We start from the raw sequence: 288,358 nt of genomic DNA, 5'->3' as shown, positions 1-288,358 counted from the left end.
CTAGAACAGCATGTCCCAAGTGATTGACTCCTTACTTAACACACCCATAGTCTGTTCGATCATCCTGGCAATAGGAAAACCCAGAGTCTGGGACAAACTAATTCGGGAAACGTAGAACGCTAGTAGATGGCATCAGGGCCCTGATGGGAAACGAATGATGCCAACCCACCGGTTGTTGGCAGTGAAGTTTGCCGCCAGGGAGACACCAGAATCTCTTTTCTTCAGGCCAGTGGGGGAATCCATACTGCAGGTGCTGCGGGAGCTGGAGGGCAACGGGAACGCTCGTGGCTGGTCGTCCTTAAAACACACACACAGACACACAAAACTACTTTCAATTTGTTCACAAAAGACAGACAGTACAACCACAGTTTTATGGTCTCATCTCAGGTTACCTTGTAGAATTGCTCTGCAAGTTTTTTTTAACAGTCAGTCATTCACACAGCGCTGCCAAAGAAATAGGGCAACTTGCTATCGCCACTAAGGTGGGTTGTTTACATTTTATAGTGTGTTGAGTTCAATTTTATGTACTCTAGATAATGACTTTACTTACACTATCGATCAAAAGTTTGGAGACACTCGACTGAAATGTTTCTCATGAGCTTAAAAACCTTTTGATCTGAAGGTGTAGGATTAAATGTTTGAAATCGGTGTTGTAGACAAAAAATATAATCATGCCAACATATTCATTTCTTTCATTAGAAAACTAACTTCATTTACAAATTAGTAAAAAAAAAAATTTTATTGGATGAGATATTCCAAAAAGCAGCCAATAGGTGTCCAGCGTAGGTGGGAACTCGTTTAATACTTTTTAAAAAGCATCTCAGGGGGATTCCTCATGAAATTGGCTCTTGACAGAAAATGTCAAGAATACATTTCTGGAAATTCTAGGCAAAAAGGGTGTTTACTTTGAAGATGCAAAAATACTACATTTTGATTTATTTTGAATTTTTTTTTAATACAACATAATTCCAACAGTTCCATTTGTGTTACTCCAGAGTTTTGATTATTATTATTATTATTATTATTATTATTAAATGTAAAGAAAGTGTGTCTAAACTTTTGATCGGTAGTGTATATTTCACAGCACATTTGTCAAAGATAACCCTAACTACATTTGTGTTACTGAATACATTACACAATTATGAAATTAATACAGATTAATTTCTAGTCTCTGGTACTATCCCAGTGGCTCACTGATCATTATTACCCATTACCCCAGGCATGATTAGAATGGCAGTATATTTTAATATGTGTTTACAGGAACTATAAAGATGAAGTATTCCAGAATGAAAGTTTATAAATATTTCCTAAAGCACTGAAACTACAACAGCAGGACGGTCAGTGGTAAACGATGACGTGGGTAGAGTAGTACCAGAATGTTCCATGTTGTGTGGTCTGGGGAGGCCTTAGTGAGGCTGGCTAGTTTCCGGCGGCCATCAGTGCTGCTGTCAAACAGAGCCATGAAATCCTCTGTATTGCCCTCACTGAGAGAGAGAGAGAGAGAGAGAGAGAGAGAGAGAGAGAGAGAGAGAGAGAGCGAAAGAAAGAGGTGAGAATTTCATGAAGGTCAGTAAACACAAATCACTGAATCATGATTCACATTGAATCAACTAAAAGTGAATCAGTGAACACATTCTGAAGAGTTCTGGTACAAATCACTTTCAGGAAAGAAAAAAAAAAAAAAAAAAAAAATTGATCAACCTTTATTAAGATACTGTTCCATCTCATACAGTTCCAGGGACATTAAGCCCATTAGACATTTTGGGTTCCCTACCATTTACTCAAAATTTGCATAAAATCTGAAACTCCACTAATGTCTACTTTGTCCAAAAAAAAAAAATAAATAAAATAAAAAATAAAATAAATACATAAAAATAAAAAAAAAAAAAAAAAAAAATAAACACACACACACACACACACACACTATATCTCAATTTCCAGGTTTTTGGTTTAAGCACCACAATGCAACATGCACAAACATCATGGAGACATTAACATCACTAGTATGCCTTAACACATTGAGAAGAAAAAACAGGTGTGACGAGGGATATACCCACAGGAACCATGTTTCAACAAAAACAGCAAGCCATCCTGAGCATGGCTAACCATATCAGATGAACGCGTTTCAAAGAAGAAGAAAAAAAAAAAAGCCTTTTTTGTGGTGACAGCTTTGTGAGGACAGCTGCATTAGGCCTTTGCTTAGGAATGCAATGAGAGGGCAGCCATTAAGAAAGACAGATGCCTTTGCCAAACCCAGAGAACGCACACTAACATATGGCTATCTCCTCTATCCAGATATTTAAATGCCTTGGACTATCCAGAACACGAAATGTGGGCAGATGCTGCTCATCTTGACGCCGAACCATGGCCTAACATGCAGAATGCCAGCTGGCCAAATGAAAAGTAGTCCAACACTGATTTTAAAAACTGCATTCCATCATGACTCTGGGAGGGGAGGTCAGGGAATGACAGCTATTGATGAGCAGAATGAGGAGGGAACCGCATAAGGTTATTCTTTATTCTACTTCTCTATAGGATAAGTAGGCAAGAGTGAGGAGAGGGTGACGGCAGCTGCCGGACAATAAGCTCCCGGTGTGTGCACACTTCTCCTTTCACTGCAGCCTCATTCGACAGAAACCCGAGAGGCTTCCCTCTTACCCCCTACCCAGTTTAGGACAAAGCTGCCCCCGCTGCCCTTCTCCATATTGCTGCAGCAGCCGCCGGCACACAATAGTCATTGTCTGCAGAAGAGAAAAGAAAAAATAAAAAAAAAAACGACAAGTCTTCCAAACCCCAGCTGCTGGTCCTACATGCAATGCAAAGCCTAAAAGTTTAGGAACGATCGCCCAAGCATGACAATGCCTGGAGCAAACACACTACATATAGGCAACAAGCTGGGGCACCTCTCTGATCACTCTCATAAATGAAAGCAATGTGCAGAATGTTGAAAGTAACCTATACACTTCCTAGGAATGTTCAGCACAACTGCTGTAACTGAAACCTGCAGTTCTGGGCTATTAGAAAATTTAAATAGAATAGGTGTCCAATAGAAAATTGGACACCAATGGAATGAAAAGTCTCTTACACACATTCTCTGTGGCAAATCTGCTCCACCTTAAAATCAACACACTAGCAGATGGGATGCTATACTTTTTACAGTCCACTTTGCTTCTGCACCAATAGGATGTTATAGTTTCTTAGGAATTCAGTAACACTTCCCCAGTTCGGCAGCTGAGCTTCTAGGTGTACTAGAACACATTTACACTAAAAGGGAATGGGGGTGATGTTTTGTACCTGGGTCTAGCGTTGGCCTGCAGGTTCACCTGCGTGGTGCTGTTTGATCGCCGCAGATTCTTAATGGCACGGGAACTCCCAATCCCACCATCAACCTGCCAACAACAGGAAGGAACAACCCATCAATTAAAGAGTCATTACAGTGACATAATGTGTTTTAACTGCTGCCGGCATTCAAACATGTGCATTAGGATATTTTGTCTGGCTGAATTCCAAACGCTTATGTTACATTACACATACACACATTTTTGCTTTCAACAACACGGGAAAAGTACATCATTATTTACTGTGCAAAGGTGTTAGGCACGCTAATTGTATTTTTAGTACAATCTTTGTTATAGATTTTTTTATTTTATGACTTCTACATGATCGAGTTAGTACAAAAAAAAACATTTTAGATTCCCAAACATTAGTTTTCCAGCACAAAATTAAATGTTAGAGAAATGTTTGTATGTCAGTAAAGAAAGCAACATATTACGTGGTAAGAGACATTTTTCAGACAAAAAAAAAAAAAAAAAAAAAAAAAATGAAGGTTTCTGGATTTTGCTGCAAAAATAAGAAGCAAGTGTGACAGTCAAAGTCTCCAGAAGAACCGTGGCTGGTTCCGCAAGATGCTCAATAAAACTTACAGCTCATTTCCTTATAAAACTGCACTAATTGTACCCGATACTACTGATGATTTTTTTTTAAAGCAAATAGTCATCATACCAAATATCGACTTTGCTTCATTAATTACTGTTTACTGCTCTTTATAGAATTTTTTTAATATATAAACATTTAATTTCATAATATTTGAAGGCATCTTTGCTCTACAGCATTTCTTTGCGTGTGCCTAAGACTACTGCACAGTACTGGACATTCAGTTCTTATTAATACTTTATATCACAGAGCAGTTGAATAATTTTCTATAATAGCAGCTCTGACAGTACTGCTGGCTGCAAGAGAAATCACAGCTTTTTTCACAGGTGTTCCACAACATTCAATATACATTTTTTTTAAATGATAAAAAATTATAATGTGTTGGTCTTTAATGGAGTTTGCAAACTGCTGCGGTATAAGAGGAATAAAATATTTCAGGATATGCTGTTACTAGAACAGGAAGCTAATCAACTTCAAGGCAGTTGTCGTTGATTATTTTTCTACAACAGCATGCCCAGTGATGTTTTATTCCTTACTTAAAATAAGTAAGAAACCCTTTGGCTATCTACATGTAATATTATATAGATTTCACTTTAACAGCAGCACTTCATTCTATATTCAGGGTAAGTAGAAGACTGCATATAATAGCAGCTTATGTGCCTCTGTTTTATATTTAAATAAAAGCTTATTAGTGTGATGTATCTTGCATGTGTACTGTACACGCACCCAGTATCGGACAGCAGTATATGTGGAATTGTAATAGATCACAGGTATGAACAATTTGATGGAAAGTGAAATGTCTAAGAAGATGCAGACTCACCGGTGTGTTGCGTTTGCCACGTCCGTCACTGGCCACAGACACAGATATAGAGCGGGAGAAGTGTTTTCCAGATGATGCACTGCTGGGCCTGCGGCTCATGGAAAGCTGCAATCCGCTCAAGCTCAGATCCATCGCGTCAGTGGCCATTCCAGACTGGATGGACGTGGGACTGCGAGTAGTGTGCATCCTCTCTCAGCCTGAGATAAATGTGAAAGAGGTCAGTGGACTCGGATTCAGAGCCGGATATAATGAAGAATATAATAGAATAAGAAATTCAGTGGTATTTATCTGAAATGGGAGAGGAATCAACTATGAAGCATTTAAGGGGATTCGAGGAGGAGTTTTTAGCATTAAAACTGTGAGAAGTTGACTGCAAAGGAAAAGGCAATATAGCTATTTCAACTCCTACAACAAAGCCACTTGGGAAATTGTGCAGTTTTTCAAAGGCTGCTGCAGGACTTTTTTTGTATTTATTTTTTTTAAAGGCTAGGCAGAAAATCAAATTATTTGCTAATAAGGTGAGAGGATCACAAAAAGCCCTTAAGAGCTTTTAATGTAGTTTTCTACATTTCATTGCAGAGGGTGTGTAGGAAAACCAAGGAGATTATACTACATAGGATGGTAACCTTTTAACAGGTCTTACGGTTCCCATTTATACAAGATTACATTACTTCAGAGATTATCACAGCTCCCAGTTCCCCTGCTGAAAAAACACCGGAAATATAGTTTCGCTTTCTAATGATTATTGGCCTAGTGGTTTCAAGCATTTTTCCATCAGGATCAAATGGATGTCATGCTTTCCAAAACTCCATTCTATCTTGATTCAGTTACAGCTCCAGGATAATTCTGGTGTACACCTTGGTGTGCATCTTCAACGCTTGATGGAATAATTTGCAAGTCGTTGTAGATATGTGTAACGCTACATCTCAGGGTTTTCTTGTTCAAGTGAAGCATCACTACTCACTCATGTGTCACAGTTTATTTTTTGTCAGTTAAATCAGAGTGAATTCCACATCCACCTTCAAATACCATCAGATTTTTTATCAAGTTTCATAAACCATCCAAAACATCTAGTATCTAAACTCTTTACACTGTGGTATTAACATATATAGAGAACAAAATACTAATGACTCCAAACCATTACACACACACACAAAAAAAACAAAACAGGAACGAACAGAAACCTGAAATCTTTCCCACTGTCTATTTTTAAGGCAGTGTAGTCCGCGCACAACCGGAATCATTTAATCATTTAGGCAGCGTAGTCCGCACACAACCGGAATCATTTAGGCAGTGTAGGCTGCACACAACCGGAATCATTTAGGCAGTGTAGAGTACAACCGGAATAATTTAGGCAGTGCAGACTACAACCGGAATCATTTAGACAGTGTAGACTACAACCAGAATCATTTAGGCAGTGTAGACTACAACCAGAATCATTTAGGCAGTGTAGACTACAACCAGAATCATTTAGGCAGTGTAGACTACAACCAGAATCATTTAGACAGTGTAGACTACAACCGGAATAATTTTCCCAACTTCCTAAAGGTTAATGTTAACCATAAATACTTTACCAGAATGCAATTTAAAGTCAGCTCAGATGATACATGAAGAATTATCTGGAGTACTCGTGTTTATGGGAATGTTTTTATAGCTTGCTGGGGACCAAATGTCCCCACAAGTATAGGAATATCTAAGTTTTGAACTTGTACGTACATCTGGCTGGTCCTCTCGAGGATCCCCCCTCCCCAAATCTCCAGCTTTTTTATGTTTGAAAAAGAATCAAAAGGTTTGTGTTTTATTACTGAGGTTAATGTTAAGGTTAGGTGTAGGCATGGCGGTAATTAGCTGCATTAATGTCCTAATGAAGGTCCTCACTAGGAAGACAAACGCGCGCGCGGAGTAGGACGCTACAGCAGCTGTGTAACCAAGACAACGCCAAGCGTCGCTACAGGTGATGTGACCGTTATTGCCAGCTATTATGCTAAACCGAGAACAAAATATTAGCACCAACTCCTAAATATTTTGATAGAATTTCGATATAGAGACGGTAGGAGCTGTTATTTCACGCTTTCTAGTGAACAGTGAGCCGCCTGGGATTTAACCATTAGTCATGATTGTGGTCGAGACTTCTTTCCTATGCACTGAAAACAATCACTAGCCTACATACTAATTCAAATAAACCTAAACTGGCTGGTGAATGTACAGACATTGGCTCCTTGGCTTTTGTTTTTTTAATCTTGACTCGTTAGCAGAAAAAACAACAATAAAAGCAGCGAGCTAAAATCATTACTCAGCACTCACCTAAGCCACATCCGCTGTGTCCACTGTAAAATAACACTGTAGCCGTGTAAACCCGCTTCTGGGGACCCGATTAACAGATCCCTGTCTGCGATATCACACTTCCACTACAGGAAAAATGTTTTCGTATCCAACAATAAATACAGCGCAACCCCATCTCTTAGCAACGAACCTATCAAATCGCTTAAATGACCTTGGCCGCCCAAACACAGCCAATCGCAGACCGGAGTGGGTGGAGCTTCGGGGGGAAAACTCCACCCATGAGGTTCTCTTATTGGTGGTTGCTCGGAGACTCTGGATCTTTCTTGGTGATCTGATTGGTGGCTTTGATTGGAGAGGAGGAAAAATGTTTGGTTGAAGCTCAGAGGTATTTTAGAGAACGTTGCAGAAAACGATGATAATAAAAGTAACAACAACAACATCGACAGTAATAATAAGTTATTGTTGTTGTTTCTTGTAATAAATATTTGTATGCATCTATGTTTATTTTATTACTATTGTTTTTACAACAACCTTGCCAAAATATGGCCTGCCACTGGACACCAAAATATGAATTTGACACCAACACACATTAAGGTAGCAAATATTTATTTTTCAAATAAACTTACATACAGCTTTAAAGGTGGAAAATAGTATTTAGGGGAAAAAAGAACCTGAACCTTATTTCTGCTATAATTGGGATGGAAGGAAGGAAGGAAAGATTTAGATTTTATTAACAAGGTTCTCATTATTTGCCAGTTCCCAGTAGGCTTCGACATGAACTGATGAAAAAGAATAACTATAGGAACATCCAATTTAACAGGTGGTTGGCTAAGACAAAATATAAAAGATTAAACACAAGAGCCTCAAAACGTTGTCTGTCACTGTGTGTGTGTGTGTGTGGGGGGGGGGGGGGGGGGGGGCTTAATAATCACTTTTGATATCATTAATACGTGTACACCAATGTATTCAGATGCATCGTCGTAAAACGATCAATAGTACGTAGTAATTCAAGAACTGCTTGGGAATTAATTCAGATTCGCAACCTGAGACAATTTACATGACAAAATCAGTGGGTATAGAAAGACGGAACATAAAAACTTTAGCACTTGTCGCTTACAGTAGAGCTATGCATCACAATGAAATAGGTTTGAGGAACACAGTCATCTCCTGAAGTCTACAGCAAGCCTCCAGACCTCTGCACCCATGCTCAGACAGATCTCCTCTGAAAAATTGTCTAGTCCAGGCAAAACAGGGGCTCCTTTTTGATCCAAATGTGTTTCCAGAGTGCCTCTGATGCTGAAAAAAAGGACAGAATTGGGGGAGGAGCAACAGTTAGCATTAAAGTCCATTGTTCATGGCACACGCATTCCGTTGTCCTGTCTGACCAGCTGCCTACTCGGGAGGTGGATCAAGGAGGCTTGGACTGACAGATGGAAGCCTGGAGGGGTCAAAGTGTGGCCCTGTATAGTCAAAAGACCCCTGATCCCCAGGGGAACACAAGGTGGAAGAAGCCTTCTTTGCAGTGATTGAAAGCCCCTATGCAGGAACAAAAGCTTAAAAGCACTTCTTACTCTTTGTGGTGAAGTTACAGACATTGTCAAGAAAAAAATTTAATTCAGTGGCACACTCCAGCAACAAATGTGATTTGTAAATATTATTTGTTAACAAAGTGGTAATGCCACCTCTGTCTACTAGATCAAAGTGCCTTTAACATGTTTTTTCTTCTGTTCACACACATACAGAATATGTGTATTAAAAATTACGTTGTAATCCTTGTTCTAAGCTGATTTATTTAAAATAAACCCCGATTTGGATGAGAAAACAAATGTTATTTAACTATGTAAGTAAAACCCTCACTGCTTCTGTCTGTTCACAAATGTGAATGCCATATAAACAGTGTGCATAACCATATGGGGCCAATAAATACTTCATGGTTCTTCCACCCAAATGGTGTTAGGGTTTTGTGCTAAGAGACAAGTAACCACAGACAAATAAGCTGAATGTCAGATAGACAAAAAATGAATACTCACTCCCAGTGAGAAGGGTATCTGGCTTCTGAGGTGATGTCTGTCTTTAAAAGCAGGATCTCATGAAGCTCCAGAGTGAAAAGTTCAACATCAGTGATGTCCAGGAACTCCTTCATCTCTTTCTGGCCATCAGCAGAAAGTGTCTCTCTATACTCTTTAGAAAGTTTTGGGATAGGATCCTATGGAGTGAGACAATTCAAATAAAAATGTATCAAATAGAATACATATATAAAATGTTAGAGTATTACTTGAATAGATAATTCTATGTCTATGGATTTATATGTTGGGAGAGATTTTCTCCTTAAGCCAAATAACATTCGCTGGATGACACAACAACCAAAATAACACTACAGTCCTCATTCCAACAGGCTTCATTCCAACAGGCCAAAATACAAGGTCAAATGGCTTAAATCTCCAGAGTGCGACACATGTTTTAAACAAAAGCCTGGCACACTCTGGCGAGCACTTTCTCTGGATTTACGACACACAGCTTGGGCCTCTTTTCCTCATTCAGGGTCAGCCCAGGTCAAAGGTTGGCAAGTGTAATTAGGGACAGACTTAAATGGATGAGCAGAAGGTAGCTTAATTCAAATATGTGTTTGCTTTGAATACCAATGCGCACAATTACTCTAAATCACAAGCTGCAATGTATTATACTGATATTGAAATTGTGCCAGCTACTAATGTGATTAATAGATATAGGTACAAGGTTGTACCTTTAGGATATTCTATTCTAGTTGGTAAACAGCAAAAAGAGAAATCCTACTTTGGTGATGCTGAAACAATTCTCAGAGGCACTGAGAAATCCTTTAAAGCTTTTTTTTCTAAAACTGGTGTTTATGCAGTGATATATTACTCGTGCACTTATAGAGAGGAAGCTTTTTTAAAAAACAGACTTTCTAGAAGACTGCAAACCTTAAGCACCTTAATGTACCACGTAATACATCCTCACTTAGCTTCAATTATCTTCCAGTCAATTCTCTACACTATCTCTTTGGGAATTAATTTCTTGAGGAATTGCATTTTATATTTTACAAATACATTTCACTGCTAGGGTGGCACAGTGGCTTAGCAGTTAGCACTTTTGCCTCGCACCTCCGGGATTGGGGGTTCCACTTCCTCCCTGTGCTTCAGGGTTTCCTTTGAGTACTCCGGTTTCCTCCCCAGTCCAAAGACATGTGTTTTAGGCCAATAGAATGGCATTCTCGAATTGTCCAATTGTCGAAGTGTGTGAATGGGTGTGTGAATGGGTGTGCATTTGTGCCCTACAATGGGTTGGCAGCCTTTCCAGGTGTCCCCTGCCTTGTTCCCAGAGTTCCCTGCTAGAGGCTCCAGGCTCCCCATGACTTGTGTAGAATAAGCGGTATGGAAAATGGATGGATGGATTTCAGGGAAATGTTGGTTCAGTGGTTAAGATGTTGGACTACTGGACTACTACACCTCTAAGCTGCCACTGCTGGGCCCTTGAGCAAGGCTCAACTGCTCAGTTGTATAATTGAGATAAATGTAAGTCACTCTGGACAAGGGCACCTGCCAAATGCTATAAATGTAAATGAATTTCACTGCTAGCTATGCAACACACAATATTGTTTTATCGATGATATTGGTGTTAATAAAAATAATGCATGTTATAAACATGAGGTTCCTGAACTACATTGTTATTTCTGTAGAACACTGCAAAATGCACTCCACCCTTAATAATACAGTATATACTGCTCGTATACCTATTGCTATTCAAATTACAGTAATGCAGTTAGATACGTAGCCAGAAGGAGAATCATGTGCATTGAATCTGGGAAACAGCTATGGCATTATGCTCTTCTGCAGCAGTGGACATCCTTCAACCTGAGTTCATTTATCATGCAGTGTGGATGTGGAGTGGTGTGGAGGCATTCACCTGTCCTCTCCTCAGCTTCAACTCACTCCTCCAGCAGGTCAGCAGCTGCCATGTGGCTGTACACTGATCCAGCCTGATATCTGCCAAAGCCTAAGAACACACAAATATATTCACAAGAGAAATAAACATTGACCGCAACAGTTTATTTGTGCTCACTAAAAAATCATTCAAACAAGATTGAAAACTGGTCTAAATCAGCCCAATAGCCTTCATGTCCTGTGGCTTTACACACTCACCAGGCACAATTTTTTTTTTTAGGAAACCCTGTACACCTGCCATTCACACACTTATCCAATCAGCCAATCATGTGGCAGCAGAGCAATGTGTAAAATCATGCATATGCAGTTCAAGAGCTTCAGTTAATGTTCACATAATGTGATCTTAGTGACTTTGACCATGGCATGGCTGTTGCTCCCAGATGGACTGGTTTGAGTATTTCAGAGCCTGCTGATCTACTGGGATTTTCATGTGTAACAGCCTCTAGTGTTTACTCAGAATGGTGCCAAAAACAAAAAACATCCAGTGAGCAGCAGTTTTGCAGGTGGAAATAATGAGAGAGGTCAGAGGAGAATGGCCAGCATGGTTTGAAAGCACAATATGTCAAACCCTTAGGTTGAGGAGCTAAAACAGTAGAAAACCACATCAGGTTTCATTTCTGTCAGCCAAGAACAGGAATCTGAGACCACAGTGGGCACAGACTCATCGAAACTGCACAACTGAACACTGGAAAAATGTCACCTCATGACTTTCTTCTACAATCTAGTTAATCTGGAGCAGATACAGAAAAAGATACAGATACACCCATGTGGCAGATATAAATACCCTTTAAATTCATGTTTTGAACAAAAAAAATGGAAATTTCAGACACTAAAATGTCTTGGCTGATTAACAACATTTAGAGTAAGGGGAAGATTTGTTTTTTAAAAATATCGCTTTAATATGCTTATCAGGAACTGTGTCACAAATATAGAGTTTATCAAAATAAAGTGGTAATAATATGCCAATAATACTAATAATATGGTATAATGTGCATGCTAAAAAACTGTACTTAAAATGACTAGATACAAAAAAATGTCCTTTTTCCTATTTAAATGAATATTAATGAATTTACTGGGATTAAAGACTTCACTGCTACTTAAAGTCTAAATCATGGGGCATTTTTTCAGCATGATTATTGGTTATTATTCACCAGTAATAATGTCTAGTTATAGAAGGATTTTAAATCTCTAAACTGCCTAAATATGCTAATACAAGGTGGACATTTTAATATTATTCATATCATTTGAAATGTAATCATTTAATATCATTAATGAGCTAATTCATGTATTACATGGCAATTATGACTCAAGTGTGATTGAATGTATTATAAGAAGCGTAGTAGATTATGACAATCCAGACAGCTGTAATCCTGACCTCGGCTACACTGCTGGAGATGTGCTGCTCCATCTTGAGAGATTCCTGAAGATAGGACAGTAGTGAGGATTTTGCACGTCCTCCAGTTTTACCCAGGAAACGCAGGCCAATCTCCAGAGTGTACACAGTGTCACACACATCAGTGAAGGAACGCAGCACTGTTCTTATCCAGCTGCATACTGAGGCCTTCAGCGGCTCCTGATTGTCCAAAAAAGGATAAATAATTTTCAGTATATATCTACAAATTGTGCAGTTTCAGAAGGAATTTGGAATGATGTTATGACTAAATGCCAGTGAGCTGTACAGAAATTTGAACATTTCATTCATTGATCTTCAATATCTGAAGTTCCCTCAGATGGCCTTCAGCCAAGAGGTTAAACTAAAAACGTGTTGTAGTCGTAGTAAATGGTAAATTTTACCTGGGGTATCTTGCTTCTGACATCTTTCAAAACCTCTGAAAAATCTTGATGATGCCTCTTCAGATACTTTTCAGTGTCCTGCAAGTGTTAAACAAATAGTATTAACAAAAATGAACAGCAGAATCATTTTACTTCCAATATAGGCTACTCTTAAAATTTATTGAAATGTGTATAATATATTATATGTATATATAATATATAATATATTACAAGGGTTGGCTTTTAATCAACACTATATGGCAAAAACCTATGTCGCAGCTATCATATCATCTTTTAACAGGGTGGCACAATTAGCAATATTTTAATTGTAATCCTGATTTTTGGCTTCCTCAAATAATTAGATATAATTGACTACAATACTGATGTGTTTAGCTAATTGGCCAACTATAAATGTCAGTTTTTAATGAATTAAACCTTGAGTTGCAGTTTAAATGGATTAACTGCAGGCCTATGTGATCATCTATCCATCCATCCAACCATTTTCCATACCGCTTAACCTACACAGGGTCATAGAGAGCCTGGAGCCTATCCCAGGTCACGTGGGGCATGAGGTGGGTGGGGGACACCCTGGATGAGGTGCCGACCCATCACACAGTACAATGGCACACACACACTCACACACCCATTGACACACTACAGACAATTTGGAAATGCCAATCAGCCTACACTGCGTGTCTTTGGACTGGGGGAGGAAACCAGAGTACCTGGACGAAACCCCTGAAGCACGGGTAGAACATGCAAACTCAGCAAACTCAGCACACACAGCGTGGGGGTAGGAATCAAACCCCAAACCCCAGAGGTGCTAGACAAACGTGCTAACCTCTAATCAGTTAATACGGTTAAAATAATTAATTTCAACTGAATGATTTACACATCTAAAAAAATCTATGAAAGTGATGCACAATGTGAAAGAAGTGCTGCTTTATTTTGATTTCAATCAATGTAGTACTATAAAATCATTTTGTTCCTAAACTGTCTGACTATTTTGCTTTCAATATCTTCCTCTGTAATTTAATGTTAATAAAGCATTAAAAGCATGATGTTGACAGATTAGTAAGTAGATTAGTTTACTAACTGTTTGGATGCGTGGCTTGCCAGCGAAAAAGTGTCTGTGAAGTTGTTTCTCAATAGCCTGCAGGTCGTAGTCACTGGCAGTTTGTTGACCCTTCACTAGTGTGTAGTGGCAGTGAGCTAAGACCAGGGGCAGCAACTCCTTTTCTGGGTGGCACAGTGCCAACTGGTTCTCAGACAGCACCCCTACAGGAACACTGTAGTCACTGCAGGACACAAGAGGACATGAGTAAGCGACTTAAAGCGGAAACAGAGTAAAATTTAAGTTGCACGAAAAAAAAAACTTTCATTTTCTCCCAACCAGCACACACAGACACACCTGTCTTCCTGGCGGCTGAGCTTCTGAGCTTCTCGCACCAGGCTGTTGTGAGTTTCTGACAGCAGCTCGACGAGAGCGTGCAGACACGAGCCTGGTCCACGACGGCTCAGGCAGAGGTACTTAACAGGACTGTCCATGGTTATGTCCTTCATACATAGTTCTGGATCCACACCTACAGTAGCTAACACACACCAAACATACATACACTGACACTCTCGCTCACCTTTACTACGTCAATATCAACAAAGCAATTCCATGTTTTCATTCATTCCAGACATGGAGCAAAACACATCCATTGCAGTGCACCATGCACACACAGACTGCACCATTGAGCTGCCCACTCATTGTTTTTAAGTAGTTAGCACTCACCATTATTAGCTAGCTCCATTCTGAGATGGTTCCACACCATGAAGAAGGTCTGTAGCCTTTTTTTGAGTGTATTCCTATGGAGGCCTATTAACACACAATTATAATAGAACACATTTTAATTTTATGTGGTATTTTACAGAACAGGTCTAGTATTGTTACTCTATCTTGAATATGGCTACCTGCAGGAATGTTGTGAAGCAGTGTAGTAATGGGAGAAGAGTGCGTCTCAGCATCTATCGGCACTATTTGTATCAGATCCGACAACAGGGCTGCAAGGTCAGGCAGACAAGCCAGGTGTCTTATATACGGCACCTGTCACACACACACACACGCACACACACACACACACACACAGACAAAAGTGCACATGACATATCAGTCATGCACAGATGAATTACATGAGACATTTCAATGTATCACCATTTTATCTCTGGATTAGCTCAATTAAAACAGCATTAACCCTTAACCCAGAATGTTGAATTTGTAATTGTAAATAAATGGAATTCCATAAGGACTAATTCCCTCCTAAAAGTTGGACAAATCCTTCACAATTTCATCTTAAGAATTCAGATACTACATACTTTTTCCAGAAACAACGAGAGGAGGGGAACTCGTTTCTGTGCCTGCTTTTGGGCAATAAGCTGAGAAAGATGCTCCACTGTCAGGGTGTCTGGGGGCGTCCAGAAAGAAGCATGATGGCTGGGACATTCAGAGGCGAGAGAAAGGAGGGAACGAGGGTCTCCCTTTAACGTCTTCATCAGAGCGCTGTTGGACAGCTTATTGTCAGCTGCAACCTGCTCCTGAGCATCACTTAAGTGTCTGTTCAAATCCTGAAAACAAAAAGAAAACACAGAGTGATGTCTTAGTTATGCAGAGCAGGAGACAGATCATAGGTTTTATAAAGTTTAGACCGCTTCTTGCTGCTCTTGTAATTATTTTACAGTTCAGTATACTGTATAACGTTGATGACAAAGAGTTATTTATATGCAATGCGAAATTACCAAAAATATCTATAGAAAAATCCAGCTAGAACTGAAATAGGTGATTTCTGTGAACAGACCTTTAGAATAGGACTGATGACTGTTTCACAAACATGCTTCTCCCACTGCTCCCGAGCATGTCGAGAAGACCATTCTCTTTCCCCCTGCTGGACACGAACTGGTAAAGAATAAAATCTGGTGTGAAATCTAGGCATAGTTCTTCAAACATCATACGCAGTGCTCAGGTCCTGCTCATTTAAGATCCCAAATAAAGAGTGCTACATGTACATTTGGATTTACAGCATATAGCAGACAGCCTCATTCAGAGTGATTTACAGAAGTGCTTTGTAGTCTCTATCAAAAACTTGCCCTCATGCTATTTCACTAAGACATGGACTAAGAACTGCATCAAGCTAAAACCATATTGGAGTTAGTACAGCGTAAAAAAAGACACATATTACAGGGTTGTTATTTTTTATTAATATGATACATTGCAAGGGTGCACGGTGGCTCGGCATTTAGCACTTTCGCCTCACAACTCCAGGATTGGGGGTTCGATTCCCGCCGCTGTCCTGTGTGTGCGGAGTTTGCTCCGGGTTCTCCGGTTTCCTCCCACAGTCCAAAGACATGCAGGGTAGGCTGATTGATGCAGTGTCCGTAGTGTATGAATGGGTTTGTGAATGTGTAAGTGATTGTGCCCTCTGATGTATTGGCACCCCGTCCAGGGTGTACCCCACCTTGTGCCCGATGCTCCCTTGTAGGGGAGTAGGATAAGCAGTATAGAGAATGGATGGATGGATGGATGGATGGATGCATGATACATTGCGCTATAATGTATGTATGTATAATGTGTGATGGGATTATTCACAAAGAGTAATTGTGATAATGACTTCAGGTGCAAATGAGGTAGAGGAAATAATACTTAAAATGATTTCTGCATGTGCTAATTGTTCTTTATAGCTGTGGCAAGTCATGCAAGAGAACACTAAAACTCAAGTAGCACACTGATTAAATGCAGTGAGATGCATTAAAACTGTTTAATATGTGATATAAAGTGTAAAATTGTAGAGACCAGTGTCCACATCTGCTGCATATGTACCATAAAACTAACTTTGAGAAAATTTAATAAAGTAATGGTTATTCAAAATGGTGAAACTAACCTAATGCAAATTTAATACCTGCCCTTTGATCTTATTCACTTTTCTGAAAGTGAATATGACCAAATCTATTTTCATACAGTAAATACCACCCGGTATTTTGCAGTATTCTGCATCTTTATATAGAAACTGTATTTTCTGTCATGAGCATGCATTGGTTTCCATGGCGACCACATCATGTGCATATATTTTGTTGCAGTTATCCCCCCATCACCACCTTTGATGTGGGATTGGCTAAATACTGACTTTAGGTTAGTGTATATAAGCCATGCTAGGCACAGATATCATGGCACAAAGTCCTGTCATTGTCTAATGCTTTACTGTTTATCATTCCTTACCTGTCTATGTTTTCTGTCCATTTGGATTCCCTACACTGCTCTTCATACTTGAGACTAATTGCACTGTGATTGGGGATTCTTCAGTATGCATATCCAACCGTCTTGCATTTGTGATCATGTACTACTGTCGGTGGCACAGTTAACATTTCTGGAATGTTCTTATCAGATTGCATAAGAAATGACCATGTTATTTAATAATATTTATATACTATGAACATGCTCACAGACCTGTGGGGAGCTGTGCTGAGGTGTTGAGGATCAGATGAACCATGATGGCTGTGTCGTCCCAGTTCAGATTCAGAGTCTTCCCCAGAACATCCATGTCCTTTTCAAGATGGCGCCACAGAAACTCTTGGGCATTGTTCACAGTGGGGTGAATCATTGCATGGATACTCTGCAAAAATTCACACAAGTTGTATATTGTGATCATATTTTAATAAATGCATGGTGAATATTTCTCACCATGTATAGACTACACAAATTAATTATTGTTGTTCTCATATATGTGGACTTTTTTATGTTTGGATTCTTTACAGCTGAAATGAACAATGATCATTAAATATGCTTTTGCACTCACTGAACCATCTGGGATTTGAAGCAAATACAAGAAGCCAATTTCATTAACTGCTTACATTTAAACATCCAATTTAACCCTTCAATTCACTATTTAGCAATGGGCTTGCTGGCTGAATTATAGCAGGTTGTCTCTTTTTATTAATAGCAAAACAATTCTGATAGTCATCCTAAAAATTAACCAATATATGATTATTATTAGCTAATTACATGTGATAAAAAAGAAAAAGGACATAGAATCCCTACCTATGCAAAATTTGTGAGCACAAATAAACTCAAGTGGGTTTGATAGGGATTTTTCTTTTTTAATTACTAACAAGGACCACTCATTTTCAACCTTTTGTTTCACATTGTAATAAATCACCTGGGGTAAATTAGATAAAAATGACCTGATTATAATATCTAGTATAAATATACAGTAAATATAATATTTTTAAATATAAGCATAATAAATGTAGATCTGATCAATTGAGCTAAACGTATTTTATATATGTTATTTTATTCATTATTATCCTTTGACCTGAACAGAGTACCTGGGGACTGAGAGAGGATCCATGCAGCATGGCCAGATGAAGGAAGAGACGCAGCACACAGGACTGGGCCATAGACAGATCTCTGTTTGGAGCATCAGATCTGCGGGCAGCATCATCCAGAATATGGCCTGGTCGGGTCCGATCACCCATATTGCCTTGGACTTCACTGAATCCATCTACTGGGTTGTGGCGTTGACCACCAATACGCACGCCACATGTGTCACAATTTCCCTCAACCACTGGCCTCCCACACTAGTAGAAGAAAAAACAAAGTTTTAAGTACTGTTTAATTCATAACACACTCATAGTTTCCTTAAAGAAACATTTTAATATATATAGTCTTTTTTCATCATTTTAGATAAAGTCACAATTAAATGGATGCAATGAATCCTGTAAGCAATCAGTAATAAACTGCAACTCACCTCTCCAACAAAAGACAGGTGACCATTTTTACAATCTGTAGTTCAAAATAAAAAAGAAAAATGAAGGCAACATGTCACTACAGATCTCCTAATGCCAACTTCAAGTGATATACATTACCACTCAAAGGTTTGGACACACTTGACCGAATATACTTTTTTTTATATAGTCCTAAAGACATTATTATGAAGGCTTCTAGGTAATTCTTCCCTAAGACAACTGCAAATAATGAGTTAGTGCACGCATACAGTATAGGTTTCTGTCTGATTTCAAATGTATTTATAATAAATAATTTCACTTAAAACAAACTTTTTTCCTAAAATTTAAAATGATTTCTAGTAGTTTTCATTTCATTCGAGCTCAAGAGAAGCAGTGAGGAGATTGGCCTATTTGAGAACTTTAAGAAAAGCTTCCTAAATGAAGTATTGACAAGAAGCCTAGAGCATGTTCCAACCAGTATGTTGTTAAGAATTTAAAATATAAACTAGTTTTGGTTTGTGTAACATTTTTCTTGGGCACTGCATAATTCCATATGTGATATTTAATAGTATTAATGTCTTCATTATTATTCTAAAACAATAGAATTTTTTTTAATAAAAAAAAAAAATAATTGTAAAAATGCATAAAACTGCATTTTATGAGCAGGGGTGTCCAAACTTTTTACTGGTGGTTCAAATACAGATTTAAGCTAACTATTTGTTTTCTAACTCTCTCCGTTCCATTAACAACTTACAGTATTTCTTCAGCTTTCGCTCGTTTAACCACTGAGTGATCATACTGGTGTTGTCATCTGGCATGGTGGGAAGAAATGTTTCCTATAATAATAATAATAATAAAACAAAAATAATATCATCTATTTACAGTGAAAAATAAGATATGTACAGGAGGCTATGTTTCAACTTATCGGGTTATGTTGGACCTGTGATCGATACCAACTGTGTGAAAAGACAGCATAAATGTGAGATCAATAAAAAGGGGATAAAATGTTTCATAACCATAATCTTACAAATGTACATATTAATTCCTTACTTACTCTCTTAATAATTAATGCGTCCCATTGATTGATTTACTTTTCATACCTTCATACTCTGTGGCCTAGAGGCAATGAGGTGGAGCGGATAGAGAAGTCGACTCCCACTATGGAACACAGCGATGGCATGAACCAGGATCTCCAGAAGAAGACGTCTCTGTGCTGATTTGTTTGCACAAGCATACAGGTGAGACACATGACCTCCAAATGGATTTGATAAAAGGCTGTTGCAGAGCTCATACAAGTGCCCTGTTGTGCTCTCCCTCACACTGCCCTTAAGCAAATCTAACTCCTGTTGAGGAAAACAGAAAGAAAGAAAACAGACTAAGACATTCTTAGCAGTTAACAAATGATGTCCTGCCTTTGTTATGTTTGTACATTTATATGGTGAACTGTTTAAACCATCTGCAATGTATTAAACGTGTTTCTGTTATATTCTGTACTGCTATACAGTGCAAACAAATACAGTGCAAACAAATCATTACTGGGACTAGTTTATTATGCTTAATAAATTATCATGATGAGGAGGAGGAGGATGGTATTGACGATAATGACTGTTACTGTTATGTCATTGTTAGAATATTATTTTTTTACCTGTTCTCCAGGGCATATGGCTGAGTCAGGTGACCCTAGGCGGCAGGTTACCTGTCTGAACAAAGCCAAAGCCAGGAGAACTCTCCTCGCAGACTCTGAACTGCGTACATTCTAGAGAAACACACACACACACACACACACACACACACACACACACAGACACTTGTTATTATTCAGAAAGCATTATACTGTCCCAACCAAATCCCATTCATATATTATATTTGGAATTACAGGGTTATAAAGCATTTTAGTAAACCTGATCAAACATGAAGACTAAAGGTCAATTAGCAATTTTGGTGGAAGTTAGAGTAAGATACTACTTTGAAACTCAAAATTCCAATCCAGCCCCTTCCTTTAGCATTCCCCCCTGTGCCATGAAGACAGAACACTTGTGTGCCTTAGTCTCAGCCTGAGATATTCTGTTTGTGAGATACAGAGCATCTGATGTTTTTGGTACATTTTTCTGGCCACAGGCTTTATTAGAGTGTTTAGCTTTAGAGTGGGGAAAAAGTCTACTTACTGAAGAAACATGCCAGACACTCTAGAGAAGCTAGAGATCTGACTTGTGAGGCTAGTACTTCCTAAGGTAGATCACCTAAATGCTTGTGCAGGATGGGATGTTTTCTGAATTGACAGGCAACATGACTGACAGTCACCACTTGTTGGTTAATTTGTTAATTTGTTAACTTAATTGGTTAGATGATGGTGGTCCATGCCATTTGCTTTTTCTACCATTTATAAAATCCTCTGTACAAATATTTCACTTCACTAAATATTCAAGCTATTTGAATATTTGTCTTGATTTGACTAAGGGATTAAAGTGTACAGTGCTCCAGGACGATAGAAGAAGTGATAATACAGCATTCTTTTGTGTAGTGACCTGCAGGGCGGCTTTAAGTGCGTTTCTGTTGGACTCCAGCAGCACTTGGCCCACTCCATTTCTGACAGTGCGATACTGCTCACCGCAGCACAGAAATCGATCCACCTCGACAGGAATCAACCTCTTCAAACAGGAAAAACGCCGAATGTAAGGATTACAGATTAATGTGCTATTCATAATAACTGGAAAGCTCCAGATTGGACCACACTTACCTGTAGTCGCAGGAGCTCAGCGGGGAAGACCCAATCGTAGGGGGCGCTGTTCATCACGGCCTGTACACAGTCTATGCCCGCCTGCCTGTTAAGAGATCTGAGCAGGTAGACTCTATACCAGTCATTCTGAGTATACTCACAGACCGCCTTCACCTCCTCTAACAGTCTCTGCTCCCATTCAACACATTCTCCTGAGGGAACAGACAACACTATTCATACTTCAGCAATATCACAATCAACATTAGACAAAAATACTGAACCAATTCATCATATCGAAATAAGTACAAAGTCTAACTAAATGCAAAAACAAAAAGAGAAAATAATATCAGATCATAAGCTACTTTGCAGTCTATCTTAAGGTGTAAATCATTATGGCTGGCTAGACATACTTCCAAACATTATCACATCTACTACGTACATGTTAAGCAATCCGGTTCCGTGTAGTATTCTGTATACTACACTATGCATACTTTGCATAGGTTTCTGAAAATATTCTCAGCCTCACCGCTCTTATGGCTGACAGCCCTGGGCAGTATGCAAGCAGCAGTGTCCAGACACATCCTGAGACGGGCCATGGACAGAAGAAACTCGGCCGGCTGATGCTCCCTTGATGGCGTTTGCTTACGAGCCAATCGGCTGAGAAACCTAATGTCTTCCTGCTGACGTTGCTGAAGTTCTTTGGCCTCCAGAGTTTCACTCAAACGCACACAAAGCAAGGAATCCTAGACAAACCCCACACAGGAATATATTTACATACAAGCATTCAATGAAACATGAGACAAATTAGCTTACTTCAGGAGGTTAGAAATGCACAAAAAAATGTCTAAAATATAAAGAAGTTACAAATAAGATGAACTGTATTATGGTATTAGAAAACAAAGAAAATGATGCATTAAGAAATGCGGAAATAGTTTAATACATTTTATTCCTTTACAGTAATTAAAGGTGTGGTTAGTAAATCTGTACACATTTTTCTATACCTAAAACAACAATATCATTTCACAGATATATTCGAAAATAATTTTTCAAATTTTCAAATGACCCTTTTTTACTATTAGCTTTAGCTACTACAGTGACTTCAACATCTACTATTTACTTAAAAATATCTGTGGCAGTGGGGAAGTGCTCAAGCATCAGCTGCAGACAGAGAGGAGTTAAACTGACACGTAATATGTGATGATTCTCACCTGTGTTTGATCACAGCGAGTTTACTTATGCATGCTTTGTGTGTCTTTTCAGGGAGAATTCCATGAACCTGAGAGTGAGGGTTGGAGCTGACGGTGCTCGCACATAACACATGGGCACGTGCAAGGAGCATGAGCATGGAAAGTGTTGGTGAACTTGATTGAGGCGAAAGCTCTGAGATATAGAGACTGTGTTTAAGTTTTTTATTTTTTTTTTAAATTTTCAGCGAGTTGTAGAGAGAGCACTGAAAACGCCTGTTGGAAAAATAATCCGCCTTTCCAAGTCCTCCTTCCCACCCACCTTCACACACACCGGGTTCTACAATATCCCATTTTGTATGTCTTTATATTTTTTAAAGTAACATTTTAATTAATTGAATACCTTGCAACCCTCAATACACCAGCTGTTTTCCTTTTGAAACTGTATGGTCACAATAAATAGCGATTTGATTTCGTTTACCATTAATAAGAGTAATCCATAACCAGAATGTCCATAACAAGAAAAGGACTCCAGAATTAACAAACTGCTCATTTAAGATCTCATTTTGCAGTTCTGGTTCTAGTTTGGGCTTTACATATATAGTAATAGCACTGAAAAATGCATGGAAGGAATTATATACCTGGAAACAGTTGACAAAAAGTCTGTAAAGTTCCATCCTGTCCTCATCAACCAGGAGTTTGTCCTCCAGGTTTTCCAAATATGTCTGAATATGGCCCTTTACTTGCTGAAAACTGAAGAAATAATCTGTGTTTGTGCAAAGTTTGTTCAGTCATGCTGCATAATACTTATTTGAGAGAGAGTGAGAGTGAGTGTGTGTGTGTGTGTGTGTGTGTGTGTTTGATAACTGTTTGCAAAGCTATTGATACCTGTATTGCAGTAAGAGTTTAGGCAACACAGATCGTACCACAGGACTCTGGTCAACACATTCCAGGAAAGGGGTTAGCTCTCTTGTCTTATACACGTCTCCTACAAGACAAATACATGCAAACATGCACAAGCACAAATCAATATACTTAACCAAAACTTTTACAGTAAAAAATGCACCTCTTAATTAAGGCAGCTAAATTATTTGGCAACTAGCACAGATTTAGGAAATACTCAGCTGCTGTAGCTTCTCTCAGAATATCTACAGTATGAGCTGTCTAGCATTAATAAAAAGGCCCTACCCTGTGCTGAGATAAGCAGAGAGAAGAGCAGCTCCACCATGTCCTCTTTGGGGTTCTGTTCCTTGGAGAAGCAAAAACGAGAGATCACCTCCAAAAAGAAGGAATTACAGCATCTCCTTAACTCTCGATGTTGTTTTAGGGACAAACTGAAAAACACATATTTTTAAATCAGTAATAAAATACAATATGGTCACGAACCTTAGAGACACCATTATTATAAGTTTCTACCACAGTGCTGTTGCATCCTCAAATCTGACTGCTCAGAAGATGTTGATTAATGTTCTATAACAGCAGCACAACACAATGGTGCTGAATGTAAGGGAAAAAAAAGTTATATTTTAGATTGAGTTTATATTAATGCACTGTTAATGTCTATGTTCTAATATATCATAGTTTCAAAAGCAACAACCCATTCAAAGTGACTTGTATGGTGAAAGTTTGACATAGCCTAAATCTAGCTGACTTATCAAATGAGAGAGAGAGAGAGCGAGAGAGAGAGAGAGAGATGGAGAGAGAAAAAAAGTGGCTGGAGAGGGAACAACTGCTTATAGTTCCACAACATTATAAGTATGCTGTCTCATTTGCTAATATATATAGCAGTTGTTCCCTCTCCAGCCATTCTTTTTTTCTTTCCCCCTCTCTCATATCTATGTATGTATGTATGTATGTATATATATACACACACACACACTATCATTGACAAACTGTTTTGGAATATGAACACCATGTCATTTACAGCTCACCCCCAAGTGTTTTATTCCTAACATACAATATATGGCCAAATGTTTGTGGACACCTGACCATCACACCCATATGTGGATCTTCCCCAAATTGTTGGATATCTTTGTATGCTGTAGCAGTTTCCCTTCACTGGAACTAAGGGGCCCAAACTTGTTCCAGCATGACAATCCCCCTGTGCACAAAGCAAGTTCCATGAAGACATGTGCTGCATCCCAATTCACCTATTTATACTCTGCACTAAAATTGTACTCGTTTTGTGATGAAAAAGTATATATTTTTGAGTGTGTAGCAAAACAGTACAAAGTTAATGGGACATACTAACACATCATGTAATGGAAGAGAACGTTGTTGCCTAGTTACACACACTGTCACCGTAAACAAACTCTTTATTGCATTTCAGCTTCATTCATTGTTCCTTATAAAATTTACATTATATAATTTAATTTACCATTCCTTTGAATTATCTTTCCACATTTCATTTACACCTGTCTAAAAGTTGACGAAGCAAACCGTCACAAAACTCCTCCTCCCTCGCCCAAGGCAATATATACCTGAAAAAGTGTTCATGGATCCACACTTTGAAAATCTACCGGAAATAGTAGACCATCTACTGGAAATAGTAGACCGGAAATAGTAGACCATCCAGGTACCTTTGGGATATTCATTTTAACATACTAACAATAGGGACACAATAATTCTAATCTATAATTCTATACTATTTAGGACTGATAGTAGGCAAACTGGGCTGCAGCAGTGGCTTGCCAAAGTTGGATTGGAAGAACTCGAGTGGCCTGCACAGAACACTGACCACAAGATTATGGTTTGATCATAATTATATTAGCTAAAAACAGTAGTGGTTACACTTGTGCTCTTGGGAGACTCACTCTATGCTGGCTGAGACAGCTGGCTGGTAGTTAGGAGGAAGCTGTGTCCTGCATTTAGGGCATTTTTCTTCCCTTCCTTGCATACATTGCTTCATACAGGACAGGCAGAACACATGCTCACACTGTAGGACACAGGGCTCAGCCAAGTCATCCAGACACACGGGACACTTCAGGCCAAAACTAAGGTGAGAAACAGTCCAGGGGGAAAAATGGGAGGCATTAAAATTAAAACTTAGTCCTACACTTAATCAAAGCACAGAAACCATCCATAAACTTGATTAAGATTAAAACACATGTGTACTGTGGAAGGTAAGCAGTACCGTAACTCTCTGCTTATGGATTCCTCATGGTAATCGTTGAGGATACGGATGAGCTGCTGCAGACAGGCTTTGCTCTGAAGGTCAGGACGATCCTCCATCAGCTAATGCATTGGGGGGAAAAAGGTTTAGGCATTTATTTGACCAAGAAATGACATTAGCTCAGTAACAAAATGCAAACTAGCAATGAGGGATAATTTTGGTGTGTTTTCCCACTACACTGACCCGCTGTAACTGGCTGCAGTGTTTAAGTGTCAGTGCCACCAGTGTCTGATCACGTGAATTTACTTGCACCACAACTTGCTCGATAAAAGCAGCAACCACCAGCATCCCCTGCCATACAGACCTGAAAAGCACAAAAAGCTTGTCAGAGCAAGTATTACTGATTATTTGGGAGACTTACATTTTTTAAAAGTCTTTCTCTTTTACTACACAAGGCTTACTTTATAGCATCCAGATGTTTGAGGCAGACAGGACTGCAGAGGGAGCTGTAAGTGGGACTGAATGCACTCTGCAAGCAGGGCTGCAGCAATTCAACTCTGCCCAGAAAGACTAAGCCCTCAGAAACCGATTTAATGGACTGAAGCTTAGTCTCCTCCACACATATCCCAAGAGCTAGAATGTCTTCATGCTGTGACAAATGAAAATGATGTCCTGATGAGAGTTTTTTTTTTTTTTTTTACACCACTGTTAAATTAATGTACTTTTCCTTTTACTACTCATCTCTGAGAGGTAAGCAGGAGATTGAGTTGGAAGGTATCTCTGATGTTCTCACCATGTCTGGTAGGCCTTTCTGTGAGGACTGTTTCAGAATGAGAGGAGCTAACTGAGGCTGGATCTGCAGAATGTGTAAGAGTGTGTCGAGTCGTAGACTGAAGTGTCGGGCTGCTGCCATGATCCAGGCTGGAGAAAGATCAGCAGTCACACCCATGTCCTGCTGCAGAGCTGTAGCACAACTTAACACCGCTGCACGGAACACCTGCAACAAAAGCATACGCATAAATATGTAAGCACAAACACAGAAAAAAGAGTTTTGATATACAGTGGGGTCCAAAAGTCTGAGACATCAATGAAAATCTGGGATTTTTTAATATTTAAAACTGGAAACAAACAGAAAACAAGGACATTTCTAGGTCACTATTTAAATTGAAGCAAATTTCTGAAATTCCGTGAGTCTTATCTCTTCCACTGAAGCATGCGCTCAGACAAAACGCAGATGGATTTGATCCAACATCGATCATCATGCTTTCCACAAACTTGTGGAGTCTGTGTCAGCTTGAGTGCACAGTATCATTAAAGCAAAATGCGCAGACAAAACACCTGACGGAGAACCTCACTTGGTCCCTCAACACCCGTTCCATAGCCAGGAAAGCCCAGCAGAGTTTCTACTTTCTGAGAAAGCTGAAAAAAAAAAACATCTCCCACCCCTCATCCTCACCACATTCTACAGAGGAACCATTGAGAGCATCCTCAGCTGCATCACTGCCTGGTTCGGAAATTGCACCGTATCGGATCGCAAGACCCTGCAGTGGATCTCTTCCCTCCATCATAGACATTTACACCACACGCTTCATCTGCAAAGCCACCAGCATTGTGGATGATCCCACACACCCATCACACAAACTCTTCACCCTCCTGCAGTCTGGAAAAAGGTACCAAAGTGTTTGGGCCCTCACGGCAAGACTGTGTAAAAGTTTCTTCCCCCAAGCCATCAGACTCCTCAATACTCAGAGAGTGGACTGACACACACACTCTGAACTGAACAGTGCCCCACTCCCCTTGCAATATTTGCACATTTCTGTATCAACTCTATCGCATTTTTGCTGTTACTATATTTATAAAAATAGCGTATTTAATTTCTTGTCACTATTATAATTTTTACCTGGCTGCTACCTCAATAACTGCTATGTCCACATATTGTATAAGCTAATCTGATGAATACTATGAAACAGGATGTTATGTTTATATTCACAGCATTTTTTTTATTTTATTGTTATTCTTTGGCATCTATCTTTTTGCACTACTGGTTATATCAGACACTTCCACACTAGAACTGTGTACTGGCACTTACTGTGCCTATTGTCCTGTTTTAGTAGTTACTATACTGTCTTGTGTCATTTGCACATGTTTGCACATGCACTTTATGTCAAAATGTGTAGGTCTTATTTAGTTCTGTGTCGTCTCATGTAGTTAGTGTGATGTTTTATGTAGCACCATGGTCCTGGAGGAACGTTGATTTATTTCACTGTGTACTGTATTAGCTGTATATAGGTGAAATGACAATAAAGCCACATGACTTGACTTGACTTGAAAGCAGAAAGATTCTACTTTTCACTCAAGTTAATGCCTATAATATCATGAAACCTTAGGGTTAAATTGAAAAAGAAGCATTTTCAATAGTGGTCTCAGACCCCACTGTATGTTTGACTGCTTAATTACTATCACAGGACAGAGAGCTATGACTTGGTGTCTCACCTTCGCTTCTTCTTCACTCTTGATTTTGAAGGAGAGTATTACAAAATCAGTGAGATATCTCTGGCCCAGTTCTATGCGCTCTGTCTCTGAAAGTTTTTCCATGTAGCCACCCAACCGACTGCCAGTCACTGCACTTACAAACTGCTGGATTCTCTTGTGGCTGCTCTGTTCAATACCTGAGAGAAAAAATAGCAAAGCAACATTTTAGTGAAGTATTATCCTGATACCCATTGTTTTGATACTCAGCTGTCATTTATAGCCATTTACAGCAACATTTGGAAGATGCCCTTATCCCAGCAGAAGTGCTATGTAGTCTCCATCATAAATCCATCACAAATATCCTCATGCTAGTACAAATATGGTCTAAGAATAGTATCAAACTAAAATCATGTTAGAGATGTGTTAGTACAATGAGTTCATACTGCAACAAAAACGGTACAAGTCAAGTTTTTATTGCTCATTTAAAAGCTTGGTGAAGATTTAGGTCTTCGGTACTTGTTTCAAGACATCCAGTGACTCTTGATGTAGGTCTTTCTTCTATCTTGAGGGATAGTGGGTCGAGTCAAGCCCTGCTAGAGGCTTGAAGGAAACATAGTCCAGAGCCAGGTTTGAGAAATGCCTTCAAGAAGGTGGGGACTGATCCATTTTAACTTTGTATGCAAGCACCAGTGTTTTAAATCTTATCTTAAAGCTCCAGGAAACCAGTGAAGAGAATATAGCAATAGAATGATGTAGGAGAAACAAGTCTGCATTCTGGATGCTGCTTCTAACTGGCCTTCATTAAACTGAATTGCTATTAAAATGGCCATTGAAAATTCTGAGCTAAAAGTGCACCATTATTCATGACTACTATATTATAGTTATTACTTTCCCTCTGTGTAAAAAAAAACCAAACTATCCTGTAGATCAATGCTTAAATAGTGTTGTAAATCTCTTTGTTTTCTCACCCTGCACAAACTGAGACTCCTCCCACAGGCTATGACAGTACAGTCTGATGAGCCAACTAAAAGGTGCAGTGCAGGGGAACGCCTCTCCACTCACCACCAGATTGCACTGCACATCAATCTCTTGTTCTGAGGAACTAAAAGAATGAAAACAATAAGCATTTAGTTTCCATTGTAAAATGGAATGGACCAGTCTAAAAAACTAGATCACAATGATCACAATTTTATTCAAACTTGTACCTTGAGTTCTGTGGCACTGGCAGGTCTAAAATCTGCCCATCATCAAAGATGTCCAGCCAGAACTGGACAAGCCCTTCATTGAGCCCTGCACCGTACACCAAGTCCAGGTTAGAGTCTCTGTCCAACACTTCTAATATCCGGGCCAGAATTGGGGTCAGAACTCCCTGTAGACATCGCCACAGAGTGTGCCTGTGTATCCAAATTATAAGGAGACAGAAAATGTTATGTAAGTAAAACCATTGAGCTTATGTGCTGTTGATAGAGAATAGAGGCGTATTAGTTAGTTGAGAGTGAGTTGATATTCAAGTCGACATTCAAGTCTCTAATAAGTCACTAACAAGTTTAAGTCAAGTCTCGACTCACAGACAAGTCCAACACTCAAGTACATCAGTGATTGACATTTTCTACTGTCACTGAGGACTAATTAAGTCAAATGATCAAACGTTTAAGCCAAGACTTGATTCCACTACACTACCTGAGAGTGCCACCTTCTTGCAAGGCCTCCCGCTTCATTATTTCTCTGTTCACCCAGTCTCCAGAATCAAGTATATCCTCCTCTCTCTGTGTCAGGGCCACCACCAATCGTCTAAGCAATATTTCCTGGTAACGTGCTAATGCACAAAATGATATTAAATGATAGATTTTTTTTATGACGTACTTCTCAGTATTTCAGGTAATAAATAAGCAGGTTGTGCCAATGAATCAACTGACCTCCATTATGCCCCACGTCCTTTTCCAGAAGGCCAAGAAGAGTGTGCATGCGCACCATACTCCTAGAAGCTTTAATAACAGAGTCTCTAAGTAGTGAAACAGCTTTCTGAGTGCATGACCTCACCAAAGACAAACTGTGCAGGTATGCAGATTCATCCTGTTGACCAAATATAAGGGTTTTTATTATACATCTCGTGATGCACTTGGACACATTATCAATGATGTAACCAGGGGTCATTGGTGTTTCTAGACCAAATATACTGTAATTATTAGAAAAATGTTTTTTGAACATTTTGTACTGTTTAGAATAAACGTACCCCTTGGCTTTTGACTGTGACATCTTCTTGATCTTCTACTTCCATGGCAACTACAAATGCAAAATATGGTAGCAGGCATATTTATGATGTGATTTTCAATCCAAATAAAAAGGGTGATATAATCCAGGCTATTCATCTTTAATATTTTAACTAAAATGAAAACTGCATATATATATATATATATATATATATATATATATATATATATATATATATATATATATATATATATATATATATATATATATAACTTATACTTGTTGTGTAATATAACTTATACCAAGTTGTAACGGCTTGGAGAGTAGCTTGCTTATTGGTGTTCCACAAAAAACAGAGAGATCCAAGCTCATGTCATTGGTGTCTCTAAGGTCATCAATATGTGTCGAAAGCCATGCACCTATTATAGAAAAGAAAATTAAGCAAATCCTGGAAACATGGTATAACTGCTCTTACATGAGAATGTAGTTTCACTCACCTCCCTGGAATCCAATATACTTATTGCCACTTGCAATCCTTGAGAGTTTTGTGATAAACACAATATAGCAGTTGTGATCTTCTGACTGAAAAGCAAGAAGTTCATTCAAGCAGCAGTACCTGAAAACACATTAATAGGTTTTAGTCCTAAGATTCTGTATAACAAACATGCGAGTACCTGTCATAATATAACACTGTTCTTTATAAAAGTAAAAAGCTAAACATATTACTGAAAATGAAATTACATACCTCCATCATTTACTAACAAAAGAAAAAGTAAAGCAAAGGGCAAAAGGTATAAAACACTCACATTGCCGAAGCAGTGAGTTCATTTTTGCAGAGTGATTCATCCATATCCATCTGAACCAACAAGATGTTCAGAGACAGGTGTGCTGTCTTCAGGAAGCCTCTGAAAAAGACAAAATTGAGACAAATATATGATTTATATTAATGTAAAAACAGAATTTGCAGTGTATGGTCTGAAATTCTACACAAAACTAAAAAGAATCTTCACAGATCTTTGTCTGTGACAGCACAATCAGGAACAATCAGTATAATCTTGGCTTAAGGCTTACAAGACGATACATATAAATGTGATATGGGTGTAATGTAGAATTCATGTAGTTTGGCAATAGATTATTATGTTCCGTACCGAATTTTGCTACAGAAAGAAGCCTCTGTGTCAAACTGGTGCAGAGAGAGCAAAAGGAGCCCCTCCATGGACAGACCCAAACCCTGGGCCAGATTTCGTAGATCGGCTTTAGTTAGCAGACTAGAGAAGGTGGTTACCTAGCACAAAAAGCAACATTTAAATGTAATTAAATCCCACTCCATTTATTACACAATGATCTGATACACAATGTTACAGTTACCCATATACAGTTATACAGATACCAATTCCAATTTTCTTCGCATGACCAAAAACATTCCTTACCTCTATGAATCTCTTATTTTCCTTGTCAGTCTTCTTCAAATGACTGTCCATAAATCCTCTGAGGGAATGGTGGTCTTGCTGATGAAAATACAGCCTCTGAAGTCTTTCTACTTCATGGTTTCCCAGCCCTGAGTTCTTCAGCCTCAACACAGAATCTGGTGTGGCACAGTTCAACAAGAAGTATTTGGCACATTCATAGACCTCTTCCTCCTCATCTTTGGATTCCTTTAACCTTACTTCCTCAAGGTCATCTGGATTTATATCCATTTCCACAGACTTGGGAATTTCCCCATGGGCATCTTGTTCACCTTCAGCTTCAATACCATCCTCACTGTCATCTACATTCATCAAGGCAAGTCCCTCATTGTTTTCATTTTGGAGAGCCTTTCCTGTGTCACTGTCTGACGAAGAACTGTCCTTGTCATCATTGGGTGTAGTGTGATGAGACTTAACTCCTTCTTCTTGATCATAGACCTGGTCCTTATTTTCGTTTATGTCATCCTCTGTGGACATAGACATATTGCTAAAGTCTGTGGACACTGATATACTGTTGTGCCTTTTGCTGGGCATGTCAGTGTCAACTTGACCATCTCCCACTTTCTGATGATCCTGTTTTCCTCTTCTTTCTAATGCCTGCAGGAGAGCACTGGCACATGCATCTCCATGAAAACCAACAAAGGCATCGGATGAACCAAAATCAGATGCAGATGTCCCAGAGTACTGGGAAAAATCGTTCACCCAGTTCTTGAGTTTATCCAGAACTCTGTGCTGCCATGGTGTCAAATCTGTACTCCTGTCTACTCTATGCTTCTCCAGCCTGTTTTTCAGTGGAACAGGAAACTTTTCATAGACCTTTTCCTGGTCCTCTATCACAACCAGTCTGAAATCTTTGTGAACTCGACACTTTACTCTGTGCGACCCTAATCCCAGGTCGACATACTGCTGCCCACTAAAATACACATAGTACTGGTTCAATGCATCATACAGACTCTCATATAGATTAAGCAGATTCAAGAGGATGACAGTCCGGCCAGTTTCCATGCATGTCTTCACTCGACTCACATTGCGGCAGATTTGAGAATACTCCTGATCTTTGGGAAATCCTGAACCAAACACAATTTCAGGGCAGGTGTATTCATCCTTGGAAAAAATATACTGCTGAATGATGTATAAGGCAGCATTGTTTGTTGTGAGCAGAAGAAGATAGCGACATTCTTCGTCGTTGCTGTGACCAAGGTTTTGTTTAATCATTTCCAGTGTGCTTATCATAGGGACTTCATGACTGTTTGAGAAGAGATCTTGGAAGTGACAGAGAGGATCAAAGTTGTCTTTTTGTCCACTGAAATTTCGCAATATAGCCTTTGCTAAGTCACTGTCACTGGGCTCACAGTCTGTGTTTTTGACTACAGCAAAAATCATTTTCACCAAACTATAATAATCCCTGAGTCCAAAAAATTGATCGTTGTCACTTTCACAAATGTTTAAAAAGCCTTTTGCCAATTTAGGCAGGAGATGACTGATTTTGTGACTAACTGACTCGGATGATGAGCAGATACCTTTGGCTGTCTCCACTAACTCGTTTTCACTTGGAGCCCAACGAGAAACAAAAATACCTCTGTTCATCTTAGCAGGATCAAGAGCCCAGTTTGAGATTCCAACAAAGCCCACTTTCATGTGTGGCTCTGGCCTGTCATTGTCAATGCAGCCATCTTCCAAAAGAGGGTGCAGGGTTTTCAGTGGCATCTGCGGAGAATCTTCTGCCAATCCTATCTCATCCAGCACTACCACTGATACATACTCATCTAAGTTCTTGTCTTTTTGAAACCAAGCACAATTCCTGAAAGTTCCAGTGATCCCTTCTGGACTTGAGTGAGGACTACACTGAAAAGACACCATGTGCACCTCTTTTAGCTTCTGGAACAATTCACTGTGAGAGGCTTGCCTTTGCATGGCATAAGCTACAACAGTTTTAGCAAGAGATTTAGAGCTCCCTGGCTTGCCTACGAGGAAGAGTGGGATCTTCAGCTCAATGCAGACCACCATGAGAAAGACATTTTCTTTCAATGCTAAATTTTTAGCAATCGTCTCTGGTGTTTGAATGTTCTGGAGGAAGAAGTCTTGGCAAGAAGAAATCTCATGCTCCAGTGCCTGTTTGGAGTTGAGTGGTTGTGGAAAGAAACGACTAATATTCTGTAGATAGTTGTCTCTGAACTCAAGTGATGGATAATAGCAAATACCCAAAGCAAGAGCCAAGCATTTAAATGTCACTTGTACGATGTCAGTCTCTTGACATTTTGGAAACAGGTGCTTACTGTGTTTGTAGAACCACACTAGCACCCTCATTGATCTCTCTACATCCCTAAGACTTACAAAACTGCACTCATCCACTTGATGACGCATATGTCTTTGAGAGGCTACCAGAGCTTTGGTGATAACGCTCTGGCATTGAAATGGCAAGCAGTGTTCTACAATTTGTTTCTGTACAATTTGTTGGATATAAGAACATTCTGCTGAATCACTCAACTGCCCAAAGTCCCAAACAAGAGGGATCATACTTGGGGGCAAAGGATGAACTCGGTATACAAGCTGGCGCATGGGAACTTGACCAAGGCGATCCTCTGTTTCCCCAGCCTTTACTCTGTACCCCAATCCAGCTCTCTCTAGGCGTTCAATCATTTTTGGAGTGTGCTTCCTGTAGGGATTGCATGCAGCAATTATTTTCAGACCGGAATTTTCTTCCAAAGGAACTCCCTGCACAGTCTTGTCACATAGTACCTCTTTGATAGCAAAAATAGCCTCTGTGGTGTTTGCCTCATCGAAAAACAAAATGGTGTCCAGTTCATATCGTTGACTGTTTCTCTGTGCAAGTTTTTCAGCCTCCCTAACCTTTTTGTATATAGTGTCAGCAGTAGTTCCTCCATGAACTTTAACCAGTTTCATGTTTTCAACATCTCTACCTTCCCTTTGAAGATCACAAAGAAACTTCACTAGTCTGGTCTTCCCACAACCAGTTTCCCCCATTATGATCACTGGAATTTCACACCTGAATCTCATATGGATGGCCAGCATCTTCATTACATTGTCAGAAGTGAGCTCGTATGTGGGATCAGGGTCAAAATGTTTCCTTATCTTAGCACCAACAACAAAGGAAATCTTTTGTATCTTGGTCTCTCTTGGCAGCTGGTCAAAGTCTTCAGAAAATGAAATTCTTTGATTCTGAAGTCCTGTGAACAGGTCAAGTGACATTACATTTCCCATCAAAACTTTTTTAGTTTGTGGGTCAACAACATTAAGAGTATTTCGGGTAGAACTTTGCTCCACATGAAAACCAAGGAAGGTCATGGTCAAGTGATCTGCATTAAAGAAGATATATGGATGAGATTCATTCTCCCATCGCTTCCGAATGGTTAACCTGGCTAAAAAATCATCTTCAGAGTCACTGTCTCTGAGAAGTGAAGGGCTTTGGTCAGAGATGTTCAGGGAAGGAGATGCAAAGTCCCTAGCCATGTGTATCATGAATTTGACTATGAAGCTCTTGAAGCCACTCAAAATGTTTCCAAAAAAGTTTGGATCACAGAATCCTGAATTCTCACAATCTTTGAGCTGCAGGTTGAGAAACCAAGTAAAGTGCTTCAGTTCAGCCCATGAAGGGTCCTCCAGTCCACAGTTTGTCAAAAGATGATGAAGACAGTCCACTTTGTTGCCCTGTACAGATCCAGCTTTATATTTGAAAAGGTCCAAATTCTCATTTCTGTTGAATCTCTTTAAATATTGGTAAGGTCTCTGAACACCTTCACTCTTAAACTCTTGTATGTCCATCAGTGGGTCTAAGGATGTGTATTTCACCTGAGGATTTTGGTTTTCAATCTCCAGTACTCTAACTTCCTTTGGTGGTTTACAGTGAATGGTTGGCAGTAAGCTGAGAAGACCTTGGTTTGACTAAAAAGAAACCAAAGAGTTATATGAATAATTTATTTAAAGAATGCTCCAAGTAAAACTTTTTATCATTTTATTAACTATTACAATAGTTTTACACACAGAATAAATGCCCAAATATTTCATAAGAACTCAATACTGAATTACATAACAGAATGACTTGGGTAATAAGGGGAAAAGTAGAGAAATCAAAGTAAGCTGTAAGAAGTAAGACAAAGTATGTTCACAAAGATCTCTGCCTGGATGTGATAGATGGCAGGGAAAGACATACCTTTTGATGCAGTTGTCTATGATCAGCAGAATCTGGAAGAAGTGCTTCAACTGCAATAAAGTGGGCTGTGTTTCTCCTCCATAGTTTCCCTTCACTGTCACTCAGACATCCTAGAATTAGTAATCTGAACAGGAACTCCTCTAAACCACAACAAACCTGTTAAGCCAAATTTCTGTTATTAGCATGAAACAAAAAGTAAACTTTACAAAAAGTAAAATTACACCAATGATAAATGAGTAAACTTTGCAAAATAATAAAATATAGTGTAGTAATACATACAGCTGCAGTGTCAATGTGCAGGAGAACAGGATCTTGTTCTTTCAGTGGTGACTGCTTCTCACAAAGTGTTCGAACTAAGCAATCTGTATCAACACTGGGTTCTATCAGTCTAACTGGCAGATAAGTGGCATTTGGAAAAGTTGTCTTGAAATTCTGGAACATCCTTTTAACATAGAGTGACTTTCCTGCAAGGAGACAAAAGTGGCAAATATTTACCAGTTTATATTAACATTTTGATCATTTTATTGCACTAATTTATGTCAAATGTATTTTTATATACTCAAATACACACCAACAGCTGCACGTTTAGATGTAATCAACCAGGAAGAAATACCATCTGGAAAGACCTGACGTTGACGGCCTTGAACACAGGGAGGAGAGAAGTGATGCCGAAGGTATTTCTTGCCACTTTCTAAGGAAACAGTCAATCCTGCTTGCACCTTGTAGTTGCTAAAGAATGATGGGATATATCTGTCTTGGTTCACAGGACAAACTATAACCATGCGAAAATTAGATCTAGCACTCCTCTCCATTTTCTCAAAACGCTCTGCCAGAGCCACGCTTACATTATAGGTCAGTAAACCTGGATTAACCAATGTATAGATTTTCTGATGGTGGCTTGGAGCATCTTGACCTAGGCATCGCCGAAGAAAGATTTCAACCTCTTCTTCACTTGTGTCCTCTTGGCACATTAGCACCTCGTCAACTGAGGGAAAAGCCTGTTCTGGGCTGTTCATGTACAACGCAAGTGTGCTGGTTATTAATTCTGTAGCAGGGCACAGAATGAGATTGGGCTTTCCATCGTGAAGAATTGATGGCAACTTGCGCATGATGTTTAGTTTGTTCATAGCAGAGAAACAGGTAAGAAACTGAGCAAGGGTCTTAACGTCCATGTATTGTGTAAGGTATTTGGGCATGTTATTCCTGAAGTCCTGCCACAAATTCTCCAGAGTTTCCATAACTGTGTTTGTAATTTTGCATTCATGGGCCTGTGTGGAGGAGACAGAACAAGTTTCCATCATATCTTCTTCTGACCCAATTTCATTGCTACTGTCCTCCACCTCATCCTGATCGCCTTCTGCCAAACTTTCTTCTGATCCAACATCCTCCTGAAGACTTTCACAATCTTCTTCAGAATATGCTTCAGAGCTAGATGAAAGTTCTTCTAGAATACCCTCAGTGAAAATGTCAACTCTCTCTTCTTCTGTGTCTTCGTCAATATTAGTGTTTTCTTCTTGCTGTCTGGGTCTGCTAATATCCATAGACTGTTCAGACTCTGATTTAGCACTGGAGTGGCTTTGAAGTTCAGGCTGACGACTCTCTTTTGCCTTTACAAAGGCAAGTCTGATATCACTCAGTGTACTATCTGGCTTAAGCGGAGTGAGCAAGTGCCATATTTGTTGTGGCACAGGCATTCCTTTTTCACAGATTTTGTAGATCCAGTGGCAAAGGTAGACCACTTGTTCTGAGGTATAATAATTGAGCACATAGAATTGAGAGCGCAACTCAGACATAAAGCTACGCCAATCTTCATGGCAGGCTTCCATAGAGCGGCATACTTTTTGAAGCTCCTCTGCAACATGCCCATGATACACAATATGTCTCTCAAGCAAAGGAAATTTTATGTTAATGCATGGGTCCTTTTCATGGTTGCATATTACAAGTGCAATCAAGTCCCGGAACAATAAGTTGCCAGATGAACATAGCTGCATGAGGATGCGCCCCATTCTCTGTACTCCCTCAAATATCTAGAATAAAGAGACATAATTTTAACATCATCTCATAATTATAATTATAATATCTTCCATTCATAAACTAATCACCAATCTTATCTATCCACCAAAATATAATTCAGAATATGTGTTCTGGTAAACTGACCTCCATGAATTTGTTTACTTGCTCCTTGTCATGCGCTCCCTTGGATGACATTAGCATCAGTTTGTTCTGCAACTCTAGTAATTCATCGAGACTGCATGTCTTATCAATTTCGCTGTTTTTTACCTTCATACATAAAACATTGCCCAGGGATTTCTATAAAATAGCAACAAAAAGAAATTCCAACAGTCTTGAACAGTCAAAAATAAACATCCCTATATTTAAACACATTTATATTTATAAAGGCTTATTCCAACAGATATCAGTTGTCATAAAAGCTGCTTTAATTCATTTGGATTTGAAGTTGTCATATAAACCTGCATGTGTCTTTTTTGAGTTCAATGCCACACTGTAAATTCAACTATGTACTTACTTTTCCAGAAAAATGATCTGGCCAGCCAATATGGTACACACCACAGGTATTGATTGCTGAGGCCAAATAAAGAGAGGACTTTTCCACAGAGCCATAAGTCTCACTCAGTCCTTTCAGCCAGTCTAACCAACAAGCGGAGTCATTCTACAGACAGATGCACACCCTGTTAACAACTGACATATGACTAAATCTGCTTAAAAACTCTGATATACTATTGACTATCCTTATAAACAGTACACATTTCAATAGAGTCCAAATATTCAGAGCCAATGGTCTCAGTGTCTTACATAAAGTATGAGGGCTGAAAGAGGTCTATACTGTATACTACATATTTCTGCATAAAAGCTTACTAGTTTTTCTGGAAGTTTTTCATCTTTTTTGAGATTAGCCCAGACTTCCTGAGCACGGGCAATGAACTCTTCAAAACCTGCTTTCTCATCTAAGGAGTATAACAACGGACTGTAACCCGAGACAGCATCTTGAAAACTGGTCAATCTGTCAATCTCAATGTCATTCTCTCCAGCCGAAATGGAAGCTAAATCCGTGAACACCTTCAGCTCACTTCGGTCTGTTCAAAAGCACAAATGATTAGTTATTGTAAGGAACAAACACTTAAGTAGAAATCTGGGTAACACTTTACAATACGGCTCAATAACTCATAGGTAACTATGCAGGGATTAAGCAGGAACTAATGAGAAGTACTATATTAACACCTAAGTCACTACTATTAACTACTTAGGATTACTGGGTAATTACTCACTAAGTAAAAAATAAATAAATAAATAAATAATTGTAATTAATTAGTAACTAAGCAAAGGTTACACAGCCTTATATGTCCCCTGGAGCTCTACTAGCTTACCAATTAATACTAATCACGTCAGAACTTCAAATACTGCCTGACCAACCTATTGAAGAACTACTAGCTGATGCAAAGTAGAATATTTGTAGTAGAATATTCTTAAGTAACTTCAATATAAGCTTTATTATTATAAGCATAAAAATACATGCTCAGAAAAGGCAGTTTACACTAATGTGAAAGATTACCAAAAAGCACAACCAAGTATGAATCTGTTTATCAGCTCTGAATATATTTGAGACATTTAACGAAAACTTACTCTCAATCGTGCTTTTAACCCAGTTGACTAGTTTTTCGCTGTTCAGGAACGCCTCGAGACAAGCTGTGTGCTGATGGTTGACGTGAGAAAGCTTTTGCTTGGCACTAATAAGGTCCTTGCTCAATGAAACTAGGGGCTTCTTTTTGAATGAATCTTCTCTCTGCACAACACAACACAATGTTTTCACTTACACTGTAAAAACTATTACTGTAAAATGTATACAAATTTACAATTTTAGGATGAAACAAATGGTTATAAAAACATATTTACAGTAAAGACCTGAACATATATTTAGGTAATTGCTGTACTTTTTTTACAGTACATCATTGTTACCAGTTAAAATAAAATATAATGGTCATTTGTCTGACCGGTACACTGCTCTAACGGCCCAATCTTTTACAGTACAATCCTGCAAAGTAACAAAACAATATTTTGCTGTAAAATAAATACTGTACATTTACAGCACTTCTTTTCAGTGTATCTAAACACACACTTAAGCAAATGTGAAAAAGTTTGTGATTAAACCAATTTTACCAGCTGAGTAAGACTGTATATATGGCTGAAGTCTCCTTTCAGATTGAGACTGTTTTTTATCTTCAGTATTGCATTGGCAGACTCTGCCGCATGGTGAAGCTGTCTATACTCCTGGATCTGACTGAACCTTGGTTCCAGCCAGTTGTTCTCCAGACCTGGATATTTCTCAAGCTTTGTGGCCATAAGCTTCATCTCCTTCTTGAGCCGCGCGCCATCACCTTTGTCTCCACATCCTTTAACAGCCTTGTCCACTTCCTCAAAAGTCACAAATCCATGACTAATCCTTGTACCTAGCTGGTAAAAGTCCCTAAGAGAAGGCTGCCATATTTCAGAAAGAACGTCTTTCAGCAACAGACAAAGAAAACCAGAGTCCATAGCCAGTGCATTTGCTCTGTCCATCCATGATTTGAGAATAAGATTGCTGTCTTGAAATTCGTGCATCTCATTTGCTGCATTCATCACTGAAAGTAAGTCAGCACTGTAGTATAGAACCTTCCCTGTGGAAATATCTTTTAGATCTTCATTGGAGAAGCATTCCTGTACTCCCACCAGCTCATTTAATCCCATTGGCTGCATATCAATCTTGTGTTCTTTCTCAAGTGGTGAGATCTCAGGTACTGATGGAGCATGAACAAAAATATCAAATTAAATGAAGAAGGCTGGTGAATGTACAGTCTCTCTTATTGTAGAGAAGCAAACTCACCTTGAATTATCTCTGAGATTTTCCCAACCATTTTTATGAGGACATCTATGTGTTTCCTTTGTTCCAGCAGGGCTTGGCGATCTTTCTCTCTTTGATTAAGTAGTCTTTCTACATCAATAGTGATTTTATTCAATTTTATGTGTTTTTTACCTAAAAATGGAGACACAATGGATCACATACTTAAAATATGGTGGTTAATGGTGAAATGCAACACACGTAAAGATATTCACCCTTCTGGAAAAATCACATACACTTCACATGCGATCACATATGAAAAGTAAACATGTGAAACTAGTCATGTAAAAAATAAAAGTGCATGCCCTACATGTACCATGGAAAAAATGTATCACATGAAAAAAATCACATCAAATTAAATGAATTGTGAGAAACAATCACGTGAGAAATGAATCATGTGAAATAATAGTACAAAAATGTTTTTAAAAATGTGTGTAAACAGAAATTACACTTGGAAATGAATGAATCATATGAAACAATGACAAGTGGAAAAATTTTAAAGATACGCACTACGTGTAAAAAGTCTACATGTGGAGTATGTGTGAAACATCAGTACCTAAAAACCACATGTACATTATATGATCATTTGCACGTGTAGTTCATGTGTCTTTTCTGCAAGGGCTGTTCTTATAGGCATAAAATATCAAATAGCACTCACATTTTTTGTATAGCTCTTGGAATTGTTTCCGATGTTTCAGGATAATCTGCAGGTGACCAAAGGGAATATTACCCTGGCAAAGAGAATTGACCAAATGACCATAAGTATCCTGGCACATGTTCATGACTTGACTGGCCTCTTCATTTAACTTGTAATGACTCCAATCTCCTGAAGAAAGAGAAATCGCAGGTAAGGGATGTTAGGGCTGTTGGTGTCACTGTAACTATGACTGCAGAGTAGTGGTTAAAATATACAATTTACCAGTTGATCTTCCTTTAAATATCAAAATTCATTTGCGATTTGTCATTTTCTCTGCGACGTGATCAATACTACCAGTGCTGCTTTTTTCTTTTTTTTTTTTAACCCTACTTCTGTAGGTGTTTATGTGCATATGGGTGGAGCTAGAAGTAATGCAGACCATTAGTGGTAAAGGCAACTGACACAATTTAAAATGAAAAATTTTAGATATGTTTATTTTTAAAAAATATCATAACTAATCCATAGCTTTAGTGTCACTGACATTTACATTTCTTATTTCTGATCCATGTGAATACTGTAACCCATCTATAAATCAGTCCAAATTCCAAATGGTTTCTCATTCAATGTGTTTGTTTATCTAGTGTACGTCATAGAATGTCATTTGAGATTCTTCCAGCGAAAATGTGTGATTGACAAGGTCTTCATGTCATGCTATGTTAGTATTAATATACTGTAAAGTCCATTTGTCCTTTACTTTCATAATCACTTATGCCATTGGGTCATCACAATTTATGACAGATTGAGTGGTATTCCTGAACACACACTGTGAAAAACCAGATAAACTGGCTTGGCAGATATGGCCAGGTGTTATGGTGCCCCTGATAAGCAGGGAATGCTGTGTCTACTACATAGAGAATAATTATGTGCATAACCATTAAGGCTTAAGAGTTGTATTGTACCCTGAGATAAGAGGACATGGACAGCAGATTGGTCATCCAGTAGCTGGGTCACACTGTCTTCTCCAAAACGAGCTGTTGACTCAGTGATGATCGAGGACAAGATGGAGGAAGAAGCATGTTTCAAGTATGGATGTAGAGTCTGCAGAAGATTCCCTTCTTTACCTGCCTGAATGTGACATAAATATTAATTCATTCATTATTCATAGTCACTTTATCCTGGTCAAGTTCCCAGGGCACTGTGAACACGTCATTCACACCTATGGACAATTTTGTGTAGCCAATCCAATTAACGCTATATTTTTTGGAAAGTCGAGGAAACTGGTTAACCTTGAGCAAACCCATGCAAACACATGGAGAACATGCAAAAGTCATTTATTTGCATAGTAAGTAGCAAAAACTGGAGAGACCTAAAACAGGAATAAACACAACCTACTGATTGGCAAAGCCATGGCATTAAGAAAACTGTCACCAACCTTGCATAACTTTTTAATGGCAGAGAAGCACATATCCTGAAAACAAGTCTGAATTGTGGCGTGGCTTTTATCTATAGCTCCTGCTAGTGTTTCCAGACAACAGATCTGTACCTTCTGTATGTCATTAAGCTGTAGAATAAAAGACGACAGAAAATGATATAATTTACATGCATTATTAGTTAACAGCCAACCATGAATGTGCCCTTGTATGGGTCTACCTCAGAGATCCTCTTTTTCAAGTCTCTCTCTACACAGCACATCCATTGCTCTGTAACAGAGGGAACTGAACACTCCAGCCCAAAGAAAGCATTCCAGAGCTACAGGAAGGGGAAAAGGCATTGTTTAAGACAGCCTTCTGATAACACACATACAGTCAACTTAGTTTTTCATTACCGCTGTACCTCCATTTCTTTTGGGTAATTGAGTCTGGAATCTTGAATCAGAGGATTCTGCAGTAGACTGTCTTTCCACTGACTGAACTCCTTCTGAGTGGTTTCAAGCCGTTTCAAAAGCATTTTCTTGTCTGAATCTTTGTCCTCTCCATGCTAAAAAAAAAAAAAATCACTAAGTTGTAAAAGTAGATCGAGAACAGCGTTAAACAGACTGTGTAGCTGTGATATTTGATACCTTTGAAAGAAATTCATACTGAATTTCAGCCATTTTTAAAACCAGCTGAAAGGACAGAACTGTTGCGTTATATGCTGGAACAAGTCGAGTCATTGCACAAGTGCTCTTATGGACGTTTATGCAGCACTGAAATATGGCGTCCAACCATTTAGAGCTCATGAGCCTGAAAGTAAAATCATATCAAATAAAAGCCAATGACACAAAACATCATTATGGATTTGATTCATTATATAAGGAATAAAACACACTGAGACATGCTGTTATAGAAAAATAGTTAACAACAAGGTGGTGTGATGCAGCTGGTTGATAAGCAGAGTTATTGTTATGAAACCAACATTGATTATTTTCCAAAAACATACAACATCTGTCAGAGCTGCTGTTATAGAAAATTAGTCAACTCCTTCTTATGAATCAGATTCAAGAATTCGACAGCACTGTGGTACCATGTGGTACAATATGGTGCAAAAAACACGAGAGTGACCCATAATAGCAACAGCCTAGGATCCTACCTTTCTTTCTCCTTATCAACACATTTCAACAGATCTGCCAGAATCTTTTCTGTGACCTGCAAGATAAAAAGCACTTGTGAAATTATTTCCCTTGATGCAGGTTAATAACTTGTTCTATGCGACAGCCATCATCATACCACCCACCTGCAGATCTTTCTGTGTACGGTTAGGATCAGTGTTTCGAAGGTGTAGTTGAAAATCTCTCAATCTGTACATCAGGCTCTGAATTAGCTGTTCAGATGCAATTTCTGTCAACTTGGCAAACTTGGATATATCATCAAATGCTATCATGGACAGCCAGGCAGTCACAACATGAGGCTTGTCCTTGGCCAGTGACTTGTGCTTTTCAACCAGTTCAAGGGTCATCCTTGAAAATATAACAAAAAAGTTCATGAAAATATTCATTTTCAGTATATTTCTTATTTAATCAATTAACGTCCCAATTATGGATATGTTTGAGAACATATCTATAGGTAAATCTTTTTTTTTTTTTTTTAAATTTCTTTCAAGACCTCTCTGTTCTAAACCTGCCATTAATGTTGACAATTTTTTATACATAATGTATACACAAATATTTTGAGTTACAGAAACGAGTATGAAACGAGTAGGATTATATGTAAAATACCTCTTAAATAAACCTTAATTGTAAAAATAACATAAATTGACAGACCTTCTCTTATCAGAATATATTCTTATTTTCTCTCTGTATGTACGGAACTCCACGTCTTGCAGTCCTGTCCAGTCTTGTTCCTCCACAGTCGGCCCGACTCGGCCTGAGCCTGCACCAGGCGGCCTCACAGAATGGAGGAGAGGAACCAGCAGAAGTGCCTCTGAGATCAGATGGCGGGCACACTGGTTTATCAGACCGATTACTGTGCTGAATTGAAAAATGAAACCAAGCAATAACCATTAATAATAATAATAATAATAATAATAATAATAATAATAATAATAATAAGCAGAAGAAGAAGAAAAAGAAGAATGACTGTGGTTATTAGGTAACACTTTTTTTTATCTTTGAAATGATTTATTTCATCTTTACTAATAGAACATTCATGAACTATTGAAAACTCTTGTGTGGTGTATCAACTTCCTCTAGGAACAAAAGATTTAATGTTGTTAAACTGAAGTGTTGATGGTCCTTTTGCATTAAAAACTACTACGAAACACCATTACAAGTTCACTTGTTTACGAAACCCATAAGACAAGTGAATTAATTGTACCCTCAAACTAAAGTAGTAATCAAATGTGCATTTGTTACTCTCATGTGTATACCTTCTATACCTTAACATCTATAAATGTAATGAATATGCTTTTAGTAAAAGCAAACTAATCATTTGCAAGATAAAGATAAAGTAACAGCATCGATCAATCTAACCATGAACATTAAGGTTAAGCTTTTATCTTCTTTCTTTCTAATGTCCCCTAACTAGACATAAGATTTTCATAAATTCTCCAGTATTGTTTTATAAAATATGCATGCTCAGCAATGGTGGTTTGGTTATTTAGGCATTGGGAAACTGACTGGAAGGCTGTGAGTTCAAATCTCAGCATTGCCAAGCTACCACTGGGCCCTTGAGCAAGGCTTTTAATCCCTATACTGCTCATTGGTATACCATCTCATTTGTAAGCTACTCTGGACATACTGTAAGCGTCAGTCAAATGAGTAAATGTAAGTACCCTTCATATAAAATGTTACCAATTTTTAACACTTTGGCCTTCACTCTAGCCAGATTGTTTTTGATTTAGGTTTTTATTTTAATTTGACACACACCTGTATATCACCTGTAGGTATACCTATCATTAATCAATCTTTTTTTTACATTATTATTATACTATTATACATTTATAATTCAAACCAGGTTCTCTGTGGCTCACTGTTTTATACTTACTGCTGCAGTGATGGAAAGGAATTTTGCATTTCTTGTACTTGTCTGAGAGCAGGAGCAGATGATACCAGCTGACAGAGCACAAACCAGTCTTTAATCCCGAGCTTGACACCAGATGCACAGGTCACCTGGAACACTGAGAGGCCAACTGCAAGAGGGCCCACATTAGCTGAGCTCTCTGATGAGCTTCTTTCAGCATTCAGTATCTTAACCAGCTTTGCTGCTATCAATTCAGACACCTAAAGCAGATAATCAGAAGTTGAAGACATGTAACAATTTATAAAGATTTAATTACCTTTATTAGAATCAAAAGCTTTCACTGGCCTGTATAAAAGGAGCAGACAGCTGATCCGTGTAAAAAACCCGCTGACTGGCACTGTGAAAACACCACTGATACTGGTGTAAGAGTTGTGTGAATGTCTTCATGGCCTCCTGGTTTGATGGTTCCCATTTCTCAAACAATCTGTTCAGTAGTAAACATGCAGAATTGTGCCAGTCCTCAGCTATGACTTTTTCGGCAGATTTGAGCCACCTCCTCAGCCATTCCGTAAATTTTCCTGGACCTGAACAACTCATATGGGCCTCAAAAAGGTGCATTTCTAGACAGTTAAAAAATATCAATAAATAGTTAAAATAATGACCAAATGCAATAAATAAATAAATAAATAAATAAACAAACAAACAAACAGGAGGACAACTTTCCTACCTTTTATTGAGCCATCAGAAGGAATCTGGAGGTATCTTGTGGCAAGTTCCTGTACTGTGTTCCCTCGTTTCTGCACTGCATAGCGGTATGATACCGTGCCGCCACGCGTCACATAATGTTCATCAACAGAGTATTTCGCCTCAATTAAATAGCCATTCTTATTCATGCCACTATTACACAGGGGAAACGTAATATAATTATCAACACACACCAAGACCATTACCATTGAAGAATTCAGGCTATTTGTATACAGCATGTAATAAATATTTGGTATGTTGCCTGCTTGCTGCTTGTCAACTGCTACATCATAAATAAATGCTCCTACAATTAGCCTACAGCACAGCTTCTCAACCTTTTGTAACTAAAGCCCCCACAAGCCTCCCCTATCATGCCCCCCATATTGGAGGAGACTAGGTATAATGATTATCTATATTCTATATAAAATATATCTATATATATCCTAATCTATAATCTGTTATTGATAGATAGATAGATAGATAGATAGATAGATAGATAGATAGATAGATAGATTTTGTGGTTTTGTACTTTTTTAAATTACTTTTATGATTTTATCTAATACCTTATGACATTTATAAAACTATATAATGGACAGGTATGGAATGAATTATCAAAAATGTTTCTGAACACTATAACTACTTTGAACAAGAGAACTAGGTTGTAAGAACGTGAACTATTTTACATGTAAAACATGTTGCATTCCATTCGTCTTGTGCTATAAAAACATTCACATACAAATTATGCAAGTCGGGACATAGGGAGCGTCTTGTTATCTATGACATTGTTAAATCTCCACCTCTCAGCCCCTCACTGAACAGAGCAGACACAGAGAGAGGTGTGAGTGCAGCGGGAAAGCAAGACCTCGCACTTGTAGGACAGTACTGGCAATATTTGGAAAGTTGCTAAAGTTTGTCTAAAAATTCGCTAGATTTGTCGCTAGGTGCTTTTTTGCAAAAAAAGTCACTAAATGGGTCTGAAAAGTCACTAAGTTGGCAACACTAGTCTGCACTGACAGCTAGATAAGAGGCAGGCTAAGCTCTGCCTCTCCCCAGCAAAAAGAAAATGCAGAGGGAGAGGGAACGCGGGGTTTTTCATTTATGCACATTCTATTTGAAAAGCAATAAAAAACACCGAGGACCCAAACAATGCCCTGTCTGTAGTTTTTTTGTTTTTGAAAACAATTTGCGCCCCCCTTCCGATCTCTCTGCGCCCCCCCCCCCGGGTTGAGAACCACTGAACTACAGCATTACTCATTATTTTCATCTGCTATAACCTACATCCTATTTAATAATAGCCCATTGACTATGTTCCTCCAAAGTGTGTCAGAGTAATTAAAAAAAGTGTAAAACAACAAAGCACAATATGAACTGAACTGACTTACTGCAAATTAATATACACTAGCATACAATATCATAAAAGGAAACTCACCTGAACAGGGTTATTTCTAATTCATTAGAACCATTTTCATAACAGATCAGAAACTTGTCTTCCTCACTGTTAAACTTGAAGCTTTTGTCCATAACTATGTACACATAAAATGTGAACATGGGTTTCCCAGTTGGTCCTCTCACTGGGGACGTTGTTCTAATAGAATAAAAAGTGTTAGATATCGGTCGCTTTCTCTTAGTAAGGTTTTAAAAACTTACAATTTAGCCAGAGTGATTAATAAAATTAAGTCTACCGCTGCGCTGCTTTGTCGTGGGTTTTGCCATCCTGTCCTGCTACTGTCTGGTTGTTTTTTTCCTTTGAGTCTTTGCCTGATGCTGCTTGAGCGTATGACATCGGTTTTGTTTCTGTAGACTTGGGGTTAGAGGAATCTTGTGGATCTTTTCCCGTCTGTTCTCCCTTCTTGCTCTTGATGTCCTCCTCCTGCATTACTTCATCACAGTGTGATGGTGTAGTTGTTCCTTCCTTCTTGTCTCCTCCAGGATCAGGAGGTGTTGACACAGAATTGTCAGCACCCTTTTCTTCATTTGTCTCGGGTGAATCATTTTCTGCATTCCCTTGGCCTTGAATGGTGGCTTCGGACCTGGGATCTGACTCGGTTTGTGTGTGACATGATTTGTGACTGATGGACTCAGTCTGGGTCTCTCTGTTATTTATATTTCGTCTTGTTTGGGTTTGAGCGTTCACTTTTCCTGTCTCAGGCACTGGGCTGCTAGCACAGTCCTGATCAGGCTGGAGTTCACTCTGGTTACTTGATGCAGTGTCTTCATTTTGGCTCTGAACCTGGGCTGGGGTTGAGGTTCTGCCACCACTTGCTGATTTTTTGGTCTTCTTCCGTCTTTCTTTCCTAGTTTCTTTGTTTGTCTTTTTCCTCTTCATTTTTAAATTCTTTCAAGCTTGTTTTCAGGCACATATACAATGGAAAAGAATGCAAACAGTGACTATAATTTAATTTTTGACGATGCATAACTAAATAAGGTTCATCAAATAAAAGTGGAGCTGAATTTAACATTTCAAATTCAATCGGCTTTAATATGTTTTACATGTACGGCAGTAGAAATCCCAGACTCCCATCAGTTCTGAGGCATTATGGATTTGTCTATAAAATATAATTTCACTGTTTTTTAAAGCTATCACTTGATGGCCACTTTATTAGGTCTATCTACCACATACAGTAGGTGGCATCGTAGTTATACATGTCACCTACTGTATGTGCCCTTATGTCAGCCTGTGATTCAGTGGAAATGGGCCACCGCTGACCATATATTATCTACATAGTGGACAATTTATCCATGTGGTGCTGGTACAATACCTTTGCTGTTATTTATTTATTTATTTATTTATTTGAATTGCTCAATGTTACTATCAACCAAACAACATCACCATCTCACCAGCACAACTTGTCCACTCCCTTTTACACCAGACCTGTGGGAATCACTGCAATAGTGCCATGTGGTCTGTCACAGTACACCCACAAGGTATACCAGCAAGGCAATGGCTTAGTGACCAGTAAGAATACAGAGAGCAAAAGAGAGACAGAGACAGTGTGAGAGAAAATCAGAGAGAGAGAGGGGGGGGAGAGAGGGGAAGAGAGAGAGTGGGGGAAGGAGAGAGAGGGTGAGAGGGAGAGGGAGAGAGAGAGAGAGAGAGAGAGAGAGGGGGGGGGGGAGAGTGAGAGAGAGGGGGGAAGAGAGGGGGGAGAGAGTGGGAGAAGGAGAGAGTGAGAGGGAGAGAGAGAGAGAGGGGGAGAGAGGGGGGGAGAGAGAGAGTGGGAGAAGGAGAGAGAGAGGGGGGAGAGAGTGAGAGAGAGGGGGGAAGAGAGGGGGGAGAGAGTGGGAGAAGGAGAGAGAGAGAGGGGGGAGAGAGTGGGAGAAGGAGAGAGAGGGGGGGAGTGAGAGAGGGGGGGGGGAGGGGGAGTGAGAGAGTGGGAGAAGGAGAGAGTGAGAGGGAGAGAGAGAGAGAGAGGGGGAGAGAGAGGGGGAGAGAGAGAGTGGGAGAAGGAGAGAGAGAGGGGGGGAGAGAGTGAGAGAGAGGGGGGAAGGATGGGGGAGAGAGTGGGAGAAGGAGAGAGAGAGGGGGGAGAGAGTGGGAGAAGGAGAGAGGGGGGGGGAGTGAGAGAGGGGGGGAGAGGGGGAGTGAGAGAGTGGGAGAAGGAGAGAGAGAGAGGGGGGAGAGAGTGGGAGAAGGAGAGAGGGGGGGGGAGTGAGAGAGGGGGGGGGAGAGGGGGAGTGAGAGAGTGGGAGAAGGATAAAGTGAGAGGGAGAGGGAGAGAGAGGGGGAGAGAGAGAGTGCGAGAAGGAGAGAGAGAGTGAGAGTGAGAGGGAGTGAGAGAGAGACAGATTGAGAGAGAGAGAGAGAGAGAGAGAGAGAGAGAGAGAGAGAGAGAGACTTGTTTTTCTCAGTTCAGTTCAGTATATGGCAGTATAATAAACCTCCTTCCCTTAGGTTTCGTTTCAGTGACGTATCTCACATTTAACAGATTTCCTGGATTAATTTATGCCTTAAAAATGTGTTTATTATCATCGAGGACATCAAAGAATAATGTAAACATACAATTGTGCATCCTGACTTAGACATTTCCCATTGCTTTCGAAAAATACTCAAAGAGTAGCCTAACTGTGAAATATCTCAGTATAAACCTGCCATCATTTCACACCGCCTGCGCTGACATAAGGTCTCTAACCAAGCTGCTCAAAGTAAGACAGTAAACTAAATAAAAGCACACCTCCTACCTTTAACTAGCACTTTTCCTCCAGTCAGTCAGATGAATCCGAAACATGTCATATGCACAGAGATCTGCAGCGGTCTGACAGCGAGCTTTGTGTAGCACAAACTCCACATCAACACTTTCAGTTTCGTTTCCTCCCACTGAGGTCTCTCTAGTTCTCTATTCAGGAAACTCATCCAGCAATAAAGCTCTAAAGCTCCACTGAAAATCTTCATCAGATACTAAAGTGTAGCAGGTAAAACTGCCATGCTGAGCAAACTAAACTGTAAAAACACCTTCAGAATTAGAAAGTGTGATTGAGAAATACAGTGTAAATGGCCGCATAGTAATTATATATATATATATACACACACACACACAACTCACAGAGCAACATGCAAATAAACATGCAAATAAAGTGCAGATTCTACTTCATTTACCTAACACATTCATCATATGCTTAATTAAGTTTTAAATTAATTATCAAGGTAATTTTCAGTATGTATACTATATGGCCAAAAGTATGTGGACATCTGACCAATCACACACATGTCCTTTTTTTTGAAACATCCCATTCCAAAGTTGGTCGTTCCTTTGTTGTTATAATAACCTCCATTCTTCTGGGAAGGCTTTCTATTAGATTTTGGAGCATGGCTAAAGGGATTTGTCCTCATTCACCCACAAGAGCATTAGTGAGGTCACTAATGCTGATGTCATGTGAGAAGATCTGGGACACAGTCTGCATCCCGAAGGTGTTCAGTGGGATTTTGGTCAAGGTTCTGTGAAGACCACTCAAGTATTTCCACTCCAACCTTGGCAAACCATGTCTTCATGGAGCTTGCTTGGTGCACAGGTTCATTGTCATGTTGGAATTCTGGTGGCCTTTATTTCCAGTGAAGCGTAATCTTAATGCTATAGTACAGTGTTTCCCAACCATCTGGCGTCTGATGAGAGTAGGGGTGCCATGTAAATGTTAAAATGTGTATAAAACATTTAATATATATGAGAAATATCTGATGTCAGAAATAATAACACGGACACGGAAACAATGAGACATACAGATACACATGCATAATAATACAAATTATATATATATATATATATATATATATATATATATATATATATATATATATATATATATATATATATATATATATAATCACTCTCTCCCCCTCGACCCCCCTCGCTGACCCGTCAGCAGCACATCAACATCAGTATGCGTAACGTATGCGTGTTTTATCCTATTAATTCGCGTGTCACGATGCGTGTATGGTGCAAAGAATATAGACAGATTTCTTAAACAAAAAACTCCAGATGCTTCTGAACCATCAGCTTCAATCTCATGGAGCTAACGCTTTGTTTATTGTTTATACTTCCGCCTGGCTCCGCAGCGCGAGCCTCCACTGACTGCGCGCGCACCTAAACAGACGCGCGAGGCGTTTATACTTGACGCGCTCGCGGTTGTAATATTCTTTGAAACGAAAGGGGGCGACTCTGAGTAATCGTCCTATAAACCAACAGAAAGTAGCTGAGAGAAGAAGTAGTTTGTCTGAACAACCATAGCAACGCTTACAAACAAGGCGTTTCGCGTGGAGTTGCTGAATGCTGAGGAGGATTTGTTGTGTTTGTTGTTGACGATGTTTTTTTCAATACACTGGAAATACACTAAAACACACAGTATGAAAAAAGAGCAAAGAATCAAATAAAACCCAGTAAACCTTGAGATTATCACTTGTCAGATTACAACAAAAATATAGCTATGAATAGAATGAGAAAATGTATCAAACTAAATTGAACAACCTCATTTTTTTATTCATTTCATTAACTATTTTTTATTAAACATGGACCTTTGCTTTCATTAAATAGACTTATTATTTATTGTAGGTTTATTCTGTAAATGTTAGCAATTACTGTAGACATAAGCAAAAAAGTGGGAGCTTCCTGCAGATGTCACTTCTCACATTTACAAAATCAGATGATTATGTTTACCCATCAGTGTAAATGTCTATTTATGTATAGAGACAACAACAACAAAAAGATATTACAGAATGATCAGTGTAAACGTCTCTTTATGTAAAAAAGTATTAAAATTCAGTAACTGTATCCCAGAGATCATGGCTTCACTACGGAATACATTTTCTATTTTTATTCCAATACGTGCAATCTTCATCTTCATCTATACAATGTAGATTTTATTCAGGCTTCACTGATATAGCTATAGTATCTTGAATATAGTCCTGTTTATTTATTTATTTATTTTTTTGTTAAATCCTTTCTCTGAGTTTGACAGGTGAAGAAGTGAAGAATCACACCTATGGATTTTCTGCTTTCATCACTCTTCGAATCACCACTCTGATTTTGCCTCTTGGCCTGGTGTCAGGTTCAGAGGTCACCATGTTTCCTTCTGCCCTGGGTCTTTCCTCTCGTCCTGACCGAACCTCATCGACAAAAGACTCCACTCCTTCAAATTTGGATGTGAGCTCACCCAGACGCTCCTTTAAAGAGTTGAATTCTTTATATAGATCGCTGAGGGCTTCAGACAGAGATCCAATCCTAGAGAGATGTTGTCACAATTTCATATGTCTCGGAAAAATGTAGCCATAGAATTCATATCGATAAAAAATATACTTTAGATGTATGAATTGTCATATTGCAGACAACAGAACTGACCTCCCATAGTCCGGTAGCACAGTGCTGTGGTCATTGAGAAGCAGATCTTTCACTTGAGTCATAATGGCATATTTCCAGTTGTCCAGGACTAAAGTGAGATTGGCACATCCTCTGGCATTCACCTTCACAGCTACAGTATGGCAGTCAAGTGGTTTAGTTATCCAGGCTGTTTTAATCTCACATACTAATAAGTTTAGTAGTAAGTTGGACTTGTATTAGGACATTTAGTCCTTCATTCAAGAGGCTTAGAGCTGATAAATATTACTATAATGATTAGAAATGTATCTACAGTGGCTGGCATAAATATCCTCCTCATGACCGTTTCCGTATTATGTTGTGTTATAATCTGGAACTGAAATGGACTTAATTGTGATTATATGTCACGAACGGACCCAAAGTAGCCCGCGATATTAAAGTATGGGGGAAAATCTACCTAGTTTGAAAAATTGTTATATATCCATGTTGTGAGAAACGTGGACATATAACAAAGTTTGCACTAAAAAAATAGGGTTCCTAAGACTTTTGCACAGTACTGTAAATCAACCTGTTTCTGAAAAGACCCAAATTTGACCATCATGATAATCAAGGCGCTATCAGAACATTCCAAGAAAAATATCCAAATCTTAGTACATCGTGCAGAGCACCAGTAAATCCATTATTTAAAAAAATGGAAAGAATCCTGCACAACCATGATTCTGCCTAGAGGAGGCTGCCATCCAAAACTCAGTGACCAGGAAGGAGAGAGAGTCCATTTAAGTTCCAGATTGTAACACTACAAATAGTGAAAAGGTGTAAGGGGTGAAAAAAAAAATTATTCAAAGCATCTCTCTTAGACTACAGATAAAAACATTGAACCAGACATGTTTCCTGATTCTTGAAATCATTTTCTTACACACATAGATAATTTTACCTTCAGCTCTGTAGTCCCACTCAGTGTTTTTCTGCGCAGCTCCCAGAGAGAGCATTAAAAACAAGAACTGCAAAATCTGCATTTTCTAGACACACACACACACCTAAATTAAGCACATCAGACTCTCACTAAACCGATAATATAAAATATGATGATGAAAAGAAATTGTGAAATTCAAGAAACTCTGAAATTCAAAAATACTAAATACAACATTACATCAGTTATAAATTCACAACATCATATCCACTTCCAAACACAACAACTTCAAATGCAAACTATTACGCTACGTTTTCATAAATCTCAAACAACACAAACGGTGTACATGGTGTTTAATCATAAAGTATTGCTTACCTCCAAATAAGTTCATCAAAAACCTATTGTTAAATTTCAGACTACTAGGAAGTGTCCAAATATCCCAAATGACTCCCAAGCACAATCCTTCTGCCATTTATATCTGTCTGTCAAGACTGTAATTCCGCCCCATCATTGGGGTCTTCATGAAGAGAGGGGTGGAGTCATGTTTCTGCGAATCCTAAAGGCCAGACACATAAATCCAAATTCTGCACTCAATTCAACATCGTTCTCGCATACCGCAGTCTGTAAACTCAGTAAACTGCTTAAACATCGAGTAGTGCATGGTATACTGATCCACACACTGACTGAGCATAGTTTAGAAATCATTGTGTTGACCACTGCTCAATATCATAGACAATGTAGTCATATGAACAAACAAAATCAGAGCTCAACAGTAAACCTGTTCTCCAAATAAACATGTGCAGTCCAAGATCAAACGACAACAAGACTAGAGATAATGTCTCTGAGCTGAAGGTTGTGTTTCATCTTGACATCTTACCTCCAAAGCAGCATTCCTGGACATCATCTGCAGCACATCTGGGGTCTTGAGGAACTGATGGAAAAACCTGGTCTGCATGTGTGATAGCTTAACCATACAGGCTCATCTCAGCAGGTAAAACAATACATTTGTAAATACAAGTAAATATGTAGCCATGCATGTAAAGCGCACATCATTCTGTTGTGTATGTGTGATGTCTGAGGTTGCTTTAATTACCCATACTGTACGTGTTTAAAGTTAATACTAACACCGTCTTTACTCTCCGACTGCATGCGCCTTTAATAAACCTTGAGGATCTAAGAGCGTGCCAGGTAATAAATCCTTAAATCCAAAGATATAGGCATTTAGTTAGATACTTGTGTATTTTTTTTCATTGAATAGTTGTTCTGTATTGTTTTGTTTGATCTTACAAAAATGAAATAAACCACATAGGAACATTATGACTGGAATAATGCCTATTTTTCATAAGGGATAAGGTTTGTATTCCTCTTTCTAAAATGAAAAAAGAAGCCACTAACTTTTTTTTTTTCAATGTGAAATGAAATAAAACTTGAAATGGCTTAGTGGTTAGCACGTTCGCCTCACACCTCCAGAGGCTGGGGTTCAAGTCCCGGTGGGACCGTGTGTGTGGAATTGGCATGTTCCCCCCGTGCTGTGGGGGTTTCCTCCCCCAGTCCAAAGACATGCATGGTAGGTTGATTGGCGTGTCGAAAGTGTGTGCATGTGATTGTGCCCTGCGATGGATTGGCACCTTGTCCAGGGTGTACCCTGCCCTGTGACCGATGCTCCCTGGGATAGGCTCCAGGTTCCCTGTGACCCTGAAAAGGATAAGCGGTATAGAAGATGGATGGATGTTTCAATGTAATAGTATAATAATGACAAATGATATTTCTGCATGTGTTTGTCCCGTTTTGAAAAGGTGCAACTGTATAGTAGTGAGAAGACCAGAAGGTCAGTCTTCACACTCATTATACGGGGAATTTCTCTACTTAGTACATCAAGAGATTTTTTTTTCTTTTCTTTCTTTAATGAAACATTAGAAAGTTCAAATTGATCTCGACTAGAAATGCGTGCAGGACAACGATTTATATCCTCACTCATGCAGTTATAATTTTTTTTCTACTGCAACATTTTTAAAAAATGAACTTAACTGATTCTATTTTCCACAATATAAACAAACTAGTACCCTAATTTAAACCAGCACTACCTTGACCAGGTAGTTACTTGGACTGACTGAATCAGTGCTGTAAATGCACTGCACAGCAACTCACTTTAATGATTTGGATCTTTATGTGTCTGCAGGAAAGCAAAACAGCTCAGGCTCACTTTTTTTTTTTTTTTTAAATCCATAGTCCCTTGTTGTACACCTTTAATCTCAACCAGATGCACTGTGATACCTTTCTGGCTAAAAGTGTTCAAAAATAAATAAATAAATAAATAAATACATCAATAAAATAGTGTCATTGGAATAACGCATAGTGGAATAATGTTATTGATATCATATCTACTTTTGCATGGCTTTAGAACACATCTCTTCATTTTGAATAACGATTTCATATCTCTCTAAACCCAACACTAGATGTCTCAGAAGAAGATGCAAGGAGGCTTTCTATTTGGTGTTGGGCAAAAATACTACAGCTGCCTTCAACTTCATGTAGGAAGAAACAGCAGGAAAACAAACAAAAAGGTATTTTAATTAACGACTTATTTAACCCTACCCTTAGCTGTTTGTTTGCTACTTCTACCTGTTCATTATCCCTCTTCTTTTCCTTTACTAGGTGTGAGACACAGAGCCAGACGGAGATACGAAAACTTAAGTGTGCAGCATTTCCAGTTGGAAGTCTTCAAAGATTACACTAAAACAAGCTTCCTGAGCACTGAACTGTGTTTTGTACACATTTCCACTGGTGTCAGCAAGTGAGACACAAAGAGATGATAAAAGGAAGACACCTGGCATTTTGAGAATGCCATATTCAAAAACAGGGCAATCCCAGTTGTTCTGCACTTTAACGAAATTAAATTCACTAATAATAATAATAATAATAATAATAATAATAATAATAATTCCTTAGATTTATATAGCACTTATAAATAGGCACTCAAATGGCTTTACATTGTGGTCTCCTCAACCACCACTAGTGTGTAACATCCACCTGGATGATGTGGCGGCAGCCATAGTGCGCCAGAACGCCCACCACACACCAGCTATTGGTTGAGAGGAGTGTGATGTAGCCAATTCAGGGGTGGAGATTATTAATGGGCCATGATAGATAAGGGCCAATGGGGGAATTTCGCCAGGACACCAGGGTTATACCCCTACTCTTTACGAGAAGTGTCCTGGGATTTTTAATGACCACAGAGAGTCAGGACCTTGGTTTAATATCTCATCCGAAAGACAGCAAAGAAAGCAGCAAAGAAAGCAGTTTCATGGTGTGCTGAAAACATCAATCTGTAGCTTAAAGTACACCATAAAGAAGTCAGACACAAGTGACTACAACACTCAAAAGGTAGCTAATAAATCCTCACAGAATCAAAGAAAAAAGCGCAGGTAATGATTGAGAAAAAGGTTTGTGGAACCTTTAATAGGGAGTCTCAATTAAAACTCAAGAACAATCTGTTACGGTGAGTTGAAGGGTCCGATGATCTGGACAGTTGTTTCATGAGTGTTGCAGAGTGCATTTTGTTTCATGAAAATCCACCAAGTGCTTATCCAGCTCAATGGGTTTGTTTTTTGGAAAACAGAATTGTATTAAATTCAATCAATATACACATAACTATGGTTCAAAAAAGAAAAACAAAAAGCCTCACTGAAATTAAATAACAGTATCAGTATCAATCTGCATATTATTTACACAAACATCTCCAGGCTGTGAGAATTAAGGGGGTGGGTTTTGGTGGGGACATACATTTAATTCAAAAAACAAATTCAGCAAGTTTCATCAACATCCAGAACGCAACGATGTCGTCGGCTCATTTTGGACCGTAGAGAGAAAGAAACCTTGGCCAAGTGCTTTACCTAAATCAATCCCAGCATGCCTTGTGGCCACTGCAAAGAGGCTACAGGAGCACAATCATTATTAGCTTTGGACATGTAGCCTAGTACACCACTGGTTTTCGCATAGCAACCCAGGACAGGCAGTGTTGAAGTGGGCGGAGTTCTGATGGGGGGTGGGGGGGTGGGGGGTGGTTGGTAGCGAGTGTGTAAGAGGGAGAGGCTTTGAGAACAAGCCCACTGCTGCTTCTGTCTGTCAGGGTGGCGGTGTTTTATTTTTAACTGCGGGGCAGGCTGCACATCTCACAGTGCTCTGTGCCCGGTTGGTTCATGAAGGTGCAGTGGAGGCAGGACCACATGGCAGAGGACGATGCTGGAATAGATGGGCCACCCATGGCGTAGTCAAGAGAGCCTCCTGGCTGCCCTCCCACTGTGCCTGTGACAGAAAGGAAAGAATGTAAAATAATGAGAATAGCAACACGAAACAAACAAACACTCATGCTTAACAAACTGCATATCAAAAATCATAATTAATGAGTAACATTCAACAACATTAAAGATTTATTTTGTAATGAGCTTTTTAGGTGACTTTCCTAGTTTAACCTTCTTTTATCAACACCCACGATGCCATTTAACTCTGTGCTGACAATTGCACCGGAGGGAATTAGCCTTTGCTTCAGCTCTGCCCAAAGTCCAGCTCTCTCACCTCTTTATCTGTACACTCCGAAGTTCCAAAGTTCAATCAAAGCCACTGTGCTGGAGTTCTCCAAAATCACTAACTAGTCAAGCTGAGTCTCTACTGTAACTCAGCACTGTGTTGTATAGCTGCACTGCATTCTGGACCTTTGAGTCCAACGTTTGTTGTCTCCACTGCGCAACATAGCTGAAATGGTGAATGGTGAGTGAGAAAAGAAGTGCTTGTTCTTCTGTTTTTAGGGGCGAACAGCAAATTCTGACTGTGATAACAGGGCAGGGCGACAGTGGCTCTGGTGGTAGGGCGGGTTATCCGCTAAACGTACGTATGACTGTTCGATTCCCGGCCTTGATTATACATGCCTCCACATGTAGAAGTGTCCTTGGGCAAGACACTGAACCCCAAGCTACTCCTGATGGCAGGCTAGCGGCTTGCACGGCATTGGTGTGTGTGTGAGAATTGCTGAATGACAAACACTAAACGTAACAAAGCGCTTTGTAGAATTGCTAAGGTGAAAAAGCACTATACAAGTATAGACCATTTCCCATCATTTATCAAGCTAGATACAAGAGGATTTATAAGTAAACACTAAGAAGAAATTTGGTAGCAAATGCCAAATGCCTGTCCTATTCATCGAACATGGACCCTATTAAGGATGTAAAATAACAGCGTTTTAGAACCTACGTAGTGCTCGATATAACCAAGTTAGATTCAGCCGCAACAGGAGCGACTTCGATAAATTCCTGTTTGGAAATCAGGTATTTACAAGTGAGATGCAAAAATCTAAGACAAAAACCTTTATTGTAATTTTATCTGTAATCATATAAACTAAACATAATTTCCAGTTAATAGAATATTAGAATATCACCATACGCAAAGTATGTATTAAATGACACAAAATACAGAACCACTCATTAAGGAGAGATCTCTACTCCCTCAGTGCGTGGCTCACATTTAGGAACCTCGGCTCGGCTCACTTTGAACATCGACTGAGGTGGAACTAAAAAAAAAAGTACCAGGTACCAGGTACTATCCACAGCGGAAAACCCCCAAAAAGCAAGCAGAGTCGAATCGAGTCATACTATGTGGAGAAAAGTGCCTTAAGAGCACCATCGTTAACAGTTTGTGAAAACAGTTTGTGAAAACTGGTTGTTTTGTAATACTGGCACAAATGAAAGAACAAACAATAAAGAAGGCAAACCAACACAAACCCATAAACTGAGGCAAATAAAACGTCCCAGTCAGTTATAACAAAAGAAACACCTCAGTATAAATCTAAAGACAGGCCGGTCTGGCTATGCATAAGCTGTAAACAAATGCTGTAAACAAATGAAGGGAGATTTTGCACTTGCTTTTTATTATTAATGTTTCATATTATTAAATAGTTTTATTGGCATAGAAATGAGTAAAAAAAAAAAAATCTACTTCTGTTTTTCAGGTTTACCTGGTGCGATGATTTGGTGCTCAGAGCCGTCTGTGCACTTGAACTTTTATGAAGTTTTGTGGAAATTACTACATGCGAAATCAACTGGCATTCATCAACATACGAATACAAATAAGAAGGAAAAAAAATCTGCATTTCCTGCCACGTTTACAAACGTTTCGATGTCTTTAGTTCCATTTGGTTTACACAATAATAAATAAATAAGTGACCCAAATGATTAAAAACTCCCCAAATGTCCCCAAGGAGTTAGAGATTCACTTACTACAGAGTTGCTCGATTGTAGCCCACTGCTCAGACTTCTTCCAGGTTTGCGCCAGCTCTTCATTTGACGTTTTCACAGCCTCCAGTAACAACCCAATACTGTCCTGTAAACAGGAAAGAAATATAATATAAAGCACAGTTTCCTTACTGATACCCACAGGAACTGTAGTCCTTAAAGGAAGCCACACATCCCAAAAGGTCAGTACAGTTGTTTATTAACGTGTCGGCTTATGTTTAGCAAATTGCACTAACTCAGCCTCTGTACTATGGTGCCACCTGCTGGACAAAGTATTTACCAAGTGGCTAATTCTTGGGGTTAATCCATACAGCATTACTAACAGTATCACAATGCAACAAAACCAAGTTAACATTAATCAGCTAGTGTAATTAACACAAGAGCGAAAACATTTAACAACCTTACATACTGCACATTGGAAGATATAAGTGTGTGTGTGTGAGAGAGAGAGAGAGAGAGAGAGAGAGAGAGAGAGAGAGAGACATAGAGACTTCTGCAATACTTACTCGCAAAGGCATGACATCATTAGTAACGAGGAAGATGAGCAAGTGGAAGTCAGAGACGATGTCCAAAAAGGACGAGGAGGAGCTCTGGGAGAGATATGTAGCTAAACTGTGGAAGTCCTGATCATAACAAACACACAGAACATTAACATGATTAATAAAAAATTAAAATGTACTGTATTTACACTACCGGCCAAGTTTAGACACACTCATTCTTTGTTTTTATTTTTTCCCCCACATTTTAGAATAATAATATGAAGGGTGAAGGGAAATTTGAGACATTCTAGACAACTGTGTGCTTCCAGTTTAGGGGAAGGCCCACATATGGGTGTGATGGGAGTGAAGGCGTCCACATTCTTTAAGTACATAAGTTTAAAAACGTTAAGTTTACACAGTTAAAAATATTTGCTGGTTCTCAGTTATGATGATGTGTCTAAAGTGTGCAAGCAGCTACCTGTGTTTCTCCCAGTGCGTCTCTGTTCTCGATGGGGAAGCGGAGCGTGGAGGAAAAGGTGAACACAGGGTCCTTAGGGAAAGTGGTGGGGATCTGTTCAAAAGACAGAACACTTTTTTAAAAAGAATTTCAAGCAAACTTAGAAAATATATATTCGATACTGAAGATTTTATGCTTAAAAGATAGAACTATTCACTATATTTGCCACACTGTAACACTATAAATGGAATTTAAATGGTTAATAATAAAAACAAGACTGCATCTAGCACTTCATTTCACAATCTCTTCATTTCACAATCATACATTTGGTTGTGACTAGTTCTGAATAGGTTCTCAAACTAAAACCCCTTTAACTGTCAAATAAATTCCACAGTGAAGTTCGGTGGCTTTGACTACGATAGTTCTTCATACAATTCAAGTCATGCCTGTTCATGACAGAGATCGCACAATTAAACAGAAAATGTCAGATCCTTAACTACTTTAAACATTGGAACAGATTCTGAAAAGGAAATTATATACGTTACTTACATCAATAATTAGGTACTCCACTGGTAGAGGCCGGGCCAGGTACGTGATGTCGTTGCCAAATTTGTCTTTATCCTATAGATAAAGAAAATAAATTGAATAAGAGAAAGACAAAAAAATGTGGGCAAAGAAATTGAAGATCAGGAAACTCGAGTCAAATATTTTGAATCTGAGACGTTAAAGGAAATATATTGTTTTAAGACCTTGCAGCTCATCTGCAGACTGAAAATGAAAACTTTGACCGACTCCTTTGTTATCCGGCTTTGACCGTTTCAGGTTCACACAGAGTTCAGAATGATCGGCTTGTCATTCGAACCGAATGTGCAGCGCGGTATTCAAAGGGCTCCATTCAAAACATTACGATAAACTACAGTTGCAAGCAAAATGATTCGACCCCCATTGCAAATCAGGTTTACTGTCAAAATGTTCAGACTTTTAGCTGTTTCCAATGAACAAATCAAACAAAAGTAATTGAAACAGTTCAACACAACGAATGCTTCAAGTGGTTTCCCCAAATTCAACTGAGAATGCAACTTATAATGACTTCAAGTTTCAAATTTATTCAACCCCTGAATAGAATCCCTCACAACAGCACAAATATGCAAAACAGGTGTTGTCTCAAGCACACCTGATGCAACTAATCAAGGGCTTTATTCATTGCACATGTGTGCTTGAGCTGGAACGCATAAAATAGGTTGTGAAAAACCCTCAAGTGGCTGCAAAAGACCTGCAGCGAGACTTGGTGGCAACAGGCACCAAGTCTCGCTGCAGGTCTTTTGCAGCCACTTGAGCTCAGTGAGCACAGTAAGACATGTACTAAACGCAGAATATTTTCACGCCAGAACTCCAAGACATACACCACTACTGACCCCAAAGCACAGGAAAAGTTGTTGGAACTTTTCGGTACGATGGAGCAGCGGTATATCTGGAGGAAGAAGTATGAAGAAAGAACACTCTGTCCACGGTTAAGCATGGTGGTGGTTCGGTGATGCTCTGGGGCTGCTTTGCATCCTCTGGCACTGGAAAACTGCAGCGTGTGGAAGGCAATATGGATTCAGTGAAGTATCAGGAAATCCTAGGAGAAAACGTCATGCCGTCTGTGAGGAAGCTGAAGCTTGGGCATCATTGAACCTTCCAACAGGACAATGATCCCAAGCATACCTCAAATTCTACCAAGGCTGGTTGCAGAAGAAGTCCTGGAAGATTCTACAGGGCTATCACAGTCACCTGACTTTAACCCCATAGAAAATCTCTTGTGGGATTTGAAGAAGGTGGTTGCAGCACACAAACCCAAGAATATTACTGAACTGAAGGCCATTGCTCATGAGAAATGGGATACGATTTCTCAGGAACACTGCCAGAAGCTCTGCATCTCGTTTGCAGCAGGTCATAACAGCAAAAAGGTGCTCTAAGTACTAAAGATGCTTGCTATGAAGGGGTTGAATAATTTTGAAACTGGAGAAGTCATTGTAAGTTGCATTTTCAGTTGAATTTAGGGAAACCACTTGAAGCATTCATTGTGTTGAACTATTTCAAATGCTTGTGTTTGATTTGTTCATTGCAAACAGCTGAAACTCGGTACATTTTAACAATAAACCTGATTTGCAATGGGGGTTGAATAATTTTGATTGTAACTGTATATGCCATCTGTGCCGTGCCCTATTACAATTTAACAATAAAAGCAATCATTTACAAGTCACAGCAGGTCAAGCTCTGACTACTTCCTTATGAATTCAGTTACATCAAGCAGCAGCACTTCCACACTGGAATTTAAACCAGAAGACTTGTATAACACGTTTCCCTTTATTCAATGTTCCGCTGTTGCACAAGTACTGGGAAAGGTGCTGCATGGAGAGAATTTTAATGTCTTAAGCATGACTAAACCTACACTTTGGTGCCACTTTGGGAGCAGAATACACTTTATTCTGAGTATTCTTTATCTACACGTAGCTATGAAATTTTTTTGCAAATGTAAGTGTGAGTGTGAGCGCATGTACCTTATAGAAGACGTCAGGGACGTACTGCTCACTGCTAGACTCTTTAGCATATCCGAGTTCAGGAGTGTCTCTGCAGGGCAACAGGCACTCATCCCTCACCAAGGCCATGCACTGATTAGACACTTGGTAGCCCTCAAAATGTACCTGGTTATCAGGACCACCTGCGCGCACACACAAATTTTAGACCTCGGCATACATGGGGCAATTTAGTTCAGCTATAAGACAGTGTACTGGCTTTAACACACTATATATTAGGTCCATGACTCATCTTAGTCTTTTTCTTTTTACAACAGCCAGAAGAGTGATACAAAAAAAAAACATCAGACGCTCTGCAAGCTGGGTGCATTTAAGGAATACACTAGGCATGTAGAAGAATAATTTGCTACATATCTCGCTGATAGCTCAGCTGTAATAATAATTAAAAAAAAGCATTCAAATACACACCAGAATAGACACGACACGAAATGATTATATAATATATATATATATATATATATATATATATATATATATATATATATATATATATATATATATATATATATACATACACACATACATACATACACACACACACACACACGCACACACTGTTGTGATGCCCCTTTTCACATACACACAAATTTGGATTGTATTACATGTAACTTCAAACCTGCAATCAAAAAATTAGTTATCAGGATTAACAAAAACCTTTGCATGTAGACACTGAAAAATGTAGAATTTTGCATAAAATGAGCACATGAAGATACTATTTGATAATAAATACTCTATCGCTTCCCTCTTTGTGCACAAGAAGACTTTATTACACTACGGATCTTTACTACTATCACTACATGTAATGGGAGAATCCACACACCTGTTGCCAACACTGTGACAAATTTTGAGCCAAAGTGGCCATCAGGAGAGAGCCGGCATGAATTGGCGTTCTGGTTCTGGAAATGTCCGGCCGTGATGCACTCCTCTGAACTCAAAAAGTACGAGTCCTGCACAGGAAACACGTTACGCACTAGAGGTCAGTCGATTGATCGGTTTTGCTGATCAATCGGCACCGATAACCGATAGCTGGAACTGTCAGGTTATCGGGAAAAAATCCACACAAAGAGAGGAACAGGGAAAAACTGTCATTATGCATTACGAGAGCAGCCTCTAGAGGCGAAATGAAAACTATCACTGACAAATTTTATGTTATGTTATTTGGAGTCCGACTTTTTAGTTCAGTTTGGATGTATATCTTATTTACCTTAATACTAATTAATAGTTAATATATATTAATATTTATATATTTACACTACCGGTCAAAAGTTTGGAGACACTCGACTGAAATGTTTCTCATGATCTTAAAAACCTTTTGATCTGAAGGTGTTTGATTAAATGATTGAAATCGGTGTTGTAGACAAAAATATAACCGTGCCAACATATTCATATCTTTCATTAGATAACTGATATTTTATTTACAAAAAAAATCTATTTCTAAACGGATGACTTGGAGCGAAATATTCCGAAAAGCAGCCAATAGGTGTCCAGCGTAGGTGGGAACTCCTTTAATACTGTGAGGGGGATTCCTCAAGAAATCAGTTGAGAAAATGCAAAGAATACACTTCTGCAAATTTTAGGCAAAAAGGGGGTCTACTATGAAGATGCTAAATTATTAAATTATTTTGATTTATTTTAGATTTTTTATCACAACATAACTCCCATAGTTCGATTTGTGTTAGTCCAGAGTTTTGATGACTATTATTCTTTTAATATGTGGGGGAAAAAATAATAAAAATGAAGAATGAGTGTTTCTAAACATCTGACCGGTTGTGTATTTCATTTTAAAAAGTACAGTACATTTTTCATGGTACAGTCTACTGTACAGTACTGTTTTATTTTTGTAATAAAGTTCAGCAATATTTTACTTTGAGTGTTACGTTTTCATTCAATATCAATTTTAAAAACTATAGGTTGATTGATCGGTTATCGGCAGGTACCGCCCACCTTTGGTATCGGTAAAATTCACTATCTGTCAGCCTCTATTGCACACTTAGAAACACTGAAGACTTACCTTGTTTCTAGTGTAGCGCACTGTGCCTATTCTTGTATCCTCCGACAGCAAGTCTGTGAAGATCCATCCCACCTAGAGCATAAGAAAATACTTATCTAATTCACTGTTGTCTTAATATACTATTTCCCCAAATTTAGCAATTCCAGAGAAGCTAATTAATAGGCCTAATCTCAAACATTTGGAAAGGAGCAAATGGACACGAGCTGAACTTCCGACCACACAGATCAGGCAGACAGTAGGCTACAGAAATGTTGTGCCAGTAGTTAAACTGAAAAACAAGGTAACTAGGCAAGCATGCTAACAGAAATGTATTTTAAAGCTTTGCTAAAGACGGGGCACAGGAGTTACCTTGCGGAGACCCAGTTTAGCAGCGACCTCCTCCACTGCTGCAGCTCTGGGGTCATCAATGAGCTCCAGACTGTTCTGAGTACCAATCTGAAACCAAACATATAAGAAACCGTCATCACATGTATCCGATCATCAATAAGATTAAAATCGGTCAAATTTGTTAACGTGAAACATGGCCGATTACAGCTGCAGTTATACACTATGTGGCCAAAAGTATATGAACACCTGACCGTCACGCTCATGTGCTTTCTGATCATACCGTTCCAAATTTAGTTCCCTCTTTGAAATTGTTATAATAACCTCCACTCTTCTGGGAAGGCGTTCCACTACATTCTGGAGTGTGGATGTGGGGATTTGTGCTCATTCAGCCACAAGAACGTTACTGAGGTCAGGTACTGATGTCATGTGAGGAGGCCTGGAGTGCAGTCGGCGTTCCAGTTCGCCCCACAGGTGTTCAGTGGGGTTAAGGTCAGGGCTCTGAGCAGGCCACTTGAATTCTTCTACTACAACCTTGGCGAACCATATCTTCATGAAGCTCGCTTTGTGCACAGATGCGTGGTCATGCTGGAACAGGTTTGGATCTCTTAGTCCCATTGAAGGGAAATTGTAATGCTAAGCATACAAAGACATTCTGTACAACTGTGCGCTTCCAACTTTGTGGGAAATAACCGCATATGGGTGTGATGGTCAGATGTCCACATACATTTGGCCATACGGTGTATAACAAATTTTAATTTGTGCTATCTTACATCTTCTTCTTATTAGTAACAGTACAGTTTCTTTTTATCTATATTTTCACTTGTTCACACCCTTTGTAATGCAAATGTAACGCAGTCATGCCAGCACCTTGAACATGTACTTGAATGCTGCACCCCTCACTACAAGTAGACGAATATTTCTCAAGCCAGATACAACAGCTAGGATAGCACACGACAGACAGAAGCGTTAATTGCTCACCTCAGGATACCTGACTAATAGCTTTAACCCTCTTCTTTAAAAGTTTCCCATTAAAGCCTTCACCTGTGGTGGTTCATAAATGGCGGCGACCTCAGCACGGATTCCCAGTGGAATGTCTTTATGTTCCGTGTAGCGGCCATACAGGTAACCCATCCGCTGACTTCCTGTCTTCCTCCAGAAGTCCAAGAAACGGTCTGCGATGGTGTGGTTCTCAAACATGATGTTATCCACATGTCTGTATTTCTGTAACGCATACCCATTTTTGTTCATGGCTCTCCCATTGCTTCGTACTTATACATTAAACATCATAGGATATCCAAGAGACAGAACCCTTCAATAAGCTCCCTTTCACTCTCTAAGCCATACTTAGATCAAGTAGCTGCTGTAGGAAGGGCAGGTTCATAAAGCCAAATGTTGTACGGACAACAGGAATTAAAACTAACAGCATCCAGCAAATAAACATCGGGACAGAGATGACCCCAAGACTGTACAATGAGTTCAAACATTTCTTTCAAAGGAAATCTTAAAACAGCATTTCACATAAAACACCACCCTAATTATCAAGAAAGTAACCGTCAACATTTTTTCATATATAAAATACTGAATGACACACTCTACCTATAATTAAGTAATTGCAAAACCAGTTATTTAAATACGATCATTATTTACACCTACAAATATTTTATTTTAAGAATACATTTTTTAAAATGGTATTTTCAATATTGCCATACAATGGATGAGGCTAGTTTCTTCATTTTAGTATTCTGTTGACATTTTCTGGCCGAGAAAAAAAAAGCTCCCAAAAATCCAGAGCTGCTCAGACTTTAAGGTCATGATGCTTTAGAGTACCTGTCTGTTGAGGGTGATAGCACTGGGCTGGCACTTGGTGCAGATGCCCTCAGGCCAGGGCAAATGGCCCTCACAACCTGACTTGATCTTACAGCTGATGTTCTCCAATGCTGCAAACTTGCCTCTGTGAAGGAAAGGAGATTAAAAGGTGCATGAGGTAAGATTAGTCTTTTTTTTCCCCCAAGATTATGCCGACATTTAAATTATATCTGCCCGTGTTCACAAATCATCCGCCCCTAGGATCTATGATGGCCTGTAGAGTATCTATAAAATGGCTGGCAGGAGGTGCATCCAAACACGAACAAGCATTCTGAACCAGAAGTCAGTATTCCCAACTGGTTTTCTCAGCAATACACTTTTGCTAAGGTCTCAGCGTAAATTTTTTTTTTTTTAATGATCAATTTCTACATAGCCAACCATCCAGCCATTTTCCATCCTGTTTATCCTACACAGGGTCATGGGGGAGCCTGGAACCTCTCCCATGGAACTCAGGGCACAAGGCGGGGGACACCCTGGACAGGGTGCCAACTCATTGCAGGGCAAAATCACACGTGTGATTTTTGTACACACCATGTACAATTTGGAAATGCTAATAGGCCTACAATGCAGGATTAGGGGAGGAAACCGGAGTACCCGGAGGAAACGCCCAAGGCTTGGGAAGAACATGCAAACGCGCAAAGGTGAGATTCGAACCAGGAGGTGCGAGGCAAATGTGCAAACCGCGCCCCCATGCTCTATATACACTATGGGTCAAACGTTTGGAGACACTCGACTGAAACGTTTCTCATTATCTTAAAAACCTTTTGTTCTGAAGGTGTATGATTAAATGTTTGAAATCGGTGTTGTCTGCAAAAATATAATTGTGTCAACATATTCATATCTTTCATTATAAAAATAACATTTTATTTACAAATAAATCTTTTTTTTTTAAATAGACGACTCAGAGTGAAATATTCCTGAAAGCATCTGATACGTATCCAGCGTAGGTGTGACCTCATTTAATACTGTTTAAAACACATCTCAGGGAGATTCCTCATGAAATCGGTTGAGGAAATTCCAAGAATACATTTCTTTTTGCCTAGAATTTCCAGAAATGTATTCTTGGCATTTTCTCAACCGATTTCTTGAGGAATCTCCCTGAGATGCGTTTTAAACAGTATTAAAGGAGTTCCCACCTACGCTGGAGTAACACGAATGGAACTATGGGAATTATGTTGTGATAAAAAATCCTAAATAAAAAAAAAAATTATTTAATATTTTAGCTTCTTCAAAGTATTAAATTATTTTTTATTTATTTAGGATTTTTTATCACAACATAATTCCCATAGTTCCAGTTGTGTTACTCTAGAGTTTTGATGACTTTATTATTCTTCTAAAATTTGGATAAAAAAATTAAATAATAAAGGAGTATTTCTAAACTTTTGACTGGTAGTGTATCTATTTTTCAGGTTAACTTTCAAGTAAGGGATTAAAAAAAATAAATAAATAAAAAAATAGGAGCACTGTACCTTTAAAGTAGAGCTTCCAGATGCCCTGAATTATTTATATTTTCCCCCATATAGTCAAAACCTTCAAGGAAAACTCACTTGTCTGCTCCACCTGTCAGTTTGCGGATGTAGGCGTGGAACGACATGTGTTTAACAGGTGGGTCGAGATGATTCAGGTAGTCTTCGTCAAAAGGCTGCCAAAGATTAAATAAATAAATAAATAAATAAATAAATGAATAAATATATATACACACACAAGAATAATAAATTCGCATACCATGCACTTTTAACACAAAGGTGTCAGACTCTGTCATTTATACTCTGTAAGCTCTGTCATTTATAGGATAATATCATTAATATCCTACCCTTTGTACATTTTCTTTTACGCAGTGACTCGTCTATGAATTACTTCCCAACGGAAGGGGAAAAAAAAAAAAAAAAAAAAGAACTCTCATATTCACGTTCTTACCTCTAAAGGTACACAGTGAACACATTTCCCCATGGGACCATGCCGGCATCTAAAAATACACATGCATAAAACACTGAGTGAACCACAATACACACACCGAGAACATAAAAGCAACCTAGATTTATTTTTAAAAAAGAGCTCAGAAAGCAAAAGGCAGACTCACAGCTGGGGATCTTGGTTTCTGTATATCTTGCCGTCCTGCTTGGCCAGATACTGATCAATCTCATCCTCTTGGACCTGTGACGCCGAGTGTGAACGAGACATGGAGGATGAGGCGGAAGAAGACAGAGAAGAGTGAGGCTGTGCTGTGTCCATGTTCTCGCTGGAGGAACCAGCTGATGACGGGAAGAGAAAGAGCATGTCTCCATGCCTAGATAGGAAGAGTGTTTGAAAATGTTACAGAATAAATTTATTTTTTTTTAAATGCACAGTTTAAAGTTGTCTTAAGCACAGAAAAGCATACAATGGTGTCGCAGTGGACCTTATTATTATTCTTTTTACTTCTACTTCCCTCAGAGCCAAATGTAATGTTTAGATTATGAATAAATATTAAACCCAATCTTCATAGGGGGAAATATAAAATAACTATGTGTACATTCAAAGCTATATTAACCTGCAGTATGTAAAGGAAAGATACGCCTGTGCATTATAGAGATGATTATACATTATATCAAAAGCGCCATGTCTAATTGTGCTTAGGAGTCGCTTAGAAAGTCTTTACGGTGCAAATCGGCCATTATAGCGCAATTAGCTTAGTACTGGGTGGCTAATTAAACAGTGCTAGTACCTGCATGTGACCCAATACTGATGGTTCATAATGCACGGGTAGACTTACTTGATTTTAAGCAGACTAAGGGTCTTGTTCTGAGAGAGAATCTCGCCTGTCTTGTTGCGATTCAGATAGATAGAAAACCCATTCGAGCTGAAACCAAACTCTTTAGCAACCTTTTGGGGAGAAAAGCAGAGGGAGAAAATGTTGGCTGTCCTGTTTATTCGTTTAAAAATAAAAAAATAAATAAAAATTTAAAAACCAACCACAAGACAATTTTAATAAAAGTAACAAAACCACCCTGTCTGGTTTATCAGACAAAAAAGCAGAATGCCAAATCGTCACTAGTTTAACTGTGGAAAGCAGGATATAAAGGCTGTGCTGGTTCATCGGAGTGATACAGCAAGAATGAAAGAACAAGAAAAAGAACAGAGAAAGGAAAAATAGCTGCAGTAACATGGCATTAATCCCAGCTCAGTCAGCACAACTCGCACAATCACATTCTCACCACAGGAACAACAACAGATATTATGAAACACCCCATAAGCTGCACGTTCACAGCCCTGTCAATTCTTTAAGCCAAAAAAAAAAAAAAAAAAAAAAGTCAGACCACTTAATCTGAAATAAGATCATTCTGAACTTTTTCCCCACATGATCTCACGTTGAATTCGCCAGTGAACAAAATGAGACGCAAGATTATCCATGAAGACAGCGCGTGGCCTGGTAGAACGCTTACGAGGACATTAAAAGATCGATCATAATGCAATTGTGGGTGATATCTAACAGAGAAAAGAGTTCTGAATCGACTACAGAGCTCAGTGCACTTAGCAATAAATGGAGATGTACTTACTCTAAGATTCAGATTTCATTAGGAATGCATCGAGCCCATGACCATCACTTGAGTTATATAATCTGTCCATTTCCCATAACGCTTATCCTACACAGGGTCACGGGGAGTGTGGAGCCTATCTCAGGGGACTCAGGGCCCAAAGCATGGGACACCCTGGACGGGGTACAAACCCATTGGAAATGCCAATCAGCCTACAAGGCATGTCTTTGTACTGGGGAGGAAACCAGAGTACCTTGAGTAAACCACTGAAGCACAGTGAGAACACGCAAGCTCCGGAAGTGAGATGTAAAAGAGGCAAAGCCCAGGTGTGCAAGACCATCTTTAGCCAATACTTCGCTGCAGCCAGGACTGAGTTGCGTTGTTACCCGTTTCCACTTTTACTGAAATAACAGAACATGATCTCTGTATTGATCTGCAGATTCGCCTGCTCACTCGCTCGCTCTCCTCAGCAATGCATGAATCTTTAATTCGACGCTGCAGAGCTGCAAATACAGGGACTCTAATCTAGATAAATACGAGGTACATTACAAATGAGCTCATGTTGTGCTGTGACATACTTAACCTGATAGCTGATCTTCAGCCAGGCTCGCTGCATTTAACTGCAAGCCACCGAGAGAAATCAGCATACAACTGCGTGTGTCTGACAATTCTCGCCGGTCTATCACAGCAACAGCTATTAAGCTATCCCGAAACGACTTCTACAAAATGACGTTCAATAAGATGAAGTGGTCACTGAGAACAGACTGATGAACTGTGTGGGACTATTCTGCTCCAACGCAGTATTTTTTCAGATCTGTGCACTTGTTGTCTACTCTGGAATAACACAGAAGTGGTGAGCGAGACTTGCCATGAATACCCTTGATAACATACAGCATGTTGTGTGTGTTATGTGACTCCGCGACGTGCGGCTCCGAAAGCGGCGCGTGTCAGAGAAGAGTGTGGTCTCCGTTTTTAAACAGAGCCCTCATTAATAAATCAGCAGTGAACACGGCAACAGGAGCGACACTGTCTGAGCTGCTGGAAATGTCAAGACTGCCGCTTTCATAGCTATGTCCAGTAAGACTAAAGGATTTCTGATGAGTGAGAGTGGGATAGCAGAAATAATAATAATAAAATAAAGTATAGTGTGACATGAAGCAAAGTCCTGCAGTGATTCATGAAAAATGCTGCGTTCAGTGTTATCTAGGCCGATTCTGAAAGAATCCAGTAAAACGTCATTCCAGGGGTCATTCTAGAATTGAATGCACATTAACACTCATTTGTCCGGCTAAATAAAGACCTAATGTGCTCTTGCTCAGTCTGTCCTGTCAAAACTAACCATGCAAATGAAATTCAAAAGATTCAGAAATAAAGTAGTACCAAATCAGCTAGCTTTCTGTGCTTTTTTTGTTTGCTTTTGTGTGTGTGTGTGTTCAAAGATCTAGCGTGCACCACACCTTCTTCAGAAAAGCCGCAGCAGTCTCACGCTTGGTTGAAGCGATCTTTTTCATCCCATCTGGAGACTGGACACGAATGATCTACAAGAAAATAAACATGTCAGATAGTTAATGAAGTCAGCCTTTCAGGTTATTTTGCATTTATTTCGGACAGAACACTCGAACCGTTCTTATCGTGACATTCCAGCAAAACTTGATCTACCAGCTGCAGGTGGAAGAGCATATGTTCACAACTATCTGTGAATCAGCACATCGTGGATGAATTCATTGTTCCATCAATGATGGCAAGTCATCCTGGCCCAGATGCAGCAAAACAGGCCTAACCCATGACACTACCACCACCATGTTTCACAGATGGGATAAGGTTCTTATGCTGGAATGCAGTGTTTTCCTTTCTCCAAACATAACCCTTCTTATTTAAACAAAAATATCTATTTTGGTCTCATCCATCTACAAGACATTTCCCCAACAGCCTTCTGGCTTCTCCACGTTGTTAGCCAACTGCACACAGGCAACAAAATTATTTTTGGAGAGCAGCAGTTTTCTCCTTGCAACCCTGCCATTGGTGTTCAGTGTTCTCCTGATGGTGGACTCATGAACATTAACATTAGCCAATGTGAGAGAGGCCTTTAGATGCTCAGATCTTACCCTGGCTCCTTTCTGACTATTGCACATCTTGCTCATGGAGTGATCTTTGTTGTTCAACCACTCCTGGGGAGGGTAACAATGGTCTTGAATTTCCTCCATTTGTACACAATCTGTCTGGCTGTGGATTGGTGGAGTCCAGACTCTTTATAGATGGTATCAAGTGTCGGATGATCCTCAGAGCTCTGATAATGGCAGCAAAGATACTTTGGGGTTTTCAGGTCAAACAGCTTTTTGATAATGACTGATCACAAGATTAACACTGTTTACTGGGGCTTTTTTTTTTTTAGACTGGTAAATCCATCATGGCAGGAGATTGTTTTACAGGTTGTGTTTTTATTCAGAAGTGCTGAATTGCAATTTAAAAGTAAAACTCAGAACTTTTCATCTTTCATTTAAACACTGTGGGTTTAACCCAGTAGCAGTTTATTCTTTCCGCAGGTAAGAACTTTACTGACAGAAATACGAATCGGTGCGTTGTTAACGGTGACACATTCAACGAGCGGTCAGCGGTAGCATCACAAGCTGTCGCATGAGGAGTGAAATTAACATACTGCACAGCATACTGGTGTAATACAACCGATAACGCATACATGTCTGGGGATAAGTCAGGTTCGTTAAATGTGTAACAGGTAAGTTTACTCCTGTTTCTCAAGAATAGGTCTCTAATATTTAAAGTGCACCTATTATGGTTTTCCAAATATTACCTTTCATGTAGTGTGTTATAGAGCTGTTTGTGAGTGTAAAAACGTCTGCAAAGTTTCAAAAATCAAAACGCACGACAAACGGACTTATTGACTCCCAAAAAGAAGGAACCGATTCTGAACCTCAGAAACGAGTCGTCAGAAATGACATGCTTACAGACTTACTTCCTGTACAAACCTACGGAACTTGGTAACAAAAATCCCCACCTCAGGTCTTCATTGGCTGCTCACGAACAGACGGAGCTACAACTCGTTACGGTAGTGGGCGTTTCCTTTTCGACACATGCTGACAGCGGTAGCCCAATCACAACAAACATCTGACCAATCAGAGCGGAGTATGTGCTCTGAATGGAGGAGAGTAGAATGAATTGGACCGTTGATGCAGTTGTTTGTGACACTGGGGGGGTACTAATCCTACAATTTATATTATGAGCATGTTAAAGTGTTTTAAAGGGTTCCTCTCAAGGTTTCTTCCTCATATAATCTGAAGGAGTTTTTCCTCGCCACCGGCTTGCTCATTAGGGATAAATTCAAACACTTAAAATCTGTATCCTGTGTTTATATGTTTCTGTAAAGCTGCTTTGACACGGTGTCCATTGTTAAAAGCGCTATACAAATAAAATTTTATTGAAATTGAATTTTTGGAGCTTGGATGCATGTAAATCATACAATAATATGAGACCTTTAAAACAAAATTAGACACGTTTGTAAATGTATTTGCGCTGTAAGTAAATGTGTTTAATATTTGAATGATTTTTAAAAAATATTTTTTTTTACTTCTTGAGCCCACCCCCACAACTATCCCCGCCCCTGTTTGCGAAGCCCCGCCCCCAGGATCTATCAGGCTGTATACAAAATGACAGACAGGAGGCCCATCCAATCACAAACAAGCAATCAAGCTAGATCAGTATTCAGTTTTCCAAACGGGTTTTGTCAGCCACTTCTAACACTTCTGCTAAGGCCATGGCCTAAACTGATATTTTTCCATCATGCTCTACATATCTTTCAGAGAATTTAAACAAGTGAGAAATATAGTAAAAATAAATAAATAAATAAAAATCGACTATTGCACCTTTAAGTAAATATGTGTTCAATATTTGAATAATTTTTTAAATATATTTTTTTAACTTCTTGAGCCCACCCCCCACCACTATCCCCGCCCATGTTCGCGAAGCCCCGCCCCCAGGATCTACCAGGCTGTACACAATATGACTGACAAGAGACCCATCCAATCCGGACCAGTATTCAGTTTTCCAAACTCATCCACTTCTAACACTTCTGCTAAGGACATGGCCTAAACTGATATTTTCCACCATGCACTACATATCTTTCAGAGTATTTATACAATTAAGAAATAGATTTAAAAAAAAAATCGACTATTGCACCTTTAAGTAAATGGAATCTCAGCAGTGATGAGACCTGGTTAAAGGAGGATACAATTCTCAATAAAAAGCGGGGTTTAGTAGCTCTAAAAACGAATGAAATTTAAAACGTTAAACCTGTTATTGAGCGATCCGAGTAAGTTTTCAGACATTTAGCGTGATAAGAGTCTCATTGTTCAGCATGTGAAGTGTTTAAGAGCAGGAGAGCTGCTACTTTCTCTCTGAACTCAAACACTTCATGAAGCTCAGTGTTTTTCCACACAGCTGAGCGTTTCCACTCACTAATCCCTCTACACTCCGTGTTCTTCTTCCTCCTGCTCCTGTATTCCTGTCCCTTATCTCAGCCGGGCCCTGACTCTTCTGACCGTTAGCTTGCTAATCAGTTAGCATCACGCTAACAATTCTGCTGCCTCATCACCCGGAATATAACTGCACATTTCACTTCCTTACAGTCGTTTTCCCCGACTTATCAGGAGCTACTCAAAACTGCACAAACATATACTTACGATGTTTTCCGACATGTTTACTCGGGTCTGTGATCCCGAAACCTGAACTCAGATAACAATATTAGCGTTTACAGTACCGGCTATGATTGTTACAGTCTGCACGAAACTCAACTCCATAACTCTGCACTGTGTGTGAAAACGACGGCCGTGTAACAGCCACTTCCGTCGCCTAATTTGTTTTCCCAATAGCATTAAGACAAACCCCGCCTTCTACGCTATGATTGGCTATTGTGTCATATTTCAAACGCAAGGCTTATTGATTGGACAGTGGAACTCGAGTATGATCTATCAGCCAATCGTGATGCAAAAGGCGGGGCACTACGACAACGTTCTCGCGTGAAGATGCGGAAAAACGGGTGGGATAAATCAATGTGTATTTGTGACTGTTGCCGGAAGTTTGTCGTTTTCAAAACTAAAGTCTACGTGAGCACTATTATGGAGCTAACAGACGCAAAAATAGTCTTGCCATGTTAAAATATTACTATAATAATATTGGAAGGAAAGTTGCTTTGTTTGAAATAAAGCAAGGGAGCAAGTTCTCTATTTTTTATTTTATTTCTTTAATTTTATTTTAAATAAATAAACAAAGTTCCACTGATGTTCACACATACATAATCTCCAAATATAAGTCTTGAGCCACAATTAGTTCAAAAACTGTGGAAAAAAAATAGAAGTGGACAAATAGTTTTAAAAAGTGTTTTGAGGGATGGACGGTTGAATTGGAACCATTTATTTATTATTCATTTATTTACAAACAAATAAAAAAAAACTCAGAAAAAGTCAATCTTGTTAGCTTAGCTAATTTTTACGTTGCTCTAAAAATATCCACCCATCCATTTTCCATACCGCTTATCCTACACAGGGTCGCAGGGAGCCTGGAGCCTATCACGGGGAACTCAGGGCACTCAAGGCATGGGACACCCGGGAAAGGGTGCCAACCAATCACAGGCCACAATCGCACATACGTTCACACAATTTGGATTTGGCAATCAGCCTACAACATGTCTTTGGACTGGGGGAGGAAACCAGAGTACCCAGAGGAAACCCCTTAAGCATGGGGAGAACATGCAAGCTCTGCACACAGGGTGGAGGTAGGACTCGAACCCCCAACCTCAGAGGTGTTAGGCAAATATGCTAACCTTGCTACAATCCTTTGCTATGTGGAGGGAAAAAATTTAACCAGTTAATTACTTACTTAGTAGTAGCTAGTAATCAATTAATACAATAAGTAATATTATACGCTCAGATTCATAATTTTATTAGCTATTTAATTTTATTAAAACTAATTTGGATAAACACAATAAAATGTACAGATGCATCTAAAAAAAATTGGATATCATGGAAAAGTTCATTTTTCCCATAATTCTATTCAAAAAGTGGAACTTTTATATAGTCTATATTCATTATGCATAAAGTGTAATATTTCAAGCCTTTTTTGTTGTTGTTGTTGTTTGTTTTAATCTTGTTGATTACGGTTTACAGCTCATGGGAATCAAAAATCCAGTATCTCAAAATATACATAAATTTCACTTTATGTGTAATGAATGTAGAACATATGAAAGTTCCACTTTTTGAGTTCAATTACGAAAAGAAAATGAACTTTTCCACGATATAAAATTCTTTTGAGATGCACCTGTATAATATTTTTAGCTACTGTACATGCTTTATCGTACTTTTTTTATGCAATCACCACATATAGACTGATCAAAATAAATAAACCTGATATTTATTGAATGTAATGAAACTATTAAGCAAATTTTTTTTTAAAAAGAAGAGGCAAATAGAAATGTATTAACTTGTGTATTTATGTGTATTAACATCAGGGAGATCTGGACTCTGACAGTTGATATTTTTCCCCTTTTTATAAGCTTTATTTTGATCTCATCCTGTAGAGAAGACACACTGTTACTTCACTCACTGATTACAGTCATGGCGTTGAGTAAACTGTCAAAGATTTGATGCATTTACCATCTCTTGAGCAAACATACCAACAGTCATGTCGTTCAAGTAAAGCGCAGGAAACTGGGTCAGAGTTGATATAAATGTTTGAGATTATGGAAAACGTATCAAGTCGTTTCACTGTAAAGAGTACTGTGAGGGTTTGTGCAGAGAATTAGCAAAGTGCCACTGTACATAAATGAAAAGATTATTCTGAACATTTCAATGAGACTATTCAACACAACAAAACAACAAAAATAACACACACACACACACACACACACACACACACACACACACACACACAGAGCACAGCACAATGCAGCATCCAACAGACAAAGTATAGACTGTATAATGAATAAGGAAACCTATGAAAAGAACATGCTATTCACTTTACAGAATGTACAAATGAAATCAGTTTATGATGGTTTAATATACACAAGAAATATACAAAGATAATCAGTAAGAGTTCAGTGGAAATTAAATTAGACTATAGATTTGAAACAGCACAGTGGAGACAGAAAGACAGCAGGCAGAGACAGCAAGAATGAATGATGCCATTCTGAGTATGAAAGATAATCAATAATGAACTAATCAAGATGCCAAACAGAACAATTGAACACTTTCCCGATCGTAATCGCCTGAACCCTGCACTAAACTTTAATCACACCATTTTAATAATGCAGCGTATTGAAGCGTGCGGTTCTGGCTTCTTTATCGTTTTCTTTAAAACTGCTAGAACAAGCAAGCTGTGGACATATCAGGTGGTACTGCCATTGCAAGACAGCCAAGAAAGTGGCAGTTTGTTTTTCTGAGAAGTCCTAACCTTAAAAATGACCATGTTTTGAACCCGGATTGCGGAAGAATGTGTGATAAGATCTCTCTAATATGTGATAAAGTGGAATAGTTTTTTGTTTTGTTTTGTTTTTTTAATGCAAGGTGTCGAATTTATTCTTTGTCAGTCAACTAGTATCCCATGTCTACAGGAGTTTGACCTTTTTATTTTTTTTTTATTTTTTTTTTAAAGATGGATAAACCTCCAAGATTTTCCCAGAGCGGCTGGGACACGTGAAATGAGAAGCCGAGCATTTCACGGGTACAGTGCTTATACTCACTTGAGGCTGTTTGCTTACTTGTTTAAGTTTGAAGTTCTGTTCCAAAAGAAAGGAGGATATAGAAATGAAAGAAGAGAACAAATGGGAACAGAGAAAGAATGGAAGGACTACCTCTAAAATAACAGATGCTATCTGACAGACAAAAAGTCAAACACAAATAGGTATGCTGGTCCAAGTTAATCTATGAGCAGAAAAGAAAGAAACCATGAGCTGGACAGTTAGGTAAGGGTATTTGTTTGTTTGTTTGTTTGTTTTGCTCAGATTTTTCCAATTGTGTAATGTTCTACGATAAGGTGTGCGTGCAAATGGACCCAATGGAGCCCATAGCCAGTGTGGAGGCAGAATGGAAGGGGGAAGTGAAGAGGAAGATGGTGGACTCAGATGATGCCGTATTGAGCCAGCTCGTGCAGCTCCAAGTGGCTGAAGGCCTCCCAAGGGCAGATGACTGTGATGTCTGTTGGTAAGAACACACAAGAACACTCACTTTAATGTTCTCTAAATGCATATAATACAACATTTCTCACCATAGACACAGAATAACTGATGTTCTGCTCTCTAGTTAGACTTAGATGTCCCATCGTCCCAGAGCATCTCTTTGGATTTTAAGTCAATTTTAATCTCAGTTACAGCAATATAAACCAAACTGATGGAAATACGCATTGAATTGTAAGGGTTAAGCTATGTCTTGGACTAAATCTGCACTATCCTTTTAAGACACCTGCTGAAAAGCTTTTCAGTGTCCTCTTGGTTATCTTAAGCAGCTTGCCAGGAGAGCTACACTCAAGGCTTTATAATCTGCCTTTACAGCATTTATAATGAGTCATGACCAATGTGAACAGCCCGTCTGAGGTAAAATATAATTCACGCTCAAGGACTTCAAACCAGAGCAGCCATGATTAAATGGATGATGACGTTGAGATGATGCTAAAAGACCTGTGAGAAGGTGATAAAGAAAATATTACACTTACCAGTGCCTAAACCTTCCATACCAGGGATATCGTCTCCAAATCTGACGGGGCCAGAACAAAAGTTATTAACTACTATGCTAAGTAAATGATGTTCTGCAGTACATAATGAATACGCTGACATTAATTCAAATGAAATGAGGCAATCTGTAATTATTCCACACTTAGACTATGGAAATGCACTAGAATGAAATAATAATAATAATAATAATAATAATAATAATAATAATAATAATGATGTTGATGATAATCCTTACCCCTGGATGCCCTTCTTTGGTGGCTTGCTTTTAAACTGGCGAGTCTGCCTCTGTTTAAATTTGGGTGGGCCTTTGCGTGGTGTGGCTGGGCCTCCGGTCACCCGGGTGGCCGACTTATATTCAGATTTAGGGGGTTCAAGATTCATAGCTGTTGGTTGTTTTGATGAAACCACTGTTAGTTAGTGGTTGTTTCGTATTCAACCCCCACTTTATTCTCTCTCCCTGAGTAGAGCTTCAGTCTGATATTACTACAAAGAGAGAGAAAGAGAGAGAGAGAGAGAGAGAGAGAGAGAGAGAGAGAGAGAGAGAGAGAGAGAGAGAGATGTTACTTAAGTAACATTAGTTATTTCATATTTATCACATATATCATTATACATATCTCCTAGAGTGGAATGTTAGACCAGTCCTGAAATGTGTATGTCAGTAAGCATAAGCATCACACAATACTTCCATTCTTACTGTACATGGAGTGTACACTGTCCTGGACTTGATCCATAATCCTCTTACTGATGAATGACATGTGTCTATAGACAAATGAATCTAGAGATGAATGCCTCGTGTGGGCCATGATCCCTGAGAGGAGCCTGAGACAGTAGAGCAGCCCAGGGGTGACCCAATTTATCTAATCCTGGGCTCAAATTAATAAGATCCCCAGTGCTACTGATCATAACATGGACTAATCTTATTACACAAAGGGACAATGATGGACATGCTAAGCTCTCAGAAAAGAGCTGAGTCAAATGAAATGTCCTGAGCTGGTCTCCTTCAGTAAAGACTGACTCGAGATATTAATCACTATACTGTACATGCCATGGTGTTAGCTATTTTCATTTCTTATAAGTACTGATATGTTGAAGACAGACTTGCAATGATTATATTTTATTAAAGCTGTTTATTTTTTACTGGAAAAGAGTTTGTGGGGGACAATGATTGAATTTAAAAAACCACCAACTCTAGAACTTGTATTTATTGCATAAACAAAAACAAAAAACTCTATTAAATGTACCGAATTGATCTTTAGACAAAATCATTTTTGAGAGACATTTGCTTGTTAATCCTCCACATTTCATAGACTTCACTTTAAATCATCCATTCATTTTAGTAATTGCTTTATCCTCTTCAGTGGATCCGGAGCTTATTCTGGGAACACTGGGCATGAGGCAGGAATATAAACTAGATATGATGCCAGTCCATGCACATACTCATTCACACTTATGGGCATTAGCATAGCCAATAACCTTAACGGGAGTTTTTGGAAGGTGGGAATAAACTGGAGACCCCAGAGGAAACTCACATGGATATGAGGAGTACATAGGAAACTCCACACAGACACTTATCCCAGTTTAGGATTGAACCGTGAACTTTGGAGCCATGAGGCATCAACGCTACAGTACAGGATGCTCCACCAGTATAATTCCATTACAAGAATGAAATGTTTTTCATCTTCGCCACATAGAATAACAGGGTCACCCGACACAAGGTTCCAAATCTTATTATTTTGCATTTAAATGCGTACCAGATCTTTGCGCAACATTCCATATTCAACTGATTTCTAGAAATCTATTTATAATTTCATAATCTGCAGATTTCTAAAAGTCTATTCGGGATTCCGTGCTCCATGAGTTCTAAAACTCTATTCAGGATTCCGTGTTCCACTGAGTTCTAAAACTCTATTCAAGATTTCGTGTTCCACTAATTTCTAGAAATCTATTTAATGATTTCATAATCTGCAGAATTCTAAAACTCCACTAGAATTTAATGTTCCACAGGGTTCTAAGACTCTGTTCAGGATTTCATGTTCCCAGTGATTTCTAGAAATCTATGTATGAGTTCATAATCTTCAGATTTCTAAACGCCTATTCAGGATTCCATGTCCTACTGATTTCTAGAAATCTATTTATGATTCCATGTTCCACCAAGTTCTAAACTCTATTCAGGATTCCATATCCCACAGGGTTCTAAGACTCTGTTGAGGATTTCATGTTCTAAAGATATCTAAAAATCTATTTATGATTTCATTATCTGCAGAGTTTTAAACTTATGAAGGATTCCATGTTCCTCAGGGTTCTAAAACGCTACTCACCGCTGCAGCTGACTGCCAGCCTGAACCTGCGCAGCACCGCTCGTTGTACGTGTCTCCGTCCCCGCTGGAGGAGTGGGTGTCTACGCTTGGCTTTCTCAGCAAGAGACTACTGATGGGGCGTTTTTATCCTCTGATCCCTCAGCAGATTAGGAAAGTGACGCCTACCTACTTCTGATCTCATATCTGTGCATGTGTGTGTATATGTGTGTGTGGGGGGGTATAACTGACAAAATAATTTTCAAAAATAAAATGTAAATGTTATGATTGCATTAACATTCACCCCTACAGCTGCGAAGTTCTTGTGCTACCTGTTGCCATCAGGAGTCACATAATTAGTTGAAAGTAGTTTGTCTGTGTGCAATTAATGTGTCACATGATCTCAATACCTGTTCCTGGAGAGACCCAGAGTTTGTTAGAGAACATAACTGTATAAACAGCATCATGATGACCAATGAACAGGGACATCCAAATAAGTCTGGGACAAACTTCTGGAAATGTATCAATCAGAGTTTGCTTATAAAAAAATCACAAACTTTGAACACCTCGACTTTTTGTCTCTTATTGAACAATTGAAAAATTCAGCAGAACCACGATTCTGCCTAGAGGAGGCCGTGCACCAAAAATCGGGCCATTAGTCAGAGAAGAAACCATCTATCCATTTTCTATACCGCTTATCCTACACAGGGTCATACGGAACCTGGAGTCTATCCCAGGGGACTTGGGGCACACCTTGGATGAGGTGAAAACCCACTGTAGGGTACAATCACACATACATTCCCACACCCATTCACTCACTATGGACAATTTAGAGATGCCAATCAGCAAGTATTCAGCTATGTGTAGCCAATCACTACACATGTCTTTGGACTGGGGAGGAAACTGGAGTACCCAGAGGAAACCCCCAAAGCATGGGGAGAACACAGGGCAGAGGCAGGAATTGATCCCCCAACCCTGGAGGTGCAAGGCAAACAGACAAAAAAAACAAGCTGTAAAAATTGTGTTGTAGAAATGTATATAATTTTAACCTACAATATGATTAATATCATGAGAAAGCCTTGGCAAAGACTGGACATGACCTTTATTTGTCCAGAGCTACAGCTTACTTCCTGATTGAATAATTTTACACGTAGTAACTGGAAAATCAAGTGCAATAAAACTCTGCTCATTAATGTGCACTCCCATAGCATACTAGCAAAAACATGGAGGATGTGTTCATTCCTATATAAATATTTTCTTTATCAAATGGTGTTAAAGCATCATGTACCATTGGCTGAAACACTGAGCATTTATATACTGTTTACATTATATACACTTTTTTAAAGAGTCACATTATAACATTGCTAAGATCTTGTTATCTAAGCCAAATTCCAATCTTAAACAACTCATTATTCTACGTGTATTTTATGACACAATGGATATAGTGCAAATGAGCCAATGGTCTTTTGGTGTGTAACATTTGCCTGCATTTTACTTTCAGCTTGAGTGTTAACTCAACATACGGATCATCTCACTGACAACAACATACAAAACATACAAGCAAAACAAACAAACATGAGCAAATCGTGACGGTTGATTTCACAACCACAATAACGAATCTGGGTTGAAGAGTCTAGATTAAAGGAGCCACATTAATTAACTGATAAGATTGGGTGAGCTTTTGGTAAGGATTATTTTGCCTCAATTAAATGAAAACCTTGTTAACTGCTTTCAGAGTTATGTGAGCCGTTTCTCCATGTAAATCTGAAACCTAGTGTGGGAATACAAATTTAAAATCATGGTAACTGAGGCCATCACCTTATGTCTGTGATGGCTCTTGGTGCTCCTGTCCCATTCTTTGAATTGGTGGCCATTGTTCATGATCATCAATTCCTGACTTAAATGTAAATGCAATGCCCTAGGTATGGACTTTTCTTTATCTCTATGATAATGAAGTTGTCGGAGTTGTATAGTTATGCTGATTGGATTAGGACTGGTGAAACTCCAGAGCCTGGGACGGGTTCCTATAACTGTTTACTTTCTTTGCATACATTGTTTAAGCTCGTCACCCGAGTACTTTGTCTCCACCACTAAGCACTGCCCCTAAAATGTATATAAAACTACAATGTATAGCTCATTGCTGTTAGATTTGATGACTGCAGTGCAAGACAGTACGTTCTGACCTGTAGATTGATATTCCTGATGTTCTACAATAAAGAATCCTGATGAAGTTTTACCCAAGTCACCTGGTCTTTGCTTCTGAGTGTCCAACACTAGCTATTTCAAACAAGCTAGCATCTTCTATAAAATACCTATATTCACTTTGTACCTGCAATCTGCTCATAATAAGACACTGTTTTTAAAAGCCACTGTTCTCAAAACAGTCAACACAGCACAGGGTGAGCCTGAGCCCATGATAGCCTCCGATTCTTGTTCTTGGTTGACAGGAGTGGAAACTGATGTAGTCTTGTGCTTTTGTAATGCATCCACCTCAAGGTCAATATGTTGTGCATTCTGAGATGCTTTTCTGCTCAGCACAGTTGTAAAAAGTGCTTATTTGAGTTAATATAGACCAGTGGTGTTCAAAGTGGGGGCCGCCAGGGGGCGCCCGGGGGGCCTCAAAAATTTGGTGTGAAAAATAAATAAATGGATGTTTTATCTTTCTCACTCTCAGACACACACACACACACACACACACACACACACACACACACACAATCAATGTAAAAATGTAAGATGTAATTATTAATTTAAAAAAGGGGGGGGGGGGGTATATTCAGAAGTCTGTATTTTTAATGTGTTTTAAGGACATCTTACAAAAGGGGGGCCTCAGTCAAATTTCAATGCCATTTGGGGGGCCTTGCCCTGTAAAAGTTTGGGAACCACTGCAATAGACTTTCTGTCTGCTCAGACCAGTCTGGTCATTCTCCTCTGGTCTCTCTCATCAGCAAGGTGTTTCAGCCTGCAGAGCCTCTGCACACAGGACGTTGTTTGTTTTTTTCATACCATTCTGTGTAAACTCTAGAGACTGTTGTGTGTGAAAACCCCAGAAGCTCAGCGGTTTCTGAAATACCGACACCAGCATATCTGGCATCTACAACCATGCCATGGTTAAAGTCACTGAGATCACATTTTTTCCCCCATTCTGATGTTTGATGCTAACATTAACTGAAGCGCTTGACCTGTATCTGTGGTGTACAGGTGTTCCTAATAAAGTGGACAGTGAGTGTAACATCAGAATTTAGGCAACATTCAAATCTGGCTTTATGCTAAGTTACGTTCGTCCTATAGACATTGTATAATGAGGCAATGCTATTGATGGATTTTGTCTGTGGAGCTTTGTTCAAACGAGTTCTTTTATGATTGCTGCTGTTTTTTCTTCTCTCGTTAAAAAAAACAACAACTAGGTGATGAATGCAAATACAAACGTGCTGTCACAATTCATTCATGAAGGGTTTTGACTTACAATTTGAAGAAATTATAATATCAGTATTTATTCTACACATTTATACACGTATGTCATTGAAACCGGACCGTAGAATCTCTCACCATCTTCAAAAAACAGCTAAAGACCCACCTCTTCCGTGAACACCTAACCAACCCATAATAATAATTTTTGAAAAAATTACTCTGGCACCTACACATCTACTCTGCACACTTTGCTTCTTCTGGACCTCAATTAACAGATCTTGTACGGCAACACTACTTATATAGTTCTCTGCTTGATATATCGCTTTGCTTGTATTTTCTCATTTGTAAGTCATTTTGGATTAAAGCATCTGCTAAATGAATAAATGTAAATGTAATGTAAATGTAATTAAACTTTTGAAAATACCGTATGACAACCCCACGTGAAAAATCCGTACACAATGTTCGGTATATAACATTCAGTCTTATTTTCCTAAAAGCTGTCTCTAATCACATGCTCTTGTAGTATTCTAACAAATCGTTACATATATATTACTGTATGTACATATAGTCATGAATAATAATCGAGTTCCTTTTCGTGTAGAAGTATTCTGATGATTCACTACATTTGGTAAACAAATGATGTGTGAAGCAATTGATACTTCTTGCACTAGAGAATGAAAGGAGAGGCCCTGTAGCAGATAACAGACAAAAGCAGCATTGTTCCCAATGCCAGTGGAGGGATCTGTCACACACAGTCCTGCAAACACCTTTTTTTTTCTTTCTCATTAGCTATCTAACGTTGGTTAGGACTGAACACATACTTTTTGAATTTAACAGTTTTCTTGTTCTTCCAATCAGGTAACAGATCAGAGCCCGATTTAATATGACACGTTTGCTCTCAAATCATCTTAAAAGATCCAAATGAAGACTAAAGTTAGAGGTCAGTCAGCTGTGAACTTCTACACTTGATCACTGAAAAAAAGAAAACCGGTAGTAAAGGAAGTAACACACTTCATTTATCATTCACATATATTTTTTCTTGTCATTTAAATAAAGTACATATACATCATTCACAATAAATATGTACTTAATCTGCACTTAAGTACTTAAAGCTTAATAATAAGTATTTAATCTGCAGTCAACTTGTCCAAAAACTGCACTGCCATTGTTAAAAATACTTGTGCATTACATTAACCTGTGTAAAAGGATGTAAAATTGTTGGAAGTCCCCAGCTTATGCAGAACTCAGTTCAGTTGTTCAGGCTGCACATAGAGCACAGAGTAATGAGCACCCCCAACAGGTAGTCTCAGGTTCGGTACCGCGGTGCGCTTCCCGGTCAGCATGACATGACCAGTTTTTTTATATAAACCGTGCTGTTTCAAAGTAAACTGCCAGTGTGAAAGCCCCCGTAAATACAAAATGGGCATTTGTGTAATACAACTCCAATTCCAAAAAAGTTGGGACAGTATGGAAAACATAAAAAAGGGAAAGAAGTCATTTGAAAATTCACTCTGTAGTATATTGAAAACACATAATTTGATGTTTTACTGTGTGAATTTAATTATTTTTTTTAAATATACACTCGTATGACTGCAACACACTGCAAAAAAGTTGGGACAGTCAACTGTTTACCACTGTGTAACATCAACTTTTCTTTTAATAACACTTATTAAGTGTTCAGGCACTGAAGATACCAGTTGGTTAAGTTTAGCAAGTGGAATTTTCCCCCATTCATCCATTATGCATTTCTTCAACTGCACATCTGTACAGGGCCTTCGTTGACTTATTTTGTGCTTCATAATGCACCATATATTCTCAATCAGAAACAAGTCAGGACTGCAGGCAGGCCATGCTAGCACCCGCACTCCCTGCTTACGCAACCATGCGCCTGTAATCCGGGCAGAATGTGGTTCGGCGTTGTCCTTCTCTGGATGGCGACATATGTTGCTCAAAATTGTGTGCATATCTTTCTGCATTAATGGGGCCCTCACAGACGTGTAAGTTACCCATGCCATGGGTGCTGACACACCCCATACCATGACAGATGCTGGCTTTTGGACCTGACGCTGAGAACAGCTTGGATGGTCCTTTTCCTCTTTGGCCGGGAGAACACAACGGCTGTTTTGTCCTAAAACTATTTGAAACGTTGACTCGTCAGACCACAAAATGCGATTCGACTGTGCTACTGTCCATCTCAGATGAGACCAAGCCCAGAGAAGTCGGTTGTGCTTCTGGACAGTGTTGATGTCAACATTAAATACCGTGTCTTTATAAGTTTTTTTTGCTTAAATACAAATCAAAGTACATTTACAGATCACTCCTCTTTGTTTTTATTAGCGTTTTCCATGCAGTCCCAACTTTTGTTTTGGAATTGGGGTTGTATGTGGCTGACTATGCGGCTGACTATGCATGCCTATCGGTGCTTATTCTTATGGATGCATCAGGTATGGATCTGGACTGGAGATGGAACTGGTATTGCATTCATAGGTTCTTTCAACTTGATCTCCAAAAACCTCCATGCTATTACTAGCAAAACTGGCTTAAGGGGCACCCTTCCTATATCACACCACTTTATCGCTCTATGACAAAAAAAAGAAAGAAAAATCTCAGTCAGACAAAGGACAAACAGTACAAAAATTCACGATCTCTTCAGTAGCCTGATCTCCATTTTGAGGTAAGTCTTGAGGTTCTCATCGTGAACATTGTCTTCCATGGCAGCCAGTGCTTTTTCTCCACCATCTCTGTAGTGCTTCAGCAGCTCATTAGCATACTCAATCCACACGCAGTTATGACAGCCACTCATGCAGCAGCATGTTGGAGGAGACGGAGGACCTGGATCTACAGTGTCTGTACGACCTTGTGTTAAAGCAGCTGTGGATTGGGAAGTGCATGGATCCATGCCGTTGCATTTCAATTGATGAGGAGTACAGTGTAGATGTTTGCTTTGGGGAAATGTGGCTCTGATGTAGAAAGCTTTCTTCATTAAATGTGACAAGTGGAAGATAAACATCTGCGAAATAAAAAAACAAACATTTAAATTACTACCACATGTGTGTCAGAGGGCAATTTAGACAGCTAAATACATCATTGCATTATTTGAAGTGAGAGCTGTTTAACATCACAAATGGCTTCTCTCTCTCTCTCGCCCTTCAGGTATAAAGTATTGTCGGTCTACCCTTTGTATACTGAAAGCATACACAAATATCATGTTTCCCTTATAAAATTCAGTATAGAGTAGGTTTAATTCGTAAAATATATAGCTAGCTCGAATTGGATTAAGGTTACACAATTCGCTAAATGGTGGTAGTTTACACACAATTTCTCAACAACAACAAAAACGTTAGTTTGTTTAGTTCCTGTTGACTAGAACAAGATACTGACCCTCTGTAAACACGGTGAAGCGTTATTTAGAGACATCCTGTAAATAAATAAAAAATAACCCACACAATTAAAGAGCAAGTTAGAGCTGCAACATAATATAATGTCTACCGAGAAAGACCTCGAAGATATTAAAAAACGCCCCTATTTCACTTGCGTTAGAAACGCCATTATTTTGGTACCGGAAATATGACCTCCAGCTGTGATTGATGTAAAGCTGCGACGACCAATCAGAGTGGAGATCATTATGACGCGCGATTGGTGGGCGGGACATGTACCGAACTGTGATACTACAGTTAGTCAGTAGAGGGCATTAAAATACTAGAAAAAGATTAATTATATGTATGTGGTTATGCTCTCTTTCTTCTCTTTTTATATTCCTATTTGCAGTAATTCAGTAATTGCAATTCGTTACTGTACTATCCAGTAATATTGAAAATGAATATTGTATTTTTACTCAAATATATTTATGAAAACCCCCCCGCATTTTACATGATACAAGTATTCATTTTCAGTATTATTGGATAGTAGTGAATTTTCACCTTTCATTTGGACCTTCAAATTACAAGTTAAAATCTCACATGCCATACGTACATACGTGCATGCATACATTCATACATTCATACATTCATACATACATACATACATACATACATACATACATACATGCATACATACATACATTCATACATACATACATGCATTCACACATTCATACATGCATACATACATACATACATGCATACATATATACGTACATACATTCATACATACATACATTCATTCACACATACATACATACATACATACATACATACATACACACATTCATACATACATACATACATACATCTGTACATACAGTCATACATACATACATACATAACTACTGTATTGGCCATGTCAATAAATCTCACTGAATTGAACTATCAGGACACGTAATTAGCATGAAATAAATACAATGCCATTAATTATTTCAGAGGAAATAAAACCGGATTGCAAACACAGATAGATAGATAGATAGATAGATAGATAGATAGATAGATAGATAGATAGAACAGACAGGCACATGTAACATCATGTCTTTAAATTCCTCTGACATTTATTAGTCAATAATACATTTGCCCTTTAAATGTTTATAGCCAATTCTGAATCTATTGTGTTTTTACAGGGATATTGCCTAAACCTGTCTGGTGTGTGGGACAGTAAAACACTATTCATTTCTTCAATAAGGACATGGGCCCTTTGAAGTGGCAACCTTTTAATATATGGACAGCACTTTTCATGTTTAATCCTTCATTGCAGCATTGCAGTGTTTATGTATGTGAGAGTGGCAGTCATCTACTCCCACAGGCCCGCATGCTTGACAAGCATGGCCATAGAAACGACTCACAGCATCTCCGGAGACCTATAGCCCGCTCATACTGCTGCCTGTAACTTGTATTGAGCTGCAGAGCCAAGAAATTTGCTCCAAGCTGATCCATGGGCAGAGCACAGAATGGGATGTTAATTATCTACAAGTGGGCACACATCATTCTTGAACACCAGCCTTGACAATGAGTCATCCTTCTCAGTGGACCAAATGTTAATAGACGATGAAGATGATGATGATGATGATGATGATGATGATGATGATGATGACGATTATTATTATTATTATTATAAAATGAAATGTCTGTCATCCCCAATCTTCAAGAAATGTGTATTTTTCTACTGACTCATAAACCTGTTTCACATAAATTTAAGGAGATAAACATGGCCTATTTTCAGCCATGGCCAGTCAACCTTGAAATATAAGTATTGAGTCAACTGCCTATTAATAATATTGTATTTCAATGACAAACCACTATTTTTTTCTGTTATAATAGAGGATGCCAAAACATACAAGGGAAGCTTATTCAGAATTAACCAGGAAGAATGATCCAGAAACCAGCTGAACCAGAAATAAAGCCTAATAATCTGAGACATATTGAATGATTGAAGAAAAACATTTTGAACACACGTACACACATAAGAAAAGTCCATTTTCCATTCCTATGAAACCTTGCTTGTTTAACCACACAACATTCTTTTATGAGTGTGATTTACATTAAGATGCATTACTTGAACTTGTTTATTTAACATTAACAATCCATTAATTGCAGTAGTAATAGATCATAAGTAATGTTAATAAAGTAACAATATTTTGTAACATAAAGTCAACACATTATTATTATTATTATTATTATTATTATTATTAACTGAGGTTTGTGTAAATAATAAACATTGATAATGGCTATGACAATGACTAAAGTTAATTCAGTCCGTGACTAAAAATAAGTCCACATAAATTATTCATTCATTCAATCATCTCCAGTAGCTGCTTTATCCTGGTCAGAGTAACAGTGGATCAGGAGCCTATTCTAGGAACACTGGGTGCAAGGAGGATTCACTCTGAATGAGACATAAGTCCACATTCACACCGAGGGGAAATTTAGCATAGCCAATCCTAAATGCATGTGTTTGTGAGTTCGGAGGAAATATTGATTACTTACTGAACTCTTGTCTCCAGGTGTGAATACTAAAACTTGATAATTTCCTAATTTTGTCAGTTAAGAACTGCAAATGTTAAGGTATTACTTCATACTGCTCTTTGTGGACTTAATTTAATTTTTTTACTTGCCAGAGCCATATCTCCCTGTAGTTCTCACCTGGTTTCCCACTGAAGCTAAGCAAGGTTGAGCCTGGCCAGTACCTGGATGAGAGACCTCCTGGGGAAAACTAAGATTGCTGCTGGAAGTGGTACTAGTGAGACCAGCACAGGGTGCTCATCCTGTAGTCTGTGTGGGTCCTAATGCCCCAGTACAGTGACATGAACAAAATACTGTAAAAACAGCACCATCTTTCAGATGAGATGTTAAACCGGCTCTGACTCTCTGTGGTCATTAAAAATCCCCCCATTGGCCCTTATCTATCATGGCCCCCTAATAATCCCCATCACTGATTTGGCTACATCACATCAAGTGGTGGGCGTTCTGGTGCACTATGGCTGCCGTCGTATAATCCAGGTGGATACTACACACTAGTGGTGGTTGAGAAGACCCCCCCCCCCCATACTACTTAAAGCGTCCTGAGTGTCTAGAAAAGCGCTATATAAATGTAACTGTAACTAACAAGCTCAATGATGGTATGAATATTGATCAGTGTTGGTGTTGATTGTTATTAATTTATTTTAATGGCCAGAAGTGTCAGTTACTTTGTTAATGTTACTTATGGTATATTAATACTGAAGTTCATGGTTTGTTCATGCTAACTAAAAGGGACCTTAAAGTGAAGTACTACCATTTTGAGTCATGGGTCACTGGATGAACTATTCATCATATGCAATGAAGCAAAACAATTTTAACAAAGTTAAAAATCTTTAAAATAATCACAGAGCCTATATTCATAAACCACACCTGGGGCACTGGTTAAAATGAGGCGTTAACATCATATCATTCAGGTTAATGTCTAGGTCCTATCAGTATGCTGATATCAGTGTTCAGACTCCAGACTCTATCACATGAGAGATGGTTGAGGTGTGGACATTTGTGGCTCCATCTCAGATAAGTACAGTACAAGAGCCTTTTCCAATAAAGCAGAAAAGAGTTCATGAATTCTTGTTATTACGCTAATTAGATTCAATATAAATGAAACTCAGATTTCTGTATTTTGTTACTGAGGATCGGTATCAATATATAGATATACGGTAGTCTACACAGTAAACTATAATATCAGTGCTATTATTTAAGCAAGTTATATTAAAACAAGTTAATGGTCAAAGAAAAAAGTGATAATATTTTGACATAAGTTTGTGCAGCTTTATTTGCAGAGCAGTAGCATCTGCTTGTTAGATACAAAGACGAGAGAAAGAGAAGGGAAAAATGATTTAGGCATATTTAAACAAGGTATTATTATGGTTGTGAATTGTATTTATCTGTAAACGAGTACGCAACATTTGTTGTAAAACCCACTATCTCTAGTAGAACACACGGAGACCCTCTCTGAGCCCTTGAGAAAGAGATTACATATGTGAATCAGTAACTATGCATGGCATGTGTGTGTGTGTGTGTGTGTGTGTGTGTGTGTGTGTGTGTGTGTGTGTGTGTGTGTGTGTGTGTATCAGCTCACTGCATAGAAAGAATGCTCTGAAACAATATTCACACGCACATGCAGCAGCTCCAAAGTCCTTGGTGCCCCCTCTGGGTTGGATTTCTCTCCCCAACTGTTGCCTTGGGAACCATGTTCAGTTTACCTCAGGCAGGTATTTCCCAGAGGGCCAAGGGGCAGCCTGACTAGGTGCGAATCAGACTGATGAGTTTAAATCAAGTCTAAACTAATAACATGGCTTAGAGGCTTTACTGATGGGTCACGTATTCAGAAACAAAAGCATGTCATCAGACTGAGAGGAATGAGGTTCTTTTTCAAACATTAATCCCCGCTGTCAATGGAAATGCTCTTTGGCTGGCACACTTTCTGACAGTCGGCGCATTCCACTGTCTGCATGTTTTCAACCATCTATACCGCTGATCGCACAAAATACATTCACACAGATACAAACATTACAGTAATTACGCTGTGGTGTCCCTTATACACAGTCAGGTCCATAAGTATTTGGACACCGACGCAATTTTCAGAATTTTACCACTGTACAAATGAAGCAATCAAGATGTGATTGAAGTGTAGACTTTCAGCTTTAGTTCAAGGGGGTTAACAAATACATGGTTAAAAAAAATGTTTGGGAATTACACCTCCATTTTCACAGGCTCAAAAGTAATTGGACAATTGTGTTGTTGTGGCCAGTTGTGGCCTGTTTCCTCATGATTTCATTACAAATTATGGAGATAAAAAGTCTGGAGTATATATATATATATATATATATATATATATATATATATATATATATATATATATATATATATAGAGAGAGAGAGAGAGAGAGAGAGAGAGAGAGAGAGTACATAAATTGTGGTAAGAGGTCCCTAAAAAGAAATCTTACCATAGTTGCTTTTGCATACAGTTTGTTTCTGTAAAGCTGTTTTGTGATTATATCTTTTGTTAAATGCACTATCCAAATAACACTAAATAGAAATGAGTTCACTCTGTATGCATGGGAGGACCTAAATAAGGCTTATATCTCTAGGAAAAAGAGCAGCCCTACCCAGTTTCACCTAAAGAGCCAAGTCTTTCCCACTCAAATGAGTCAACAGGTTGGACAGTTACACAATGTACTGCAACATTAGAAATGTGCTATTTATAGTAACACAAAGTTACTACACTAGAGGATACATCAGTAATGCAGCTCACTTTCTTTCTGGGTAATGCCTTTAATCAGTTGATTCTGTTCTTGTTTTGGATAATGAAAAGAATAGGTAATGCAGAGATTATGTTAAGGTCATGTTCAAAGTGTTCATATTCATGTCCAATTCAATTCAGTCATATTTGTATAGTAGCTTTAACAATAGACATTGTCTCAAAGCAGCATTACAGAAATTAGGATGTACTCTTGAATAGAGCCATAATGATCAAGGTAGAAGTGACAATGGCAAGAAAAAAAACTCCCTGAGACAACATGAGGAAGAAACGTTGAGAGGAACCTGACTCAAAGGGAAACCATCCTCTTCTGGTTATGTTTCCACGACTGTATACTATAATCTCAAACAGTACTAAGTGTGTTGAAAGGATGCTCAGTATGAGCATGTTCAGAGTGTTAATATGTATAGTCATGTATTTATTTATTAACCTTCAGTAACGGCTTTATCCTGGTCAAGGTCACTGTGGATCCATAGTGTAGCCCAGGAACACTAAGTGTGGAGTGGGATCACCCAGGATCAGACAACAGTCCATCACAATGCACCATGCACAAACCCATCCACATTAGTCTAGTTTTCATACTGCTTATCCTATACAGGGTCACAGGGAAGCCTGGAACTGAGGGAACTCGGGGCACAAAGCAGAGGACACCCAGGACGGGATGCCAGCCCATCTCAGGGCATAACCCACACAAACACATGGGTTATCAAATATGTTATACAAAAGATTTCATCCCCATCTTTTGCCAAATGAAAGAGGCTAGAAGCAGGAAAAGGAAACTTTTGAACCTTTTTTTTTTTTTTTTTTAAACTAATACTATTTATTTATTTATTTATTGGTACTATACAGTATAAAGGTTTGCATGATAACTCATGCAGTTGTATTACTATAATTCCATATGGCCTGGGTAAATAGTAAACAAAACACAGCTCAGCCGGTACTACATGATGTTGCTATCCCATTGATCATTCAACATAGACTCAGAAACAGTTGAATTGTTTTAATACTACATGGTTTGGGTTGAAACGCTAGGAGATCCATATAGTTTAAAGTGAAAGGGCCCAAGAGGTGAATGAGTAGCTGGGCAGGTGAGCACAGACTGGGGGCGATGGCATTGCTCAGATGCCCTTGGCCTGCCTCCTGGACATTAACTAGCTTCACACAGGTCCGGCTTTGTGCATCTCACACAAAGGCCACACTGTTCATCTCCCCTAGTGAGGCTGGCGTCTCCAGAATAACACCTTTGTGACATGCAGAGCTGTACTCTGGGAATGGGTGAAGGACAGAGGACGTCCTCTACACACCTCTGTGCTTTATTCAGTTCTGCGAAATATCTTTTATTTCTGTCAGATAACATATCTGACTAAGAGTACTTACCATTCTATATCTGTTCATGAAAAGACAGGCCAAGCAGCTGTTCATTTATCACTCTGGTGTTTAGCGAGTAACTATGTTGATGTACACGGTGTGGTAATTGCTCCACAATTTCCTGTGGTGTGAGGTGGCCATGTGTAATGATGAATTGCTAGGTACAACAAAAACTCTCCCTACAGGGACACAATGCATCCTGGTCCCCATGGCAGCCTGGCAAACATGGACACGAAGACATGTGAACACGCCAATTAAGAGAAAACATTGAGAGAAAAGGCGAGTCCTAATGGGAGTCGATGTATTCCCTGGATGCGTTAACCTGGATCTGCATCTTTACAAACAGTCAAGGTTTAGCGTTAAAGCAAAAACAACATCAATAATAATAATAATAATAATAATAATAATAATAATAATAACAACAATAAAGTGTCTGAGGTCATGAATAAATAGCACACCGAATTCAAATCAACTTTGTGTTTATCATATTATGTAGCGAATTTTTATAATAGACAAAAGGGACCAAATTTGGACTTTTTAAACGGTGTCCATATAAACAACCATATGCAGCCCATGCAGGCCTGTTAAAGCTCTACAAAACTGATGTATCTGTCACATAAACTCACACATAGTGCACTTATTCGTGCACCTATTCACATTAACTTGATCCTGTTAACCACAAGGCTAGAGATTTGTAAATTAGGTCCCTTGGTGATGGATTACTGAGTAGTGAGGTTAAGTGGAGTTTACTGAGTAAGCCTCCACAAGGCTTAATGGGCATGAATGTTCTAGGCTGGAAAAGTTCCCAAACATCAACCGGTATTACAGTGAAACTCGCTCAACTCTACCAACACACACATCATGCTTACAAGACATTTCCCTGTTTCTCAAACAAGTTTCTCAATGTTTTCAATCTACGCTTCTTTTATTATAGGCTTAAATACAGTTGAGTACAAAAGTTTGCAAAGCTTTAAGGCAAAACAAAGTCAAGTAACTAACAAGTAAGACACTTAGTATGGTTTCAAAGATGTTAGATGTTCCTTCATTATCACAAGCAATCAAAATCATCAATTTGTTTTTGTTAAGATATTCATCCATCCATCCTCCATTAGCTATGTTATTTATCCTACACAGGGTTGTGGGGAGTTTGGAGCCTATCCCAGGGTACTCGGAACACAAGGCGGGGGACACCCTGGACTGAGTGCCAACCCATCGCAATGGCACAATCGCATACACATTCACATACTACAACAATTTGGAAATGCCAGTCAGACTCCAGCACATATCTTTGGACTGGGGGAGGAAACTGGAGTACCTGGAGGAAACCCCTGAAACACGGGAAGAACATGCAAGCTCCATGCACAAAGGGTGGAGGTGGGTTCAAGGTGTGAGGCAAACATTAATTTTTTAAATCATAATTACAGAGTAAAAATAATAATGCATTAACCCATGAAGACCATAAGCCATTGAAAAGACATGCACATTTTAAATAATTCATTTTCAAGATCCAAAGAAAATAAAGCAGTTTCCTGCCAAAATGCTTACTGTAGTCAACAGCAGCAATGTCTGAGACAGTGGAGACAAGTGAGCATCTCTGGCCCAATTTATCAGATATCTTCAGCATGATATCAGCATAATAATGATTTGTAATTTATGTGAGCCAAGAACCCATGGAGATATCAATATTTCACAGCTTAATATCCAACCTATGGAAACATGTACTGGTAAGCTATAGGCTTGCAGAATGAGCTTGCCAGGTTTTTTGATGTTTTACCTAGTGAACGCTGTGTATTAAACATAAAAGGTTACTTTAGTGTTCAGTAGCAATTGCTGTGTATTAAATATATCTAAGTGCTGATACAGTTTATGTGTAACACTAATTATACATTACTTAGCTAGCTACAAACCTAGCAAGCCACTGAAGCCCAAACAGCACTTGAATAAGTTTACCTTCTTTATATACTGTTTAACATAGCTCACTTGGTCAGTTAACATGTTAACAATATTGTGTAGGTCCCCCTGTGCCTCCAAAAAAACTCTGATACATCGAGGCATGGACTCCACAAGAACTCTGAAGGTGTGCTGTGGTATCTGGCACCAAGACGTTAAGAGCAGATCCTTTAAGTCCTGTAAATTGGGAGGTGGGGCCTAAATGGATCGGACTTGTTTGTCCTGCACATCCCAGAGATGCTTGATCAGATTGAGATCTGGGAAATTCAATACCTTCAACTCTTTGTCATGTTCCTTAAACCGCATTATCCTGCTGAAAGAGGTCATTGCCATTAAGGAATACTGTTGCCATGAAGGGGTGTATTTGGTCTACGACAATGTTTAGGTTTGTGGTACGTGTCAAAGAAACAACCACATGAATGCCAGGACCCAAGGTTTCCCAGCAGAACATTGCCCAGAGCATCACAGACTTGTCTGCAGACTTGTCTTCTTCCCATAGTGCATCCTGGTGACATCTCTTCCCCAGGTAAGTGACGCATGCATACCTGGCCATCCACATAATGTAAAAGAAAATGTCATTCATCAGATGAGGCCACCTTCTTCCATTGCTTCATGGTCCAGTTCTGATGCTCACGGGCCCATTGTAGGTGCTTTTAGTGGTGGACAGGGGTCAGCATGGGCATTCTGACCAGTCTGTGGCTGCACAGCCCCACACACATGAAGCTGCAATGCACTGTGTGTTCTAACACCTTTCTATCATAGCCAGCATTAACTTTTTCAGCAACTTGTACTACAGCAGCTCTTCAGTGAGATCAGACCAGACGGGTTATTCTTCACTCCCCATATGCATCAGTGAGTCTTGGGCACCCGTAACCCTGTCACCGGCTCACTGGTTGTCCTTCCTTGGACCACTTTTGAAAGGTACTAACCACTGCATACTGGGAACACCACAGAAGACCTGCTGATTTGGAGATACTCTAATCCAGTCATCTAGCAATCACAATTTAGCCCTTGTCAAAGTTGCTCAGATCCTTATACTTGCCCATTTTTTTCTGTTTCCAACACAACAATTTCAAGAACTAACTGTTCACTTGCTACCTCATATATCCCACTTATTTACAGGTGTCTTTGTTACAAAGATAATCAATGTTATTCACTTTACCTGTCAGTGGAGTGTGAAATGTTATGGTTGATAGGTGTAGGTTTTTTTTCCATGCAGGAAGATACCCTGGGTTTTTGAAAAATAAAAATAAATTCACGAGCGAAGTAAAATTCAAATTTCCACTGCAACATGTCTGCAATCTTTTTGGTTTTCATTAATCAGGATATCAGAAAGTAAATGTGCTATGATCCTATCAAAGTCATGTTTATGTATATAGTAACAACAAACCCTTGTGTATATACATGATACAAAAAACTGCATGTGTATTAATAGGAAACAAGGCTTTACAGCGATTCTTTTATAAGACATGCTATTAATATTTCTTTTATAAGACATGCTATTAATGCGGTTTATTAGTTCCATGTAGTTCCAAGGTGTAAATACTCAGCAACACTTTGGAAAGAACAACAAATTGATGACGGTGGAATAAAACAGTATACAATGCCGGCCATAAAGTACTAACCACATGCTTCTCCTATCTGAATTACATACGTGTGTGTGTGTGTGTGTGTGTGTGTGTACCAAAAGTGCAGGAAAAAAACAAACAAACAAAAAAAACCCAATGACTATTAAAGTACAAAAACATATTTTACAATTTACAATAAGTCAAATTGCTAACTTGTTTACTGGCGTTTAGTTTTCCCAAATAGTGTTTTCTTGAAATATTCCATTGTTTTTCATGATATACCTATGTATATCATGATATACCTATATATATGAAAATATAATCAATTATTTTATTATTAGAATTTCTAGAATAACATTTCCTTCTTTGTAAAGCACTTTGAGCTGCATTTTTATGTACGCAAGTTGTTATATAAATCAAATTGATTATTGATTATCATTATATTATATGAGACACATTTATTCCATCCATATGTTTGTTCTTTTTATCAATAAGCTCCTAATTCAGTTAATCATGCTTCAAAACAATCACGCAACCAAGTCACAACAGTGTTTTACTAAGGATGCAGTGAATCTCAACATTGCTGCAACATACAAAATGAAATTAAGACTGAATTAAATGTATAGTTTTATTACATACTATGTTAAACTATGCTGTTTCATGTTAATTAACATATTACTTACATATTACTTCTTTATATTACTTGATATATTTGCCTTCTATGGATGGCCACTTAAATGATATAAATGTGTTTGAAAACAGTTGCTCTCACCTCTGTTTGATGAAACAAACATTAAGATAAGGTATATAACCAAACATTAAGATAAGGTGTAGTTCATTTCCACTTCATTCGGTTGATTTGCATAGTGTTGGTAATATAAAGGAAGTACAGTAAGGTTGTAAATATTTTTCCTTAGAATTAATTTTGAGATTAGGCTGACTGAAAGCAGTAGGAAAATAAGAGGCTTTGCATAATAAAATGACCTACATGCTGCCTGGATAGTTAAACAAACAATTCACCTGCATAGATGGTGAAATTGTCTTAAAATTAAGACTGAACTTAGTGTTCAGCAGTTCCAGGTTCAATTCCTGCCTCCACCCTATGTGCGTGGAGTTTGCAGGTTCTCCTCGTGCTAGACGTTGCTGTCTCTGCGGTCAGTAAACTCGTTGCCTGTGATTAGTCCTAACCAATATTCCATTTGAAGCTTAAAATAAGATATTCTATGAAGATAACATCGACTCCATCTCTGCATGTGAAATACAGTCATACTGAACAAGGTGGATTATTTACTCTATCGAGAAGCTAATAGACTAAGCACATAGATATAGCTAATAGACTCGAACCCATGTACAATTTACACAAAATGACAGACAACAGAACTGCAAGTTTAGTTTTTATTTTTTAATGAAATTTGCTACTTTTCTGTTTACCATGATTGGTATTCAGAGGAAACATGACACAGTATAGCCAGGAGAGCATTACAGACTTGAAACACTTTTTATTTTATTTTTTAAAGAATCTAAATGAATGCATGAATATAGCTGTCTTTAAGTGTATACTTGTAATAGTTTGAAATAGCTATTAGCTATTCTCAAATGAACATCACAGATAGGAGGAAATATTGATGAAGAATTACTTACACAGGAAGCATTCTGGAGTTATAAACTTCAAGCAATGGCTCCCCCAATCTTAAATGAGAACTTTGAACAGTATTTTTTATTTATTTATAATTAAATCTTTATATTTAACTTAAATATTTACTTATGGTTACATGTACACTTATGTTCAGTTGTTTTCCTCTACTGACTAATACCAGACACCTGATGTTGTAATGAAGGGAAGTAATTATTTGTATTATCACTATTAAACAAATCATAGCATTTTTGTTATGTTTACAAATAATTATGAATTACCATGCTTCTGGAAGGATTTAACTAATGATGAATTGCATGTCCAATAAAATGAGAGTAAAATGTTTGTTATCTGTAGATGGTAATGTAGTACAGCAGTTCTTATACCAGTATACTGAGTTTGTGCATATGCCAATGCATCCCATTAAAAAAACTCAGCTTCTAAATGGAGTTGGAAAACCTGGCCAGGAGTGGAAAAAGGGTGTGACGGATAATCACTGTTGTGGTCAGGTATGACAGAAGCAGCAAAACTTGAGAATCTTGATTCCGTACACTAATAAGAGATCTCCATTATACGAATGAATCAGATCGTGTTTTGCTAGTTTTGATTGTGTACTATTTTTAGATAAATAATAACTTGATTTAAATTTTGTGTCCTCTGCAGCACGATCTCTTCTGTCGACTTTATTTGATTTATTTTACGAATAGAAAGAATGCCTTTATAGCTTGTTTTTTTTTTTGCTTTGTAGGGCTCTTTGGAAATAACCAAAGTTGTTCTGATACCAACTGCCGGTGGAGCCAATTACAGAGCTGAGCTGTAACAAAGAATCTAGTGTCATTCACTGAGTGAGACAACCTTGTGTGTCACAGTTTTGCTAATGGTGCCTTTGAAACTGGCATCTTTAATTTCTGATCACATGTTCATATATATAAGCTTTTACAATAATGTATCTATGTCTTTTTTTTTTACTTTTTGGTTTGTTGTAGGTTATTTATATTCATTAACTTGCCAACACAACTTACCTTCGTACTACCACATTTCAATCTCGAACCATTATTTATCTAATAAGTTTAATGCCCCCCCCCACAACATAGAACTGAACGTCATGGCCTCAAGCCACCCTTTGATAGATGTCCAGAGATCTGACGCATGTGATAAAGGGTGTGGCCATATTTGGTTTAGAGGAAATACAATGCTGTGTAGATGTTTTGACCTGGTATAATGCTTGTTTTAGAGGAAATAAAACGCTGTGTAGTTGTTTTTGGCTGCAGGGAAGAAAGAATCAATCTCAACATTAAATATTAAATTAAATGACTATGTAAATATCCTGGAATCATGGACTCTTGGAATCATGATGGTTTTCATTCTCATCCATCTACTCAGTTCTGTGGTTTACTGCAGGGCCAAATATGTGGAACCTATTATATTACCTAGAGTTTCAGCTTCCCATTTTACCAGAAGTGCTGAACATTCGATATGTAGAGAGGACAGACAGACAGAAAGAGAAGGGCTGGCTTATGCTGCTCAAGGTTAGAAAATGAAGCAGAGGTCAGTACATATCAGGCTCCGTTTGGATGGAGCCAGAACACAGAAATGACGTCTGTTTAAATGCTCCTATAAGTGAGTATAGAATGACAATCATAGTCTCTGTCGTTGATTCTTATGCTGTTTGTATAAAACATTCAAATTAGAGAAAAATTTTATTTAATAAATCGTATTTAATCGATTGTATAATTTCTACCACCTGCACATCATTTTTACATTCTCTTGTTTATCCTCAACCTTGTGATTAATTTCTTATCCATAGTCTAATACATTTTACTTAAGAAATGGCATATAGTTTTTACAATTATTTTTTAAAACAGAATGTTTTCTGGGTTTAATGTTTAAACACCATAAATAAAGTGTGTGAAAAGAGTTTCATAAAGGTCGCCATATTAATATCTCACTTTAATAATATGCTCTAATAGGATACTAGTAATAACAAAGCCATATTTTGTCTAGAAAATAATTTATAACTTATAGAAAAGCGTTAAATGGAAATACTAAATGTAATTGGTTGCCCTTAAAAAACCTTATGCTGCAATCTGCTCACTCTGACAGACTCATCCAAGCCTGTAGGTAGGAAAGTGAGACTTATCTACTGTGGCTATGTAAATAGTGTGGGTACTGACTATGACAGACGGGAATTTTTCCATTTGATACGTTTCTGTTTTGGATCTTATCTTCATGCTGTCCTAACAATCAGGTTGAAACTTTCACACACAGGCAGCTTTGACTGTCTGCACAAAAAGGAAAAACAAACCACACACACACACACACACACACACACACACACACACACACACAAATAGATCAAACTATTGATGAACCAGGAGACATTTTTGAACATATAATATATATATATATATATATATATATATATATATATATATATATATATATATATATATATATATATTTATATATATATATATATATATATAGAGAGAGAGAGAGAGAGAGAGAGAGAGAGAGAGAGAGAGAAAGAGAGAGAGAGAGAGAGAGAGAGAGAGAGAGAGAGAGAGAGAGAGAGAGATATGGATATATTTATGTGAAAAAAATAAGTACACCCCATGGAAATGGTTGGCTTTTTTAACACATTTGGACAAGCAAACATTTGATCGTCTTTGAAACAGTGCCTATTAATAAAGTTGATACACTCTATGAAATGGCACATAAAATTGACATTTTGTAATAATTTTTACAATAACAAAAACAGATCAGTCACATGGAAAAAGTAAGTACACCCCTACATTTATCACACCTTCAAATCCATAAAATTAGAATCAGGTGTTCAAGATTTTGTGTCAGTGATTAGAACCTGCAGTGCAGGTGGAACCGGTCTTATTTATACCCCTCTCATATCTAGTGTCTGGTGTTCCATTTGTTATTGAGGTGTGTTGTGTCATCATGCCAAGATCTAAAGAGTTCTTTAAGGCCTTCAGGAAAATGGTTATGGATGTCTATGAGTCTGGCAAGGGATTTGTCTGGACAGACGAGTGAGTCTGGACAGATGAATCAAATAGAGTTGTTTGGCCACAGTAACAGCAGAAATGTTTGGCACCGACCAAAAATAGCTTTTGAGGAGAAGCACCTCATACCAACTGTGAAACACAGTGGTGAAAATGTTATTGTTTGGGGTTGTTTTGCTGCCTTCTGGAACTGGACAGCTTGCAATGTGACAGAACCGTGATACGTATCGTGTATCATTGAAATGGCCTCAAGTATCGTGATATGGTGTTTCTATCATATCGCCAGCCCTACTAGCAAATCCACCAAGGAATGGCTCAAAAAGAAGAAATGGAGGGTTATGGGATGGCCTAGACAAATCCCGGATTTGAATCCCATTGAAATGTATCGGGGGGGGCTTATTTGCTTGTCCAAATATGTTACGTGTGGATCATATTCAGTCTAGTTGATCACCTGGAATTATTACAATCACTGGAGAAAATTCTGTGAGTAATGTGTTGCAATACTGAACACATTTAGTACTGAAACTTTACAATACGACATTGATTCAATTAGGCAATATTAAAAATACAGTAATCATAATATACCCACTGTACAGAAATGTTGCTGGAAGCTACACTGCCTGAAAAAAGGTACAAAGTAAATGCGCTCTCAAGATACAACAGTGGTCCTCAAGGTCCAGTTATGTACCTTAAATGAGCTTTACAAGATGAAAGATACATGTTAAAAGTACAGAGGATTTATCAAAAAGAGTTTGTACCAGGAAATGATCAGTTTAGTCCCTTATTTCTTTTAGTTCTACCTTTTACTTAAAGGTAGTGTATTTATACCAGTGCTCTCACTACCTAAAGACTACTGTTTGAAGAAGATGAGTAACAGTTTCAGGCATACACTCTCAGACAAAAACCTGTACACTGTCCTTGCACTGTTTTTTGCATGTAGTGTAGCTTTAATGCTTACTGTCCATTTATGTTCCTTAAATCATTTTTACAGGTCCACTACATCTATGTTTACAAGTGAGAGATAGATATTAAAGGTACCAAAGATGTACTCTTGAGGGTTAACACCCCAGCAACAAGCAAAGGTACAGCCACTATTTTTTTCTGAGAGTGTAGCAATCCAATAACATGCTAATTATTTCACATTATTAAATATCAAAATCAAGTACCATTCGTCATCCGTTCTTTTTCCTTTATGTAAATACATAGCATTGAAGTAGCTAAGACAGCCACTGGGTAATACGTGAACAGTCTTTCACATCCAACTGTGCAGTCTCATCTTCTGGGTTGAAGTTCCTATTCATGGTCACTGTGGACAAAATGCCCATATATTGTCTCTACTGGGCAAATGAACACCTAGCCATTCCAAGGTGAAGCTTGTAAGATTCTTTGGTCTGAGAAAAGATCCATGGCCAGGGTGAAAACATAAAAAAAAACTTTGTTGAGAAAAAGAACATAGTAAGGCATCCAGAGCAGGAGGTCTTGACTAGATTCACCACTGTGATTTCCAGTGCAAGCCATTACCCTACACAGAAGAACAGGAGAGAGTAGTTATTATTTTCATACACTTGAAGGCAGCATCATAATCTCTTACAGTTCTCATCCAATACACTCAACCTAATGTATACTTAATTGGTGAATAAAAATGTCTGTACCCTGGCCTTCCTAGTCTAGAGTTTAACATTTTAGGTCTTTTGCACACTTGAGGTTTTTTTTTTCTTCCAGACCTGGGGTCGTATTCTCTGAAAGTTTGGCAGAATGTGAAAGCTATTTGAGACGATCCCTGGTCCTCTTCTACACTTTGGTAAAGTCTGCTTGGTGCTTGGAAACTACTCACTCTCAGTCCTGCTCTACGAGTAATGTGATTGATTCAATGTGACTGGTCAGTGGAGGAGACCGAACACCTTATTGATATATGGCGCGATGAAGGCATTCAAACGCAAGTTGCCACAACTTATAAATAAAAGCAATTTAGAGTTTTTATATGTGAGCGGCTACCATTTAAAGGCTTCACTCAAACAGTGGCCAAATCCCTTCCTACACAAGATCGGCTCGTTATTTGCAGGTTTTCCAGCTAAATGACGTGTCTGTCTCTTTGCAAATCTGTGTGAATGAGCTCAGACATGGTATTGGGTGTGGAATCAAGCGTGAACACACCTTTAGATCTACCTTTATGACTGTACAACCTATGTTTAACTATAGTCATTTAAATCTAAGCAAACAACAAGATTTCTTTTAAAAAATCTGAAAAATGCCAATTCTGTCTCACATAATGGGTCAAAATAGTTATATTCAGACATAACTAATTCTCTCAGGTAAAGAAAGTACTGATTTAAGTTCTATTTTAATCCTGGCAGGGGAAAAAAAAGGCTTTGAGTCATCGAGGATTAACAAAGAATGCCGGATGACAATGCCTTCAAAGCATGTGCTCTTGCTCAGTGCGTGCCTTTCACATACACACAAACAATGCAAAACCGACTTCTGGATCAGCTGTCAAGGACAGAAAATCCTCCCAGAAAATGTAGAGGAAAAAGAAAACAAGATTTCCAGATGTGAACCTGATACTGCAAGAGTGAACGATGAGGATGCTGAGAGTGAGGGAGAAATAGAGAGCGTCAAGATAGACTGAAGAATGGAGCATGAGAACAGGATTTCCTGACAAATAATAAAGTCAGGGAGAAGTAAAAGCATGTTAGATCAGAGGGGGGAGGCCCCAGAGGTGATGACCAGGAGTAAATCAAGTGACAAAGGAGAACAATGCAAGAAAATTGGAAAGGCAAGGTATGATCACAGAGCTGCGTACATTAGTGACGGGTCCAGTATTGGATTGGGTCGGGGTGACGTTGCCGCTCTGACTGGCTGGAGAGGCGAGAGAGGCTCGTGGGATCGAAGTATCGAACGAATAGTCCGTCTTGTGCTGAAGCCACAAGCATGAAGAAGGAGAAAGCATGTGTGTGAGAAAGTAGTGCTATACATACATCAGATATAAATACATGTTTATGGCAAGGCTTTTTCAAGTCTCCACTGTTATCGTCACTAAGCTGTATAATAAAATTGCCATGCGGGTTTGCATAGGCAAAACAGGGATGGTAAATACTGGTACTCACATTTGTGATAATCGCGAGCTCTGTGGGCTGGTACACAGAACTGCGGATCTGTCCGTTGTAGCCGCTGTACGGAGACACTGGCTTGTTACCTGAAAACACACGATAAAAAGTCAGTCTGAGAAACCTGTGGAAATGCAGAAACATTTTTGTTTCAACAAATGTTTCACCTGTTGAAACATTTCTAACATGCCACGCTTGTTTACATATAGTAGGGGCAAATGTGGGAAAGGAAAATACGTCATTTCTGAGTGATTAATTTTTCTATAACAGCGGCTCTGACAGTAGGTCCAGCTACAGGATGAATTAGTATTAATATCATCATCATCATCAACAAGTTTGTTCTAACGTTACTGTTTCTGTAAGAACAGTTTACAGACTTGGGAGAGTCTAAGGCAGAGGGCTTTATGATTGTTTTGGAATGCGACTAGTGGTAATTTTGGCTTTACTGAGAAAAAAAATAGATACAGTTTAAACCTGTAATAAAGCGACAACAAGAACTAATGAGTTTCACAAATGTTCCACAAACATTAAATATAACTAAAAATGGATTTAAAAAAAAGTATAACAAGTCAGTCTTTAATGCTGGTGCTGGCATTGGAAAAGAATCAACATTTGGGTTGGTAAGAGACACACCACCCCATCGGTGATTATTTTCCTATAGCAGCATACCCCGTCATGTACATCAAGGGTGTATTACTTATTGTAACTGAATAAAGTATAATGGAAACCTATCATTGATTAAATATATAGATTTTAATATCCAATCTGTGTATGATAATGGAGTCAGCAAGTGTTCAAACGATTTTCTTAAAGAAAAAACAAATTGTGTAATTTTTATCACAATGTTCAAGAATATGTTCATATTGTCTGGTCTTAATATCTGCTACACAAAGCAGAAATTGCTTAGAGTAAAACAGAGAAAAATTAGTGAAGCCAAACAAATAGAAGCTACATAATTAGATATAGACTGTTGCGGCCAAAAATGCTTGATTTTGTTGCAGCTTTTAAAAAAATGTAAAATCATTTTTACTACAATTGCACAAAATTGTTTTGCATGGTCTTTCACAGTGATGTCTGTAAGTAAATGAGACCTTTATCTGTACTCATGTTCAACGTACGTGAATCGAAGAGGGCTTTGGCTGAATGCGCGTTGCGATGATGTCACATGACATGTCTTTGCCCCAAATCCACAGAAACGGTAATTTTGAAAAATTGAAAGCTGCTCCAAATATTGCAGAGTTTGATTTATTTTGCGTTAATTTATGTCATCACAAAATCCTGGAGAGACTGATTAATACTTATGTATTAAAACAAAATAACATGGGGGGAAAAAATCAAACATTACATTAAAAAAATTGTTTAGAAAATTGCCCAATGATGTATTTAGCTTTATTAAAGCACTTAAGTGGAAGAGTAAGAAAAGAATAATTAGTAGTATATGTTCATAGGTAAGCAGAAAAATATTGCTGTATCCTTGTTAGGAAGGGTATGACGGGTAGGAGCGCTGGGAGGGAAATGTCATCTCCTGCCATGAAATACCTAACTGGCATGACAGTGTTACCACACCTCAGTCTCTGTGGAGATATGACAGAGTAAACACACCAATCTGAATCATTGTTCTGTGAAACATATTGGCCATATCGGCTCTCGTTACACAGGGTTTGTTGCCCTTCACTGAGTAATCAGGCACACAGCCTGCCTGTGCGGGGGTGGGACGCGACTAAAATGGAAAAAATATGACATTCTGTGTTGTTTTCTTCTTCAATGCAGAACCTTTGTTTTCTAAATCACAATGGCTTAGCACACACAAACACACACAAAAGCATGACAGCATTATAACCCTTATGATGGCTTTTTAATATTTGTCCTGAATAAACCACAAATGTATGCTAAAGGATGACAAATAAAAAGTGCCAGAGAGAGAGCGAGAGCAATCGAGTGAAACAATGAGACAGAAACAGGGTGTGAGAGAAATTGGGACATTTGCAGAACAATGTGCTCTAAAGACTCCAGTCTTCAACCATTACAGATACACGACTTCAAACATCAGCGGATCAAATTCAACAGTGTAAGCAGCAGGCGTTGGCTAAATCCAGCTTTCTGTAACTCTTGTACAGTACCTCATGCTTTATTTAGAGCGTAATCACTGTGTCATCCAGTTTAAACTGCTTAAAACACAATGCATTTCCCAGAAATACAATGCGAATGCATAATAATGAAAAAATTGAATGCAAATTGAACCTATCACCCTTTTAAGTTTTCTGGAAAATGTTTTACTGCAATAAATGTGTCACGAAGTTCAGCAGTTTTAATGCATTACTCAACTAATGAGCCTTGACTGTGTGTTTTTTCCCCCCACGTTAATAATTAGTTTAACTCGACAGATTAAAACAAGTTTAAAAATCTCTAGGAATTAGTGTTTAATAAAAACGTGTTCATATTATATTTATCCTATTATTGACGACTCCTTATTATTGACTGGATCATGGCAAAATACCACGGTGAGTTTGCACCGTTGTACAAATGCTAGGAATGTGGCCGACGGAAATCAGATTATGAAAGCAGCTTAAAAACCACCTACAAAGTACATAGCAAAACAGCAGGGGTGTAAAAGATTGTGTACCTGGTTTGGGTTCGTCCATAGAGAAGGCCTTATTTTCTACAAACATGTTCTGCGAGCTTTGCTCTTTCAGGATGTTCTCGTAACCCACGCCTTGGTTTGCGTAGACATCCATGGGGAGAGTTGATACCCCCTCTGGGTCGTCAGTCACCTGGCACAGCTCGGGCACCACGTAAAGCAGCAGGAACACCCAGGCATTGGCCACCAGTGCTATAGCGAGAGTCGGGTCGTTCCAACTTGGAGTGCCAGCTGTGCGGTTGACGTAAGTGTACATGACGATCCATGCCACCCAAATGCCCAGTGTGAACATTCCAGTAAGCAGGATGTAGACTCCGTCCTTGTGCCAGCGCTGGTGCTTGCCGCACAGGATTAGTATTGATGCCACAGAGAAAGCCACCAGCAGGACCATAACATAAATGAGAGACATTACAAAGTCTTCGTTGGTAATCAAGCATGGCACAGGCAGATTGGAGCTGACGTTAATGGGCTGGCGGACCATGGTGATAATCATCCATTCTGTGTTGATGATCACTTCGACCAACCAAAGCGCCAAGGCTCCAAGGCACAGTGCCCAGGATGGCGGTGCCTTGTTGTTCCTGGACAGGATGTTCAGATTGATGGTTTTCATAAGAAGGCAGGAGAAGCAGGCTGCAAACAACACGCCGAACAGGAAGCGGCGTGAGGCACATGTGGAAAAGTCCTGGCCCACGATGAAGGCAAATGCCAGTCCAAAGAGGCCAAGAGCACCCACAAGTAAGCCAGCGTCCAACGGTACTGACTTGCGCCGTCTGCTATCTGGCATAAATGGCAGGCTGGCAAAGAGAACCATCAGCAGTATTAGGCATACCAACACTCCGGCAGAGGCAAATGCCTCCACCACGATGCCCCAAACTACAGTAACGTCACACAGGTTATAGTAGAGAGAGCTCACGTTGGAGCCGCAGCCCTGTGGTGCCCCCATTGAGCCAGGCACAACTGCAACAACCATGGCAAGTAGAAGGATCCAGAAGGATCGGGGAGCGAAGTAATCCATACCGGGGATCACCTGTGTTCAGATACACATGACAGACCAAACATCAACCAAGACAACAAACAGATAGACAGAACAGACGGAGAATGTGAGCTTTTGAAGAAGAGACAATCATCTTTACAATTACAACGACACAACACACCCAAGCAGGGAGATCTGAAACTGAAGAGAAAATCAACATCCCTATTAAACAATCACATGTCTGTGCAAGCTTTAAAGAGGTGCCCTGTCCAGACATGTGATCGTGTGTGCGTGCGTGTGTGTGTGTGTGAGAACACCCCGCCCTGAGAACAGGAATATCTATAACTGGAGTTGACTCAACACTGGAGTTGAGCTTTGTGAATCATTCATGAGTTTTACACAATATTTACTTTTCCCCCCAAAGATAGGCATGGGGAATTCTTAGAGAGAACAGGACTGGTTTCCATTTTTAAAAAATGATTATTATTAGCTGTGCAATAAGCAATCTGACTGAAGTGTTTTCTGTGTTGTTTGGTTTTTTTTTTAAACAGGTTGATTCACACACAGACAAAACCCTGTTATAGAAAGATGTTAGTTACAACCATGTTATGGCACAGAAACTCTTGTTGTGTTGGCGTTTCCAAGAATAATTTTGGGTATAGCGCTTATAATAATTTAAACGAAAGCTTGTAGCGATGCAGCTTTTTAACAAAATCTGAGAAATTTCAAAGTGTGACAGGAGAACCTGATTCAAACTAAAGTAGAAAAGAGCTGCAGGATTATTTAAAAAGCGAGTGCATACTTTGCTACCCACTAATTAGTTAATGATAAACTAGTGTGTTCTAAATATTCTAAATTGTGAGACTCTACCATTTTCTGTTCATCAGTGTAAATGTTTTTTTTTTTTTTTTTTTTTAAATACTCTTGAGTAACATAAAAACATATGCAATTCAACTAAGCCTGAAGATTTTCACTTGGTGGCATTTCAAACCCAAACCCAAGAAGGCAAGTTCACACAGCTGGAATAAGAACTAAACACACCCTGTCATATGTACAAAAAGCCTGAGGTCTTGTGCCTTGATAGAGAATGTTGCACGTCTTTATTTCTCTTTACTCAGGATCCTTGCAACGCTTTAGTTTTTATAGTTGTTCCACTTTAACACTACCATCTTTATATTTTCAAAACATTTATGTTATTTCCTATCCACAATCTATCCTATCTCTCTGTGTGTGTGTGTGTGTGTGTGTGTGTGTGTGTGTGTGTGTGTGTGTGTGTGAGCAAAACCCACAGTATTGCGTTAACAGTGTTGAATTTAATCTTAAAAGTATTATTAAACAAATGATATCCCTAAATTATGCCTAATTCTACACCTGATTATTTCTGGTCTTTTATTACTATTTATTATTTTATTCATTATTTCTGATTATTTATAGGAGAATAAAATAACAACAAATAAAAGCTACAACCTATAACACTGTTACAGTTAATTACACTTAATACACTGTAAGAGTTAACCCAAAAAATGTTTTACATACAGGTGTAGACCAATACCAGCAACCCAACTGATATCAAAATAATATAAAAGAACTACTAACGCTAGTTAGTAATTGGAATAATAATAATAATAATAATAATAATAATAATAATAATAATAATAATAATAATAAACACTAATGCGTTAACCTTCTAAAATTATAATCGGAGACGCGACTTGTTTGACTCTTTTCTGGACCAATCCGATCAGGACTCTAAGCGCGACACCCAATCAGATCCGAGTACAGGCGGGTCAAAGAAAAGCTCAGCACACACCTGCGTAAATCAACAAACTAGCATATTCCTGGTGTATAATGAAATAGCGGCTGCGTTTTATTTCGACAAGAAAAAACGTCTGAAAGCGTAGACACTGAACTTTTTCTTTTCTTTTTCTTTTTACAAAAATGCTCACTTTTCGTTAAATGGGTGAAAAAGCTCGGGGAAAAAGTTGCTGGTGTGTTGGATGTAAAAGCCTTTTCAGATGTGCAGCTAAAACTAAACTGCTCAGAAAGAAAAAGTAAGAATAAACACTTTCTTGTCACATGTAAAGAATTAAGAAGGTGTGAGTTACTCAATAAGATCCTTATTTTATATAATAATAAATCAGGCCAGGATCTGCACTTACTTGAATGTAGCTGTGGTGAGAGATGAACTGCTCTCCTGCTCTGGAAGTCTGTTTTAATGATCCTGTTCAATCACTTTAGTTCAGTGTGTGAAAAGAATAATGGACATTGCGAAGAGAGAAAAATGGGCTCAAAGGACGACTCTAAAATCTTCTAAATGATCCACTTTTTGTGTTTCACTTCATATCTTCATCAGTGTTGGTCCGAACAGGTTTGTAATCGCTTGTGCTCTTCACTACTGATAGCGTCGTGACGAACCTCCTACTTCACCAACGAGGCGCGGGGACGCGCGTGAGTGTGCCCGTGCGAGCGCGCGCAACGTGAACTCGTGCACGGTGTGGTGCGCCAAGCAGTATGACTTCAGCCATGTAGTGTAGTGTAGTTTACTGTAGTTTAGTGTAGTGTAGTGTAGTTTAGTGTAGTGTGGTGTAGTTTACTGTAGTGTAGTATAGTGTAGTGTAATTTACTGTAGTGCAGTGTAGTGTAGTGTAGTTTACTGTAGTGTAGTGTAGTTTACTGTAGTGCAGTGTAGTGTAGTTTACTGTAGTGTAGTTTACTGTAGTGCAGTGTAATGTAGTTTACTAATGTGTAATGTAGTTTACTATAGTGTAGTGCAGTGTGATCTAGTGTAGTTTACTGTAGTGTAGTTTACTGTAGTGTAGTGTAGTGTAGTATGGTTTATTGTAGTGTAGTTTAGTGTAGTGTAGTTTAGTGTAGTGCAGTGTAATCTAGTGTAGTTTACTGTAGTGTAGAGTAATGTAGTGTAGTTTACTGTAGTGTAGTATGGTTTACTGTAGTTTAGTGTAGTTTACTGTAGTGTAGTGCAGTGTAATCTAGTGTAGTTTACTGTAGTGTAGTATAGTTTACTGTAGTGTAGTGTAGTTTACTGTAGTGTAGTTTAGTGTAATGTAGTGTAGTTTACTGTAGTGTAGTGTGGTGTAGTGCAGTCTGAATGTAAGGGGGGTTTTGTTGAATATTTACACCAAACTTCACACTGTAATCAGTCTGTTGCCCAATCTGTCAGAAAGGGACCACACACACACACACACACACACACACACACACACACACACACACACACACACACACACATTATGATACTAGTTCTTACAATTTTATAATTTATGCCCAAGTCTCACATCACACAGTGGTTTATCACACCTGGATACTGTAGACCTAGAAACTGCTGCTGTAATCATAAAGCATGCCCAGTGCTTACTCCAGGGCTCCCATTCATTTCAGCACACATAATGTTTGACTTTATAGTATACAGTTGTAGAAAAGTAATGAATAATCACACTAATCAGCTGTCACACAAAAGAGGATAGTGCTTTTTTTTTTTTTTTTTTTTAAATAAAAGACAGTGTCACAAGGCAGGTTTACGAAAATCCTACTTATCTGGTTTAGATCTCTAATGAACAAACCAGAGGCAGCAGTGACAAGGAAAAATGCCCTTGAACAACATGAGGAATTCATTGAGAGGAAGCAGACTGAAAAGGGAACCCATTGTCTTCTGACTTCTGAGTAACACCGGCTGTCTTGTTGTTATTACTACTACTCCTGATTCTAATAATACTGACAATACTAACACATCTACTAGTAATAATGCTATAATAAACATTGTTCTTACTGTAAGTCAAATCAGTTTTGCAATATTTACAACAGAAAGGAAGAGTTTAGTGAAGAATTGCAGGATTTGCATACACTGCTTATGCGGATACAAATTCCTGTCAGTTAGATGATGGCATTGCATGGGATTTTTGTGATGTAAAATCATATCTTACTGCTGATGAACATAAACAGATTTACAGAAAAAAAAATCATAGTGTGTCTCTTATAATAGTGTTATATATAAGTAGTCCTTAATACTCAGTGATCATTTCAAACAATCAGACTTTAATCATGTCCAGATTATGTGAAATGAAGAACCATATTTGCATACCTCCACTCCTCACTCAGCTAGTGTGTGTGTGTGTGTGTGTGTGTGTGTGTGTGTGTGTGTGTGTGTGTGTGTGTGTCTGATTACAGGCCCTTGTCCTTCTTTAGGTTACCACTATTTTGCTTTCTCCATTTTGCCTGCATCTACTTTTAAATGGAATCAGTCTTCTGCTGAAATAAACAGCTAAAGGAGATCTTATCTGTCCCTTTTGTGTTTATCATGAAACTTAATGCCACTGAAGGTGTCTATGTATTGAAGCACATGCAACTCTTGTGAAGTTCAGCATGCACAGACAATTCGGACATTACAGCTATGAATCCATTAGTAATAGTTTATTAAATTGTTAGATAATGGCTTTTGTGGTTCATTTGATTATCAATTGAGAGCAGTATTATAATAGTTAATTAACAATAGGTCTGTGTTGAATGATTGGCAGTATATATGGATGTAACGTGCCACCTAGTGGGGAGTTTAAACAGGGAGGGCTTTGCTGTTATATTTAGTTGAATTGTTTTCCTTGCAAAATTGTTTCTGTTATTGTTAAGTAAAGCAGGGGCAGAAGGCTGAAATAAATACAAGCCAATGCTAGTTTAAATCAGTTTTTATTTAGTTGCTACCACTGTCAGTCTGACCAAATGAATTTTGAAAAGTACTATAAAATTCAACAAAGGCTCTCAGCGATAGAAGATCAGAACTGCTGCCTCTGTTATTTCCTTGGATGAGCTGTCTTCAGGAAGCCCAACGAAGTCTCCACACTGATCAGGTTGTCCTATTCCACCAATGCAGTACTGCAATATGTACAAAAAGAACTTAATCGAACATATCACACATGCATAAATTATAATAAAACACAGATGTTTCCCATGAATAAATCCTTTACATGTTCTGTATTGCATCCAGTTGGTTTGATTCCAGAGCACAGAGCCACCACTGCCTTCTTCTTATTAAACACTCTGAAGGTGACGAAGCCAGGCTCAAACTGATCTAACATTGTTTTTTTTTTTAAATGGAAAGGAAGATGAGATTATTAATTTAGTAACTCATTCTGAAGTGTAATTTCAACCTGAGCATATCCTTATTTCTACATAGAAACTTGATTCGAGTTAATATTTTGTCATTTAAAGTCGCTTGTTATTGTGACTTAATATCTAATTATTTAAACAGCCCCAAAACTCTTTACAAGATATTCATTATTTAATTACAAGTCAAATAAGCCATTGGTTCATTAAAGAACCAAGATTATGGATTGAAATAACGAGATACTATGTCAAAAATAAGCAAGTTAATAATTCAACATAATCAGATATGTCTGTGTAGTTTTCACAGCTTGCAGTTCTTTTTAAAGTTTTTTTTTATTTATGTGTTTTATTATGGTACACACCTTTTACAGTTATTCCATAAAGTTTTGTTGTTGAATCCTTGTCACCTGTATCATATACCACTGGGATAGAAGGTCCGCTATCATTTTTACACTCTCCTGCTCCAAACCTCACTGGATATTTCTGAAAAATTATGGTACATGACATATTAAAAGGAGAGTTAAAGGACTAAAGTATTAAAAGTGACAGTTTACCTAAATAAAATATAGACTATTACTATTTGTTTTCATCTTGATTTATTCTTCTAAATTGAACACCAGGCTTGAGTGTATAAGATGTATATATGACTCAAGTTGTGCAAATACAAGACGTTGTATACATGTGTTATTTCAATGAGTATGCTACTTTACCTTAAATAAATGGTACAGGCTTCCACCATTTTGCTTGAGGAACTTGGTTTCAGTGTGGTAGCGCAGGGTTGCAGTGCTTGCCCAGTTTTGGAGCTGAGCATCATTAGGAACGTGCCATACTGACACATCCTCCCCAGTAATGTCGTAGTACCCGGGATTCTATAAAATAATGTTCTGACAGTTATGTATTCCCAGAAAGAAAAAGCCATTAATTTCCTAAACCAGCTTGCTAGAATGACTCAATTGTGAATAATAGGAGTTTTTAGGTGTATGTCCTATCAAGTGCTCCTGGGATATGCTACAGATCCATTACAACCCTGACCAGGATAAAGCATTTACTGAAGATGAATGAATTAATTAATATACTAATTAATTATAGCATTAAATGCGTGGTTGTTTTCTAATAATAACCTTATTTATTGTGCACTGCAGTTCAGTATATAAAAGCATGTATGATTTCTGTAACATGATGTTGAAGGTATTTAAAATATCACAGAAAGGCAAGAGCTTGTGATAACCTTAAAACTGAACACAATTTACTGGAAATCTGCTTACATAGATCTAAACTATAAGAATGTCACAGGTCAGCTTAGAGAAACCTAAAACAATTTCCTTAATTTCCAGTTAGCATGTCAACTGATTCACATTTAGTAGCCACAGCTGAACTTTTTTATGGATAAAATAATTCAGTTAAGTTTGTATAATTATAGTATAACTGCCACACCCCTGGTTATGCTGTTCCACCCATGCCAGTGCAGGGTTCTTCATTTCTGAACAAAAATAGCAACTGGATCCAATATACCACTAATCTAGCTCACGTATGTAGTTTCTGACTGGTTTCAAATGCTCAAACACACAACTTGCTTAACTTTTAAGAAAGAGGTTTATATAGAAACCTAAAAGAAACCGATTGCCCCAGGTCCTTCATGGAGACATACTGTAGTTGTTGGTCTTCATTTGATCTCAATTGATCTGAAGAGCCTCTATCCTCATTTTTTCTATATTAAAGGTCTACATGCATAATTGTAAAAAAAAGAATGATAATATACCTTGTAGTCATCACTGGTAGCCCCCTCTGCAGTGCCAAACGTGGCACTGTTCGCCCAGGTTCCTTCACCATCAGGCCGTTTGGGATCAAAACCCTGCTCGCTTGACCAGCGATCACCTAAAGTGCATTTTCCATTGATATTGTTCTCATGCACACTGGCTACCAGTGTCCAGCCACCTCCAGCTGTGGTCATATCACAGAATGCTTGGTACATCACACCATTTGCTGTTGTTAGGTAATAGATGCCATCTGAAGAATAACAGAGCATCTAATGTTAGATATAGAATTTAAAAATACTAGAAAGTTAGACATAAGCCTGGATGTTTCTCTTCATATGAAGAAATAGTTTGGTATGTTGTTTAGCCACTTGTGTCATGTTGGGAAAGCTCTCACCTGTTGTACCTCCGAATTTCTCCTTGATGTCCCGGCAGCTCCGACTGAGAGATCTCAACCTGGCGTGATACTTACCAAGCTCTGGGTTTAAATATGTTCCATTTGCAAGTATTGGCTTGACAGTGACCACCCCTCCTGCAACATGCAGCGGTCCCAGTGTAAATAACATTAAAGCGAGAAAACAGCGAAGACTGGTAACTGACAGGTAATAATGAAAAAACATGAAAGCATTTCCCCTGCCTCTAAAATCACTTCAGTTGAGTCTCTAAAGAAATATATAACATTTTCATAAATTACATCTTCTTACCAGAAATGAAAAATTGATAGTGGTGTACAAGACACACAACACATATCATGAAGATAATTCTATGCAACATTGTGCAGCAGTAGCAGTGACTCTGTCAGTAAGTCTGCTTTCTGAGGCTTCTCCTGATTTCGCACAGTCTGTGTGTTTGGATTTTATAATCCAATTGGAGTTAACCTTTGATCGGGACCTTCTTTTGTTGCTCAATATTTATGCCTAATCATTAAATACAGAGCAAAGTTTTAGCATTTGTCTGCTGGGAATACCTGAAATTTCTAAACGTTTAAACAAATGGGACCCATGACACATAACGGATGTCTCACTACGACACTGAACATCGTGAACTTGTCTAGGTTTGACATTTCCCAATATCTAAATATAGGGAAACTTCTTAAAAATGTTATTACTGCTATTATTACTATTTTTAAGTTCATGCACTATGATAAACTCTTCAGATGAGACCGACCTCCTTTATTGCTTGGGTTTATAGTACCGTTGTAATATAATTCTTGCTGATTCTAAGAAGTTTTGGTTGCCTTGCTTATCCTTGATCCAATGTGGGAAACAGGAAAAATTCCCCACAACACTTCTCACTAAAAAAGTAACAAATAAATGAAACAGAACTCAGTAATATACAACCAGTCTCACAAAAATATACTCTACATGGCCAAACGTATGTGTTCAAAAGTATGTCTATGTAAGCTGTAGAATTACAATTTCCCTTCACTGGAACTAAGAGGCCCAAACTTGTTCCAACATGTTGATTTCCCTGTGCACAAAGTGAGGTTTATAAAGACATGGTTTGTCAAGGTTGGGGTGGAAAAATTGACTGGCCTGCACAGAGCCTTAACCTCAATCCCATTGATCAATTGGAACGCTGACTTTGTGCCTGGCCTTCTCGCCCAGCATCAATGCCTGACTTCATTAACGCTCTTGTGGCTGAATGAGCACAAATCCCCACAGCCACATTAATCTAAAAATCTAGTGGAAAGCTTTCTCAGAAGAGTGGTGGTTATTATAACAGCAAATCTGCAATAGGATGTTCAACAAGAACATATGGGTGTGATTGGTCAGGTGTCCACATATTTCTGACTATATAGTGTACAACTAAATGACCAACCGGCATATTTGTAATACTTGTATGTGGTCTACTTTTACATAATCTATTAATATAACACAGCAGCATTAAACTAGATAGCTCGCATTAGTAACAATTAGGGCATGTGATATCATAGTATTATATGTATTATATATTGTATATCTGGATGAGGAACAGCTGCGTGGTTGTGCGCTGCAGCAGAATTAGGTCCTACACACACTGGTGGGGAGTGAGTGAAAGCTCAAGTATGAATATAACCATATGTATGCAGTTACAATAATGGTAGGTAATGTATGCCGGTCCATAGCACACACACATTCACACCTAGGGTAAATTTAGAGTAACCAGTCCACATACTGGTATGGTTTTGTGAGGCAGCAATGCTACCTGCTATGCCATCCTACCACCCTTGATATAAAAATTGAGAAAAATTTTCTACAATTTATTTATTTACAATTAAAGCCTTTATGCAAGTGGTACATGCTGAGTCTAGTATAGGAGATGAGTGTTTAAACACTGCTCTGCAGGGTTCACATGACTGAGTAAAGTGCATGAAATGGCATCGGGGTCATTACGCAAATGGAAGGCAAACAAGACTGGGCTAAACTGTTTCATTTTTTTCATTACAGTCATTTCTGAAGATTAAACAGCATATCATGTCACTCCAAAACATTATAAACAGGTCATTCAGAACATTTAATAGGAAGAATACTACATAAAACAATCATTACACTGACAACAGCAATAAGAGCAGACAATTCAAACTTCCTAACCTCTAAAAAATGATCTCTTATTTCACCAACTAATACACTAGGGAATTTGATATATTTTGCTATTGATTCCTTGTTTTAAAGGATGCTATGAAAAGTAATGATCAATTCCTTACATAAGCAGTGTAATAGCATATAGCTGTATTATATGCTGGGGACTTTGCCTTTATAATTCTTTTAAAAGTTCGATTTTGGTCCCATAGACTTTTGAAATTCTTTTATGTAATAACTTAAGTCAAAAGTCTGTCCAAAAATGTCCTAAAAATGTCACTTACACCAAATGGAAATACAACTGAATGAGTCAATTCGATGACACTCACTCATCTCATAATAAATGCTAGATAATGACTGAAGTGTTACTGTGTCCTAGTGGATACTGAAGATCTGTAACCGTATTGTAAAATAAAGCACATGCTAAAGGCTACTTAGCTAAAAGTTGTCCATATTGACATATATACAATAAGAACCAACAAACCATTATTTTATTACTACTTATTGATTAATTACCCAGTATTAGTAGTTTATAGTAGTGACTTAAATGTTAAAGCTGCAGTACTGAACTTTTTTTGGTTAAAAATGCACAAAAAAACAATTATTGAGCAGCACATGAAATCAGTCTTCAAAACTGTCTCCTTACCTTACCCCGATTCACAACGGTAAGCTTATAATAATGATATAAAATTTTGAGCTGTCGGGTCAGATTTCGTGGGAAATGTCAATTTGACGCATTCGTCTTTGAGTGGTTACATCACGTCCGTAAACAGAAAGAAGAAGAGCCGGCTACTATATTACATGTGGGTGCTGAGGATGGTGGAGTGTCTGCAGCTTGTTCTTACAACAGTTGCTTAGATGGCTGCTTTAATATGGATAGCTCTAAATGTTGACATCTGGGGAATCATCTGTTGTCAAAACCAAGAAACCTTGAACTGCAGAGAGCTTGCAGTCAAAAAGGGAACGCAACAAAGCCTGCGCTAAAGCATATATCGGCATGGCATTTGAGAGGTGATGACAATTCCAAGATCTGAAGTTATTGTAGACTGACGCAGAGATGGCTTTTTTCTGATTCAGCTAGGTATTGAGTCTCCTATGGGTTTTTTGTGTTTGTTTTGCTATGCACTTATTTTCTGCTAGCTATGAGAGAGAGAGAGCAATTCACCTCTACTCCAAGAAAAGAGTATTGGCTGCCACCTCCATTGTCAAGTATTGGAGCTATATACAACCCATACGTATATCTCAAACCATAAGATTCATCTGCGCAGAGGAGCAGTATCGAAGCACAACCCACATAAAAATAAAAATAAAAAAAAAACCTCTGCAAGTAACTTGCAATTTTATGTTTCAAACAGGCGATAGAGAGGCAAACATTAATTTCTGCAGCTGTAATATAATACTACTCATTAATTCCTGCTTAGTTCCTGCATAGTTACCTATGAGTTACTGAACATTGTTGTACCGCATTCATTACTGGACCAACCTTGTGTGACAGTGTGACATTAATTAGTTGGGGGGTCAGTGTTATTGGATAATTTGAAAGCATTCTTGGTCCACCTTGACCTGGACACTACATAAACATTATTTCAGGTACACTTCAAGATGTCCTCAAATGACAGTCTGAAACCAAGATGCCCCATTAATATCTGGCAAAGAAGAGTTTTTGACTTTATAAATGTCTTTAGGCTCAGTGGATGAATGCAAATCAAATCTTTCCTGTCATTAATGGTTGGATATCATCTGACAGATTTATTCTTCTATAAAAGCACAATGGACAAAGAGTTGCTTGAACTTGAGCTGTCTGAAATCCGTGATGTTCTTTACAGATATGGGTCCAGTTCATGGATAAAACACTGAAAGGCTTGGCCACAACAGTAATCATTATCACTGGTCTCCTTTCTCATTCTTTTGCTAAGGATGCATGTTCTGCCTCCATTCTGCAGCTGTGTCACCCAAAAAGGGTCCTTTAGTCCACGTCCAAATTCTAGCCTGAGCCTGTACTGTGAGTTTATTGTGTAAAGTGTTTAGACCCATTTGCACACTCTCCTTGCTTTGTTTATCAGGAGCTTAGTGATTGATGTGCTGTGTTACCCGCTACCTGTGTTTGACATCAGGAGGCTACATGATGATGACATCTGGCTACCCAGAGAGAGGAGGGAAAAAGATGAAGTCAAACACACTAATCAGAGAGTATAGAGAGTGTAGAGAGAGGTCATTCATAGGGCACAAGGTGTTTTTAAGTGAAGTTTATACATGACCAAGTGGACGTGTGAACCAACGTGTGTTTTGTAGCGAAGAAATGGTTTAACCTAAAATGTTCAACATTCAAAAATATTTAAAAGCATTTGTTCCTGGCACAAAATATGTTCACATGAATGTTTGGGCCCCTTGATTATTATCATCCTAACTACTAGGGTTAATGTAGAAATGAATTTGGGGTTTAGCTAGGAAGATTCAGGCTAATTTATTAGAAAACAGACAATTGTCACCAATCGGCTCTTGTTAGCATTAACAGTAACAGTAATGTTCATATGGCATCCACTCAAGTGCAGAGTTTACGATATATCAGTTTAGCCAACTGTATAACCGTGTGTTTGTGTGTGTGTGTGTGTGTATGTGTGTATGTGTGTTTGAGTGCACTAAGATTCACTGTGACCTGTGCTTTCAGAATACAAAGTGTTTGCTTAGTGGGGGAGCATTGTTCCTGATGTACCTGAAAGCATTCCAAACTGAAAGCCCTATCGAGTCCTGTCTCACCAAGAATAAACAACATGGCTGGCAGATGCAGTTTGCTTATGAATGGGAAAGTGCTGCATCATCTATCTCTGCTCCACCAAACATGCTCAGAAAAGGCCTGCTGTGTAATCCGGCCTTGAAAAATAGGTCACACTTATCTGTGACACATACCTGGCCAAAAGGTTCTGTCTGTGGTCTACAGTTTCTTGTAGAAAATCAGTCCCTCCAGGATATCGTGATTTTGCGATCGCAGAAATGAAAGCGAAATCAAGCAAACTCCAAAATATTCGAATGAGCTTGTGTTGTTGTTTTTTTTTGTTTTCAAAATCCCTGCAGATTTGGGCCAAGACATGTCATGTGACATCATCACAATATGCATTCAGCCAAAGTCCTCTTTGATTTACGTGCGTCGAATATGAGTACAGCTAAAAGGTCTCATTTACCAACAAACATCACTGTGAAAGACCGTGCAAAGCAATTTTGTGCAATTGCAAAAACAACAACAACCAAGTTGCATCGCAAAATTTCAACCATTTTTGGCCTCAACAATTACAAAATAAATAAATAAATAAATCCTGAATGTACTGGAAAATAAACAGTGAAGTGTTGTGTAGAGTCTTCTAATTTTCAGTCATTTCATTTGGTTATGATTGATTATCACTAATATTACATTATTTGACCATCGTTATAGTGTTAAAGGGTTAAAAAGGTTAAAAGGGTTAAAAAAAAAAAAAAAAACCCAGCAGCATAGGCCCAAACAAAATCAGAATGTCATATATTCCACACTTTATCTCTCTAATTAATTTTTGGCAGACACCCTTACAGAGCAACTTACATTTTATCTCATTTATACAACTGAGCAATTGAGGTTTAAGGGCCTTGCCCAAGGACCCAACAGTGGTAGCTTTGCAGTGCTGGGGCTTGAACTCCTGACCTTCTGATCAGTAACCCAAAGCCTTTAACCACTGAGCCACCACTACCTCTTTTAATTATGTAAAGTTAAAAACAGACACGAAGTAGTAAATTTAAAAAAAAGGTTTTCAATCGCAGCATTTCAGAAGAACATTTTAGATTCATATGATGAGTCTAAAATATCTCTGTTAAAAATACACAATGTGCACAGAGGGTCTGAACATCCCTACAGAAGACAGCATGATAAAAAATATGAAGGGACTGAAGGTGATGCAATTTGCTGTCAGAGGAGATGGAGTGAGCAGCTGTCCATCACCTCAATTCTCTAGGAAATGGAGGCAGCTTGCAGGTGCCCAGGGCCTGTTTTTTTTTTTTTATTAAATAAAATAAAAAATCATAAGAAGACCATTAACTACAAGAAAGACTGTACAATGTGATACTCTCTGTGAGATTGTGGGCATCTATTTTTGTGATTCAGCTATATCTGGAAACCAGATCAGGATTTCTTTTACAGAGATTTATAACTCGTGCTTCAAGGACGAGCACAGTGAGTCGTATCACCATTCCAAGACAAATCCAATACAAAGTCCTAGTCTGATATGAAGTTGACCACCATTATGTTTATTATTTCATCAGTTATCAAAAAATTGAACCTTTTATCAGATGGTATTATTAAAAACCCTCATTTAGTGTCGAGAGGTTGTATTTTTTTATTACTTTGAGAATTCCCTGTATAAAACTTAAATAAATGTCAATTGTGCATCAGAGAATATTTACTCATTGTTGGCATCTTATAACCATTAATACCCAGTAATTGTATTGTACAGTAATATCCAGTAATTTAGTTTATTGCGTTGCATATAGAGTGATATGAGTGTGAATTAAGGACAGTCCCAAGCAATATTGGCATGTCTGTGAGAGCGCATGGCACCACTGGACAGAGATGAGTTCGAGGCATTAGCAGAAGCCTGTCTTTGATGGCAGGGTCTTTGAGGTTGAAGCGGTGCCCCTCGTATAAGCAACACATCCTTCACAACCCCCCTGAAGCGTTTACTTACGAAGCAGTAGAGGAAAAAGTTCACGGCTGTGTTAAGCATGGCTAGCATGTTGGCTAGATCATATGCCAAGTGAACGCGCCAGTCTTTATGCACCGATACCACATAAAGGTGGTAGAGCACCACGGCTGTGCGGGGTGCCCACAGCACTGCAAACACAGACGTGATGGCCAGAAGCATTGCTGTGGTTTTGCCCAGCCTACCTGCTGGTGAAAGCTGCTGCTGCCTGCTTTCATCCTGACACCGGTGTTGGCGCCTTCTGAGACGCAGAACAATGAGTGAGTTGAGCACCAGGAAGATGCTGCATGGCAGGAAGTAGATGATAGTCACATGGGCCCAAATTAGGGCAAAATCAACTGCACCAGGTGGCTGGCTCACCCTCCACATGTCTGACCACCAGAAAAAGGGCATACCAGATGCCAGCGCCAATGCCTGGACTGCACCGACGATGCGCCGAGCCCGCGCCGGGTAGCTGATTTGCCGATGGAGCAGTGGATGGCACAGTGCAACGTAGCGATCCACAGTGAGTGGCACAGTGGCCCAGATAGAAGCATGGTTAGCAGCAAACTCCAGCGCACTGACTGATCGCAGCAGAATGGTGGGTACCTCACGGTGGAACACAGCTGTCTCCAGCAGGAACCCTACAAAAATGATGAAGAGCTGGCTGAGCAGGTCTGAGCTGGTCAGTGCCATCAGGTAGACATACAGGGCCTTCTGGGTGCGTGCGGTCAAACGGGACAGAGCCACCAGTGTTAAGATGTTCACTAGAAAATAGAAGCAGTAATTATAAGGAGGACATACAGAAAGGTGATGGAAACTGGGAAAACAGAGAAAGGAGAGCATGAGTAGAAACAGAAATGAGTGATTCGTATCTACTGAAGGAATTTGTCAAGTTTTTCCACTGTTCATTGAAATGCCAAATGTTCAAATATTATGCTTTACTTTTTGAAGTCGCACAGAGAAATAGTACAGCTCTGTTCTGACTGGAGTCATATCTAGTTCCTAGGCCAGAGAAAAGAAACTACTAAGAGCCACTGCAGGGCCAGATTTTGCTCACATATTTTTCTGAAGTATCTGAGGAAATTACATAATTATTATTGGTCTCGCCATACATCTAAAATTGCAAACTGTACCTTATACCTTTACTGAACAAATAGCATAAACTAATATGGTCACTGACGAAAAAATATTGAGACGGTCTCTTATGTTTAGCAAAGAAGAGAACTTACTTCAAACCCGAATGTTAACTCACACACATTTTGTGGCTGCTGTTCAGCCCTGTGTTGTGATAAGGACATTTTTTAGATAGTTTCTGTGTACAGAGTCCTTTCCGTATACTTTTGGAATATATTCTTGAAATGGCATTATATTAAACCACATTATTTCAATGTCATTAAACTGTAGTTCCAGTTACACTTGAAGTTCAGGTGTTGCATTTGTTGCGCTAAAGCTCTCAAGAAAGGCTTCTTTTATGTAAACCTAACAAAAATCTACTTTGAAACGTGGCCAATCCTAAGAATGAATTTAAGTATACAATTCTGAAACAGTGATCTTTGTGGGATGAGTTTATCTTTGCATTCCTGAATCATAGTATTATCTATAATGTTTATGTTATACAATCATTTTGGCCTTTTACTTGAAGGTTGCCAATACTTCTCGAATTGACTGTATATGTTTTATCCCTTATTGAAGTTGTGGAGCATTTGAAAATGTATGAAGGGCACTTGCCAGTTACTGCTTGTATGTAGAGAAGAAGCTGAAGTTAGCTTGTTAGTCATGTTAGCTTTAATAACAAACTAACTAGAGGCATATGGCAAATAAGGTGGTTGCGTGTTCGGTTTTAGCTGATGAATGTCATGAAAGACTAACTGTCGGAAAGTTCATCATCATGATGAATGTTCAGTAGCTAGATAACCAGTTTCAAGACCAAGTCATCTTGTATGCTAATGCATAATTAGCTACACAGTTAGCTTTAATAGCTAACTAGTTAAACAGCCTAACTACAGAAATGTGGTGAATAAGATGTTAGTATTGACTAGATAATAAACTTCTAAACACGATATATTTTCATCATGAATGTTCAGTAATGGTTTCTGAGTAATAGCTAGATGACCAGTTAAAACACAATCAAAAAACTAAGGCAGCAGAGCAAATAATAATAAGTAAAGTAAAATAACAACAACAACAACAACAACAACAAAAAACACAAAAAGGCAGAAAGTCTGAATATGTCATTTAATATGTATACAGAATTTTGACTCCAGGAGGATGGTATAATGTTTAGTATAATGATCACTGATTATACATTTGGCTTCAAGAAATGACCAAAATGAATGTATTATTTATTATGGGAGTCAAACTAGCCCTTTATAAATCATAAACCAATGCAATGTGAAGTACAAACAGAATAAACCATTAAGAAAGAGTAGGTGAACATGATGTGAACATTCACATCATTCACAGGCACACCCAAGTGCAACAATTTTTGGAGATTGTGGAGTTTTATGATTCCCATTTATCATGATTCCTAGGCAAATAGTAATACTTTTTTCAAAAGACTTAAATTAATAAAAATCTCTTCTAGACAAGTATGATTCAGAAGTGGAAGAGTTATTGATGCTATCATAATGAGGCGGGGGGTCATTTTAATTTTTCACCAATGACACTCCAGATGATGAAGTTTCCTACCTGGAAATCCCACACACAGTAAAATGCTGTAATAGACAACGGGGATGTAGCCAAGAACACAGTCTGATCTTTGGGACTCGTCACTGCTTGCCTCCTGTTCCTGGTGGCTCGGCACCGTCTCATTATGCCAGTCAGTCATGGCCCTTAAGATTCTCCTGTAACATTAATAATGGGTAGGGAACTGTAAAATGGTGCATCATTAACCTTTAAGTTTGAATCAAAAGTTTGATCTATTTTGAAAGTCTTTTAAAAGAATATTTCCATTTTTTTATTCTCACATTACATTTTTATTTACAGTATATTGCTACACTTACATTACATTACATTACACTTTACTTACACTGTGAAGTTGATAATTTTTTTCTTTTGTCTTTTATTATTAGTATGTCTCTCTCTATCTCTCTCTCTCTCTCTCTCTCTCTCTCTCTCTCTATATATATATATATATATATATATAATTTTTTTTTTTTTTTTACAGAATATATATATTGTTATCTTTACTGTTTTGTATTGTTCTGAGCAACAAGGGGGAAAAAACTTCCTTCAGGATCAGTAAAGTTGATCTTATCTTATAATTTTTTTTATGCTGACAATAATTAAAACTCAATTGAGAAGAACTAATAGGATGATCAGACAGATCAGACATAATTGCTTTATAATGAAATCAAACATGATGGCCTAGGTCGATGGGACATGGCTGACATGACTGAATAATGCAGGAACAGATCTACTATCAGCCTGCCATCAATATAATAATACATAATATATAATATCAATAGGAAGTAATTCAGTATCATAGCTGTGTTCTGAAACTCACAACAGGCTCGGGCTAATTAGTGTGAATGCAGTTAATATGTAAGTGCGATTTCACACCCATCTAGTTTAGATGAGGACATTTGCTTTAGAAGCTGAACTCATGTCTGATAATAACATAGCATGTAAAGTATGAGGGATCCATAAATTTGTCATTTTACTCAATATCTACAGAAAGCAGAAAGAGGCGAATCCTTCAAAATAGCATGTAGACCAAAGTGAGTTTGTAAGGCACCATCAGCCACTTAATGAACAAATACTGGCCAGTGGATGAACACCTACACATAAGAGCTCTGTTACTCTATCTCTAAATGAGATTTCACCTGGCTTCTTCTTCCTGTAGTTCTAGAGAACTTTCCCCACTGGACCCAGTTGTAAATAATGGCCTGGTTCATATTTTCTTTTTACTACTGAAAAATCTGGTTCTGCAAAAAAAAAATCCCCATCACCATGGCCTATTGATGAAGTGATAATGCATCTCTTGGAAACAGGTCTACTAGTGCAGCTTAAGGGCTGGCGATTATAGCAGTGAAGAGGAACCGTTAAAACTAAGCACCAAATAGAAAGGTAATTCATTCCCTCCCACTGACAATACAGATAATGTTATCCAGATTTACAGCCCGGGACATTATGCTTTATCGCTTAGATGGACAGAATCACAAAGGCAGGGTGAAATTGAAATAGCAGCATTGATCTTTCAGCTGTCTTCCTACAATTTATTTTGTTATGTGAAACCTCCAGGGCAGGAGGTTAAGGGTGCGAAGATTACTGTGGTTAATGTGCATAATTCCCATTCTGTAACTGTGAACAGTCAATGGCTCAATATTTAAAAAACAAACAAACAAAAACCGACAATTCAATTACAAAAAGATCTGTATTTTCAAGCAAAAAAAATTATTGTTCTTTCTTTCTGATGTACAGTTAAAAGTAAGATATACTGTATGTGATTTATGCAATACATTACCTTTAGTCGTCACTTCAGACTTCATCAATATTTGCGTCAATATATCCTTGAGCACTAATTATCACTAGCCAAAGTGTTTTTCATTTGTTCACACAAGCACACACACATGCTGTACTGCACCAAATTATCATGAGGTAATAGCAATGAAAATGTGTCAGTTACTGAATTATTTATAAAGGGATCAAAATTTAACAACCTTGAATCCTAAACTGTGGATGTCGAGCAGGAATTATGTGTAGCTGTGAAATCTCTAGTCTCCTGGTAGCGACTGGTTTATTCAATGCAATTTTCTCATCTACTGTATCACACATATGAAAGTGTGTTAAGTTAAAAGGGAAAAATATCACAAGTGATATAAGTTGCTTATCTGGGAACTAGGGCAGGTTATTACATGTGAATACTGCTACTATTAAAATATGAACCCTAGAAAATCTCAAGCCAACATGGTGAGCTAATTCGAATCCCCTGAGGATGACGTGCCATTTGAAAATTCTGGATTATAAATTACAATCACATATTCAGGGGTGTATTCTCCGAGTTGGCTTGGAGATCAAAGTCGTAACATTACATTAATTACAGTACATTAGTACATTCATTAATATTTACATGGGGAAAGTTCCTGGTATACAGAGTTGTATATTAGTACATTAATATTTACATGGGAAAAGTTACTGGTATTCAGAGTTGAGTTATGCACCTTTCTGGTCTGCCTTTTGAGACTATGCAAACTACCTGTGTAATTGTGTCTGAAAACCATTAGGAGAAAATGTGGACTGAAGAAGCAGACAGCTGTTTTTTCTATTGCTATCAAATGCAATGTGATGTAACAAAAACGAGACTATTTAAAAATGAATATATATTGCTGCATAAATAGACCTAGTTATAATTATCATATTACATCACATTATCATGTGTCTTGCTTTTATGCAATTGACCACTTAGGAAAAGTTCGATCTGCTTTGTCGGTCCGCATTTTCTGTCCCACGATGGCAAGCTTCTAGGAAAATTCTTGTCTTCAGAGGGATTGGACTAACTGAAAAAGCCAAGTCCTGTGAGGTCTGCTCATTTAAAATGTAAAATGCATGCAGTTGTAATAATCTGAGTGGTTACACATAAATGTGGACTTATGTAAATATTAATTTCTTTTCAACTGTTTGAATTGAAGTTGCTGCCAACTCTTAATACAGCCCTTGGGTGTATTTCATCCTTGCCTTTAATGATATTACAAAATATGTATTACTAAAGTTTTCATCTATTGGATGAAGCACATAGCTATTGGCCATAAAAGGTCATGCGGAATAACTCAGATAAGAATGTCGAGCTCGAGCATGTCACTGGGGCTTACAGTGGACTTCTCAGTCAGTACTGGACAAGCGCAATGTTTTCTTACGCTGTACCAGTTCACATGCTTGGAGGCATCCGTGCCTTCAGCATAATTCTATTTGAACAGGAAAGCGGTCGCTCAAACATGGGAAAAACAGTTCAAACTGAGTTCTGTATTTGCAGCTGTGAACTGATGCACTGGTGCACTTTGATAATTCCTCTGGGAATTACTCCTATACTGGTTTATACTATAGTAGCTCATGTATTTTTAAGCACTATGGTGTGAGACCTGTAAGAAGATGAATGCCTTGTGCAGTCACTATTGATAACACATTAGAGGGGACTAAATGGTATGAATACGGACTTGTCTCAAATTGCTAGCCGTATCATTAACATGTAGAAGGTGTGTGATGCTGGTGGAATTGTTCTGCGATTAACAGAATTGCCTAGGGATTAGCATGTAGCGTATGATGAGGCAACTGGGACGATGCCAGAGGTAGAATGAAATGAACAGTATCTTTAGTCTTTCTGCTCTTCCCAGCTTTCTCAATTATTCATGCCTGAAACAATGACCAGGCTCAAGGGCGATGGGATAACTAACAGTCCCTATTAGTATGCACAGAAGAAAAAGAGTTGAAGTGTACTGGCTTTTTGATGGATGACAGATAATGTGAGTGAGTTTCAACTGACAGTATTAGATCTCTATTAAACAAATGGTTTAAAATTGGAGGACTCCCACATGGCTCCTTCAGATCACACCAGAGTATTTCAAACAGATTTAAACCTGATAATATCATACTGCTGTTCATTTACTCCAAATAGTTTCAATCACTCAGAAATGACACAATATTTTGTTATAGAATTCATTGGTTCCTCAATGGCTACACATCCTGGTTCTGAGTCAACAAAACAGCCATGAAGCAATAATGTCCTCCACCATGTTTAATATTTGGCATGAGGTTTTGGTGTTGGTATGCTGTATTTTTGCTTTCTACAAGCTATATTAATTTATGCCAAACTTATCTTCAACTGTGCATCAGACTGTGGACCATCCAACTGGCCTCTTGATACCACTCTGTGATAACCTTCAAACACTGCAGCTTTCAGTGTTTTCCTTATGGTAGAATACAAACATCATCAAGTGTACGTGATGTCTACAGATCCATCAAGGTTTCCTCTCGGCTTCTTTGTTACTTTGCTTTGAGGGCCACCTGCTTCTCAGAAGAGTAATGATAGCACTGAATTTTTATAAACCCAAGCCTGAATTGGAGCATAGGACTCAAATGTAAGAAATGTTTATGCTAAATATTCACAACATTTACTTAGTTACATGGTAACTTTTAATGCATTCTTAACAAAAAGGGGCTTTCCAAAGGGTTCTTTGGATAGTTAAAAGTTAGACTCTTAGGGGTAAAAACTGGTTCCTTATAGGTTCTGTGAATAGCATTTTAACTTCTACTGATAACCTTAACTGAAAGAGAAGCCCTTTATGATAAGTTTCTACTACAAGAGTACCTGTAAGAGTTTCCCCTTATCAAAATTTTGAGTAAAGGTTTATGAGTATGTTACATGACCATAAGATACAACTTTAAAATCTGCTTGTGTAATCCAGATGTTTGTCCAGATGTTTCTTTTTTAAACCTTTTTTTTTTTTTTTTTTAATAATTGTATCCGGCTAAACAGAAAGACTGCAGGTTATGATTTGTACAATATTCTGAGGAGTGATATTTCACAACTAACAGAACGTGATCTTTGGATTTATGCCATGCTCTGAGTGGACATTAAAATGAGATAACACAGGAGATGACCTCGAGGTGTCATATCACCATCTAATTTTTAGCACAAATCATTTAAGTGAAGTTGGAATGTTGGAACTTTTGGTTGGAGAGTAAAAATAGTCAGCGATAACACTGAAATAAATCAACTTCCCCTCAATAAAACTCTCACTATATTATCACTTACATGGTACTTGTTTCAGTTTAAATTTACACAGAAAGGATATGCAGAAGCATGTATGTCTGTTGAGCTCTATCAATAGATGCATATATTTACATTTTAAATTATATATGGATTTACATACTATATATATATATATATATATATATATATATATATATATATATATATATATATATATATGAACCAAAAAAATGAGACATAGCAAAAACTTTGAATAACCCAGACAGGGTACATTTATATCACTGCACAAAACTTCACATTGATCTTATTTTTTTCTTTTCTATTTTCTTGTTCTATTTTTATGGAATAAAACTTCATCCTGGATAAACTTGGTCTCACTCAACAAACTCCATTAATTGTGTACAGAAAGCTGTCAATATTTTACCTGCACAGTCGTCACAGTCAAACATTTAACAAAACATTGCTGTCAACTTTATCAGAACTAAACAAAAAATATATCGATTTAATTACATAAAACAAATTGTGCTCATAGTGAAGGTAAGTAATGGGACAGAAATTGTGTCTAATAGCCAGCTGAACATTGTAAGGGGTAGAAAGAGAGGCCTGCTTACCTTTAGGGCCTGATGCTGGTCCACACATGTATGGACTTAAGGGTCCTGAGTCCTGCTATTGGCAGATCCCCTACCCAGGAATCTGAGAGAAGGATGAGACTAAAGAGATTAACAGAGAGACAAGGTATCACATTGTGAGCACATCACTGCAGCCTGGCAGCCAGCAAGTGAGGAAAGGACAGGAACTCATGGGAGAGCTGAGGGGAGGAGAGTGTGAAGAGCTGGAGGGAGGGATAGGGAGGGGTGAGTACATGAGGGAGTAATACAGGCTGAAATGTGTAAAGAAATGAGGAGGAAAAAAGAGAGGAAGTTTCTGCAGTGTGAGGTATCAAACGTCATCATTCTGAACCAGTGCCATCAGGACATAAGGATAAAAGCTTTACCGTTTCTCATTAGATTTGTATTTTTAGAAGACATGTACTTATATTTAATGATGCATTCATGATGAAAATGCAGCCTGTAGAAATGTAGCTCTTATGAAGATCTATCCACCAAGCCACACTTCAAGGATTAAGTAAAAAATAAATAATAATAATAATAATAATAATAATAATAGAGTAATTAAATATGCTTCAACAGAAATTAGTTATTAATTCATTATTTATTAATTATCAATTAAGTCAAATGAGTAATGCAGTAGAAAATATGTTTGAGGTTTCTGAATGGAATTTGCAAAAATGGTGTCCAGTCCTCACTGATGAAAATGTTGGTAACCCCTGCATTAATCACAGCTGTTGCATGGTTGAACAACACCTCACTGTGCATTCAGATATGTTTATATTTTTGTGTGTCCATAAGAAATAATATGACACTGACTGGTTTTGCTATTATTTTTGACATTTATAAGTATTATAAACTTCATAAGACATTTCAGTTTCCACATTCTCTGGCCATGACCTATGACCCACTGATGGCAAGCTCACACAAGGACTTCATCCTGTCTGCATTAACCACTCGCTGGGCAGACTGTGATCATTTCACCAATCCATGGGAACATGAAATGTCTCACAAGCTTGCTTGATCCAGCAAAAAGCAACTACAAGACTCTCATTTCTGGGTTCGTGATTTATTGATCTAAAATGGTAGTGACCATGAGAAACATTTTTATGTTTTTTTTTTTTTGTTGTTTTTTTTTTTTTTTACAAAGGCAGTATCAAAGATCACCCCATCCATATTAGTCATGCAAACTGAAAACAATTTGGTTTCCAATCAAAAGAGTTACATTACTATTCTGGATCCTTGGATATCACTTTTTCTCTTGTGACCAATAAAAACATTATTCTTTTCAATTTATGTCTGCATGTGAAATGTCACTATCAGTATTTCCTTATTTCCATAAAGCTTAAATCACTCATCAAGGTTGAATTAGTTTATTTGCAAATCTTATTAATTTTCAAATATACTCAGCTTAAAGATCTAAAAACATAGAAAGACATTTTGTATGTTCTGATACAAAAAAAAATCCCTTGATTTGAATGCTGAATGCAAAACCACTGAGCTTGTCATGTTCTTTTTGTTTTCACCCATCACCTGCTACATGGTGGCACAACACTCCCTGTGATTTTTTATCTTTCTTCTTCAAACTTGATGCACCTAGGCAAAAAAGAAGGACAGGTGGTGTTGTGTCACACACTCTGTAAGTATTTTAATCATTAACACATCAGGACCCAACTGATTAGTCACCTGTCATTCTGTCCTCTGTCAAAACTTCACCTTTTTCTGCTCACCATTATATGACCTCCATCTCAGCATCAAAATTGCTCTTTTCTGGGCTATGATTTACAGTCTTCTGTTCTCTGTACTAAAAAGTTCTCTTCCCCTCTTGTGTCATAAACCTGCACCTCAAAGGAAGGTCAGCTCAAGAAGTTTATCTTGGTGCCTGTAGGGTCCAAAGTCAACAGTGGAGAATTATAGACATCCTCAACCCTGACAGTGTCTCATGTAGCTGGCAGTTTTGTTCGTTCTTTAACCATTTAGACTCCTCGATTATAAGCCATTTACTCATTATAAAGCATAATATTCAGTAAATATTATGAATTATTCAGTAACTACACTGAAACTTATAGTCAAGCGTGTGTAGTTATGAGAGTGAGGAATGTAAGTCTGGGCATGTTAATGGCTCCTGAGAATTTAATTAGGAAATCGATGTTGAAGTTCTGTTTGTGAAAAATAGATAATTCATAATAATAATTGATATACATTTTGATGTAAGACTATGGATATTTTCATTTAACATATGCAATAATGCACCAGGGTATTCACCAACCTACACCACATAACACACTTATGTTGGTTAATCTTCCTCTAGTCCAGAAGTTCCCATCAATTTACCACTCAGTGTTAATACAGTAACCTGGGAAATCAAAGAAAATAAATATGCTACAATTCCATGTTTCAGGATCAGCTTAATCAACTCTTAAAAGAGTTGAAATCTGAAACGTTTAAAAGATTACACATATGTTAATATGACACACTTAATCCAGCTACTAGTTTACGTTCATTTTTCTGATTTAGATAATGATTTGTGCATTTTAGTGAAAGACAAAACAAGATTTTAAAAGTATATATATATGATTGTTTGTTTGTTCGTTTGTTTATTTTATTAATTTGGCTAATAAAATTATATTTAGCAATTAGTTTACAGTTAAACAAGAAACTTTACCTTTAACTTTCATTTTAATCAAGTAATGTTACTGAATTAGAATGTTAATGAGGAAGTCAATAAATAAATTCTATAAAGTATTTAATTTATGTTGTTATACGTTATTGAACAGCACCAGTACGATGGTACAGTAGCAACATTGCCATGTCACATCTCCAGCGTCCCCAGTTTAATCCTCAGCTCGAGATTCTGTCTGTGTGGAGTTTCACATGTACTCCTCATGTCCATGTGAGTTTCCTATGGGTTCTCCTGTTTCCTCCCACTGTACAAAACAGTCAGGTAAGTGGATTGGCTATGCTAAATTGATTGTAGGTGTGAAAGTGTGAAGGAGTGTGTGCATCTGTGATGGCCTAGCATCCCATCTGGGGTGAATTCACATGCTTTTCATTCAGTTTTTATTATTATTATGATTATTATTATTATTATTATTATTATTATTATTAGTAGTAGTAGTAGTAGTAGTAGTAGTAATTTTATTTTTAAAGGGAGTGTCTCTAATTTGTATTCCTCATCAATTTTATCCTTCATATTGTCTCATCCTTCAAAGTTTATAGTATTAGCTCCACGATGGCGATCAGAGGCTCTCCATTTTCCTGTAGAATTTCAAAGCAAATCAAACCTTAAACACTTTTTGTAACTAATCACTGTCTTCAAACATTAGATATTAGACATTAGACATTTTTAAGATGACAGTTCATTCAGTTTTTTTTCATATTCTCTGTCTTGAACCCTGCCTCCTTACTGTTTTATAACCCCCTAAACTCTCAGCAGCTGTTACATTCCTCACTAAAAAAATACACTTGCCTATTAGTTTCAGTGCAGTTGCTGAATAATACTGTAAAAATACTGAACAAAATACTCCAAGGTGAATAACTAAATAAAACATAATTTATATGGTTTCAGTTCCTTCCTTCCGTTCCAGGCACAGCAGTGTGTTTCCTTCGGCTGCTGTAACTCTGCACAGAGTGTGTGTTTTGGCAGATCTCAACTGCATGTAGAGATCATTGTAAGCACAAAGTGTCATGCAAACAACCTTTGGACAAGTTTTTCTTCCATAATGGAGGATGATTTATTGAATTCATTGAATTTACAGAAGTGAAAAGGAAATACTGCAAATGCTACTACTACAAAAAATACCAATACTTTAAAAAGTACATGCACATGTACATGTGCATAAAAAGATGAAACTTCGACAGGAAACTTAAAAATGTTCAGATATCACATGACACCAGATGACATTATACTAGATCACTTTTTTAGGGTTACATGTTACAGTTTTCGCTCTTCACAAGAAACCGGGAAAAGAGAAAGTGTCCAGGTGATGGAAAACAGAATCAAATTGTAAAAGGTATGTAAAATCCTATCACTAGCACCAATATGGTGATTGTTTTTGTTGTTTTAAAAAAAAAATAAATAAATAAATTGATCACATATTAAAACTGTGAGCATGTATGAGAATGAGAAAAAAACTTTATGTACATTATAGAAGCATATATGACAAAGTTAAGCGTTTATATAAGGGTCAGTGTATGATGTAGAATTTGTAAGGTTTTTCTTTTATTATTATTATTATTATTATTATTATTATTATTATTTTCCTTTTTTCATTAGTAACATTAAATTGTTCTCGATGTTCTTATTTGCAAGTTGTTGTATATAGTCAGTTGTTCAGTATAACATTAAAGGTCTAGTGCATTGGTAAACAAGATATTAATCCTAATCCTGTTTCAAAGCAAACCTGCATGTGGAAGCTCATGTGGTGATGATGGTGATTTGATTGTTAAAAGGAAACCACTATACAGTTTACAGCACTGAATAAGAGCTGCTCATAAGTTCAATTAGCCTAAATGTGGACAAGCCTCCTGATAGCAAGGCTGATATGTTGCTCTCTCTCTCTCTCTCTCTCTCTCTCTCTCTCTCTCTCTCTCACTCTCTCAGTCTTTGACTCTGTCTAGAATTAAGAACTGTAATAACTACATAATTACATATGTGGTACGACTGGGATTATGATAGTTCAGTGGTTAGGAACCTGCACCTGTGATTGTTGCGGAGCTTAAGTTTCCGGACATTAAACTAAATGAATTAATCAATAAGCATACCCAGTTCTTGATACATAGGCTACGACAAGAGACTTTCATCACAGTAATAAATATGGTAAATATTTGGCAAATCAAATCAAACAAAATAACAATCCCAGTTGTTACGGACACAACAGGGAAGCCCACCAATTCACCGGAAGAAATAAACCAAATCTATCAAAATTTTTACAGTAAATTATACTCGTCAGAAAAATACCAAATCAGAGAGACATCAATTAATTTCTCAACAGTATCTATCTGCCACAACTCGCACAAACCGCCGATAACACAACATGAACTTTTTAATGCACTAAAACTCATGCAGAACAATAAAGAACCAGGTCCTGATGGATTCCTTGCTGAGTTCTACAAACACTTTTGGTCCATTATATCACCACTTTTCATCCGAATGATAAGTGAATCAAAACAAAAATCAAAACTCCCAGCCACAATTTCACTCCTTCTCGAACCCAATAAAGACCCAAAATTACCGTCAAGCTATCGTCCCATTTCTCTAATTATTGTAGACATTATAATAATCGCCAAAGCATTAGCCCATAGAGTAGAAAAAGTCACGCCATCTATAATCCATCCAGATCAAACCGGTTTCATTAAAGGTAGACTTGCATCCAACAACACACGAAGACTTTTTAACTTAATGTACTGTATTACTCATCAATTCAGAAAGCAAAAACTGTCATAGTCGCTCTCGACGCAGAAAAAGCTTTGGATTGGGTTAACTGGAAATCCCTGTTTTCCACATTAGAGAGGTTTGGTTTTGGGGAGACATTCATTAACTGGATCAAAATTCTGTATACATCACGTTCAAGGATGTATACAAGGATGTCCACTCTCCCCTTCACTATTCACCATTTTCATTGAACCGTTAGCAGCAGCCATTCGTCAAAACAGCAACATTAAAGGAATTCAAGCACTAAACATACATCACAAAATCAGCCTTTACACTGCTGATTTATTACTGTATCTACAAGACCCCCATCATCATTACAAGAAACCGTTAAACTCATTGATTCATTCTCTAATATTTCTGAATACTCAGTCAACTGGAGTACATCTTCTATTCTTTCATTGCATTGCAACAGGTTGGATGTGACGTCCCAGACACCACCTATCCCTCTATGCACCAATCACATCACATACGTAGGCATTAATGTTCCCCCAGGCTGTCAGAGCTGTTTGGACTTAATTTTACTCCATTACTCAAAACAATAGACGATGATCTTCAGTGCTCTTCAATGATTTTCAATGATCTTCAATACTATACTCCCTAAACTAAACTGTTTATTCTCAATGACTCCAATACAACCCACCATCACCTGGATTAAATCTGTAAATTCAATCACTACCAAATTTTACTGGACAAATAAGACCCCAACAATTAAATTGACTACATTACAGAAACCAAAAACACAAGGAGGACTGGAAGCAACACATTTCTACCACTACTTTCTGGCCAGCTTCAAAATATATACAAATGGATTCATCCTAACCTAACATAAAACACATGGTTAGATGTTGAACAAACTATTTGCAAGGACATTCACATTTCAGACTTACCCTTCTACAGCCAGACAATCAAAAAAAACATCTCTGTTTTAAAACACCAACAATAAATTGCATCAGATCACAAAAACACCTCTTGCACCATCTAAATTCACCCCCATTTGGAATAACCCAGATTTTAAACAGCTAACAAGAAGACACTCAACTTACACATGGGCAGAAAAGGGCATCACACAAGTTCAACATATCCTTCATAATAATAAGCTGGCACCATTCTCCCACTTGGTCCAGAAACATGGCATCGGGAGTAAATGTCTTTTGGAATACTTACAAATCAAATCATCTATCCAATCAAAGATTGATACTTGGACCATTAACCTAGACCTTTCCCCTTCAATGTCAGAGCTAATTAATATATCCTCTTAAAAAAAAAAACTACTCTCCAAAATATACAGAATAATATCAAAATCAGACAATACATTAAACTTACCAAATGGTAAATGGGAATCAGACTTATCCATTATTCATTATCCATTATATCCATTATTATTATTATTATTATAATGCCACTTTCCGGACACAAATCTGCAAAAATATCTACTTAATGACAACAAATGCCAACCTTCAACTCATACAGTATAAGATACTTCATAGATTTCATCTAAGCGGACGAAAATTGTTTAAAATGGGATTTACTTCAGAAACCTGCTCACATTGCATACAAAATAAACCAGACACCTATGTTCACGCCATTTGGCACTGCACCCCAATCAAAAGTGCTGGGAAAACGTCACTAAATCACTATCCATCCTTATGGAATGTCACATCCCAATGTCTCCCTCCCTCTGTATACTACATAATTACAGGAGTTATTAGCATAGACTTGTCAAGTTGGCTGTTCCTAGGTAGGTTTGTTTGTCTTGCTTATTTTGCATTTGTCACATGTACATAGTGTCACAGTCTTTTTTTTTTTTTCATAAAAAAAATAAATAAAAATTCCGGACAAGTAGGTTTTGATAGACATGAGTCTGCAGCTGCAGAGGTCACTTACCCTTAACTGCTCTGGTAAGGGTCAAGAAGTTGAAATGGGGCTCTCTGTACTTTCCCTTGTGTGTGAGAAGATGCCCCAGGATATGAAAAAGAAAAATGTCCATGTTTCACTACTTACTAGGATAAATACCTAAAATCTCAGCTAGCTTGACTTGATTTAAGCTTTACATAAACTCAACAAAATTCAACAAAAGAAAGAAAGAAAAGTCTTCAAAGAAAGGAGCAATCTAGATTTTATTGGCTTCTTCTATTTGTGTAGATTAATTAGCTATTATATTAAGTTAATCATAGCACAAAAACATGCAAATTGCTGTAAAACCTTAAAGTAACAACTACAACATTTTTCTATTTCCTATTGTAAAATGATTATATAATTTTGTAAAATTTTATTTCATTTCCCCTGTGACAAGGGGATTATTTCCCTGACATTCATAACTTCATTACTTGTTTGAGTTTTTATTACTATTTATTACATTTGTGCTTGTTTTTCTGTTACTGGCAGTTTCAAGTCAGAGAAAATAAACGGACTGGCCGCCAGAGGGCAGCATTTCTTTATGTCAGGTGATTCCAGTTGAGCCAACGTTGTCCCTATTCTCTGGGTGAGGCAACTCACAGGTTTTTTTCATTAATTTACCAGCCTGCTGATTTTGAGGTTGTTTTTTTTGTTGTTGTCGTTTGTTTGGTTTTTGAGAAATTGTGTGGTCTTGGAATTAAAAGTCACCCAGTATAAGAAGCAAGCCTGAGGTTCTACTTCTTGAAGTCCTGGAGTTATCACAAGGTACTAAACAAAAAGATTATTTTCATATTTATTTACTTTGTGTTAAGTTTTAACTGGTGGCTTAGTGGTTAGCACATTTGCCTCACACCTCCAGGGTTGGGGGTTCAATTCCCGCCTCCACCTTGTTTGCACAGAGTTTGCATGTTCTCTCCGTGCTTCAGGGGTTTCCTCTGTGTACTCTGGTTTCCTCCCATAGTCCAAATACCTGCATTGTAGGCTGACTGGCATGTCCAAATTGTCTGCAGTGTGTGAATGCGTGTGTGATTGCGCCCTGCGATGAATTGGCACCCCATCCAGGATGTCCCCCACCTTGTGTCCTGAGTTCCCTGGTATAGGCTCGAGGCTCCCCCACAACCCAGTGTAGGATAAGCGGTATGGAAAATCGATGGATGGTTGGAAGCCATGGGAGGCATGGGGGTGCAGTGGGTAGCATTGCCACGTCACAACTCCAGGGTCCCTGGAGGTAGGCAGATTGGTTACACTAATTGCCTGTAGGTGTGAATGGTGCCCTATAATGGACTGGTGTTGCATCTGGGGTGAGTTCTCCCACCTTGCATCCAGTTACCGGGATAGACTCCGGATCCACTGTGACCCTGATCAGGATAAAGCAGTTACTGAAGATGAATAAATTATGAAATTGTAGTTCCTCAGCAAATCCACACAGCTGCTGCAGGGATTTCTCAAGAACTATTTACTACTTGATTAGTAGTGGATTCTATGGCAGAGAATCCAAAGAGGTATTTTATCTGGAATAAAAATGTCCTTTATGAGATCCATGTTTGGCTCAGCTAATATGGCAGTTTGCAACCATACTACCCTACCTTGATCATGCAATGTTAACATGTAAAATTGATTAATGAATATAAAGATATAGTAACGGACACTCAAAAAAGTCAGTAAAATTCACACAAGCAGGGAAAAGTGGTGGCTTGGTGGAGGACAGTGGTGGCTTGGTGGAGGACAGTGGTGGCTTGGTGGAGGACAGTGGTGGCTTGGTGGAGGACAGTGGTGGCTTGGTGGAGGACAGTGGTGGCTTGGTGGAGGACAGTGGTGGCTTGGTGGAGGCTTGGTGGTCAAGGCTCTGGGTTATTGATCGGAAGGTTGGGGGTTCAAGCCCCGGCACTGCCAATCTGCCACTGTTGGGCCCCTGAGCAGGACCCTTAACCCTCTCTGCTCCAGGGGCGCTGTATCATGGCTGACCCTGCGCTCTGACTCCAGCTTCCTGACATGTTGGGGTATTTCACTGTGCATATGTATATGTGATCAATAAAGACTCATTACAAAACAGGATAGGGTTTTCAAGACCCCCAAAACAATAAAGGAACATGTTTTCTGCAATTAAAATGTAAAATGGTCAAATCCTGGGAGAAATACACAGGGGTTTATCAGCTACTTTCCCTATTAGCACAATAAGTAGAGGGTACATATATTAAACAAGACCTGTGATCTCATAATAATAATTCTTCTTGGATCTTGTGATGTTCTTATTGCAACTGTACTTTTTGGAGACTCAGTCCAGATAATTCTGTGTATGTGCCACCAACAAGAAGCATACAGTATGAAGTGGCATGTTGTTGCTGCAGTGAACATTATAGCTTTGCCTCTGTAACTCGATTCCCTCCATAAGGTGAACTGTGTGCTGATCCGGTGCTAACTTTAGCGGCACGTTGGTGGCTCTTTGCAGAATGACTGCTCGTTCTGCACAGACATTAACATGTGTTGGTGCCCCTGAAACATCACATTTCTAAATACCATTCATTTTCCCTGTGTGATTAAACGACAGACATGTGTCACGGTTATGAACGTGATGATGTGAGCTGAACCCACTGTCATATCAGCCACAAGACAACTTCAAATTAGCAATGGGAGCAAACGAGTTTCGCATTGTATAGCAGGCAGAGATGAACTTCACTGGCATGCTATAGGCTTTTTCTGTCAAACACCAGCTCTCCTTTGAGTAATGCCTGGGCACGGGTTATTTTTTTCCTTGTACTTGAGCATAATAGATTATCTGGATGTCTGATTGACATTGAAAATGTTCAAGGCTGGTTGGCACTGGCAGAACGCTCTCTGCATACCATATTTGGTTTATCGTACAAGCTGTAAATTGGTGGGATGCAGACAGCAAATAAACAAGACTGTTCTTGAAGAGCTATAAGTCTTCATTCATTGGTCTGTCAAGTGCTCCACTGAATACTGAACACGGCTAATAAAAACGTTTCGCACCACTGTAAATGTTTTGTACAATCAAGAGAACATCACTGTACATCTTTCTTTTCTGACTAAATCAAGTGGATCAGCACAGCAAGAGCCATATCGCTGACTAAAGGGAATGTTTATACACTGTATTGACTATATCTAAAGGGGTACAGAAGTGATTACTGCATTTCTTTTTGCAGACGTCTTCATGATTCTGTAATACAACATATCTGTAATAGGAAAAGGTTGATGATCCAGTTCTCTCTTTTTTTCTCTGCCTATGTCCCTTGTGGTGAGGCCTCTGTCAAGACTTCTAGCTCTTCACCTTTCTATATATATATATATATATATATATATATATGCCTGAGAAGCATCTGCAGGAAGAGTATCTCCTTTACCATCACTCATAAGCTCTTTTGCATCATACAGAGAGGGCCCCCCTCCAAATGTTGCACTCCTTCATTTTCTCTGGCTAGCAGAAGGCAACAGCAGCAACAGTAACGGTTAAGAGAACATAGAAGCTAGCTACTAAACCCAAGGATTTGGATTAAAGTCCTTTGTGGATTAAAAAAAACAACTTTGGTTGAAATTTATTTTCTTCCTACAAGTTTCTTGAGGTAAGATAGATCTTGTGCCAGAGCAATGCTCAGACTGCAGGCAATGAATACCAAACTCATGGCGATAAAATAAAGCTATGTAATGAGCTCATAATCCTGGCTTTGACTGACACCTGATGTGTTCTAGCTGAATGATTTCATTTTCCACAGTTAACCAACTAACAACGATACAACATTTCTTGGTTTAGAACTAATGTTTGTGTTGTGCTTAAGAATAATGGAGATTGGAAATTTCCTAAAGGCCTAATGTATAGATTTGAGTATAAATTGTGTTTTATTTTCAGATTTTCATATTTGTGCATATTTGTACATATTGTACATATAGAGTGCACTCAAATCACTCAAAGTTCAGTGGTTCCTGCAGGAACTTCCAAGGGTCCGTAAAGCAACACCAGGGGGTCCGTGATTTTCTAATTTTGTTACAGAGGTGGAAACCACCAATGAGTATTTTCAAAATTATACTTATTGAGTTTTTGGAGTTATTAGCTGATTTAACTGGTCACTTGAAGCGAATGAATTTAACACAAATATCAGTAACTAAAAACAACTCAATGTTAAGTTGGATCTAAAGTGTTCTTTGAGTGGAAAGTTCAGGAATAAATAATAAAAAAAGCTCTATAGCTAATAAAAAACAACAACAACAAAAAAACAGCCATTATAGCATCATAAACAATTAATTAATGAGCCTAATATTTGAGTAGTTGGATTATGTTCATTAAAACAAATCTGAACTAAAGTTAGTCTGAACGTATTTTAAAGCTTAAGGGATCCCTCAATGTAAAAAGATGTACTTTGGTGTAGTTAACATTTAATAATCAATTAATGATTAGCATTCTACATGCATTCATGAACAACACTTGCTCTGCATGTGAAATACAATGCTTAAATATTCCTGCTCAAAAAACTACACTAATATGTTCCTCTTAATCGCTCAGCAGTAAAATCACAGATGCACTGGTGCAGTGGCTCATGACATTTGAGGAATCTGCTGAGCCGGCCACACTCCTCTGGCTGTACTGGATTGATTTAGGTGGCTGAAACAGAAATACCCTCACCGCAACAAGAGACCTGTTTATACTTTTCCTTAGCCTTCCCCTTTACATACTGGAAGTGTTTATATATCACACTATACCGTATTACCTCTTCCACTAAAAAAATAAAAAGAGACAAGTTATTTGAAAGAAAATAAAAGTCAATAGCTAGTTGAAGATGATGCTTTTTTCTCTATCGGTAATCATACCTGCTCTTTAAACATAGCCAGAAATATCTGGTGATGACTAAGTTACAAGGTGGCCTAAATTCCTTTCAGTCTTTCACACCCTGTGAGTTCTCACAATTACTTTAAAGGTGTTAAGCCTTCAAAGATAGAAATGGAATAGCTGTCTTTAATGCTTATTATGCCATTATTAGGTTTACTTTGTATACAAAATGATGTATTATGTAGAGATCAATAAGTTTAAATAATACATTGCATAACTGCCATCACTGGTGACAGCAGTGTCAATGAAATCAACAATGCTGGCAATATGACTATGATAAAACATGACAGTGTTCTATTCTTCCCATTACAGGCTGTAGAGATGCCCCGCTCAGGAACACCAGCTCCTCCCAACACAAAGAAAAAGCCCTGTAAAATCATTACTGACCTTTCCAACATCACACAAAATGGTCAGTATACAGTATCTGTAGGTTTTTATGTTAAGTATGTCTTATGCACATATACTGTGTAATAATAACAAGTGTGTACATATTTGAATGATCTTTCATATGGCCATATGGTCAGATTTTGTTTGATTCCACACAAATTAAGTCTTAAAAGGTTTTAACACTAACCTCACCCCTTACCTTAACTTTCTTAACTTTTCATACAAAGGTTATGTGAATTGTTAAGCAGTGTGAGAGCTGGGCGTTATTTCCCAAGAGAATTTATTTTGCAGGAAATCAGGCATAATTTTCATTATTTCTTGTTCAGAGCACAGCTAATTGTCTGGGTATAAAGAATCGAATCAAACATATGTTCTGTCATTCTGCAGCATAATAAGTGCCACATACTGTAGTTGTGTGTCACACGTACTGTATAGGGGACTGGAATAATCACTCGGCCCAACTGTGTGTCACATTGTAAATATAATGATCCAAAATAATGCTGAAATTCTTCCTAAAGCAAGTCCAACGCTACTGCATTTTGAAAGATCTATAAATAAATTCCAGTACAGAAACATCATATTCAGATCGTTGGAAACAAGTAATAATGCAAGGGTAGTCTGAATGAAAAAAACAAGGAGTTGCTCTTATGAGCTTTGTCCTCCAGTTATTTTAATAAAGAAAATATACAAAATGATCTCTGAGATGCTGTCACTCTATGTATGTGTTTGTGCTTGTGTGTGTGAATTGGAGAGAGATATGGAGGGAGATGTTCCACCCTTCCCGTCTAATGAGCAATTCTGTGTGTGAGGTTGAGTGTCTGGAGGCTGATTAATGCTATCGAATGTACCCACTTCATCAGCTGGACTCAGCACTCATAATGACTTGTTGTCCTGTTTACAGGACAACACGGGTCCTATAGTGTCAACACACACAGCTCTCTTTTCACACGTATCTAAATTATCTGACAAATTAGCGCCACTGTGATTTGGGAGGAAATGAGCGGGTGTTCTGGGATTTCTAGCACATTTTCACTCACATTGCCTCCACTCTTTAAACCCTAAACCACATCTCTCATCTATCACTCTTCCTCTCTTTACACTTACCCGGGGTGTTCTGTAGATGCTATAAAGTGGTGCTTGAAAGTTTGTGACTTTGTGAAGTTTAGAATTTTCTATATTTCTGCATAAATTTGACCTCAGATTTATCATCAGATTTTAATTTGTCTTAATTTTTCAGATTATTCTTTGTCCTAAATGTAGACAAAGATAATTAAACAAATGAGACAAAAAATATTGCACTTGTTCGTTTATTTATTGAGCAAAAAGATTCCACTAATCCAGTTCAATTTAATTAAACAAGCTACAGGTTACTAAAGTTTCTTACTTACCCTAAATAGCATGCTAACTACTGTGAAACCAAGAAACACTTTTCCTGCACAGCTGATGAGTATCCCATTTCTCTGGAAACTTTACTATATTTCATTTTGACTATATCCACTATTATTACTGAAGTACAATGCAGTTACTTTGTGGAGTCCACATTATTAGCTAGTAACTAGCCAACTTTTAAAATGAAAATGTATTCCCTCACTGCTTCCTACAAACAACTTTCCATGATGTAGCATTAGTAGCAGATATTCAGAAACTGTTTCCATCTACCAGCTTGAATTAGCCTGTGTTTTAGCGACTGGTAGCAGGTGAGAATTAGCTGGATGTTTCAGCAGGGTAGATACAAGAACTTCTACAGCTAAGCCAGGGTATAAAATTTGTTCTACCACACCTTTCTGAGTCAAACTGCTCTTCTGTGTGTAAGCAGTACCAAAATATCAAGCTCAAAAATGCATATAGTAGTTTAACTAGCTATCTAGGAGACTCATATTAAATTAACTGCAGTTAAGTTAACTTCCTCAGTTAGGCTTATACTTTTCCACTTAAATGTAAATACATGTATTTGGCAGTTGCTTATACTCAAAGAGACTTACCAGTCCCACCAGGATTTCTAAGTTTGTGATCTCAGAAGGGAACGCAAAATCCATCAAACTCCACAAAATTTGGAGTAGCTTACAATTTTTCTACATTATCACAGATTTGGGCTAAGCCGTGTCATGTGATGTCATTACAATGACATCACAACCTCTTCGATTCACGTGCGTCGAATGTGAATACAGCTAAATGGTCTCATTTAACAACAAACATCATTGTGAAAGACCGTGCAAAACAAGGATCACAGCTGGAGAATTGTAGAAGTTAGTTGCATCTTGGGGTCAGAAAGTCTCCAAAACTACAGTCCGAAGTCACCTACATCACAACAAGTTGTTTGGAAGGGTTTGAGGAAAAAAGCCTTTAGTCTCATCCATAAAAAAAACTCAAGCATATTCAGTTTGCGGGACACTACGGGAACTTCAAATGGGATCGGGTTCTATGGTCAGATGAAACCAAAATAGAGCTTTTTGGCAATAAACACCAGAGGTGGTTTTGGCGCACACGGAGTGGCAGCCATATGGAAATGTAACTCATGCCCATGGTTAAATATACTGATGGCTCTTTAATGTTTTGTGCAATTCGGATTTCACCCATTCAAGTAGTTTTCCGCAAAAACCCCCCACAAAAATCTCATTGCATTTTTTAAAACCCCGAAGCAAAATCAAGCATTTTTGGCCACAAAAAACCTCTGTACGGCCTGACTTACAGTGGAACTCAGTCTTCTGCTTGCTAGTCCAGAACCAGATCCACAGTCAGCATTGCTGTTAAACTTGCACAGAGTAACTTGGGGACAATAACAATAAAGATACTAATAAAATTGTACCAATAATAAATAAATAAATAAAAAACCCACACAAGAGCCATGCCAGTGGCTTAGGCAGCTGTCTGTGCAACCTAAAGCATAGGCCGTTTCTGACAACAAGCCATTTGTGGGTTTATATAGTGGATTTATATAGCAGTGGTCCCTGTTGCTAAGGTGGCATAGCCTAAAGCCAGATACACCTAGCATGAGCTTGTGAAACACCTTTTAATTTGTTCTGGAAATGTTTCATAATATTAATATTCCACTGTCATTTTTTTTTTTTTGTAAAATTTACAAAACAGTATATGCTATATTCACTTTGTGTGCATGTTTGCTTAGCTAAATCCCATTTAACGTTATATTTTTTTATGCAGCACTCAGCACAACATCCTTGTCTTTGGCATCAGCTATGGCATGACTCCAGGGTTTATAGCTGATTTCACACAGGAGAATGAATAAATAGCGCTGCTTGATGACACAGTAGTGCACCTTTGGAACTGTAAAATGGATCAGATCCTTTTATTGCTAAATAAAAAGAAATATATCTTACACTTTAAGCATTTCTTAGCTTTAAAGGCTTCTGTGAATTACTGTATGTTCTTACACACACTGCTGGACATCATATGCAGTCTGGGCTTTGTTCAGACTCAGTAGTTATTCACCCATCAGGTTGAGAGCCTTCAAGCTAGAACTTCCAAAGGAAGTGATTTATTTTCTGCTTTTTGGCTATTACTGTTTTCATTATTGACCCCCATTTTCCCCCAAATATTCCCAGAGGAAGAAGAAACAGATGTCACTGAGTTTGACCTCGGAACTAAGATTAAGACACCTAAGGAAGTGATGCTGGAGGAGCTGTCTCTGATGAAAGGCAAAGGCTCTAAGATGTTCAGAATGAGGCAGCAGAGAGTGGATAAGTTCATTATCAGTGCTGAGAATCTGGTAAGCCTGCTCAAGAGAACAGAGACTCTGTAGGACAGAATTACAAACAAAGGATTGAATGTACATTCTATCCATCCATCCATCCATTTTCTATACTGCTTATCCTGCTGGGTTGCGGGGACCCTGGAATGGGGTACACCCTGGATGGGGTGCCAATCCATCGCAGGGCACAATTACATTCACACATACCCATTCATACACTACTGACACTTTGGACATACCAATCAGCCTACCATGCATGTCTTTGGACTGGGGGAGGACACTAGAGTGCGGAGAAAACCTCCACAGCAAGAACAGGGAGAACATGAAAACTCTGCACACAGAGGGTAGCAGCGGGAATCAAACCCCCAACCCTGGAGGTGTAAAGGGAACATGCTAGCCACTAAACCACTGTGCACCCTGAATGTACAGTATGTCCTGTAAAATGGAGAAAATTGATTAGACATGCAGAGTATAGTGTACATAATTGTCTTTGAATCACTTAAGCTGAAAGGGTTACCTTGCCTTTCATGTAGACTTTTATGATTATTATAATCCTCATTAAAACTCTGTTCCAGTCTGATATAATACAGTATACTCATTAGCTTTTTTGTTTCTGGCCATTTTCCAGCAAAACCTCCAGAACCTGGCACCTCCTATAGACTGTGAAAAGATCCCACCTGAGACCCTCCCAAAACCAAGTCCACCAAAAGGTAAACTACATACCTTCTAGTGAATTTATGACACAGCTTATGCTTGAGATAATAACTGGTACTGTCCTATATGGTTAATAAATGATTTAATATGTCATGTGATGCTTTCACCTTATTATTATTTTTAACAAATGAAGTAGAACCTGAGACTGAGAATGAGAAGAAGAGCTGTGAGTATGTTAAAACATATGTCTCACCATGGGAACATGCTATGAAAGACAATGATGAGCTCAAAGCCACCATGAAGCCACAAATGCCAGGACCTCATGTGTACAAGGATCTGCCCCAATACAAGAGTTTCAATAGGTACATACTCAGAATTGAGAACAGGAAATTGAAGGATCATACAAAACATGATCCTCAGCAGTGGTTTGATTTCTAATTTGAGTTAAATGTAAGCCAGTTTCTGTACTTTTTCTTATAGAACAGCGCTGCCTTTTGGAGGATTTGACAAGGCTTCTCACTTGCTGACCTTCGAGATCCCTGAGCTCAAGGCTGCTTCTGAAGAGCCAGAGCAATTTCCTGTGTTCCAGTGTCACATCGACTCTCGACCATCTTTTAACCGTACTCCCATTGGCTGGGTGTGCAGCGAAGAGCCCAGCTACATTCCCCTGACCACCCTCGAACCTATCCCCTTCGAACCAGAGACGGAAGACCTCTGAGATCCATGTTCTGCTGATTCATGCAGGCTAATATCTAGCTCATGTTAACTTAAATCATTATTGTAGTGTTGAAGATATTTGCCAAATCTCTTGGGTATTGGCAGCTATGAAGGCACCAGCCAATAAATTTCAACATTGTATGGTAATGTACAAATGAGATGTAAATACAGCTATTTACTATACATAACTGAGCTGCGCCACCTCATAATATAAGTTTGCTTAAAAATGTGAAAATAAAATAAAAAATCAGGACATGCCAGAAACCTTGTAATCATTGCTGTGAATGATCTTTCAATACATAAATAAAAGGAATGCTATAAAATAAATTTTCAGGATTATTTTTTAAATTATTTGTTTGTTTTTGTCATTAGTGGTCCAATGCATCAAGATTCACACCTGCTCTAAATCTCTCCATTCAGTACAGACTAATAGAGCTGTAAACCTGGTCCTAGATTGCCCCCCTTTCCTGTACATCTTAGTGTTTTCCCTGCTCTGACACACCTACTTCAACTCAGGGAGGCTGTTAATTAGCCAATCAATTAGTTGAGTCATGTGTGTTAGAACAGGGAAAACACTAAAATGTGCAGGGCAGGGGGTACTACAGGAACAGCGTTGGGAGCCTGTGGTGAATCATTCATTATAACACACACGCATACACACACACGCACGCACACATGCACGCACGCACACACACACAAACACATTTGTTAAACTATCCCTGAGAGTATTGTCCACTGACACAATTAATTGTTACATCTAAATCTAACTCTAACATTAACCTTATGAATCAAGAAGCAGAAGGAAACATTTTCGGCTCTATTAGTTTTTTTTTTTTTTTTTGCAGGTTTTGGGGATAAAAAACACACTTTTTCTCATGGGAACCAGCCAAATCTCCCCACAAGGTCAAAACTGTCAGATATTACTATCCTCATGGGGAAATTTGGTCCCCAGCAAGATATACAACCCAAATTCCAATGAAAAAAGTTGGGACACTGTGTAAAATGTAAATAAAAACAGAATGCAATGATTTGAAAATCTCATAAACCCATATGTTATTCACAATAGAACATAGAAAACATATCAAACGTTTAAACTGAGGAAATTTACCATTTTACAAAAAAAAGTAACACTTAGTAACACTTACTTTTCCAGCCTTTTGTTGCCCCCGTCTCAACTTTTTTGCTGCGGCCATCAAATTCAAAATGACCTTTATTTTTTAAACTGGGGAAATGACTGGTACATTTCCTCAGTTTAAACATCTGATATGTTTTCTATGTTCTATTGTGAATAACATATGGGTTTATGAGATTTGCAAATCATTGCATTCTGTTTTTATTTACATTTTACACAACTTCCCAACTTTTTTGGAATTGGGGTTGTAAACACACACACACACACACACACACACACACACACAAAAGAGAAAAGCCAGTCAATGACCTCTTGAGTCTCCTCGAGGAAAGGTAATAGTTAATTTATTGTTTTTATAAGATGTAAGGATTGGAGAAGTTATTTGATCAATCAATCAAGAATATGGATGAAGTAGGTTTGCAATATTTTGTTTATGTGTAAAGAAATTCAGCATATAAAATGAAAAAAATGCCATAGTGACAGGTGGCATGGTGGCTTAATGCTTAGCAAGTTTGCCTTGCACCTTCGGGGTTGGGGCCTTGATTCTCGCCTCCACCCTGCTTGTGTGGAATCTGCATCTTCTCCACATGCTTCAGGGGTTTCCCCCAGCTATTTCCAGCATTGTAGGCTGATTACCATTTACAAATTGTCCATAAAGTGTGAATGCGTGCGCAATTGTTCCCTCTGATGGGCTGGCAAGCCATCCAGGGTGTTCCCTGCCTTGTGCCCCAAATTCCCTGGGATAGACTCCAGATTAAGTGTAGATTAAGTGGTACAGAAAATGTATGGGTGGACACATTGACGTTATTATAGGCCTACTAACAGAATATATCTTGTGTCTTTAAGATTCAAGGAATAATTCATTGCCACAGGATTGAAAAAGCAGATCAAGCCAAATTGTATTACTTATCTTGCACTGAAAAGAGAGAGAGAAAAAGAAAAGAATAAAGCTTTCCTGATGAACACGTAAAAAAGGCGTAATAATCCTCACCACAACAGCCAAATCGAGAGAAATGGTGGATGACGTCATGCCCTGACGTGCAGTTCACACTCAGGCCGCTAGATGGCAGAAAGCGGTTTATATGATGGCGTCAGCCACTGAGCTCCATCCCAAACCGCATACTCCAATCCAAACCGATCACCACACCACTACCGCACTCAACACAATGCCTGTATACAGTACTAAGCAACATAATGGTGTACCCGGCTTGCTTACTAGTCTGACACACTAGAAACAGAAAACGGGAAGAATTATCGCGAGAACACGGCGTGTTTTGACGCGGCGCTGGATGGCGCTGCGGGATGTTTCGGAATTTTTTTGCGGGGAGGTTTTTTCCCCCTTCGCCTACAGGTTTCTGCTCGGATAGGACACAAGACCGCGGTCTGGACGAAGGCACACAAGGTGAGTAAGCGCACTTTACAACTTGGTAAACGCTGAAGCAGTATAAACGGGAGTCGCAGTTTGAAGGTGGGAATGTTTTGAAAGTGCAACTTAAATGTAGCCTTCCAGATGTGCTTGCTTGAGGATGTACTTGGAACACATGTGCGTTGAGATGCTTTCCGCTGATGCTTTAAGGATGATGATGTGCTTCATGATATGCATTGTAGCAGAATAATGTGCAGACAAAGCCAGTTTCCCCCTTAACTCCTTCCCTCCCTCCCCTCCTTTTATTATTATTATTATTATTATTATTATTATTATTATTATTATTATTATTTTTGCAGGGAACAACACAATCTAGCCAAACAGCTAACACTGCGCTTCACAAATGCACTGTCACGCTCAGCATCTTTCTGCCAGCAGCATGAACACCGAGCTGCTTCACCTGGAAGGACTGCACACTCTTTCTAACAGCACAGATGTGCTCAACATCACACCGTGTGAACGCAGTGTGACCTCACGCCTAGGTTTGTTTCTCTTCACAGTATGTCATAGGCTGAGGTCAAGTACTTGTTGATACTGATAGATCCCAAACATGTTGTCTTCTTGTTGTTGTTGTTTCTTTTCTGGGTTAGGCATATTCAGCATGACCTTAATGCTGCTTATGTCATCTGATATCATGACGCATCAGGCATCATCCTGCACATGTTCCTGCCGTCAGAGCATTTAGGAGCCTGCGCCTTTTAAGGACGGGCGATATAGACTTAAAACTAGATCACGATATTCCATGGTATTATTTTTTGCGGTAATGATATAAGTGACGGTATGAAAATAGTAACGTTCAACAGTGTCTTTTTGGCCACAGGTCACATCAGCATGCAGTCTCGAGAGCCATGCAAACATTGATCCGAAAAAAGTAGAACATAATCCTGACCCTCATCAGATACTAAACTATAGCAGTTAAGTAGACTTAAAAAATTTGGATATGAATTTTATTCACAAATTAAAATTCCCATGAAAATGCAAACAAGACAATACTTGCAGGATTCATAATCTAACCCTAGGGGAAACATGGAAATGTAAAAAAAAAAAGCAACAACAAAAAACATTTATTCTGTAAAAGTGCACGTAATATTTAAATAGTGCAAACTTAACAAGCCTTAAACTATGCTACTAGGTTGCAAAACATCAAAACCGTATATAAATTCAATAATGATTCAAATAAAGTTCAAGTTTGAAATGTAAACTAGTTATATACTATTTATATTAGTTGGGCGGTACCTTCCGATAACTGATTAATCAGCCGATAGTTTTTAAAATAAATACTGAATGAAAACATAACACTCAAGGTAAAATATTGCTGAACTTTATTACAAAAATAAACAGTATTCCCCATACCAAATAAACTGTTAATAAATATTGAAGTAAATAAAAGCTATACATCTAAACTGAACCAAAAAGTAACACTTCAAATAAGAAATAAAAATAGAGACATCCAAAATGCATTAAAAAACGCTGCAAATAACACAACAAAATTTGTCAGTGATAGTTTTTATTTTGCCTCTAGTGGATGCACTTGTACTGTATGACCCTTCTCAGCCGCTCCCGCAATTGGGAAAAATCATCAATGTGGATTTTTGCAGATAACCGATAGTTCCAGCAATCTGTTATTGGTGTCGTTTACTTGGCAAAATCGATCAATTGGTCGACCTCTCATGTAAACACCAATTCTGATTTTTCTTTAAACATCGTACTAAGGTTGGAACTCTGGCTTCAGCCATGCTTGTTCTCGTTCTACATGTGAGATTCCCATGTTGTGGTGCATAAACGTGTCATATTATATCGTCAGTATCGTGGGATGACAAATTCTTATCATGGGGAGGTTGTACCGGTATAATTGTACCGGTATATCATGGACGATACGATATGGAACAGCCTTAGCGCCCATTAACCATCTAACTAGTGCAGGAAAATTATTTTGTTTTAAAAGGTATAAAGGAAACAGTTTCTGAATGACCATCATAATGGAACATCCTTGAATTAATTTTAAGGAACTAACACAAAACAGGACGGCTCAACCATTTTTTGAGCAATTTAGTAATAAGTGTTAAGGAAGCTGGAAAATAATTCATATTCATTTATATACAACTGAACACTATATACACAAATCTATAAACTGCATGGTGTTTGAAAAGTCAGGAACCAATGAGACATATACTTCTTTTTTTTCACCCTTCAATGGATAATGCTGGTCTGCATAAAATTAGGACTGCAACAAGTATTTAGATAAATGTAATAATAATAATAATAATAATAATAATAATACAAGTGCTGTAGTAGTATGGTTTGATTGAAATACTGGAAAGAAACTTTCGGTACTTTTAAATTTTAAAGTTACCCAATCTAGTCCAATAATAATAATAATAATAATAATAATAATAATAATAATAAAATAATAATAATAATAAAAGGTTAAGTAACTATCAAAATAATCATCAGTTGTAGTCTTCTACTAAACATTAATACAGTTTCTAAAACATATAGTTGGGGTGGATGATATGATTATATGACATTGTTATTGTGATAACTTTGGTATATGTGGCATTAAGACACTATTGTGGCACAGCAGACAGCATAGAACCCTGACAACTATAGAGTCCCTGGTTTGATCCTTAGCTCAGGCTGCAGCTTGTAAAAAAGTGCATTGTGTCTTGCGATGTACTGTTGTCCCATTCAGTGAGCCCACTTGTGTCCAGTGTTCCCAGTATAGGTCCAGATCCACCTTGAACCTGAATAGGATAAAGTTTTTACTAAAGATAAATGAATGAATGAAAGTAGCCTTGGATTTGGTGTTGTCAGTACATAGCAGTAAGTCATATTATATTTGTTCCCGTTAAGTGTTGATTTTCACCACTGGAGCCCATGTTTGGGATTTTGGATAAAATGTTGTCAAATGTATATGTTACTGCCTTTCCTGAATAGAAAAGACAATATGCATGCACACTTTTTGGTGTAACCATAAGACTTAAATTGACTGTTTCATCTGTGAGATTGCTTAATTTGTTCTGCAAGTGTAGAATTAAAGAACCAGAAAGACTTCCAATGAATGATTCATCAGCCTTAATATGGAGTCAAATGTGGGGAAAAAAAAGTTACCATCTGTCTAGTGCAGAAACAAAGTTACTAAAGTTACCAAATCTATTTGTGGTCATTTTGCATTCTTTTCAGAATAGAGTTTCACTCTTGGAGTCATCATCAGTCACATCATCAGGTTTTTCCACAAACAGCTTGCTAGTTAATCTCACACTTTTGTGACACAACACAGCACTACAGGCTGCATTGAGCAAGCTACTGACAATTTACTGTATTTACATTTCAAAAATGTACAAAATGTTGCCTGTTACACTACAAGCTCCATGGCACGAGTAGCATAACACTAATCTGTGGTTCTGTGAACCCTGGATAACTCTCTGCTTAGACAAGGGTGCCACTATTTTTTTCTTCAGTGACAGATGAACAGATGGTCTGAGGACTGGATGGCTGCTGTCTGGTCTAAATAGTACCATAGGGTGCATACCTGGCACGACAAGGAACGCTTTGCCGGTTCACCTTCATGGAACACTGCAAAGTCAGTCAGTTTATTTACAAAATTGGGCTATATGACCTTGGGCAGAAAACCTGGGTTCAGTCACAAGGTTACCCCAGGGTCATCTGGCCACCAGTGCTTGCAAGGTGAGCTTATTGCCAGAGCATGTAGATCTTCCATTATTGCACCACTATTTCGGCTATAAATTGCCCTGGCTTCAGCCTGTTCTCTTCATGGTTTGCAGGTGGGGGGGGGGGGGGGGGGGGGGGGCTGTTATGTCATGTCCCACAGGATAAATATGGGGCATTCAGACACCAGATGTGTGGCAGCCGGAGCATGGAACATGGAAACATGTTGAGGTGACTTAAAAACACACCGTGGATGGGTGCTTGGGCCGTGCTGGTTTTGTGATTCTGGCACCTGTGTTGTCCAAAGTGACCATGACAAACAGGGCAGATTTTGCTGCGTTGATTTTCCCTTTATGGTGCTGGGTACTGCCAGGAGTTAGTTGTGTTGGCTTTCTCCCCACAGAGGGATCAGTTTCAGGTAAGTTATTGCACATACTGAAACAGATAAAGTATTGCACGTGCTTGCCACATGTGCTGCAATAATGTAATTTCTCACTACAAATCAGCCCTGTATCTGCAATGAGTGCTTCTGCAGTGTACACCTGGATGCAGTGCTTCATGTGATGAGACCACCAACAACACGATACAAGTATCAGTTACAGTCATTTAGCTGACCTGCTCGTGATCTGATCGGTTGAGCTGTCTGTTCAAAGGGATGACAGCAAGGGATGACCCAGACCTTATTTTGTATGTTGCTGAGATCATAGTTGAACATGGAAAATTCTCCAAGACGTGGCTGTAGACATGGCATCCTCACATTCCACAAACAAGGAATGTGAAGGAAGAGTAAGCTTTGGGGTGTAAAGCAAGCGCTGTTTTAAGGACATGAGATTCTGAGTTGCACTCACTGCTGATGCTTTTCTTCATCTTCCAGGGGATACAGACATTGGCTACTTAAGAGTGGCTCTTTTATGCTGTGTGGCATTTATTTAGTTTCCTGGCATGGTTTGGGTCCACTTGTCCCTTTAGTAGAAAGCATCAGTGCAAATCAATACAAAGTTATTCTGACTGGTCACCTTTATCTTGTGATGAAGCACTGCTTTCCTGATAGGAGTTGTAACTTCCAGGATGACCCTGCCCACAACCACAGGGCAAAAGGGCTCACTGAATGTTTGATGAACATGATGATAAATGATATCCTAAGACCTTCACAGTCACCTGATCTCAAACTAATTGAAAATCTATGGGAGATTTTGGAACGGCATGATAAGCTGGTTTTACATTTTGCGATTCCAGCGATCCTTTGTGGTTCTTACTTGTCACACTGTACAAGATGATCCCAATAGGAATTCTATATCAGGTTGTGTGATAACATGTCTTCTTCATATCAGATTAGACGAAGATGATAGTTACTTTGTTCTGCCATCCCCTATTTCTTTCCATGTTGTGTCCCTTTTTGTCCTGTCATGATATACAGTAAGTGTGATGAGACATTATAGAGACATTCTGTCTGCTGCTGCAATTCAACAAATTGCTCTTCTTTTAAATTCAATTGTGTATGCTTCGTGTATGTATACGTTGTGTAATCATATGCCGTCCTCCTGTTGGTAGATTTTAGACGAATGTCATAGCAGAGGTCACACACTTGAGATTTTAAGTAAAATTTTCTGACGCTGCCAGAACTGTCATTGGCTGTCTTTGGTCGCAGCAGCACTAAATCGGCCGCAGGGAGCATGCCACATATTAGGGGTGTCCAATCTTATCTGCAAAGGGCCAGTGTGGGTGCAGGTTTTCATTCCAATCAAGCAAGAGCCACACCTGATTCCACCTGTTTAATCAGTTGATCTTGGCTTTCAATAAACTCAGGTGTGGCTTCTGCTTGGTCAGAATGAAAACCTGCACCCACATCGGCCCTTTCCGGATAAGTAAGACTTCTAAGAACACCAATATCAATTCACGAACAAAAATTATCCTATACGATGTGCGATTTTGCTGCGACAGCAAAGTAGGGCCGAATATCATACAGTGTAAACGCGACTTTAGACAGCACTTTCTACCACCATCATCACAACACTAACTGAGGGAATATCTTTTGGAGGAATAGTCTTCATCCCTCCAGTACACTTCCAGAGATTTGTAGTATCTATGCCAAGCAACACTGAAGCTGTTTCGGAGCATTGTGGTGGCGCAACAGCTCATTTAAAAACGAAAATATGTTGACTTGTATTTTTCATTTTTAATTCGCAACCCGTCTATATCTCAAAGAAATTTAACACAAAAAGTGAAACAGAGAAAACTTAGTATTGCTTTGTTTGTAATATTTGCATGGATCTCTTTATTCCATCGCCATTAAAAACCTCAATTTGACCCATGGCTTGGTTAATAGCTTGTGGTCTCATTAATAAGAACATTTTGTTTATTGTGCCTGCATGTCTATTATTGACCCACACTGGACTCAGCTGCTCGTGTCAATGCCTGGCAAATGCTGTTGAGACCCATTAAGTGCTCTGTGTGCTTTTATAAATTCAGTAGTAGGCCATGGGGAGGTCATCTGCAAAACGTTGCTACCCATTCCAATGAGGGTCTATTAGGGGCATGAACAAAATGAAATGAGGAGCTCACTGAGAGCTGTCTGAACCAGTTGTGTGTAAGGTTGGAGCTCAAAATAAATGTTACAGTAGAGCTGTTTTAAGCCAATATCTTGGGCCATCAGTCAAAGTGTTTACTTCTGAGATGGAAGAAATTATTTATATATATTTTTTATCAGCTTGTGCGATTATAGATTTTCTCAGCGGCTGAGTGAAATTGGTTGGTGTTTGTGTGAATGGGCAGAGGAACAGCTTTATGTCTCAGACCTCTAAAGAGTAACAGTCTTAATACTCTGTGTGGTTTCTCCTCAGATAAGATCTTTTGATTCTAAGCAGCTTTGTGTCTTCAACAAATAAACCCTTCAAGTTTTGGAAAATGGAGCACAGTTTATGTATTTCCCACCATTTTTTTCTTTGAAAGCTGTTAAGTTGAACCATTGTAAATGTTTTCGACAAGTGTTTAGGTAGGTTGTTTTTAAACGAGTATTCTTAGGATGAAACAACAGTGGTATCAAATGTATGCCCGTTTGTAATGTTGGCTATTCAGTTGGCCAAGGTATGAAACAGAAGGAGAGGCTGAGAAAACGGCTTATGATAACATGGCATCTTTATCCTTATGTAATATTCTGCTTCGTTTCTGAAGCCCTTTCTGCCCGTGATCATATAGTAACATTTTTATCTCTGCCTTTTAAAGTTTCCACTGAATAATTTTTCTTAGGGGAAGAAATGATGTGACAAATAAACATTATAGAAAGCAGTGTTATTTTGACAAGGAAGTTTTATTCTCTGTTTAAAAGTATGTGTAAGATCAGCTTCATCTAAACAGCAGTCAGTTTGTTGTGACAGTGCTGGCTGGCTTTGTTAAAGGTTGAGGAATAGCCAGGAAAATGAACTTTGGGTCCTCCCTATTGTCGCCTGTGTCTATTTGGAGCTACACATAACCCAGTTGCAGGAAAGCTGTATTGTAGTCTCAAATCTGGACACAAAGGAAAAGCAAAATGGTGTTAGAAAAATAGCCTAGATCAACTTAAATCTTAATTAGTTAAATAAAGGAATAATCAGTCAGGCCAGCTTTGCAAACTTTCGTTTGGTTAGTCTTCCATTAGGGCTGCCCAATGATGTAGAAAATGATCACCACAGTTATTTTCCTCAGTATTGAAATCATGACTATTTCACAATTATTTAGCCATAGTGCTCTGGCGATCCATAGGTTGCGAATACAAACCCCAACAATGCTATTACCATCCATACTGATGGTTTAAAATAGACTTATATATATGTGCATCCTGCATCTTTAATAATGGACCACGAAGTTCTGCTTTGTATATAATCATATAAACTAGCTCACTTTTTCATATCGGCACAAAAATCTCCCTTACTTTCCCAAAGTGCTACAGTGCAATTAAAACAATATCTATGGTAAAACAAAGGCACCCTGAGTAAACACAAAATACAGTTTTTAAATGATAATGTTATTTATTGAAGCAAAAAAGTTCTCCAATACCAACTGGGCCTGTGTGAAAATGTATTTGCTATTTCCCCAAATATATAAAACTGCATTCATAATGGGGTTCAGCTGGACTAGACACAACCAGGCCTGATTACTGCAAACCCTGTTCAATCAAATCAACACTTAAATAGAACTTTTTCAAGGATGAGGAAGAAGGTGATTGAAATGCATCAGTCCGGGAAGGGTTACAAAGCTATTTCAAAAGCTCTGGGACTCCAAAGGACCACATTGAGAGCCATTATCTCCAAATGGAAAAACTCGGCACAGTTGTGAACCTTCCCAGACGTGGCCAAAATTCCTCCAAGAGCACAGCAACTACTCATCCAGGAAGTCACAAAGAACCAAGGGCAACATCAAATGACCTACAGGCCTCACTTGCATCAATAAAGGTCACTGTTCCTGACTCCACTATCAGAAAGACACTGCGCAAAAATGGCATCCATGTAGGAGTGGCTAAGCAAAAACCACCGCTAACCCAGAAGAACATTAAGGCTCGCCTGAATTTTGCCAAAACACACCTTGATGATCCTCAAACATTTTGGGAGAATGTTCTGTGTACTGATGAGTCGAAAGTGAAACTGTTTGGAAGACAGGGCTCCTTTACATTTGCTGTAAACCAAACACAGAATTGCACAAAAAGAACATTACAGTGAGGGAAAAAAGTATTTGATCCCCTGCTGATTTTGTACGTTTGCCCACTGACAAAGAAATGACCAGTCTATAATTTTAATGTTAGATTTATTTGAACAGTGAGAGACAGAATAACAACAAGAAAATCCAGAAAAACGCATGTCAAAAATGTTATAAATTGATTTGCATTTTAATGAGGGAAATAAGTATTTGACCCCCTCTCAATCAGAAAGATTTCTGTCTCCCAGGTGTCTTTTATACAGGTAACGAGCTGAGATTAGGAGCACACTCTTAAAGGGAGTGCTCCTAATCTCAGCTCGTTACCTGTATAAAAGACACCTGTCCACAGAAGCAATCAATCAGTCAGATTCCAAACTCTCCACCATGGCCAAGACCAAAGAGCTCTCCAAGGATGTCAGGGACAAGATTGTAGACCTACACAAGTCTGGAATGTTCTACAAGACCATTGCCAAGCAGCTTGGTGAGAAGGTGACAACAGTTGGTGCGATTATTCGCAAATGGAAGAAACACAAAAGAACTGTCAATCTCCCTCGGCCTGGGGCTCCATGCAAGATCTCACCTCGTGGAGTTGCAATGATCATGAGAACAGTGAGGAATCAGCCCAGAACTACACGGGAGGATCTTGTCAATGATCTCAAGACAGCTGGGACCATAGTCACCAAGAAAACAATTGGTAACACACTATGCCGTGAAGGACTGAAATCCTGCAGCTCCCGCAAGGTCCGCTGCTCAAGAAAGCACATATACATGCCCGTCTGAAGTTTGCCAATGAACATCTGAATGATTCAGAGGACAACTGGGTGAAAGTGTTGTGGTCAGATGAGACCAAAATGGAGCTCTTTGACATCAACTCAACTCGCCGTGTTTGGAGGAGGAGGAATGCTGCCTCTGACCCCAAGAACACCATCCCCACCGTCAAACATGGACGTGGAAACATTATGCTTTGGAGGTGTTTTTCTGCTAAGGGGACAGGACAACTTCACCACATCAAAGGGACGATGGACAGGGCCATGTACCGTCAAATCTTGGGTGAGAACCTCCTTCCCTCAGCCAGGGCATTGAAAATGGGTCGTGGATGGGTATTCCAGCATGACGATGACCCAAAACACACGGCCAAGGCAACAAAGGAGTGGCTCAAGAAGAAGCACATTAAGGTCCTGGAGTGGCCTAGCCAGTCTCCAGACCTTAATCCCATAGAAAATCTGTGGAGGGAGCTGAAGGTTCGAGTTGCCAAACGTCAGCCTCGAAACCTTAATGACTTGGAGAAGATCTGCAAAGAGGAGTGGGACAAAATCCCTCCTGAGATGTGTGCAAACCTGGTGGCGAACTACAAGAAACGTCTGACCTCTGTGATTGCCAACAAGGGTTTTGCCACCAAGTACTAAGTCATGTTTTGCAGAGGGGTCAAATACTTATTTCCCTCATTAAAATGCAAATCAGTTTATAACATTTTTGACCTGCGTTTTTCTGGATTTTCTTGTTGTTATTCTGTCTCTCACTGTTCAAATAAATCTAACATTAAAATTATAGACTGGTCATTTCTTTGTCAGTGGGCAAACGTACAAAATCAGCAGGGGATCAAATACTTTTTTCCCTCACTGTATACCCACGGTCAAGCATGGTGGTGGAGGTGTGATGGTGTGGGGATGCTTTGCTGCTTCAGTGCCTGGGCAACTTGCGATTATTGAGGGAGACATAAATTCTGTCCTCTGCCAGAAAACCCTAAAGAGAATGTCCGGTCTTCAGTTTGTAAGGTAAAATTCAAGCGCAACTGAATTATGCAGCAAGACAATTATCCAAAGCAAAGGAGTATGTTCTAGTCCTAGTCACTAGAGATTTATGAAGGGGGGGCTAAGCCTCTTTTACGGAGGTCTGTGCATACTTCCCCCAAAATTTTTAAAGCCACCAAAACATCTTTCTAATCATGTGTATTTTAGAGAAACAGTGGGTGTAAAATCTATAAAAATACAGTTAGTTTTGGTCAAGGTATACCTGTCTCATAATTTGTGTTAGAGACTGATCTAATATGACTTACTTAAATTATATCACAATAAAGAAATTAAAGTCCACTTGGTTCCCATCCATCCAACACCAACCAAATGCAAAAATGGTTGTACTGTGTAGCCAAAATACTTTTTGGATTTTATTTAGAGAGAATGAGTGAGAGAGTGAGTAAGAGAGTGCGACGGCAATCAACACTACATTACTGCACATTGTCTTTGTTTATCATATTAACTACGTTTACAATCGAGCTACTGTGTAGTCGAGTTAGAGTCTTATTTGTCTGTCCGAGTATACATGACACGATGTGTAATTGAATGATTGATACGGTTTGGTGTGATCCCTTGTGTTGTGCATCACCTCTTGTAATGATCTGGGAGTTTTCCCTTTAAGACCAGGAGGGGCGCGTGACCGCGTCATTCTGCGCTCTGCTGCCTGTGTGTGAGTCTGCAGCAAGTGTGTGAGGGAGCAGCCAAACTGTAACCGTGATAATGCTCAGCATGCTTAATAAAACCACAGTAAAATGTTTAAAGAGTAAACCGTGTCCTGTGTGGATCTCTCCCCCAGGTCCTAGTGCCTGCACAGGAACCTGTTTAAGATGCGATAGAATCGAACCTTTGATTAGAAAAAAAGAAATCAAAAAGAAAATATATTGGTTGATATATTGATTTGCTTGGGGGGGGGCTAATGAATATTTTAGGCCTAGCAACGTCCCTGGTTGTAGTTATTGCTGCTAAAGGTGGCACAACCAGATTTTAAGTTTAAGGGGGCAATTAGTTTTTCACATTGGTGATACGTCTTTCAGTGAAAAAAAACCAACAACTGTATTGTGTGTTTACTCAAGTTGCCTTTGTTTTATGTTGTATTTAATTTGAGGATCTAAAACTATTTAGTATGAGATATACACAAAAACAGAAGAAATCAGGAGTGTCAGAGGACAGGATACATCATCTCATGTGTGCACCCACACCAAAAAAGGCTCAGAACATAAAATTACCACAAAATCTACAGTATACAAATGTATTTAAAAACGAGTAGTACAGACTCTTTAAAAGGGTTAGAACAGTGTGTATGTGCAACAATACAAAATGCTTCAGTAATACTTAAAAAATATATAGTTTATAAAGCATTGTTAGTGCTTAAATTTAGGCTTTTTCTCCCCAAATACATTTTTTCCCATCATGACTATATATTAAAGGGGCAGTATGTTTGCCTCGGGTTGGGGGTTTGAGTCCTGCCTCTGCCCTGTGTGTGTGGAGCTTGCATGTTCTCCAGGTTTCCTCCCCCAGTACAAAGACATGCACTGTAGGCTGATTGGCATTTCCAAATTGTCTGTAATGTGTGAATGTTTGTGCGATTGTGTCCTGCAATGGATTGGCATCCCATCCATGGTGTCTCCTGCCTTGTGCCCCAAGTTCCTTGGGATAGATTCCAGGCTTCCCCGTGACTCCGCGTAGGATAAGGAAAATGGATGGGAGAATGGATTGAGTACATATTAGAATTCCATTGCTTAAAGTAATCATTTAGGAATGTTTCTTTCAGTTATAGTTTTCAGAGCCTGGAATCAGGAAATCGACTGTTTTCGGGTTTGATGGATGACACACACCATATGTTAAATTTTTTGTTTGGTATATTGACTGACATTTCTGAAGGCACTTGTGTTAAAGCCTCTGTCATCATGTTTCGTGTTACTTTGGCAACAGACGCTTTTATAGAGAATTGACTCAGTTATTGTACTTTGTTTATACCCAGACATCTTATATTGATATCGAATTGAAAATGGAAGATAGAGATTGCCGTTAAAGCATGTTCAGAGATCTGTTAACAAGCATGGACATGCTGATTGACCACTCAACTATCACCAGACCATAAGTCAGCCTGTGTGAACAGGGAATTCATGCTGCTCTAAGCTGTTTTTTTCAGTAGGGAGAGGTGAGGAAACAGGCAAAGAATGGGGCAAAGCAATCAAGGTGAAAGGAGAGAGAAAGGAGAGAGAAAAGAGAGAAGGAGGGGGAAGAACAGCACTCAGAGAGTGTGTCATGTTGAATCTGTTCCCTCTTCAGTCAGATCCAGCCTCAAAGCTCTAATCACCTCTCTCTTGTATCTGAGCCTATGGTGTATCAAATTTTTTTTTTCTTTTTCTTTTTTTTACACCAAAAGCAGCATCACAGAACATCCTGGCAGTATGCAGTGTGGTTTTGTGGCTCACCACAGGAAGCAGGGTGTGAGGTGACACTGTGTAGCTCGAGTGCCAAGCGCAGACAAAACTGCTGCAATATTAGTACGGATGCAGCGATACTGTACACTAGTATCTGTATTGGTCTGATACTGTGTTCATTTACTCATACAGTACTAGTTTAAAAAAATGCTCCGATACCTACATTTGTTGCCAGGTGATACTCTAGTAATGTCCAGTATATGCAGTTAAGATGAAATTCCAGCGATCTGGCCGTATTTGACGATTAACGATGGCAGTCAAAGCAAAGCAGACTGCAAACCACTCTGAAAAACTCCCAAGAGTATAAGCCATCTGACAGATAAAATGCCGAACGAGGAGTTCGTTGCTAGCAGCAAAAGCCAGCTAGGTAAGAAAAAGACCACACTAGGGAAGTTTTCGTTGAATGCATTTGTAATTACCACTGGCAGAACAACTATGGACAAAACAGACTTAGCAATGAAGGCTTGAGAGTGGAAAAAGTACCACTTCTTTTGGTTTAGGGTGCATTATGCCTAGTTTGTTATAATAGCCTTCTATCGATGACAGTTTGGCAGGAACTTTTAAGTAGTCTAATTAGTAAACAGGAGAGTTTGCTTGGCTTGGCTTTTTCAGTTAATTATGTAAGGAATAACACACAACAGACCGTGGCATCAAACGACAATAATTGTGTGATTTGGCACGACGCACAAGCGAAGAGCATTATTGTTATTATGGTACGATCTGGAGTGTGTTATTCCGCTTATATCACAGTGATTTGCCACCAGTTACAATGTTTAATTTAGTAATGAACGACATGTCACACTTTTTAATGGTTTATAGTTAGATTTAATGTTGTGGAACTTCTGAGAGACAAGTTGGGTCCTGTTCTCATCTAGGTTACAGCTACGATAAACAGCCAGTCCCTCACCAGCCTCACACTTTTTCTTGCTCTCTCTCACTCGATCGGATTGTTCTCTCTCTCTCTCTCTCTCTCTCTCTCTCTCTCTCAAAAAAAAATCCCAAAACCCTTTACAACGAGCACATTAGTGTTAAACTACTGTTCATGTTACAACTGGAAATACTTTCTGAATTGTGCTGTTATTCGAAAGTAATCCATACCTTCTGACCGATCAGATTTGAGCATTGATTCACGCCGTGGTATGATAAACAATAAGCAGTTCATATCTATCTCAAAACAAACAAACAAAAATCACACCTATTGCTAATTAATCGAATACTGGAGTTGCCAAAAAAAAAAAGTTTCAAATCAAAGTGCTCTGTCATGCTTTCTTCTGCCAGTAGCTTGTTTGTTCTGATGTGTGTTTTGACACAACACTTATTAGAGGGTTATTACGGTATCAATATTTGTATTGGCAAGTACCAAAATCATGTACTTGTACTTGTTCTCAGTATGGAACAATGTTCCCTAGATATTAGTGAGTACACCAGCAGCCTGCTGGAGTTGCAGTGACAGTTTCCTCGGATTGCACCGTAACAAGTAACTATTGTAAGGTTGACATGGTAACCTGTGTGACTTGTGCTATCAGCATTATCTTCATGCTCCAGACGGAGATGACGGCCCTCCAGGTGAAGGCAGGTTAAAATGGCTTCCAGTGCCAGATCTCAGCATTAAATTAGCTCCATGCAGAGCTTCACTTTTTGTTCTGTGGAGCTTTAGGAAACCTGCAGGGCTCCGGATTGATTAACATGTGAAAGGAACAACAACTCTACTCATCTACAAAGATTTCTGACCCCAAGGGCACTGAGATAATTAAGCATCAGGCCTGTCATGATGATTACACAGTCGCCTGAGCGCAGTTATTTGTGCTGATCAGGTTTATTTGAGGTGATTGTGGTTAATCGTAATTCCACAGTTATGCATTTCTTTATATACGGTACTGTGCAAAATTACTTTGCATACAGTTATTTTACTATTAAAACATAGCCACTATCATTAAAACCTCTTGAAGATAAAAAGATATGTTTTGTTACTGCAATTATGTACATTAGTTTCATAGTTTCTGCTATTGTAAACAGTCTATTGACCAGCAAAGTTATATATCAAAGTTAATATTTGTGCTGTGAATGTTCATTACTATATTTTACATTATAAAAATGGCACGAAGTCAACAGAACAGACAATTTAATTGTTAATCGCAGTACACACATTTTTTTATTTCTCAGTTTTTTGATGCAAAATCAGTTTGAATTTGTCCAGAGAGGTGATTAGAGCATAGAAAGGAGCGCCTGTCTGACAGTTTGGTAGCATACTCCATTCTGAAGGATCACATGTATTGCCAGATGTACATGTATTGTGCGTATGTCTCCAGGATGGAGTTGTTCACGCAGTGAGCCATTCAACCATCCGGCTGGCTTCTTGTTGTCAGCCGAAAGAAATGTTCTCTTTTAGCCTTCTGGCCCGCTGGTGGGCCTTGTCTTATGCCTGTCAGTACTGTGGCATGTGCCACAGTTTATACACATAGATGTCATTTCAGTTCACCAACTCTCAGTATTTTGAAAAGGGCCAGATGTGTGATGAAATAATTGACGCTATGCAGGGGAAGCATTCTCACGCCCATTTAATTTCCCATTCTGCAGTGGGGTATTGATATTGTGTATCCAGAAAGTAAACTCACAAAAAAACAGAAAGTATTGAATGGATTGTTTAAAAGTATTGAATTTTACTAATATTATGTCAGAATGGCCTGACTGAGCATACGGAAAGACAAATGAAACCAATAACTTTTAAAACATCACAGGTTGCAGTACATACTTGTCTAATGAGTCATGTTTTTATGGATGTTGGCTTGGATAATGTGTCAAGCACAATATTAATTGACTTTTAGACTTTTTTTAAATCTGATTTTTCTCTTATTTTAATATATTAAGCTTTAACATTTTGACCTATTGCAATTCAATCATCTGAACCTATCAAACGATTACATTTTTTTGCAATATATTATATTCAGAATGAATTGTTTTGTATAATACAGTCCGTACAGGATTTTTCAGTTGTTGTTTTTTTGTGATTGTTGCGGCCAAAAATGCTTGATTTTGCTGTGGCTTTTTAAAACGATTTTTGTGCTTTTTTGCAGAAAACTACTTGAATTGGCGAAATTGCAATTGCACAAATTTTTTTCGCAGTGATTGTTGGTAAATGAGACCTTTTGGCTGCACTTATTTTCAGCGCATGGGAAACAAAGCGTATATAAAAATAAATATGATAAACATAATAGAGATGTATGATCAGGTAATACTAACTTAAAGAGTTAAAAAGAGATTACAAACTGATTACTGCTAATAATAGTACAGTGCGGGTTTGATTCCTGGTATTAATCAGTGCAAGAAACATGACTGTGATGGACAGATGGCTAACACTGCAGCCATGTAAAATCATCTGAACAAACATCTGCCTTCAGATAAGCTGACCATTCCTGTCTGCATGTCAACGTTCCCCTGTTAGTCTCATTTTTTATCAGTAAGTTAAACATTTCATAGAAAATCAAAACAAACACATCCATAACCTAAGTCTTAAACTACCGAAGGCTGTATGTTAATGTTTAAAACAAGTGCTAAAAAGTTGCATGTGTAACACAAATGAAATATCGTAGAATTGAGATATACAGTCTGAAATGATACTTTATTGTTTATTATATTTCCGTGTGAATGATTTTCTTGTTTATCTTGATATAAGATACTCTCTATATTAGCTGTTTTTTTTCCTCCTTAATTTGGAATATGAATATTTGTATAATTAGAATACAGTTTTTGTTGTATAAGTTATCACAAGATAAATATTTTTTGTTATAAATACTTTCATCATATTTAATAGAATAAATATGCTTATTATTAGCCTATTTCATAATTTTTTATAATTGAGTCATAGTAACTGCCAAATGTAGCACAATATGAAATAACTCACTTTGCACTGGTATTCAGGAGAAACGGATTCCCACAGTTTTGCAGGACCTGTGTTATTCAGCACATCTTTAATTATTTAGGCTACCATAACGCTGGGAGAAAAAATACTGCATAATGACATGTCAGCAGTGAGACTTGGCTGCCTCCTTTTCTGCATCCACATAGCATTAATGGGCTACGTTGACAAGGGCAGCCCTATTTATATCTTTATTTGTTACACATTTCTGTAAAACTTCATCTTAATACTCCCGCCCTTCCCTCAAAACATATGGTGAGCAGTAAAAGCTCATTATAAGTACCTTGAGCCCACCCACACGTTGAGCTAAGCGCAAAAAATGTTGTCATCTCTAGGCAGCCTAACTTTAAAAAATTGAGACTGGATGTAAAAGGTTGGAATTTTACTGTTCATTTTGTGAAATGCAAGGATAAAAAAGACGTACAAAGAATCCTAAATGTGAAAGTTTTTGTTTCCTAAAAGTTCTCCTGAAAAATGTATAAAAATTCATATGCATGAAAGAATGTCTCTATATTCTTCCTACTGGTGAACCTTCTTTTAGACATTGCAAATCTTTAGATATTGCAAATCTACTTGTGAAGATGATCGACTTCACCTAGGGAACACCTCAAATATCTTCAATGGACACAAGAAATCTAATTAGCTTAGTCATGGTAATTTTAGTGATGCATCAATACTGATACTGGTATCATGTATGTATCCAGTGACATGTTCATTTTACTCATCCTCATAAAAACTCTCTGATAACAAAATCTGATAACACGCAATACTTTGTGATGTAAACCTAATGTACGTTGTAGCTGTAAGGAACAGATGATGCAAAATGACAGCCAATCAGGACGCATTTCCTGATTAATGATGGCAATCTAATCAAAGTAACAACATCTTCCACCAAAATGAGTAACCTGATTAAACATTTTCCTGATTAAACGTAAGCACTTAAGTTCTGTGAGCACTGAGCAGTGAGATGCATGCTTCCTTTCCCTTCAAGGTGCAATTCATGGCACCATAAACATCTTAAACATTAAACTTGCTAGCAATGCTAGCAGCACACAACAATAACCCACATAAGCACAGCTAAATATGAAATGTTCCATTACAATAAGTCGGTTACTAGTTTCAGCATCAGTATTGGTATCAGTATCTACAAGTACCAAAAGACTTGTAGTGGTACAGAAGCATCGCTAGTAATTATCCGTTAAAATGGCAAGTGAAGTTCAATACTGGAACAAAAAGAATAATCTTTAAGCAAATTACATTCTGGGGCGCACGGTGGCTTAGTGGTTAGCACGTTCGCCTCACGGGTCCGGGTTTCAAGTCCCGCTGGGGCCATGTGTGTGCGGAGTTTGCATGTTCTGCGGGGGTTTCCTCCGGGTACTCCGGTTTCCTCCTCCAGTCCAAAGACATGCATGGTAGGCTGATTGGCGTGTCTAAAGTGTCCGTAGTGTATGAATGGGTGTGTGAGTGTGTATGTGATTGTGCCCTGCGATGGACTGGCACCCTGTACAGGGTGTACCCCGCCTTGTGCCCGATGCTCCCTGGGATTGGCTCCAGGTTCCCCGTGACCCTGAAAAGGAGTAAGCGGTAGAAGATGGATGGATGGATGGATGGAAATTACATTCTTTGGCAAAAAAGTGCAATCGAAAAAAGGGTCAAGGTCACGTTGTAGCTAACCTGATAACAAATTTTGAAATGACAACACATTTGGTGGAAATAAATATTTATGCTTCATTTGTGATTCTATTCATTGATTACATAATGGGAATTTCCTTCATTTGTACAGTCAATCAGGGTGTCCCAAAATTCTCCATACATAGTGGAGATTAACACTTCTTAGCAAAATGTTTAAATGTCTTCCAAAAATTTTAAATACTTAGTTTATATTATATATAGTTTTATGCATACGTTTGGGCACCCCTCTGAGGCTGCATGATAATTTGCGCTGTCTCATTAAGTAAAGATCGTAGTGATATGCCATTCAGTTTCTAGAGAAAGCTGGATAATGTGATGTTTTGCAGACAAAAATTCTTAGTGTAGCAGTATTGACTTCAAATTAAATGTGAAAAATAGGCTGTGCAAAGATTTGACCACCCTTTCAATTGTGTTGATTTGAATACCTGTAATCACTTAATGCTGATTGACTGCAACACAAAATTGATTTGATTGGCTCAATGAACATTAAACTGAGAACACAGGTGCAACCAATCATGAAAAAGGATATTAAAGTTAGCTAATTGCTAGTTGTGCTTCTCTTAGATTCTCTATTGATAAGTAGCAACATGGGAACCTCAAAAGAACTCCCTAATGACTTAAAAACTAGGATAATTCATCAATATGAATTAAGGGAAGGATACAAAAAGTTATCACAAAGGTTTAAGGTCTCTGTCTCTACAGTCAGAAATATAGTTAGAAAATGAAGGACCATAGGATCAGTCCTTGTGAAGGAAAGATGTGGTAGGCTGAGAAAAATATCTAAAAGGCAAAGGCAAAGAATGGTTAGAATGGTCACAGACAAACCACAGGCCACCTCCAAAGACCTCCAAGAACATTTTGCTGCCGATGTTGTCATTGTACATCGTTCCACATTCCAGCGCACTTTGCACAGGGAACAGCTCAATGGAAGGGTGATGCGGAAAAAGCCTTTTGTCTGTTCTGCCATCAAGCAGAGTCGTTTGAGGTTTGCAAAGGCTCATCTGGATAAGCCAGAATTATTTTGGAATATCGTGCTGTGGACAGATTAAACTATTATTATTATTATTATTATTATTATTATTATTATTATTATTTGGTCTCAACCAGAAGCACTTTGTATGAAAAGAACACTTTGTTCCAGGAGAAGAACCTGCTCCCTACTGTAAAATTTGGTGGTGGGTCCATCATGCTATGGGGCTGTGTGGCAAGCACAGGTACTGGAAACCTTGTCAAAGTTGGGGGTCGCATGAATTCCACCCAGTATCAGCAGATTCTTAAGAACAATGTTCAAGAATCAGTCAAGAGGTTGACATTACGCTGGGCTTGGTTGTTGCAGTAGAACAATGATCCAAGCATTGTTCTAAATCTAAGGAATTCATACAGAGACACAGATACAATGTTCTAGAATGGCCATCCCAGTCCCCAGACTTGGACATCATCGAAAATCTACGGAAGGATTTGAAGTGGGCTGTCCACTTTCGGAAACCATCAAACCTGACTGAACTGGAAACATTTTGCAATGAAGAATGATCCAAAATACCTGCAGACGGAATTCAGGGACTTATCAGTGGCTATAAGAAGCTTATTTCAGCAAAAGGAGCCTCTACTAAATATTGATGTGATAATTCCACTGAGTTGCCCAAATTTTTGAACCTGTCTGTTTTTATTATGACTCACATTACGTTATTTCTGTTGATTCATTGAATGTAATATATCTGAAATGTTTCCATAAGATATAAATTATATCTAAATGAAGTTGCTGCTTCGAAAACTCAGCAGATTATAAACTGAAATTATGATAATTATCAGGGGTGCCCAAACTTTTGCATAAAACTGTATAAAATATTTTTCACATAGCCTTTACGAATGCTTTTGACTAAAGAAGAACATATTGAAATCATATTGACTTTTGGGACACCAGCTTCACTAAATGCTTTTGACCAGGGAAAGTGAGCATGCACTAGCCTACTGGTACATGAGCACAAAGCAAGTTCTTACACTGATTTTTCAGATTACATACTGTATGTATGAAAATATTTTTAAGTCATTTTTACGTCAGGATTCTACAATCAATATTTCTATGTCACTTTGAACGTAAGAATAAAGGCATTTTTGTTTTATAAATGAAACCCCTTGATTGTACAGATCATTTTTTCAGTCACTTTACAGAACAATAAACAAACAACTTTCAGTCTATTTCCTGATTTGGACCAATTGAATCTTGTAGCCTTTCAAAATTGTATAATTCAAGGCAAATGTTAGCAATAGTATTATTTGTAGGCCTTTTTTATCTGATCGATGCTGAGAGGACTCTTGAGCTTGATGCTATTCAGTGTGGCACAATTTGTTGTCTGTTTTCTCTCTCTCTCTCTCTCTCTCTCTGTGTGTGTGTATATATATATATATATATATATATATATATATATATATATATATATATATAAAACATTCTAAGCTTTAACTGCGTTATTGAATTTGATTTTCAGCTTGGTCTTCTTTGCTTTTTGCGTATGCCTAAGGAGAAACATGGGCAGAGGGGAAATGTGTTCACAAAATAGTGAAAAGAACTGATAAATTACATACTTTATTACAAAAACAATTGGCCCTAGGATATAAGTATATATTGTGATGGAAATCTATTTTGTAGTAGCACAGAGTGGATTTCCTGTAGCATTTACAATAATACACTCCTGATTATAGACCTGTTTTATAATAGCCTGTGATCGTTTAAAAATAAATCACGCCTGTAGATTAGGTTCTTCTCAGAATTGTGCAATAAAGTAATAGCTGTTCTTGCACAGGCCGTAAGAAAAGAGGCCAGAGAAGTAGGAGTGGTGTGCGGGGGAAGGAAAGCATGGGGTGATGGCAGCGTGCCGGACAGGAAGAGGAGATGAACTTGGCAGGTGCAGTAGGAGTTATTGGAGAGCGGGACTGTGTAGACATGCAGAAGGATGAGAACCGCTAGTGAGGTGGAACAGAGGAACGAGAGGCCGTGTGTGTTTCAGGAACTGCTGAGAAAGGGAATTACTATAGAACTGATAGTCCTGTACTTTCATTTTTTTTAGTGTTCAGTGAAGAAAACTTGTGAATCTGTAATAAGGTCAAGCAGCATCGCACCCTCGGCACCTACAAGTGTCTCTAATGATCATATCATTGACTGAGCATGCTCGGACCTGACCTGCCTGTCCACATGCTGATGTGGAAATAGAGCACATAGCAGGTAGGGGGAAGAAGCATGCATGGTTTTCATTCACAGTGTGAAGTCATTAGTGTATAATGTCGCAAGTGCAAACTTTGGATACAGTTGCCATTTTATGACTCAACAACTGCTATACAAATCCGTTAGAAAGCAAAGTACTGAATATTATGAATATTATGAATTATTATCAAATATGATTATTTATAAATATTATTTGAATAATGCCAGAAATGACCATCCATAGTTGCGAGGTCTAAACTCATTGCGCAAGTTATTGTTCTTTGGCTGCAGTTTTCTGGCTGCATTATGCTGATTATGATGTAGTGCCACACTGGGGTGATGTTAGTTTAATTGAAATTGCAAATTACACAACCCATTGAAAAGAACCACAGATTTTACCATATATGAGCACAAATGTAGCTTAACCTTACTTACTTTCTCTCCCTATCATCCTTTCTCCACTCCTCTTGTCTTTTGTCCTGTTCTTATACATTTTACAATCAGTTGCGTCATTATCTTAGTTGATGTACTGTAGTTTGTTTATTTGCAAAATTCTTTAGTGGATTATGTGTATTTTTTCTTTCATTGCTGGGCATTGCCGGTATTTGACAGGCGATACACTGTTACTGCATGCCTGCTCGAGCGCTGTTGCTGTCTGACTAAATCACATCAACTTGGGCATTGACTTCCACTAGATGTGACATGCTCACCTATGGGGACCGGAATGCGGTGTGTGTGTCTGTGTGTCTGTGTGTGATGGCAACAGGAGGATGGGTGGAGAAATCTCCATACCTCCATCCCCATTTTAACCTTTCCTTCTCTAATCCTGGCTGACATTTTGGTCAAACACATTTGTGTAATCGAGGCAAAAAGCAGAAGAAAGAGAGACATGTGTCAGCTGCGTGTGATTATCTACATACAAGGGAAAATGATACAATACAATCAAATACAATATAAAATCTGTATTGGCTGATACGGATCTGATTTTTTAAACTACGAAACAAGCTTTTCTATTTTTTCAGTTGAAGCATTTCAGTAAAGATAGCATTCTAAAATTACTATAAACAAACTGCTCAAACTGCCGGAAGACATACATTGCTGTCAACATGACTTAAACAAGTCTGCAGATTTTTTTATTCAAATAAAATACTAACTGTGAATAATAAAAAACAAACAAACATATGATTGGACATTTTAAAATAAAAGCAATGTAATTTAATTGTTATACTTAAATGTGATTGTGTGCCCTGCGATGGATTGACACCCTGTCCAGGGTGTACCCCGCCTTGTGACCGATTTTCCCTCCGGGTTCCCAGTGACCCTGAAAAGGATAAGCGGTGTAGAAGATGGATGGATGGATGTTATACTTAATTATGCTAAATATAATTAAATCAAGATATGAGCAAAAGTATTTACAGTTAGAAATAGAAAAAAAAACCTTAGCAGTTGGAAATCAATTGAACATCCTTGTAAAATGCAGTCCCTCCAGGATTTCATGATTTTACAATTCTGTGAAGCAAACAGCTTCATGCAATTGCAATTTCACTATTCATTTTTCTGCAAAAAAGCACAAAATGACGCATTTCAAATTTGCAATCACAAAAAAAACTCTGCAGTATTCCGTATGTCTATATAATTGTAACATGACAATAAATAGCATGTTATAGTAGGAGAATCCGATTGTTTTTCTCTCTCTGCAATACCCAATCCGGCATTTTCTACTAATATTACACTGATACCAATTCCAGTGCTCTCTCTGGTACATTTCCTCCCAATACAGGTTTGAATTATTTTTGTTGTTAACACAGCAGAGTATCACCTAGATATCTGAAAATCCATAAAGACATTAGTGTGTGTCCTTCATTATGAGTGCAGTGGCTTGGCTTGTAGCCACCTAATCATCTCTGCAGGTTAATGGGATAAACGGCTCCTCTTCTCTCAACAGTAGGGCTGATTGGTGGCCAACATTTTGCTTCATAATTGCTGCTGCACACTCACTAGCCTGTTCCTAAATGTTTGATTGGATTCGGTATATGTCAGTAATTAGTTATATGATATGTATACATATTGTCCTTACTTCTGGGACAATATGACTGGGAGCACAGACACACAGGAGGCCACTTAGGTGCAAAACTTGGTGCTTTTTATTTAAAAAGTGTCATGAAAGTAGAGAAAAGGGGAGTGAGGTGTCCTGGTGCTTGTGTCTTCTTCTCCAGGATAGGTGGTATTTTGGTGTGACCCAAGGGTGCTGAAGCCTTTTTGGGAGGTCAGTGAACTCTGGGAAGGCAGCCAGAGTGTGTGGTCTTTATCGAAGGCGGTTTCTTCTGTGTGAAACAGAGAGAAAAGTGTTAAAAGTGTCATGGAGACAGTTTTCACCTTGTTGTAAGAGGAAAGACTTTTTATACTATCCCGTCTGCTGCTTCTCTTTTGTGTGTGGGCCACTGCCCACCGTCACAGTAGGTAAGCAGCATTTTATGGCAACGTTGTATAAGTCCGTTTACCGGACATGTGTATTAGAGACATTTACAAAATCCCTTTCAAAATTTTCTTGTACCTGATACCTTTCCTAGAAGAACAGATTTTCCTGTCTGAGTGTCTCATGCCTTTCTAAGCACAGGTCTTTTATCAGCAGACATCACCTGCCATCCTGTCCCTGGGAATTCCCAGAATGTGTTTTTCCCTCTCCTGAAGCTTGTATATGTTTAATGGATAATTGTTCTCATGGGTATGCCGTCACGAGAGAGATGTTGACGGATCAACTGCTGAAAATGTTTCAGACAACACTTGTCTTAGCTGATAAATCCATTAATTTATCTGTACACGTGAATCGCACTTTAAGTCCCTGACTGCTGGAGTGTGGCCAATATCTGGTCCAGAGAGATACACACAGTCAGAGACAGGAGGCTAATAGAGAAAGAGGAGTGACATAAAGAACATCATGGGGTATTAGAGTAGTACAGTCTAGTGTCCTATAGGGTAATTTTACAACAAAAATGTGCATATTATCTACACCAATCAGCCATAACATTAAAACCACTGACGGGTAAAGTGAATAACGTTGATTATCTCGTTACAATGGCACCTGTCAACGGGTGGGATATATTAGACATCAAGTGACTAGTCAGTTCTTGAGTTTGATGTTAGAAGTAGGAAAAATGGGGAAGCGTAAGGCTCTGAGTGACTTTGCCAAATTGTGATGGCTAGACAACTGGGTCAGAGCATCTCCAAAACAGCAGTGGGGGGTTCTCGGTATGCAGTAGTTAGTGCCTACCAAAAGTGTTCCAAGGAAGGACAACTGGTGAACCGCCGACAGGGTCATGGATGCCCAAGGCTCATTGATGCACGTGGGGAGCGAAGGCTAGCCCATCTGGTCCGATCCCACAGAAGAGCTACTGTAGGTGTCAGAACACACAGTGCATCACACATGACCCACATAAAAAAAAGTTATTTGTGATCAAACATATTTTAAACCAATGAAGCTATATTTGGCATTGCTGTATTTGGCCTGTAGTTGTTTGGAATTCTGGAGAAAGATGGAAGAGGTGTTTGACACAGCAGTTAGGATGGCTTAAGTCCAAATGTGTGTAGAGTTTTCTATACAGTGCATGTCTAATGATAATACAGGAAAAGGGAACAGGTCTCATGTAGAGATGGACTTATTCCCTCTCATGTAAATATTCTCTTTTATAACCTATTACCCAAATAAAACCAAAACCCAAAGAGCACAAATTAATATAAAAAAGCAGAGTAGTGAGGTACCAAGGAGCCCTTATTCTGTTCTTCTTTTTGACTCGTGGAAAAATCATGTGGCTTTCTGATGTGGTCAGGACACGATCACTGTTGTAGTGCTCATAACTGACATCTTTGTTCCTAAACAGTAGCTTTTTGTCTTGGTTGGTGAAACCCCCATTGTGCTGCTCTAACACAATGTGGTTGACCCGTACCCACCTGACAGAACGCCCCAAAGCCAAGAAAGGCCTTTGTTTCTCAGAAAAGACAACAATGGATTAATTGTTTGTAAATAAACAAATGATTTGAGGCAGTTTTTTATTTTTAGAGCTCTCTACTGCCTGCGAACTGACACAGTTGTGGACAAGATGGTTCAACAGCCAGAAAAATAATTGAAAAAATAGAAAATCCTGTTGACTTTAGTAAAACATTTTCATTTGGTATGCGTAAACATAATATTCCTCGTAGTGTTACATCTTTATGCTGTAACTGTAGTTCACAGCTCTTATTCTGAATACCACCTGCTGCACTGCACACATCGACTGAGACACAATTTCAGTCCCTCCAGGATTTGGTGATTTTGCGATTGTGGAAAAATGAATGCAAAATCATACAAATTCAGCAATATTCAGAGGAGCTTACAGTTTTTCAAAATCACTGCAGACTTACCGCAGATTTGGGCCAAGACACGTTATGTAAAGTCATCACAATGCGCATTCAGCCAAAGCCCTCTTGGATTCAAGTGCTTCAATCATGGGTACAGCTGAAATAAATAAAAAAAGCCACAGCAAAATCTAGGATTTGTGGCTGCAACAATCACAAACTGGAATCTGGTTGATTGTGTAAAATAAAGTTCAGTCATCATGTAATTTTCCTGCTTAGTACACTCAGTCCTCCTGAGGTTAAAACTTATCTAGAGAAAATACAGACACTAGCAAATCTGACTATGATTGGAGGAAAGAACTACACAGTTCATAGCTGAAACCTCGGCCAACAACTCGCTGACCTTTTGCTAACAGTGCAAACATCCATCCATCCATCTTTTTGTACTGCTTATCTTACACAGGGACGCGGGATCCTGGAGCCGATCCCAGGGAAGGCTGAGAACAAGGTGGGGGACACCCTGAATGGGGTGCCAACCCATCGCAGGGCATAATCAGACAGTGTATACTACTATACCGATTATGATTTGTCCATCCCTGTAACATTAACCTGTGACATTAACCAACCCCACCCCTCTGGTAAATCTCAAGAGTTGTCTTTTAAGAGAAAAGAGCATAGCTGAGCACTCTTCTGGCCGGAGCCCATTTCTGGAGGAGAAAAATGTAAACAGGTGTCTGATTTCATTGCACAGCAATGTTCCTAATCACAGATTTTTCAAGGTCTGTGAAATGATCATTATATGATCATTATAGATCTATGAACACTTAAATATTACTAAATGCACCTTTAAATCACAGAACCTTGGACGTATTAGAATGTTATAATTCCCCTTTATGGCACTCTTCAGGCCCCACGTTGTAAGAGATTTGGCTGCCCTTTTACTGTTCCAGCTGTATTTGTGTGAGAAAGACTGCTATCTTTTATCTCTACTGACAAGTAGATGGGAAGTGCAACACCCCGTGCAGTTTATTTTGATCAGTATCGAAGGTTTTAGATAAATATTTTGGTCACAGAGACTAATGTCTCAGATCGCTTATAAAAAGAGATCAAACAGCTTGTTGCTTGTCTGAAACTCTCTCCTGATAGCTGCTGTGTTCTTTTGATCACAAAGGCATTTACATTTCTGTAGCTCTTAGCTGTGGAAGATTTGAGACGTGGCTGTTTAGTGGCCCTCTGTTTAGGGGAAGTAATTGGCATGAATCACTTGAGATAATCTGCTTTGTCCCACTGTTACGCCATATCTGATAGGAACAGCTGAAGTGTGCGTTGTGGCTCAGATTGCTTTATTTGATTTTAACACTACATTATTACTATTTAATACAGATCGTGATTGGCTTTAATTTCACTCTAATTTGCAATAGAGTGCTGTAAAAATGAGTCCTAAAGCCCGGAAATGAGCATTTTTGCACTTCCGGTTCCGTCGTCCCAAAGTCAATGGGTTTTTTGAACAGGTTTTTGCCTGAAATAAGGTTTCTGGTTAACACAAGCTCAAGATATTTTCACGCTTTATTCTACGACATAAAATACATCAGTAGTACCCAACTCGTGGTTTTGGTAAGCTTTTATGTGTTTTGAAAAGGGCGTTTGTAAAAAGTGGCTAAATGGGACTTCAGAGGTTGTTGGGGACATTAAACGTCATCACAGGGCAGGAAAACTTGTATACTACAGCCAGGTTGTGTTTATACTTGCGCTCTTGAAAACTATTCCAACTCAAACTTTCTAACTTGTAGATTTATCAATTTATAGTATTTTCCATTTGTAGTTTTTTTCAAATTGTATTGCTATAAATTCTTAATGGTGCTGATGCTGAAGTCGTGCGACCGTGGTGTAGCTTGTTTATAGCCTACCTTTAGCTTTTTATTTCTGGGGGTTGTATTTAGGCTTCAAAGTTCATAAAAGTTGTGGTACTTTGTGAAGATTATTTTGATCAACAACATATGTAAGAATCATAAACTTTTGTTGATCACAAAGCTTATTTTCTGCAATAATCCAAATGCCAATGGAAAAATCCTTATGAAGAAAAATACTCCAAACGGAAACTAAACTATGTTAACTGTAGATTATAAGAAATGGAAAGATCCTTATGGAATGTCAGTCAGTACATTTACATGGACAGCAATAATCCAATATTGACCCGATTAAGACAATACTCGGATTCAGAAACTAGCGTGTAAACAGCAATTTTTGTATTACCTTAATCCTGTTAAGGTCATACTCGAAGTAAACACAAATCGAATTAAGACGTGTGGAGTATTCCTGTTTTAGTCGCATTATCGACATGTATTACAGACACGTAAACACCTTAATTACACTATTAACATCATGTGGGAGTTTTCACCGCTTTTTGCGACAGGACACGTACACACATGGCAGTGCTCAACTTTTTGACAGCAAACAAGAGAGTACGGCTGCGTCCGAAATTGCGAACTTGCCTTCTAAATAGTAGGTGAAATACATGTCTCTCAGCTACTATATAGACGGTAAGTATGCGGTTTGGGACGCAGCCCACTGCTTCAAGCAGCGTCTATTTGCACGTATTGCATGATAAACAATTAACTGCATTTGAAGCGTTTGTAAAAATTACAAATAAAAACACCCTAAACTGTATACGGTACCATAACGGAGACAAACTGTATGTCGATACGTGAAATTCTTGAGGGACGTCGGACGGCGTGGCGTGGGGACGTAATGACGTGTGCTGTTAATCGATCTATGTTCTATAACAGGTAAAACGGGGACATGAAAGGAGTATTCTAAAAGCGCCGCTTTAGAAACACCTTAGTCACAATATTGTCTCACTCAGAATAAGGTCAATAATTAGATTACTGCTGTCCATGTAAACGTAGTCACTGTAGATACCTGAATGTCCAGAAGGCATATTTCATAAAATAATATTTAGAACTCCAAATTTGTTTCTATGAAGGCATCTTTGACTAACAGCAGATTTCCTAATCAGATACATGATTGAATTTCAGACATGTTCTTCTACTAAGTGCCTAAATTGAACACTTAAGATTCTGGGAGCAGTTTCCATGATCAGAGCATTGTTTATGTGTTTGCTGTGCAGGCACCCCTCGCCTGGCCCGCGCCTGTTGGAGGATCTCTCGTTGCATTTCATGAGCCGAGGCTAGCGGTAAATCTCCCTGCAACTCAACAGCCCTGCTCCACTCTCACAATCAATAACAGATCATTTTGCCCCCTATTCCCTCTGTGAGAATGCGCTTCATATTTCAGTTCTACCTTTATATAATTACTAAGTCTAAATGAATAGCAGGAGTGTCTGAGTTATGACAGTGTCTATAGAGCAGGACAAAGCAATAGCTAAATATTAGGGATTTTAGCTGCTTGATTTTCCGGTTCTTGGAAGTTTTAGCATCACTTCAGGATGAGTTGGGTTTGCCATTAGCTGTGACTCGAGGCAAAACGCTCGAGGTGATTCTGGTTTCTCTGCTCCGAGCTCAGAACACTCCTCCAGGCTTGCTCATGTCTAGAGAAAAAGTCTGAGTCAGCCAAATCTCCAGTCACACTCCCTCTCAGCTTGTTAACCCAAGCAGGCCATTTTTAGTGTTGAACATTGAGAAAATCATAATAGATGCATGATAAATTTTTAATAAATGTATTTCAGACCTTTGCTCCGAAGGCAGACCTATGACAACAGAGCCTACACGTTACCGCGAATAACTACAGCTAGAAACGAGTGATCTCCAAGGCACTCATTAGACCAAACCTTCTTATGTGCTGTGTTTTTCGTGCAATCAGTATAAACTAAAACAGGGTTCTTAAACCTTTTGTGGCCAGGGAACATTTCTGATACACTTTTTTTAAAAAATCTCTCTAGGAGCCTGTTGTGATAACAGCACAGATTTCTTTCATATTTATAATCCAGCTACTCAAATATGAAGCACATTAGGCAAATATATTCCATCGTCCTTATTAACCGGAGCCATTAATTTCTGAGCTCTCCGCTCTCAGTGCATTAACATATTTGTAACATTTTATTTTTTTATTATAGTAACAACACATTATTCAAAGTTTTATCAAAATTATGATTTTATTTAATGATAATTTTTATGTTACACAAAAAGCAAAAAACAATGTAATTTGGTTTTGCTGTGAATTGGTCAAAGCTTGAGTGATCTGTTAAAATATTGAGGCAATGCTTCATGGATATTTCAGTTCTGTCTTTTTAGCTAAATAATAAGATCTTTCTGGGAATGGTTAGTTCTTTTATTATTATAGGGATGTTAATATGGATATAGATATATTAAAATAAAAGGATTCAGCTCTTTGTATTTGGGAAAGTACAGGGAGTAATAGTAAAAATTGACAAAAAACACACACTACTTTGCTATTCTTTCTGGACTCTTTCTGGAGAATCATGCTGCCAAAAGGTGCACAAATATGAGAGGTGAAAATATGTTTTCATGAATACAATTTCTAGTGCATTATTGGTGCATATGAGGCATCATTTAAAGGGCTGCTCCCACATCCCCATATGAGTCACACTCTGAGTCATCAATATGCATCAGCACCAAGACCTTAGTGCGCGGTTCACATACTCACGCTGATTCGGCGATTTCAGCCCCAGCACAGATCTGCCAGCGTGCAGGGTGTTTAGAGGAGATGTGTAGGGCAAGCATTCACTGAACACTGCGTACACCATCACGTTCCAGTACATATGACTGTACTAACATGCATCATGTGCAGCTTCTCATTTTACTGCATCTCCCTGCTCGAGGAAAAGCTCAGAGTTAGCATTATTCAACATTAGTCAGCACTGCAAGTCCATGCATTCTTTCATCTTTGTTTGTTTGTTTGTTTGTTTCAAAATGAAAATGGGAAAGCAAGGAAACAGCTTTTCATTTTTTTTGTTTTTTTCTTTGGCACATATTATATTTCATAATTTTTTTTAACAACAACAACAACAACAACAGCAACAACAATAATAATAATAATAATAATAATAATAATAATAATAATAATTGAGTGCTTCTACTTGGCTCCCCACACAAAGACTAGAAATAAAATATTTATAAATCCAAATATGAAAAAAAAATTCCACTGCAGTACATTTAATAATCATAATAATTCCTTACATTTATATAGCACTTTTTTTTCTAGAAACTCAAAGCACTTTACATAGTAGGGGGTAGGGAATCTCATCAACCACCATTGGTGTGTAGCATTCACCTGGGTGATGCGACGGCAGCCGTAGTGCGCCAGAGCGCCCACCACACACCAGCTATTAATGGAGAGGAGAGAGTGATCTAGCCAATTCAGAGATTCCGATTATTAGGAGGCCATGATAGATAAGTGCCAATGGGGGAATTTCGCCAGGACACTGGGGTGATGCCCCTACTCTTTTACGAAAAGTGTCCTGGCAGTTTATATGACCACAGAGAGTCAGGACCTCTGTCTAACATCTCATCCGGTGCTGTTTCTACAGTATAGTGTCCCTGTCACTGTACTGGGGGATTAGGCCCCTCACAGAGCACAGGCTGAGAACCCCCTGCTGGCCTCGCTAATACTACTTCCAGCAGCAACCTTAGTTTTCCCCAGGACTTCTCCCATCCAGGTACTGGCCAGACTCAACCCTACTTAGCTTCACTGCAGAACCAGGCAAGAACTGCAGGGAGATATGGCTCTAGCAGTTCAAGTACATTTATATTATATGGTTAAGCTGTTTACTCTGGAACACATTGGACCAGCCTAGATACTTGAGTGATTAAAATATTCTTAAATTACAGCATCCTGCTGAGTTTTTTCAGCACCATGTCATCCTCCTTTTACCATCACCCATATCAGCAGTACGTCAGGCACTAATGACAACCTTTAATCTACCCTTCTTGCTACTACCCAGTAATTGCTGATATATAGCTAAGTCATTTAAGCTCACAATAATGTTCGCCCCAAAATGAATCTGAAATGATGAAAAACAAGCAAAGATGAAAGGAAAAGAAGAAATTCAAAAACTTTTTGAGATATTTCCATCCATTTTCATTTTCTGTACTGCTTATTCATAGAGCCTAGAGCCTATCCCAGGGAACTCAGGGCATGAGGTTATAGGGACACCCTGGATGGGAGGCCAGCCCATTGCAGGGCACAATCGCACACACATTCACACACTATGGGCAATTTAGAGATGCCAATCAGACCACATGGCAGGTCTTTGCACTTGGTGGAGGAAACTGGAATACCTGGAATACAAGGAGAACGCGCACATAGGACTCGAACCCCCAACGCGTGAGGTGTGAGGCAAATGTGCTAACCACTAAGCCACCGTGTACCATTTTTAAACCAAAAACTTTCTGCTGGAAAAAAATATTTAAAAGTGTGGCTGTTTTTAATGTACAATATATTTGATTGAGTCCATTTTATGCATCATTGCCATATCCTGGGCTTGCAATTAACATTTGGCCCACCACCAGATGTGAATAATTCCATTAATTTATGAGCAACACTCATAAATTAGGGAAAAGTACTTCTCATAAAATAGGCATCTATTATATGTACTGCTTATATTATAAACCCTTTTTCCCTCCCATGAGTGCTTTACTCACACAGCTAGGCATACAGTATGTACATTTTGATTTCTCTATGGCTTTTTATTCTCATCTTTACACCAGCTATATGTTGTCACATTTGCGCAACCTTAGCTGGGCTGACCTGGCAAACTATAGTTTGTGTGAACAGACAATCATATAGGCAGCAAGAGCCATATCAACCTTCAGTTCTTGCATGGTTTCCTACTAAAACTTAGCAGGGTTGAGCCTGGCCAGTACCTGAATGAGAGGCGTCCTGGGGAAAACTATGGTTGATGCTGGAAGTGGTATTAGTGAGGCCAGCAGGGGTGCTCACCCTGTGGTCTGTGTGGGAGACTCTATGCCCCAGTATAGTGAGGGGGACACTATGGCCCAATATAGTGATGGGGACACTATACTGTAAAAACAGCACTGTCTTTCGAATGAGAGGTTAAACTGAGGTCCTGACTCTCTGTGGTCATTAAAAATCCCAGGACACTTATTGTAAAAGAGTAGGGATATAACCCTGGTGTCCTGGCAAATTCCCCCATTGGCCCTTATCTATCGTGGCCCCCTAATAATCCCATCTCTGAACTGGCTACATCACTCTCCTCTCCTCTCCACCAATAGCTGGTGTGTGGTGGGCGTTCTGGTGCACTATGGCTGCAATTGAGGTCTGGTAATTTTGCAGGCCTGTTACAGCGTGTAACAATTCATAAACAGATTTGTGCCTGTGCATACTACAACTCTTATCCCATAATGTGAGCGTCTCACCTGGTTGTGATATTAAACGGGAGGGCTAAAATCTAATATCTATCAGTAGCTTGACAGCAAAACTATTAGGGTTGAGCAATGTGTTATATCATGAGGTCTGATTATTATTCTGATGGAGTAATAAGAATGATGGGACAAAGTCTTATACACCCAAATGCTTAAAGGCTGATAGGCAGCTGAATTTCGGATTTCTGTTAAACATTACAAGTCTGTAATACTCTACTGGTTCATGCCATGTGTCTTCTGAATACCAAGCACGATAAACAGTACGGTATATGGAATTATCATTGTAACCAGCAGATGAACTGATTCGATTTTAGAGTTGATCCAAACAGGATCAAGGTCACAGCAAGGTCACATGTCTGAAATAGTATTTATTCAATAACGTCCTTCTTGTTTGTCATACAGAGATGTTATGTATGTGCTCATGTTCAGGATCTCAAGCCCCATTTTTGGATAGCTATGACTTTTGCCGTCGGTCTGTCCATCTGCCCATCTGTGTCTGTCCAATATTCGAGGATCCCACTGTATATAGTTCTCATGTTTGTATATAGAATTTTCATTATAAACAGCAGATGAATTCAAAACAGCATGACGGTCCCAGCAAGGTCAAATATCTAAATTAGTTCCTTCCTTCATGTTTGCATATTTTAAGAGTAGTCCTGGAATACAAATTAATAACAAGAAGGACTAGACTTGTTGGTGGTGGACACATCCCCGGTGACACCCATGGTATCGAGTTCAACTTGTTATCTTTGAAAGAATGGGAGGATGGGAAAACTTAGCACTGCTAGTCCATTTATACCAGCCACATCTGGACAATCCAGCTCTAAGCAAAGTTATCTTCGTCCAGATGCACACCTTGCAACCTTTTGACATTGTACAATAGGGAGCTGCTATTGCTGGATAAATAAGTTTATAATTGAAGTCAGTGTCACTGAATATTGTGGTAGTGGTGGTGTAAGGATGAATACATCACTATATATTGCTTATGACCTAGTTCTGTAAACACAAACATCTTTAGTTCAATTTGTGACCTGCCAGTAATATTTGTCCCAATTTCTGTTCTGTGACATTTTTTTCTCTCCTTGTGTGTGTGTGTGTGTGTGTGTGTGTGTGTGTGTGTGTGTGTGTGTCATGCCTCAAAGCTTATTAGATTATCAGTCACTGTACTCTTCCAGATTGAGGTCGCTGGTTATCACAGGAACCGTGTTGACCAACAGTAATGGATGCTTGAGAATCAGAGTCTTCCCTTCAGGAGTGAGATGTATTTGGCGCTCTTTATCAAAGAAAGTGATCTTCAGTTCATCAGCATGCTACTGTGTCTCTTCAGCTCCTGCAGTAATTCATCTTCAGCCCCCTCCAGATCTCTTATATTCTGATCTAGTGCCGGCCCAGCTACAACATGCCTCTTTCTCTTTGGTTCTACCTTCATATACCTTCTCCACCTCAGTTGCAGAACATTTATTTGAAACAGGATTCCAAAGACAAATCATGATTTAGGAAAAGTCTATCAATGTCCCTTATGGAATCAGTAAAGTAAGTATCCGTCCATAAAACATTGCCTATTTTTGCTGTTATTACTTTAAAGAGGTTTTTTGACCTTTTGTGCGCCAAGGACCTGGCGGTGGATCCACAATCTAATTACTTCTACGATGCTACTATTTTTTGTAACCCAATTTTCTCCCAATTTACTCGTAGCCAATTTCCTCCCACCAGCTGAGCCTCCCGTTTCTCTTGCTGACTTTCAGCACAGCAGTGCGAAGTTAAACACGTGCTTTTTCCGAGACGGGTTCTTTCTGAAGTGCTACTCATAGGGCAGTTGAATGTGCTGATCGAGAACACTAGTGTTGCTCTTGACATAGTAAAGGAAGGCAATTTTTGCAGGGTCATGGATGGCTGTGTCATCATTGAGATATTTCAGATGAATGCCAAACATTTAGACCGTTATATAAACAAAACTAATGAACTCATGTCATACTATTCAAACTTACTAAATTGAATGTTTCCCTTTTATGTAAATTTACATGTGAAATGAAGCATACAAGCTTTTCTGAACAGCGTCTAAGTCCAATTTGAAGTGTTTCTTCTGAAGCATATTCAAAAAGACGGTTTCTTGCTTTTGCTTTAATAAAATAGAGATATTTGCCATTGGCCTCTGTACGTGTTTGGTGAGATCCTCAGTGCTGAATGTAAGAACATAAGCTCTTAAAAGCAGCGTTAAGCTGTGAAACATTTTCCAGGCAGGAAGGGGAGAATATTCCTGGAAGACACACATCACAGAGCCAAGTATTATGGAGTTTAGTGATTTACAATTCAAGCCTGCTTTTTCCTTTCTTGTCATATGCCCCAGCTTTCTTCTGTTTATTCAGAAATGTGTTTCCATGGCAAATTTCCAACCTGCCAAGGTTTTCATCACACACTCATGCACTCAGAGGTATATACATGCTGGTGTGCCTGTGAGCCCCTCTCATCTTGGGTTCGTGTTCTTGGATATAGGAAATGAGCCAGAGAGGAGCAGAAGCCTCCTCAATATAACCATCAGTGTAATCTAATAAACAACTGAGATGGTAAATATTCAGTGTCTTATTGCCACCTGAAATGGAAAGGATGAAGATCAGCAAGATGATTTACAAGTTTGCATGCTACCATGATTTGTTTCTTAAATTCACAGTTATGCACATTGATTGATTAGCAACACTTAATGAAAAGTCTGACCAATTTTTATTGTTCGTATATTATTAGACTAAAACAATACCACTTAATGCACATCTGTGTCTTTAATCATCTGTGATTTCACACTGCAGTTATACTGACAGACAAGTAGTGGTACATGACCAGTTGTTACAGCTACACCTAATGTTCATAGGTAAAATTAAACCACTGTTAAGTATTTTTAAAGCATAGACTTTGGTTCAGGAGTCTTTCATTTTGCCTGCTAGGTCTGGTTAAAAAGTTACTCCCATGCCCACAAACCAGACTGAAGAAAAATATCAAGCATCTCAGTGGCACCTTATAATGTATGAAAAGGCCTGTGATTTCTATCCATACATTTTCCATACCACTGGAACCTGGAGCCTATTCCATGGAGCTCAGGGCACAAGGAATGTGACATCCTGAACGGGGTGCCAACCCATCGCAGGGCACAATCACACACCCATTCACACATTGTGGACAACTTGGAAGTGCCAATCAGTCTACAACACATGTCTTTGCACTGGGGGAGGAAATCAGAGAACCTGGAGGAAACCCCCAAAGCATGCGGAGAACACGGAAGCCGTGGAGGTGCGAGACAAATGTGCTAACCCCTAAGTCACCATGCCCCAGTGATTTCTTTACAGTTCTCAAATTAAAGCTGAATTTCAAAGGATTTTTTTTTCAAATCTAATGTGCTGAAAGTAATACAGAGATAAAAATAAAACGAGAACAATTCTGCACAGGTGTGTAAATAGAGGTAGACTGGGAGATCATTTTGACAGCTCTACTCTTTATGTGCTCAGTACTTCAGATCTATTTTGTGTGCTTAGTACATCACTGTCTGCCTTCTATGTGCTCAGTTAAACTGACTTGGCTAAAAGCCCTAAATTCTTTTAGTTCATCATGTATTTTCCCATTTGCTTTGAAGTACCAGGCCCTCAGAGCTAATGTACGCTCAGGTTTTTAATGCGTCTGTTTTTCCATGCATCTTCTGAAGAAAAGTAGGAGCGTCCTTAATAATTTTCTCCTTGCTGGAGGACGGGGGAGTCCTATTAGGCAGCAAGACTCAGCTGGTCAGCGGTGGCTATGCGTTGACTTCAGCTCGTCCTCCGCGTTTAGGAAGTGCTGAAATCGGATTTGCAACAGAAGTCACTAATCACGTGAAAAAGCTAATGCCCCTTTAATGTAATTATATGGCTGCAGTTCCATGCATGCCAGCAAATTTTTTTGTGGGTGTGGGTGTGGGTGTGTGTGTGTGTGCATGATTTTTGCCACATGTTAGTTAGATGCCTTAATTGGAAGGAAGACTTAGCCGGGGCCAAAAAAAATGTTAAGAAAAGAAAGTGTTCGATGTATTTGCACATAAATTCCACTTGTGCCATGTCAGGAATCGATTGGAGTAAAGTCATTAAAAGGTTCCTTGAATTAAAATGCACAGCTTCCATCTCGGCTGCTCAGTTGTGGAGCGCCATGCCTCCGCCCACACCTCCCCTGCAGATAAGTGCTGTTTGTCCCTTATGCCTGCACAGAGAGGAGAGTCGTACATCCCTCCCATCTCTCTGGCTGTCTTCCAGAGCTTCATTCACACCCTGGAGACCTCCATGGCCTGCCAACATAGCCCTCAGTGATCAATGACACACTCTGTAGGAGCACGGGAGCAGCAATCACGCAAACCCTTTCAACGACGAGTGTCATGCGAGGCAGCACAGTGTACCACACAACATTTGTGCTAGAGTTCCTAACCATACTCAGCATCTGAAGGATAACAACTTGCATTAAAAGCTCAATAAAAGCTGGTGTTCACTGCCTAATTGCTCAGTTTCAATCCCTGGATGTTTTTTCTCTCTTTCTTTTCTCACTGCTGTGCTGCTTTTGCAGGTTGTGTTTGAACTGAACTGCATTCTGATGCCAGCGTAGGCATCTTGTGTTTTTCTCCCATTGGGTTTAGTCTAGTTCTAACAAGTCTTAGCCATGAGCAGTTTTTTTGGATTTGGTGCAATTTCATTAATGAATTGAAATGACTCGCCCTCAAAGGTTATTGCATCCATGTGCGAATGAAGAAGGCACTAATTTCTGCCTCATCACATCTCTTGCATTTGGTAGTTATTTGATTTTGAGTTTCAACTATGCTTCCCGTTCCTAAACTCTTCCACCCTTACAGCCCTCTTCCTTCCATAATGGCATCACTTTTCTCCTGGTAAGAGTTTTCTTCATTTTTTTTCTTCTTACCCAATTGCATGATAGAGTAGACCCTACACTTTGCAGTAGTTTGCACTGGTTGTCGTTGTCACTATAGTGTTGTCCTGTCTAGTTAATGTGCACAGAGCGATGACATTAAAACCCATTTGACATGACTCAGTACAGACATGAAGACGTACTGTTTGCAGAACAGCAGGATATGGTAATGGAGGAAAGGAATCCATTTAACATTTCCCGTCTTTAGGTAGTTTAGTTAAGACAAATGAGATCACAGGCAAATGTGATCAGTGTAACAGACCATTGAAGGACGTGTGTGTGCTGCGTCTGTTGTTCTTCTCATCCAACTTTTTTCTGACACACAATGTTCAACATCATAATTCCAGTCTAAATGTAGCAGATAACTGTCAGGAGTAATTACAGTGATATGTGTCTATTTCCATACTGCCAATTAAGTGCACTGGATAATAGTTAGAGGCTCATTTATTGCATGGACAATATAGTGACAAAATAGTTCATATTTAGTTATTTATTTTAGTTATAATTCTAATCATCTGGTCACTTAAACACCTTAAATAGGTTCCTGAATGAATTAAAGCCTTACAGGAGGTTGTTAATATTGTGATCTGAAGTTTTAGAACATGAAGACAAGCATGAAGAAAGTCAGTGTCGAATCGAAGTGTAATTTCAGTGAACTGCAATTTTAGTGAAAGAAATGTTATTAAGTCTATATTTTAAAAACTTTATTAAATGCGTTTGGAACTGATTGTAGTTCTAAAGCTTTACTGGGAATGGGGTGGGGTGGAGGCACGGGGGCTTAGTGATTATCAAGTTTGCCTTGCACCTCCAGGGTCAGGGGTTTGTTTTCCGTCTCCGCTCTGTGTGCGTGGAGTATGCATGTTCTCTCCGTGCTTTGGGGGTTTCCTCTGGGTACTCCGGTTTCCTCCCTTACTCCAAAGACATGCGTTGTAGGCTGATTTCCGCCTGCAAATTGTGTGAACGCATGTCCGATTGCATCCTGTGATAGGTTGGCACCCTGTCCAGGGTGTCCCCTGCCTTGTTCTCCAGGTTCCCTGGGATTGGCTCCAGGCTCCCCACGACCCTGTGTAGGATAAGAGGTATGGAAAATGGATGGATGGAAGCTTTACTGGTTTTATTAAATAAAGAAGATAACGTAAAATAAGATAAGCCTAATATGCTTAATATTGAACATTTGGAATATTTTTTTCAAATAAATCTGTGCTGCAGTCTTTAAGGGCTCTGTGAAAATGTTTTCACCCTGAAATGGGTTTATAGGTGCACAGACCACCACTTCAGTACTATACAACAAGTGCTAAAAATTGCCTGAAGGAATTGAAGCAAGAGCTCACCTGTTTTCGAATACCCTTCTCTATATCACAGCAAGATCTCGTTCATATTTACATGATCGTCAACATTTAACGACTCCTTGTGCAGCTTACAGTGTCATTCATTGCCTGTTTTACATTACTTTATTTATTTATTTATTTTTATTTTTTTACATTAATGTGTGAAGGCGGCATCAGGGCTTCTGCCATCTCCTAAGAGTGTAGGGTCCTGGCACTGTGAAATGCCGTGTTAATGATTGTGGCTTTGGCTTTGTGAACGTGCTGTAGTGCTGCCCTCCTACACTCCTCCTGAGAGCGTGAGAACATATTCGCCTCACTTTTCCAGATGGCTATTATTTCGTGGTGTACAATTCTCTGACTACGCAGTGTTAATCTTGTTGATGAAAAAAAAAATATTTTTCACAAACGATAACTACATACTAATTCACTTTTTTAAATGACATCCTCCTTAATAAAATCAAGTTCAGTGTTCAGATTTTGTCGTCCGAACAAAAAACGTGACAACTAATACATCATATGCAGGGGGTGGGAGGGTTCGGGGGGGGGGGGGGGGGGGGGGCGACTGGGCGTTTTCTTTTCATTTCCACTCTTGTCGAATGCAGCATTGATATGTGCTTCCTGGTAACACCTTTACAAACAAGGCAGTTGCTTCAATGTTTTAAGCATGGGACAAGGCTAGAAATTGCCACGTGAACTTGTGAACTAATCTCCTGCTTTGATAATTCTTGTGAAACCTGATGTGTTATCATGGCAATATGATGAACTCTGAGGGAACCCCTTGTCACAGCCCTTTATGTTAGTGGCAGTCCATGATGCAACCCTGCTGCCCTCTCCGAGATTGCCAAGGCCTTTCCTCACCTAGCAGCTTGGCACTGGAGCCGAGCCAGATAATGGAATTAAAGAGGGATTTAGAGTGTCTGTATAAGGGTATATGTGTTTTCCTGAGTTAAAAGGCAGGGATGAGTTGTCCGAAAAGGATGTGTGTGTGTGTGTGTTTGTGTGCGTGTGTGTATGGGCTGTAGGCAATGCAGTTTTTACACAGCGCACTGGGAATGTTATGCAACATGTTAAATAGTGCGCTGACCGAGGCTTGATTAGCTCTCCCTGTTTACAGTGCACAAGGCTCACAATGTAATTAAAAAAAAAAGAGGAGGGGTTGGTGCTGATTGTTGCCCTGTTAAAGAGGCTGCTTGTACCACTCATTCAGACTCCTTTATATAATATGCAGGTAGAGCTGCAGTTCCGAAGGCTCAGGGTTAATCTACTACGAGGAGCTGACAGTCTTTGTGTCTTGTCCCTACTACAGTGCATTATGTAAATGTCAAAGCACAGAGGCACAATAATGATATGCTGCCCTGATTTCTGCTTAATCAGCATGTGACCTTAGTGGCTAATGGACAGGGTGTCTTTATAACTGGCCCAACATGCCACGTGGAGGGAATGCTGGGAAATAAAAGATTTTTATTTGCGTGACCCTGAAGTTAGTGAGTGAGCTAGTGTCCTGGTAGAACCCGTAAGACAGTTTTAAAGGCTTCAGTCCGGTTTGAACACTTGCCCTTAAAGCAGAGGTCTCACAACTGCGTCATCGTGTATTTGATTCTGTTCCAACTACACGCTTAGAAGTGCTGGTGCCCTTGCTGCATCCCTAATTTTTCCATCTGGGGATTAATAAAGTATTATCATATCTTATTTTATTTGGAGCATTGCATACATCTTATACTCTTAAAAAAAGGGTGCTGAAGTTCCATTCCTTTTTGCTAGGGTGGTACCCATAAGCATACACCTTTGTATGTTTATTATGTATCTTTTACATTTTTCGAAGCTTTACTCTAAAAGGTCCAAGTATGTACTTTTTTTAAGGAACATTATAATCAGCATTTACAGGTGAAAGAAAGATACATATTAAATGTACAAAAGATAAGGGGCGTCATCCCAGAAACAAGAAAAGCTACCTTTTTGTTCCGAGAGTGTATTCCTATATATAACTGATGAAGCATTTTTTATTTACTCTGATATATATTTCCTTTTGGCCAAAAACCTAATACAGTACAATCGATATATATATATATATATATATATATATATATATATATATATATATATATATATATATATATATATATATCAAGACTAATGAGAATTCTTTTTTTGGGACAAATTTGCAGTAGAGGTTGCTGCTGAATGCATAATAATTAAGCAAACCTGAGTGGAATCTTCCTTATTCGTTCTTGCCTGTTTTATTTCCTTGTGAATTTTATTTTAAGTCAGGTTTGATCGGTAAGGTGTTCAGCCGGTCAACCTCAGTGGGTGGGGACTGCTATTGTCATTGTTTAATGGTGAGTCAAGGGGAACGTCTTGAGTCTAAGAACCCTTGTTCTAAGTAACAAGACAAGACTGTAATGTTAACTAGATTTAAAGCAAAGTAATAGTTGCAGAACTGGAACTAACTGGGCACATGGTATGTATTGTGATGTGTAAACATAATAATACACTTTCCTGAGTATCCTGGGTATTGTCAGGTGCCTGTGCTGACTTCGTTTCAGGTTTCCAATTTTTCCATGTTGAATACGTATTACGTTGTAAGTGGAAAAATCTGTGACCTTGGTCATAAAATGGCTGCACGGATTTGTTTGCACTTTGTGAGTCAAATGAAATAACCAATTAAATATGATACACAGTATATTGTGGATTGTGAAAAGATCTTCACGTATTGTGCTATATGTTTGCCATAACAGTATTACCAGCATTAGACAGACATTTAAAATGCTAAACGAGGATAACTTGCTATAGTATCATGTTAGCTAATTAATGTGACTACACATAGTCCTTTGCTGTAACCTTGAACAGGGGCTCCTGCTGGGGAAGGCTATTGCATACCTTTCTTAGAAGTCTAAAATTGACTTTTGTGGCACAGCAGGTAGCATTGCCGTCTCACAGCTAAATGAAGCAAGTTGAATGAATGACATTAGATGTATTTTTGCTCAGCACAGTTGCGAAGAGTGGTTATTTGAGTTACCATAGCCTTGATATTAACTCAAACCAGTCTGACCATTCTCCTCTGACTTCTATCAACAGCAAGGCATTTCTACCTGCAGAACTGCTGCTCACTGGATGTTTTTTGTTTGTTGCACCATTCTGTGTAAACTTTAGAGACGATTGTGTGCGAAAATCCATGCAGATCAGAAGTTTCTGAAATACTTCCAGCAAGCCTGTCTGGTGCCATGGTCAAAGTTACTGAGATCAATTTTTTCCAACTTCTGATGTTTGATGTGAACGTTAACGTTGACCTGTATCTGCATGATTTTATGCATTGTGTTACTGGCACATGAATGGTTGGTTGGATAGTTGCATGAAGTGTACAGGTGTTCCTAATAAAATGCCTGGTTATGTCTAATCAGTATTTATAAAAAAATGTTCCTGTGTCATTCCACTTTATTACACATAACATTATTTATGGATTTTAATGTTGTGAATTCTTTATATTTGCATATTTCTTGAGTTAATACTGATGTCTGGTGAAAATCTTGTGAATAACCTCAGTGGAAATATATTTACTGAAAAAAGTGTTGATGCGTCCAATACTTATTCCTTCCACTGTATATATCCATCCATCCATCCATCTTCTATACCACTTATCCTCTTCAGTGTCACGGGAGAACCTGGAGCCTATCCCAGGGAGCAATGGGCACAAGGCGGGGTACACCATGGACAGGGTGCCAATCCATCGCAGGGCACAATCACATACACATTCACACACCCATTCATACACTACAGACACTTTAGACCCCACTGTATATAGATTAATTTAAATCAAAACAATAATAATGTATTACATTGGGTATTACAACTTGGGTACTCCATAAAAGGGGTTTTGTAGAGAGGGAATGTATGTAATGCTCAAGAGTAAAAGCATTCTTTCACCTGCTCTGTCAGTTTAGCATATTTCTTGGTACTGGTAGTCCATCCGATGTTGGGTAATGCCTACAAAACATGAGAACAGTGAGTACACACATGTTAGTAGCGTGTTAGCACTCCCACTTTGTGCCAAACAGTGCCACAAAAAGTGGAAGGAGAGAGGGAAGAGTTCTGTGCATAACCTGGTGCAATACCTGCCTCATATCTGTCAGACTTTGGCTTCACATGCTTTAAAGAGTTGCACTCTGCTTAACACACTACTCGAAATGTAGCCCAAACACATGAGGCAAGCTCAGGCTGCAGGAACACATAGGATATCTACAGATTCGTGGTAATTCTCTCCTACGCTTTCTCTCTCATTCTCACTGTGTTAAGACTGTGCAATTGATACTCCATTGTGTTTTAATTCTTATATGATAAATTGTACAATATGATGAATAATTATCTGGGGTTTAATGAAGATGGGTTGCATCATAAATTCAGCTCAACCAAGAACTTTTAGCCCCAATACTGTTTGCCTCTGCCAGGATGTTAAGGCTTGGCTGTAAATGAGTATAGTTACATTTATATAGCGCTTTTCTAGACAATCAAAGCCCTTTACATAGTGGGGGTGGGGGTGGGGGGAGGTGGGGGTGTGTCTCCTCAACTACCACTAGTGTAAATGGATCATATAATAGCATAATGACCAAAAAAAAAAAACCCACCCAAATCAACACAGTCATGTTTGTAGAGTCGGTGCATGTTATTTATTTTGTAAGATGGGTGCCAATAATTATGCTATAGTTATGCTATAGTTATGATATATATATACATATATATATATATATATATATATATATATATATATATATATGCTATAGTTATGCTATAGCTTAATAATTAAGCTATAGTTTTTGTACACTTTAAATAATCAGAAAACTTTATTTTCTTTCACACTGTATATTATGAGCCGACATTCTTAAAAATGTGTACACTGCATCTAAAAGACTTCTCTTTGGAGAATTAACTGAATGAATGTTTTAAATACTAAAAACAGTCAGCTCCAGAAATATTGGCACCCTTCTTGTACATTTACATTTATGGCATTTGGCAGACGCCGTTATCCAGAGTGACTTATATTTATACAACTGAGCAGTTGAGGGTTAAGGGCCTTGCCCAAGGGCCCAGCGATGGTAGTTTAGCAGTGCTGGGGCTTGAACTCCTGACCTTCTGATCAGTAACCCACTGCCCCTTGTAAAATGAGAGAGGGTAAAAAATCAGTGCATAAATGAATAAAATATACATGCTCAGCGAAACTGGATAGTTGAATATTGGATCTTCGAGTGTGCAGTGTGGATGAGCCTGTGCCCACTGTAGCCTCAGATTCCTGTTCTTGGCTAACAGGAGTGGAAAACGATGTGGTCTTCTCCTGTTGTAACCTGTCTGCCTCAAGGTTTGACATATTGTACTTTCTGAGATGCATTTCTGTTCACCACGGTTGTAAAGAGTTGTCGTTTGAGTTACTGTAGCATTACTGTCAGCTTGAACCAGTCTGGATGTTTTCCTCTGACCTTTTTTATCAACAAAGCATTTCCACCTGCAGAACTTCTGCTCAATACATGTTTATTTTTTTCCTTACCATTCTGTGTAAACTCTCGAGACTGTTGTGTGTGAAAATCCCAGGAGATCAGCAGTTTCTGAAATAATCAAACCAGCCCATCTGGCACCAACATCCATATCATGATCAAAGCCACTGAGACCACATTAATGTTAGATTTTAACATTAACTGAAGCTCATGACCTTCATTTGCATGATTTTATGCATTAAGCTGCAGCTGCGTAATTGGCTGATTGGATAATTGCACGAATGTGCAGGTTGTACGTGTGTCCCTAGTAAAGTGGACAGTGACCGTTCATTAACCCTTGAACACACTTCCTGTCAATTTAAAATTTTGATTTTTTTTTCTCATTTTTATCCTGACTGTTATTGTTTTTTTGAACTGCTTGTGTATTTGCTATATCCATTACCTGACTTACAGGTACAGGTCATCAACAATCTGTGTCTTATGCAGAAAAATCTTAGTTTTTCCCCATGATGAATCATGACGAATCAATTTTATTGTATGCGTGTAACCTCAGGCCAGAACAGACAGAGACATTTTAAGTGATGACAATTTGTTTAAATTTATTTGATTTATCAGATGATTTTTTTCCCCAAGAGAGATTTCTATTAGTTAAATAAGAAGCACTTTGTCTGCAGTGTTGTGTTGTGTTTCAGAGGCAGCAACTGGAAAATTGTCAGAGCACGCTGTTTGGTCAGACACTTAAAACATATTAACAGGGAGCTCATGATTTAATGTACCAGAGTCAATAAAAACCAATTATCTAACTTAAGCTAAGCTCACAGATATTGCAGTCGAATGTATTTAACTAATAAAATTGAGGAAGGCAAAAATTATATTCACCATTAAAATACAATTAATCGTGTAGCCGTAGCTGGGATTCTGCCATGCTGATGATGAAGAAGAGTAGAGGGTGGTGAGAGAGAATTTGTTTAGTTGGGAAAAATGTGTCATGATAAAAATCCATGGTTTTGTTCTTAAATTTAATAGAGCACATTGTTTCCAAACTTATCTGCAGTTTTATTTAGGGAGCATTCTATAGACTTACTGTATTTCCCTTTCTCTTTCTCTCTCTGAACAGGCTGAGCAGAGATAAAAGGGTTTGACCACAAGACTGGATGGTGAGAAGGGGCTAAAGAGTGCGCAGGCTTGGCTAAAGGTAGATTTACTCTCCTGGACCAGAGAGAAACAAAGAGGCACGCAGACAATCCATGAAGGCGCTGCAAAAAGTCTAAGCCATTTGTTGCAGTTTACGGCACTTCGTCATTTTATTCGAGTTGGGGACAGATTTGTGAGAAAAAGAGCCCCTTTAACGTCCTTCTTCCTAAAAGCAGAAAGACAGCATCATTGTACTCTTCACAGCTGTTAACAAGGCCTCTACTCTCAGAGCAATACACAGTGCTGCTCTAGACCCACACACTGCCCTCACATGGGAGTGACATAGGAGCAAGTCCACATCAACATCCCTGCTTTTCCTCACAGTGTCTCAACCTGTGTTTCCGTCACACATCCATTCACTTCTGTCAACTCGCACACTTGCATCACCTACACTCACCCAGGATGCCTTCCTCCTCCTGCGTGATTGGCTGGAGAAGGAAGCAGCCTTTGTGGTGACGGGAGTGGGGCGGCATCCATGTCGTGGAAGCGGAACTACTTTGCGTCTGGCAGCAGCGGGCTGCAGAGCAATTCTAACCCGGGCACCATGAACTCCATCGCCCCCAGCAAAGGCCTGAGCAACGAGCCGGGCCAGAACAGCTGCTTCCTCAACAGCGCGCTGCAGGTAGGACTGAGTAACTCCCCTCAGGCAGTTAAATAATATGATTCACAAATAATACTAGCCCTACAGGAAGTTTTTCCTGGTTTAATTTATGGCTAAGATGATGAATGGGGTTTGAGTTGGTGAGTGGGTGTGGTTTTCCTGCAGTGAACCAGAGTGAAACAACACCGAATCATGACTTTAATACATAATACATAAATACGTCTTGAAATAAGTAGCACAGACCAAGTTGATCCAGCACAGAGGATGTAAGCTCACCAACCACTAGAAGGTACGTTGATGTACAGTAAGGAGGCCGGTTAACATACCACCTTGTGATGATGCCATGTGCTCACTAACGAATTAGGCTAGTTCAAACGAAAACCAAATTTGCAAAGGGCTGCTTTAAATTTTAGAAGGATTGTTAAATCTGAGGAACAAAAAATCCCATTTGGGCAAAAAAAAAAAATCCTGGCAATCTTGCTTACAGTTAACGTTGGGCAATAATATGGCAATACAGTAATTATTATAAATGCAGTCACTGTAAAGTTTTCTAAAAATATTTACCACATCTTTGGTATTTTTAAGACGTTGACTGACGCCACCCTTTCTCACAGTACCTGACTGGATGTTAAAATCTATTTCTAAATGTTTCTTGTTTGCTAATGAATTTATTTTTGTTAGCACAGCAATAATATTTAAAATACATAAAATGGTGGCAGTAATAGTTTGGCTGCCACTTTCTTAGCCAAACTGAATAACACAATAGTCATATTAATACACGCTCACTGAACATTTTATTAGGAACACGTGTACGCCTATTTATTCATGCAATTATCTAATCAGCCAATCATGTGGCAGCAGTGCAATACAATAAATCATGCAGGTACGGGCCAGGAGCTTCGGGTAATGTTCATGTCAACCATCAGAATGGGGGAAAATGTGATCTTGGTGTGTTTGACCATGGCATGATTGTTGGTGGCAGACAGGCTGGTTTGAGTATTTCTTTAACCGCTGATCTACTGGGATTTTCACGCACAACAGCCTGTAGCATTTACTCAGAATGGTGCAATAAAGGAAAAACATCCAATGAGCTGCAGTTCTGCAAATGAAAATGCCTTGTTGATGAAGGCTACAGTAATTCAGATAACCACTTTGTACAATTGTGGTGAGCAATTGTGGAAAAGCATCTCAGAATGCACAACACGTCGAACCTTAAGGAGGATGGGCTGCAACAGCAGAAGACCATGTCAGGTTCCACTCCTATCAGCCAAGAACAGACAGCTGAGACTGCAGTGTGCACAGAGTCAATAAAACTGTACAGCTGAAGACTGGAAAAACATAGCCTCGTCTGATGAAGCTCGATTTCTACTGAGGCACAAAGATGGTAGGGTCAGAATTTGGTGCAAAAAGAATGAATCCATAGACCCATCCTGCCTCGTGTCAACAGTCCAGGCTGGTGGAGGTGCTGTAATGGTGTGGGGAATGTTTTCTGGAACACTTTGGGTCCATTAATACCAATCAATCATCACTTGAATGCTACATCCTATTTAAGTATTGTTGCTGACCGTGTGCATCCCTTCATGACCACAATTTCCCATCTTCTAACAGCTACCTCCAGCATAATAATGCACCATGTCACAAAGCAAAAGTTGTCTCAAACTGGTTTTATGAACATGACAGTGAGTTCAGTGTTTTTCAGTGGCCTTCCCAGTCACCGGATCTAAATCCAATAGAACACCTTTGGGAAGTGGTAGAAGGGAAATTTGCAGTATGAAAATGCACACAAAAATCTGCAGGAATTGCATGATGCAGTTATATCAACATGGACCAGAATCTCAAAGGAAGGTTTCCAACATCTTGTGGAATCCATGCCACAAAGAATTGAAGCTGTTTTGAGAGCAAAGGGAAGCGTTACCCAGTGTTAATATAGTGTTCCTAATAAAGTGTTTAATGAGAGTATATTATGTATAAATTATTATTATTATTATTATTAGTAGTAGTAGTAGTATTATTATAATACAAAGGTGTGCACAGCAAGGTTCCCGCCCATTCCTGCAGTTACTGTTTTTGTATATTGCAATAAACAAGCAACAGAAATCATGAGTACCAGAATGACAGCTGCATATAAGCACACAACAGTACAACAACAGCAGAAGCAATGAGGCATTGAGCAGCTACAAACGTTCATATCTCTCTGTCCAATTAAGGACGACAGCCAAACACGCTGAGTTGTGGCTATGTGTGCATCAGCAAAGCAGTTAACAAGCAGGTAAAAAAGAAAGGCTGTGAATCAGGAGGCACGGCAGAACCCTCCACCGCAAACCAATAGCGTATCAGAAATACGCCACTTTAATTGCCAACGTCATGATGACCAGAACTTAAGTGAGACTGAGGGAATGGGGTGTACGGTAGACAATTAAAGCTGTGGTAAGATCAAAACAGGATGTAAAATTTACTTAGTCAGGATGTAAAGTCTACTCAGGTCATAATTTAAAAACACAATAAGACAACAACAAATGAGCAATTTGTATTCATAATAAAATGGATAAACAGTAAAAAAAAATTGGCACAAGTCTCAAAGTATTGTGTATAAATATGATATTTTTGCCACACTGCACTGATTCCAGAAGCTGTACTGATGCTATGGTGTGTGTATGTATATATATATATATATATATATATATATATATATATATATATATATATATATATATATATATAATATATATATTTATATATATATAGCATTGTATTTCTGACTACAGAACGTAAGCATGTAATTTTCACACACCATCACAGATCATCATTTAACGTACTGGGGAGACTGAGCTCCTGCATAGTTCATACAGAAGATGAGCTGCTTCATTTCCTCTCTCTCTCTCTCTCTCTCTCTCTCTCTCTCTCTCTGCCTCACTGTGGAGAAAGTGTGCTGCCACTGTTTCTCATTCTTAGCATGTTTAGCATAGCATACAATTATCTGGGTCTTTCCTGTAGGCTGTTCCCACTTACACCATTCAGTGTCTTGCCTAGGCGTCTGTCTGACCATGAATTAAACATTTCTCTGTGCTCCATCTCATCAGGGCTGTGATCCACACTCTACAAGCACAGTGAGCACTCAATGCAGCATAGCCACGAAATAAAACAAGTGAAGGACAGAAAGAGGGACGGGGGAAACCTGCATGCACCAGCCGCTTCCCTTAGTAAACAAGTATACGTTTAAAGACAAGCAACATTTTACGTACAGCTCTTTATGTTTGAGCCTCAGTGGTTAAATTACAGCTACTGGAAGATGCATCAGAGTGAAAGTTTAGTTATTAACAAGCTACATAGTTAACTAACAACATATAAACACCACTTTTAGGGGTGACTTAAGGAGATGGAAGTATTAGCTAACCTACTGGGCAAATATAAGCTCCAGTCTCATGTTTGGTTGCCCTGAAAACATAACTGACAAGTATTAAAAGATATGATCTAATTCTGGATGCCATCTTTGTGTTTTTGTGCGAGTTGACTGCATGTTCTAAATGTGACAAAGTGTGCTGTACATTATTTTGCTCGGTTTCATCAATGTTTCCACGTATCTGTGTGTTCCTGAGCCTAAAATCATTGTCTGTCATCCATTCACTTTAATTAATCCACCTAGTAAAAAATTGTTCTGCCAGCAGAAGGCATATGCCTTGGCTGATGTGTGTAGTGCAGCAGGGGGTGGGATTTAGAACGAGTTGCGTATGCTGTACAGTAGTTATAGCATTGAGGTTCATCGCACCATCGTGAAGCGATTTAAGTTTTAAGCCTACATATGTTTGGCAATCTAGGTATATATTTTTAGGAAATTAGACAACTCACAAACATTGCTTTTTATGTCCTCCACTGCCTGACTTGGACCCTTAATCCGTTTGAAAGATGCTGAAACCCCAAATCCTGCTTTCATAACCTCATATCCTTTCATAACCTGTTTCAATATATTCAGGATTCAAATGCTAGGGTGAGCAGCTTATACTTTTACAAATGTTCAGCACACTTTACACCCGTAGTCCAACAGGTACACTGGCTGCCCATGTCACGGAGAATTATATACAATAATTAGGGGAAATGATGTCTCTATGTCTCAACATTGCCCAGCACTGCAAGGCCCTTAACCCTACCTGCTCCAAGGGTGCCATATCATGGCTGACCCTGTGCTCTAACCCCAAATTCCTAACAAGCTGGGATATGCAAAAAAAAAATTAATAATAATAATAATAATTTCACTGTGCTGTGATTTATATGTGACAAATAAAGGATTCTTCTTCTTCTACAAACTCCTTCTTCTCATTTACAAAGCATTAAATGGCTTTGCCCTGCCATATCTCTGAGCTCCTGCTGCCCTACACCTCTGCCCAGACTCTGAGGTCCACCAGTACAGGTGGTCTCTAAGACTAGACTAGAGGTCCCAGGACCTCAGTGACAACACATTCTTCTCCCATTTTAAGAGTTAACTTAAACACACCTTTTCTCCCAACACTTTTCCCTTCCTTTTTCCTACTAGTCTCATTCCTGTTTCTTTTCATGTGCTACATCTGTCTACAACGAGTTTGAGTGTTAGAAAGGCACTATATAAATGAAATGCTATTATTGTTGTTATTGTTTTTATGATGATGATGATGATGATGATGATGATTATTATTATTATACCAAAAGAAATTTGGCATTTACAAATTAAAAACAAATAGCATGCACAGAAGTTCTGTGTCCTGGGCGCCTAGGCTAGTTCATTTTTCCACTGTCGCACAAGTTCTATGTGACTAACATTGTACGATTCTCTAGACTGGACAGTGAGTGCACATCTGTGAAACGGTCATGTTAACTGGCAATACATACTTTCTTCGTTCAGCCTGAAGTAAACATATTCAGACAGAAAGAGATCAGTGGACTGGGAGCTATGAAGCATGAACTCTGATTAGTAGTGATGCTTTTGTTCCCAGATTCTTTAAACAGACCAGATGTAGGCGCGAAAGTTTGCTCCCTCGTCTCACAATAGGGGTGTATTAATAGCTAGAGGGAAATACAAATGAATTTCGATCTGTTTGCTACTCCTTCGGGAGGCTGAGTTGAGACTAAACTAAAATGGGATTTAGGTGGCCTTTTGCTGCACTGTACGTTATTAAGCACCTCTATATGTGTGATATTTTGCTCATTTTGGTCTGTGTTCCCTAGTGTCCTTTACATTCCTGATATCAAACCAGAAGGAGGACAAGGCGTTTCACACAGCTTCTACCAAAGGCCACCTGACTGTACTAACAGGGCCTCCTTTAGCAAAACAGGAAATTGACTTAAAATGTGGTTTGGATGAGGTGAGCTGACTACATGTGCTTTAAATAAGATGTGTGAAGGGAGGAGAAGACCTCGGGCATGGAACCGGTGTATGTAACCATTTGATAGCACTGTGTGGCCTTTGCACCATGTCTCAATTTCATCTCAGTTTCTTCACAGTATCTTAAATAACACAATTAGCTCATAATATACTGTAGCAAGAAAGTTTTCTTCCACAATTTTTAAATCGGGGAGACTTCAGTTCACAGGTTTGCCTTTGCCGTGTCCCTGCTTCACCTCTGTGCTGTGTGTTATTAATTATGCATTTCAGAGAAGAACAGCTTGAGTGGACAGACACTTCAGAAATGGGCTTGGGATATTTACTGGAGTCAATCTGATTACTTTGCAAAAACATGCCGTCAGCTTGTTTGAAATAATTGGTAAATGGGCAATGAGGATGCAACATATGTTTAGTCTGAAACATCCTATACCATTAGCTACGGATTTCTTTTTTATTTGCCAATTAGTGGTGTTTTACAGTGATCTGCCTGTCTTTCCTGTCTGTCTGTGCACCTGTTTGGGGTGATCAGTCTGATTTTAGTCATTATGTGAAGAGCAATAAGGCGTCGTGCACATTAAACCTTATCACAGCTCATTTGAATAAGAAGCTTCTGTCCTTCGCCATAACAAGTAATTGTCCCTCTCAGTTCTCCCCAGGCCTCGGCTCATTCTCCTCCGGACTGGATCACCTCATCCCTCTGCCTTCATTAATCTCCTCCCTATGCTAGTCAGCTTGATCAAATCCAAATTTTATGATGATTGCAGTACTTAAAAGGCCATTTTTCAGATGTCTCCTCATACAGCGGAAGCTTATACTATCATGATGGAATTACCTGGAAATTAGAGAGGCAGAAATACCTGGACCTACCTGGAAATGCATGGAAAGTGGAGGGGCAATTAAAAGCTAACGAGGGCCAACGATAGATATATTTTAATCCTCCAAGTGGATTTAAGTTTACATTTTGGTCTTAAATGACGGTCACAGAAAAGAGCAGCTAATTAGCTTTCTTTTGACTTCATTCTAAGGAACTTTGAAGGAAAAAAAAAAGTGAACATGTGGTCAGTAATTTTTTAAGAGAACATATTAAGTATAGTTTACATAAAAATATTTATTTTCTTTTATTATTTATATTTGTTTATTTATTTATTTATGCTAAGCTTAATTTAAAACAAGTTTCTAATGACTAGATTGAATTATGTAGAGCGAGTGCAATCAATTCATGTCGTATTAACATAAATCAATTACATTATGAAACCTCGCGAGGATGTCGCTACCGACGGGAACTATAACTATAGTATTAAATTACGGCAATTGAAATATGTGTAGTAGAAAAGCACAGCATTAGTATGGTTATTGCAGAATGCCACTGACCTGGGTTCAATCCTCAGTTCGGGTGAGAGCGTGGAGTTTATTCCGGGCTTTGAAATTACACAATCGAATCATGTTAGATCTACGAAAAACAAATTGCGTTAATGCAACTCAATTATTGTGTTAATGCAGTTCAGTCACGTGGGACCAGGGTATGCATTTGAAATAAGTCAATTCATTGAGGGTTTTTTTTTTTCAGAGTAGAAACATGTTTTAAAATAGAGACATGATTCATAGATTTATTTAAGGACACTGGACTGAGGCTCTTGATGTTTAGAGGGCATTAACCGTTTTTTATATAATTACCTATAAATGAAAAAGATAACTTTTGGTCAGTAAGGGTTATTCATCATAACTAATGTATAATGTGCGATAAGTTATAGAAGAATTGATCAAAAAGAGTGGCATTGAGGAATCACGACTTATTAAGGAAGTGGCATTCATTTTGTTTCACTATATGTTTCTCTTTTTCAAAGCTTTCAAGAAATTTGCTGGTTGTTTTATTCTCCAAGTGCTAAACTGAAGTATGTTTAATAATTCTACTGTACACGGTGTCCAAAAAATGTCTCCATACACAGGGGACTAGGTATCCCAGCACCAATTCTGTTGTGTCTTCATGAGTGGATGTTCGAGGACGTTCACTTCTCGGTTGGTCCACAACTCTTCCAGTCCTTTTGAATTTGCTAATAAGTTTGGCAACAGTGTCGTGTATGATGTGCTCACCATGTTTCCTGTTAAAGTCCATCGCAGCCTTGCGACAGCGTCCCGATCCAGCCATGAGATGATTTCAGTACGTTCTTCTTTTGTCAAAGGCGTTCTTAAAGGCTATCTGAAAAAATATATATATAATATAAACTAAGCATGAAAATATTTTGGAAGAAATTTTGCTAAAAAGGTGTTAAAATCCGGTTAACAACTGGACTGTTATTATAAAATCCCTTCCGGTGAATTAATTTGAGTGTGGATACTGGTCAAAATGGAAAGTGAAACTTGTCACTGCAGTGAATTTGCTGCATTCTTTAAACAGGAGTCGCTGAAACTCTCACTGGAAAATCGAGTATTGACCCCGTGACCATGGAAACACCGTTTCAATTAATGAATTATTCAATTTAGAAAGTCTTCAAATGAAGTTTTGTGTGAATGTCACAGTTGTGTACACTCCTGTGGAAGACAAAGTATAATCATATGTAATATTTATAATATTTCCCCTTATTCCAGTGTATTTAATGGAGAGAAGCTTCTTAAGGCAAAATCCTCGTTTTAGTTCATTACCGTGTGAGCGTGTGCCCTGGTGCAGTGTTGTCACTGCTAAAGAGTGTCCAGGAGCACTGCACCACTAGTCTAGTGTGTGTGTGTGTGTGTGTGTGTGTGTGTGTGTGTGTGTGTGTGTGTGTGTGTGTGTGTTGGGGGGGGGGGGGGGGGGGTATGTATGTGTGTAACTTTCACATGAAAGTATTAAACTATGTGTGAGGACAGCTGTGAGAAGACAGGAGCACCATGTGTATCATCATAAAGCAGAAATTAGCCTGGCTCAGTGACACTGCCTTGAGACACGACTGAAACTGAATCATTTACATCGAAGTTATATTTAGTATGTAATTGTTTCTCATGCAGTGTGTTGAGCCGACATGCACCGAGCTGAGGCTGGAGGAAAAGTGCTCAGCTAACAGATTAAGGTTCCATGCTTTATCTTTGTGAGGTAAAAGCACATTTTATTTCACACTTACAGAAGTTACTGAGATGTGGTGCAGGGAAGGAAACATGCAGAGTCAGCCAGTTTGGCATTTTTTTCAGGATTTATGGACGGGTCAATTACTGAACACTGAGTGGTACAGGTCAAGGGGTATTGCTGTTACCCAGGGTACCCTGCTGCTCACCTTCAGATACACTATATGGCTAAAGGTTTGTGGACACCTGACCAAGACACCCTTATGTGCCTTCCCCAAACCGGTGCTACAAAGTTAGAAGTTAAGGTCATAAGTTTACATACGCTTTGCAGAATCAACCTTTGACCAGGATGATCAGTGTAAATTGTTATTATTTTGTTTAATGATCTTTTTTTTTCATTCAGACCTGCCCTTCAGAAGCTACATAAGATATTCACATGTTTCCCACAAGACAAAATAATAACAATTTACATCTTGTTCAAAAGTTTACATCCCCCTGGCTCTTAATGTATCGTGTTGCCCTCTTGAGCATTTTGTAATAGTTTTCGGTGTGAAAAGAGGGATCTCAACATCATATAGTCTCTGCTGGAAAGGGGTCGAATATGCAGAAGATGCTGGAAAGTCAAAGAATGTGCAGGACCTGGAGGATTTTTCTGAAGAACAGTGGGCAGTTTAACTGCTCAGGACAAACAAGGGACTCATGAACAACTATCACAAAACATAAAAACAGTCATTGATCCTCCAGGTAATGACACACAGTATTATGAACCAAGGGTATGTAAAGTTTTGAACTGGTTCATTTGTGTAAATTCAGTTATTATTGTATTTTGTGGACTATACGTAAACATCTGTTATGTGAAATAGCTTAATCAAGGTAGTGTGTGAAAAAAAAAAAAAGAAATATGTCTTTGCATGCTGTAGCATTACAATTTCCCTTCACTGGAAAGAATGGATTTTATACTACAGCACTGCTGAATTCTCGAGTCTGATTGTACTGAAGGTGTTGATTATTTTTTTATTTATTTAAACAGCAGCTCAGATAGTAGTTCTGGTTTTAATTCAAATTATAGATTTACATTAACACACTCTAAAGTAACAGCTTACTCACAGGGACAATGATCTGCTATGACAATCCACAACATTAAATGTAAATATAAATAGGGTAAAAAGCATGACATGTCAATAATTAATAAATAAAACAACTAGTAATAATTGCTGAATTGCTGTGGTATGAGAAGAATAAAACACTTTAAGACATGCTGCAAAAGAATCCACGTCATTATGAATTATTTTCCTATAACAGCACACACCACCATGTTTTATTCCATATGTCCGACATCTAAAGAGTATAGGATTTTACATTCCTGAGAACTGTTAAAGTTTGTTTAAGCATGATTTTCTTTCTACTTTGACCTTGATTGTTATGACATTGTGCACTGCAGATGACTAACTCTGCAGCTCATTTACATTTTACAGGCCGAACCTACAGTAGGTGGCATTTATTATATGGCATTTATTTGAATATTAAATATTGTATCATTTTATTTCGCACAAACAGCGAAAGCATTAGCAATTGTGCTAGACAATAATTGTGTAATAGTAGCATCATTTTATAGACTACTGTACAAACGTCATAAATACCTATTAATTGTTTTATACATTTTGTCTTAGGGGTTTATTTTGTCTTCTGAATTAGTGTTTCAGTGGATAAGAGCAGAATAAAGACATCCAAACATTTCCAAAAAGAAAATGATGTGTATGGTGAATGAGAAAGGAGGATATATAAGTAATAGACCACTTTTCAGATAAAAAACAAACAAACAAACAAACATAATTGAAGCTGTCTGGTATTGCCTGGAGAAACAAAAGGTTCTTGCTTTTATCAGTCAATTTTCTTAATTCAATTCAGTTCAATTTTATATGTATAGTGCTTTTAACAATGGAAAACAGAAATATATAAATACAGAATACAGATTTAAATGTGTGAAGGTAGGTCATCACGATGGATCAGGCAGGTCCGGCGAGGAGAAAGAGAGAGCGAGGTAAAGAGAGGGAGAGATTGTTAGTTATGCTTACTATCCCATAATGGATAAGACTGTGTACTTTGCGTAAAAGAAAGTCTATTCATGGTAAGCTTGAGTAAACAAATACGTTTTCAGCCTAGACGTAAACACTGAGACTGTGTCTGAGTCCAGAACACTAATTGGAAGGCTGTTCCATAACTGTGGGGCTTTGTAAGAGAAAGCTCTTCCCCCTGCTGTAGCCTTCACTATTCAATGTACCAACAAATAGCCTGCACCTTTTGATCGAAGTAGGCATGGCAGATCATAAAAGACCAAAAGTTCACTCAGGTACTGTGGCGTGAGACTATTCAGTGCTTTATAGGTCAGTAGTAGTATTTTATAATCAATGTGATGTTATACTGGGAGCCAATGCAGTGTGGATAAGATAGGGGTGATGTGGTCATACTTTCTGGTTCTAAAAACTACATGACTGTGTAACTAAGCGAATTGATGCCATTTTAAAGGCAAAGGATAGTCATGCCAAATATTGATTTGTTCTAGTTTTGTATGGTCTATTTATGTATTATATAGAAACCTTTCATTTTATTATTTTGAAAGGATCTGTGCATATTTTTGTTTCATATCTTCGGGAAATTTAGAGTAGCGAAAGCACTTGACGATAAATGTTTTTGTGAGGTGGGTGAAAATCAGAGAACCTGGACTGTACCCGCACAAGAATATGCAAAACTTCACACAGACAGTAACTCGAGTTCAGAATTGAGTCAAGGCCCCTGGAACGGTGAGGCAGAAATACTACTCGCTGCACCACCTTGTACCTGTATCCACATTTTATAATATTTTCCATATTTATTTTATTTTATTACAATATTTTTTATTTATTTTATTTTATCATAGTAAGGTATTCTTATCACTGTTACACTGCAAAAGTTTTTCGTTGCCTTTATTTTCTAATTTATCTCCAAATAAAAAGATTTCCAAAAAGTGAGTGTATCTTACAAGGACAATAATCCAAAAAAAAACAACAACCAAGAAACAAGATTTCAAAATGTAATGATAGTTTTTAAGACCCTCTACACCTGATTTAAAGACGGCAGAGTATGACATCTAAGTGACTTTTAACTTGTATCAAGAAAAATGTGCTGAGTTTGAGCAGAAATGTCAGAAAGAACTGGGGAACAAATCCCAAAGCTGCTCAGAAGACATTCAAAGACTTTTTTACATTTCACAGAGTTATACACTCAGAAAAAGAAATGCAAGGACAGTGTGTAAGGTCAAAGAAAATCCATTTGTTCGAATTTTGAGTCACATCATTTCGATAGTTACAAGCGCTCGTTATGCCCAGTCAGAACCATAAAACATCAACTCTGTTCAGCAGTATTGTGTGGGACACATCCATTTTGAAGGTGTGTTATCAAACATTAAAGCCTTTGAGTCCTCAAGCTGGAGCTGCTCCTGTAACATTGCACATTCAGCTACAAAACTCCAGCTGTCATGTTACTGGTGACCTACAATGTGTGGCCAAAAGTATGTGGACACCCCTCCTAATTATTGAGCAGAAGGTGTTACAGCCATTCTGGTGCTAACAGGTGCATAAAATCAAGCACATAGCCGTGCAGTCTCCATAGACACACATTGACAGTAGAATGGGCCGTACTCAGTGACATTAAATGTGGCATTGCCAGAGGATACCATCTTTGTCACAAGTCAACAATTTCAACCCTACTCAATCTGCCCATGTCAGCTGTAGGTGCATTGTAGGTGTAATTTCACAAACTGTAGATGGATTGTGAAATTATTCTGAGGAACAACAGCGAAGCTGTTGACTACGTAAACAAGCAGAGCGGGGTCGCCAAGTGCTGAAACACGTAGCGCGTACAAATCTTCTGTTGTATAACTCAAAACAAAGTTTACATTTACATCATTTGGTAGACTTTCTTATCCAGAGTGACTTACGTTAGCAGTCGAGGGTTAACTTCCTACCTCGAGGGTCCAACAGTGGCAGCTTGGCGGTGTTGGGGTTTGAACTCATGATCGCCCAAGCAGTAGCACAACTTCTTAACTGCTGAGCTACCACTGAACTGCCTCTGGAAGTGACTTCAGCACAAGAACTGTGCGTCATGAGCTTCATGAAATGAGTTTCCATGGTCGAGCAGCTGCACGCAAGCCTAATATCACTATGCGCAATGGCAAGTGTTAGCTGGCGGGGTGTAAACCACACTGCTACTGGACTCTAGAGTCTGGAGCAGTGGAAACATCTTTCTGGAGTGCTGAATGATGCTTCACTCTCTGGCAGTCTGATGGACGAATCTGGATTTGGCAAATGCAAGGAAAACTCTACGTACCTGAATGCATAGGGATAATTGTAAAGTTTGGTTCAGGAGGTATTTTCATTGCCCCTTATTTCCAGTGAAGTATAATGTAAATACTACAGCATACCAGGTGACCAGGTGTCCATACCAAGATATTTATTAACTCCATATTAATGCCCATGGTTTTGGAATGGGATGTCCAATAAGCTCATGTAGGTGTGATGACCCGGTGTCCACATACTTTTGGCCATATGAAGTATTTTCCTCCTTCTATCTGTTCTGCGTCCTTAAATTCCAGACATTCTCAGTCTTAACTCTGTTTAACCACAATGAGATGCCACATCCAATCAGCTCAGTGACCACTCCTGTCACACACCTCTCTGCACTGAACCAGACTTTAAGAGGCTATTGGTCCTGTTCATTTACCCAGCAGCCCGTGCATGCCCTGGTACTGCCCATTGTGGTGGTTCGAATTTTCTGCGAAGTCTGTAGTTCTCCAGAAGCCAGAATAATGATGGGTTGACTGTCACCATGCTGAAATATCATTCTTGTCATACTGAAAGGCTTTATTAAAATTGAAAAGCAGTGTTGTTAGAAGAGATTGATGTGCTCTTGAAAGAGAACGATCAAGTTTTGTGCTTCTATTGAACAAAAAATGAACCAGTACAACAAAGGCATGAAAACTGCCTAAGGGCCCAAAATGGAGCAGCACTAGAAGAAGCAGTCGAGAGATTAGAGAATTAAAGGAAGATGAGATAAAAGAGAGAGAGAGAGAGAGAGATGTCCACGGCCTTTTGGTTTGTCCTTGTGTTCAGGATCAGCACTACTGGGACTCTCATAGTGTTGAGACACCTAACTCAGTGTTTTGATGTTTTCGTGCTTGCGTACTGACTGGATCATTCTCACTCGCTCAGAGATAAGGATGAAGAGAAAGTTATTCTCAGGTAGTCCTTTCTGCTTTGAAAGGAAAAAAGTAAGGGGGAGAGATATAGAGAGAAGAGTGTCTCAAGTGATCTGTCTTTTTCCCACTGAGATAAACTGGGTCACAAACTGTCAGTCACAATGCTTGGGTAAAATATGAGGATGTCTAATGGGGTTATGAATCCTCCACCATCCTCATCAGTTCAAATACATATTTCAGAGATAATATTTATTATTAATGGAAATGTATAAGAGCCAGCTCACATATTAATCATTCTCTATATTTAGTGTCTTACATATTTGGCAAAGCAAATCTTTCGCAACAACCTCTTACAAACAGGACACAAATAAACATGCTCCAGGTTTCCTGTTAACAGAGATATTAGAGGTGTTACTGTGCTAAAGAAAGACCATAGGTGAGATTAAAGGGCGTGAGAGCTTGAGCTTGACATTAGCCAATACATAAAAGGTTTAATTAGAACTTCTCAAAACTCCCACTAAATGAACCACGCACACAAAGACACACAGAGACAGGCTCAATAGAACGTCCATCATGTTAATTACTACCCCAGGTTTGAGGAAGAGCAAATGAAAGCATGGCCAGGAGAGAGCTCTGGAAGCAGATGCTCAGAGACGCTCCTGCACAGATGGGTATAGTGAACTCCCTCTTCATCTCTCCCTCATCCTCTTCCTCTTGAGCGATTTCTTAGCCCTCTATTAGTCTCCTGCTCCTGTGATAAAGCATTACTTACTCCAGTCTGGAAGCAGTCCAGCAAACAGCTATTAACGACGAGTGACTCCTTTCTCCCACCAGATCGAGTTACATGAATGAACAACGCCAGTCTGTTTTATCTTAGGGATTTTTTTTTTTTAGATGTATTCATTAATTGATTTTTCCACCCCTTACTAACTAGTCATTTTCACCCAAATTGCATTTAGACTACTTTAGGAAAAGTGCTGGGTTGCAATTTGATTGTGCTGTAGGAAGAGCATTTTATTAGTTACATATTGTTTGCGTGCGTATGTGTGTGTGTGTGTGTGTGTGTGTGTGGGCGGGTGGAAATAGAGTGGTGTAGGCTTTGCTCTGATGCAGAGCTCTTGCAGTGTGTATAATGTTGCATCCTCGCTTCTCATTAAGGAGCTGTTCATGATGTATCGCCGCTGACGCACAAGGAATGGGTGCGTCCGTCACTCTGAGTCATCCCAACCGGCCCACATGGAACACACACACACACACACACACACACACACACACACACACAGTACACCCTTTATTGCCACTCGGCACTTCTTATTGTAGTCATGTGCATCTCTATTAGGGCTGAATGACAGCATTTGCATTTATATTAACTAAAATGTCTGATTTCAGATGCATTCAAATATTAACGAGCCGATGATGATTATGATCGTGTATTACCACAGACGTAACTGTAAAATGCGGACTCCTTAAGCTTACACATGCATGTGCAAAAGTTTGTGCACATGCGATGTAGAAACAATCATGCAACTCCTGCAGTGTACTCTATCTAAAATGTTGTGATGATTTACCCTCTGGAAAGAATTTGAAATATTAACTGACCACTTGCATAGTAGTCTGGAACATTCTGAATGGTAATCACAGTGACATTAAAAAAAGAAAATGAATGCGCTTCAGTTTGCCCGGGTTTTGTCTGATGCAGTAAAAGTAACTGAACTAAACTGAAGCTGCATCCATGATTGATGTGACATATTCTGCTAATTGCAAATAATGCTATCTCACTATATTTACACAGTAGGTTGCCCGACTAAACACCGCACATTGCACTTGTGGTCATCTTCAACAATTTCAGAATTCAATGTTAAATGTTTTGCACATTTAGGCTATTTAACATATAAATCTTCCATATATAGCTCGTCTTATTCACTACATACGCTCACTACATATAGATATAATGGAACATCATTTTTATATCTTGGTGGGGACCAAATCTTCCCAAAATATATGGATGTCTGACAGCTTTGACCTTCTGAGGACGTTTTTTGTTTCCCTAGAAGATTTGGGTACAGGCATAGTATTAATTAGTTGTATTAATAATTATGACAATGGAAGGTCCTCATAAGGATAGTAAGCCAATCATGCGTGTGCTTTAGTTTCTACGTACACACAGCACACACATTGTACTCATAAGTGCTCATTAATCTCTCTCTAAAAGTGTTAAGGGCGCTTACATCTACTTCGCTCTTTTCTGTTCTCCTCTTTCTCTGTGTCCTTATGCCCTATGTGCCAACTGCCACTCCTCCCTCCACTGCTTCCTCACTTCATTGTTCATTTATGGTGCATTGTAAATAAAATAAAGAAGGTGGGAGAAAAGGGCAAACGGCAGCACCAGGATGGAATCTATAATCCACCTCCCTCCCTCCTCTTCATCCCGAGTCCTGTTTAACCCGTGCCTTCCATCCAGAGCTATAAAGTACATCTTCTTACCCTTAAGGTTTTCTGCTCATGGCAGGACAGTGATGTTTGTGCATTTACACGGTCCAGTGACTCTTATGCAGTAGCAGAATGCGTATAAAATGAACAAGTCTGTGTCTTGTGTTTAATTTGATTTTGGTGCCCTTGGGTCATTTTCTTTATGTTATGTATCTTTTTTTTTTTTTTTTTTTGCGTCTTGCTTTTGGTCTCTGATTTGAGTGTTTTGTTGAAGAGAACACTCTTCTATGAGACTAAACCAGGCCGGTGCAGTAGAACCACTGAGAATTTATAGACATAATGGCAAATCTGCTCGGCAGTCCACTAATGCTGCTGCCAGAGCTTGAGGGAAAAATAGCTGAGAACAGCGCAGCGGAGAGCAGAATGCTCTGGCGGTGCTCTGGGTTTTTGTCTTTGTGCAAGTGTATGTGCATTTCTGAGCAAACGTTCAGTGTGTGGTTATGGTAGAGATGTAATGTTTGCTGCAGTGTTCTAGTATGCAACTAAAATCTGACTCCAGGCGCAGACTTGGAGATCATTTCATCACACTGAGAGATAAAGCGATGTTGAGAATGGAAAAGAGAAAGAAATAGAGTGAGATTCCTTACGTAACCTCTCGTTTTATTTTGCCCAGTCAGGGGGCTTTCAGTGCTACTTATTTATTTGAACCCCGCATAGATGCTTTCGGTATCGACAATGAAAAGTATCATTTTCCAGCTAAATCATAAGAACTCTTTGCTAGCCAGGTCAGTGCAGAGTTTACTTTTAGATCCATTTTTTGTTAAGCAGAGTAACTGAAGGTATCGATTGAAGATACTGATATTACTATGTACAGTAGCTGGATTCACATCAAGTCTAATAATCTGTTAATAATCTGACTGGTAGATCTTTTGAATTGAAACACATTCATGTGGAATAGAGTAAACGTATCTGACCAGTCCAAATGAAATATCTCTGATGAAAAAAGTCAGGGAAGGCAGTCAAGAGCAGTACTGTGTCTCAGCTCCTGTCTGGTCCCACAATACTCATCACAGTGTTAGCACAGGACACTAGTGTGACTCTGCAGTGTTTTATGAACAATGAAAGTCTGCTAGGAGGGACTTAGATTGGATCTAATCGAGGAGCATATGTTTATCAGCATTAATTCAGGTAGGGTTCTTTCCTAGGTTATCCGTGACCATTGGGGCAAAAAAAAGTTATTTTTATATGTTATATGTAAAGAAATAAAATGGAAAGGGGTATTTTTGTCTTATAGAGTTTGCAAAAGATTATCAAAAATCGCTGTCATCCGGTGGTTGGCCCTCGACTCTCATGTGTCAGAAGATGAACCGTTAATATTGGTCACTTTTTTTTTTTTTTTTTTTTTTTTTTTTTTACAGTTTAACATGTGCAATATAAACTGCTATATGATTGACCTCTACATGTTCAGTATCATTACTAACCATACAAAGTGTCTAATTTTGCTGCTTGACAAATCAAATTCAAAATCAAAATTCTTTGCACTAATGGCATAAAAACATGCTGTTTTAGGTCTGTGTATGCTTAGTATAGGCATCTTCCAGCTTCTTGAAACTGACATAAAATGCCATTGTGGAAAACTGTTATGAAAGTGTATGTAAATGTGTCTTTAATTGTGAGGACAAGGCACGACCATTTTGAGCAGAATCCCTTCACTTTTCGTGTATTTCATTGGCTGACAGTGAGAGGCAATGAGTGGCATATGATGGAGTGTATTTTAGGATTTTCTTCTTTTTTCCCCCCTTTTTTGTCTTTTTTTAGAATGTTTGTTCAACAATAATTGGCATGTGTTGAAATATCGACCCTAGATGGTGTGTGTGTGTGTGTGTGTGTGTGTGTGTGTGTGTGTGTGTTTGAATGATTGTAGATGCTTGGATTTTGCTGCTACAGATCCCGATTGCAGGTAAAGGTGCATCTGTAGATAGGCTTTTAGTCTTGCTTCTCTCTGTCACACTTTGTTGAATGGGTGTGAATGAATCTAAAAAAGTGCCAGACTAAAGATACTAATGAAGACTCTCATGCATGGTGAATAGACACACACACACACACACACACACACACACACACACACATAGAGGTACACGGGGACACACGCATATACCTGCTTGGTGAAACAATCACAGAGATGTGATCTATTTTGCTTGCATGCTGTTTTCAGTATCAGCACTTTGTAGTTATATCTCTGCACTCTGCAACAACCATTTCTCCCTCCTCTCTCTGTCTCTCTCGCTTTCTCTCTCTCTCTCTCTCTCTCTCTCTCTCACTCTCACTCTCTGGCTCCTCTGCGATCACAGCTCTCTCTCTCACTAGCACTTCCTTTCTTTAAGTGCTCACTACCCCCTTTCTCGCTCTCTCCCTCTTTCTCTCTCTCTTTCTCTCTCTCTCTTCTCCTCTCTCCCTCTCTCTGCGGATCTGCAGTTCTCTTGCTTAACCTTTTCCCTTTCCCTCCTCTCCTCTGTCCCGAAGCCGGGTTTGCGGGGAAGTTGCTCCTGAAGCGGGGCGGCTGTTAAAAGGTGCTGTATTCCTGCTCTGTTGGGAGGATTAAGTGGAGTGGGCACCTGGCATGCGATCAGTGGATATAGGCTGCCAGGGCTTTCTCACATTGTTTGAGGGAGATTGGAGCACTGCAGTAATCTTGGCCAGCGGGAGTAGGTGCAGGACGGGGCCAGAGAGGCATGCTGTGATGTGCTGATCTGTGGGGGGGTGAGTGTGTGTGGGTGTGTTGTGGAGATGCTGAAGTAAAGTGGTTGTGTGCTAGTGGTGGCGCTTCTGACACACTGTGCTTCCTTGTAAAGAATCATGGGATGGGTCTTTTTGGCTTGTTGCCTCATTTAATCTTTGCTTTGTGAGTCTACAAAGTGACTATCATACACAAAGCTAGATTTGTCACCCTTACTTTTAGTAATCGTCTTCTTTCTTTCAGGTACTTTGGCACCTTGACATCTTCCGCAGAAGCTTCCGGCAATTGACGACACACAAGTGCATGGAGGACTCCTGCATCTTCTGTGCTCTTAAGGTAAGTGCGGTATCCAGCTATTGGGGTGGGTAAGGATAGGATTATATAAGTCTGCGCTCATATGCGCTGTTTGATCTGTTCTCAAATACTGATCAAGAAGATTTGCATTTCTACATGCACATTTGAATGTGGGGCTACAACAGATAATCAACAAAATTGATAACATTTGATAATAAAAATTGTTTGGACTGAATTTCATTCTTGATTAGTTAGTCTATTTTACGAACCACACACTACGTCATGCCACATGTAACAAAGCGATTTGAATCAGTTAGCTTAAGTATTTAAGCTAGTTGATCAATGCTACAGTGTTGAATTTTACTTAATTTTTCTTAATATTGTATTGTACTCTGTATGGTCAAAAGTTTGTGGACACCTGCCCATCACACTCAAATGAGCTTTTTGAACATCCCATTCTAGATTTAGTTCCCTCTTTGCTGTTATAATAACCTCCACTCCTCTGGGAGAGTGACTGTGGGGATTTGCCCTTTCAGCCACAAGAGCATTAGTGAGGTCGGATACTGATGTCAGGTGACGGAGTCTTGGTGTGCAGTTGGTGTTCCAGTTCATCCCAAATTTGATCAGTGGGGTTGGGGTCAGGGCTCTGTACAGGAGTTCTACACTCCAACCTTGTCAAACCATGTCTTTATGAACCTTTGTTTGGGCACAGGGGCACTGTCATGATGGAACAGGGTTGGGCTAAACGCCTTTAGTTCCAGTGAAGGGAAATTGTGATGCAACAGCATGCAAAGCCATCCTGTACAATTGTCTGCTTCTAACCTTGACCCAGGTATGGTGAGATGGTCAACTGTCCACAGACTTTTGGCCGTATAGTGTATTTATTATGCAAGGGTAAGTAGTATTGTAGGAGTTTTACCTGATTCAATGCTTCTCTCTCTCTCTCTCTCTCTTTATATATATATATATATATATATATATATATATATATATATATATATATATATATATATATATATATATATGTATATTTCCCAACTAATATTACATGAAATCTCCAATAGGCATTAAACTGGCGGAACACTATGGCAATTATTGATTATTTTCTGTTTTTGTGTTTTTGAATATTCTGCCAAATAATTAGAAATATTATACATATTTGAATGATGTATATATATATATATATATATATATATATATATATATATATATATATATATATATATATATATATATAGATGGTATATAAGAAAAACGCGAGAGTTAATAGATTTTAGAAAACTAGCAGTAGAATATGAATCATGGGCTCCTTAGTGTTTCCCCTATTGTCGGACACATTCCTCCAAGTTACTCTGCACTGTGACACAGCATGAGCAACAGTTTGAAAAGATGTAGAGTTTGGCCTAACATGTCTTGGAGGTGGCCAGTAGGTGGGAATTGGCAAGTGACCAAACGTGGGGAAGAAAAGAGAATACGAACAATATGACGTTTCTTTTGTGGGACATCACTGTGGGACATTATCCTTTATCAGCTTGTTCAATGTACTCGTTCACAACAGACTGTACAGTGCCATGATTCATCAGTTAAACCAAATTACTTAAAGCTGCTACATCTAAGGATTTGAAATTTTACTAGTTTTCTCTAGTAGAAAAATACTATTGCTGGCTACCTGCAGAAGAACATTGTAACCGTGCTGTGTGTCCTTCACCGCGCTGATTCACGTCACGACTGCGAGTGCCATTTAGAGAGGATTCAGCGTTGTGCTCCAAACCACATAATGTGCACTAAGTAGTATACTTACATACTAATGACACCAGTGATGTACTGACAGACTGTTCAGTATGTTGGTATTAGGTTTGGGATGTGGCGCAAGGATTCTCGACTCTAAGGATATAAATATTGCATTGTTTCCTCAGTATTACAGAATCATTATGAGAAAAAAAAACCCTTTGTGCTCATCATTTTGACTGTCAGAGTTACTAAGAGCCAGGTGAAAAAGCAAAACCTCTTGATTTCTCTACTATAATCACAGCGCACTGCTGTATAGGCTCATAATTATCTGCATTGAAGATATGGCTCAGTGTATCTGTGAGACTGAATGATGCAAACTAGTCCACCAACCATATCTAATTTAATTCAGTGTAGAGAACAAAACTATCACTTCTGGTCGCTTCTGATGTGTTTGTTTTATTAACTAATTTGTATATTTTGTTCTCCAGCTTGTCAGAGACTAGGAACAAGCCAGATAGTGTTAGCTCTAGGGATGCATCAATCCCATTTTTTCAGGCTGAGTGTGAATATATGACTTTTTGGTACTCGTCAGTATTAGTACTGATACTGATACCGAAATGAGTAACTTGTTTAGTATTCAGTAATCAGGGGCATCATGGAACATTTCATTTACAGTGCCATCCACTAATATTGGCACCCTTGGTAATTATGAGCAAAGAATGCTGTGAAAAATTGTCTTTATTTTTTAACCTTTTGATCTTTTGTTTAAAATATTCACAAAAATACTCTGCTCTCATGGATATCATACAACTGAAAACACAGCATAGGTTTATAAAAAATATCTTTGTTAAATATGCAACAGTTATTGACACGCCTATGAATTAATATGAGAAGAATATATTTGAAGCATATTCCCATTGATATTTTACATTGTTTAGTACACCTGGTGACTAGGAACAGGAAATTGTTCAACCATGACTTCCTGTTTCACAGGGGTATAAATATGAGGTAACACATAGGCCAAATTCCCTTAGTCATTCATTACAATGGGTTAGACCAAGTAATATAGTGGTGATGTGCGGCAAAAGGTTGTTGAGCTTCACAAAATGGGAAGCAGCTATAAGAAAATAGCACAAGCACTGAAAATGTCCATTTCCACCATCAGGGCAATAATTAAGAAGTTTCAGTCAACTGGAAATGTTATGAATTAATCTGGAATTGGACGTGTGTCTATATTGTCTCAGCGCGCTGTCAAGAGGATGGTTCGAGTGGCCAAAAAATCTCCAAGGATCACAGCTGGAGAATTGCAGAAGTTAGTTGTGTCTTGGGGTCAGAAAGTCTCCAAAACTACAATCCGAAGTCACCTACATCACCACAAGTTGTTTGGAAGGGTTTCAAGAAAAAAGCCTCTACTCTCATCCAAAAACAAACTCAAGCATCTTCAGTTTGCCAGACACTGCTGGAACTTCAAATGGGATCGTGTTCTATGGTCAGATGAAACCAAAATAGAGCTTTTTGGCAATAAACACCAGAGGTGGTTTTGGCGCACACAGAGAGGTAGCCATATGGAAAAAGTATCAAGAGATATTAAATGAAAACCTGACTGCCTCTGCCATAAAGCTTAAAATGGGCAGTGGTTGGGTCTTCCAGCAGGACAATAATCCAAAGCTTTCATCAAAATCAACACAAAAATGGTTTACTGACCACAAAATCAATGTCCTGCCATGGCCATCCCCATCTCCTGACATGAAACCCACAGAAAATCTGTGGGGTGAACTGAAGAGGAGAGTCCACCAGTGTGGACCTCGAAATGTGAAGGATCTGGAGAGATTCTGTATGGAGGAACGGTCTCAGATCCCTTGCCATGAATTCTCCAACCTCATCAGGCATTATAGGAGAAGACTCAGAGCTGTTATCTTGGCAAAGGGAGGTAGCACAAAGTATTGACTAAAAGGGTGCCAATAATTGCTGCATACCTATATTTAACAAAGATTATTTTTTGGATAAACCTGTGTTTTGTTTGCAATTGTTTGATATCCATGAGAGTATTTTTTGTGAATTTTTTTTAACAGAAGATCAAAGTTTAAACAATCAAGACAATTTTTCACAGCCTTCTTTGCTCATATTTACCAAGGGGTGCCATTATTAGTAGAGGGCACTAGCTCTGTTTATGTTTCCCTTGTTCAAATAGTGTTCATAAAAAGCACACACATGCATGTTCCTGCACATATGCTACAAGCCTTGTTGTTTATAATGTTAGCTAGTTGATTTTAAATGAAGCTTATTAGCTAGCTACATTAGTAGGGTGTCAGTGGAAAAGTGCCTCTGTTTTCATTACAGCAGAATCCTTCATTTTAAAGGACCTTTAGTGAGTGATAGTCAAAAACAATATACTGTGTTAGAGCTGATATTTGATATACTCACCCATGGTTGTCTGTAGAGAATTTTTCTTGCCTAGCTAGCATTTGCTGCATCGATGGTTACTGCCGAGTTCTATGTTTAGGATGTTTGAGCGGATTAGAGAACAAATAAATTCCTTACAGTTTCAGCAGGAAAGAAAATGCTCCACCAAAACTCCACCATGCCTAACTGGAAACTAGTGGGAAAGATACGTAGTTACAATTGTGAGGAATGTACACTCTGTGGTCAATAGCATGTGGACACCTGACCATCACAGCCATATGTGGGCAAAAAAGTTGGACAGTTACACAATTGTGTAGAATATCTTTTTATGTTCTAGCATTACAATGTCCTTCACTGGAACTAAGGGGCCCAAAACCTGTTCCAGTATGACGGTACCCCTGTGCCCACTGCGAGCTCCATGAAGACATGGTTTGCCAAGGTTGGAGTAGAAGGACTCAAGTGGCCTGCACAAAGCCCTGACCTCAACCCGAATAAACACCTTTGGGATGAACTGGAACACTGACTGTACCCCAGGACTCGCCACCTGACATCAGTGCCCTCACTAATGCTCTTGTGGCTAAATGAGCAAATCCCTACAGCCACGCTCTAAAGTCTAGTGGAAAGCCTTCCCAGAAGAGTGGAGGTTAATATAACAGCAAGACGAGTAAATCGGGAATGGGATGTTCAGAAAGTACATAGGAGTGTGATGGTTAGGTGTCCATGAACTTTTGCCCATATAGTGTATGTACTATAGTTGTATGTACAATTGTGTGGAATGTAAATCTGAACCTGCTGATCACGCGTGGAAAAAAAGACTTCTGGTAAATCTAAAAAAAACACTCTGAAATGTTAAGATTTATAAAGATGTTTATAAAGAAGTTATAACATTGCAATGGCTTCATTGTGCGATTCTTTGATAAAGAAAGGAACAGTTTTCACATTCCATGATTTTTATGTTATGAACAGATAGTGTAGTGCTACTGCTAGCATTCACTCTGTGGCTGTCTGGAGAAGGGAAGCTGATTCACTGTCTCGCTCTCCCTAATGGAATTTAGTTCATCTTCATCACCCTCATCATCTCTCTTTCCCTCTCTCTACTTTTTTTTCCTTTCCTCTGCTTACTGTGTCTATTGAGAGACATTGTTTCTGGGAGTGAATGAAGAAGAAGCATTGGAAAAAGTTGGCAAGACAAAGCGCTGTAGGGTAAATCATGTTTCATATCTTGAATAACGTGCACAAATCTTCGTCTCGCACAACGTCTTATGCTAGTGTTTCCTGCACTTTAAATGGGGAAGATATTTATGAGCCTCGTCTGGCTGGAAGAAGCCTAAAAGCTGACAGGTTTTTTTTTTGGGTGACTGTAATTTTAGCTGTGGCTCCACATGAAAAGGGCTTCTTGTCATTATTACTTGGATGTTTATTCCCAAAAATAACAACACATCAGATATTTCATATTATATTCCATTCACCTCACTGGATAAAAGGGTTGGCATGAATGGAGAATACTCGAAAAGGTCCGATGGATAGAACAGCTTTGTCATCCTTTCAGGTTTTTTTAACCTCCTTTTTGGTCTTTTTAGATGTATTTTTGTTGACTGCTGACACTTTTTTTAATCTCTACTGACTTCTTCAGCTGCTTGCCAATTCTCAGTGTTGCCACGACTACCTGTTACCTTGACTATCTCGTACCAAAAATGTTATCTCAATGGCTTTGGCAGTTGAAGCAATGATTTACACTTTGCTTAATCTGACTGCTTTCTTAAAAAAGTGTTTAAATTTTTTTTTTTTAATCCCAATTCACCATGGATTACCGTAGACGAGAATGACGACACATTTCCTGGTACTGAGAAAAGATTGAAAAACCTACTTGAAACTCACTAATAATGGAAATCATGTTGCAGATTCTGAATTTCATCAATGAACATTAATGTATCTCTTGAATTCATAACTGAAACGGTTACACTCTAACAATAAAGACAGAATGAAAAGCAGTTTCAAGTAAAAAGCAGTTTCAGTTACTTGCACTAGAACAGTGTAACATAAGCTAAGTCCCATCTCTGAAAGGATGAATTAAATGTTTATGACTGCTTTAACAACTGCCCTTAGACTTACAATACAAGTGAGTTTTGAGTGAACTCTTATAAAGTCTCTTGGGTAATTTTCACGCTTTTGGCTTTTTTTTTTTTTCCTTTCCCTGACTCGCAGCTGTTTGCCCCAGGTTCGGTACATTTGGTGGAGTTTTCTTTAAAACAGTGGTTAGGGGCTTGCTTCTTCATAAAAATCTTATTAAACCGCCTCTTTTGCGGATATTCCAGCACTAGAGGATATTTGCCACTAGATATTTGCCACTAGAGTGTTGATAAAAATTATTTTAAAAAGGCAAAAAAAAAGTCAAGCAGATCAACTTAGTGTGTACCTTTTTACATATTGGTAAAAAGGTGGAAACACACTTGGTCTTTAAATTTTTACACCCATCTGTCCTTTTCTGTTGTATTAATGTGTCTTCCCTATTTTGTTAAGAATCGAGCTTCTCTTTTACAGTTTTGTAAAGAATATTACTTGTTCAGCAGAAGTGTCAAGTGTGCATGACTGTTTTGCTTGTATGTTTGTTTGTTTGTTTGTTTGTTTGTTTTAGGGCAGCAACTAACTATCATTTTCATAATCGATTAATCGGCCGATTATTATTTTCCGATTAATCGGCGGGGTGTGTGTGTGTGTGTGTGTGTGTGTGTGTGTGTCTTGGGTACCATTTTCCCGTTTATTTAAATCCACAAACTGAATGTTACAAATATAAACACTCATATAAAACTGATAAAATTACAAAACTTTACATTTTATAAAATTGGACAAACAGTTGTGTTAATGTAAAGTGTGTGTATATATACTAAATATAATAAAGTATAATAAACTATATAGTAAACTATATATAATAGTTTATTAATATAATAAATATAATAATATAAAAAGCACTGATAATCAAACTACAGGCCTAAATTAATGATAAAATCTCACTTTCACTGCACCTTGTGGTTCCTGTTACTCACTGCTTTCTGCAATTGTTATTTTTGTTTGCACCTGCCTGTGATTTTTTTCAATGTATTTCCTTTATTGTTTCAATTTATTAGAATTTATTCCTTTATTGTTTCACTGTGACCCTCACCAGAGTGAAGCACTTACTGTATGAATGAATGAATGAATGAATGTGGTAAATGTGTTGCACAGCACTCAGTACTCTCTCCTGAATGAATAAATGTGACCTTTCTTTGTCCCATGAGCTTCATATCTGACCACCTGCTCCCGCTGATTCCAGTTATTAGTTTGAAGCAGCACAAATGAAGAGAGACATGGTTTGCAGAGACTTGTTGATCTGTCTGGGCCTGATTTGGAGGCTCTGTAGGGAAGCCGTTTGGCCTTCAGGGCTTTTAAAGATGACTCAGATGAGAACCCAGTGAAGAATCTGCGGTGGCATATGAGAGCAGGGGAGCCTTCTGGTGCAGCATGAATCTCGTGTTGACAGGCCGGAGGAGGTCACGTCCTGAGAAGCAGACATAAGGTGATGCGTGTGGATGTTTTCTACATGTGGTGAGCAAGTGTGCCTGCCGTGGGTGTCCATGTGTCAGTATATGAGCGTGATGACAACTGAGGTGTGAATATGCGCAAATCCAATACTAAGTACTGTACAGACTGAAGCTCTGGATTGGTATCAGATTTGATGTAGTTTCCAGTTTCAACCACTGAGGTCTTTTTTTTTTTGGAATTAGTGTGAATTTTCAGATCATTATTTTCATTTTAAGCTCATCAGTAGTTAAAAGACAATAACGTTAAATGAGGCATCCGCACACACACTTTAAACAGCTTTTGCAATTATTATATTGGGGAAAAAAAAGACTCAGATCATCATCAGATAATGATCAATCAATCAGAACACCCCTAGTGAAACTGGGTTTTTCTTTCTTTCTTTTTTTTCCCATGTACAACACCAATTCTGAAAAAGTTGGGACAGTATGGAAAATGCTAATAAAAACAAAGAGGAGTTATTTGTAAATGTACTTTGACTTGTATTTAAATAAAAACACATATAAAGACAAGTTATTTGATGTTTTACTTAATCAACTGCATAGTTTTTTTTCGATAAATGTTTATTTTGAAATTGATACATGCAACACGTTCCAAAAAAAGTTGGGACAGGGGCAGTTTAGGACTAATAGTGATGTGAAAGAAGGTGATGTGAAACAGGTGAGGCAATTATCTAATCATAGTATATAAGGAGCCTCCAAAAAAGGTGGTAGGATTTTGGACATTTCACTTTCTACAGTGCACAATATAATTAAAAACTTCAAGGAATCCGGTCAAATCTCGGTGCGTAAAGGGCAAGGCCGAAAACCACTTCTAAATGCGCGTAATCTCCGATCCCTTAGACGTCACGGTCTTAAAAAGTGTAATGAGTCTGTAATGGATATCCTGACATGGGCTCAGGAATACTTTGGTAAACCTTTGTCAGTAAACACCATTCGCCGCTGCATTCACATGCAAGTTAAGGCTTTACTATGCAACGCAGAAGCCGTACATCAAGACTGTCCAGAAGCGCTGCCGAATTCTCTGGGCTCGGTCTCATCTGAGATGGACAGCAGCACAGTGGAATAGTGTTTTGTGGTCTGATGAGTCAACATTTCAAATAGTTTTTGGACAAAACAGCTGTTTTGTTCTCCGGGCCAAAGAGGAAAAGGACCATCCAAGCTGTTATCAGAGTCAGGTCCAAAAGCCAGCATCTGTCATGGTATGGGGGTGTGTCAGTGCTCATGGCATGGGTAACTTGCACGTCTGTGAGGGCCCCATTAATGCAGAAAGATATGTACACATTTTGGAGCAACATATGCTACTATCCAGAGCAGGACAACGCCAAACCACATTCTGCCCGGATTACAAGTGCATGGTTGCGTAAGCAGAGAGTGCGGGTGCTAGCATTGCCTGCCTGCAGTCCTGACCTGTCTCCGATTGAGGGTGTGTGGTGCATTATGAATCACAAAATAAGGTAATGAAGGCCCTGTACAGTTGTGCAGCTGAAGAAATGCATAATGGATGAATGGGGGAAAATTCTGCTTGCTAAACTTAACCAACCGGTGTCTTCACTGCCTGAACACTTAATAAGTGTTATTAAAAGAAAAAGTGATGTTACACAGTGGTAAACAGTTGACTGTCCCAACTTTTTTGGAGTGTGTTGCAGTCATCAGATTTGAAATGAGTGTATACTCAAAAATAATGTAAATTCACAAAGTAAAACATCAAATAATGTGTTTATAATGTGTTTTGAATATACTACAGGGTGAACTGAATTTTCAAATTACTCTTGGTTTTTTTTTTTTGCTTTTTCCATACTGTCCCAACTTTTTTGGTTTTGTATGATTGCATAATCCATATATCCTTCCTACATGATATTTAATATTGTGTCTGTGCAGAGTGCATTGAGGCGGCTCCAGCATGATGAACTTTATTAAAATGAACGGAAATGCCAGACGATGACTTTGCGGCCTCGTCGAGTCATGTTTTGCACTGATCCTCCTCATGTTCATACATCTGGTCTCTCTGTCTCTCTCCCTTCCTTATTTGTGTGGCTGAGATGCTGAGACAGCAGAAAGCATGCACTGGATCTGGCCTGTGTAGAGCGAGCTGATGTATAATAATGGTCATACATCTCACGACCATCCACATACTCGCTATGATTTATGAGCGTCAACTATGATCTGCCATATCTCACTCTGTTTCCTCTCTCATTTTCTCTGATTGTCTCCGTGCTTCTCTTTGTCCTTCATGTTCTGTTTTCTCATTCTCACACGCTGTATTAATCCTCTTTGCATGCATTAATGAAATTTCCATATTCTGTTAAAAAAAAAAAAAACGCTTTTAGTTTCCAGTCTTAAAATCTGGCTAAGCACATAAAAGGGTTAGTAGAAGTGTGGAGTGATGCTTTGACATTCGCCTGGAGCAGCAGAAAAAAAAACAAAGACGTTTGGGAGCTGAGGGATGGATCGCTGGATGCAGTGTGTTTGAGAAACAAGACTGAAAAGTTATTTGTTCTCTTTTACTTGATGACCTTCAGGTTACACTATCGTTGCGATTTTCTTACAAGTCATGGTAGCAATACAGCGATCTATTTTTAAGATATGATGCTGATATTAGAGCTCTGGGTATTGGCTGATAAACTGCTTTCCTGGCATCCTCTAATTAACAGAATGCCTCTGTAAAAGCTTTTGGTGACAAGTTATGGTGGTGTGCTTTAAGCAATTTTCATATCCTGTGTTCATGTGCAAGATCTGTTGTGTCAGACGTTATCCTGGTCAGGGTTTTGCTGGATATGGAGCTTGTCCTGGGAACACTGGGTGTAATGCGGGAATACACTATAAATAGAATGCCAGTCAATCTTAGGGCATCGTACACATCTTCACACTTAGGGGCAGTTTAGTGTAACCAGTTCACTCACTGGCATGTTTTGGGAGGTGAGAGGGAACCATTGAACCCAGATGAACCCCACATAGGGAAAATATATTAAAATTGGACACAAAGAGTAACCCAAGCTCAGGATTTAACCTTGGAGCTTGGAGAGGCTTTTTGTCTGTACTGGAGGGAACGGATATGAGGCAAGACATTACACATTCTGTTTGTGCCATTAACACATGTGACATGTTACTGCACTCTTAGAAAAGGCTTCCTAAAGGACAACCTTTATAAAGCGGTTCTACTTTGAACCTTTTCATATAAAGTGAAACATTATGGTGAAGGATTCTACATTGAACATGAACGGCTCTCCGAGAGGACAAAGCAAAGAACCCTTTAGGAACCTCAGTGTTAATATAAACTATATGGTCAAAAGTATGTGGACACCTGACCATCACACCCATTTGTGTTTCTTCTCCAAACTTCTCCCATTTGTGGTTCTTCTCCACAACGTTGGAAGCACACAATTGCCTAGAATGTCTTTGTATGCTTTAACATTGAGGTCTCTCTTCACTGGACCTAAGGGAACCAAACCTGTTCCAACATGATGGTGCTCCTGTGTACAAAGTGAGGTCCATAAAGACATGGGTTGCTATGGTTGGAGTAGAACAACAGTGGCCTGCACAGAGCCCTGACCACAACCCCACTGAACACCTTTGGGATGAACACTGGATGGAACACTGACCACGTCCCAGGCCTTCTCACCCAACGTAGGTGCCTGACCTTACTAATGCTCTGGTGGCTGAATGAACAGTATTTCCACAGCCATGCTTCAAAAGGATTTAGTAATCAGACCATGACTAAACACAACTTTTTGGGGGGTTTTTTTGTTTGTTTTTTAAATGGAAAGGTTGAGAGGGTTGGTCATATTTCCTTGTGTTTGACTAATCAGCTACATTCACTATAGCAAACCTCACCAACATTTTCTGTTCTATGAACTATGGCCCAGGAATTAAAATCAACATTGGTGGCTCAGTGGTTACGGCTTTGGCCTGCTTATAGGAAGGTTGCGAGTTTAAATCCCAGCACTGCAAAGCCTCCATTCCATTGGACCCTTGAGTAACAGCATCTGCTCAGTTGTATACTGTCAAAATTGTAAATCAAGTTAGCCAAATGTGTGCTTCTCATCCCCGAGCAGGCATTGAGGTCGTAACACCACTAATCATCCAGTCACAGTGTTAACGTAACTTTTTGCCCTAACTGTGTTTGACCAGCTCACACCATGTCATGTCTCCCTAAAACCTTCACACACTATTTTAAATGCTAGGGAATTTTTCAGCATTCAGTAGCGCTGAAACGTCTTTTTGATTATAAGTTGAGTTCAGTTGCTTTGATTTGCTGCTGGTAGAAAGGTCAAAAAGACCTGCATGACTGAAAACAATCAGGGACATAATTACTCATGGCTGAAATTCGTTCTTTGATTGCCTCTGTTTCTTACTCAGCCTAAGCCCCGTGTCCTCCAGCATGTCTGATTCGAGGCTCGGCGATGCTCCATCAGGCTTCCTCTGTGCCCACATGGTGTTGTGTATGCCAGCGTGGAAACTCTCATAGCTCTAATAGAGGCCCATTAGTGTCGGCTCATGAGGCCTGAGTCCCAGTCGTTGCAGGTGTCGCTCTCCAGCCATTCTCGCACCAGAACCCATATTGAAATTTAATGATCTCACACTGCTAATGTGCACTGCAATATGTTCCTCACTGCAAACAGCAAATAAGTGTAGAATCGTGTTGTGTGTGTTTACTTGAACACACTCACATAGAGAATATTGGAATCGCTCACTAAGATTTCATTTCTAGCTGCAGTTCTTGAAGATATTAAGTCAAGCCAGATACACACAGAGTGTTTGAAGAGCTATTCCCAGATCACAGTTTAAGATCTCCTGCTATGGCAACGACTGCTTTCCTGTACACACAGATTTGTAATGGTGTCCTCACATCTGGGTTATCATGTAGCAAAAGGTGGAAATTAGTCTGAATTCAGAAGTGATTCAGTCTAGGATTTCCATCCATCCATCCATTTTCCATTTTCAGAGTCACGGGGAACCTGGAGCCTATCCCATGGAGCATCGGGCACAAGGCCAATAAAAGGGTGTACACCCTGGACAGAGTGCCAATACATCGCACACTACAAACACTTTGGACATGCCAATCAGCCTACCATGCATGTCTTTGGACTGGGGGAGGAAACCGGAGTACCCGGAGGAAACCCCTGCAGCACGGGGAGAACATGCAAACTCTGCACCCGCAGGGTAATGGCTGGAATTGAACCCCTAACCCTGGCAGCATGAGCCAAACCTGCTAACCACTAAGTCACCGTGCGCTCTAGGGTTCCTTGTTCAGTAAAATGTCTCTTCTTTTAAGTAAAGAAAAAAAATACTTGATACTACATGCATGTTCACACTAAATTGAAGACAAAGAGAGTGGGTGTGAACAGATAAGAGAGATAACAGACTCACTTTGAACTACTGATAGGCAGGAAATAGCTTTAAACAAGCTGAAGGCAGTTATACAGATTCAAAGAACAATACCAAAACTACAACAGACCAGAACACAACCAGATCTAACATAGACTAGTAATCATACTTGGCTCTATGACAATGAAATAAGAGTACTGAGCAGCATAAGAGTACTGTACATGAATGTTGCAATGACGTGGGAAGACTGAATGACTGAGCAGGCTGTTTAAAGTGTCATTGACTGTCTGAGGAACAAGCTGCAGGTGTTATATATACTCCAGTGAACACTGCTGAGGATGAAAGGCTGAAATATCAATTAACATACCACTATTTCATATAACATTCTCGTTTGCAGACTTTTTAGAAATCAGATTCCAACTTCTAAAATATTTGGATGGAAACATTATTCTCAGACTGAGATTCTTTTATTATAAAGATAATTTTATCTTAACAGTTTGATTCTTACACATGCAGAATATTCGACAGGACAAAAACACCAAGGATTGAATGTAGGATTAACTACACTATGATGCATTTTAAAGAGAGAGAGAGAGAGAGAGAGAAGGGAAGAATATTTTAAAGAACTGTCCATCCTGGTGGATCTGGAAGACTTTACTCTTCGATTAGTTCACTGAACAGTTGAATGATTCCAAACGTGGCACAGGAAATATGGAGCACTTGTCATGGCAAATAGAAAAATCATCCAATCATAGCCAAATCGATCTGAACATTCTCAGAACGGCTGAGAAGTGCATCACGATCCCTGAGAACCTGCTTGGAATGAACTTCCTGCACCTGGAGATGAAGGTTACATCCACTGCACAGTATCACAGCAAACACTTTTTGTATATTTAAAGCTAAAGTTGCAATCCTGAGAAATAAACTTCCCATACACACACCATTCAACTGATTGAAATCCCTAATTGTACATCAACTAGAGCAGGGGTTCTCTGAGCCGATGTCCACATTAATCCGGATACATTTGAAAAAGCATCTTTTTCTTTGTTTTGTGGAAGTTTTGTGCAAGTTTTGGCCTTCCATCCACACCTGAATCTGCGTTTTTGTCCAGTGAAAACTGAGCATTTTAAACATACCATCCCAAGTGAATAAATTTGAAAACGCTGTTTTGAAGTTGTAGTTTGGGCTGAGAAAACTTAGACTTTAAAACAATAACGTGTTTTAAGTCATGCGGCGCAGTCATTCATCTGACCGATTCAACTCAAAACAAACAATATGGTGGACGATGTTGTATTGCAGTTGTTGTGCCTGCTGTTCAGTTTGATAGCTTTGTTAACAATTAATGTTACTTTGCAACTTTATAGTCTTGAGTTACCCGCAGGAACAGTTCCACCTCTTCGTCTTTCCATTTAAAACACTCTGTGCTTTTTCTTGACATTGCCTTATCAATTCAAAGAGACGGAAAGTAAATAAAGATTTTATGGAAATGATGCAGGCCAAGGCTGCTTACATTTTTACTCATGCACAGGGATATAGGGATGTAAGCATTTTCAGATTGAATCCACAGTTTGAGTGTGGATGAGCAATTTTTGGAAAACGTTTGAAAACGCTAGTGTAGACGGAGAGAAAATGAAAATGCAGCTTTCAGATCTATCCGGATTAATGTGGATGTAGCCTTAGTCTTTTCGACTGGACAGCCTCAACAGCTCAAAAGCAAATAGTAAATATATAATATCAACTTTAACCTAGCATGTTCTATCTGCAAAAACAAAACAAAAAATCAGGATTAAAGAGCTCTCTGGCTGCTATAAAAAAGCCAAAATATTATTGTATACATTTAAATCATGAGGATAATATTTGAATAGCTGGATTGTGATTATTCTGTGCCGAGAAGGTCCGTGACATTTATTTTAGATTTTTTATTTTAGATTATCATGAAATGTCATGAAAAGTCATTAGCATCGACAAAACAAGCAACAGACAAAGTAATACCCATAACCATAACTAACATACACAGGGGTACCAAGTACGATTAAAATCTCAGTTAAAATGCTGTAGAGAACGATCTGACATTTACTATAATTTGAGAAACCCTGAACTAGAAGATCATCTATATCATCATCATCATCAGAAATCATCTATATACTTCTAATCATAGATTACACTCTCCATTTGAATGATTTAGTAAAGGCAGGAAAGAGGTGCACCATCACACACACAAAAATGTGCCCTTGCTTTTAGTATCTCTAGTACAAGCTTTTTTTTCTTTGCTAAAAATGCATTAGCATTTAGCTAACATACCCAGGAGGCCAGGCCCAGGAGGGACTTGCCCAGTTCTACTTTTTTGCCCTTTACCTTCCTCTCCATCTCTCCTGGTGCTATTAAATTTTCTTTTTATTTTCAAAGCCATCCATTACAACAGTCCTGGAGAATCTCTCTGGAATTTGACCCAACACCAGAGAGAGAGAGAGAGAGAGCCATGGAGTCTCAAACCACAGTTTGAGTTATTGTGTATTTCACTTTTAGATTAAACAGTCAAGAGTTAATAAACAGCTGTTTACAGCTCCATAAATCTCAGTTATCTCCCAATTATATTAACCTAATTTAAATAATAAAATATCCAAATATTCTGTTTAGTGAAGGAAAAGCCTTGTTAGGTTTTTTTTTATTTTTTATTAGGTTGTTGTCAAGTCCAATTATAATGAAATAGACATGCACAAATATTATTAAAGCTCAGGGTTTTGGAATGGAAATGGTGAGAAGAGGCTAAGTCCTAGTATTAACCTGTCCTTAAAGACTGTACACTATAGCAGCAATTCTTGTTATTGCTGGACACAATGAACACATTATAACAACAAAAACAACAATAATAATAATCTTTATTTATATGGCACATTTCATACAAAAAGCATTTGAAATTGCTTGGCAAAATGACAATTATATAAAACGGTAAATGAATAAATGGCAAAGGATATAGCATTAATGGATTAGCTTTTAGCAAGTTTGCCTCGCATTTCGGGGGTTGGGGGTTCGATTCCTATCTCCACCTGGCATGCGCGGAGTTAGCATGTTCTCCCGTGCTTCGGGGGGTTCCTCCCCCAGTCCAAAGACATGCATTGTAGGCTGATTGGCATCTCTAAATTGTGTGTGAATGTGTGTGTGATTGTGGCCTTTGATGGGTTGGCACCCTGTCCAGGATATCCCTAAGTTCCCTGGGATAGGCTTCAGGATTCCCACGACACTGTGTAGGATAAATGGTACAGAAAATGGATGATTGTATTAAAAATATGTTAACGAAAGAGGGGTGACTCCTTACAAGCTGAAATTCAAAACACTGTGAGTCTCAGCAGACTCTGAGACCCTTGCACGGAGCCTAACCCCCTTGCTTCCTTAAATGGGCCGCCTCCTAAATGCAAGCACACCCCTGGCACAAAGCTTAAAGGTGAGCATCCTATGTTGTATTGAAACTTTAATTTCAAAATAATTTTCAACTTGGATATTCATATTTTGTTTACCAAACAATGACAATGAAATTTAAGTTTGTCTCTCTTGCATTGTAGCATTCTATATGGTATTTCTATTATGCGTCTGTTTTCTTTCTCCCTATTTTACTCTTGACCAATTCCCACCCGTCAGCCAGCTCTCCCCTATCATGCGACCTACCGACCGGGGTAACACACTAGAAGGGAAGCATTATCTGCCCTCTTCTGTATGCGTGAGCTCACGATTGTTTACGATTGGCTAGTGTCACTGTGATTGATGTGGAGAGATAGTATGTCATCCCTCCCACCCACAGAGGCTTTTCTGTTACATGAGCCTGCATATATCATTCTTACTATATACACAATCTTTCAAAATGTGCACCTCAATAGTGGAGCTAAGTGGCTAGTATATTTTGTCCTCCATCAGCACTCCTGCTGTAAGATAGTGAGCTCAAAATAAAACAAATGTTTTTTTTTTTTCTCTGTTAAGTTTCAAAATAAGACAACAGCAGCTTCCATATTAAATATTTCTCTGTGCTGGAATTGATAGAATCAGTTTGTAGAAGAAGTGCTATAATTTCTAAGTAATTCCACTAAAATGTACTACTTGTCCTCATATTCAATTCAGTTCAGTTTTTTATTTGTATAGCACTTTTTACAATGGACATTGTCTCAAAGCAGCTTTACAGAAACATATAAACACAGGATACAGATTTTAAGCGTGTGGATTAATCCCTATTGAGCAAGCCGATGGCGACGGTGGTGAGGAAAAACTCCCTGAGATGATACAAGGAAGAAACCTTGAGAGGAACCAGACTCAGAATGGAACCCGTCCTCATCCTCATATTGTACAAAGTATGCTTAAATATGAGGACCACATATATTTTCATATGGATTGGTTTTGGTAAGGGTGATGTATGCGGATGTCTTGTGTGTAAGAGAACCCTTGATCGATCTGTGTGCTTGTGTAAGAATTAATCTGGACTTGGTTCATTTAGTTGCTACTGAATCCAAAAGCCAGCTATGAGTCACTGCTGTGTTTTGTACAGCAGACAGATCCATCCATTCATCTTCAGTAACCTCTTTATTCTGAGCAAGGTCACGGTGGGGCATGAATACACCCTGGATGAGACACCAGTACATGGAATGGTACCGTGCGTGCACACATTCACGCTATACAAATAAATTGAATTGAAAATGTTTTCTGGCATTTAAAAAAAATCATCTAGGAATAACAATCTGAATCTAACGATATTCAATCTAAGGATTAGGTTTTTCAAGGTCAAAAATGACTGCAATATTCTTTTATAATGATCATAGAGAAATATGCTAAAAACTTGTGTGAGCAACACTATGGCAGCAATACTTGACAGAAAAAAGCCGCACGTCACTCACTATGTACACGTCGAATCACAAGCAAGTCAAACATCGGCAATCTGACAGCTGTTACATCCCACGAACTTCACCGTAAACATTTTCCTCACCTTTTTAATATGCAAGAGTTGTCAAACTGTCACGACCAAAATAGAAGTGAAAGGAGATCTCAGTGAGACAATGAAAAGAAAAGCAGACAGATAGACAGGCAGGTGGATGGATGGATAGATAGATAGGTAAATAGATAGGTACTTTGTTGGAAATATTGTTTCAGCAGGCAAATAGTGTAGAATACACATAACGAATGGTACATACAGTACATAAATAGCAACAGAATTAGATTCAGTGGTAATTAGATAGAAAGTACAACTTGCACAGCATTCACTTTTTGCTTAGATCTGATCTTATAGCCTTCATGACTCATGACTTCATGACTTTGGATTTTGAATTTCAGTCAGTCACATTTATGTATAAAGCACATTTAAAAACAACAACTGTTGACCAAAGTGCTGTACAGTTCAACCAAATAAATATGGCACATAACAGTACAAGTAAGAATACTACATTTAAACAGATTCAAAAGCTAAAACAAAGAGGTGTGTTTTGAGACATGATTTAAAAACCTTAATGGTAAGTTTGCAAAGTAAACAGATTTTTCCTCCCTGAAATAACCTGCATTTAATAATCACTAATGTTATGTGAATGATCCACATGCATCAACAACACTGAAAATACAATATTTTGAATAAAATCCATTATTGTAGCAAACAAAAATGACCAGATGCATTGTTTGCAGGGTTTTTTTTTTCAGATATTACTGGCACTTAGTGATACTGTATGTGCTGGCTAGGCATGTGGCATCTTGATTTTTCCTGCTTGTGATTTCCATCCATCCATTTTCCATACCGCTTATCCCACACAGGCTCACAGGGGAGCCTGGGGCCTCTCTCAGGGAACTCAGGGCACAAGGCAGGGGACACCCTGGACAACCCAGTCTCACACACATTGACACTACAGGCAATTTGGAAATGCCGATCAGCTTACAACGCATGTCTTTGGACTGAGGGAGGAAACCGGAGTACGTGGAGGAACTCTCTGAAGCACGGGGAGTGCATGCAAACTCTACGCAGAGAGGGTGGAAGCGGGATTCGAAACCCCAACCCCGGAGGTGCGAGGCAAACATGCCAACCACTAAGCCATTGTGCATCCCTGCTTGCGATTTATCATTAAAAAATTGTGATAGATGACTTAGTCATCCAGAAACAACTGCTTAACTAGACCAGAAATCGAGCACTTCCACCATTTCAGGTTTACAGGATAGTACAGGAAGGTGTAATATTAGCTGTGCAGTCGGGAACTGCTGGCCGGCAGCGCCCATCTGCAAAGTCTCAGCTGGATGCTGGATTTTTATGTGATTTTGCAGTTTTACATTTTCAGTAGAACCTTTTACATATCGTTTGCCTAATATCCACACATCTGACATTTTCTCTGTTGATCTGCTGCATCTGAGCAAAAAATCAATGTATTTAATCACTTTATAATTATAATCAGTATAAATTGTTCGATTTGACATCATTGTAGATCTATTTAATCCTTTAAGGTCAAAATTTTCATCCTTGTTTCTCTTTCAGAAAATGTTGGTGGCATGCCTAATAAATATTGGACGTTGTCTAATGTTAGCTAAGACACATTATACTTTGATATCATATGGTGGCTTAGTGTTTAGTACGTTTGCCTCACAACTCCAGGGTTGGGGGTTCAAATCCCAACTCCGCCCTGTGTGTGTGGATTTTGCATGTTCTCCCATTGTTTTGGGGGTTTCCTCCCCAGTCCAAAGACATGCACAGTAGACTGATTGGCATTTCCAAATTGTCTGTAGTTTGTGAACGTGTGTGCGATTAAGTCACACTTCGAGTTCCCTGGGATAGGCTCCAGGTTCCCCCACGACCCTGTGTAGGACAAATGATATAGAAAATGGATGTAATATGACTGGTCAAGTGTTCTATTCATTTAGAAACAAAATTTTACTATATATGCTGTTCCAAAATGTTAGAGCAATGCTTAACATTGGCTAATTAGCTAGTAGGCAGTACCTCATGTTATGAATACTGCATCAAAATCCATAACCCATTCATATGCAATGATTATATAAAAAAAATTAAGATTAAGAGCATAAAACAATTTGAACATGCTGGAATGCGTATGCGCGCTAACTATAAATAAAAGAGAGGTGAGCAAATTTGTGTGAAACCAGAGCAAATTTATGTGTGTGAGTATGTGTATATTTTTTGACCATAATAAAAGAACACCGTTATGAGAGTCGAAGGGATATTGATGTAGCTCGTAATGAATGCTGTGGAATTTTGGCAGTAAAATAATGCTTGTTACTGCACCTTTTCTCCTTTACCAAAGTATCCAGTCAATAACAGTGCAGTAGTCGAGAGTGCGTATATTGTGGAGCTCAGTAATCACTTTCATCTGATTTGTAAGAATACACATTACTGCTATCTTTTTGAGGATTTGCATTGGAACATTTTGTTAATTAGTGCTAGAAATTAGAATATGTAGTTAATTATCTAGCGTGTGTGTGTGTGTGTGTGTGTGTGTGTGTGTGTTCTCAGTGTCCTTGTGAGTTGGAGCAGTGCAGAGAATATGTTGGTGTCTTGTGTCTTTGAGTGGAGGTTAACATCTCACAGATAATGCCTCAGGGCCTGCAGCTAACAATGAAGTGCACAGCGTGCGTATATATGTGTGTTTCTGTGTGTAGGTTTTTTTCTCTCTCTCTCAGCGTGTGACTCTTATTGCGTGGTTCCGGTGCAGACGGGTGAGTTTGTTGCAGCTCTGGGATGGGCGGACTGACTTTGATCTTGTGTGAATAACAATCTCATTCTCTCCACACTTCACAGCTCCATCAGCAGAAGCTTATTTTGCAGAGCTGCCTCAGTGAAAGGAGAGTCTCCAAGCATTTTCACACTGAAGCTTTTTTTTTTTTTCCCCCAGACCTGAGCACTTTGAATTGAAGAGTTTGGTTTGTTCAAGTGTGAAAGCTGTTTTCTTGACCCAGTGTGTCCTGGGACTGCTCCAAACACTAAGGATTCACCCTAAGTAAACCTGGGTACTGGATACACCGTGTGTATAAAATGGTTCAGATAAAACCTGTTCAGAGAACCTTTGAGGAATCCTTTATTTCTAGGAGTGTTATCTTTTGGAGTTCCTCTACAGAAGAAGTGATGGATAAACGTGCAGTGTAATATAGAAGAAATTCCTCCGTGTTAAGACAAAAACACGCCTATAAATAATCATAGGTATAAAAACATATTCACACACTCACACTAGACCCATATCTGCCCTTATTAGAGCAGAGAATGAGGCAGTGAAGGGGTGTGTAAGTGGAAGCGGGCATCTGTGTATGTGAAGGAAAGTATGACGGAGTGAGATTATGAGTAAGTGTGTGTGTGTGCTGGGTGAAGGACATTAAAAATGTCGGCTGGTGAAAATGATTCCGTATTCTGTGCAGAGGCTCACTTGCATGATTAGAGGATGGGAGTGATGGAGTGGGGGAATTTGCCTTCATCTAGCTCTCACTCAGTGAGATAGCTACCCCTCTGCCTCTCACATCCCCTCCCTCTCTACATTCTGGCTTGTGTTGGTGCAGTACTGCAGTCATCTCTTTGCATTACCTGTTCCAGTGCATTCAGCCCACCCCCCTAAGGAGCACCCTTATATCTACTGTACGCTTACTAACATATCCGGTGTGTGTGTGTGTGTGTGTGCATGTGTGTGGTGATTGCTGCTCCTGTTATCCTTTCCAGATATATTTGGATGTCCAGCACACCAGAGGTAAAATCTAGTGGTAAAGCCATTGTGTCACCATTGCCATCGCAGTAGTTGCTAATGTCAGTGTTTTTAATCCATTAGTGCTGCTTATCAGCTTTGCTGAGATGAGAGGCCATTCTGTTACAGCACTTGTTTAGAGGGTTCAATAGCAGCCCCAGTACTGATGGACAGGGTGATGGATTATCTATTGACAGTTTTAAACAATGGCTCTGTTTAAAACTGCTCAAATAATGGGCTACAGTAACTTTAAACCACAGACAAATGCTTCTCCTTTTCATACAGAACAACTCCAGAACAAAGCATGTGTATAATTTATAGGGGGTTAAAACAATGATAGTATCTGTATCTGTTTAGTGCTACATGTGAGACCCAATGTGGGTGTGGCCTAAAGCAGAAGTTGGGTTTCTTTTTTTATTTTTTATTTTTTTTTAAATGTAATGTCTGGGGGCATGGTGGCTTAGTGATTAGTACATTTGCCTTGCTCCACGGTTGGGGATTCAAATCCTGCCTCGGCCCTGTGTGCGCTGAGCTTGTGCTTCGAGGGCTTCCTCTGGATACTCCGTTTTCCTCCCTAGTCCAAAGACATCTGTTGTAGGCCGATTGGCATTCACAAATTGTTCATAGTGTGTGTCCGGGGTGTCCCGTGCCTTGTGACCCAAGGGATAGGGGATAGGCTCCAGGTTCCCCCGTGACCTCGTGTAGGATAAGCGGTATGGAAAATGGATGGATGTAATCTATTTATATATTTTGCATTCTTAAATCCTTCTCGCACAGTTATTATTTGTGTTTGTGCCTACGATATTTTTAGCTAAAGGAATTTATTTTTTTCTGTTTCCCAAAATATATATACAAACTAATAGGCTAATTGAAAGCACCACACCCCTGACCAGGCAGTTACTAAGGATGCTGTAAATGCATCGCATGTTAATGAATGTGGGCTTTTTTTGTCCCACAAGCTTCATATCAGACTGCTGGTTTACACCTGTATGAAAGAAAAGAAAACTCCAGCTCGTGCAATTTTTTGTTGCGTCCTGCAGGAACCCGGTTCCAATGCACACCTCTAGTCTCAGCCAGGTGCCCTGTGAATCTTTCCGGCTTATAACCTTCTCTTAGAAAGAAATCACAAAATCACATATACATTACAGTACAGTGAAGTACAGTATTTTCTTCACATATCCCAGCTTATTAGGAAGTTGCACAGGGTCAGTCATGATACAGCACCCCTGGAGCAGAGAGGGCTAAGGACCTTGCTAAAGAGCCCCAGTGGCAGCTTGAACCCTCAACCTTCTGATCAGTAACCCAAAGCCTTAATCGTTCAGGCACCACTGCTCTTTATTTATAGCTGTATTTGTGTCTGTATAGAACATATTGTTTGTTTAATCAGAATCATGGATTCGGTTTTATTCTTAATGGATACTGCACAAACTACAGAACATTTTGGACAGTACTCATCACAAAGATCTTTATTAAACATAAAATTGAGCAAGAGATTAGTATCACCAAATTGCACCACTGAGCTCCAGAGGAGGTCTGTTCTCCCAGTGGTCATTGGACTCGCAACCTCTTTACAACACTCACTTACTCACTCACTTTCAGTAACTGCTTATCCTCACAGTGGATCCAGGAACACTCAGGATGAGACAAGAATATACCCTGAATGCAATGCCAGTCAATCACAGGGCACCATGCACACACTCATTCACACTTAGGAGCAATTTAGTATAGTCAGTTCCCCTACATGCAAGTTTTTGGAAGGTGGAAGGAATCTTTACTCTATTGCTTTAAGTGGAAAGTTGTCTCAAACTCCGTAACAGCCTTGGTAAGACATTCTGTCTCATCCAAAGACTTTCATTGTTGATGTGAGACCGAATTGAAACGTTTCCTGATGAAAGTTCAGCACTTCCATAATAAGTGTTTCACCTAAATTGGTTTTCTTCTCGTTTCTCATGTTAAAAATGTTGAAATTCTCGTCTGATACAGTGCTGAAAATCTTACAGCTTCTCATAAGTGAGGTAGGATTTTAGCATTCATTTACCAAACACTGTCGCTATGCAGTGATTGCTGAACTGATAATGTGGATGTGCTGATGGGATGACAGGCTGACAGGCTCATGAGGGGCTGTTTGTTTGTTGCAGAGCATCTTTGCCCAGTTCCAGTACAGCAGTGAGAAGGTGCTGCCCTCGGATGCCCTGCGCAGTGCTCTGGCTAAGACCTTCCAGGATGAGCAACGCTTCCAGCTGGGCATTATGGACGACGCTGCCGAGTGCTTTGTAAGACCTGTTAGCCTGCATGTCTCTCTATCTCTTTTCACCCTCAGCTACTCTGCTCTGATTCTCTTTTCATTGTTTTCACTCTTCCCATGTCCTCCTCTCTCAAATTTCTTTTTCTCTGTTGTATTCCATTGTCATTGACCTGATATTGATCTTGTTCTTCTTGTGTGGATATTTGTATATACATACGTTGGTTTGAGGAACGTGGGCAAAGAAAGTAGGTGGGTTGACACCTACTGTCAGAGGTAGTTCTTAATGTTTAACACATCTCAGTGGTAGGGTTGCCTTTGCTTTATATAATGACAGTGACAGTGACAAACAATGTCTTTTCTTTTTGTGCTCCTTCATTTATTTTTAATTCATACACTCATAGTTTATCAGTTAGTCCATAATTACATTGATTAGTCCACTGCTGTAACAAGCTGCGTCAGACTAGTCTTCACACCCCTTCACTTATCCCAAACTTGATTATTCAGCCTGTACCTGATTAAGGCGTGAGGCTTCTGTTTATCTAACATTTATGGCCTTAAAGGACACACTGCTAAGACATCAATACTGATAATTGCCTTTAAGCAAATAAGCGATTGAGGAGTGTGGCTGAGATCATTCACAGGCTTAGCAATTGACGTTCACTTCCTGAAGGAACCTCTGATCGGCTCCATCTTAAATAGCCATTTATATGCAGCTGATGTTTTATGTGTCAGGACTTTGTACATGCTACATCTGAGAACATTTGTTCCCTGGGTCACAAAAGACGACGTCATCAGAGTGTTATTTAGTTCAATTAGCGGCTCTCTGGGAGTTCTGCAGCGTGGTGCTGTTTCAGGCTTCAGCTCAGTATTTTTAACTGAAGAGCTGTTAAATCTGGTCGCGACTGTGAATTTGGACTTTATTTGAGTAGCTCATTTGTGAGGCAGAGACAGGCACTGGGCCAGACGAGTACTCATCATGCCCTATACCACGCGTGTGTGTCACTGCCTCCCAGTGTGAAGAAGAGATGGAGGCTGCACATTAGAAGCACTTTTCATTTCCTCTCTAGTTACATGCTCCACACATCTGCACTGCTGCGGATAACAGAACTCCATTACTGTCTGAGCAGGAAATGACACACACACTTTACATACTGACAGTGTTATAGTTCACCCAGTTTTAAAAGGTTGTGTAGATGTAGCCGTGAACTATCTGTTGAAGAACGGGAGAAGATGGTGATGTATAGTCTTCCACCTCTCTAGCTGAAGATTTCTCTCTCTCTGTGTCGTCCCTCTTTCCTTTTTCTTCCATTTCTTCCACTTGCACTTTATCTCTGTCTTCCCCATTGTGTATCCCTGCGCCAGGAACTAGCAGCGTGATCGATTGATTTTAAATTTCTTCAGCCAGGGAATCAAAACGGCTCTTATGAAATATAGATGTGTTCTTTTCTCTTGATCAGATTAACGTGAAGTGAGTGCTGACAGTGAAAAATGAATAAACGAAACAGACCGGCCCGGCTTTCTTGACACGCACAGACACACAACTCGCTTTTCATACAGCACACAGCAGCAAAGCCCTTGTGCAAAATATCCTAGACATCCCAGACAGTTCAGGCGAACAGAAGGCACACACACACGCACAGCTTCACACCGAGAGAGGTGAAAAATGTATTAATTTTTTTTTCTCTGGATAGGAGAACCTGCTCATGCGTATCCACTTCCATATTTCCGATGAGACTAAGGAGGACATCTGCACAGCCAAACACTGCATCCCACACCAGAAGTTTGCTATGACACTATTTGAACAGGTCAGTTGTATTAACATGTATTGTCTTTCACTAACAACCCCCTGTGATGTTTGTACCATCAACTCTAGAACTACTGACACCTTTCATGAAAATGAGGGAAACGTAATGATATTTTGAGCTTAAAAATCTGTGAACGAATGAATAATAAATATTGTGGTAGGTCTAATGGTAGGTGATCATTTGAATGTACACTGTGATCATTTGAATGTACACTGCGTTTCATAAGTATTCACCCCTTCGACTTCTACATTTATACACTTTGTCGTGTTAATACAGTACCTGGAACTCAAATGGACTTAATTAGGGTCATAGGTCATGAATCTGCAGAAAATAACTCATAATGTTGAAGTGTGAGGCAAAATTCAGTACATCTTACAAATAAATCAATAAATAAATAATCTAAACGATGTGATTGCATGAGCCCCATAAATGACAGTAATTCTGTTGTAACCAAGCCATCAGATGTCATATAAAAGCATTGTATGATTTGGTTCATGCTGTTGTTTAAAGATCCATATACAAACAACACTTAACCTCCTAGTTTTACTATGATAATACTTTGGCTCGGTTTTGTGACTCGTAGTCTGGAGGCTTTTGTGAAGCCCTTGTAGCAATTTCACCACGTTGTTTTGTGTGAAATTTATTTTCTACAATAAATTTTACCTGTTCTCTTGAAGAGTGCCAATAATTCTGGAGCCGGCGGTATATATCCCATATTTCCTCCTAATAGAATCATAACGGCAGTCATTTCTCTGCTATAAATCAGAGTTTGTTATGTTTTATATGTTTGTGTGTGAGGGTATGCTTGTTTCATTAATGATTTGACTTCCATCCATCAGTGTGTGTGTAACAGTTGCGGAGCTACTTCGGACCCTCTCCCCTTCATTCAGATGGTGCACTACATCTCCACCACATCTCTCTGGTAAGTGGAGAACTATGACACACACACACACACACACACCAGGTATATCAACCTGAGCCACACTTCACTGTTACTGCTTCAATTCAGCTGAGTGGGACTGACGGCTGTGCTGTAGAATTGATGGCAGAAGTGTGTGAAGGGAGAGAGGGAGGACGGAGGGAGTGAAGCCTAAACCCCAGCTCCACTCCCAGCATGCCTGCAAAGCTGAAATGGGGCTCTATATCACAGGTTATTAGCTGTCATTGCACATATCAGACCCTTGAGAGCCATTCCGTAGAGCGATGTAAAGGAAATCTTGGCTAGAAGGGATTCCTTCTCAGTCCTGCACACTTACCTACATAATCACTCACTTGAACACACTCACACACACACACACACACACACACACACACACACACACACACACACTCATTCATGCACACTACTTGTACTGTCAACTCAGTAATGTTATCCTGCTGCTCTGTTGGACATTAGAAAGTCTTAATTTATAAATCAATTATAAATCACTTCCATTTTTTTCAGACAAGTACATGTTTTTGGTCATTGCCAGTACTGAAATGAGTAACCTACTCAGTATTAATCAATCAGGAGCATCAACGAACTTTTATTATTATTATTATTATTATTATTATTATTATTATTATTATTATTTTAGTTTTGATTGTTTTCCTTACATTAGCTTACATTACCTTACATTCCATTCAAGGATTTTTTATTTTTTTTTGAGAAAAACCTATATGGGAACGCAAATTATCAATAAAATTTCACGTCATCTTTTTTCGTGTAAAAAAATATCTTTTCTCCTGTAACTTTAGCGCATAAATTCCATGTAGATATTTTAAATGTTGCGAATAAATAGTTTGGAAACAGTTTTTGTTGAGAAAAATGGCATTCATGCAAACGATGTGTCACATGACAGAATTTATCCATCCGTCTGGGGAAGAATAGGGATGTGCATGCCATCCAGTGCACCATAAACGTATGGCACAAGACGCACCAAGAAATTAGTAAACACCGCATTACTTTTTCTTTAATAGCTGTGGACACAGCATATGATCAGCGATGGACGGTCGTTCTGCTAACCTTAAAATTTTCCCCCACTACTCTGTACTAGGCGCAGGTTGCCAGCTTGAACAGGGCGATGGCAATCTGCTTCCGGGTCTGAACCGGTGGTTGTGGCAATCTGCGATGGGTTCAGTCGCACCAGGACCAAATAATGTGCACAGCATCTCAAATGTGGGCTGTGACATTCTAAAATATCGTAGCCAGAGACTTCCTGTGAAGTGTCTCTCCACCACTACCTCCCAGATCCATGGGCTTCATTGCATAAAGGCAGTTACTTGGAGCCCTATTAGACGTGCAACTGCTCGTCTGATATGTAGCTTTTGTGTTGTGTACATTTTTTGTGCACATTATTGTGCACAGGCTAATTAGTGTACAGCTACTGATTAACTCTTCATGCTGTGTTTTATGTTTAAGATGCTTTATCAGCGTACTTGTATTGCAGGAAGATTGCTGTAGTTCTTGATATTGTCTCGGAGCACAGTTTGCAGTCTGCTTTGCTTTGATTGCCACCATTAATCACCATTAAGGGTTTTTTTTTGGCAATTAGGTAACATTTTCAATATGAAACATTATAGATATAATCCATTATTCCTCAAAAAACAATGCTGACTTTCTCCAGTATACTTCCCGTTTGCACCGTGGCTTACTGGCATCAAGTTGTAGTCACAAACTGCTAAGTCGATAGCTCCATACGATCCAATATGTGTCAGAGGCAAGGAAAAAAAAGAATGATGGCTGAATGAGAGTGGTGTTTATTGCAAAAACTGCATGTGTGAGGTGGAAGGTATTCAGGTGATTGTCACAGCCCCTGGTGGCCAGGGAGTGAAATAGATCCCTTGTATTTGACAGGGTCTTTTTCAGTTTTTTTTTTTTTTTGCCAGTTATAGTTGCTAAAGTTTTAGAAAGAATATTATTTGTTTGGCGGTCTGAGAAAACCCATCAGATGTTGCTGCACCACCTGGACACAAAATTTTGGAAAATTTTTGACAGCTGTCAGAATGGAATCTAGTTTCCATTCGTAGTAGTAAGTAGAATTAAATTGCTATTTCTTTACTTTTGGTTTCTGCAGATTCCTGCTAAAAGAGGATTTGAGTCCGTCCATTATTTGTAGAGAAGAGGACCATTTCCTCTTGAGTCCTGACAGAGTGTTTACATTGCACAGTAATCCTCTTGAAGTGCCTAGCTGTCTTTATCCAATCGTATATCATATAAGGAAGAGACTCCAGCTTGTCATCGTGACTGAGGATTGTCCCTTGTGTATTCTGGATGTGTCCTCTCTCCTCCTAGCGTGTAACCTCTCAGTGCCACGTGTTAAAAATGACAGGGTGCAGTCAGAATGCAGATCAGCACTGAAATCCATCTACATTTGCCCAGGTGGACTCTCCGGTTGTGACAGAGGTCAAAAATTTCAATCAAATGAAAAGCAGCGAATGATCTATGAAGAAAGGCTACGAAAGCCTTTTTGTCTTAGAAGTGGCATGGTTTGACCACCGTAGTAGACATGAGGGCAGCAGCGAAATCAATTTTATTTTGTCCACCAAGCTTGGCAGGCAGGAGAGGTAGCAGATGTCTGCTCAGCTTTTAGTATGACTTGCTGCACACTCATAAACATCCCAGTTCACACTCATACCCCTTACCTCTCTCTGACTACACTCTCTCCTCTGTCTCTATGCCACACACACACACACACACACACACACACACACACACACACACAATGCAGTAGAGTGTGTGGCTGTCTGCATCACAGCACAGTGTAGTAGTAAAAGTACAGAGTGTTCCTGTGTGCTAGATGCGCGGTCCCCATCATCCTGCCTGTGGTTATCACACAGCAGGCTCAGATCTCTCTCTCTCTCTCTCTCTCTCTCTCTCTCTCTCTCACACACACACACACACCAAAATTATTGGAACAAATTGAGTGCAAAAATTATTGTAACGATTGGCTTATTTTTAACGGAAATAATTTTCATAAGAACGTAAGTATTATCTCTCAAATTGTACCAACATTATTAGCACCCCGAAATGCAACAACTGTCTCTCAGGTTCTTCTTTGAGCTTGTTTGAAGAAATGTAAAATTAGCCCAAAAAAAATTATCCGAAAATTGTCCTAATACTCAAAAACATAGTTTGTATGAGAAATATATTTATTAGAGAAAAAGTAAGTAGTTTCTCCAGTAAATAAAAATAAATACATTTCACCCATCCTCTTAAGGGACTTCCATAATTTTCTCTCTAAGATGGATATCCGATCAGTCTATCTCCAGATATACAGTCCCCTCCAAAAGTGTTGGAACGGCTTGCCATTTCTTGTTTGATTTGTTTTTGCTATACACTGAGTACATTTTGTTTGAAGAGAAGCCAATAGATCAGAATTTTGGCTTTCATTTCCTGATATTTGCATCTAGACATGTTAAACAACTTAGAACACAGCACCGTTTGTGGCAGACCACACAATTTTTGGGTGAGCAAAAGTACTGGCACAGGGATTTGCATCTTGTGCTTTATCCTCTATATTTCTCCTCTCTTAAGTCTTCTTTGAATGGTGGATTGTGATACTTTCATTCCTTCCCTGTGAAGGTTGTTGGCGATGGCACTGACTGGTTTTTGGGTTTTCTTCACAGCTCACACAATTTTTCTGTCATCAACTACGGTTGTTTTTGATCACTTGAAAAAGGGGTGAGTTCAAACAAAAGGTGACATATCTAGATGTACAGTGCCTGCCACTAATATTGGCACCCTTGGTAAATATGAGCAAAGAAGGCTGTGAAAAATTGTCTTTATTATTGAACCTTTAGCTTTTTTGTTAAATAAAAAAAAATCACAGAAATACTCTGCTGTCATGGATATCAAACAATTGCAAACACAACAAAGGTTTATCAAAAAAAAAATCTTTGTTAAATATAGATGTGCAACAATTATTGATTTTGATGTATATATTTTGGAAGAATGTCCTCCTGGAAGATCCAACCACGGCCCATTTGAAGCTTTCTGGCAGAGGCAGTCAGGTCCTCTGGCAGAAAAATAGACCCAAAACATTAAAGAGCCACCACCATGTTTAATTGGGGCACACATATATTTAACAAAGATATTTTTGGATAAATCTGTTCTGTGTTTGCAATTGTTTGATATCCATGAGAGCAGAGTATTTTTGTGAATTTTTTAAACAAAAGATCAAAAGTTTAAACAATTAAGACAATTTTTCACTGTATACATCAGGAAAATAAAGCTGAAGGTATGATCAATCATCTCATACGACATTTCAAACGCAGATGTCTTCACTGTATAGCAAAAATAAAAGAATTGGCCTTGCTGTTACAATACTTTCGAAGGAGACTGTATGAGATGTATATAAAGGACATTATTTACAGTTGCAGTCAAAATTATTCAACCCCCATTGCAAATCAGGTTTATTGTCAAAATGTACAGATTTACAGCTGTTTGCAATGAACAAATCAATCAACAGCAATTGAAATAGTTCAACACAACAAATGTGTCAAGTGGTTTCCCAAAATTCAACAGAAAATGCAACTTTTTGCAATGATTTCTCCAGTCTCAAAATTATTCAACGAGATGCAGAGCTTCTGGCAGCGTTCATGAGGAATCTTATCCCATTTCTCATGAGCAATGGCCTTCAGTTCAGTGATATTCTTGGGTTTGTGTGCTGCATCCGCCTTCTTCAAATCCCACAAGAGATTTTCTATGGGGTTCAAGTCAGGTGACTGTGATAGCCCTGTAGAATCTTTCAGGACTTCTTTTGCAACCAGCCTTGGTGGAAATTGAGGTATGCTTGGGATCATTGTCCTGTTGGAAGGTTCAATGATGCCCAAGCTTCAGCTTCCTCACAGACGGCATGATGTTTTCTCCAAGGACTTCACTTGCCTTCCACACGCTGCAGTTTTCAGTGCCAGAGGATGCAAAGCAGCCCCAGAGCATCACCGAGCCACCACCATGCTTAACCGTGGACTGAGTGTTCTTTCTTCATACTTCTTCCTCCAGATATACCGCTGCTCCATCGTACCGAAAAGTTCCAGTTTTGTTTCATTGCTCCACAGAACAGGATCCCAAAACGTCTGTGGCTTATTGATATGATTTTGAGTCTACTTTTCTTGTGCTTTTGGCTTAGTAGTGGCTTACGTCTTGGAGTTCTGGCATGAAAACCTTCTGTGTTTAGTAAGCATCTTACTGTACTCACTGACACCTCAGTGCCTTTTTCCACCAAGTCTTGCTGCAGGTCTTTTGCAGTCACTCGAGGATTTTTCACAACCTGCCTTCTCATAAATCTGGTTGCAGCTATTGATAGCTTCCTTTTTCTGTCCTGTCCAGGTTTTTCATATGTTTTCTGCCCCTAGCCAGTTCAGGTATTTCATGTGTTCCAGCTCAAGCACACCTGATGCAACTAATCAAGGGCTTCATTAGTTGCATCAGGTGTGCTTGAGACAACACCTGTTTTGCATATTTGTGCTGTTGTGAGGGATTTTATTCAGGGGATTGAATAATTTTAAGATTGGAGAAGTCATTATAAGTTCCATTTTCAGTTGAATTTGGGGAAACCACTATTTCAATTGCTTTTGTTTGATTTGTTCATCGCAAACAGCTTAAAGCCTGTACATTTTGACAATAAACCTGATTTGCAATGGGGGTCGAATCATTTTGATTCCTACTGTATAAGGGAAATCAAAGCAATATCTATATTTTTTTATTTGCATTAACACATGAAGTGGGCATGGCCTAAACAGGACGTTTGAACAGGCCTTCTTGGAATGATTTATACAATACATGCATCTAAAAGACACACTCATTAATAATGTTAGTTTCTTGATTAAAAGAAAAATGTGGGTTTGCACAATGGACACAATGTTCCGTGAAATTTACAGGAAACTGTAAGGTTAGCAAAAACCGGTACGCACAGTCAAAATTGTCTGTTAAATAACTAATATAAGAAACACAGGAACGAAAGGTCAGATATTTCAGCATTACGACTGATGGGACTGTTAAATCGTGCTGTCCGGAATGTTCCAAAATGCTGAGTGAGGTGGGAAGCAGCAGAAGAAATGGTGGACATTATTTGTCACCTTCACTAAACTGAACTTAAATCAGTTCCAATTTCCAACACGTCACACACTGGAAGATAGAAAGTGCTGTTTCTTGATCCTTAAATGGTTTCTGGAACATTCCAAATGATGAAGCTATTTAAAGAAGATTACTATGTGCCCATACATGTGGAGTTTTAGACAACTGGACAGATGAGCAATTTTCTTTTCTTTTTCTGTCATGATTAATAAATAATTCCTGAATGTCGCCATGTCTCACTCTGTGAATTTCATAATCCTCAGATGTATTCTCCATAACGCGTACACTGCATACAAATGAGCATTTTAGTGAATATTTCAGTGCAGGCAATATAATGTATATGTTTATGCCTGATGAGCCAGCATCTGAACACAATTCTGCCCCTTTCATCTTCAGGGTTAATTGACATTCTTCCATAAGAACAAGCACAATAGGACAATCGGTAAAGTCGTGCAGAGAGAGCTACAATCTGATTGATTGGATCCATCCAGTGTGTGTGGCTGTTTGGTTCGGTACTTGTGTGCGTAGTTGTTGTCGAGCCCTTGGGGGTCTGTCTCGGCACATTTCCCCCATCATCAGGACATGCTGACAGCCAGCGCAGTGCTGGAGATATGCTTCTGAAACAGTGAAGTAAGCTTTGGGAAATTTTAGCTGCTAAACTTCTTCCTACTGCAGTTAATGTGGTGATGGATACTAGATGAAGCACGGCTCCATTTGCCTCATATGCCTCCCAGTGAATACGGATTTGCTGAGAACCAGTAACCACTTCATGAGGACATTTTACAGACAACTTATGTTTGACACATTTATTAGATACATTTAAAGAGACTGTGATTGGTATTTGCGAGCTATCAGTTTTATCAGGAAAATATATCCAATAAAAAGTCGGGCTCTCTTTACATTTGAGCACGTGGATGTGCAGTGGTCAATAACAGCCAGAGTAGATTTGGACTGCTGCCAAAAACTGGAATGTTCAACATCTGGTTTTACATTAATAATTGTGTTCCATTTTTAATGGTCATGTTTGAAGTGTTTGCAGTAGCTCACTAAGGTTTGTGTTTAAATGTGAGGATTTTTTCCCAACCTAATATCTATATGTATATGTGGCAGCGGGGGCATGATTGAGCATCAGCTGCAGACGGAGAGGCGGCGGGTCGAACCGGCCGGTAAAGCATGATGAGAATCATCCGTGTCTTCTGACCTGCTGGTTCGACCCACCTTCTCTCCGTCCGCAGCTGATGCTTGGCCGCGCCCCCGCTGCCACTCTATCTCTAACAGTGATAACACAGAGAAGAAATTCAACATAGTTCCTTATACTAAGAAAGGAGTGGAAAGCCTGTTTACTCCAAACTTACTTAAAATTGCTTAACATGGACGTGTAAGTACAGTGTTGGGGAAGTTATTAAATGTATAAAATGCATAACTATGCAGTGGTGCTTGAAAGTTTGTGAACCCTTTAGAATTTTCTATAAATCTGCATAAAAATGACTGAAAACATCATCAGATTTTCCACACAAGTCATAAAGTAGATAAAGAGAACCTGATTAAACAAATGAAGCAAAAATATTATACTTGATAATTTATTTATTGAGGAAAATGATCCATAGGTGAAATGTATTTTATTTAAAGAACAGGGATCTATCAAAGACTGATCTTCACAACACATGTTTCTGGAAGTGTATCATGGCATGAACAAAGGCGATTTCTGAGGACCTCCGAAAAAGAGATGTTGATGTTCATCTGGCTGGAAAAGGTTACAAAACCATCTTTAAAGAGTTTAGACTCCACCAACTCAATAATCATTTGTTTAAGAATTAATTCTCTTTGTCTGCTTTTAAGACTTGTTTGAAAATCATAAGATGTTTTAGGTCATGTTTATGCAGATATATAGAAAATTCCCAAACGTTCAAGCACCACTGTATAACACAAAGTTCTACACTGCAATTTTTATACCCTAAGAGTGAAGGTGTTAGGATAAAGCAGATGTTTTAACAGAGAAACATCTGCTTAGATATTAAACCAGAGAAAGTTTTAGACACCTGTTTCCGGTTATTATACCAAAACCATTTTTTGTGGCATCGGTGTTCCACATATCTATATTGGTCATCGCTAACCACACATTTTCCACTCTGAAAATGCTGTATATTCATGAATTACACAGATTTAGAGTTTAACTTACAAATACCTTTGAATTATGAATTCATGGAGACCTTTTACAAAAATAGATGTTTCACATAAATTATAAAATTACAATTTCCATTATAAGTGAGTTTAAATGAGCAGGCTTTCTCGGTACACAGAAATATCTTGAATGTCTTGCCTGTTGTTGCACAAATGCAGTGTTTTTGCGTAAGTGTATAGCTGGTGCTTGAGGACATGTTTGTGTCTTTGCTCCTCTGCTGCAGTAACCAGGCCGTGCGAATGCTTGAGTGCAGGGAGAAGCCGACCCCGGACATGTTTGGGGAGCTTCTGCGCAACGCTAGTACCATGGGAGACCTGCGTAACTGCCCGGTGAGGTCACACACACACACTATATATATATATATATATATATATATATATATATATATATATATATATATATATATATATATATATATATATATATATATATATATATATATATATGCAATGTCGGAATATTGGCAATGGAATATTGTCAGTTCAGTATATCATAAATCCCCTCACATTTGCTCACTAACAAGACAAATCTTTTCACCGGCACCACCATATTTGTTTCTCTCACTTGTCCCTCAGTTGGTGACCTGATTAGTGAGGAGCTCTTGTAACATCGCTTGGCATTTTATTCTGCTTGGAAAATCCTCTGTGACCAAAAAAAACTCAGACAGCAGTGCTTTTTAAATGCAATCGTGTTCCGTCACCTTGCGGCTGCTGCATTTAGGATTACACATAAACCGTGCACTGGTGTATGAAAGCACTTTAAAAAAAAAAAAGCACTTACACCTGAAGATACCCACAATACTCGCAAATCTTTAAATCACTTAAGTCATATTGCTTTTTTTGCTCTCTAGTCCGCATGCATGACAGTGTTTTTCAGACACGACATGGAAATAAAATTAGAGCACGTTTCTCTGGTTAGGACTATTTCATTATGTTCCTTGATGCTAGTCTCAGCTGGATTAATATGGATCAGGAGATCAGAATTCAGCTCAATTTCACTTATAATTACTGCTTGTACTAATGTTCTGGATTGATCCCCTGAGTTGGCTGAACTGAGATGTGGTGAGTAATTGAAGCTGAAGACTCTGTTTTTGTGGATCTCTGGCACCCAACTTGACAGGCTTAAGAACACACAGCAGGACTGCTGGCTGATGGGACACTGGGTGTTTGTGTTTGTCCTACTGCTGCAGCTTATTAGTCAATCACTGGTGTGTGTGTGTGTCTATATAGAAGGAGTGTGTGTGTATGTGAGTGAGAGAGAGAAAGAGAGAGAGAGAGAGAGAGAGAGAGAGAGAGAGAGAGAGAGAGAGAGAGAGCATGAAGCAGGGGATGTTGCCAGTTCTGAGAAATGCACTCTTTGTTTTAATCCCTATCCCTACCCTGGTCTTGTGCCAGCCTGCTGGCTTTTCTCCCTCTCGACTGCACAAAAGCAGAGCTGCGGTGGCCACGGGTCAGGCTGGCCATGCCACCGATCGCCAGGGTTTTCTCCTCCTGTTTCCGCATTTCCACTGCCAAGCAGCTCAGTGGTGGGCAGTGACTCAAAGAAAACTGCTAGAACATTGGGTGCTGAACATAAGGCCTCTCTGGAACTTGCAGCTATTTTCCAAAGACTATCTCTTTTCTCCTTTTCTCACTCATTGAAGCACACAGATTGACAAAGCCAACGTCTGGTTTTTGTCTTGGACTCAAAGTCAAACAGTAGCTCTTCTGTCTCTCTCTCTCAGAGTAACTGTGGAGAAATGTTGCGCATTCGCCGTGTCCTGATGAATTCTCCTGAGATCATCAGCATCGGCCTGGTGTGGGACTCGGACCACTCGGACCTGGCCGAGGATGTCATCCACAGCCTGGGCACATGCTTGCGTCTGGGGGATGTAAGACACACACTCACACACACCCCACATCTTTACACACACATTTAGACATGTGAAAGTCCTAGATAGACACTGAAGAGATGATCATGATGTGTATTATGCAGGAATCTTGCTTTCTCAAGTTTATTGCCACAAACATTAGACTTCAGTTAGGGAGGGAAAAAATAACTGATTTCCAAATGCATCCCAAAAATATATTGATGTATTCTGCATTGATGAATTAATGAGGATTATGGTTTTTTTTTTTTTTTGGTTTTTTTTTTTGTCAGAGTATTAAATATTTCTGATTAAATGCTTTCTGAAAATGATTAGAGGCTAGGCTTGTCAAAGTTTATTAAAATCACATTCACTTGAAATATTTCATATTTCTATTGATTGAATATGAATTAGCCTAGAATATTACGCAGTATATTAGAAGAAGGCATGCACTATGTGTCCACGTCACAGAGTAATTCACACAGCAAGATCATATTTATTTTTATCATATTACACATGTAAATGTAAGGTTTTACATTAGGCTTTATCCATTTACCCACAGACGTTTTAACTACTGGAACATTTTATGTTTTTTATTTTATGTAATATTTTTTAGAATATTCAAAACTCGTACAAAAAGTAAAGTACGCCAACAGGATATGAATCTACTCTGAGCCCTACATGAAATAGCATTAGGCCAAAGGTTTAGGAAACACATTTTATTGACTGTCAGTAGAACATTGTGCCATAAACATTCAAATGTGGACTTTTCTCTCTGAATGTTTTCTCTTTTCTCTCTGATCGTTATGAAATATTGAATTCCTGAAGTTAATTCTCTCTAAAGGAAATACAGTAAGACTAGGGTTGTTTTTTTCCATGATGGATGAAAAAGATCTTTTTAAAGCAGCAAGTAATCATACTGGGTATAAATCGTTATGTAGGCTAAAGAAATCCACATTGAAATGCAGAAAATATCGATTTATAATCGCGTCATAGAACACTGAATTGAAGCCCAATGGAATCCTTAGCTCTGTAGAACCCAACTTCAATCATGGAACTTTTATGGCTGTATTGTTGTGTGAAATGTATTCATTAAACCATCACTGTGAAGTGTATAAGTCAGGACGCCCTCCTACAGTGCTGATGAGTCAGTATCCCTCATAATGATTTAGTCTTTCTCGGCAGTTCATGTGGGTGGCCCCATGCGTCCTAACTCTAAACCATCCACTTAAGTCGACTGCTCGATTGGCTCTTGCAGCTAGGCTTCTTACACTTAATCTGTGCTCCATAGCTGTTCTACCGAGTAACGGATGACCGGGCCAAGCAATCAGAGCTCTACCTGGTGGGCATGGTGTGTTACTACGGCAAGCATTACTCTACATTTTTCTTCCAAACCAAGATACGCAAGTGGATGTACTTTGATGACGCCCACGTCAAAGAGGTAACAACTGTAGTTAAAAAGCATTTGGTTCTTTCATTCATGCAGGAAAAGTTCACTCATGTATGGTGTGTGTGTGTGTGTGTGTGACAATTACAGATTGGGCCCAAGTGGAAAGACGTGGTTTCGCGTTGTATAAAGGGCCATTACCAGCCCCTGCTTCTGCTCTATGCTGACCCCCGTGGGACGCCTGTGGCATCGCAAGACATGCCCGCTGCTCAGCTGGAGCTGCACCACTGCAGCAAGGCCGGCTACGACAGCGAAGACTCCGGTAGGAGAAAGGACTGATGGTGGAGAAAGAGAAAGGAAGATGAAACGTGTAAAGGAGAGAATAGAGGAAAAGATGTTGATTGAACAGAAACTTTTTTTAGACAGTGCAACATTTTTATCTTCATGTCATTGTGACTGTGGCTCGTGAATGATGTACCTCAGATTTATTCAGCTAGCAGAAATAAACTCTAAATACAATTTTTTTTTAAACACTGGGCCATTCTGAATATTAAATCATTAATCCAGTAGTATATGCTTATACATTCACATTAACAAGAACAACTGTACCACTGCTCATTCATGCCATTATCACCCAATCATGTGGCAGCAGTTTTTTTTTTTTTTTAATCATTCATTTGCCGATATCAAATAAAAATAACTACTTTGCTGTCAATTTGTTAGCAAGGTTAAATACTTTAATATGTTATGGCATATAGTGAAAAATATATTGATATAGTGATAGGATATTATTTGCCCTATCCCTCACCCCTACATTGAAATCAGTGTCCTTGTGGTTGTTGTATCTTCAGGGAGGGAGCCGTCCATCTCCAGCGACACACGCACAGACTCTTCCACAGACAGTTACAGTTATAAGCACTCACGCTCACACCACGAGTCCATGGCCTCCCATTTTTCCTCAGATTCTCAGGGAACTGTGGTGTGCAATCAGGACAGCAGCGGCTCACAGAACAGCATGGACTCTGCAGGTAACAATATGATCCCTCTACTCTCTGATCATACTCTTAACCCTCATGTTCTATTTACTTAGCAACGGCAGCCCCATTTACTCGGGCCATCTATTTTGATTTTATGGCATTACAGCTGTAAAATACCCAATATATCTTTACACAGTTTATAGAAATATAAACACAACCCATTCACCTGCTTGTGAATCCTCCTGACAGGAGATGTAAGTGGTAGAAATGTTACAGGGCTTCCATGTTTCACATCAAAGCCATTTTATTGACAATGTGACATGATCACATTGTTTCTTTCACATCAAAATAATCTGAACATAATAGCATATTTACAAAACGTGAAATTGTTGGATCATTTTGACCTGAACTGAATACATTCTTTGTCTAGGTGATGTCCTAAAAGAGAAGGTAGCTCCTCAGTCTCCACCACGGCCATCCTCCGTAGGACGACTGCCCGATTATACGAAAGTGGGCTCGTGTGCTGGCGGATCCGAAACCGGGCCACATGCCAGGGACTGGGAGGACGAGAGCACCAGCAGCGAGTCCAAGTCCAGCTCCAGTGGGGGGCGCTACAGACCATGCTGGAGGCCAAGGAGAGAAGTGCTGAACATCGACAACATCTTCAGCCATGATAGGCAACGGCTAGGCTCGAGTCCACTCCCAGAGGATGCCATCCCTCAGACTCCTAACGAATCTTTCCCTGGGATTGGAGCACACGTCATGGACTCCACAGAGACGCAGCCCACGGATATAGTAGGGGGCGGGTCTAACGTAGGAATGGGGCACCTTCCAGTCCCGGCCGCTCCACGCGGCATGGCACAGCCACCACGGTTAATCCAGAGGATGGAAAGCGGCTATGAGAGCAGTGAGAGGAACAGCAGCAGCCCCATCAGTATGGACATGCCTCTCAATGAGAACCTCAGCACCAGTGCACCCAGGTATTACATTCCTGTTACTTTAGAGCTTTTTAACACTTCAGTACATTGACTTCAAGCAAGCTGCTGTTTAGCCACACTTCTGAGATTCCTTAATAATTAGAAAGTTTGGCAGGTAATTAATCATGGATCACGGATGTAGGAACAGTTCACAACTCTGTACCTGCTAATTTCTTTCTTCTAACTGCAAGGGCAAAGTGTTAGAAATGAGTGCACTGAAGACGTGCACTGTTCAGATTGTACACAGCTATAATTAAACTAACATTCTGACACTTTCTGATTTCACTATTCTGAAATAAAGTACTGGCCATGTCTTCTATGTTTGAAAATTGTTGTTGGACATTTACGTAATTCATTTGGTAGTAAAAGCAACAAGAAATCTGCAATAATTCTTCATTTACACGGTTGCTATGGTGATATGAACAACTCCTTGAATGTCCAGTGGCTGGCTGTGGGCGAGCAAAACGACACTGGCTTTGTATTGTTTTTGCCATGGGTCCTATGCATGAATGCAGAACAATTATACTGTGTATGCACATGCACTAAAGTGTCAGACTGTGGTCATCATTTCTTTCAGTCTTAGTTACCCTCTTGTTCTCACCTCAGGGAGGCCAGCAGTAAAAGACAGATGACGTCAGGGCCATCCTGGCGAACAGTGCCAAAATCCAAGAGCAGCAGTGCCATCTTGCAAGATATGCGATCGCCCAGCTGGAGCAACAGCCCTGTAAATCTGGGTGAGCTGCAGCAAATGCCAGCATTCACTGTCTATTGAAGCTACTCCTAACTGCTTAGAAATTGGAATAATGTGTGTGTGTGTGTGTGTGTGTGTGTGCGCGCATATGCGTGTGTGCAGGGGAGGGCCGCAGTGAACTTGATGAGCTGCAGGAGGAGGTGGCACGCAGAGCAAGGCAGCAGGAGCTCCAGAGAAAGAAGGAAAAGGAGAGAGAGGCAGCCATGGGCTTCAATCCCAAACCCAGCAAGTTTATGGACCTGGATGAACTCCAACACCAGGGTAAATACCACACAGGACAGGCGACAGACAACTGTTCCTGCCAGTTAAACAGTGAAACATGAAACACTATTGTTATCAGGACACAGACAAGAGACCGTTCCAAGACAAATGAAAAGGGGGACGTACTTATATAGTCAACGTCAGAATTATTGGCACCTTTCATGAAACTGAGCAAATATATAAAATGGATCAAGCATTTTATATATGTATGGACACCTGTGCAGTATATTTTAGGCTTAAATACTGTATATAGGGACATGGTATAGTTTTATTCTAATACAATACTTTTAGCAAAATTCAGTTGTCTTTTATTTAGTGCATTTTCTTGCAACACACTGGTTTCAGAGAATAAGACCACCAGTCTTCCTGTACTCCTCCACGTATAACATTTTAAGTGTGTGGACATACCTTGAGTTTTTAATCTGGTTCAAATGTAGAGCCTCATATGACAATTTCAAAACACTTATTTTGTGTTCTTGTATAATTGTGTATATTATGTTTGGAATTTTATTGAAAGATCCACCTACAGCCAAGTCTTAATCTTTTGGCAGGAAACAGGTCACAGCATTGAGTCAGTAATATTTAAACTTCTGGACACGTGCATGTGTGCCAGGTGCTATAAAGTTACACCACTTTCAACTTTTAAACTTAATATTCATACAAGACACTTAGTTAACTTTGGCCTGTTTAACTAGCTAGCTAATTTAGCTCGCACCTCACTGCACTACCTTACAATTATTTATAGCTGTAATTCATTCATCCATCTTCAGTAAGTGTTTTATCCTGGTCAGGAACACTGTGTGTGCATTTCACACCAATCCACCTACCAGCATTTTTCCTGAGGTGGGAGGAAACCATACAACCTCTAGGAAGCCCACAGACTTCCCACAGGGAGCACGTGCACAGAAACTCTGTATAGACAGTAACCCAAACTCGGGTTTAAACCAGAGACCCTGGAACCGTGAAGCTGCAATGCCACTGCTATTCTCCTGAAGGGTGCCAATAATCATGTTGTTGTTTGTATTTAGGTGTGCGTTTCTGCCCTTGCTCTTTTTACTTCCTCTCTCTGGGTATAGTAGCTGGGGGTACTGTTTTTGGGATGCCCTAATGGGAGATGAAGTAAATAAACGGAAAGAAACAGGAAGAAGGGTGAACACCTGAACTGCCTCATGTTATAAGAGTAAACCAAATGTTCGTCCAGATGTTCCCCTTGTCCTGTAGATGTGTGAAAAGTGCACAACAGGATCATCAAGAGACTGAAGCAATACTATACATATATTACTAAGACATCTCTTGATTCGTTCAGTAGTCCAAACTCTAACACAGTGTGTTTCTGAGTACGAGTGCATGCTTCTGTGTCTTTGTGCAGCTACCCGGGTGCATCTCTTCTGGTGATACTTTTGCATCTATTGTTTCTGCATAAAGTGGCAAGGTTTATGTGTGTATCAGGAGCTCGCCGGCGTGCCACAGGCAGTGTGCGTGTGCGTGCATGTTTTCAGCAGCCTGGCCTTGGTGTGTTAATTGCAGGGAAGGGGTGCAGTTTTAAGCACTGCCTGGCGGAGGCGGATGCTCTGTTAGAGCAGTCGCTGCGCCTGGAGCAGGCTGGAGACCCAGCCACCGCCCTGGCACTGTTGCGGCACATTGTGTGTAAGTAATGGTGACTGTGCCCCTGCCCGCTGTGCCTAGTACTAGCACAAAACACGCCCACCCTCCTCACCAACACTGTCCTCTGCCCCATAGCTGTCTGCTTGCCTTTGTCTGCCTTCTGCTTTCCACTCTTTACCTGTCCTAACGTTCGTCCTTTCCTCATCGTTCATCATCCTCTTCTCTTCATGGTCTACCTGGGTGACTCAGTCTCTCTCTCACTCTCTCTCTCTCTCTCTCTCTCTCTCTCTCTCTCTCTCTCTCTCTCTCTCTCTCTGTGCGACTGCGTTACTCATATAGGCTTAGCCAGTGCTGCCACTAATAGTCTCATGCTGTTGAAAGGCACTTGCTATCTGAAACTTGGTGTGTAGACAGAAGCGGATGCAAATTTGGTCCAGTGGTTTTTAGAGGATGTTATAAAAATGCTATTTGCCTAGGCTTCTTAGCTTTTGATGTGCTAATCACATGTCTCGGAGTAAATCCATCCTAAAACCCATTTTCCATCAGACGAGGTAACTGCAGCGCTACTGTGGCATCGCTTGCAGTTTGGTCTTCAGAGGCATGGCCAGTGATGTGGCACAGGATGAAAATATTGATGCCGCTCCAATTTCTAGTCCTTTTGACATCAAATCGATGCAGATCTAATAAATCATCGGGTATCTCATGTTGATTATATGATTGATATAACTTTTTGGGCATTTTGACTGAATTATTTGAAGAGCGTTTACACTGCCAGTCAAATTAATGTTTTTGGTTAAACTTTAAGAAATTGGCTCAAGTTAAATAGTCTGGAATTAGAACAGGTAAGAAATAGATGTAAGGAACTGAGAAATGTTTGTGACATTTTTCTTTATTTTATTGGAAAAAATCTATTTGCGACTGGAATACAATCAAACAGTTTTCTCGATAATATCAAAACAAATCTAGGTGTACAGTAACTTATGGTTAAGACACGATTACAGTGTATGATTTCTGGCCCAATTTTCCTGTTCACACATTGTAAAAGAATTCTCAGAGTGCATAATATGACATGATGACTGGTGCACATTTAGTGCCATGGTAACCAAAGAGAGCCACTGAGTTCTGTCAGTGTCAGAAATTTTGGATTAAAATCTAAGAGCGTGACTACTGCTACAGCGCTTATCTAAAAGCCAGCAAAAAGAGGATGATATAGGATTACACAAAACTCATGCCCATGCACATGCCCGGCCCATCGTGCAATTACTTGCAAAGCTATGCATTCTACTAGATAGAAAAAATATCCTTATATTACCTCAAGCTCACTTGAACTACTTGGATTTGGCGAAATTGCAATTTCATGAAATTGTTTTGCACGGTCTTTCACTGCTGTTTGTCGGTAAATTAGACTTTTTAGCTGTACTCGTGTTCACCGCACGTGAATCGAAGAAGACTTTGGCTGAATACGATAAGATAAGATAAGATAAACTTTATTGATCCCACACTGGGGAAATTCCGTCGTTACAGCAGCTCAATTACACAAAAAACAGATAGGAAAGAATACACATTAAATAGGAATCGAATTTTAAAAATGTCTTAAATAATATATATATACAATAGGAATAGAAAAATAGTAGTAAAAAATTATAATAATGGTAATGTGTACACTATGAACACCTCAATGTATGTACAGATGAATAAGAATATGAATATATACAGATGAGTAACACCGTTATATACAGAAAACTGATAAATGGATTATTGCACAGTTAACAATAGAGGGTGAGCAACAAATAGTAATAAATGAATAAATGTTCATATTGCAGAATTATTGTGAATGTGTAGGTTGATGATGCAAAAACAGCTAGCAGTGCAGAATGTGCATTGTGATGATGTCACATAACGCATCTTTGCCCAAATCTGCGAAAAATCTGCGGTCATTTTGAAAAATTGCATGCTCTTCCGAATATTGCTTCGTTTGCATGATTTTCTGTTCATTTCTGCGAACACGAAATCGTGAAATCGCGGACGTACTGATTAACATTGCTACTAATATACCATTATTCCAATTATTATTAAACCATTTTGTGCACAAGCCAGGATCATTCGGGATGGATGACATAAACAAAACAGTCATTGTTCATTAGAGGATCATCACTGTGTAATCTGGAATCTGTACTATATAATCTGAGAACACAATACCTCACAGTCTGTTACAGAAATCCGACGAGATTTTGTTGAGATCATCTCCTACAGCAGAGGTTGGTCATAAAAGCCAAAAAAAGTTATGATTTTTTTTTTGATGTTATATATATAAAAGCCTTTAATACATTACCACATTTTATAATTATGCAATAATAGTAAAGATAATAACTATAATAAGAAGAATATATATATATATATATATATATATATATATATATATATATATATATATATATATAATCATAGTTTATATATATATATATATATATATATATATATATATATATATATAATCATAGTTATTATCTTTACTATTATTGCATAATTATAAAAAGCAGTAATGTATTAAAGGCCGTTTGACATTTGGAGTGTTCTTGACCCAACAGCCTGCACTTCACCTAATAGGCCTGTTGGACATCATTTAACCAATAATGATAATTTCATCAAATGGTAAATCAATGCAAGATGCAGTATGTAAGAGACAGTAAATTGAACATTACTTAACATTAATGTGACTTCCAAATATGCAAACTCGTCCAGTTCGGACTGGAAGGAACGATACTCATCGTCTTATTTTTTTCTTCTAGCTATTTAACCTTTGTTAAAAAAATGAAAACAGACCGGCTATGTAGTTTTCAACCGATTTATGAATTAGACTGGGAAATTACCGCTCTGCTTCTCATTGTCCAGTAAATTTGAGCTTCTTGTACTACTGGTTAGTGTATACAAGACAAATGGGCATCGATTATGAATTATGTAATATTTTAAAATATGTAATATGTAGAGTTTTAATTGAATTGGCACACTAGCTTTCATGATTCCTAATATTTTTTCCTGCCGTTGAGCCATAGGCAATCACTGAAAGAGCCATAGGTTCCCAACCCCTGTCCTACAGCATGCCTTTAATAGAGTCCCATTAAAAGCTATGAGTGGACAGTGAACAAGTCCTTATAAAATAGGTATTTGGTTTTAGGTGCTTAATGGAATGCTTGTTTTTTTCCCCAGTATTTAATTGTCAATAGTGGGTACACAAAAATACACATCTGCACATGTTCAGACACTTGTGATTGTCAGTGTGTAGATGTCACTGTACAGCCATTTGAGGAACTTCTCAAAGATTTTGAAAATACAATAACCTATACACATTTAGTGTGCTGTTATCAGTCTTTCCCACCCCATGTCTGAAAACCTGGACATGCAACTGATGCTGTTATGTTAGGCAATGTAGTCTTTTTACCACTAAAATACAGTACTTAATATTCAAGGTAAATTGGGCAATTACACCAGGACATTTATTTCAGGAGCCTCAGCAGATGGTCATAATTCCTAACTTTGTGAATGTGCTTCCTGCCACTGAGCTTAAGATTGAAAATTGCATTTAATCAATGAACTATTTAATTGTACAAAAGGTACACACCTGTTCATATTAATCTGATGCTATATGAACTAATCTATGCTGAGAAAGCACATGGTCAGGACTTTATGCTCCAAAGTGGTTGTGGCTCACCGTCCATACCCAAAGCGGTTTCAGTGATATTTTCTGAATTGGGATGTCAATTTCTATGAGATTCATATTTCATGCAGCGGAGAAATACAAGGTGTACCAAAAGTCTCCATACATAGCGGACTATGTTTTCCAGCACCACATCGGTTGTGCCCTTGTCAGTGGATGTTCATAGACGTCCATGTTTCAGTCGGTCCGCAACACTTCCAGTCTTTTTGAATTTGTTAGTAAGTTTGTCAACAGTGTCGTGTGTGATGTGCTCGCCAAGTTTCCTGTTAAAGTCCATCGCAACCTTGCGACAGCTTCCCGATCCAGCCATGATCGAGAATGATTTCAATACGTTCTTTTGTCAAAGGCGTTCTTAAATATGAAAAATTTCCAAAGGCATTTTGCTAAAAATTGCTTATGTCCCCTATGTATGGAGACTTGTGAGACACCCTGTAGCGGACTGACATTTACATTTATTCATTTAGCAGACGCTTTTATCCAAAGCGACTTACAAATGAGGAAATACAAAAGCCAAGTCAAAGTCCTACCTAAAACTTCAACCCAAAAATTGTCTTGTACGGATCCATTTGTCCTGTTTCTAGACTGGCTTTTCCACTCTGAGTTCTGTTTCCAGCGTTTTGTTCACATCTCTGCATGATTAATTAAGCTAGAATCATTTTTTAGCCAGGCAAAACTCCAACCACCAAGCTATTTATACCACGCCCCACTCACAAACTGCTATCCAGGTCAACAAACACTCCATGTCCCTCCCTATTCTACTCTGTGTGTGTGTGTGTGTGTGTGTGTGTGTGTGTGTGTGTGTGTGTGTGTGTGTGTCAGCAGGGAAAGGGAAAAGCCAGGTTGTATAAATATAGCTTTTTGAAACCCTTGTTCCATTCTGTCCTGCCTGTCTAACAGTCTAAACCCTGTCAAAGTCATCCAGTTTTTAGGCTCTGAAAAGGTGAAGCTTGGTCTCTGAGGTGATGATTTCAGTGTGGTGGTAAACTGTAGCTGGTTCTTTCGGATAAATGGCCCAGATTAAGGACTTCTGCTGTGACCTTGTAGTCCATAAGTGGTTCTCTCTCTGCCACTCTCCCTCTCTGTCTGTCTATCTCTCCCTTTCATTCTGCCTCTTTGTGTGTGTCCCCTGTCTGTGCATCAGGGTGTGTATTCTAGCTGTGCTCCAGCTTGCTGCGTTTGTGTGTGTGTGTGTGTGTGTGTATATATATATATATAACATATATATGGTATATGTGGTGCTGCTGTCCCAACCCCCTCCTGTCCTTCCTGTCCCCTGCGCCCGCCTCTCTCAGCTCAGATTTGAGAGGGGAACGTTAGCGGCAGTTACACTGAACCAAAGAGCAGCTGGTGTTGACAACCTTAAATGTACTGAAAATAGCACATTTATGAAAGGCAGAATTAATGATCTTTCAGGCTTAAATAAAACAAGTTTCAGGGAGCCATAGCAACACCCCCAAGCCGTTTCCATGTAACAGCTGCAGACAGGAGAGCAACCAGATCATCTTCTCTTAAAGATGTGTGAATAACCCAACAAGGTGTTTGTCCTGCTTAAAATCAAATAAAGATAAAAACGAGAATATACAGTTCTAAAAATAATTCTAAAATGTAGGGCTGCATAATAAATCATGTTATAATTGTGATCATGATTTTGTTTAAATGAATCAAACAGAATTAGGATATTAGGGAGCTTAGCTAATATTAATAATGCTGTAGCATTTTTATTGATTTTGTTGAATAAATCACGCATTTTAATTGTGCATGTAATTGGATACTGTGGTGGATTGTTGATTTAATTCTTTATTTTTATATTGTTTAGTGTTTAAAAGATTTATTGGCACAAATTGTTAACAGTTTGACTTTGTATGTATGTATGAATGTATATAAAACTTTAAGAGGCAGCTGTTTTGGAGTAAGTAGTCCAGGAACTCCTGTGAAGAGTAATCCCATCATAAATTCCAATATGTGCCAGGATATTTTTCCCCAAATCCTGGATGCTTCTACCAGGAGGTTAAGACAGGAAGACTTGGTACTGTTACTGTTACTGTCTCAGTAGTGAGAGGCTTCACCAGCTGTTATTTTTAGGAATGGCAATAATTTTGAAATGAGCGTACTGCGGAAAATTTTGCACAACACAGATGTTTACGTTAGAAAAAATATTGTCTTATATTACATATTAAAAAACTATACATCACCTTCATTTGCTTAAATTCAAAATATACATTTCATGTTGTATTATGCCTCTGCTAGGAAGTTTTTATGGACAGGTCTAATTATTAGGTGCTAAGTATTGTGGAAAAAGTTGATTAAAATGTAAATAATGTAAATATAAAGTGCTAAAATTATTATTTATTTTTTTTTGCCCTAAATTGGCTAAATAATCATGAAATATCATTTAAATATTGAGCAAAATAACTGGGATGATCATTTTAGCCATTATCATGCAGCCTTACTGAAAAGGAAAAACTGAAGAAAAAAAAAGGGATTCTAGGATTTTGGTTATTATTGGTTTCTCTCCTGTTGGGACATCGGGACAGCCTTGTGCTTCTCCATACCTTGTTTAATCTTAACATGTCACTCATGTGGGACGGGAATGTTCAGTGAGCAAAACCCTGCACAAGATTCTCACACGATTTCATCTTGTAGGAGATAAACCAGATATTCTTTATTTTCAATGGGTTTGTTATGAATTTAAGGATGTTGTGATAAAACAGTGTGCAAAGCTTTGCCTATTGAACACAGCCTAGGCCACGTTCTTGGGTGAAAGGTGGGCGATTTCCCCTCACGTCCTCTTCTTTATTTAAAACTCCCTACTGTCGTTTCTATAACAAAGAAATGGTCTGCATGCAGGCCTGTCATAACTCAGCTCTTTCTTTTCTTTTTTCTTTTCTACATTCCTTTCCTTTCTTCTTCTTCTTCTTCTTTCTTTCCTTTCTTCTTCCCTTTTTTGTTGTTGTTTTTTTTTTTCTTTTCTTTTTTTCTACATTTGTAGCTAAACTAAGATTTTCCATGCATGAGGGCAGTGCTAACACTCATAGCAGGACTATGGCTGCTGACGCCAAGCTGCAAAAATGCATGAGGAGAGCTCGAGGCCTACAACAGCGCATTCAGCAGCAGCAACAACAGCAAGAGCAGCCGCAGGAGCCCGGCCGCCCACAGGGGCCTCGCAGGTACCTCCACTGTCTCCTCCCCGTGTGTGTCCGGCTTATTGCCTGTCCAACAACACTCAGCCTGCTCCCGTCTGTCTGTCTGTCTGTCTGTCTGTGTTTTCACCTGAGAAACAGATGCCAAAGGTTTTGAGATCAAAAGAGAGATGCTGTGTGTTCTTATATTAGCATGTCCTCTAGACTGTGTGCTGTTATGTTGCTTGTGTCTCTGCCATATTAAAGTCACCCAGAATTTGTTTCTGGAAGACGAAAAAGATATTTTATAGATTTAATGTTAAACTATTTGATGTAGTAATTTCACACAAAAAAAGTCACTGGACAGCCAAAATTGCACAGAACACTTTCACTTCATCAACAGATGCTGGATTCATGAATATGCAAATTGGAAACCCCCAACACTTCTTACTTCTGCTAAGATTTTCCAGTCAAAAACACCAGTTTTCCCAGTATAAATGGGAGACGAGCAAATCGACGTATAAATCTGGAATTGACAATTGTGCAGGTGTTTTGAACTCTCTGATATTAACTGACACCCCTGGAAGCCCCGCCCCTTCCTCCATCTCATATTAGTATTTTTGACTTATTAGTATTAGTTTTCTCGTCTCGACTTTATTTATTTATTTATTTATTTATTTATTTTATTAAAAGATACGCTGGTGAAGCACTGATGCTTCCTGTCAATGAGAATGTTTTTGAGTTCATTAATGTGAAATAAAAGCCATTAATGTAGGTTTGACTTAGCTAACATTAAAGAATTATATAGGTAACATAAGTTCTGTTTTTCTTTTTTTAATTAACCTTAATATATATATATATATATTAGGGATGATGCAGAAAATGGTCAAAAGTACTTTTGAAGTACAGTATTTTTTTTCATCTCCAATATAGATTAAGCATACAACGAACTGTCAAATCCAGCACATTACACCCAACTGCATAATCGGTTCTGGCACACGTTCTACACCGTATGCCCTTCCTGACGCAGCCCTCCTCATTTTCCGGGTTTGGGACCAGCACTGAGGGTGCACTGGCTCATGCAACACTCCAGTTGCTGGAGTTGGTTACCTGACCAGGAATCCACACACTAGCCACTAGTCCACCAAACAACCACACATTTTTATTAACTGCTATAGGTGAAATGATTTTCCTAAAATAGGAAGAACAAAAGTGTGCATGTAAACTTTTTCTAGTCTTTACATCTTAACTAAAACAACCGCCTGGTTAACGTAAAACCCGGTATATACACACACTCCGATTTTGAAAATGTAGTGTGTTTTGACACCACCCCCTCACACACTATAACTTTCTTTTCTTTTTTTTTTCATCTATTGTGTGGCTGTAAGCTTCCTAGTGGATTGTGGCTATAAGGCAGGTAAAGATTTCTGATAAAGTCGAGAAGCAGAGGTCAGCCACCCACACTTCCAAGACAGCTTAGTCAAGAGGACAGCATATCACTTTCAGCACAGTCGCTCCCTTCATTATAGCCGTGGGCTTATTACGGAATCTGCGGTGCTTGCTGCTGTTCTTGTCAGACGCTGGTCACACTACAGGGGAACCGGCACTGCAGTCAGCGGGGGGACGCTGCACTGTGATCAATGGAATGCGTTTATTTCACTCCACACTTTTTTTCTTCTCTCATTCGTCCCTATTGATCAGAAGTGCTGATGTGATGTATGGGCTGACCCGGCCGAAGCCCCCTGGGTAATTAGCTAACATGCTGCTGGAGGAGTATTTACAGGGAGCCGGTGCGCTAGCATATTCATCAGGAATCTTTGCACTTGTACTTCACTGACTGCATCAATCAACGCTGGAGCATGCAGGCTAAATGAGCTGCCCTTTAAGTACACTAGCACACTTCTAAACGTTCCTTGTTAACCAGTTCTTCTTAGTCATGCCTTTCTCTAACATATCCTGAAAGGAAAGCAGGGAAAAAAGGGAAGTTTCCTCTACCAAAGCTCTAAGCTAGGCTGTAACAAAAAAAATGTCTCACTAACTTTAGTTGTTTCTGCATTGATTCGTAATAATGAGCTCTACCATTGCTTCATAATTCTTTAGAAACACCTTCTGAACACCTTATGAAGATGGAAGAGGAATTTAAATACTGAATGGTGTGTGTTTGGAAAATCAAAGACAGCATTTTAAGTGTGTATATATCATGCTTCAGGAAATCAGCCATTCAGTCCTACTGATAAATGGACAGTAAAGCTTATAGGCATATTTATTACTACTCTAAATATTCTGCTTCATGCAGTGGCTATGAAAATGATGTCAAGGTCATTCTGTGCACACTGTGTGTGTGTGTGTGTGTGTGTGTGTGTGTGTGTGTGTGTGTGTGTGTGTGTGTGTGTGTTCGTACGTATGTATGTCATGTTAACCGAGATGAAACTGCCTCAAGTCTCCTTGAGCTTGGTCTCTTGATGACAAAGTGCCTTGATTATAAAAGCGCCTTTGGCCATATCATAAATCTTTTTACAATTAATGACAAAAACATGTGAAAATGGGTTTGGAAAATGAATCCTTTGTTTTCATGGTTTAAAGGGTTTACAGCAGACTACTCGTACATACTGTATCTCCTGCATAAGTAATGAAATACAAAAGTAAAAGACTGAAGAATGATAAAAGCCACGATTTTCTAAAATGTCTTGAAATTTGATGTTCTTTAGTAACCAGTTGCTGACATGGTCACTGTTTGATGCCACTGTTCCTTTGAGGAAACCCAATTCGATTTTGTCTGTTCTTTTTTTTGCAGTGAACAGCCTGGCTCGGTCCAAATACTGCTGACAGACAATCAGGAGGAGGTGTGGGAAGTCAATCAAGACGCATCCCTTGGTCTGCCACCTCCTGCCCAGACGAAGCCACTCACCTCTAATTCACTTAATTCACTAAAGTCACTTAACACTCCACACACTCCCATACCTCAGCCACGTCCACAAGACCATACTCAAGGAAATCAGTCAAAGAAAGACACCGAATGGGGTGGTGTGAAACTTTCCGATGTCCTGCAGGCCTCAGGAGGGCAGATCAGAACCATCCATAAGCACCTGGCCATCTCTATGCCATCTCTTCCCCTGGAATTCTGGGGTGTTCTGGATGAAGATGAAGAGCTTTCCCAGCACCAGCAGCCTTTAGCTTCCTCTTCTCCATCCCCTGCTGCATCCCTATGGAGGGGCACTTCTGACAGCCCCCATCCTAATGTAGCAAACACATTGCCTCAACCTGAGAACAGTGTATATGAACACCCTGGAGCCCCCATTTGGCAACCTTTACGCAACCCTCCCTTCCCTCTCTCACCTGTGTTATCCCGCTCCAGCCCTAGGCCCGCCCCTCCTCCTATCACAGCTCGTCATTGGTCCTCCTGGAGCCTGGACCGCCCCGATGCCGTGGTCACGCCCCACGAGACCCCACCAGATCAGAGCCATCTCATTAGACCTGCTATCTCTCCACGCTCACATGGATGGAACGGTCCACCCTATAGTCCAATGAGCTCTAGGAACAAGAGTATCAGAAAGTTTGCCAGCTCTCAATTTGAACCAAAACTGGAGGCTGAGGCTGCAGAGTATGAGGAGAATGAGCTTTCAGAGCTGGACTCGCTGTATCAGGCTAGTCTGCGAGCAGGCCGTCGTCTTAGCCCGGCCGCTGGGAAAACAGGTATGTATCGTTTGCGGTTTGTGTACAAATTAGCCTTGGTGGCACATTTTTAAGAACGTTACATTTTCCTTTTTTTGGCATTTTAAAACCAGTTTTGTCTTTTGCTCATATTTATTCAATTACTTTGAGCTATATATGATGACCTACATATATGACATATATGATAGATTTGGGATTAACATCCATTTTGACATGAGATCTGCCAAAGACGGATTAGTGGTTTATGAAATATGTTAGTTCTGTATTAGAGCGCACAGAGGATTATGAGTGTACTGCACCGTGTTGTAATTTGCTTGCCTTGTTCAGTGACTCCTGCAGCATGGCAGCTCCTCTCTGGGGTGGGACGCTCACAGACCCCCACGGCTGAGCTGGAGAGAACTGCATTTGGAGCACCAGGCTCTCGCAGCTCCATTGCACACCCAGACATGGTGAGACACGTGTGTGAATACACACGACACTTTTTCCACTGGGTGGAAAAATGTATACAATGTATACAAGTATACAAGTTTATTTCTATCCACCTGTTGTTGTTTTTTTTTAAATATTCAAATTCATACTAATATGTAATGTTGCATAAACAAAGCCTAAATGGTACTGAAGAAATTCCAAATAAATGTATGTACACTAACAGTTAAAAGCACAGAAAAGCTTTTCTTTATCGTTACTATTTTTCTATTATTTAAGAATAATGATGAAGACATTATTAACTCTATTAAATATCACAAGAAAAGTGGTCAATATATCAAAAGTTCCCGAATGGACCAAAAACTCGTTGTTTTGTCGAAATCCAAGCAGCCGTCAGAACAAACACAAATGAAATTCGCTTTGCAAAAAGAAAATGTACTTAAATGGCACACAAGAAAGCAATTAGCTTCCAGCAGTGGGTAATTTTACTTTGTGCTAAGTTCATCTTGGTGACTTGGCTGTCATTTTTATTTCTTTATGACACTTTGGATTGTTCCTTGTTTTCAGTGTGCTTTGTTCTTGGGACTAGTGTGTGCATGTTTTTTTTTTTTTCTATCTAGCCAGTGGATGACAGGCAGTATGATCCTGATCACCTGCGCCGCATTGCTCGCAGTCTGAGTGGGACCGCAGTTGGACATAGACAGGACCGTCTTGCTGTCTCACACAGCTTTGTATGTATCTTTCACACAGATATGTGTGTGTGTATTATATATATATAATATTTCATAATATTTCACAATATTTCGTAATGGCCGCTTGCATTTATAAAACATTCCCCACATATTCAGAGGTGGTGCAAGGAGTTGAACCTCAGCTTGCTCATTAGAGTAATTTAGGTTTATAATTTGAAACAAGGGCTTAGTGAAGCTTATTCATAGCGCACAGAGGAGGATAGCACAGGTGCTAAAACTGGCTTCGAGGTGACTGGCTGTTTGAGGGACTGCGTGAGAGGGAATGGGATATGAGCTCTGGAAATCTGACTCTAGTGCCTCTGTGATCAATTCACTTTGTGTGTTTGTGAGTGTGTATATGTGTGCTGCCTGTTACCTGCCAGTCAGATTTTATCGTTTATTAGATGCTCCCTTGTGTGCAGTACATACCATTTAATCAAATCACATTGCTACTGACAATTTGTGCTTCCCCACTCTGACAATAATTCAGTATAGTTCTAGGTTGTATGGTGACTATGATTATAAAACATGAACCGTGATACAAGTGTGATTTCACTGAGGTATTTCCTGATAACTATGGTTAGTAGATGTTAAACCATAATACTTCTCTTGTTTGTAGTGCATGGGGTAAACACTTTTAAGGTTTGTTCAACTAGTATAGTAAAAAGTGCTGGAGCTGTTACATGCCCAATCAATACACAGCACCATCAGTAGTGCTTTTATCAAACATTTCTGTTTTAATAGTGTTTACTAGAGGAGTGAATTACAGTGAGGTTGATTAGATCACACAATTTATGTTGTTACATTTTCTTATATTTCAAAATACAAATACAATTACATGTGCAGTTTGTGATATATAAGTGCTTCTAGACATACAATAGTCATATACAGTATACAGTAATATCTTAGGGGGAAAAAACTATTTCACAATATTGCCATGTAAACTTTAACCAACTGACGATGGTATCGGGAATCGGCAAAAAAGATAGCATCTATTGAAATAGCTATTAAATTGAAATGTTTCTGTATCTTTAAGAGCTTTAGACATGACAAGCAGCACATCTCTCTCTCTCTCTCTGCTTCACCTGTCTTTCTCCGTTTCGTGTACGAAGGGTCAGATTTCCTGCTTAACACAGCTTTTGATACAGCAGGTGAAAAATCGCTTGCTCCTCTTGCGAGGTAATCATAGTAACAGCAATACTACAGATAGCACATGGACAGAAATAATTGTGCCATTATTTTCAACTCCCAGGCGACAGATCAAGGATAGAAAATATCTAACTGTAAATAAAATCTAAAAATGGTTGACCACATTTTCAGCAAAATATAAACATAACCATGGGGGGCAGTAAAGTTTTCAACTGAGAAACACAGAGGCCATGTCTTGCCAGGCAGCCATTGCTAGAATTTCCAACTAGACTATTCAGTATATATATATATATATATATATATATATATATATATATATATATATATATATATATATATATATATATACACACAGCATAGTATTTCAGCAAGGTCCCGATGCTATCCAAAACTTAAGGCTATTGCCAAATTTTTTGTGACCTTGTGTGAAATATACCATTGAGGACTTTTACTTTTACTAATACTAAGTCCCTAGTATTTTGTACAGTATAGAAGATGGCATGATGATACTATCGATAACAATGGTATATTTCACACACTATCACGAAGCTATTTGCATCATTTTTTTTTCATTTTGGACTTCTCAGCTTTCTGTCCTGGAAATGAGCTTCAGGGATTGTCAGTGTTTCTGTGTTTCCATTGCAATTGCAATTTGCCTCTCAGGCAGCAGAGGGCTCTAAATAAGATAAACTGGTCCTCTAAATGCCCCTTAGTACATACAAAGGATAATCTACAGATTAAACCGGCTGCTATAATGTAAATGTCTTGAGGTGGTGTATATATAGTAGTTACACGTTAATGTTTGATTACAGTTGAATAAGATGCGTTTTTTTTGTTTTTTTTTCCATCACTGCATCTGTTACTGTCAACATGGTGCACTAATGTGTCCAACATGGCTTACTCTGCAGGCATATTGTGACAAATCAGAAGCCTGTGAAGGCTTTCCCCCAATAATACCCTCTACATACATGCAAAACACACAGACAATGAGTACTGACTGTCATTCTGACTTATACTGCCATCCTGTGTCCACATCCTTTAACCACCATATGTCTACTCATTCTAATATACCTTTAATGCAAACTTATATTTGTCCTTCTGCTCAGCATGTGTCTGTCTGTAATAAATATGTATGTTTTGCATGAAGAACACATCATGTCACACTTCTTGCCCATGTCTCTTACTCATGCAGTCCTCCTGTGTGCCCATCAGTCCATCGTGCCTTCCATCTTTCCCATTTCTATTCACTTGTCTCAGCCTGGGTCTTGTGTGACTGCCCGAGGTAAATCTGTCTCATTCTTCACCTCCATGCTCTGAGGCTATTCTCACAGTGCTTTCTGCTTACTAATGCTCATTTCATTGCTTTAAGTCTGAGTGTCAGGAGTTTGATCAAAGCCGTCCTGTTCTATATTGTGCTTCTTGATATTGAGTCTATTCGTATGTGCATTTTTGAAGTTCACTTTCGATTTGCTTGAAATCCTGTTCTTCACACTCGACCATCCTCCTCCCTTGCAGGACGTGTCCAGAGGGTCACCAAGTTTCTGGCTGTGTCTAACTGGGGTCAAGCTCAGTCCAGTCCACCAGTGAAATGTGACAGAGCTGTGCCACTGGCGTCCTGGGCAGTAGTCTTCTTGGTGTCCTAGGCCCACCTACAACACCCTCCATCTTTATGATTCCTGCAAGGATCCCTGCACATACAAATAATAAGTAATTGCTAGAATGTTGTAACAGAGATTAATCCCAGTGACCCTAGCTTTTAGCTACACTAGCCCACTGGAGCACTATCAGCTCTGGAGGGCTGGATCCCTCTTGAAGCCCAAAATCCTCCTGTAGCTATAGCCCCGCCTCTGTTTCTCGGACCATGATGGGCTCCCATCATTTCCTTTATTCATGTGGCGTGTTGCCTACTGTGTCTTCCTTAACTATTTCCTCTCTTTAACTTTTTTCCCCACTCAGAGTGTGGTGGGCTGCTCTGCCTTTTTCAGTGTTCATGTATAATGGATCTGGGTCAGCCTCCTCTTCCTGCCTCTGTCCTGCATAGCAGTGTTTTAAAGTGTGTTAAAGCGTGTTTCCTTCCTGTCCACAGCATGGTGAAGGGAAGGGCAGAGCTTATCTTCTTCCTTGTTCAGTTCACTGATTGGGATAATGTGATGGACTAAGTAGCTGTGTGTGTGTGTGTGTGTGTGTGCGTGTGTGTGAGTTTGTGTATGTGTGTGTGTGTGTGTGTGTGTGTGGTTGGGGGGGGGGGGGGGGGGGGTATGGGCGCTAACAGCATGCTGTGGTACAAGAAAGGCTTTGAGCCTTGGCTCTCCCGCAGCGAGCCATCCTACCCTGAACACTTAACTTAATTAAACGCACTGCGTGGGGCTGCAAAGCCGGCGAGATCCAGCAGCATCCTGGATAACTTTTCAATATCTCTGAGGTCTATTTAACTACTGCACATGATTAATGTGTGTGTGTGTGTGTGTGTGTCTCTATTTAACACTTAGTTAGGCCAAATGTCCCCATGATGATAGAAATACAGCATTGACAGTATTAACATTGTGTGGACATTTGGTCATCATTTTCTTTTTCTTTTTTTGTTTCTCAATATGAATGCAGCTTTTCTTTGAAAAACTAAAAAAATATTTTCTTTTGGATACTGAAGTTAAGGTTAGGATTAGGTTTAGATGTAGCATAGCATTATTTAGCTACAATACTATACAAGTTAATGGAAATAATCCACTTTTGTGTGTGGGCAAGAGTGTGGGAGAGGCCATCCATCTTCGGCGACGCCCATGTAAAAACCCACAATGAGCTCAAGCAAACTCTCCACATCGCATCCTTTCCTCTGACATTTTTAAAGGATTTCTTTTCTTTCTCTCTTGTTCTAGTATGAACTGACCCACTTTTTCTAGGGTGATGGACAAGTAGCTCATAGTTTGTACTGATTTATTGACTGACACGCATACTTACTTACACACCCTGTAAAAAAAAAAAAAAAGAGAACAGTTGAAGGAGCTGTCCTTATTTTTATTTTATTTTTTTTGTATTTCTTCGTTCCTCGGCTCTGGCGCTTGGTCAGAGCACGCATGTATCCGTGCAGCCCTAGTGTGGAGAGCGGACGGGAATAACTCGACCTTTTCTTCCTCTTGTATGGGCATTCCCTGTAGCACACACCTGTTTTCTGTCTAGTGTTACAGGCAAAGACTGCTTCACTCCTTTTGACTGAATATACACTAATCAATGAATTTATTGTCAAAGAAAAAAAAAATATATGAAGACTATGAAATACTTACAAATTATTCAGAGGAATGGAGAAACTCTACTTTATGACGTTATGGAATGTTAATTCATTTTAGTGGTTCTAGTTACTATCTGCATTAAGACGAGTATAGTACACTTCAGAAGTGTAAAGCTGGAGTCAAACTGCTATTTGAATTCTATTGACAGTTCTCCCATTTGTATAGGGAGATATGCCAAGTTAAGCTTTCTTTATATTTCTTTTGTAACCTGCATTGACACTGATAACGTAGCTATGAGGCTGATACAATGTAGTCGAGTATCTGTAGTAAGTACATCTGGCCTGGAGAAGGGTCATAGTCATTCCATGTAGATTTAGTAAACTTTTCTTTAGCGAAATCCTGATTTAATTATAAAAATCCAAGTTAAAGAATGTTTGGCCCTGATAGCTACTAAAATGTAGTAGAAACAACTTGAAGCCCTTATGAGTGTTTCCAGAATTTATGAACATTTTGCACAAGAGGTACTTTATTGTACTTTATGCTATGAGCATATTGTAATATAAAGAAATAATTGAAATATTGTAACAGAGATTGATCAGTGGTCTTCAGAAGTTTGATATCACAGTTGCAGTGTGTAACCCATTGGTCTTAATGATATACAATGATTATTATTTTCACATTAAAAAGTAAGCACTAAATGCTTAACTACAGATTGAGTAATTTATTTATTTTTTTTGTATTTCATTCAGAATTGAACAAACTGTTTTCTCAACCAAAGATTGGCACTATTATAAAGCTCGCCCATGTTACTATTTTTTTAATTCACCTTTTCATCTAAAGGGTGTTTGAGAATGTAGCAGTGGTGGTGCACGAGTATGCTATGCAACAAATCGCACTCTCCTGAACAACCAGCAAAGAGTCAGACTGGGACAAAGCCGTGTGTGTACGTGTGTGTGTGTGTGTGTGTGTGTGTGTGTGTGTGTGTGTGTGTGTGTGTGTGTGTGTGTGTTCCTCCAGACCTCCCTGGTTTTTCCTTTAACTGAGGATGAAAGTGATTTCTTGCCGAATCGTTAAATATGTACATATTAACATCTGTATTAATATCAGCCTTTGAATGCCAGCTGTAGCCAGAGAGAGATGGATTTTTCGAAGATGAAAAATCATTTCAATGGTTTTTCCTGTTTGGGACTCATTTGTAAATGCTTGGGGCTGAGGGAACTTGTATTTTTGCAATAAAGTTATTACCAATGCACTCCAGCAGGGGTGCTGCACAACCGCCGGCTGTGTCTGTGAGTTGTCTATTCATCATCATTATTATTACTGTCTGCTCTGAATAAATAGCCTTAATCAGCCTATTTAGATAGACAAAAATACAATACAATACTATAATATGGTGTCGCTTCTGTTAGATCGTGATCATAACGCTGTGGTATCACGTATCAGAAGGGAGGTGATAATTACTTTCAATAGAATTACAAATGTTCTGCATTGTCAGTAATACCACTCATCAGTCCTTTCTGTGAAATCCAGCATGGCAGCAGTGTATAATGCCGTAATAAAACAATATAGAGCTGGACTGCAGTGAAACAGCGCCACATTGTGGTTGGTTTTCCTCAGTGCCTATCGTCAGCTCTCTGAGTAAGTGACCTGCACACTTTAATCCCTATAAATTATCCACTGGGGCCTTCTCCTCTGCACTATCTGATTAGAAGAGTGTAAGAGGTGCACAAAATATTGTATTTTCATTATACTGTTTCATATTGCAGTCACAAAAACACATTTTTGAAGATTGGCCAGCTTTATTTTGACCGAAATTCTATTTTTCCTGTATCCTGTAAATGCTGTGATCTGTCAGAACCTCCAGGCGCACTTGCATGGAGCTTCTCAGATGGTCAGAGCACGCAATACAAAAATTGGTATCAACGCAGTAACATAGTCTGTTACAAGGGCCAGGACACAATAGGGCATGCTGTTATTAGAAAATAGTTAATGGTAGGATGGTGTGATACGGACCAATACGAATTAGAGCTACTGTTAGTACCCTGTAGATTATTTGAGTTGATTAAGCTTATATATATACAGTATCTCACAAAAGTGAGTACACCCCTCACATTTTTGTAAATATTTGATTATATCTTTTCATGTGACAACACTGAAGAAATGACAGTTTGCTACAATGTAAAGTAGTGAGTGTACAGCTTGTGTAACGGTGTGAATTTGCTGTCCCCTCAAAATAACTCAACACACAGCCATTAATGTCTAAACCGCTGGCAACAAAAGTGAGTACATTTTCCCTCCCCAGTGTCATGTGACTTGTTAGTGTTACAAGGTCTCAGGTGTGAATGGGGAGCAGGTGTGTTAAATTTGGTGTCATCGCTCTCACACTCCCTCATACTGGTCACTGGAAGTTCAACATGGCACCTCATGGCAAAGAACTCTCTGAGGATCTGAAAAAAAGAATTGTTGCTCTACATAAAGATGGCCTAGGCTATAAGAAGATTGCCAAGACCCTGACACTAAGCTGCAGCACGGTGGCCAAGACCATACAGCGGTTTAACAGGACAGGTTCCAATCAGAACAGGCCTCGCCATGGTCGACCAAAGAAGTTGAGTGCACGTGCTCAGTGACCTATCCAGAGGTTGTGTTTGGGAAATAGACATATGAGTGCTGCTAGCACTGCTGTAGAGGTTGAAGGGGTGGGGGGGTCAGCCTGTCAGTGCTCAGACCATATGCTGCACACTGCATCAAATTTGTCTGCATGGCTGTCATCCCAGAAGGAAGCCTCTTCTAAAGATGATGCACAAGAAAGCCCGCAAACAGTTTGCTGAAGACAAGCAGACTAAGGACATGGATTACTGGAACCATGTCCTGTGGTCTGATGAGACCAAGATAAACTTATTTGGTTCAGATGGTGTCAAGCGTGTGTGGCAGCACCCAGGTGAGGAGTACAAAGACAAGTGTGTCTTGCCTACAGTCAAGCATGGTGGTGGGAGTGTCATGGTCTGGGGCTGCATGAGTGCTGCTGGCACTGGGGAGCTACAGTTCATTGAGGGAACCATGAATGCCAACGTGTACTGTCCTCTGTCCTGATGACTTTCCTGTGGTGGAAACAAAAGCGTTGACACTGCAGACTCCTTTACATAAATGTTAAATAGACATCTCCTTACAGAAAATGTCAGCATGTCAATGCTTAATCAACTGTCTGACTAAGAGTTTGAGGAGCATCTGCCATACAAGTCATATGAATGATAACGTATTGGAATAAGCACATTAATATAAAACTTGTAATTTGAATTATGGAAAGCAGAGCTGTTTGTCAGAGCTGCAGTTATAGAACATTAATTAATACCTTCTGACCAGTTAGATTCGAAAATTCAACAGTGCTGTTGCATAAATTAGAAGGTCCTATCACATTTGTATTTTTTACTTCTAGCAATTATATGATACTCACTTTCCCAGAATGCAATTGAATAACCTATTTGTTATGAAAATACAAATTGCAGCTGTCAGTGGATGCTACAGTGCTGTGAAAAAGTATTTGCCGCATCCCGAGTTCTTCTGTTTTTGTGTATATATCATACTAAATTGATAGGCAAGGATAAAACAGGCAAAAGGAAAACTCTGCATTCCAGCATAAGAACCTTATTTCATCTGTGAAACATGGTGGTGGTAGTCTCATGGTTTGGGCCTGCTTTTCTGCATCTGGGCAAGGACGACTTGCCATCATTGATGGAACATTGAATTCTAAAGGAAAATGTCAGGACATCTGTTCATGAACTGAATCTCAAGAGAAAGTGGGGCATGCAGCAAGACAACAACCCTAAGCTTACACACTTAATAAGTTATTCTACCCAAGAATAATTAAAGAAGAATACAATTTTTGTGTGGTTTTGGAATGGTCAAGTCAAAGTCCTGACCTTAATGCAATAGAAATATTGTGGACAGACCTGAAGTAAGCAGTTCATGTGAGGAAACCAACCAATATCCCAGAGTTGAAGCTGTTCTGTACTGAGGAATGGGCTAAAATTCATTCCTCCAAGCTGATGTGCAGGACCGATCAACTGTTACAGGAAATGTTCAGTTGCAGTTATTGCTGCACAAGGAGGTCACACCAGATACTGAAAGCAAAGGTTTACATATATTTGTAACATTGGATAATTTCCTCATTAAATAAATGATAAAGCATAATATTTTTGTCTAATTTGTTTAATAGGGTTCTCTTTCTCAACTTTTAGTGTGAAAATCTGATGATGTTTTAGGTCAGAAAACTCTAAAGGGTTCACACATTTTCAAGCACCACTGTATGTGGCATAGTATTACTGTCACATTAATGTAGGCGCAGGACAGAAGCAAGTGCAGGCATGGCAGTTTAATGAAACAACAACAAGTGCAAAGGATAAAGCAGAAGACCATAATCATGAACATGCAGAGGTCAGGCGATCAGGCAAACAGCACAAACAGGGCAGGGCAAAGAGACAAAGTCATAAACGTAAGCAAAGTCAAAACACCAGAAAAGCAAACACGATATAAGGCTTGGAATAATGACAGAGACTAAGCAACTGATTGTATACTTCGGAAAAGCCTAGTGCCTGAACGGGTCTCTAGTGTGGTGTGATGTTGATTGTGATCAGGATCAAGTGTGTGTGATTAGTTCTTATGAAAAGGTGATGTGTCTGTGTGTTACATTGGGAAGTGTAGTCCTCTTTAGCCATGTTTGTAGTTGTTGGTGCATTCTGGGAAATGGGTCGCTGGTTTACTGTGATATGACAATTACAATAAAATTATACATCATTCCCAAATACATATTTAGACTCAAACTATCATTTTTGTTGATTTTATGCATTCATGTTTGCTCTTTTTCGCTGAAGAGTGTCAATAATTTTGAAGTATGGTTGAATGTTGTTTAATATGGAGCCATGTGATGTTACTGGACTGTGTGCAGGTTGTTCTGGTGACCACACAGAGAAAATCAATCTCAATTTCAGTTTTATTTCTATCTCTCAGGAAATTGACATGTTTTCTACAAAAGCTGCAGTCTTCTGAATAGCTTATTTTTGACAAAGGTAACTGCTTAGTGTTTTCCCTTTAGAAACGGTTGGTAAATTGTGTGTGTGTGTGTGTGTGTGTGTGTGTGTGTGTGTGTGTGTGTGTGTGTGTGTGTGTGTTGTTGTTGTTGTTGTTGTTGTTTTTTCTGGCACTGACAGAGACTTGATCTTAACAAAATTGTGGCCTTTTGTTAAGTTCTAGCTGCAGAGAGAAGTAACACAAGCAAGACCCTGACATTTCTTAAAATTGTGTATATTATCCCTGCTCATTCCTGCATACTGGCATTACACAATGTTTCATTATTTTTATGCTGATTTTTTTTTCTGCCATTTTTGAGAATGGCCATGTCTTCAGTGTGGGTGTGTTCCAGTGACAAGAGAAGCTGAGAAGGTTTCTCAGCTTCATGTGTTTGCTCTCCTCCGCTGCATCATGTGCATCCAACCACAGATATGCATGTTCTAAATCAGAGGTGCCCAAACTTTTTCCTATGAAGGGCCGAAAATCAAACTTGACTGAGGGCTGTGGGCTGAAAGTTAACGTTGCATTATACCAAACTGTATTATATTAAAAATAAAATTGCCATGGTTCTCCTCATTTGTGATTTCATAATATTTACAAATAATTAAATAAATAGGAAACATTAGTCTGTAATCTGCTTAACTAATGTAGTTTTATTTTCAGAGTTTATAGTTCAGTGAAATGTATAGTATCAGGAAAACATAGAAACAATCCCAATCATAGTACAACATGTTCAATGCCTAATACAACTATTCAAGCTATGAGCAATACAACCATATTCCTGCAGTATAACTGACCTCTAATGAGAGCCATGAAGCTAGTCCTTATTTTTCAAAAGTTTTGCCAAATTGGGCTGCAGCTGACTTACTGACAAAGTCAGGATATTATGTAGGTGAGAGTCAGTTAGTTTGCTTCTCAGTTTACACTTGTTCACGTTTATCAGACTGAAAGTCTGTTCACAGAGGTAGGTACTGCCAAACAGAGACAGCATCACTTGTGCCTGTTTGCACATCTTTGGGTACCTATTTGCTGGGACACATTTGTAGAAGTCTGTCAAGGGAAGGGACCTGAATTTGTGCTTGAGTTCTGAATCACACTGAAGCTCAATTAGTTCCATCTGAAGATCATCACTGACTGTGTCCACACTGATGGTGAAGGGTTGAGCAAACAACTCAAAGTCAGTAGCATTGTGTCTGAAGTCCTCAAAGCGACTGTCAAACTCCTGGATAAGATTGCTGAGAACAGCATCATACTCGGGTATCTTCTCTTTCATCATGCCTGCCTCTCTAAGACAGGGAAAATGGGCTAAATTTCCTGGATGTTTGGATGAGAGAGACAGAATGAGAGAGGAACAGTGTGAGAAATTAATCCATGATAATTTAAGATAACTTTGACACAAATTTTATTAGCTTGTTTAACAAAAAATACCAAAGCTGACACCACTGGATATAAATGCAAACTAAATATAAGTATTAAGAATAATAATAACTGCACATAAAACTATTGTGAATATTATAATTGTGAATGTTACCTGATGAGAGATGTCTTCTGAGCAGCAGTAGTTTTAGTTTTTAGGCTCTTACATGATCAAAAAGCTGGGTGATAATCTGGTCTTTCCCCTGGAGCTGAACATTTAACACAGTGAGCAGCTCTGTGATGTCCACAAGGAAGGCCAGGGTCAGAAAGCCATTCCTGAAAAGCTCTGATCTCATCACGCAGATCAAAAAATCTCCTGAGAACTTTTCCTCGGCTCAGCCATCTAACCTCCTGGTGGTACAACACATCACCATTTTGTGCATCCATCTCATCCAACAGTACCTTGAACTGCCAGTGAGAGAGCGCCTTGGAGCGTATATCATTCACAATTTTGATGATGTCACGCATCACATCCACAAGCCCGATGGATTTGGCACATAGCTGTTCTTGATGTAAAATACCAGTGGTACTTTACTAATTTCCCCCACATTCACTCACTTTCTGAGACACCAACGTAGCAAGGCCAGATTTCCTCCCTACCATCACCGGGGCTCCATCAGTTGTAATGCCAGCCATATTCTCCCACTTTAATTCATTGTTTTTCAACACTCTCTCAACAGCAAAAAAAAAAAAAGATCCTCTCCTTTAGTAGTACCAGAAAGAGTCTTAATACCAGCCAACTCTTGAGTCACTTCAAAATTTTCATTTACTCCACGCAGAAATACCAACAGTTGTGCCGAATCAGATATATTGGTGCTATTGAAAAGGCAGAAAACGCAGTTGCTTTTGCCTCGATTTGCTCGCCGATGTCTTGGGCCATGTCCTCTATGCGTCGGGTAACAGTATTCCTTGACAAGCTGATTTGCAAGAATATGTGTATCTGAGAAGGGCACACTGCTTCTGCAGCCACTGCAAGGCACTCTTTGACGAACTTTCCAGTAGCGAAGGCTCTTCCACTTTTAGCAATTAGTGCGGAAATCTGATAGCTGGCCCGTGTGGCACTTTCTTGAGCTGATGAAGGACGTAGCAGCGCGCTCTGCTCAGATCGAAGTTTAGCAAGCAGCTCATTAGCCTTCTGTTTTGAGAAAGCTGAATAATGTTTTGTTTCATAATGAAGACGGATATTGTACTCTTTCAAAATAGCGACTGACTGTTTGAAAATTAGACACACTGACTTTGAATTGATTTCAGTAAATAAAAAATCATCTTGCCAAACCTTTTAAATTTCCCATTGTCTGTGTGCCACTGCATGGTTCTTTCCATCATTCCCTGTTTGTTGCACACAGGCCTTGAAGTACGCATGTACATTAAATAAAAGTCAAATTCACTTATATTGTCAACAATTAATTTCAATTAACTTTTTTGTAGCTCAAAAGTAAATGTAAAAAATGTTATGTTAAATTAGAAATGAGGATCAGCTTCAATGACATTTCCCCTCCTAACCCCCCCCCCCCCCCTGCCCCCCTCCCCCCCTTCTCACATATGGCATGGCAGGCCAAATCAAAAGTCACCACGGGCCAACTTTGGCCCTAGTTTGGGCATATCTGTTCTAAATTAAGAACTTAAGGATTTTTCATGTACCCCAACGCATGCTTATACACCTCTCAGAACAGTTGGTGGTCACTCACTATAGATATCCTGCGGTGAGGAATCCTGGGCCAGGTAACATCCGAAAACATCCCTCTCTTTCTTTCTCTCTCTCTCTCTCTATCGAATCAGTAGATGGTTTAGAAGGAAGCATCCTGATAGCTGTCTGGCTTATGAATGATTTAAATTAGGACAGACAGACTCTTTATCATGCATCGGCTCTAAGGCTAAATGATTTCAAATGAAAGGCACCATGTGTTGTAGTAAGTTGGATAAGTTACTCAAAAAAAAGTAATCCTCTACAGATGACTAATTGCTTCTTTAAAATTGTAATTTGATTACATTACTGATTACTGCATATAAAAAGTAATCAGATTACTAATTACATTACTTTCAAGTTACTTTCAAAACGTAGAAAAACACACTACTATTTTCAGAAACTCATTTTATGAAACTCGTAGTTCTTTAAGGAATTTTAGTGCGTGTCAATGTATGACATGATCAGAAAAAGTTTGATTTATCACAAAACTTGCTTCGGTGTTGTCATTGTTTGTACGACTACCAGACAGATAAAACATAAAACTTTTCTAACTAGGCTAGTTTGGTGCTGCTAACCGACAGGAAGCACAGCTAAGCTAACATTGTATGGGTTTAGCTGCTACAGTGCCATGCAAAGTGCATGATCTTTCCTTTTGCTTTACTCATATCATGTTCACGTAAACAGGAACTCATATAGACATTTACACACCTTGTTTTCCTGCTCAGGGTCAGAGAATGTCAGTGTTTCCGTTTCTCTTGTACTGGTTTAAAAAAATAATAAAACAGCATATATCCATTTTTCCTCACACTGACTGTGAGCTAGCGTTTGGCAGAATCGAGAGCTGTCAGCCAATAAGACACGAGTGTTTCCACGTATTTTCCTGTAAACCCTGTCTGATTGGTCTTGCCTCCGTTCACTAAAGATATAAAATAACATCACCGCTGTCTTGTTTTACTAACGTCCAGTTATGTAGTGACAAGCCGCTCCAACTGGAGAATTATTCAGGGCTAAAGAAAAAATCTTACCCAGGCCAGGTTACGCCCCTGGCAGCCGCGAAAAACAGATTTATTTTAAAAATGCATTTTACTTATAATGTTTACTTAACAATACATTTTTAATGCATGTAACGTAATTTTATTGAATGATTATATCAGTAACTGTAATCAAATTACATACATTTAAAATGTAAAGTTACATTACTACATTATCAGAAAAAGTCATTAGAATACAATAATAACCATCTGTGCTGGTAGCAAAGTTTTTAAAGTTTGCACATGCTCCTTCTGCTTGGTAGATTGTGAGAAACTAGGGTTAAAACCTGTAACGCTTGATGTTTGTACAAACTCTTGCTTCAGAGTAGCATAAAGTGGCAGGCAGAAAAGATGCCCAAAGATGCATAAATTCCTGTCTTTGTAAGAATCAAATGTTACAATTGTGATGGCTCTCCCCTACCAAGACAGTGATTTGTAATACAGGTTAATATATCCATTAAGGTGAAGAATCGAGGGCCTGACAGGTTAAGGTCAAATCAGTCCAGTGTTTCTGTGGGAACCTGTTCATTTGTTGCAATCAGCAATACTAAGTGTGTAAATGGCAATTTCTTTCGAATTTTCAAACATCATACATTGCCATCTAATTATCACATTTTTAAGGTATTGAACCAGGGTTGGTAACAGTGAACTAGGACAACATCATTCAGATAAGCAGGAATCTCCATACTGCAATGCAATTATGCTGCTAAGCAACATTTTTTGCTCAGCTATCACTGTGAAATGTCATAAAAAGTGCTATTTCCTTTTATTTT

General features: G+C 38.9%; 10 protein-coding genes across 16 annotated transcripts in view; 2 read left to right on the top strand and 8 right to left on the bottom strand.

Moving 5' to 3' along the window:
* The window catches only part of cep131 (centrosomal protein 131), a 34,150-nt gene extending 26,921 nt beyond the window's left edge, over positions 1 to 7,229 (bottom strand). For all 3 annotated transcript variants that reach the window (XM_017483136.3, XM_017483138.3, XM_017483137.3), the window contains exons 1-5: positions 7,058 to 7,229; positions 4,754 to 4,950; positions 3,295 to 3,389; positions 1,373 to 1,484; positions 170 to 297 (exon numbers count right to left, since the gene is read on the bottom strand). In XM_017483136.3, coding sequence (XP_017338625.1) covers positions 170 to 297; positions 1,373 to 1,484; positions 3,295 to 3,389; positions 4,754 to 4,939 — 521 coding nt within the window. In that variant the 5' untranslated portion in view covers positions 4,940 to 4,950; positions 7,058 to 7,229. The remainder of the gene's footprint in view (positions 1 to 169; positions 298 to 1,372; positions 1,485 to 3,294; positions 3,390 to 4,753; positions 4,951 to 7,057) is intronic.
* A 396-nt stretch (positions 7,230 to 7,625) lies between these two features.
* On the bottom strand, positions 7,626 to 50,898 carry rnf213b (ring finger protein 213b). Its single transcript, XM_017483131.3, has 63 exons — positions 50,754 to 50,898; positions 48,257 to 48,917; positions 48,004 to 48,159; positions 46,558 to 46,727; positions 46,176 to 46,450; positions 45,855 to 46,090; positions 44,633 to 44,839; positions 44,107 to 44,329; positions 43,963 to 44,018; positions 43,454 to 43,616; positions 43,228 to 43,371; positions 43,045 to 43,143; positions 42,827 to 42,955; positions 42,354 to 42,519; positions 41,416 to 41,583; positions 40,743 to 40,892; positions 40,040 to 40,656; positions 39,506 to 39,665; positions 38,741 to 38,958; positions 38,391 to 38,534; positions 38,021 to 38,173; positions 36,435 to 37,890; positions 36,143 to 36,327; positions 35,864 to 36,019; positions 31,657 to 35,595; positions 31,375 to 31,511; positions 31,033 to 31,131; positions 30,724 to 30,842; positions 30,529 to 30,645; positions 30,249 to 30,298; positions 29,932 to 30,088; positions 29,696 to 29,831; positions 29,221 to 29,409; positions 28,984 to 29,117; positions 28,037 to 28,212; positions 26,337 to 26,540; positions 26,005 to 26,192; positions 25,787 to 25,907; positions 25,565 to 25,665; positions 25,245 to 25,424; positions 23,620 to 23,765; positions 23,320 to 23,419; positions 23,073 to 23,184; positions 21,774 to 21,990; positions 21,269 to 21,459; positions 21,057 to 21,179; positions 20,177 to 20,287; positions 19,632 to 19,874; positions 19,286 to 19,367; positions 18,555 to 18,589; positions 18,133 to 18,384; positions 17,255 to 17,420; positions 15,612 to 15,709; positions 15,133 to 15,381; positions 14,731 to 14,863; positions 14,552 to 14,635; positions 14,183 to 14,363; positions 13,868 to 14,069; positions 12,793 to 12,870; positions 12,374 to 12,571; positions 10,961 to 11,050; positions 9,067 to 9,242; positions 7,626 to 8,332 (listed from the first exon to the last, which is right to left on the bottom strand). The coding sequence occupies exons 2-63, from the start codon at positions 48,898 to 48,900 to the stop codon at positions 8,197 to 8,199; spliced, it is 15,525 nt and encodes a 5,174-aa protein (XP_017338620.1). The 5' UTR covers positions 48,901 to 48,917; positions 50,754 to 50,898; the 3' UTR covers positions 7,626 to 8,196.
* A 1,656-nt stretch (positions 50,899 to 52,554) lies between these two features.
* Positions 52,555 to 54,977, bottom strand: LOC108273557 (uncharacterized). Its single transcript, XM_047159691.2, has 4 exons — positions 54,663 to 54,977; positions 54,312 to 54,396; positions 53,402 to 53,531; positions 52,555 to 53,284 (listed from the first exon to the last, which is right to left on the bottom strand). The coding sequence occupies exons 2-4, from the start codon at positions 54,391 to 54,393 to the stop codon at positions 53,044 to 53,046; spliced, it is 453 nt and encodes a 150-aa protein (XP_047015647.1). The 5' UTR covers positions 54,394 to 54,396; positions 54,663 to 54,977; the 3' UTR covers positions 52,555 to 53,043.
* A 2,736-nt stretch (positions 54,978 to 57,713) lies between these two features.
* nploc4 (NPL4 homolog, ubiquitin recognition factor) lies at positions 57,714 to 76,661 on the bottom strand. Its single transcript, XM_053685145.1, has 17 exons — positions 76,500 to 76,661; positions 73,263 to 73,343; positions 71,043 to 71,152; positions 70,371 to 70,577; positions 70,208 to 70,256; positions 69,838 to 69,932; positions 68,252 to 68,375; positions 67,466 to 67,645; positions 66,446 to 66,532; positions 66,098 to 66,169; positions 64,907 to 65,033; positions 64,051 to 64,211; positions 62,057 to 62,128; positions 61,529 to 61,621; positions 61,078 to 61,194; positions 60,557 to 60,659; positions 57,714 to 58,592 (listed from the first exon to the last, which is right to left on the bottom strand). The coding sequence occupies exons 1-17, from the start codon at positions 76,512 to 76,514 to the stop codon at positions 58,435 to 58,437; spliced, it is 1,851 nt and encodes a 616-aa protein (XP_053541120.1). The 5' UTR covers positions 76,515 to 76,661; the 3' UTR covers positions 57,714 to 58,434.
* Positions 76,662 to 79,461: 2,800 nt separating this feature from the next.
* Positions 79,462 to 82,948, bottom strand: pde6gb (phosphodiesterase 6G, cGMP-specific, rod, gamma, paralog b). The gene is given in 4 exon segments (NM_001200941.1): positions 79,462 to 80,006; positions 80,521 to 80,561; positions 80,775 to 81,022; positions 82,858 to 82,948. Coding segments are annotated over 3 exon segments (264 nt in total). The 5' UTR covers positions 80,921 to 81,022; positions 82,858 to 82,948; the 3' UTR covers positions 79,462 to 79,929.
* Positions 82,949 to 102,551: 19,603 nt separating this feature from the next.
* On the bottom strand, positions 102,552 to 113,653 carry gprc5c (G protein-coupled receptor, class C, group 5, member C). 3 transcript variants are annotated; one of them, XM_017484153.3, is made up of 5 exons: positions 113,361 to 113,653; positions 110,214 to 111,255; positions 107,591 to 107,679; positions 107,287 to 107,400; positions 103,154 to 106,008 (listed from the first exon to the last, which is right to left on the bottom strand). In XM_017484153.3, exons 2-5 carry the CDS (start codon positions 111,241 to 111,243, stop codon positions 105,976 to 105,978), a joined length of 1,266 nt encoding a protein of 421 aa, XP_017339642.1. In that variant the 5' UTR covers positions 111,244 to 111,255; positions 113,361 to 113,653; the 3' UTR covers positions 103,154 to 105,975. The 3 variants fall into 3 exon arrangements, with proteins under 3 accessions (XP_047015377.1, XP_017339642.1, XP_017339641.1); XM_017484152.3 differs by lacking the exon at positions 113,361 to 113,653 and adding an exon at positions 111,383 to 112,480; XM_047159421.2 differs by lacking the exons at positions 107,287 to 107,400; positions 113,361 to 113,653 and adding an exon at positions 111,383 to 112,746 and having other exon boundaries at positions 102,552 to 106,008.
* Positions 113,654 to 115,880: 2,227 nt separating this feature from the next.
* itln3 (intelectin 3) lies at positions 115,881 to 118,882 on the bottom strand. Its single transcript, NM_001200247.1, is given in 7 exon segments — positions 115,881 to 116,085; positions 116,178 to 116,281; positions 116,679 to 116,799; positions 117,027 to 117,185; positions 118,076 to 118,323; positions 118,468 to 118,602; positions 118,775 to 118,882. Coding segments are annotated over 7 exon segments (951 nt in total). The 5' UTR covers positions 118,845 to 118,882; the 3' UTR covers positions 115,881 to 115,971.
* Positions 118,883 to 124,895: 6,013 nt separating this feature from the next.
* Positions 124,896 to 133,807, bottom strand: gpr142 (G protein-coupled receptor 142). The gene is made up of 3 exons (XM_017484155.3): positions 133,654 to 133,807; positions 128,023 to 128,177; positions 124,896 to 126,098 (listed from the first exon to the last, which is right to left on the bottom strand). Exons 2-3 carry the CDS (start codon positions 128,159 to 128,161, stop codon positions 125,161 to 125,163), a joined length of 1,077 nt encoding a protein of 358 aa, XP_017339644.1. The 5' UTR covers positions 128,162 to 128,177; positions 133,654 to 133,807; the 3' UTR covers positions 124,896 to 125,160.
* A 10,621-nt stretch (positions 133,808 to 144,428) lies between these two features.
* Positions 144,429 to 151,611, top strand: myoz1b (myozenin 1b; the record flags this gene model as incomplete). Its single annotated transcript, NM_001329278.1, is given in 6 exon segments — positions 144,429 to 144,561; positions 146,133 to 146,229; positions 149,768 to 149,931; positions 150,542 to 150,623; positions 150,761 to 150,929; positions 151,048 to 151,611. Coding segments are annotated over 5 exon segments (741 nt in total). The 3' UTR covers positions 151,286 to 151,611.
* Positions 151,612 to 153,539: 1,928 nt separating this feature from the next.
* usp54b (ubiquitin specific peptidase 54b) lies at positions 153,540 to 277,391 on the top strand. Of its 3 annotated transcripts, XM_047159251.2 has the most exons (21): positions 153,540 to 153,818; positions 154,142 to 154,324; positions 199,771 to 200,469; positions 219,481 to 219,573; positions 243,397 to 243,531; positions 245,195 to 245,308; positions 246,148 to 246,230; positions 254,771 to 254,876; positions 256,271 to 256,417; positions 257,685 to 257,834; positions 257,931 to 258,102; positions 258,632 to 258,808; positions 259,188 to 259,737; positions 260,341 to 260,468; positions 260,588 to 260,746; positions 262,274 to 262,393; positions 269,056 to 269,233; positions 271,980 to 272,878; positions 273,185 to 273,306; positions 273,904 to 274,014; positions 276,679 to 277,391. In XM_047159251.2, the coding sequence occupies exons 3-21, from the start codon at positions 200,323 to 200,325 to the stop codon at positions 276,748 to 276,750; spliced, it is 3,663 nt and encodes a 1,220-aa protein (XP_047015207.1). In that variant the 5' UTR covers positions 153,540 to 153,818; positions 154,142 to 154,324; positions 199,771 to 200,322; the 3' UTR covers positions 276,751 to 277,391. The 3 variants fall into 3 exon arrangements, with proteins under 3 accessions (XP_047015207.1, XP_047015208.1, XP_047015209.1); XM_047159252.2 differs by lacking the exon at positions 154,142 to 154,324; XM_047159253.2 differs by lacking the exon at positions 262,274 to 262,393.
* Positions 277,392 to 288,358: the final 10,967 nt, after the last annotated feature.

This window comes from Ictalurus punctatus, chromosome 13 (genome assembly GCF_001660625.3).
Source record: "Ictalurus punctatus breed USDA103 chromosome 13, Coco_2.0, whole genome shotgun sequence".
NCBI lineage: Eukaryota > Metazoa > Chordata > Actinopteri > Siluriformes > Ictaluridae > Ictalurus > Ictalurus punctatus.
The sequence above is the reverse complement of the archived record's forward strand: the minus strand, read 5'-3'. Positions and strand labels throughout refer to the sequence as shown.

Bases quoted from the DNA above. Each gene is read 5' to 3' on its own strand.
- rnf213b (XM_017483131.3), bottom strand. From the start codon at position 48,900: ATGAAGAGGAAAAAGACAAACAAAGAAACTAGGAAAGAAAGACGGAAG. The intron at 44,330-44,632 runs GTCTGTCAATTT...TATATTTTCAAG, and splicing joins ATATATTCTGATAAGAGAAG to GATGACCCTTGAACTGGTTG. The intron at 43,372-43,453 runs GTATCAAATATC...TTTTTTTTTTAG, and splicing joins AGTATGAATTTCTTTCAAAG to CATGGAGAGGACAAAGATTC.
- LOC108273557 (XM_047159691.2), bottom strand. From the start codon at position 54,393: ATGCAGATTTTGCAGTTCTTGTTTTTAATGCTCTCTCTGGGAGCTGCG. The intron at 53,532-54,311 runs GTAAAATTATCT...GCCATACTGTAG, and splicing joins GTGGGACTACAGAGCTGAAG to CTGTGAAGGTGAATGCCAGA. The intron at 53,285-53,401 runs GTCAGTTCTGTT...ACATCTCTCTAG, and splicing joins GTGCTACCGGACTATGGGAG to GATTGGATCTCTGTCTGAAG.
- nploc4 (XM_053685145.1), bottom strand. The intron at 66,170-66,445 runs GTAACTCCTGTG...CTTATGCTCTAG, and splicing joins CTAAACTGGGTCTCCGCAAG to GTGGGATGGATCTTCACAGA. The intron at 61,622-62,056 runs GTAAGTAACGTA...TCTTTTGAACAG, and splicing joins TGGAGTACCTAATTATTGAT to ATCCCCACCACTTTCCCTAA.
- gprc5c (XM_017484152.3), bottom strand. From the start codon at position 111,478: ATGTCTGGACAGGGCACCTCTTTAAAGCTTGCACAGACATGTGATTGT. The intron at 107,680-110,213 runs GTACACAATCTT...GTGTGTTTTCAG, and splicing joins TATGGACGAACCCAAACCAG to GTAACAAGCCAGTGTCTCCG. The intron at 107,401-107,590 runs GTGAGTACCAGT...TTGTGGCTTCAG, and splicing joins AGCTCGCGATTATCACAAAT to CACAAGACGGACTATTCGTT.
- gpr142 (XM_017484155.3), bottom strand. From the start codon at position 128,161: ATGACTGACTGGCATAATGAGACGGTGCCGAGCCACCAGGAACAGGAG. The intron at 126,099-128,022 runs GTAGGAAACTTC...TCTATTTTCTAG, and splicing joins ACTGTGTGTGGGATTTCCAG to TGAACATCTTAACACTGGTG.
- usp54b (XM_047159252.2), top strand. From the start codon at position 200,323: ATGTCGTGGAAGCGGAACTACTTTGCGTCTGGCAGCAGCGGGCTGCAG. The intron at 219,574-243,396 runs GTAAGTGCGGTA...TGTTTGTTGCAG, and splicing joins GCATCTTCTGTGCTCTTAAG to AGCATCTTTGCCCAGTTCCA. The intron at 260,469-260,587 runs GTGAGCTGCAGC...GCGTGTGTGCAG, and splicing joins CAACAGCCCTGTAAATCTGG to GGGAGGGCCGCAGTGAACTT.